At 59.1% G+C, this 271,265-nt stretch overlaps 12 protein-coding genes, 1 long non-coding RNA gene and 2 pseudogenes across 54 annotated transcripts; 8 read left to right on the top strand and 7 right to left on the bottom strand.

Moving 5' to 3' along the window:
• Positions 1–7,061: 7,061 nt before the first annotated feature.
• On the top strand, positions 7,062–15,992 carry ECHS1 (enoyl-CoA hydratase, short chain 1). The gene is made up of 8 exons (XM_086379119.1): positions 7,062–7,164; positions 8,251–8,448; positions 8,871–8,998; positions 9,814–9,913; positions 11,062–11,166; positions 11,600–11,719; positions 12,755–12,822; positions 15,343–15,992. Exons 1-8 carry the CDS (start codon positions 7,077–7,079, stop codon positions 15,406–15,408), a joined length of 873 nt encoding a protein of 290 aa, XP_086235245.1. The 5' UTR covers positions 7,062–7,076; the 3' UTR covers positions 15,409–15,992.
• Positions 15,993–23,161: 7,169 nt separating this feature from the next.
• Positions 23,162–26,174, top strand: FUOM (fucose mutarotase). Its single transcript, XM_086379142.1, has 6 exons — positions 23,162–23,256; positions 23,659–23,727; positions 24,684–24,754; positions 24,925–25,023; positions 25,537–25,610; positions 25,848–26,174. Exons 1-6 carry the CDS (start codon positions 23,172–23,174, stop codon positions 25,912–25,914), a joined length of 465 nt encoding a protein of 154 aa, XP_086235268.1. The 5' UTR covers positions 23,162–23,171; the 3' UTR covers positions 25,915–26,174.
• Positions 26,175–32,173: 5,999 nt separating this feature from the next.
• On the bottom strand, positions 32,174–35,824 carry PRAP1 (proline rich acidic protein 1). 2 transcript variants are annotated; one of them, XM_086379141.1, is made up of 5 exons: positions 35,644–35,824; positions 33,701–33,767; positions 33,037–33,083; positions 32,531–32,631; positions 32,174–32,426 (listed from the first exon to the last, which is right to left on the bottom strand). In XM_086379141.1, exons 1-5 carry the CDS (start codon positions 35,649–35,651, stop codon positions 32,215–32,217), a joined length of 435 nt encoding a protein of 144 aa, XP_086235267.1. In that variant the 5' UTR covers positions 35,652–35,824; the 3' UTR covers positions 32,174–32,214. The 2 variants fall into 2 exon arrangements, with proteins under 2 accessions (XP_086235267.1, XP_086235266.1); XM_086379140.1 differs by having other exon boundaries at positions 32,174–32,631; positions 35,644–35,757.
• Positions 35,825–45,362: 9,538 nt separating this feature from the next.
• On the top strand, positions 45,363–56,702 carry CALY (calcyon neuron specific vesicular protein). Its single transcript, XM_086379138.1, has 6 exons — positions 45,363–45,490; positions 53,354–53,496; positions 53,852–53,965; positions 54,632–54,745; positions 55,611–55,975; positions 56,367–56,702. The coding sequence occupies exons 2-5, from the start codon at positions 53,374–53,376 to the stop codon at positions 55,947–55,949; spliced, it is 690 nt and encodes a 229-aa protein (XP_086235264.1). The 5' UTR covers positions 45,363–45,490; positions 53,354–53,373; the 3' UTR covers positions 55,950–55,975; positions 56,367–56,702.
• Positions 56,703–60,919: 4,217 nt separating this feature from the next.
• Positions 60,920–69,702, bottom strand: LOC147344590 (uncharacterized). 5 transcript variants are annotated; one of them, XM_086379106.1, is made up of 3 exons: positions 69,608–69,702; positions 65,588–65,843; positions 60,920–64,316 (listed from the first exon to the last, which is right to left on the bottom strand). In XM_086379106.1, the coding sequence occupies exon 3, from the start codon at positions 64,285–64,287 to the stop codon at positions 63,061–63,063; it is 1,227 nt and encodes a 408-aa protein (XP_086235232.1). In that variant the 5' UTR covers positions 64,288–64,316; positions 65,588–65,843; positions 69,608–69,702; the 3' UTR covers positions 60,920–63,060. The 5 variants fall into 5 exon arrangements, with proteins under 5 accessions (XP_086235232.1, XP_086235230.1, XP_086235231.1 ...); XM_086379104.1 differs by having other exon boundaries at positions 65,588–65,803; XM_086379105.1 differs by having other exon boundaries at positions 65,588–65,803; positions 69,621–69,702.
• A 10,037-nt stretch (positions 69,703–79,739) lies between these two features.
• LOC147344589 (uncharacterized) lies at positions 79,740–82,072 on the bottom strand. The gene is made up of 2 exons (XR_015155819.1): positions 81,947–82,072; positions 79,740–81,555 (listed from the first exon to the last, which is right to left on the bottom strand). It is a non-coding gene; the product is annotated as an uncharacterized LOC147344589 (long non-coding RNA).
• LOC147344588 (homeobox protein MSX-3-like) lies at positions 81,085–82,671 on the top strand (annotated as a pseudogene). The gene is made up of 2 exons (XR_015155818.1): positions 81,085–81,430; positions 82,048–82,671. The product of XR_015155818.1 is annotated as a homeobox protein MSX-3-like (transcript).
• Positions 82,672–89,121: 6,450 nt separating this feature from the next.
• On the bottom strand, positions 89,122–93,903 carry ZNF511 (zinc finger protein 511). 7 transcript variants are annotated; one of them, XR_015155812.1, is made up of 6 exons: positions 93,706–93,903; positions 93,359–93,432; positions 92,867–93,083; positions 92,655–92,720; positions 91,201–91,335; positions 89,122–90,527 (listed from the first exon to the last, which is right to left on the bottom strand). XR_015155812.1 is itself a non-coding variant. In XM_086379120.1 (6 exons), exons 1-6 carry the CDS (start codon positions 93,856–93,858, stop codon positions 90,449–90,451), a joined length of 783 nt encoding a protein of 260 aa, XP_086235246.1. In that variant the 5' UTR covers positions 93,859–93,903; the 3' UTR covers positions 89,122–90,448. The 7 variants fall into 7 exon arrangements, 3 of the variants coding, with proteins under 3 accessions (XP_086235246.1, XP_086235247.1, XP_086235249.1); XR_015155811.1 differs by having other exon boundaries at positions 91,201–91,460; positions 92,596–92,720; positions 92,867–93,068; XR_015155813.1 differs by having other exon boundaries at positions 92,867–93,068.
• Positions 93,904–93,959: 56 nt separating this feature from the next.
• Positions 93,960–110,892, top strand: TUBGCP2 (tubulin gamma complex component 2). 2 transcript variants are annotated; one of them, XM_086379085.1, is made up of 18 exons: positions 93,960–94,023; positions 96,609–96,791; positions 97,970–98,065; positions 98,718–98,894; positions 99,709–99,868; positions 102,049–102,256; positions 102,439–102,638; positions 102,898–103,087; positions 103,174–103,319; positions 104,655–104,835; positions 105,301–105,481; positions 107,235–107,407; positions 107,553–107,681; positions 107,868–107,988; positions 108,421–108,564; positions 108,757–108,885; positions 109,526–109,689; positions 110,652–110,892. In XM_086379085.1, exons 2-18 carry the CDS (start codon positions 96,642–96,644, stop codon positions 110,785–110,787), a joined length of 2,685 nt encoding a protein of 894 aa, XP_086235211.1. In that variant the 5' UTR covers positions 93,960–94,023; positions 96,609–96,641; the 3' UTR covers positions 110,788–110,892. The 2 variants fall into 2 exon arrangements, with proteins under 2 accessions (XP_086235211.1, XP_086235210.1); XM_086379084.1 differs by having other exon boundaries at positions 97,937–98,065.
• A 1,026-nt stretch (positions 110,893–111,918) lies between these two features.
• On the top strand, positions 111,919–130,040 carry ADAM8 (ADAM metallopeptidase domain 8). 14 transcript variants are annotated; one of them, XM_086379086.1, is made up of 25 exons: positions 111,919–112,044; positions 112,940–113,085; positions 114,086–114,189; positions 115,015–115,091; positions 115,166–115,244; positions 115,345–115,421; positions 115,550–115,733; positions 115,987–116,046; positions 116,200–116,268; positions 116,546–116,715; positions 116,818–116,899; positions 117,237–117,385; positions 117,548–117,725; positions 117,950–118,039; positions 118,123–118,312; positions 118,400–118,481; positions 118,800–118,962; positions 119,318–119,395; positions 119,868–119,952; positions 120,915–121,029; positions 121,494–121,719; positions 122,026–122,109; positions 122,259–122,312; positions 129,108–129,185; positions 129,549–130,040. In XM_086379086.1, exons 2-25 carry the CDS (start codon positions 113,040–113,042, stop codon positions 129,597–129,599), a joined length of 2,571 nt encoding a protein of 856 aa, XP_086235212.1. In that variant the 5' UTR covers positions 111,919–112,044; positions 112,940–113,039; the 3' UTR covers positions 129,600–130,040. The 14 variants fall into 14 exon arrangements, 6 of the variants coding, with proteins under 6 accessions (XP_086235212.1, XP_086235216.1, XP_086235213.1 ...); XM_086379087.1 differs by having other exon boundaries at positions 111,920–112,044; positions 122,262–122,312; XM_086379088.1 differs by having other exon boundaries at positions 111,921–112,044; positions 121,494–121,671.
• A 356-nt stretch (positions 130,041–130,396) lies between these two features.
• Positions 130,397–135,487, top strand: LOC147344584 (sperm flagella and cilia-associated protein 1-like). 15 transcript variants are annotated; one of them, XR_015155816.1, is made up of 6 exons: positions 130,397–131,094; positions 132,055–132,199; positions 132,337–132,511; positions 133,054–133,235; positions 134,937–134,993; positions 135,110–135,311. XR_015155816.1 is itself a non-coding variant. In XM_086379137.1 (6 exons), the coding sequence occupies exons 1-5, from the start codon at positions 130,433–130,435 to the stop codon at positions 134,947–134,949; spliced, it is 567 nt and encodes a 188-aa protein (XP_086235263.1). In that variant the 5' UTR covers positions 130,397–130,432; the 3' UTR covers positions 134,950–134,993; positions 135,110–135,311. The 15 variants fall into 15 exon arrangements, 12 of the variants coding, with proteins under 12 accessions (XP_086235263.1, XP_086235261.1, XP_086235262.1 ...); XM_086379137.1 differs by having other exon boundaries at positions 130,397–130,571; positions 133,054–133,148; XM_086379135.1 differs by having other exon boundaries at positions 130,397–130,571.
• Positions 135,488–157,458: 21,971 nt separating this feature from the next.
• Positions 157,459–158,911, bottom strand: UTF1 (undifferentiated embryonic cell transcription factor 1). Its single transcript, XM_086379082.1, has 2 exons — positions 158,233–158,911; positions 157,459–158,066 (listed from the first exon to the last, which is right to left on the bottom strand). The coding sequence occupies exons 1-2, from the start codon at positions 158,795–158,797 to the stop codon at positions 157,582–157,584; spliced, it is 1,050 nt and encodes a 349-aa protein (XP_086235208.1). The 5' UTR covers positions 158,798–158,911; the 3' UTR covers positions 157,459–157,581.
• A 1,940-nt stretch (positions 158,912–160,851) lies between these two features.
• Positions 160,852–161,503, top strand: LOC147344582 (ubiquitin-like FUBI-ribosomal protein eS30 fusion protein pseudogene; annotated as a pseudogene).
• Positions 161,504–166,103: 4,600 nt separating this feature from the next.
• Positions 166,104–219,274, bottom strand: KNDC1 (kinase non-catalytic C-lobe domain containing 1). Its single transcript, XM_086379081.1, has 30 exons — positions 218,846–219,274; positions 213,285–213,483; positions 212,960–213,018; positions 203,640–203,786; positions 203,213–203,330; positions 201,427–202,109; positions 198,576–198,690; positions 197,890–197,961; positions 197,745–197,806; positions 189,513–189,671; positions 188,947–189,024; positions 188,345–188,438; positions 187,655–187,817; positions 186,922–187,586; positions 186,495–186,639; positions 185,629–185,726; positions 184,678–185,021; positions 180,058–180,151; positions 179,877–179,974; positions 179,518–179,738; positions 177,061–177,174; positions 176,386–176,533; positions 176,138–176,317; positions 175,469–175,675; positions 175,111–175,193; positions 174,747–174,897; positions 170,318–170,440; positions 170,187–170,246; positions 169,362–169,519; positions 166,104–167,734 (listed from the first exon to the last, which is right to left on the bottom strand). The coding sequence occupies exons 1-30, from the start codon at positions 218,945–218,947 to the stop codon at positions 167,503–167,505; spliced, it is 5,172 nt and encodes a 1,723-aa protein (XP_086235207.1). The 5' UTR covers positions 218,948–219,274; the 3' UTR covers positions 166,104–167,502.
• Positions 219,275–235,413: 16,139 nt separating this feature from the next.
• On the bottom strand, positions 235,414–270,850 carry ADGRA1 (adhesion G protein-coupled receptor A1). 2 transcript variants are annotated; one of them, XM_086379078.1, is made up of 7 exons: positions 270,525–270,850; positions 269,634–269,819; positions 262,381–262,508; positions 261,271–261,394; positions 256,798–256,943; positions 237,980–238,078; positions 235,414–237,265 (listed from the first exon to the last, which is right to left on the bottom strand). In XM_086379078.1, exons 2-7 carry the CDS (start codon positions 269,634–269,636, stop codon positions 236,056–236,058), a joined length of 1,710 nt encoding a protein of 569 aa, XP_086235204.1. In that variant the 5' UTR covers positions 269,637–269,819; positions 270,525–270,850; the 3' UTR covers positions 235,414–236,055. The 2 variants fall into 2 exon arrangements, with proteins under 2 accessions (XP_086235204.1, XP_086235205.1); XM_086379079.1 differs by having other exon boundaries at positions 262,381–262,471.
• Positions 270,851–271,265: the final 415 nt, after the last annotated feature.

The raw sequence follows: 271,265 nt of genomic DNA, 5'->3' as shown, positions 1-271,265 counted from the left end.
ACCTAGACAGTGTATTCAAGAACAGAGACATCACTGTGCTGACAAAGGTGTGTACAGTCAAACCTATGGGTTTTCAGTAGTCATGTACGGATGTGAGAGTTGGACTATAAAAAAAGGCTGAGTGCAAAAGAACTGATGCTTTTGAACTGTGGTGCTGGAGAAGGCTCTTGAGAGTCCCTTGGACAGTGAGGAGATGAAACCAGTCAATCCTAAAGGAAATCAACCCTGAAAATATCCATTGGAAGAACTGATGGTGAAGCTGAAGCTCTAATACTTTGGCCACCTGATGCGGAAAGCCACAACACTGGAAAAGACACTGATGCTGAGAAAGACTGAAGGCCAAAGGGGAAGAGGGCAGCAGAGGATGAGATGGTTAGATAGCATCACCAACTCAGTGGACATGAATTTAAACAAACTCCAGGAGATAGTGAAAGACAGGGAAGCCTGGCGTTCATGAGGTCAGATAGTAGGACACAACTTAACTGAGCCGCATCCTAACAGATGTCTCATGGCACCACTGAGCTGCGTTTCCCTGGTGATAGGCTCCCCACTCCAGTATTCTTGGGCTTCCCTGGTGGCTCAGCTGGTGAAGAATCCGCCTGCAGTGTGGGAGACCTGCGTTTGATCCCTGGGTTGGAAAGATCCCCTGGAGAAGGGAAAGGCTACCCACTCCAGTATTCTGACCTGGAGAATTCCATGGGGTCGCAAAGAGTCGGACACGAATGAACGACTTTCAGTGACTAATAATGTTGAACGTTTTTTGTGTGTTCATCGGCCATCTGTATATTTTTGTTGTAGAAATGTCTGTTCAATCCTTTGCTCTTTGTTAACTGTCTTTGTATCACTGAGTTTGTGAACATTAGTAAAGGGAAACCATTTAAAACAGAGTTGGAAGGCCAGAAGAGGGAGCTCTCAGACACTTGACTGTCAATTACAGACCTAGAGAGAAGGATCACCACCAACAGGAAAAAATCCTCCATGACAAGTCCCAACAGGAAAGACGCTCCCTGCATCTCTTACAGGAAATAAGGACTCCAGCTACTAGGCCAAGGAGAGCCTGTCATCACCCTGAACTCTCATTTGCCTCCAATTGACTTTTCTTCAGAACTCCTCCCAACTTCCTCTTTTTCTCTGTAAAATAGAGAAAAATGGTGAGTTCACTTCAGTTCAGTCACTCAGTCGTGTCCAACTCTTTGCAACACCATGAACCGCAGCACGCCAGGCCTCCCTGTCCATCACCAACTCCCAGAGTTCACTCAAACTCATGTCCATTGAGTCATGAGTCTCATAAAATAGACAAAAATGGTAAGATGACTGTTATTTTGGTTAGCAAGTAGAAAGTATTCTTTATATCTTCTAGACACAAGACCCTTTTCAAATGTATGACTTGTGAGACTTTTTCTCTCATTCTGTGAGATAGCTTTTCACTCTCTTTAGGTTTTCCTCTGAAACATAAAAGCTTTTAATTTGGGTGAAGTCTATATGTTTTTTTTTCTTTTGTCCATAAATTATTTCATGAAGGATAGCAGCCACCTACTTCAACACTAGCCCTGGAGTGTTAGAAAAAAATTCTTTCATGTTGGAGCCGTTCCCATTTGGATGCCTGTCACAGCACCGTAGCCCACACTAAGACAGAGTCTACTGTGGTAAAATCTCTTCTTATCTCTTTGTAGGAAAATGTCTTTATTCTATCCTTCAGTTCAGTTCAGTTCAGTCACTCAGTCGTGTCCGACTCTTTGCGACCCCATGAATCGCAGCACGCCAGGCCTCCCTGTCCATCACCAACTCCTGGAGTTCACTCAGACTCAGGTCCATCAAATCAGTGATGCCATCCAGCCATCTCATCCTCTGTCGTCCCCTTCTCCTCCTGCCCCCAATCCCTCCCAGTATCAGAGTCTTTTCCAGTGAGTCAACTCTTCGCATGAGGTGGCCAAAGTACTGGAGTTTCAGCTTTAGCATCATTCCTTCCAAAGAACACCCAGGACTGATCGATCTCCTTTAGAATGGACTGGTTGGATCTCCTTGCAGTCCAAGGGACTCTCAACAGTCTTCTCCAACACCAGAGTTCAAAAGCATCAATTTTTTCGTGCTCAGCTTTCTTCACAGTGCAATTCTCACATCCATACATGACTACTGGAAAAACCATAGCCTTGACTAGACAGACATTTGTTGGCAAAGTAATGTCTCTGCTTTTGAATATGCTATCTAGGTTGGTCATAACTTTGCTTCCAAGGAGTAAACGTCTTTTAATTTCATGGCTGCAGTCACCATCTGCAGTGATTTTGGAGCCCCCCAAAATAAAGTCTGACACTGTTTCCACTGTTTCCCCATCTATTTCCCATGAAGTGATGGGACCAGATGCCATAATCTTAGTTTTCTGAATGTTGAGCTATAAGCCAACTTTTTCACTCTCCACTTTCACTTTCATCAAGAGGCTTTTTAGTTCCTCTTCACTTTCTGCCATAAGGGTGGTGTCATCTGCATATCTGAGGTTATTGATATTTCTCCCAGCAATCTTGATTCCAGCTTGTGCTTCTTCCAGCCCAGCGTTTCTCATGATGTACTCTGCATAGAAGTTAAATAAGCAGGGTGACAATATATAGCCTTGACGTACTCCTTTTCCTATTTGGAACCAGTCTGTTGTTCCATGTCCAGTTCTAACTGTTGCTTCCTGACCTGCATATAGGTTTCTCAAGAGGCAGGTGAGGTGGTCTGGTATTCCCATCTCTTTCAGAATTTTCCACAGTTTATTGTGATCTACACAGCCAAAGGCTTCGGCATATGCCGGGAGCCGGTGAGGCATTCCACTCGTGACAAAGGTCATGAGGAAGGAGGCTTGGCATACGCAAAGGCAGGATCGAGCCTCAGGGGTCCCCCCGGATATTCTCGAACATCTACCCCCAAAAAAACCAGAGTCTGCCTACTTTATTGCTTTGTGCTCTCACCTCTGACTTTACTGGGGGCTGTCCCCCACCACCATCTCGCTCTCTCTGTCAAAGAGTTAACTTACAGCTCCAACTAATAAAGTTCCTGGGCAATTAGGAGTGTTTAAATCCAAACCCCTCAGATGGCTCTCTAACTCGCCTGACAAGATTACCCGGACTCCTACAGCTATGCAAACGATTGTTTACAGTCTCCCAGCCTAGAGAGGCACGGGAAGCTTAAGATATTCAAATAGTTTAGTACCTGTCAGAGAGTTAGAAACTGTCAGAATAAACTAGTAAAGGATATCATTGATGAGCCAATGCTTGTTGCCAAGTTTTCACATCCCCTGAATTGTATCCTTGAATGTGTATTAATTAATAGTTGGTATATAGTAAAAAATAAGTAGTGGCCTTGGTGTTAGTAACTTTAGACCCTTAAGGTAATAAATTCTTTCCTTTGTTGTAAACCCATTACACATCCGCCCTATAGGAATGCAATTTTATCTTCGGAAGATGGCGCCAAACCTTAAAATAATTACTCTTAGAGAAAATAAGTCTTTGTTGATAAGTCCTTGTCAAGAGTCATAAAATGTTAATAGGCCTTCTGGCCAGAAGATGATGTAAATCACCTAAACCATTTGTATACGATAAATTTGCAGGAAAGAAACCCTGGTTTTTGATAAGGATCAAAAACTGCTGACTTTGCATCCCCTATTGTCCTCTATGTGTAACTTAGGGTATAAAAGCCCCTGTTGAAAATAAAGCTACGGGCCTTGCTCACCAATGCTTGGTCTCCCCATGTCATTCTTCCCTTTAACTTCCAGCTGAGTCTCCATCTGGAGCGCGGAACCCACCACGCTTACTAATTATGCCTGGGCTTCTAAGATCCGACCGGGGAGGCCTCAGTGTCTCCTCTCCTTCGGGAGAACGGAAGGACGCCTGTGGCCTACATAAGTGGTGCAAACTTCTTGTCTTGAAGTTTTATTGGTCTCCCGCGTAAACCAAGCTACTCAGCCTCTTTTCTCCACTGAATTTTCCTACTGAGCTATCCTCATTCTATTACTCTTTATATCTTTGATAAATATGTAAATAGTCGCCGACTCCATCTCCCCTTCAAATACCCTGGATCAGCCGGGGCTGGACCTCGGCAGGCATAGTCAATAAAGCAGAAATAGATGTTTTTCTGGAACTCTATTGCTTTTTCCATTAGCCTGGAAATGAAATTTTGCTGAGTATTAAATTCTAATTTGGATTTTATTATTTACTTGAAAACATCCATTTTGCTTTTCATTTGTAGGTGATTTTTTTTTCTTTTTGGCTGCCCCATGCAACTTGCGGGGTCATAGTTCTCCTGGTCATGGACCAGGAATGAAGCCCAAGCCCCAGCAGTGAGAGGTCTGAGCCCTAACCACTGGGCAACCAGGTAGTCCCATGTAGGCTATCTTCTTATCTTCACCCTCAAATTTCCAGAATTTGCGCAAGAATACAAATGGAGGCTAATAATAGGTTTCCAAACATTTGAAATTTATAAATCAAAGTAAGGAAATCCTTTCATTGTTAGAATTTGCATGTGCTCGTGCCAAGTTTCCTCAGTTGTGCCCAGCTCTTTGTGGCCCCGTGGAAGGCGGCTTGCCAGGCTCCTCTGTCCATGGCATTCTCCAGGCAAGAGTACTGGAGTGGGTGGCCATACTCTCCTCCAGGGGAGCTTCCTAATCCAGGGATCAAACTCACATTTCTTTTGTCTCCAGCATTGGCAGGCAGATTCTTTACCACTAGCACCACCAATTACATCTTGTTTTATAAAAATAAAACTATTCACATCTAGTATTCAATAGATATCTAGTTACCAACGTAAAGAGTCAGTATTATGCTTCACTTGTTATATCTAGACCTATAAATACATAAACTTGAGTGACAGGAACTGTTCCTAATTGTTGCGAAACCGCCCTCAGCCACTTAGTGCAGCTGCTGTGACTGATGCTGCAGGCGCTTCATGAGCACCTCTGGCCGTGAAATGGGAGGAAGGGAAACAGAAAGCATTAATAGATGTTTGTCACAGTGCTCAGCAGGGGGAAACTCAGTTACTTGATGCCTCTAAAAGGAAGCATTTTGTTAATAAATTATCTTTCCCTTGTCTAAGCACATCTGCCTCTCAACTCCTCCACACTGCAAAACAGTATTAACTCTGAATTCTCCGTGACATTTAAATCAAGTCCCCCTAAAACCAAATGCTCTTACTGAGTTCATGATTAATCTCTCCACCCCAAACTTCCCTTTCTTGTGCCCTCTGACCTCAGTACTATACTAACTGAACACTAACCAAGTAAGTCAGATGACTAAGATGGATGCTGTTGATAAAGGGGTTAATGTACTAAAACTGCTGCTGTAGACATCATTAATGTACAAACTCAGGTTATTTCTCCAGGGTAAGATGAGCTCACAGACCCCTGAACCATGGACCATCTGGCCTGAGAACGTAAACCAGAGACATCCTGACTCCTAAAACTAGATCCAGAAATGTCACAAAATGAATCTCAACCTTTCTTTTTTAAAAAAATCTTTTTTTTTTTTACTCCCCTAACTCAAAAACCAAGTTGGTCAGTGGCTTATCAGAGCTGGTCTGAGTGGATCTGTGATTGTCTCTAACTCCTTTGCTGAAGTGAAGTTGCTCAGTCGTGTCCGACTCTTTGCGACCCCGTGGGACTGTAGCCTGCCAGGCTCCTCTGTCCATGGGATTCTCCAGGCAAGAATACTGGAGTGGGTTACCATTTCCTTCTCCAGGGGATCTTCCCAACCCAGGGATCGAACCCGGGTCTTCCGCATTGGAGGCAGATGCTTTAACCTCTGAGCCACCAGGGAAGCCCAAACTCCTTTGCTCGGTGTCCTGCAAACACCCTGTCAGGGAGTTTGGCTTTCTCTGGTTACACCTGAACATTGCCCTGAGCTCTGACTTCAGGTCACAGGGAGTCCACAGGCAGTTTTGGCTAGAAAGCCACTGCCTCCAGCTCAGAGTCCAGGACCCAGCTGTGGCTCGAGGTCCTGTCACTCAGGAGTGGGCACACCCTGCCTGTCCCGCAGCCTGAGACACAGCAGGAAGGGCCAAAGGTCAAGGGCACGCCTGCGCCTAGAGTAGAGAAGACCAAGGTAGTGTAGGCCGGCGGACAGCTCCGCCAAGAGCCCTGCAGGCCAGCACCATAGACGGGTGGGCCAGTGCACTCGCACAAGCCCCTGGCGGTCCCTCTTGGCATTCGGGTGTCCCAACCAGCTGTAAGTCGTCAGGCCCCGGGCTTGGGGGGCAGAGGAGAGCAGGCCACGAAAGTTCCCACCCGCATGGCTCAGCTAGCCCCGGAGCAACTGCTCTCAGATATTCCGGGGCTACTTCTGTCAACTACCAATGGGCACTTGCCAAGAGCATTTGCCAGCGACTGAACAAGGGCATTTGCCATCTGCGTCTGCGGAGTTCCAACCCTGTGCTACTGCAGCTGCCAACCTTCATTCTGGGTGGAGAGTGAGGCACTGTGTGCTCCAGGGAAACTGGTGTAACAGGTCTTTACACAGGTATTTTCAGAAACTGATTTCATGACCCCAGTCCTTCCATCTCTTCAAATCTAGAAAAGCACCAAATCCCTTCACCCTGACATTAGCTCCTCATGACTAACAGAAAAACTTTTGTAAAGTGAGCACTTGATTGCAGTGACCTCCCCGTTCACCAAAATCTTATATATTGACCTTCCCCCACTGCCTCTTTGGAACAATTTCTCAGAGGTAGTCTCCCCCAGCTGCAGTCTTCATTTTGCCCCAAATAAAACTTAACTTGAAACTTTCACATCGTGCATCTTTTTAGTCAACAATTCCTACAGGTTGAGGCGGCACAGGCGGAAAAAGGATCAGGACCTGCATCCCAAACCCTTCTCCCAGCCCTGTGCCGCCTCCGCCTATCCTCCGGAACCCTTCTTCCGCCCCCTCCTCCCTAAACCGCAGGCCCGTCGCCCCGCCCACTTCCGCCGCCTGGCGTGGTCTCGCGATACCTGCGTGGTCTCGCGACCCGGGCCGGTGGGCGGGGCGGGCCCTGACTGGCGCTGCCGGGGGCGGCTCCGCGGGGCGGGCCCTCCGCGCGAGCGGGCGGAGGGTACAGTTGTCCACGCGAGCGCCATGGCCGCCTTACGTGCCCTGCTGCCCCGCGTCCGCGCCCCGCTGCGGCCCTGGCTCTTCTGCCCGGTGCAGCGCTCCTTCGCCTCGAGTGAGTGCGGGGCCGCGGGGGCGGGCCGTGGTTGGAGTCCCCGGGCCGGGACCCCTGGGCCGCACCGCGCCCCTGCCGAGAAGCGTCCAGCTGACTCCCCCGCCCAGCACCTCCTTCCTGAGCGCGCGGAGCCCTGGGATCACTAGCATCTCGACCCCGGGGACTCGGGACTGAGTGCCAAGACCTCTGGCCACTTCAGCATTTGGAGTGAAAGCCCTCAGACTTGAGAGGCCGCGCGCTCCGCGCATCTGCAGTTGGAAGGGGTCGCGCGTGCTGTCCTGTGGTGGCTCCTGCCCAGCCTCCCAGGTCCACTGCTTCTCCCTCAGGTTCTGCCTGCCCCAGCCCCAGGCAGCCGGGTACACCCCGCCCCCCGCCCCTCCACCACCCCGTATTTCCCAGGAAGTCTTGGCCATGTCTCTGGGAACGAGTCTCTGCAGCCTCTTCCTTCACCTGTGTGTCCACTTAACCTAGCTGTTAACTGGTGTTGATGTTCCCTGAGTTCCTTTTGACCACCTGCTTCTGCATCCTGGCCTGTACCCAGCAGTCTTTTTTGGTCTTGTATGTGGGGTGTGGGGGATGCTGCCTACACATGGGTGATTTCAGACACTCCCCAGCAAGCCCACCGGGTAGGTACCCCGTTCAAGGAAGCAGCTGTCTTGGATAAGCTTCCCCCTACCAAGGTCATTCTGGCTCCCAGGATTGAGCAGGCTGCCCCTCCTGGTCTGGCAGTTGCCCTTTGCCTGTGTGCCCTTCACCCAGTTGGCATGTTTAAAGAGGGAGTTTCCTCGTTTCTTGTTTCTACAGGATCCCAGGCGTCTCCAGCACAGGTTCGGGGAGATGCCAACCAAGACATTCAGAAGGAAGGCTGCTGGTCATTGCTGGGGCTGTTGGGCTGTCTTAACTTAAGGAAACATTCCAACATCTGTGAAAGCAGAGAGCCCTGCAGAAGGCCCCCATGCAGTGCGAGCTGCAGCACCAGGGACTGGGCAGGGCCCTCAGGTGTCGGGGTCACCCTGTCCAGTGGCGGAATACATCCCCCAGTTTGATGCCTGTTAGTGGAAATCCCGGTTTCCCGTTTCTTTCCAGGCGCAGCCTTTGAGTACATCATCACAGCAAAGAAGGGAAGGAACAGCAACGTGGGGTTGATCCAGCTGAACCGCCCCAAGGCCCTCAATGCGCTCTGCAACGGCCTGATCGTGGAGCTCAACCAGGCACTGCAGGCCTTCGAGGAAGACCCAGCCGTGGGGGCCATTGTCCTCACAGGCGGGGAGAAGGTATTTGCAGGTGAGCTGCTCAGCATGGTGGCAGACCACCAGTTATGTGATCACACCTGTGGTGTGGCAGGCAGCCTTATACCTCCATGAAGGCATCAGGCAAGTTCTGCAACTTGGGGATTTATTTACATAAGGTAGACCAAGCCCTGCGCTGCTTGAAGGGGCCTCTCTGGTGTTGAATGTTGAGCCTGCTCAGAGGCAGGCAGGTCCCGGGTGAGAGGGACTAGAGAGCGAGCCCTGCTTTCCCTGGCCCCGGGTCTGTTTCCTGTCCACGTCCCTCTGCGCTACTCCGCCACCTCGTATTGCCCGGCGTTGCACTGGGCCCCCGGCCCAGCTGTGCGTCCATGTGGCCTTTCCCCAAAGCCCCGGTGCTCCCCTTGGAACACTCAGCAGTTGCCTCTTGTAACTGGAACGTCATTTCCCACCACCCAGCTGGAGCCGACATCAAGGAAATGCAGAGCTTCACGTTCCAGAACTGTTACTCTGGCGGGTTTTTGAGCCACTGGGACCAGCTCACACGTGTCAAGAAGCCAGTCATAGCTGCTGTCAATGGCTATGCCGTGAGTGTTCCCCCGACGCCACCTCCTTGCACTCAGAGCACCCGAAGGAACTGTATTTGTACAGTAGCACCGGTTTTTATTTGGAGGAGGCTGTGTCTCGTTCAGTGATACAAAAGAGCCAAGACCTGTAAAGGGCGTTTAGCATCTGCTCTGTGGGAGGGGGTTCAGCTGTTGGCCTTTGGATTCCCCTGTTAGTAAAGCCCCCTAATCTTCAGCATGGTCCCTAAGACTCCCCAGGAGCCGTCTCCCCCTCTGCAAGGCTAAGGGCACGTATGTTGGCTTTCTGTGCAGTTTTGATGACTTTCCAACCTGCACTGCCTTATGAATTAACTCCTGCTACCGTTGAAAGCTCTGGGTGCCCCATTTGGTGCGTCGGGGTCTCCTGCAGGCACCTGGATGACTCAGGGGCTCTGGGACTGGCTTTGGCCTTTACAGAAGTGAGAAGGACCTTTCAACTCATGGTTCCTTAGTAAAGCTTCCTTCGGGTGAGCGGGTCAGCGGGCAGAGTGTGTTGGAACACAGCGGCCTCTCAGTCCTCCCCTCTCTTGGCTGCCTTTTAGCTTCCTCAGCCGAGTGGAGTGGCCACGATAGATAATGTAGGACACACAAGGCCAGAAGCATTTGCTGTCTGGCCCTTGCCAGAAGCCTGGCAGAATTAACTGTGTATATAATTTATGGAAACAGTTACCTGACTTGCCATCTCTGTGTTGACATCTGATGTACCCCAGACCGTGTTCCTTTTTAATAGAAAATTTAAATGAGCAAATGGAGTGATTTTTAACTGGGGTCCTCTTGCGGTGCCTCTTGTTTTGCAGCTTGGTGGTGGCTGTGAACTTGCTATGATGTGTGACATCATTTATGCTGGAGAGAAAGCCCAGTTTGGGCAGCCGGAGATTCTAATAGGAACCATCCCAGGTAAAGGCTCTAGAGTCAGCTCTTCAAGTCATCGGCCCAAATCTGCCCTCTGCCAGGCATCTGGGCTGTCTCAGCGTCAGACAGAAACAGTGGGACTGTCGTGTGAACCTGGCTGCACTACCTTCCGTGCGGGGCGGGGCGCGGCCTGGGGCCTGGAGCCCTGCTGGCTCCTCTGGGCTGGCCACACACTGGCTTCCGACCGCAGTGACTCTTGCTGCTGAGCATCCGTGGTGGGTCCTTGTAGGTCAGCATCTCAGAGAAGAAAACACGGTGACCACGGGCCAGCACTGAGGGCTCCTGTTTCAGTGGCCAGAGCGAGACCTGTGGCCTCAGCAGGTTCAGAGCAGGGGATCATATCCCCCACGGGAGGGCGACGGGAGCAGTAGGCCAGCAGTGATGCCTCTGCCCCTCGGCCCACCTGACGAGAGCTACAGGCTGTGTCCCCACAAAGTCTCTACCCCGGGTGTGGAGCCTGGAGCCCAGGGTCTCTCTCAGGCCAGTGGGCCAGGCGGTGAGCAGGGTGGGGTCCGCTGAGGGTGACCACCAGGCTCTTCCCGTCCCAGTGCCCAAGGTCCCCACCGTGTTGAGGTAGCACCCGAGTCTGCTGGACCGTGGGTGCCTCCCTCAGGTGGCCGCTTGCCTCGCCCTGGCAGCCCTGGGGTTCACTGTGGGCAGGTGAATGGGCAGACCAGTCTTTCCAGTCAGAGGCCGTTGAGTGGATGGGAGGGGGAGCAGGGCCCGTGGAGGCGAAGTCCACGTAGGGCTAGACGCGAAGAGCCTGAGAGGAGCGCATCCCCAGGCCCGTGAGGCAGGGGCCGTGCCCTCGTCCCACTCTGGGAGCAGAGCCGGTTGTGAGCGGAGGCCGCCCCCAGCTGCCCCCCAGGGTGGGTCAGGTCAGGGTCTGCGAGCTCCACGCATCCATCCAGAGTCTGACTCCTGCACAAGAGGCGCTGGTACAAGGGGCCCAGGGCATGAGGCAGGGGCCTGAGTGTGGGAAGGAGGTTCCCTTGTGATGTCTGGGTCTCCCCCAGTTCTGCCCACCCCCTAACCGAGTGCTGTAGGTCTTCCGGCCCTAGACACTTGCCAGCAGCATGTCTGTGGCTTCTTGGCCACAGAGAGGCATGCCCAGCAGCCCTCTGCCCCTGCAGGTGCCGGCGGCACCCAGAGACTGACCCGTGCCGTCGGAAAGTCACTGGCCATGGAGATGGTCCTCACTGGTGACCGGATCTCAGCCCAGGATGCCAAGCAAGCAGGTACAGGGTGGGGCCGCCCCGTGGAGTTGCCCCCTTGACAGCTGGGTGGAGAGGGGAGGGCCTCACCCAGGGACTCCCACAGTGATCAGCACAGAGCTTTCTGGTGTCCTGCGAGTCCAGGATACTCACTGCCTGTGTCTCTTTGAAATAGTACCACGCACAGCAGAGTGACTCAGGTGTCCACGTGGATTAAAGACTAACAGTGAAAGCATTCCACTTCTCAGAACCAACTTGAACAGTGGGGGTCTCCAAGGCAGGCAGGCCCTCCCCTGGCCCCTCAGCGACCTTTGACTGTACGAGCCCCGTAACCTCGACAGCCAAGGGTGGCAGCCCCACCAGGGGATGCTGAGGACCTTTCCTGTGTCTGTTGGAGGCCTGCGCTGTGACAGAACTAGAACCAGCTGCTTCCACACGCTTACCTTTTGTGTTGCAGGTCTCGTAAGCAAAATTTTTCCTGTCGAGACAGTGGTTGAAGAAGCCATCCAATGTGCAGAAAAAATTGCCAGCAACTCTAAAATTGTAACAGCCATGGCCAAAGAATCAGTGAACGCAGGTAGGGAGGAGGGTGGAGAGGCCGCACAGGAGTAGTTGCGAGGCTTGACAGTTTGGTATCTGAATTGTGCATCTTAACTGATGTGGACAAAAACTGTTAGGACTCTCAGTATTTTGATTTTGGCTCTTTGTAGCATTCTCGTTTCTAGTTGCTCGCTCACAAATTCTGCTGAACTGGCCTGAGCTCCCCTTGGAAGCAGGACCGGAGAACTGGGCCAGGCTGGGGGCCAGTGCCGGCAAGCAGAGGCAGCCCGGGAGGGTCCCCTGCAGGACCTGGGAGAAAGGTTCCTCTCTACCACAGCCGCGCCTGACCGTCCAGGGGTGAGGCGGGGGCAGCTGCGCCCTCCCGGCTGAGGGTCTGGGCTCAGCAGCCACTCTTGGCCAGCAGAGCAGCTCTGACCACCCCTCTTGAGAATTGTTTGCATGTTAGCACAGCGATTTCATCTCAGCGTTGGAGTGAGGCTGTTCCTTCGCTTGTGCCGCCTGTGAGGGCAGTGAGTGTCCTTGGAGGGCCGCGCTGCCCCGACCCTGTCTCTGCTCCCTGGGCTCAGCCTTAAGTGCGTGGAGCATGCGGTGAGGCCCGGGGCGCCTGTCACCGCCTGGCACGGGTCACGGGGCCTGGCTGCAGGTGCTGCCGCAAAAGCTTCCACGAGCCTCGCACCCCCTCGCCTCTGCTGCAGACGCACCTGGGCCTCGCTCCTCGCTCCGTTCTGCCCACAGCTCCGTTTTCGGTGTCATCCGTAAACTTATTTGTCGTGCTTTTAGAGTCCACATTCCTGGGCTTCCTCAGCCCCCTCCTGACTGGACAGAGTTTTCCATCCCACCTTCCACTCCAGTCCCCACACAGGACACAGGGGGCCTGGGAGCAGCTGTTCACTGGGCTGCAGCCGGGGCGACACCCTGGAGAGGGAGGCTGCACTTTAATCCCACGACATCAAAGTGCACGTCGGTCCCCAGGCTGGTTCCCACCTCTAGAAAAAGTTCTGCACTCCCAAGTCTGTGTCTCAGGTCCTCACTGCAGGGTTTTCTTTTTCAGCTTTTGAAATGACATTAGCTGAGGGCGTTAAATTGGAGAAGAAGCTCTTCTACTCAACTTTTGCCACCGTGAGTAGCCTCGTTCACGTGGGGAATCACATGGTCTAGCTGTGAAAGTTCTGGAATTTGCTTGTAGATTTTATCACCATTTCTCTCTGGTCAGAACTCATAGCCTCCCTGTAGCTGGGCAGTGATGTTTGCAAATAAATGGGGCTTCCCTGGTGGCTCAGACCATAAAGAATCCACCTGCAGTGCGGGAGACCTGGGTTCAGTCCCTGGGTCGGTAATATCCCCTAGAGAAGGGAATGGCAACCCACTCCAGTATTCTTATCTGGAGAATCCCAAGGACAGAGGAGCCTGGCAGGCTACAGTCCACAGGGTCACACAGAGCCGGACACGACTGAGCAAATAAACAGCACAGTGTGTGGAAGTTCAAAGGACAAAAACTTCTACAGTTACTTCTTATTACAAAATGTTGAGGTCCTTTAATGGACCGGAACCTGGTGGTCTGGAGTCGACGATAAGAAAGTAAAGGAGAGAAAGAGGCTGATATTCCTTGGTTTACACAGAAAGCCAATAAAGGCCCTGCACGGGGCTTGCTCTGTTCACGGAGGCCTCAGGCGCCCTCTCGATGGGGTGAAGGCTCAGAGCACCTTCTCAAGAGGGTCTTAGAAGCCCGGGCTGGAAAGTGAACTCAGAGGGAGAAAGAGAGAGAGAGAGAGAGAACAACACGGGACCAGGGCGTTGATGGGGCACAGGCGTTTTCACCGCATGGTGTGGGCACAGGCGTTTTCACCGCGTGGTGTGGGCACAGGCGTTTTCACCGCGTGGTGTGGGCACAGGCGTTTTCACCGCGTGGTGTGGGCACAGGCGTTTTCACCGCGTGGTGTGGGCACAGGCGTTTTCACCGCGTGGTGTGGGCACAGGCGTTTTCACCGCGTGGTGTGGGCACAGGCGTTATCACCGCGTGGTGTGGGCACAGGCGTTTTCACCGCGTGGTGTGGGCACAGGTGTTTTCACCGCGTGGTGTGGGCATGTGTACTGTCTTACAAGGTAGTTACTCTCAGCAAAGATAAAGACTAAAATTCCAGACAACAAAACAGGCGATCCATATTAAAGAGAGACAGAGTTGTAAACAATCACTTTTACCGCGTGGTTCACAAGAAGGAAGAGGGTACTTATCACCATATAGAAACGCTAATGAAGGAAATACCTGGATTCCTGAGCCCCTGGGAAAGGCTTGCCTCTCCTCTTAATTCCTGAGTATTCAGGAATTGATAAGGAACAGAGAATTCCTGACAGATCCAAAACAGCACATAGGAAGCCTCCTGTTAAATGCTTCCTGACAACAAAAGATCTTAGGAATTGCACACTTAAATAGCAGTTCGTGTATTTGAAAGGCAGTCTATCTACCCATAATTTTCCTAGATTGTTCCAGTTACTTGGAATGGGGATCGAATATATTTTAACTTGAAACCTTGGCACATTATTTTCTAGGGTATCTGCCAGTAACTTGAAGGAAGTCGGTCTTTTAATAGTCACTAAAATTCATCTCTTAATATCAGAAAGTCATAAATAGGTGTTTCATAAAAGAAAGATTAAAATGACTTTGGTTCTTGAGGTGCAGATATGTGTGTGTACATGTGTGTGTGTACATGTGTGTGCGCACATGTGAGTGCATATGTGTGGTGTGAGTGCATGCATATACTGTGTGTGTGTGCACTTGTGTGTGAGTGCATGTTGTGGTCTGAGTACATGCATGTGTGAGTACGTGTGTGTGCACACGTGTGGGTGCATGCATGTGGTATGAGTGCCTGTGTACATGTGCGAGTACGTGCCTGTGTGCACTTATCTGTGAGTGCATGCATCTGGTGTGAGTATTCATGTGTTGTGAGTGCCTGTGTGTGTGAGTGCATGTGTGTACTGTGAGTGCATTGTGTGCACGTGTGTGTGTGTGCACTTGGGGGTACATGTGTGTGGCGTGAGTACATGTGTGTGCACTTGTGTGTGAGTGCATGCATGTGGTATGAGTGTATTGTGTTGTGAGTGCATGTGTGTGCACATGTCAATGTATTCGTGTGTTGTGGGTGCCTGCGTGTGGTATGAATGTGTGTGTGCATGTGTGTGAGTGTTGCATGTGTACACTTGTGTGTGAGTACTCATGTGTTGAGAGTACGTGTGTGTGTGTGTGTGTGTGTGAGGAAGGAGGGCCAAGGTAGAGCCTTTCCTCGTGTCCTGCTTCCTAACCCTCAGGACACCACCTGCCACAGACCATGACTAGACCCAGGTCATGGCCTGGTGAATGGCCAAGTACACGCACCTGCGGTTCTCTGTAGATGAGGGTGTACTCCACTCGAAGGTTAGTGGCCCCCGAAGGACGGTCACCACGGCAGGGCAGGGCTGTTTCCTGTGAAAATACCCATTCCCAGGCCTGCCCTCGCTGGTCAGGGACTTGGGTCATTCACCCTTGAGGTGATCCCACCACAGAACCTGTGGGTGAGGACGCTGAGGGCGGGAGGAGCCGGCAGGCAGTGAGCAGGCCCGGCCCCGGGAAAAGTCATCATCCACCCCTGCCTCTCCTCCCCACAGGAAGACCGGAAGGAAGGCATGGCCGCGTTTGTGGAGAAGAGAAAGGCCAACTTCAAAGACCAGTGACAGCTAGCGGCCTCTGCCTCGGTCGCCCTTCCAGGAGGACGAGCAGCTTCAAAAGCTGATGAATCCTTCTGTCTTGTGTGAAGTGTTGGTGACGCACGGCTTCTCTCCAGCTCTGCGGGGTGGTGTGGGCTCACAGCCTGCCGGGGACGGATGGCCTTCACCCAGGGCTCACGGGACCCCGGCTTGGTCACTGTGCCGTTTGCAGCGGTGGGCGTAGCCGCTCAGAGTGAAGGCCTTGTTGCTGGGTCTCTAAAGAGACATGCTCTTGACCGACAGACTTCAGGTCACATTAGGCCTTGTTTTGGTCATTTCTGTTCTTTAGTGTTCCATCACTTTTTAAACACTTTTGTCTGTCATTCTAAGCAACAACATTCAAACAGAACAAGGTCCATGAAGGGCTCCCATCCTAGTCCGAGGGTGACTGCATGGCTCTTAGGATTTTTTGTGCCCACACGCTCACGTGTGAAACTCAGTTTTCTTTGTATGAAAATGGTTCTCCACATTTCTGCTTCTTTCGCACAAACGCGCCCTGTTCTTTCATGACTGTGATTCGTTTTCATTCTAAAATAGATAACAAAAAACTTGCTGTTTTATCCATCCTTAAATGTACACCTCGCAGCGGTGTGCTCACAGTGTTTTCATGTGTCTCTATGCGGTTTCATCGCCCCAAACAGAAACTAAGCCTCAACACTAACTCCCTACCTGGCCCCCGCCTGCCCCCCGGATCCTGGGGACCTTTATTCCACTTTCTTTCTGTTGCCAAATTGAATATAATATTTCCAAAGTCCACCCAGGTTATAACAGTAACAGTTCCATTCCTTTTCATGGCTGAATATGATTCCTACTCGCGTTCTTTTCAGTGGCCCTGAAGTCTTTCATGACGTGGGTACGTTGTGATCTGCTTGCTCCAGTGGCGTCGGATGTTGAGACCATGCCCCGGTTCCTGTGTCAGTGCCGTCATGACGACAGTGCAGCACATATTCTCTGCGTGAACCCTTGCACTTCAGCTCAAGCGTGTCTGTGAGGGTCTTGTCATGTAACAGAACCGCTGCCTCCTCTACAGCCCCTCCTCACAGTACACGCAGCAGGCAGGCCGGGGTGCAGCCTCGTCCCCTTCGGCAGAGGGTCGCAGAGCGGCTCTCATGGGGCCCTCGCCCCCAGCTGTGCAGATAGGCCAGAACGCCAGGGCGAGTCGTTGAAGGTCCTGGATGATGGGGTCGCCCTCGCAGTGAGAGCGAGGAAGCAGGCGCAAAGGGACGGTGAGATCAGGCTCCCCTGGGCTCGGAAGGCGAGGCCTGGCCGGGCAGTCCTCACTGTGACAGACGTGGGGACACGCGTGCTAAAGCTGTGTAACCAGGGTTTGTGCAAGTCACACGCCATCTAGAATGAACCAACAGAGGTATCTGCAGGGGTAACGTTCACGTTGAGAAAGTAAATGCGTTAGTTTAATTCTCCACGTGCGTCGGGCCTGGCTTCGTAATTGATTCCGAGTGGGGCTGTGCTGGTGGTCCAGGGACCAAGACTGAGCTCCCAGTGCAGGGGTCTGAGTTCAGCCCCCGATCGGACACGAGATGCCACATGCTGCAACTAAAAAAGCTGCAGAGAAGTCCTGCAAGCCACAGCTAAGACCCAGCACAGCCAAATACATAATAAATTGTGACTAGCGGAGCCCCAAGTGCTGGGGGCCAGGTGGAGGGAGCCCTTCTGAGGCCCTAGGCACCCTCGTGCTAGTGGCTCAGCTGGAAGCTGAGGAGGGGCTGGACATGGGGCCCACACGTGAGTGTGTGCGTCTCAAAGGTCTGCACCCACAGGGTCGTTTGGGTTTCAGAATGTGCAGGGATGGGTCCTACCCTCAGGCCCAGGGAACAGAACCTCTTTGGGCTGTGTGCTGGCCCTGGGCTTGGGAGAGACGGGACTGTCCACGTGTGAGCACGTGCTTTGATGCGGGTGAGAGGGCAGCAGGCAAGCCCTAGATGGATGGCAGGGACCACAGGCCCAGAGAGCCCTCCACTCCCTCTTGAGTTAATTGACCTCTCGCCCCATACTGGTTTTGGGTTGTGATTGGTTTTTGAAACTGAGAACTTTCCTTCTCATTTATCCATAAACTTGGTTTTTCCCTTCTATATTTCTACTTAAAAAATAAGCTTCAGGGAATGTTAACTACGAGTCTCTCCACTCGGGCTTTGGAGTAGACACTGTTCACGCTGGGTGCAGTCGGCCGCTGTGGGTGGCTGGTGTGCAGGCCCTGCCGGCCACCTCCCTGGGCAGCTTTGACCACCAAGGCTCCCCAGGGACGAGCAGTGGGTGTGGGGTGTCTCTTGTCTTCAGGTCTTCTGCCTCATTCATGTACGGTACTTCCCCGGAACCTGCCAGGCCTCTGGGCACGTCACCACATGCAGGGCTGAGGTCCACTGAGGGACGAGGTGGAAGGGGCAGGGCCCAAGGGGGGAGAGCCTGGCCTGTCCAGGCTCAGTTGGGCTTTCCTGCAGGGCCAGCAGCAGTAAGTCCTCAGGTGAGCAAGGCAGCCAGCCCTGTAAGGAGGGGCCCAAGCATGGAAGGCTGAGAGCTGGCTGGCCTGAGCAAAAGCTGGTCTGCAGGCTGGGCAGTGAGGTTAGTTGCTGGGTTCCAAAGCAGGGGTATGACCCAGCTGGTGCGGGCATGGGCATCTGAACTGGGGTCTGCCCTCTATCCTGAGTGTGTGGATTGGGGCCGGGGGGGGGATGGCGGGGGGATGGGGAGGGATGGAGCAGACAGGGTGGAAGGCCAAAGGTGGTGTAGCAGGATTTTTGTTGACATCTTGGCACAGGAGCCACCTGCATTAGTCAGCTACTGCTGCGTAACAAATTATTGCCAAATTTATTTGATTTTAACACCAAAGCAAGTGTTCTGAAGGGAGAAACCATATTGCCTTTTATGACATGCCCCCAGAAGCCAGGCAGCAGCTTGTAGAGCATGTTCTATTGGAGGCAGTGACAGGTCCACCTGGTTCAAGAACAGAGACAGACCCGCTTCTCGGGAGGCACGTCACGTGCGGCATGGTGGAGCTGCCGTTTGGAGAAGACAGTCACACCTGTCCACTGAGAAGAATGCACAGCCTGGAAGCTGAGAACTGTGCTTTACTCAGCAGACTTGCTGAAGACTGCAGCCCTGGACACAGCCTCAGAGAGCTGTGAGGGGCCTGTTCCACAGAGCTGAGGAAGTGTAAGCAGATAGGGCAGGGGGTCCCCAGAGAGAGAAGCAGGAATGGCTTTCTTGACTGATACCATGTTCAGTTCAGTCGCTCAGTCGTGTCCAACTCTTTGTGACCCCATGGCCTACAGCACACCATGCTTCCCTGTCCACCACCAAACCGAGTTTTCTCAAACTTGTGCATCGAGTCAGTGCTGCCATCCAACCATCTCATCCTCTGTCGTCCCCTTCTCCTGCCTTCAGTCTTTCCTAGCATCAGGGGCTTTTCCAGTAAGTCAGTTCACACCAGGTGGCCAAAGGATTGGAGCTTCAGCATCAGGCCTTCCAATGAATGAATATTCAGGACTCATTTCCTTTAGGGTTGACTGATCTGATCTCCTTGCAGTCCAAGGAACTCTCAAGAGTCTTCTCTAACACCACGGTTCAAAAGCATTAATTCTTCGGCGCTCAGCTTTCTTTATGGTCCAATTCTCACATCCATACATGACCACTGAAAAAACCACAGCTTTGTCTATACAGACCTTTGTCAGTAAAGTAACGTCTCTGCTTTTGATTATGCTCTCTAGGTTTGTCAGATTTTTTTCCAAGGAGCAAGCATCTTTTAATTTCATGGCTGCAGTCAAATCCACAGTGATTTTGGAGCCCAAGGATATAAAGTCTCTAAGTATTTCCATTGTTTCCCCATCAATTTGCCATGAAGTGATGGGACCGGATGCCATGATCTTAGTTTTCTAAGATCTATTCTAAGATCTATTTCCAAGGATATAAAGTCTCTAACTATTTCCATTGTTTCCCCATCAATTTGCCATGAAGTGATGGGACCGGATGCCATGATCTTAGTTTTCTGAATGTTGAGTTTTAAGCCAGCTTTTTCACTCGCCTCTTTCACCTTTACCAAGAGGCTCTTTAGCTCCCCTTTCTGTCATAAGAGTGGTGTCATCTGCCTATCTGAGGTTATTGATATATCTCCCGGCAGTCTTGATTCCAGCTTGTGCTTCATCCAGCCCTGCATTTCTCATGATGTACGCTGCATATAAGTTAAATAACCTAAGTGACAATATACAGCCTTGACGGTCGCAATTTGGAACCAGTCTGTTGTTCCATGACAAGTTCTAACTGTTGCTTCTTGACCTTCATACAGATTTCTCAGGGGGCAGGTAAGGTGGTCTGGTATTTCCATCTCTTGAAGAATTTTCCAGTTTGTTGTGATCCACACAGTCAAAGGCTTTGGCTTAGTCAATAAAGCAGAAGTAGATGTTTTTCTGGAACTCTCTTGCTTTTTCTAAGATCCAACGGACGTTGACACTTAGATCTCTGGTTCCTCTGCCTTTTCTAAATCTAGCTTGTACATCTAGAAGTTCTCGATTCACATAATATTGAAGCCTAGCTTGGAGGATTTTGAGCATGACCTTGCTAGCATGTAAAATGAGTGCAATTGTGTGGTAGTTTGAACATTCTTTGGCATTGCCTTTCTTTGAGATGGGAATGAAAACTGACCTTTTCCAGTCCTGTGGCCACTGCTGAGTTTTCCAAATTTGTTGGCATATTGAGTGCAGCACTTTCACAGCATAAGAAGCATTCTTGACGTAAGACAGCCCGTTTTGGTCTAAGCCATCTTGTGATCTAGACCTGGTCATGGTGCTAGTCCTTGAATAGGTCTCAGTCAGTCATCAGTGACCTTAAAGGCACAGAGGAACGCAGGGACAGAGAAAATGCAGTGACAAAGCAGAGTCCTGGTTCCTTCTCAAGGGATAAACATAATAATACACTTTGAATTCTGCAGAACTAAGGCTCCCACCCAGGTGGAGGGTGGGCTGATGATGTCGACCCTCCTGACTTAAGACAACAAAGACTTGGACTCTGTAGACCTGACCTTCGCTCCAGTTCTATGTTGAATTCTCTGCTCAAGCCCCTCTGGTGGTGCCCTGAGCTTAAAACTTCCCCAGTTTTGCTAGTGGGAAAAATCCCTCGTGTTTTCCTTACTTGCTGTGAGTGATAAATTCTTTCTTTTCATCATCTTTGCCAGCTTGGTGTGGTCTTTTTGACACTCACTGAGAGGTGAACCCAGTTTTCAGATAACAAGAGGAGCCAATATATATAAGAGATTTTGCAAACAAAACAGAAAACCAGTTAGTTGGAACAGCAAAAGATTATTGCCAACTAAAGAAAACCAGACATCTTAATGAATTTAGTGCCTATGTATGGGCAGATGCCAGCATTTGGGCTCCTTGGAATTATGCCTTTAATATGCATCTCAGCTATCTAGTGGCTTCCCTAGTGGCTCAGACAGTAAAGCATCTGCCTGCAATGCAGGAGACCCGGATTCGATCCCTGGTCTGGGAAGATCCCCTGGAGAAGGAAATGGCAACCCACTCCAGTACTCTTGTCTGGAAAATTCCATGGACAGAGGAGCCTTGTAGGCTACAATCCATGGGGTTGCAAAGAGTCGGACACGACTGAGCGACTTCACTCACTTCACTTCAGCTATCTAGGGCCAGGATCATTTCTTCTTCTCTGTAGTAAACCCCCTCAGGGTGCAACTCAGGTGCAGCTGCAGTGGCTGAAGGCTTGGTGGCCTCAGTATCCTTTGTTTAATGACATGGTGTGCATGCGTGCTAAGTCATTTCAGTCTTGTCTGACTGTTTGCGACCCTATGGACTGTACCTCGCCAGCCTCCTCTATCCATGGTATTCTCCAGACAATACTGGAGTGGGTTGCCATGCGCTCCTCCAGGGGATCTTCCCGACCCAGGGATTGAACCCGCGTCTCTTATGTCTTCTGCATTGGCAATAGGGCCACCTGGGAACATGGCAGGGACATTCTTTGTCCACACACAACAGCCAAGATTAGGTCTAAGGACCACAATCCTAACTCAGCCCTGGAGGCTGAGGCTACGGCCTCCCCTTTGGGGTGATGGGTGTCTTCTCCCAGCCTCCGAGCATGGTGCACAGGAGGCGGTGTGGTAGGCAGTCCCAGCGCTGAAGGACTGAACCCAAAGGGGTTAACCCAGAGCTGGCATCAGGATTCTGGGCCAAAGAGTGGAGTCAGAGAACTACTGTCCAGAGCAGGGGTGCTGGCCCAAAGCTAGACCCTGAGCGGTCTCAGCAGGCTGACCTGGAAGACGGGAGGGGTGCTCTCTGCACTGCCGCTTGGGAGGAGGTCGCCTCCACCTCCCCTCAAGGTCTTTGCAGTGTGAAGGCATTGGCTGAAGAAGTCAGCCCTGTGCCACCACCCACTCCTCCCCACCCCAGGGCATCACAGACCCTGTGGGCTGGAAGGGGTGGGGAGCAAGTCAGCAAGGCCTGGGGGCAAAACGGAGGCCTGGAGCAAGGAAGGCGCTGGGAGCTCCAACCACAAACACGTGGGATTCCAGGTCCTGGACCCAGTGGGGTCCCGAAGCCCCAAAAACCGGTGGCTGCTGGTGAAGAGGAAAAGTTAAAATTTTACATAACCTCCTGCTCATTCTGCCTCTGTAACTCAGCTTGTTCCTTGCAAAGTCTGGATCATGTAGTCTCAGAAAGTAGGGACTTACTAGGAACTGGAGCTTATCTCACTCACCCTTGTCCTGCTCTTTGCAATTGCCCAGCCCCTGCAAACCTACTTAATCATGCCTGTCAGTGTAAAGGTCAGGCATCTCCCTCCCTGTCTTGACTGATGTTCCCTTAGTTTAAACCAGCGTTTAACAGCTAGTGTTGCCCACTATCAAGTGAAAAAAAAAAAAAAGTGAATGTCGCTCAGTCGTGTCTGACTCTGCGACTATACAATCCATGGAATTCTCCAGCCCAGAACACTGGAGTGGGTAGCTTTTCCCTTTCTCCAGGGGATCTTCACAACCCAGGGATCAAACCCAGGTCTCCCACACTGCAGGGGGATTGTTCACCAGCTGAGCCACAAGGGAAGCCCAAGAATACTGGAGTGGAATACTGGAGTGGGGAGCCTATCCCTTCTCCAGGGAATCTTTCCGACCCAGGAACCAAACGGGGTCTCCTGCATTGCAGGTGGGTTCTTTACCAACTGAGCTATGAGGGAAGCCCACTGTAGGGAAGTGAAGTCTCTCAGTCTTTGAGATCCCATGGACTGTAGCCTACCAGGTTCCTCTGTCCATGGGATTTTCCAGCCAATAGTACTAGTACTGGAGTGGATTGCCATTTCCTTCTCCAGGGGATCTTCTCGACCCAGGGATGGAACCCAGGTCTCCCGCATTGTAGACAGACGCTTTACCGTCTGAGCCACCAGAAAGCCCACTGTAGTCTGTCTCTAAAAACTCTATAACCCCTTTTTTCGGGGCTTAGAGCTTGGAGTGTTAACTCCTCTGGGCCCCCTGACATAATAAATCTGAGTTCTTCAACTCTCCGAGTGTGGTGATTAGTTTCTCTAGTACTGGTTCCGGCAACAATGGGATGGGCTGATGTCCACCGCTCCCCAAACGACCCCCTAGTCCGCAGCGCCTGGCTGGGGAACCCTCCGTCCAGACCCCGCCCATTCCCAGGTCCCGCCCCTCGCTCGCCCCGCCCTCCCCTCGCGCAGCCCCGCCTATCCCCGCCCCGCGAAGCCCCGCCCCTCCGCCCGCGACCATGGTGGTGCTCAAGGGCGTCCCGGCTCTCCTGTCCCCGGAGCTGCTCTTCGCCCTGGCGCGGATGGGGCACGGAGATGAGATCGGTGAGCGCTGGGTCCGAGCCTCCGGGAGAGCCGGCCCCGCGAGCCGCAGGCGGGCAGGGCGCCGGGCCTAGGCGGGGGCGGGCAGGTCAGGTTCCTTCTCCAGCTCGGCGGCCGGGCCGAGCGGCCCCGCGCACGCTCCGCCGGCGCCCGGGCTGGTCTGGGACGTGTGCGTCGGTCTCTCTTCCTGAGACCGCGGCCGCGCGCCCGGAGCCCGCCCAGCCTTCGGCTACCCCGCAAGTCCTCGGGCGTGCAGGCTCCGGTCCCTCGCGATGGCAGACCCGGGCGGGGCGGGGCGAGTCCTCAGGCGTCCGCCCTGTGGCTCCGGGTCTGTGCCCCCAACGCGGCGCGAGGGACGTGGGCCGACCCACTGTTAATCTATGTCCGGCCGTGCTGGCCTTCCAGTTCTTGCAGACGTGAACTTCCCCAGCAGCTCCATCTGTAGAGGCGGCCCGGAGGAGATCCGCGCCGACGGTGAGCTCCGCCTGCCGCAGGGTGGGTGGGAGGGTGCACTGGGCTCTGGGCCGCCGGGTGCGGCGGCTCTGCCCCGCCCCCACCAAGCCCGCAGGCACTGCCCCAGGGACCCAGGAGGTCTCAGCGCCAGAATCTCCCCGCAGCCCCCGCCCCCAGACGGGAGCCTGGGTCTGCTGTCCCGTCTCACGCAGCACTTGGTGGCCTCTTACAAATGGGAAAACAGGCCTGACCGCTGAGCAGCGGTGCCAGCCCAGTCCATGAGCTCAGCCTGTACTCTTCTGTAGAATCCCAGCACTGGTGACTTGACCCCAAATATTCCAGGTGTCCGCACACTCACACGCCTCTAAAGACCTTCTCACCTCATGGGGCGGGGGGGGGGCGGGGGGGGGGGAGCAGGGCAGGTCGTGCAAGGGGACAGTGGGAGGTGAGACTGGGGGTGGGGACCAGGTCCTGGAGGGGACACGTAAGTTAGGGGTTAGCAGTCCTGACGGTAATAGAGGTGGGCTGGGCTCGGCTGTGCCTGGGCGCTTCCCACCCCCAGCGGTGTTCTGAGGTGGGACAGTCCTTTCTTTTCATGGCTTCTGTGTTTCCCAGTTTTGTACATGAGCACACATTAGCTTAACAATCAGAAACCAACTCTCAGGACAGCAGAGAGCCTTGGAGCCAAGCCCGGCAGGTCTGAGGGCAGCCAAGAGAGGCCTCTTTCTAGACCCCACTACCATCTCAGGGGGTCATCTCCAGGGCCTCCTGGGATCAAGAAAGTGGCCTGGGTGCCCCTCCTGGTGGACACGTGTTTGGGGTCACCACCAACGGCCTGCGTGGGAGAGTGAAGGTGGGGTGGGCAGGGGCAGGCAGAGACGGGCCGTGGCCCCGGCGGGGAGACTCAGTGTGACCTCAGTAAGCGTCCCTGGGCGGGCAGCTCGTGCCCGGTGTCTGAGGCCGTCCTCTGCCCCCAGGCCTGGGCATCCCCCAGCTCCTAGAGGCCGTGCTGCAGCTGCTGCCCCTGGACACCTACGTGCAGAGCCCGGTAAGGCTGCTCCGGGCTTTGGCTTGCCCTCTGCCAGAACACAGGGGGACCACTTGCCCTGATGGGGGTGGGAAGGACGTGTGTTCCCGAGGCCCTGAACCAACCAGAGGAGCCCTGAGGGCGCCCAGGGCAGGGGGTTTGGCCACAGAGCCGAGCCCCTCCATCTCTAGGCTATGGTCATGGAGCTGGTGCCCAGCGACAGGAAGAGCGGCCTGCTGACACCAGTGTGGACGAGCTACCAGTCCATCCTTTCCAGGGCTGGCTATGAGGTGAGCCTAAGATCCCCACTGGGAAAGGGCTCAGGGACCCTCTGTGCCTTGGAGGCCCAGGAGAAGTGAAAGACAGCCCTGGAACTCTGCATCATGGTTATGCAAGTTCCTGCCCTGGCCAATCCCCTCCCTCCCGGGACCCTCATCTATCTCTGCCTGGGGGTCCTCCCACACCCCATCCTGGGAACAGCAGGGTACTTCTGGCTCCCACTTGTGGCCAGAGGCCTGGCCCGATGCTGCCTGTCACCCCTTGTCCTGCAAAGGGCTGGGCAGGTCTTAGGTGGGACTTTCCTGAAAGGAGCCAGGGCTCCTGGTCTGGACAGTAGGCCCACCCACCACCCGGGGGGCAGCTCAGGTGATTCAGGGGCCCCAGTCAGGTGGCCACCACCGCCCCCTGTGTCCCTGCCTACCAAGTCCACACAGGTCAGAAGGCCAGTGTCCTTGGGACCCCAGCCTGCAGAGTTTCCCATTGCCCCCGGGCCTGAACCTCAACCCTCCCGCTCTGCCTTCCAGTTCTCCCTGGGGATGGTGGAGAGGTTTGCATTTTATGAGCGGGCGAAAAAGGCTTTTGCTGTTGTGGCAACTGGGTGAGTTCTGGCTGGATCCACTGGGTCGCGCTACATCTGCCAAGCAGGGTCCCTACCCCTCCCCACTCCAGAGCTCTCTCCACCCTCCATGCAGCCCCTGCGGCCTGGACTAAACGCCCCACAGGGAATGAGAGAGGCAAGGGGTTTGCTGGGCATGCCTGGGCGGGGGCCAGAGCGGTGGTCCGGGCACCGGGTCCTCTCCATCCCCGCCCGGCGCTTAGCCTGCTCCTTGTGCAGGGAGACAGCCCTCTACGGAAACCTCATCCTCAAGAAGGGGGTGCTGGCCCCTAAAGACCTGTGCTAAGCCTACTGAAGACCACCCGCCCAGAGAGGAATCTACACCCCTGAGCCTGCTGAGGCCACCAGCAGACACGTCCGTCCTGTGGCCAGATGAGCCAGCCTGGCCCTCCCCGGCAGCACCCAAAGCTCGCCCCACCAGGATCCTGCATGGGCCTCTGCTGACCAGGGCCGGGATCGTCCTGTTTATGAAAATGATGCAAAAGTGCGGTGGCGTGCCCAACGTTGGGTCCAAAGCTTTAAACAATAGCTCTTTGCTGACTCACAGAGGCCTGTTTGGTGCTGAGTGCAAGGGAGGCTGTTGGCTCCCCAGAGAGCAGACCCCCACCCGCTCTCGGTGAATCCTCGGGGGAGGTGAGGCCTTCCTCCTCCCAGTAGGTTTGGGTCACCTGATTTGGCAGGTCCCTGGATGCGGAAAAAGAGTACACGCAGGAAGAGAGACCCGTGAGTGGGGAGAGCATTCAGGGGGCCTGGGGGTCTGGGTGGGGATCCTTGGTGATGCAGCACAGGGCAGGGGGCCTGGAGGGGGTGCTAAGGTGGTCCTTGAAGAGGGGGCTGGGGCCGTTCCTTCAGCCCCAAAGCTGGAGGGAAGGTGTCAGGGGCTGGCCCGGAAGCTCTGGGGACCGACCAGACCGTCAGCTGTAGGGGGGCGGTGGGGGGGGGGCAGTGCCGTGTTCCTGCTCCAGTGGTTAAGCACTTACTGACTGGGCACACACGAGCCTGAGTGCGTCTGGGAATGGCCAGGGTGGTGGTAGAGGACAGGAGGATTCCCACGCCCAGGGGAAGGGAGCCTCTGAGGCTGCGACGGCCTCCTGGCACGTTCTCAAACTGGGTCTCGAACTACGGTGGGCAGGGGTCCCACTGGCCACTGCACAGGGTCCCTCCCTGAGAGTTCCTTCCTTCCTCCTCCAGACTCTACAGGACTAGATGCGGGAGCTGGGGTGACCGGGGATCCCCAGGGCTTGGGGGAGGCTCCCGTGGTCTGGACCTGGGGCTGGTAGACCTGGAGAGCAGACAGGCACACTGGGCAGATCTGGGACTCAGCCTGGGGAAGGGACTGTGTCCTGGCCCGCCACCACTGGGGCTTAATCTCAGACCTCTGACCCCACAGCCGGCCACTTCAGCCGCAGAAGGAAGTGTTTCGCTTGAAACAGCTTTATTGAGGTTGAATTCTCATGCAGTAGCTGATCACATTTAACGTGTTCAGTTAGACTCGTTTGGGTGTTGAATCAGCACCTCCATCCCTACCCCCCAGGTTGGTGTGCACTTTGCAGAATTTCGTTCAAGTGGAAGGCCACGTGTGCCCAGCATGCTCGTGTGGGGTGCTTGCCGTGTGAGTCCATGATTCCCCTTTGCTGCTGAGCAGGGTTCCGCCACTCCCGGGCACCTCTTGGGGGATTCTGGGTTGCTTCCAGTTCTTAGCTGTTACAGATAAGCTTGCTGTGAACATGAGTTGGGTAAGCACCTGGGTTTAAGGCTTGGCCGTAGGGCACGTGTGTGTGTGACTTTGTAAGAAGCCCCCAGGCTGTTTCAGGCCGCTGAGTGGGTTGGCCTCCGCAGCCCCAGAGAATGCGCGTTCCGGCCCGGGTCCTCGTCTGCTCTAGCGGGACTCTCCCGGTGTCGCCTCCATTCTCATTCTCCTTCCCTGATGGTTAATGATGTTGAGTATCCTTTCATGAGTGTGTGTGGCCTTCTGTCTGCTGTCTTTGCTGACACGAATGGTCAGTCTCTTGCCGGTTTTGGACCAGGGCCTTTAACGATCTTGGTCCCCACTTCCCCTGGGGCCCCAGCGGCTGACCTCCTGTCCAGCTTGGTTCTGGCACCACCTGCCCGGGATGCGTCGGATCCCACAGGTTCAGGCTCAGGCCTGCCCTGATGACACCCTTCTCCAGATGTCAGTCCCAAGTGCCTCTGATTGACTGGCTGTAGATTTGGGGTTCCTACAACCCCTCCCCGGGCTTGATTACTTTCCTCAAGCAGCTCACAGAACTCAGGGAAAAAGCCAGTCCCTGAATAACCATTTACCCTAAAAGGACAGGACTCGGGAACCGCCCACTGAGTGGGTCCTGGGGATCGCGTCCCTGCCCTCCTGGGCACCACTCTCACCACCTCTTCACGTGCTCTGCAGCCCTAGGGCTCTCTAGACCCAGCCTTCTGATTTTCCCTGGAGGCTTCGTGACATGCACTGGCCACTGGCCATTGATCCAACCCAAGTCCCCTCCCCTCCCTCAGGACTGGGTGTGGGGCTGGAAGTTCCAACCCTCGATTCCTGGTGGGTCCCTGGCAACTGGCCCCATCCTTAGGGACCTTCCCAGAGTCACCTCATTCACACAGTGAAGGGTCACACTATCACAGGAAGTCCCAAGGGTTTTAGGACTTGCGCACCAGGATCAGGGATGAAGATCAAATGTGTTTCTTATGACAAATCACAGTATTTTTCACTTAGTCCAAGCTCTTTCTGGGGATCCCCTGTGCCCACCAGAAGGGTCTTGTTCAATCGTTCAGTCGTGTCCAACTCTTTGCCACCCCTTGGACTGCAGGACGCCAGGCTTCCCTGTCCTACACCATCTGGAGCTTGCTCAAACTCACATCCATTGAGTTGGTGATGCCATCCAACCATCTCATCCTTGACTCGGTGGTTCCCGAGTCGTCCCCTTCTCCTCCTGCCATCCATCTTTCCCAGCATCAGGGTCTTTTCTAATGAGTCAGTTCTTTGCATCAGGTGGCCAAAGTATGGGAGCTTCAGCTTCAGCATCAGTTCTTCCAAAGAACACCCAGGGCTGATCGCCTTTAGGATGGACTGGTTGGATCTCCTTGCAGTCCAAAGGACTCTCAAGAGTCTTCTCCAACACCACAGTTCAAAAGCATCAATTCTTCAGTGCTCAGCCTTATGTTCCAACTCTCACATCCATACAGGACTACGGGAAAAACCATAGCTTTGACTAGACAGACTTCTGTTGGGAAAGCTATGTCTCTGCTTTTTAATATGCTGTCTAGGTTGGTCATATCTTTTCTTCCAAGGAGCAAGTGTCTTTTAATTTCATGGTTGCAGTTACCACCTGCAGTGATTTGGGAGCCCAAGAAAATAGTCTCTTACTGTTTCCACTGTTTCCCCATCTATTTCCCATGAAGTGATGGGACCGGATGTCATGATCTTAGTTTTCTGAATGTTGAGCTTTAAGCCACCTTTTCACTCTCCTCTTTCACGTTCATCAAGAGGCTCTTTAGTTCCTCTTCACTTTCTGCCATAACGGTGGTGTCATCTGCATATCTGAGGTTATTGATATTTCCTCCAGCAATCTTGCTTCCAGCTTGTGCTTCATCCAGCCTGGCATTTCGCATGATGTACTCTGCATATAAGTTAAATAAGCAAGGTAACAATATACAGCCTTGATGTACTCCTTTCCCAATTTTGACCCAGTCTGTTGTTCCATGTCCAGTTCTAACTGTTGCTTCCTGACGTGTATACAGGTTTCTCAGGAGGCAGATAAGGTAGTCTGGTATTCACATCTCTTTAAGAATTTTCCACAGTGGTGATCCACAGTCAAAGACTTTAGCATAGTCAGTGAAGCAGAAGTAGATGTTTTCCTGAAATTCTCTTGCTTTTTCTATGCTCCAACAGATGTTGGCAATTTGATCTCTGATTCCTCTGCCTTTTTCAAAATACAGCTTATACATTGGAAGCTCTTGATTCATGTTCTGTTGAAGAAGCCTGACTTGGAGAATTTTGAGCATTACTTTACTAGCATGTGAGATGAGTGCAATTGTGTGGTAGTTTGAGCATTCTTTGGCATTGCCTTTCTTCGGGATTGGAATGAAAACTGACCTTTTCCAGTTCTGTGGCCACTGCTGAGTTTTCCAAAGTGCTGGCATATTGAGTGAGCACTTTCACAGGATCGTCTTTTAGGATTTGAAATAGTTCAACTGGAATTCCATCACCTCCACTAGCTTTGTTCATAGTGAGGCTTCCCTAAGGCCCACGTGACTTCACATTTCACGATGTCTGGTTCTAGGTGAGTGATCACACCATCGTGATTATCTGGGTCGTGAAGATCTTATTTGTACAGTTCTTCTGTGTATTCTTGCCACCTCTTAATATCTTCTGCTTCTGTTAGGTCCATACCATTTCTGTCCTTTATTGAGCCCATCTTTGCATGAAATGTTCCCTTGGTATCTCTAATTTTCTTGAAGAGATCTCTAGTCTTTCCCATTCTGTTGTTTTGCTCTATTTCTTTGCATTGATCGCTGAGGGAGGCTTTCTTATCTCTCCTTGATATTCTTTGGAATTCTGCATTCAGACGTTCCTTTTCTCCTTTGCCTTTAGCTTCTTTTCTCAGCTATTTGTAAGGCCTCCTCAGAGAACTGTTTTGCCTTTTTGCATTTCTTTTTCTTGGGGATGGTCTTGGTCACCGCCTCCTATACAACGTCTCGAACCTCTGTCCATAGCTCTTCAGGCGCTCTGTCTATCAGATCTAGTCCCTTGAATCTGTTTGTCGCTTCCACTCTTGGGTTCAACCAAACGCTCAGACTCAGGGGAGAGCAGGGCCGCTGGAGGAACAACATCCCGTGACACCGCGGGTCACAGCCACTCCGCTCGGGGCAGCTCAGATGTGTGGAGGTGAGGGTCTGTGGGCACCGCCTGGCTAAGAGCCTGTGTCCCTAGATGGGGGTGCTGTGCCCAGGGCCGCTGCATCAGGGCAGAAGGCAGTGGCTCCCGGGAGGGCTGGCCTCAGTTGTCCCCTCCGTGTCTGGGCGCCTCCCCAACCAGCGGTCACTGCAGAAGTGTTGCCTAGTGGCTGGGGGCAGAGGGAGGTGGCCATGCTCAGAGTCAAGGACTTGGCACCCTCAGGCGGTTGAGCAGTGTGAGTGCCCCTGGGAGTTTAGGGGGTTGCAGGGGGAGCCAGCCAGGTGGGGCTCCCCTGACGCCCTCCACCCCGACGGCCATGAAGGAGAAGGGGCCACGCCATTTCAGGTGACAGACATCCCCAGGATCTCAGTCAGGGGGCTGAGTGGCCCGTGGTCCCCACCAGTGTCCCCGGCTCACCCCGAGGCCCCCGGCGCCCACTGCCTCTCCGCCTGGGCCTTTGCTGCAGGAAGGGCCCAGGGCGACCAGACTCCAGCAGGGCCGGAGGCAGCTTTGGCCACAAACACCCCCCAGGCTGCCCAAGGCCATGCTCAGCGTGGACCGGGTCTGCCCTCCTTGGGACAGTGGTACCCGATCGCCTGTACTCTCGCTGGAGATGGCTGCCCCCTCGCTGACAGGGTGATCTGGAGGGGCCGTGTGAGGTTCGGGGCCACCTGAGGCCTGGGTGATGCTGGGGCAGGAGCAGGGCGCTGAGTCAGCACTGCCCCTGTACCTAGCCGGAGCGCGGTGAGGCGCCTGGTGGGGACCAGCACCACTCCGCCCCAGTTAGGACCGGACCTTGAGCAGGTCTTCCCTGATAGCTCAGTTGGTAAAGAATCCACCTGTAATACAGGAGACCTGGGTTTGATCCCTGGGTTGGGAAGATCCCCTGGAGAAGGGAAAGGCTACCCATTCCTGTATTCTGGCCTGGAGAATCCCACGGACTGTATAGTCAGTCCATGGGGTCGCAGAGTCGGACGTGACTGAACGACTTTCTCACTTGGAGCAGGTCACTGCCAGGCCTTGGTCTCCTCATTGGTGCTGTAGGTGCAACAGCTCCTGTCTGGGGTTGGGAGGCTTGTATGCTGCTGAGCAGTGCATCTTGGGGTGAGGCTACCATTTGAGTCCTTGAGGAACTCTGAATGGGGGAGAGACATACTGGCTCTAGGGCACGCAAGGTCCCCGCTGGGCCCCTTGTTGTGTCTTAGCCCCGAGCAGGCTCCGTCCAGGCACCAAGTGTGTCCCTCTACGCCCTGGAACGTGACTGCCACAGAGAAGCCCTCTGCACCTGCGCGTGGACGGCGAGCAGCGCTCCAGTGACCTGCGCCCACGACCGCAGCGAGCCTGCCGAGCTGCTGGGCACGGAGCCTGGGCCCATCTGCCCCACTCGCCCGTGCCCTGTCCCCTGAGCCAGCAGTGCCGGGTCCCCTCCTCCCAGTCCTCCTGCTTTCCAACGCCGCTCCATCCCCGTCCATCCCAGCGCCCAGGGAGGCCGGGGGAGCAGCTGGTGCCAGGCGCGAGGGCACCGGGCGGGACCCAGGCTCAGCTTGGACTGCAGAGACCCTGCGTGTATGAGGCCAGCCTGCAGCCCCCTTCTCCCAGACAGCAGGCAGGCCGCAATCACTGTTCTTGAAGACACACAGCCACCTCTGCAGGCTTTATTTTTCTCCGGCCGGGGCAGAGTCAGGGCTCCCTGGGGTGGTAGATGTGGTCTCGGTCCTCCTCAGGCCCATGAAGCACCTGGCGAGGGGGCAGCACCCAGGCCCAGGGCCTCGCCTCCTCCAGGGCCTCCTCAGGCCCATCGTGGAACAGGCTGTCCCAGTCTGGCTCAGGACCCTCCCTCGGGCCCAGGACGTGGCCCAGGGCGTCCTCGGTCTCTGCTGGGGCTTTGGCACCTGGGGACAGACAGGGCGGCTGTGGCCTCCATCTCCCTCCCAAGGCACCATCCATCCAGGCCGGCCCCACGCCCCCCAGCCCAGCGGGCAGTGCCTGCCCCCACCTTTCTGCTCCTTGCTGGTGGCCATGAGCTTGGGTGCCATGAGCAGCCAGATGAGCTGGTTGTCCTTCTCCGGAGGCTCAACCGCGCGGGCGTCCCAGACCCTGTGAGCCAGAGCACGGATTCACAGCCCGTGCGCAGCAGGAGGCCTGTCCTGGGCCAGGGTCCCTGCCGCACCCCTCCTGTGGGTGGGCCCTGGAGGAGGCTTGGGGGCTTGGCCAGGGCAGAGGTCAGCAGAGCCCGGGGCTTGCGGACGGGGCTGCTGCCGTCTGCCTGCCGCCTTGGCCGCCCAGCAGGAGTCAGCCTAGTGGGTGCCAGGGAGCTGGGTGGGCTGAGGGGCCAGACCCCCTGGGTGGGGCGGCGGGGGGCCACTCAAACCCCCAGGCCTGCACTCTGCTCGGTTGGTCAGCTCTCAGGGGCTCCCGTAGCTCCCCTCCCCAAAGCTGGACACGACCCCCACTTCCACCAAGGTCCCCAGGGGGACGGGAAGGACTGCCAGGGGCACTCACTCTGTGTCCTGCTCAGCCCCGACTTTGCCTTTGGTCTGGACACGGACCTGGGAGAGTGAGGCCACAGGTGAGACGCAGCGCAGCGCTCTGAGGGGGCAGGGTGGGGTGGGGGTGGGGCGGCTGGGAGGGGCCGCACCGAGGCCCTCGAGGCACTGCCGGATCCATCCTGCCCTGGGTCTGACACTTGGGGACAGCACAGGGCTGCACCCGCTCCACCAACCCCCAGCTGGCGGCCTGAGCACGGGGGCCGGTTCCTCTGCCTGTCCTTCCTGCAGGGCCGACGGGGACAGGGGAGCAGGTGAAACGGTGACCCACTGCAGTGACGAGGCCCAGCAGCTGCGGGACAGCTGTGCCTGTCCTCCTGCATCTCCCCCTTGACCTGGGCACTCCCAGGCTGTAGGGAGGGGTATCCTGGACCTAGAGCTGCAGAAGGACACGGTCCCAGCAGTCGTGGCCCCCTGGACAACCCTGCACATGGAGGGGTCCCAGGCTTCACAGCACAGGGGAGCCTCACCAGGCCCCCTCCTCCACCCGGCTCACCTGGGGTCATGAGATTTGTCCAGCAGACCCTGCTGAGGCCCCCAGTGCTCACAGGCCCTGCGGTTGCATCCGCTGGTGCCTTTCTCCAGCCCCGGGGGCAGCTGGGTGAGGAGCCCACACATACCTGGGGGATCCGGGCTGAGCCTGCCTCCAGCAGCAACACAGCCGCCAGGCTGGTGAGCAGCAGGAGCCTGGGGGCAGAGGGGAGGGTGAGGGGCAGGCTGCTCCTGCCCCGCGGCCTCCAGGCAGGACTCCTGGCCTGGCCGGCAGTGGTCCAACCGGGGAAGCCAGGGGTGGGTCCTGCTCAGGTCCACAGCCAGCATCACAGACCAGGACATGCAGGCCAGACACGTCTGATCCCCACCCTGCAGGTCCCGGTGTCCTGCGGGCCCGGAACCTCTGTCGGCCGAGTGCTCGGGGCCGGGGGCCGAGGGACGGGTGAGGTGTGGGCTCAAGGCTCCTCTTTAGGGCCCACGGCACCCTGAGGCTACACCCTTTGGCTCCTCAGAGGCAGATGGCAATTCCCTCCACCCCGGAGACATGGGCAGGAAAGATGGGGTGCTCTGTGTGGACACCTGCAGCCTGACCTTGAGGAGCTCAAAGACCAAGCCCGAGCAGGGCTTCTGGGAAGCGTGGCCAAGGCCAGACGCGGAGGGACGCGGGGGAAGAGGTGACCTGAGGACTCGAGGGGGCTGGGCTGACGGCAGGGGCGTGAGGCGTGTGAGGGTGCACACGTGTGCAGGTGTGTGCCGTGCACGTGCCCTGGCGTCTCTCGCGTTATTAAACCACAGGACACCAGGCCCCTGTGGAGTTGCTGCCGCTGCGTGTGTGCTCGTGTTAAGCCACTTCAGTCGTGTCCGGCCCTGAACTGAGACCTCACTGCAGGCTGGACCCTCCCGGGACGTAATCTGAACCAGGCAGTCCAGGATCGCCTGGCACCGTGGGGGTTCCAGGCCTGGTGGAGAGCAGCCCGCCGTGCCGGCCGCCCGCAGCTGCTGCATGTCCTGGGCTCGGGTCGCTGCCCGGCACGGCCTCCACTCTGTGCTGCTCGAGCTCCTTCTGTCTGCTGACTGAATGCCACCCAGTTTCCCAGACTGGAAACTCCAGTGGGGTTTCACTTAAATAAACAGACCATCTCACCCACCGAGCACAGCTCAGCTGTCCGTGTGCAGGGAGCGTTCCACTCCTGGGGAGGGCCTGGGGGCCGTGGTTGGGGGAGGGACCCAAGGCTTCCTGCCTGATGCCCCAGCTTCGCTTCCAGCCCCACGGAGACCTTCGCCCCTCCGGGTGACTCAGCACATCGAGGTAGGGGTTTCCAGGCACATCATGGGGGCAAAGGGCAGGCACCTGCCCTGGACTGCAGGGCGCTGGCCTGATCTGGGCACCGAGCCCTAGGCAGAGGCTCTGAACACCAGAAGGTCCCCAAGTCACTGATGGGCCCACCTCGTGTCCAAGCTGGGGTTCCTGGAAGAGCCCCCAGAACAGGAGGGCAGGGGAGCTCTGACTTGAGGAGGGACCCGAAGGAGCGGGGTGCCCGGCAGGAGCCTCAGGACTTCCCGGGCTCGATCAACCCCAGCTTCCAGGGTGATGACCCCTTGGTTCCAGCTGCCCCGCCCCCAGGACCCCGAGGCCTGCAGCCCTGCCTCATCGTCTTGACCCCGTTTCCATTTTTTCGGTCATAGACCTGTCTCCTCTGACCCTGGAGTCTCCCACCTGCTTCCAGGGGCTCTCAGGTGCTTCTCAGGGCCAAGGGATCCCAAGGGACAGGGGCTCTCTCTCCCAAACCACAGGGGTGGCCTTTGGAGATGGAGCCCTGGGGACAACGACCATTCTGGTGACTCAGGAGGGAGAGCTCTGTCCCCAAGCCCGGAACACCCGGGAGGAGCCAGCACCTGGGGGGGCAGCCAGACAGAGCCTGGATCCCCGTCCAGAACCGAGCTGGGCTCTGGACACAGGTGCCCCGAGCCTGGTCCCTGTGCTGGGGCTCCAGACCCAAGGGACCGCCCAGCAAAGCTGTGGTTAGACGGGGTGTTGGGGGGACCCGGGTTTAAGGGCACTGGGCATTACCTTCTCATGTCAGGCCGCCTTTCTGGTGCAGAGGGTGCACTGGGGGCTATGGTTTCAGATCCAGGTAGCCGGCAGCCGGGTGTTCAGACTCTTGGTCCTGCTCCTCCCACTCTCGCCGCTCCAGGTTTTATGGCCCCCATGTGGGCGTGTCTGGACACAGGTCAGGGGCCAGGGATCCTGGCTGTGCTGACAAGGTGACTGGGTCCCCCTCCACCCGTTGGTCACACGCATGACCCTCCCCAGGAGTGGCTCTCAGCCCGCTCCCGAGACCTGGCTCAGCCCTGCCGCCCCATCTCTCCACATGCTGGGATCCACACCGCCTGCACCCCACCTACCTGTGTTCTGATGCTGCAGGCCTTGTCACCAGGGTGGAGGGCGGGGGGGGTTCCAACCCCAAGCTGGGCCAACTGTGGCTGGAAGCCAGAGGGTATCCCAGCCCACCCTGCCCACTGGGCCCTCAGCCACAGCTGCCAGACTCCTCTGAAATGTCAGTTCACCAAACCTTTTAATAATCCAATTCTGAACCCAAGCAATATCTGACTCTATCCAGTGTTGTCATACAGTTATCACACGTGAGAGCTTTTCTAGGAAAAGCGCTCCTCTACGGGTCACACCTCTGACTACGTGTAGACGTCCCCATGCAGGATCTATGGTTCCTGCAGCTGCAGCGCCCAGCTCTCAAGTCTTCAAGACGCAGAGCAGACCCAGGCCTTTCATTCTCCGAATGAAGAGTAGTCATAATAGCTCTGCCTGCTCATCACTGCTCCTCTGCGGGCCACACCGCACCTTAGCTGTCCTCACCCGGATGCTGTGATGGTGCAGACAGGCTTTGGCCCTTGGAGCTGCTCATGGCCTCGCCTCACATGAAAGGACTCTGTGTGCATGCTACATCGGGTCCGACTCTGCGACCCCGCAGACTGCAGCCCACCAGGCTCCTCTGTCCATGGGATTTCCCAGGCAAGAATACTGGAGTGGGTTGACATTTCCTCCTCCAGGGGATCTTCCTGACCCAGGCATTGAACCTGGGTCTCCTGCACTGCAAGCAGGTTCTTCACTGTCTGGGCCACCAGGGAAAACCTGAACTACTCACAGCTGAACGATAATTTTAGCCCAGGACATAAACATTTCTTCCACTAAAGGCAACATGATGACTATAGTTATTGTTCACTCACCAAGTCATGTCTGACTCTTTGCGACCCCATGGGCTGCAGCATGCCAGGCCTCCCTATCCCTCACCATCTCCCAGAGTTTGCCCAAGCTCGTGTCCATGGCAAATGCCAAATGTCCTGGCATTTCACATGATGCACTCTGCATAGAAGTTAAATAAATCAGTGATGCCATCCCATCACTTCATCCTCTGCTGCCCAAGGAGGGAATGGCAAACCACTCTAGTATTCTTGCTGTGAGAATCCCATGAACTGTAAAAAAGGCAAAAAGATAGTCGACTTATTAGCAGTGCTTACAAAGCTAGCCCTGCCCCCAACAATCAACTTAATTAGAGAGTTATTCCTAGTAGTGACACTGAGTCCCCCTAAAGCTGAGTTCCCTGAGTTCATGATTAATCTCTCCACCCCAAACTTTATCCCTTTCTTGTTCCCTCTGACCTCAACCTGTGCTCCCTGAACGCCAATTAATCAGAAACAGGTGACTGACTGCTACTGTTGATAACAGTGTGAATGGATGTAAATTGCTGCAGAGATTAACCACCCACTCAGGTTGTTTGTCCAGGCACGGTGAGCTCACAGATCCTGGAGCCATGGGCCACCTGGCCTGAGAGTGTAAACCAGAGACACCATGACTCCTGAACCCAGATTCCAAAATGTCACAAAAGGATGATTAATCCCAGCCTCTTTATTTGTGCTCTTTTTTAATAAATCCCCTAACTCAAAGACCAAGTAAGTGGAAGGCTTATCTGAGTTGGTCGAGGGGATCTGCGGACTGTGTCCCCACCCTTTCTGAGTTGGTCGAGGGGATCTGCGGACTGTGTCCCCACCCTTTCTGAGTTGGTCGAGGGGATCTGAGGACCGTGTCCCCGCCCTTTCTGAGTTGGTCGAGGAGATCTGCGGACCGTGTCCCCACCCTTTCTGAGTTGGTCTGAGTGGATCTGAGGACCGTGTCCCCACCCTTTCTGAGTTGGTCTGAGTGGATCTGAGGACCATGTCCCCACCCTTTCTGAGTTGGTCGAGGGGATCTGAGGACCGTGTCCCCACCCTTTCTGAGTTGGTCTGAGTGGATCTGAGGACCATGTCCCCACCCTTTCTGAGTTGGTCTGAGTGGATCTGAGGACTGTGTCCCCACCCTTTCTGAGTTGGTCTGAGTGGATCTGAGGACTGTGTCCCCACCCTTTCTGAGTTGGTCTGAGTGGATCTGAGGACCATGTCCCCACCCTTTCTGAGTTGGTCGAAGGGATCTGAGGACCATGTCCCCACCCTTTCTGAGTTGGTCTGAGTGGATCTGAGGACTGTGTCCCCACCCTTTCTGAGTTGGTCTGAGTGGATCTGCGGACTGTGTCCCCACCCTTTCTGAGTTGGTCGAGGGGATCTGCAGACCGTGTCCCCACCCTTTCTGAGTTGGTCTGAGTGGGTCTGAGGACGGTGTCCCCACCCTTTCTGAGTTGGTTGAGGGGATCTGAGGACCGTGTCCCCACCCTTGATCTGAGGACTGTGTCCCCGCCCTTTCTGAGTTGGTCAAGGGGATCTGCGGACTGTGTCCCCACCCTTTCTGAGTTGGTCGAGGGGATCTGAGGACTGTGTCCCCGCCCTTTCTGAGTTGGTCTGAGTGGGTCTGAGGACCGTGTCCCCACCCTTTCTGAGTTGGTCTGAGTGGGTCTGAGGACCGTGTCCCCACCCTTTCTGAGTTGGTCGAGGGGATCTGAGGACTGTGTCCCCACCCTTTCTGAGTTGGTCGAGGGGATCTGAGGACCGTGTCCCCACCCTTTCTGAGTTGGTCTGAGTGGATCTGAGGACTGTGTCCCCACCCTTTCTGAGTTGGTCTGAGTGGATCTGAGGACTGTGTCCCCACCCTTTCTGAGTTGGTCTGAGTGGATCTGCGGACTGTGTCCCCACCCTTTCTGAGTTGGTCGAGGGGATCTGAGGACTGTGTCCCCACCCTTTCTGAGTTGGTCGAGGGGATCTGCGGACCGTGTCCCCACCCTTTCTGAGTTGGTCTGAGTGGGTCTGAGGACCGTGTCCCCACCCTTTCTGAGTTGGTCGAGGGGATCTGCGGACCGTGTCCCCACCCTTGATCTGAGGACTGTGTCCCCGCCCTTTCTGAGTTGGTCGAGGGGATCTGCGGACTGTGTCCCCACCCTTTCTGAGTTGGTCGAGGGGATCTGAGGACTGTGTCCCCGCCCTTTCTGAGTTGGTCTGAGTGGGTCTGAGGACCATGTCCCCGCCCTTTCTGAGTTGGTCTGAGTGGGTCTGAGGACCGTGTCCCCACCCTTTCTGAGTGGGTCGAGGGGATCTGAGGACCGTGTCCCCACCCTTTCTGAGTTGGTCGAGGGGATCTGAGGACCGTGTCCCCACCCTTTCTGAGTTGGTCTGAGGGGATCTGAGGACCGTGTCCCCACCCTTTCTGAGTTGGTCGAGGGGATCTGAGGACTGTGTCCCCACCCTTTCTGAGTTGGTCTGAGTGGATCTGAGGACTGTGTCCCCACCCTTTCTGAGTTGGTCGAGGGGATCTGCGGACCGTGTCCCCACCCTTGATCTGAGGACTGTGTCCCCGCCCTTTCTGAGTTGGTCGAGGGGATCTGTGGACTGTGTCCCCACCCTTTCTGAGTTGGTCGAGGGGATCTGAGGACCGTGTCCCCACCCTTTCTGAGTTGGTCTGAGTGGGTCTGAGGACCGTGTCCCCACCCTTTCTGAGTTGGTCGAGGGGATCTGCGGACTGTGTCCCCACCCTTTCTGAGTTGGTCTGAGTGGGTCTGCGGACTGTGTCCCCGCCCTTGATCTGAGGACCGTGTCCCCACCCTTTCTGAGTTGGTCTGAGTGGGTCTGAGGACCGTGTCCCCACCCTTTCTGAGTTGGTCGAGGGGATCTGTGGACTGTGTCCCCACCCTTTCTGAGTTGGTCGAGGGGATCTGTGGACTGTGTCCCCACCCTTTCTGAGTTGGTCGAGGGGATCTGAGGACCGTGTCCCCACCCTTTCTGAGTTGGTCTGAGTGGGTCTGAGGACCGTGTCCCCACCCTTTCTGAGTTGGTCGAGGGGATCTGCGGACTGTGTCCCCACCCTTTCTGAGTTGGTCTGAGTGGGTCTGCGGACTGTGTCCCCGCCCTTGATCTGAGGACTGTGTCCCCGCCCTTGATCTGAGGACTGTGTCCCCGCCCTTGATCTGAGGACTGTGTCCCCGCCCTTGCCTGTTGCTCACTCTCAGTCATGTCGCACTCTTGGAGACACCCCTGGGCCTCAGCACACCAGGCTTCCTGTCCTTCACTATCTCTTGGAGTTTCCTCACACTCATGTCCATTGAATTGATGATGCCATCCAACCATCTCATCCTCTGTTGTCCCCTTCTCCTTCTTCAATCTTCCCCAGCATCAGAGTCTCTTCCGAAGAGTTGGCTCTTAGAATCAGGTGCCCAAAGTATTGGAACTTCAGCTTCAGCATCAGTCCTTCCAATGAATATTCAGGACTCATCTCCTTTAGGGTTGACGGGTTTCATCCCCTTGCAGTCCAAAGGACTCTCAAGAGTCTTCTCCAACACCACAGTTCAAAAACATCACTTCTTTGGCACTCAGCCTTCTTTATGGGCCAACTCTCCTATCTGTGCATGACTACTGCAAAAACCATAGCTTTGACTAATGGACCTTCATCGGCAAAGTGATGTCTCTGCTTTTTAATACTCTAGGTTTGTCATAGCTTTTCTTCCAAGCAGCAAGCATCTTTTAATTTCATGGCTGCAGTCACCATCTGCAGTGATTTTGGAGCCCAAGATAATGAAGTTTGTCACTGTTTCCACTTTTTCCCCAACTATTTGCCATGAAGTGATGGGATAGGATGTCATGATCTTGGTTTTTTGAATGTTCAGTTTTAAGCCAGCTTTTTCACTCTCCTCTTTCACCTTCATCAGGAGGCTCTTTAGTTCCTCTTCATTTTCTGCCATAAGGGTGGTGTCGTCTGAATATCTGAGGATATTACTCTCAGCAATCTTGATTCCAGCTTGTGCTTCATCCAGCCTGGCATTTCACATGATGTACTCTGCATAGAAGTTAAATAAGCAGGTGACAATACAGCCTTGACATACTCCTTTTCCAATTTGGAACCAGTCTGTTTTTCCATATCCAGTTCTAAGTGTTGCTTCTTGACCCGCATACAGATTTCCTAGGAGGCAGGTAAGGTGGTCTGATTTTCCCACCTCTTGAAGAATTTTCCACAGTTGGTTGTGATCCACACAGTCAAAGGCTTTGGCGTAGTCAATAAAGCAGAAGTCAATGTCTTTCTGGAACTCTCTTGCTTTATCTATGATCCAATGGATGTTGGCAATTTGATCTCTGGTTCCTCTGCCTTTTCTAAATCCATTGTAAATATGGAAATTCTCAGTTCATGTACTGTTGAAGCCTACCTTGGAGAATTTTGAGCATTACTTTGCTAGCATATGAGATGAGTGCAATTGTGCGGTAGTTTGAGCATTCTTTGGCATTGCCTTTCTTTGGGATTGGAATGAAAACTGACCTTTTCCAGTCCTGTGGCCACTGCTGAGTTTTTCTTTGAAAAAATGACAGAAGGATCTCTGTTCGTTTCCAAGGCAAACCATTCACTATCACAGTAATCCAAGTCTATGCCCCAACCACGAATGCCAAAGAAGCTGAAGTTGAACGGTTCTGTGGTGACCTACAAGAACTTCTAGAACTAACACCAAAACACGATGTCCTTTTCCTCACAGGAGACTGGGATGCAGAAGTAGGAAGTCAGGGGACCCCTGGAGTAACAGGCAAGTGTGGCCTTGCAGTACGAAATGAAGCAGGGCAAAGGCCAACAGAGCTTTGCCACGAGAACACTCTGGTCACAGCAAACACCCTCTTCCAACAACAGAAGAGACGACTCTACATGTGGCCACTGCTGAAGTTTCCAAATGTGCTGGCATACTGAGTGCAGCACTTGAACAGCATCATCTTTTGGGATTTGAAACAGCTCAGCTGGAATTCCATCACCTCCACTAGCTTTGTTCCAAATAATTCTTCCTAAGGCCCACTTGACTTCACACCCAGGATGTCTGGCTCTAGATGAGAGATCACACCATCGTGGTTGTCTGGGTCGTTAAGACCTTTTTGCTTCTTTGTACAGTTCTTCTGTGTGTTCTTGCCACCTCTTCTTGGTTTCTTCTGCTTCTGTTAGGCCCATGTCCCTTATTATGCCCATCTTGGCATGAAATGTTCCCTTGGTATCTCTCATTTTCTTGAAGAGATCTCTAGTCTTTCCCATTCGATTGTTTTCCTCTATTTCTTTGCATTAACTGCTGAGGAAGTCTTTATCACTGCTTGCTATTCTTTGGAACTCTGCATTCACATGAGAAATACCTGTTGTCGGAACTTGCTTTCTACCTTGAGGGGACAGGAGCCCTTGCTGGGCTGCAGTAATGTCCTCTTTTTCAGGAGCTGACATCACTACCACCCCAATAGGAGTCAATACATTCCTTACCACCTCAGTGTCTGTGCTCCACTCAAATCAACCAAGCCACATAACACCGACCACCAACAGTACCCAAGCAGCTCGGCACGCCGCCAGCCTGTACAGTGCACACTCATAAGCCTTTCTCTGTACATGCTCCACAGCTCTTACTTAGAGCCTATGGCAAACAAGATATTTGAAAAATGTTGTTGTTGTTTAGTTACTAAGTCACGTCTGACTCTTTTCGACCCCATGGACTATAGCCACCACGCTCCTCTGTCCATGGGATTTCCCAGGCAACAATTCTGGAGTGGATTGCCATTTCCTCCTCTTGGGGATCTTCCTGACCCAGGGATAGGACCCGCGTCTCCTGCATTGCAGGTAGATTATTTACCCCTGAACCATCAGGGAAGCCTGAGACAACTGCATATTCATATGCAAAAAAAAAAAAAGAAAGAATTTAGACCTGTAACTTGCACTGTACACAAAATTTACCTCAAAATGCATCATAGGCGTAAATGTAATATTTAAAATTACAAAACCACCGGAAGAAAAAAATGAGAAAATATTCACAGACTTGGATCAAGGAGACAGTTCTTACGCACAACACCGAAAGCATGACAGATAACAGAGAAAACTGATGTCTGGGACTTCATCAAAATTACAAACTTCACTTCGAAAGAGACTCAAGAAAGTGGAAAGGTAAGTCACAGACTGGGAGAGACTATTTGCAAATCTTCGGAGGCCAGAATATACGGAGAGTTTTACAACTCAGTAACAAGGAGAGGAACAACTCAACTGAAAAAGTTCAGAACATTTGAGCCAACATTTCACCAAACATATACAGGTGGCAAAGAGACCCACGAAGACGTGTGCAGTTACTGACAAAGTAGAAGTGGTGTCTTGAGACAGGACGAGACAGGGCACGCGGAACACCCCGGCCCTGGGCCTGCTCACGTGGGTCTGCACCCTGCGTCCACCAGACCCCTCGAGAGCGAGAGCGTCTGCCTCACCACGGAGACCAAATTGTTTCCCTTCTTCCTTCTCTTCCTAGTTCTGTAAGGGCCAAGCTGGCATGCAGCTCGATTCATACGTGTATTTTTAAAAAATACTTATTTATTTACTTTTCCTGTGCTGGGTCTTGGTGCTGCCCGCGGGCCTCCTCTGGTTGCAGAGAGGGGGGTCCGCCCCGCACTGCGGCGCATGCGCTTCCTGCTGCGGCGGCCCCTCTCATTGTGGAGCACAGGCCGCGGGCGTGGGGCCTTCAGTATCGCAGCACACGGGCTCAGTAGTTGTGGAGAACGAGCCTCGCTGCTCTGAGGCATGAGGCATCTTCCCGGACCAGGGACTGAACCTGTGTCCCATGCGTTGGCAGGCAGAGTCTTACCCACTGGACCGCCAGGGAAGTATTTCGATTCATCCATGTGTTGATAGATCTGGAATGCATATCTTCAGTGAACTTTACATAAAATGTCAGTGTCATTTCGATGAACAATCCCTTGTCTTGAAAATGTATTAATATAGCTGTCCCTTCAACTTCTAACAAGCAGAACAGCCCTCAGAATCTTCTGAGGTATAAGCCTCAGGCTAGCTTGAATCAAATTCTCTATTTCTCCTTTAGAGCCACTGTTGATTAATTTTTGTTGTTGTTAGCGTTGTGAGCTATTAAGCACGCAGACAACTCCAGTGAGACGTCACTCCCCTCCTGTCCTCTCACAACTCACCCGTAGAAGCCCTAACCCCCTAGGACCTCAGAACGGGACTGTATGTGGAAACACGGTCTTTAAAGAGACAATTAAGTTAAAATGGAGTCATATGGGTGGGCCCTAGCCCATTCTAAGATTACAGCACTTAACACAGGGAGGAAAGGCCATCTGATGACAAGCGAGAAGCTGGCAAGGCAAGGAGAAAGGCCACAGAGGAAGCCGGCCGTGGCAACACCTTGGTGTCTGACATCCAGCCTCCAGAGTCACCAGGAGACAAGTCCTGTTGTTTAAGGCACTCAGTCTATGGGACTTAGTGATGACTACAGTCCACAGGATCACAAGAAGTCGGATGCAACTGAGCAACTAACACTTAAACACCTCTAGCAACTGAACACAGACGGCCGTGATAAAAAGGAGAGACAGCGACAGGCCTGGAGGGGAGCAGGGAGCCGAGACCCCCGTGTCCCTGGCAGAGATGTGCAGTGTGCGCTCGCTTTGGGAAGAAGGTTAACTTTTTCTCAAAAAGCTTCATGGGAACTGCCACCCAACCCTGCAGTTCCACTCCCTGATACCTGCCCGAGAGAAATGAAAGTCCATACCAACACTAGAGCAAGAACCTCCACAGCCACACTGTCAACAGTGGACACACCTGGGAACTGCTGTGCGTCCCAGAGTCCAGAAAGACTGGACAGATAAAGCAGGGCACACACCGTGGGGCCCTTGTCAACAGCAGAATGGCTGACACAGCAGCGACATCCATCGTTGCTCAGCAGCTGTGAGCCTGAGCGTGGGGCCCGACCTGGTGTGGGCCCTGGCTGGGGGCCCCGGGACCACAGCCCTTGCTCACCTGCTCACTCGGCCAACCGGACGGTGTGTCCCCTCCACAGCCGGCCGTGTGCAGGCCCTGGGCCACAACGGCCACCCAGGACCACAGGCTTGTCCTGCAAAGCGCAGCCCAGGGACTTCAGACACTGAGGCCTGAGGAGGAGACCCTCTGGGTGGGTGGGGCCCAAACTAGCTGTGTCTGAGCCAAGCTGCCCAAAGCGGGCAAGAGGGCAAGTCTGCACCCGCCACCAGGCGGTGCCTGAATGCCTGACGTCCCGGGGTGGGGGGGAAGGTGGGGGGAGGCCGGCCAGGGTCTCTGTCTGCACCCCCTCACCCCACCTCCCACCCTGCCTGCAGTGCGAGTGTGTGAGGTATATGTGTGTGCAGTGTGTGTGAACGGCGTGTGCGTGATGTGTGTGTGAGGCATATGCATTCATATGTGAGGTGTGTGCATGGCTGGATGTGGGTGTGTGTCTGTGACAGGTTGGGGACGCGCTGCAGGCTCTGACGGGCACGCGCGGGCGGGTTCCGGCGGCTGCAGACCGGGGCGCCCCCTCCCCCAGCCTGCGTCTCCCGGGCAACAGCAGCCTCGGTCTGGGGCCAGGCCCCTCCCCCGCCCCGCCCCAGCGAAGAAGCGTCTGGAACCGCATCCTTCCTTCGCATCCTTGTCCTGCCGCCGCATCCTGCGCAGCTGCCCCGTGGAGACGCCTGTGAGCCTTTTCCGTTTCTTGTGGAGCAGGGTCTGGGGGTGGGGGTGTGGAGCCAAGTGTGTGCAGGGGTGTGCAAGTGCGTGGCGCAGGTATGCGTGGTTCGTGTGGGGGGGGAGTATGATGTGTGTGCAGGGGTCGCAGGTATACTGTGTGTGCATGGATGTGCGAGGTGCGTGTGCGCAGATACATTAAGTGTGAGTGTGCGAGGTGTATGTGCAGGGTGGAGGGGGCACTGCGGCGGACCCGCTAGCAGCTGGCCGAGCAGGGGTCCTCCACTTAGGGGCCCGGCTGACCCCAGGGCAGGTTGTTGTCAGGCTTCCGGGAGGATCCGGGAGCCCCCCGAGGGGGAGGCAGGTCCCTGCCTGGACTTTCGGAAGGGCCGTGTGTGCCCGGCACAGACCCGACGTGCTGCCGGATTCCTCAGTAGAGGGGGGCACCTTGGACCGCTGGGACATCAGCTCTCCCCACCGCTTGGTGACTGCAGCCCCCTCCCCGCCAGCCAGCTCCACCTCTGCGGGTCTGAGAGAGCCAGTGGGAGCCGGCGTCCGGAGGTGCGGATGGGGGCGCCGGTTCCAGGGCCCGTTCAGCTTGGTCTGGGGTGGGGGGCGCAGGAGGGGCTTCGGACCCACCGGGGCACAGAGAAGAGCCTCCAGCAGCGGCACGGGGTGGCGGTGGTGAGGCAGGCTGCGGGCAGGCGGGCGGCGTTCAAGAAGCCGAGGGGCAGTTCTCTGAACCACCTGCCGCAGGCTCGGGGGCCACAGGTGGCGGCTACTTGGGACGCCGAAGCCCGGTGCAGACCGGCTCCGCTCCCCGCCCCGCCTCGCCCGGGCCTCGGGCTGGACTGGCGCCCGCAGACCCCAGCCCTTGAATGGGCGGCCGAGCCCACCACCCGCCTGCAGGCCAGCGGACGGGAGAGCACCTGGGCCGGGGCCGCGGCGGGCAGGGGGCTCCGCGGGGCTCCAGCAGAGCGCGCAGCCCCCACGCTCCGCTGGCACACGCGCGCCGCGTGCGCACAGGACTCTCGTGCCCGCGCGGTGCGCACCGGCGCGCGCCTCCGGGTGACGCAGCATCCCAGAGTGGCGCATGTGAGCGAGTCTGTGACGCGGCCTGCAGCCGAGCTGCCTGGGGGCTGGCAGCTCCGGGTCTGTGCGCTCCCACCCACCCACCCGTCGGAGCGCGATCCCGGCCTCTCTGCTCATCCTGTGCCGGCTCCCCACGTCTCACAGAGACGCGCACTGCAGAGAGCGGGGAGCAGCTGATCCACTGCAGAAAGCGCAGTGACACCGCAAGGTGGAGGGAGGGGGCGGGTGGGAGCGGAGGGAAGACCCCTCCCGCTCCCCGGACAGACACCTCTGTCTGTCGTGTGAATGCGCCCAGCCAGCCCGCCCAGAGGGTCCACGTGATTCCGCCTGGGAAAGGAATGCTGGGGACCCGGCCTTCCCACGTGCCGCCCAGCCCTACCCCAGCATTCTGCCTGGGACCAGGCGCAGAGGTACATGGGTCCCCAAAGCTTCTTTTCTTCGTGAAGACGTGTCGTGGCCTGCCTGTCTCTGTTGCCGTGGAAACGCCAGATGATGTAACATGACGTCACGCTGATCAAAGGAGTTGGGGCTTAACGTTTGGCTGAAAGGGAACCCTGGGGCGTATCTCCCCTGGGGAGGGGCCTCCGGTGGGGCGAGGGGGAGACCTCGGCCATCCCCTGCCCAGAGGGCGAGGCCACCAACCTGAGATCGGCGGTCTGCAGGCATCCGGGTGCACCTCTGCCGTTCCGCGCAGCGTTCCTCAACCGCGCGCTGGGTGTGAGAGTGGCGAAGCATCTACTTCGTGCAGGCCCACAGTCCGGCCCCTCTGGATTCTGTCCTTCCCGCCCCTGCCACGCTCCCCTCAAGCCCTGGGCGCCCTGTCCTCACCTCGCACCTCCCTCCCCCGCCGGCCCCGGTTGTCCCCCCGCCCCTCTCGGGGCTTCTCATCTCTTCGCACTGGGTGCTCCTTGGCCGTCTCTGCTTCCTGGAGCGTGGATGTCACATAAGTGCTGTCCTGGTGGAGAATGACGGACGGATGACCCGCCCCCCTGCGGCAGGTGCCCAGGTGCTCGCACGTCATCCGCAGGCCAGCCCCGGCCAGACCTCGACGCACATCAAGAAGAGTACCCACCCGCTGCCTTGGGTGAATGGCAGTGGGGGCGCTTTGCTGGTCTGTACCGCCCAGGCGAGGCGCTCAGGGAAGGGCCCCGTTTCAAGACCCTAAGAAAATCCTCCTCTTCGGGCGCCTGGGGAGTCCACGGCTGGGCGACCCCTTTCCCAGCCCAGGCCGGGGGCTTCCCGCCCACCCCACAGTGGCCGCCGGAGCCTCCCTGTCCAGCGCCTCCCACTCGCCACCCTGCAGGTCTGTCTGTCTCTGCCGCCAGCAGGGGCTTCGCCTCTTCATTCCCGCCGGTCCGCCAGCACGGGAGCCCACAGCAAGGCCCGCACCGCGGAGTGAGAGCCGACGCCTGCCCCCGGGGGCACTGGCGCTGGTAGTGCGGTTACCTGTTACCCGAGAAGGGCCTCGCAGGACACAAGTGTGGGCGTTCCGAGGCTGAGCAGTCTTTGTGGGATGCGCCCCCACAGTGGTGGGAGGGGGCCACATTCAGAGTTCAGGGTGGACAGCGGCCCTTGGTTGTACCCTTTACCCCCACTCGGTCCTCGCGAGGAGGGGACAGCCAGCCATCAGTCCATGCTTTACGGGAGGGCGGGGGCCCAGTCCTAGATGAGGGCGCAGTGTGGGCGCCTCTGTGGCTGGCCCGCTGTCCCCGGGTTTTGTTTGTTTTTAACTTTTTCTGTTGTAAAATACAACGAACTCAGAAGAGGACGTGAAACAAAGGTGCAGCCTAATGTTCCTAAGTGAGCCCCAGGCATCCAGCATCCCGGCGAAGACAGGAAACCCCGCCGGCCCCAAAGGGCCCCTGGGGCTCTGCTGAGCCCAGAGCGGGCTGAGCGCGGAGGGTTCCTGAACAGGGCGGTGGTTTGCTTATTTCTGACCTTCCTAGTGCTTGGCTTCTTTTGGCCAAAGCTCTCCTGTGATTCAGGGCTGTTCCTGCCGGTTGCACGGTTCCTTCCCTTCACTCCATCGCAGGGATGAACGCTCTGTTTACGGGGTGCCCCGCGCAGAGCCAGCACCCTCGGCAGAGCACCGCCTCGGGGTTCAGGGCCCTCTGAAATCCTCCTTTGTCCGTTTTTCTCTTGGGCTGCCTGTGTTTCTTGACCACGTTGAGACGCTGTCTGTACTTTAGATGTCTGAGGCTTACTGGCTTCCTTGGGCTGCTGTGACAAGTCACCACAGCCTTCACTCACGCTTTCACAGCTCTGGAGGCGGATGTCAAGGTGTTGGCGGGGCGGAGCTCCCTCCCAGGCTCCAGGGGAGGCGACCCGGATCCCCGTCTCATCCAGCCCCCCAGGAGCCCCAGGGGTCTCTTGGCTTGTGGCCACCTCCCTCCAATAGCTGCCTCCATCTTCACATGGCCTCCTCCCTGTGTGTCTGTGTGCAGATTTTCCCCTGCTTATAAGGACACCAGTCACTGGATCAGGGTCCACCCTAATCCAGTATGAGCTCATCTGAACTTGATTAGATCTGCAGAGACCCTATTTCCAAAATCAGGTCACGTTCACATGTGCCCAAAGTAAGGACTTGGACTCATCCTGCCGTTGGACGAACAAGCCTTTGCCCTTTTGAGGAGCTGCAGATATCTGCTCCTAGCCCCAGTTTCGGTCTCTAGCCCTTGAAGGCTGTGTTCTGACCGGCAGAAGCTCACTGTAGTTAATTCACGGTGTTAGTTTCAGGTGTACAGCACAGTGCTTCGGTTAGACACACACGTCTATTCTTGTTTGGATTCTTTTCCATTATAGGTTATTACAAGACACTGAGTCGAGTTCCCTGTGCTATACAGTAGGTCCTTGTTGTCTGCATGCGTGCATGCTCAGTCACTTCAGTTCTGCCCTACCCTTTGAGACCCTATGGACTTAGCCTACCAGGCTCCTCTGTCCGTGGGATTCTCCAGGCCAGAATACTGGAGTGGGTTGCCGTGCCCTCCTCTGGGGGCATCTTCCCAACCCAGGGATCCAACCCACGTCTCATGCATCCTTGCAAACGGGTTCTTTACCACTGAGTCACCAGGGCAGCCCCCTTGTCGTTTACCTAGTCTATGTATCAGTTCAGTGCAGTCGCTCAGTCACGTCTGACTCTTGGTGACCCCATGGACAGCAGCACACCAGGCTTCCATGTCCATCACCAACTCCTGGAGCTTGCTCAATCTCATGTCCATTGAGTTGGTGATGCCATCCAACCATCTCATCCTCTTTCGTCACCTACTCCTGCCACCTTCAATCTTTCCCAGCATCAGGGTATTTTCCAATGAGTCAATTCTATGCATCAGGTGGCCAAAGTTTATAGATAGTAGTGTATATGTTGGAGAAGGCAATGGCAGCCCACTCCAGCACTCTTGCCTGGAAAATCCCATGGATGGAGGAGCCTGGTAGGCTGCAGTCCATGGGGTCGCTAAGAGTCGGACACGACTGAGCGACTTCACTTTCACTTTTCACTTTCATGCACTGGAGAAGGAAATGGCAACCCACTCCAGTGTTCTTGCCTTGAGAATCCCAGGGACTGGGGAGCCTGGTGGGCTGCTGTCTATGGGGTCGCACAGAGTCGGACACGACTGAAGCGACTTGGCAGCAGTGTATATGTTAATCCCAAATCCTAATGTATCTCCCCCTACCCCTGCTATAAGCAAGTTTGGTAACTATAAGTTTGTTATAAGCAGCTCTTAATCTTCAGTTCAGTTCAGTCGTGTCCAGCTCTTTGCAACCCCATGGACTGCAGCACGCCAGGCCTCCCTGTCCATCACCAACTCCCGGAGTTACTCAGACTCATGGCCATCGAGTTGGTGATGCCATCCAGCCATCTCATCCTCTGCTTTTAATTCCAATGCAGTTCTATTATCGATACTTCCTTTTGTGGTTAGTGCTTATTTCTGACACTGGAGGACTTTCCCTCCCTAAGACCAGGCAAGTATTCTGAATTATCTCCATGATGCTTTTCCATCTTGGCTTTTCCACCTGGAGTAGACTTTTCTGTGGTTGCAAGGTGGGGATTGGGTCCACTGTTTGCCACACGGATGCTGTGTATTGAAAGGTGGCTGTGCCCTTGCTTTGCAGGGACACCTCCTGACCCGTTGTGTGGGGTGTGTTCTCGGGCCTTCATGTACCATGCAGCGACACCACACGGCTGTGTGATGAGCTGGGCGCCTGGCAGACCAGACCCCCTTGGTCTTTCCCAAGCTGTCATGAGTGTCTTTGTCCCTCTACCTTCCGTATAAAATCACAAAGCTTGTCGAATTCACACACACACAAAATTTCATCTTGGGCTTTTGATTCGGATTTATTGACTCTGTACACTTTGGGGGGAAATGACATTTTTAAACATGGAACCTTCCAAAATCCATGACCATGTCCTTCCCATTTAAGGAGTTCAGGAGTTATTTGGTCCTAGTCATAATGTGTTGATGAAGGTTTCCTCTGTTTTTCCACAGGGAAGTCCTTCTAATGCCTTCTTAGACCTACTCCTGAACATCTGATTATTTCCAATATTTAATGGAATCTTTCAATAAGTTATATTCTAATTTTTTTGTCACTGATTCATAAAAACAGAATTGATTTCTGAATATCTTAAACTCATCAACTCTGCTTAACTCACTTTTAATCCGTGTAACTTTCCTGCAGATTCTTTTGGATTTTCTACGCACACAAGATGCTTTCTCTGTGACTAACGAGAGTATTACCTAATCTCCTCCAGGCCTTGTACCTCTTCTTTCTTTTTCCTACCCTACTGTTTGGATAGGACCTCTACTACCATGATTTATACAACTGATAATGAAGGGCCTTGTATCTCCCTCCCAATTTTTGTTTATTTTGTTTTTGGCTGCTTAGTTTCCTGACTTAGTTTGCTGAACTCCTGCATGGAAGCATGGCATCTTAACCACTGGACCCAACCAGTGGTCTAGAGAAGTCCCCAACCCAATTTTAAAAGCAGAGCTTTCTCTGATCACATTCAATAAGGTGTGCTGTAGAGTTTTTGTGGATAATCTTGATCAGATTAAGGAAGTTTTCTTCTCCCTACTGCTGCTGCTAAGTCGCTTCAGTCATGTCTGACTCTGTGCAATCCCATAGACGGCAGCCCACCAGGCTCCCCAGTCCCTGGGATTCTCCAGGCAAGAACACTGGAGTGGGTTGCCATTTCCTTCTCCAATGCATGAAAGTGAAAAGTGAAAGAGAAGTCTCTCAGTCGTGTCCAACTCTTAGTGACCCCATGGACTGCAGCCCACCAGGCTCCTCCGTCCATGAGATTTTCCAGGCAAGAGTACTAGAGTGGAGTGCCATTGCCTTCTCTGTTTCTTCTCCCGGTAGTGTGCTAATAGACTTTTTTCCACACTGCTTGTGGGATCTTAGGGATCTTAGTTCCTGACCAGGGATTTAACCCAGGTCCTCAGCAGTGAGAGCACAAAGTGCTAACCACTGGACCACAGGGGATTCGAAGAGGGTTTAAAATAGTAAATGTTGAATCTTATCAAATACATTTTCAGCTACTACTGAAATTGATCAGATGAATTTTCCTTTTTATTCTGTTCACGTGGTGAAACTACTGATTGCTTTTCAGATGCTAAATTCCAAAACACACCCAGCCTTCGTGTGTCTCACTAGGTCCCCTGTGCTCGCATTTTACCTGGGGCCTTGTACCTGGCATCGGCGGGTGGCACAGCCTTCTCCTCTCTCATGCCCTTCCCAAATGCTGAGACCAAGGTTGTTGGCCTCACAAGCTGGGGTAGGTGCCCTTGCTTCCTCTGGATGAGTTTCATAGGAAATTTGCATTATTTCCTCCTTAAGTGGTTGGAAAAATTCAGAGGTGATGCTCCTTGGGCCTGGAGTTGTTTGTCAGAAGATTTTAACAACAGATTTAATTTTTAATGGACTTGGGACTGTTTCTTTCTCCTTTGATTGACGGAGTATGTTTTGTGTTTCTCTTCTTTCAGTTGGAAGTCACTTGTTGTGTCCTTTTCTCAGTGGTCAGCCTAGAGGTGGAACTGTCTTGACCTCCCCAGGGGAGCTTTGCTCTCCTGTTCTCTCTGCCCACCATTCCTGCTCCTTTTGGGAGTCCCAGCCCCCCAGATGGCCCACTCCCATGCACCCTGTGACTCCCATGCTCCATAAAGCCAGAGCTTGGGTTTATTCACCAGCACCCTCTTTCTGGAGCTCTTCGTTACTTCCTGCATCTCCAGTAGGGTTGCCAGACAAAATATAGGACGCCCAGTTAAATTTGAATTTCAGGTAGACAATGAATAACTTTTTAGTATGTGTGTCCTGTACTACATATTACATGGATATGTTACGAAAAGCAAAAGCATCCACTGCTCATCTGAAATTCAGATCTGACCTGGTGTCCTGTACTTTGATTTGCTACGTCTGGCCTCCCGACTCACCAGGCTTCTGTCTGGGATTGCTTTCTGTTGGTTGCTACTCTTAGAATGTCTCCTGGAGCCGTGAGCCAGTGGAAGACTGAGGTGTGCGTGTCTGGGCAGTCACCAGTCAGAGGCATTATCACCTGCATGGCTGTGGGGCTCAGAGGGAGTCAGGTGGGCAGGAAGGGACGACAATCTTGTGGCCGGACTCACCCGGTTTGTCCTGAGGAGGTTGGCCTGGTTGCCCACGGCCTGTCCCAGCTCTGGTGTGAGGAGCATCAGGGCTAACCTGGGCCCTCTGGACAGGGCTAACCTGTCCAGCTGATGTGGGCATCTGTTGGGTGGCCAGTGACTCTGTGTATGCCTCTGGACAGGACAAGGAGTGCCATCCACCATGGTGAAGCTGAACTGCAGCTTCTCCGGGAAGACAGGCTCTGGGGATGGGGGTACCATGGACAGCGTCCCTCTGATCAGCCCCCTGGACGTCAGCCAGCTCCAGCCATCGTTTGCTGACCAGGTGAGGGGCCCTTCCCAGCCTGCCCTTGAAACAAAGGATGGTGGGCCAGGCAGCTTTACGAATGGCCTCCTCCAAGACAGTGCGTCCAGCAGAGGAAGGGCCAGGCTGAGCCCGCCATGTGACCCAGTCAGCTCCTCCAGCACCCTGAACCACCCTTTCCTTGGAGGGGCTCTTTCCATGGTCTGGCCAGGTCCTGGGCTGCCTCAGCCTCAGCAGACTTCCAGCATCTCTTTGGCCTCAGCTGGTAGCCACCAGAGCCCCGCCACTAGCACTCACACCGCAGGCCCGCTGACCTCTGGCCCCCTCCCTCCCAGCCCTCCTAGTTCAGGGCCCCCTGCATCGTCCCTTCCCACAGGTGGTCATTAAGACGCAGACGGAATACCAGCTGTCCTCCGGGGACCTGTCGACAAAGTTCTCCGACCTGGAGGGCCAGAAGCTGAGCGGCGGCCCGGAGGACGTGCGCAGCAGGGTAAGCACCCGGCCTGTCCCTGGGGGTCAGGGTGGGGGGCGGGGGCAGACAGGCACTGCCAGCTGTGGGCACCCAGACTCGGGGCTGGGTGGGTGGGCCGGGGCTCCTTGGTTAGCGTCCTGCTCTCAGGAGTTGGACAGGGAACCACCCCATCAGAGGTGGGGTCAGTCCTGGGCAGCACCAGGTTCCTGCCAGGGAGGCCACTGCCGTAAAGCCGGGGGGAGCCACTGCCCTCAGCGGAGCTCCTGCCCTGAGACGTGCTGCCTGCTCCTGCCCTGGACCATCCCCGGTGGGTCATCTGTGTCTCTTCCTCCGTGACTCCCAGGTTTCCCACATACGATGCAGAGTCACTTTTCCTGCTGTGTATCTGGCAAATGTGTTTTCCCTTCCATTTCTAGCTCTTTATTACTGACAGCTTTTATACTCTGTTGTTCAGTCACTAAGTCGTGTCTGACTCTTCGAGACCCGGAGGACTGGAGCCCGCCTGGCTCCTCTGTCCTCTACCATCTCCTGGCGTTCGCTCAGACTCATGAGTGATCTCTGGAGCCTTTCATGTTTCAGTGACAGATCTGCCCCTCCTTGTCCTCCTCTCTGAGAGGTCACTGCCCATCCCCGCCCCCAGCCCAGCCTCACCCTCCCCTCTCCCTCCGACCTGTCCACCCCCAGATGCCCACGGGCCGGATGATCGCCTTCACCATGGCGCTCATGGGCTGCCTCCTGATCATGTACAAGGCCATCTGGTACGACCAGTTCAGCTGCCCAGACGGCTTCCTGCTTCGGGTAAGGCCGGCGCGCTGGGCACCGGGGCTAGGAAGGGCTGTGGAGCCCCATGCCAGGGAGGGTCCCATGGGGAGTCCAGGGGAAGGACTGGCCTCCCCACCGCTGCCCTGAGTACCCACCCCCTGCCAACAAGAGGGCAACGGGTGTTCCTAGCTCTTTGGGAACATCACCTCCCAGGAACAGTCAAGTTTTACCTTTAGAAAAATTCAAAGAAAAGGTGTTTTAGCCAGAAGTTTTCTCTCCCTGTAATCCAAAACAGTGAAGCCTAAGGAAGGAGGTGGCGGTGGTGAGAGTTTTCCCTGCGCTTGGCAAGGGGCTCCCCTTCCTCCTTTTCCTCTCTCAGCTTTCCTCATAAGGAAATGACTTTTTTTAAAAAATCATTTTCAGTGTATTTTTTCTGAGACTCTTTAAGTTTTCAGCAGTTAAATCCTTCTCCTTTCCCCGTGGTTTCCAAGATGAAAATGCACCCCACAGTGGCCACCAATCCTCACTATACGTCCAGGGGTTCACCAGGCTGCTAACGCCCCGCACTCGCTGGGACACCCTGGGGACCCGCAGGATGCGGGCAGGACAGCCACCCGCCTTCTGTGGGGCGCTGGCTCTAGGTGGCGCCTTCAGTTCTGAATCGGAGGCCGCCCCTTGGTGACTTGAAGTTAGGGCAGAAATAAATGCATTTAGGGGCCCTGCCTCCAGTATTATCGAACTGCTCAAAAGCAGAAGGTGACCGCCCACCCGCGGGTGGCCCTGGAACATGCCTCCCGCATCCCGGCCGACCTGGCCTCCCGAGACCGGCGGCGCGGCGCTTCCCAACGCCCGCCGCCCCCCACGGCGCCCCGCTGGCGCCCCTGACCCGCCCTTCCCGCAGCACAAGATCTGCACCCCGCTGACCCTGGAGATGTACTACACCGAGCTGGACCCCGAGCACCACCGCAGCCTCCTGGCGGCCATCGGCGCCTACCCGGTGGGCCGCAAGCACGGCACGGAGACCCCCTGGCTGTCCGCGAGCTACCACGCCTTCAAGGAGGGGCCCAGGAAGGCGTCCAGGGCGCAAGCCCGCGCGGCGGCCGCGGCGGCGGTCACCGAGCCCTCCAGGAAGCCCACCGGGAAGCCCTCCGGGAAGCCCCCCGGGGACGCCTCGCTGCAGGAAGAGAAGGAGGCGGCGCAGAAGTTGGCGGGGAGCACGCCGCCTCCAGCCCCGCAGTGAGGGCCTCTGAGTCGCAGCCCCTCCGGGTAGGTGTGCCCCCGGACAGGGACCGGGGCCCCGGGGGACGCCGGCCCAGTCTGCTAGAGGCTTACCCAGGAATGCTCTCCGCCCTGGCGACCCGCGTGCGGGGCTGGGGCCGGGGGCAGGGACAGGGCGCGGGCGGGGTGGGGCGGGGACGCGGGGAGGGGATGTGGGCGGGGCGGGGACAGGGCGCGGGCGGGGCGGGGCGGGGACGGGGGGAGGGGATGTGGGCGGGGCGGGGACAGGGCGTGGGCGGGGCGGGGCGCAGCGTCGGGTGGCCGGGAGGCGGGAGAGCGGAGTTCAGCCTCGCGGTCCCCGCCCGCACGTGGGCGATGGGCTGCTCTTGCGCCCGCCCTGCCCGGCGCGCCTTCATCACTCCTCGCTCTGACTCCGCAGCGCCCCACGCCGCCCGCACCTGTGGCCGCCGTCGCCCGAAGCCGCACCCGCTGTGATCCCTGTGATCGTGCCCCTGCTGGCAGTTCCCTCTTGCTGCCGCCCCTCCTGCCCGGCGTGAGCCGTTAGTTCTGTCGCTTTTCTCTGAGTAAAGATTCCACCTGGTTTCCCCTGAGCATCCTCCGTCCTCGGCCTTTTTCCTGCCCCTTCCTTCGCCACCGATTCGGGCGCGCTCCTGCTTCGTGTACCGCACCCCATTTGGGCGCCCTCCCGCCTCGTGTCCCCTTTACCCCGGCTTTTCTTTAGAAAAAAAAAGCTTTAAAGCTCGACTTAAAAACATTTATTAATCTAGTAACCTTTGTATATTCCCTCACTTATTCCACAGTTAGTATGTCATTGTTATTGTTCAGTCGCTAAGTCGTGTCCGACTATGAGCCCAAGAATTGCAGCCCGGCAGGCTTCCCTGTCCATCACCATCTCCTAGAGCTGGCTGAAATTCATGTCCATTGAGTCGGTGATACCATCCAACCATCTCATCTTCCGTCGTCCCCTTCTCCTGCCTTCAATCTTTCCCAGCATCAGGATCTTTTCCAATGAGTCAGCTCTTGAGTCAGGAAGCCAAAGTTCTGGAGTTTCAACTTCAACATCAGTCCTTCCAGTGAATATTCTATTCAGAACTGATTTCCTGTAGGATAGACTGGTTGGATCTCCTTGCAGTCCAAGGGACTCTCAAGAGTCTCCAACACCACAGTTCAAAAGCATCAATTCTTTGGTGTTCAGCCTTCTTTATAGTCTTATCCATTTAGTATATTTAATCCCTCTGAACTTTTTAAGACGTTTCCCCAAAGAGACAAACTTCATTAATTAGATTTCCTAAGGATTTCAAACCCCAGGAATCTTCGGAACGTTTTAACAGCCTGCTTCTCAGGACACCGCCTAACACCACAAGGTCAGAATCAGATCTTAAACTGAAATTCCTTCACCTCCTAGAATTAAAACCCAAGGGTGTTGAGATGAAATTTAAACCATTTCAAATTAAAACAATTCACCTGTGCTATATCCTCTTAAGGCCTTCCTGGGTTTTCAGTAGCAAATATCGTGAACTGATGCTTCCCTCACCCCCTTGGGTGCACCTAAGCTGAGAGAGACACAACAGGGCCCCACCCTCCCTGCACATCCTGCAGGCTCCCTCAGCTCAACAGGCTCACTCGAGGGGACAGGCAGCACCCTGCTGGCTCCAGGACACGCTTCCAGGATGGACTCAGGCCAAGAGGGCTGTGGGTTCCGGCCTGCATCAGGGTGTGCGCTGGGACCCGGCTCGGGGTGGCCTGCCGGGCCCCCTGCGGTAGGCCCAGCCCGCAGTGCAGACTCCGCAGTAGAACAAGGCAGCCAGGACCGTCCCCTCCGCCGGCCTCCCCTGCCCCCCACGCTACGATGTGGTAGTGACCCTTCCAGGGTCCCGTGTGCACGTGTGCACACACTCACATGCACACATACAGTCGTCCCTTGGTTCTTCAGGGATTGGTTCCAGGACCCTAGTGAAGTCTGTGGGCACCAAAATTCAAGGATGCTCAAGTCCTTTATAGAAAATGGTGTAATATTGGCATGTAACCTACACACATCCCCCCGCTTACTTGAAATCATCCCTAGATTACTTATAATACCTAATACCATGTGAATACTATGTAGATAGTTGCCAGCTTGACAAATTCAAGTTTTGCTTTTTGGAACGTTCTAGAAATTTTTTTTTTTTTTTTGAGTATTTCTGATGGGGAATTGGTTTAATCCTCGGATGCAGAGCCCAAGGGTACACAGTCGCATGTACATAGGCACACGCTCACATGCCAACAGTGTGTGCACACGCACTCCCACCTCCCCCCCAGGCGTCAACAATGCAGCTCCCTACACACACACACACACACACACACACATCCTCCTTCCCCAGCTGGGGCAGAGGGTAGGGGCTGGCAGAGGGTCAGCGCCCTGGGGTGTTGGACGGGGACTCCCCGCAGAACGGCCTCCCAAACCTGCTGGCCAGCGGCCACATCCGCAGGTGGGATATCCCCCCTCGGGTTTCCTGCCACTCACCCTGCAGCCAGGACCATGAGGCAGGGACCTGGGCCAGCAGCAGGAGTTGGCTGCAGCCCTACCCTGGTGGTGTGGAGCTGTGCAGTCTCTGGGGCCAGCCCCTCGAAACTCAGTCTCCTTGTCTGTAAACTAGGACCTGGGCAAGCCTCCTCAAGTTGGGGCGCTGGAGCAGGGTCTGCCTGGGCACATGGGCCACTCGCTCTGGAGCCAGGCTTCCCAAGCCCCTAGGGTCACCCTGCCAGCTCCCAGCTCCAGGGTGCCTTTTGCACCCCGCCCCCAACAAAGGCATCCTGCAGGGGACCCCCCACCCCCGCTGCTGCTTGTCCTCACAGCAGCCCAGTCACCTGTGTGGACCCCCGCAGTGCCAGGCAGCCCAGCTGTCTTCTTGGCCAAGATGTCTCTCAGCTACGGCTGGACCCTGAGACCCGTGGGGACCGTCTAGAAAGGCAGCTTGGGACCTGCCCTCTCTGTCCCAGCTTCACCTGATGCCTCCAGGCCCCACCCAAGTCTCCCCCCTGGGATGGACCTCTGGGGAGAGGACCTGGTTCATGGCCTCGACCCAGTGCCCAGGACACCCAGAGCAGGTGCAGGACAGCCCTCTGCTGACTTCAGGCCGAAGCCCACCTCCCTGTCCCCTTGGGTGAAGATTATGGCAAGGACATCCCTGGTAAGGCTCACCCGACCCACAGGGCAGAGTTCAGCCAGGTGGAGGGTCAGTGGAGGGGCCTAGAAAACCTTGGGGAATATCAGGGGTCCTAAAAGCCCCTGGAGGATCCTATGGGGCCCAGGGACCTGATCACTCAGAGCCCCAGGTCACGACTGCTGAATCCAGGCCTGAGCTGGGATAAGGGGTCACAGGGTGTGGCCGCCTTCCTCTTTTGTCTCATGGGAAACCTCGGGGCCAAGGTGGGGGCCTCGGCAGAGTCTGCGGGGTGCACCCCAGCAGGTGGCATGCCAGACTGGTGACCAGCAGCCTTGTGAGGGGCTCCCAGCACTGGGCAAAGCCTCAGCGCCCCACTGCCTGTCACCTCACTGAGAGCTAGGCCCAGGCCCAGCAGAAGCACTTCCCAGGGCGTCTGCCCACAAAGATCCCTCACCTGCCCAGAGTGGGGGTCGGGGTGCTGTGCTGGGCACTGGGGGTCCTCTCCTCCTGCTTCCACCGTGAAGACTCCACTCCCGGGTGCCCCCCAGCCTCTAGCCACTGGTGCTGGTGGTGAGGCTGGGAGGCCACAGCAGGCAGTGTGACCCTGGGCAGCCCTGGATCCAGGCTGTGGCGAGGTGGGCAGGGGTCCTGGTATCCTGGAGCAGCAGGCCTGGGTCACGCAGCCCTGGAGTGGGGGGCTGTGTAGGAGGTCGACCATCCTGGGGGCCCCCAACACCCTGGAAACCAGGGGCACTCTCGGGGGACCCCTCCTCCAGGTCTAACACCCCCACACCTGATGCTGCCCCACCCCGACAGCGGGATCTGCGCGGGAACGGGGGTGGGGCGGTCAAGCCCCAAGAGCCCCATGGAGCCCCCAGGGCTGGCTACGGCAGGGCCTACCTGCCCCACACACCGTCCAAAAGTGGCTGGGATTTCCCACACGCCTGTGAGAGACCATTCCGTGGAATGGCTTGTTTAAACGTTTTCTCTTTCTTGTTGGACAAATGTGCTAATTCATGATGAAAAATCTCAGCCTCTTGAAGTGACAGACTACGCTTCTTTTTGCCTGTCTGCCATGGCTTGGCACTACAGGGTAGGAATGCCGTTGCCATCAGGACCCATAGGGCCAAGGGCATGCATACGTGTGCGTGTGTGCCCACAGTGGGGCCTCGGGCCCCTGCCCCCATCCCTGGCCCCGGCTCCCAGTGCTGCCGCCAAGAGTCCGGCACGAAAGGGCAACCATTTGCCCGGCTCTGTACCCAGGGCTTGTGCTCTCTGGTACAGACACCCTGGGCACTGAACGGACCCTCGGGCTGGTCAGGTGAGGCCAGTGTGGTCTGTGGGTGCCACCTGTGCAATCTAGGAGTCAGTTCTGGTCTGGAGCTGGTGTGATGGACATGTGCTGAGACTTTGCAGGGACAGAGGACCCAGTGGAGTTGTGGAGGGGGGGCGTCCCTGGAAGGCAGCAGGAGCCCCCACTGCTCCTTGAGGTTCCTTCTCCAACAGCGACCTCCAATGTGCAACAGCGACCTTGCCTTGGGCATCTGAGAGGCCAGGTGTTGGGACCCTCGGGGGTGGGGGGTGGGGTCCAGCTGCTTCACTGCTGTCCCCCTGGAATGTTCCAGTGCCGGGGTCCAGCCCCGGTGGATCCAGGGAATTCGAAGCAGGGACGGCGTCGGCGAGGATCAGGAAACAACTGCTTAATTAAACTTTAATTAAGGATATAAAGAGTAATAGAATAAGGATAGCTCAGTAGGAAAATTCAGTGAAGAGGCTGAACAATTCAGCCAGAAGGTAAGAGAAAGAACGACATGGTGAGACCAAGTTTCGGTGAACAAGGCCCGCACTTTATTTTCCAAAGCAGTTTTTATACCTTAAGTTATGCATAGAGGATAATGGGGGAAGGGGTAGAGTCAGGCAGCAAGCCAGGCTTTCTTCCTGCAAACTTACCATATGCAAAAGCTTAGGTGATTTGCATCATCTTCTGGCCCGGAGGCCTGTTAACATTTTAAGACCCTTTCTTCAGAAAACTTATTTTTCTCTAAAGGTGATAACTCAAGCACCACCCTCCAAAAGCATTAGATAAAGTTGCATTCCTACAGAGCAAAGGTGTGGTGGGCTATAACAAGAAAAAGAATTAACTCAAGGGTCCCAGGTTACAAACATTAAAGCTACTACTTACACCAATTATATTAATCAATACACTGCCAGGGACACAGCAGGAAAGGGATATGGAGACTTAGCAGCAAACATTGGCCCAACAAGTGAAAATCCCTTCACCAATACAATTTCTAGTCAATCTTTTAACTACTCAAAGGAATCTGTGTTTAGACAGTTTAGAACATCTTATGCCTCTCACAGTTGGGAGGCTCTGAACAATCACTTGAGGCCGGAAAAACCTATTCAGGCAGGCTAGAGGATTTCCAAAGGAGTTTGTAGGTTGAAACACTGTCACACCCAGGAATTATTAACTGGAGCTGTAAGCTAACTCTTTTTTCAGAGAGGTAGTGGGGGACAGCCCCCCGTAAAGTCAGAGGTGTAGGTGAAAGCACAAAGCAGAAAGTAGGCAGACTCTGGTTTTGGGGGTAGATGCTCGAGAATTTCCAGGGAGACTTGAGGCTTGATCCCGCCTTTGCGTGTGCCAAGCCTCCTTCCTCAAGACCTTTGCCAGGGGCGGAGCTCGCTCCCCGCATTCCGGGACCAAGGCCATTCAGCGAGCTCGGGCTCACAGGACGTGCCCCCTCTGGGTAGTATCCATCGCCGCGTCCTGGCCACGCTGCTCCCCCATCAGCCCCGTGCAGGGGCTCCAGGTCCCACGGGCCAGGGAGGGGCTGCGGCGGAGGCTGTCACGGGGCCCCCGAGGTCGGGGCCCTCCTAACCAGCGCCTATGCTCACACTGGCCCTGGCCCAGAGCCTCCTCTTCGGGGCCCTCGCACGCTGGCCAGTCTCCTGTGGGGAACCCTTCTTGTGCCACCCCAGCTCCAGAACCAAGGTGACCCGTGAAGCCTGGAGCCGGCCTCCAGTTCGACAGACCACAGGGGACAATGAGACAGGGAAGCGAGTTCCCGAAAGGGCGGGCGGGTGGGACCAGAGCACGGGCTTGAGTCGGGGGTAGGGAGAGTGCTGCAGGGTCCCTAGGCTGGGCTGGGTTGGGTTGGGTGGGGCCGGGTCCACTCTGGAGGCTTCCTCTAAGGGATGCCAGCAGGCCTGGGAGGGAGGGCGCTGTGGTTCAGGGCGGCTGGGCAGGCCCTTGAGGGGCTGCATTTGCCTGAGACTCTGGGGCTGCCGTCCCGGGCTGCGCTTGATGGACTGCAAGGCTACCCGGTCAGAGTGGCTGTGGAGCCACGATACCACGCGGGGCTTAGCCGAGCCCTCGTCAGCACCGCACCCGGCTGTGGACCACGGGCTCCCAGAGGAGGGCAGGAGCATTTGCTCAGCACTGAACTTGGATGCCAGCTGCTCACCTGCAGATCGGTAAACTGAAGCCAGGGCAGAGACCGAGGCCCACTGCACACCTCTGCGGTCCTGCCTTGGTGTGTAGGCACCTCGGGGGCCTGGGCCAGAGTCCCGCTTCCTGGCTGCACGCAAAGCGATGGGGCCTCGCGGTTCAGCCAGGGCCCTCAGGTGCCGCCCTGCCGTCCCCACGCCCAGACCATTCTTCCGGGGAGTAACTGGGTGCACAGAAGAGAAGCCCGCTTCCGGGGGCAGTGGGCTGGGAGACGCCAGCCCTCTGCGGACGCCTCTGCTCCAGAGAGGGCGCAGCGGCCCAAGACACGCCCACTGCCGGCCCCAGGTCCGCAGTGGAGGGGAGTCTGCAGTCAGCTGGGTCTGACCGGGCGGGGCGCACAGTGGACCGTGGGGAGATGCCTGTGTGCGCCCCCCCAGGGCTCAGGGCAGCCCAGGCCGCAGGAACCCCCAGGGGCGGCCGGGTGTCCAGCAAGGGGCCCTGCCTCTGCCCTCAGACCGTCACACGGGGTTCACCCCGACCCCCCCGAGTCTCCTCAGCTGCAGAGTCACAAACTGGCAGAAGCACGGGCCCACCTCCAGGTGGCCCGGGGCCCCCGCGGCCTCCTCCCAGTGAGGGAAGTGCGAATGGGCGAGGCAGCAGGCGTAGCTGGACGCGAACCGCAGGATGGCCTCCTGGAACGCGGCCTCGCCATCGGGGGCGCCCAGGAAGGTCTGCTTGCAGTCACCCAGCAGCACGTACACGAAGTAGAGCTTGTTCTTGGTCTCGCAGCCCATGAGCACCGAGTGCGGCGCCAGCAGCAGGTTGGCCTCCCCAACGCGGCACGCCAGCTCCCGCAGGGTCTTCTTGGAAGACCTTCGGAGCCAGCACAGGGTGTTGACGCTTAAGATCATGAAAAAGGGGCAGAAAAATGCATTGGCGCTGATTACGAGGAACCGCCGAGCTGGCTGGAGCTCCTGGATCCCCAACACCAAGGGTAAGAACACCGAAACCACAGAGAGGAGAATCAGGACGATGGCGAGGATGATCCTGCAGCCCAGGTAACGCAGGCAGGAGCGGGGCGAGCGCACACCATTCAGGATGCCCACGGCTTGCTTGTACAGCTCGGGGTCCTCCAGCACCTCCTTCAGGGGGTCCGGCACGGCCAGCGTGCTGAAGCTGCCCACCTTCCACGAGGGCAGGCTGTCCCTGTTGATGCAGTCCAGGGTCAGCAGGGCCTTCCCACTGTAGAGGGCGGGGGCCGAGCGCAGGGCCGGGGGGTGCGCCAGGTGCTGGCTGGGGGTGCACAGGAGCTGCACCAGCTTCTGGAAGAAGCGGCCGTCCGTGGCCTCCAGGTAGGTCAGGTGGCTGAGATGCAGCGGGACCCGGCAGGGCCGCAGCAGGACGGGGAGGACCGGCTTCCTCTCCAGGCAGGAGCCCACGAGGGACAGGTCGGCCTCCAGGAGGCACCAGCGGCTTTGCACAAAGTCCTCGCTCAGCACCAGCAGCACCTTCTGGCTCTGCTGGATGCAGCCCGCCATGTTCTCCAGCACGTTCCTGCCGGGCGTGAAGTCCCGCTCGTGCAGGCACACCTTCAGCCCCGGGAGCTCGGCCTCCAGGCGGCCAGTGAGCCTGTGGGTCCACACGGCGTCCACGCTGCTGTAGCTCACAAACAGGTGGAACTGATCGCAAGGCCTCAGCGGGGGGATGGGCGGGGCCACGCCTTCCTCCCCGGCGCAGGAACCCATGCGTGCTGCCCCGGGTCTGCCTCTGGTTCCTGAGAAGGAAAGCACCCTTAGGCTGCAGGAGGTGGAGACGGACGGGCTGACTGTGCAGACGGACTATGGTGACCCTCTGCAGAGGTGGAGCCGCAGACACAACCGGCCGCAGTCAGCCCGGGAAGCTGCCAACCACCCAAGCCTGCCAGGGTGCGGTCAGTGACGGCCACCCTTCCCCCTCCCAACGCGGGACCCACCAGAGGAAGTCACAGCCTCCCGGGAGGGCCCTGAGCCCCTCCCACTCTGGGGCCTGCCTTCGGGTCTCCACCAAACCCCAGTGACCGGGACCCTGCTCCAGCACACCCTGGGGGTCTGCCCTCTGCGGCGCCCACTCAGGGCCTCTGGGGACATCCACAGGACATCTGGCTCCAAAGGGCTGGGGCTCACGGAGGCCACACCGGCAGTCCCCTGTGGTTCTCGTTTCCCTCCGCATGGGAGGCTGGACGTCTATGCCCTCCCGGACTTCCTGTGCTGAGATGCTAACCCCGTGGTGATGGCCTAAGGAGGTGGGGCTTTGGGGAAGTGACAAGGCCACTGGTGGAGCCCCCAGGTAGGGGTCAGTGTCCTTCTGAAGGAGACTCCATGGAGTTCCTGCTGCCCACACCCACCCTTGCACGAGGACCTGCTGTCGAGGAGCGAGGAGTGGGCCTCAGGGAAACATACCAGAGGCCCGAGGCCTGCAGCCTCCAGCCTCCAGGGCTGTGGGAGGGCGCTGGGCCAGTGCAGTCGCCTCCCGCGGTGCCGGCAGCGCAGCGAGTACACTGGCTGGGTCTTCCCAGCAATGTGCCCCCAGGAGGGGTCACACAGTGCGGGGCCCTGGACTGCTTCTGCTCTGCACGCAGACTCCCACTGAGGCCTCGCCGCGCCTGTCCAGGAGCCAGAGCTGAGCCTGGGCCGCCCTCACGGGTCTGCCTGCTTGTCCCCAAGAGCACCTCTTCCCAGGACCCAGTCCTGCAGGCTTCTTCGCACGCCCGTGGCCCCGTGCGGGTCCCAGCAAGCAGCTCTCAACCCCGCAGGCCCAAGGCAGGCTGTGACCTCACAGCCTCTGGGGCCTCCAGCTTGGACCCCTCCCCACTGCGGGATCAGGGTGGGGGTCACGAGGGCCAAGACAGCCTGGGAAGCCCCTGTGGTCTAGCCCCCCTGCCCCTGCCACAAGGCCCCTGCATCCCGAGTTGGCTGGGCAGCTGAGAACCAGGGGAGGAGGCGCTGAGGCTCTGAGGGACGCCCTGGGGAAGCCTGGCGCTCAGGACACCATCCCATCTCCTCTAACCTCCAATGGGCAGAAGGCGCTCCCCCGCAGCGTCCAGGCGTCCGGGAGGCAGAGGCTGCCGCTGTGCTTCCTGGGCACCGAGAGCCTCCTATGTGGTGCCCACGCTGCCCGCTCCCCAAGCCTGTCCTCAGAGAAGGCCTGGGAGCAGCCGGGGCGCGTCTGCCCCAGACAGAAGGACTTCTCCAGCCAACGCTTTCTGAGACATCTCTGCTAAATCTGATGAACAGCAGGAAAGCGAAAGAAGGAAGGAAGCAAACTGAGGAAGGAGAGTGTTTCAGGAGAAGTGGCCAGTGCGGCTGCTACTGGGAAAGGGCACCAGCTGGTCCCGGAGGCGGGACGGCCAGGGCTCCCTTGGAATCCACCTGATGGTGGTGCCAGGCGAGCAGGAGGCCCTGGCGGGGCCTGGAGCTCTCTGGAGCCTGGGCCGGGCCTCCCGCTGGAAGCAGCGATGGGAAGGGCAGGGGTACCATTCTCAGGAGGGCAGGCCAGGCTGGGGTCCGGGGGTGGGGAGTGCACACGGTAACTGGGGCTGGCTGCCAGCTCCGAGGGAAGATCCCAGCTGCCGGTGACCCTCCTCAACAGCCGCTCTCCTCCAGGAACCTTCCCCCGGGGGTGGGGACCTGGCGGCCCCAGCCTGCTGAGCCTTCCTGAAACCCTCCCTCCCTTCACCAGTGCTGCCCCGTGACTGGGGAGGGCCACTGTGTCCCTCGGGGCCTCGACCTCTCCCTCCCACCTGGGGAAGCTGGCCCCCAAACGCTCCTTTCTGATCTGGGCCATTGGACACATGTGATCACTTGAAAAAATCCGCTAGGCAGCCTCATACCCGAGGAAGAAATACAAGCTAAATCAAAGTGGTGCTAAGTCACTTCAGTCGTGCCTGCTCTTTGCGACCCCGTGGACTATAGCCCATCAGGTTCTTCTGCCCATGGAATTCTCCAGGCAAGAATACTGGAGTGGGTTGCCATGCTCTTCTTCACGGGATCTTCCCGACTCAGGGATCAAACCCGGGTGTCCCGCATTGCAGGCAGACTCTCCCGTCTGAGCCACCTTTCCACTTAAAAACCTGAGATGTCACATGGGCAGGATAGAGTTAGAGAAAGTCCACTGGTAACCAGAGCACTGAAAACAGGGGAACGGAGCTGCGGCCTCGGGGTTCTCCTGGGAGCCGCAGCAGCAGCTCCGCGTGCCCACGGCCCTGACCACAGATGCTGATTGTGCAGGACGGGATGTTCCTGGCGAGAAGCCCGCGGGGGCGCCCTGGGGGCTTGGCTCTCTCCTGGGACCACAGCCCAGAAGACTCCCGCCCCAGCCAGGCTGAGGTCCTGCTCCGCTCTCAGCACCCTTGACCTGGAGGAACGGGGAGGGAGCCAGCAGGCCGTGCCCCCTGCCGCGTGCTCCCAGCGCTCTCGGACAGGCAAGGCTGCCTCCTCTTCCTCCCCATCAAGCTGGACTAGATGACTTCGGCCAGCTGCTGTCTGAGCCTTTGATCAGGGTCTGGACAGGCACGGGTGCTGCCAGGGGGAGTGGGCCCTGCTGGCCAGCGGGGTCCCCAGGTGGTCTCCTCCCGAGCTCCATTGGCCCCTCACCCGGCAGGCCCCTCGGTCAGCCCCAGGGCTCCAGCCACACCCAGCCTCCATTGCCTCTGCTGGTCACCCTTTCCCTCTTCACCTCCAGATCTCAGGGGAGCCTCTGAGTAAGGTGCCCCTGGAGTCTCACCCCCTCCCCAGCAGCCCCCAGCACAGGCGCTGTGTCTCAGCTCACTGGCCCTGCTCGCCAAGGTCGGAGGTGGACTCAGTGGGCATCCGTGTGTCCAGCCTGCCAAGCAGCAGATGTATTTGGGATGGACGAGAGGGAGGGAGAACCAAGCTCAGGTCAGCTTCCCACAGGACAGGCTCCTCTGCCCTGGGTCAACCGTGTCTGCACCTGGACTATGCCCACCCCCAGGTGCAGCTCCAGGCCCAGGGAAGGCCTCTAGTGCGGCCTGCAGTCCCCACTCCCCTAGCCAGGGCCTGCCCACAACCCCAGGAAGGGTCTAGGTCGGATGGCAGCCTCAGGCGAGGGCAGGTAGAAGGGCCTCTGACCGGGGTTGGAAATGGTGCTGGTGGCCAGCTCTGTGCTCAGCTGTGACTGGCCAGGGGCACAGAGAGCCTTAAGCAGGCCGGGCCCACCGCCCAGAACCCAGACGAAGGGCAGGCCCCCAGCTCCGCACAGCAGGCTGAGGGGTGGGGGAGACATGTGCCCCCCGCAGATGGAACCCTGCCTCCCACTTGCTTGATCTTGAGAGCTCACGCCTGAGCAGCCAGCCACGCACTCAGTTCCTCTGTTTTCAAGGCAACAACAGGATGCTGGCTGGCCCAACTCCCTCACACCATCTGGAACTTCCTGTTGGGCAGCCAGTGGGGGCTCCTTGTGGCAGCAGCTTCCTGCCTTCCTGCCAGTCTGTGTGCTGAGGCGCCTCAGGCAGATGACGGGGCAGGAGCCCACGGGTCAAGGGGGAGACTGAGTGCGATTTTAGAAAAGACAAACCGAGACCTCGCAGGGAGGGCACACAGGGCAGGGCTGTGCCCACAACAGAGCCCGCGAGGGACTCTGGGGCCACGGGGCCAGGGAGAGCCCCCGGTCCTGGGTGTGGTCCTGCTTCCCAGGGTGCTGCACAGGGGTCGGGGAGACGGGAACCTGAGAGCCATAGTCCCAGCTGAGGCCCAGAGAGGCGAGGGTGCTGGTCAGCACGGGGCGTGTCCATGGCTGTTCCCACACCTTCACCTGGTCAGACTGAGGTTCACCCACGGAGGCCCCTGGCCAGGTGAGGTCTCTGCACTCACGGCCCCAGATTTCGAAGGAGCCCTTCCAGATCTGGTGTTTGGGCCTCATCACAAGATGGAGCCCAGCAGGAGACCAGAAGGCCCCAGTGTGACAGGTGTCCCCGGGGGCCCTGGCCCTGGCGGCCCGGCTGCGAGCGGGGCCAGTGAGGTGGAGCCAGCCCTGCACTGCAGGTGTGTGGGCTCCGGGAGCCACAGGTGGGTGTGGGGGGCTCTGTGTATGTGGGAGCCTGTGTGGTGTGGCTGGAGGGGAGGCCACGCCAAGGAGAGGCCTTCCCAGAGCAGGATGAAGGAGGGGGAGGAAGCCGCAAGGCCCAGGGGTCAGGGGAGTTGGGGACCCAGGCTGAGGCCTGAGCTGGGACAGGGCCCCAAAGGGTTGTTCTCCCTGGCTCCCTAGGGCTGCATTCCAGGGCCCAGGTACAGCTGGAAAAATGCCCACAGCTGTTTCTTCAATGAATGAATGAATGAGCCAATGAAGGAGAGCGAGTTTACACCTGTGCTCTGCGCCCTTGCATGAAGAGCTGATTGTTCCAGGTAGAGAACAGCCTCCCCAGGAAGATGCGTGCAAATGGAAGGTGCCCTCCTCCGACTCCCACCCCCACGTCTGCTGGCCAGGCCGTCACCACTGCCGGCAGAGCTAGGGGCTGAGGGAACCAGAGCTGACCTGACCCCCAAGGGCACTACTCCACCACCACCCGTCCCCGCCATCAGCTCGAGCTCCCAGGGGCAAGACCTATGGGGTCCTTCACACCACACGGCCCTCCAGGAGGGCCGAGCACCGCCTCTGAGGCCCGAGGTCCAGGACGACTGGGGTGGGGCCTTGGTGGCCTGTCCCCTAAACCTGTCCGAATTTTCTCTACTTCTCCGTCTCATTCTTTCTACAAACACTGCTACTGCTGCTGCTGCTGCTAAGTTGCTTCAGTCGTGTCCGACTCTGTGCGACCCCATAGACGGCAGCCCACCAGGCTCCCCCGTCCCCGGGATTCTCCAGGCAAGAACACTGGAGTGGGTTGCCATTTCCTTCTCTAATGCATGAAAGTGAAAAGTGAAACTGAAGTCGCTCAGTCGTGTCCGACTCTTCACGACCCCATGGACTGCAGCCTACCAGGCTCCTCCGTCCATGGGATCCTCCAGACAAGAGTACTGGAGTGGGGTGCCATTGCCTTCTCCTCTACAAACACTAAAAACAACCAAACAGTACCTGGGAGACACACCTGGTCGCTTTGTGGGCTCAGGACGGCTGGCCACGCACGGCCTCGCAGAAACAGCCCGGGCCGTGTCCCCGCGCGCCTGCCCAAAGGGGCCGGGGACCGGACGGGGCGGGGCGGGGCTTCGCTTCCTTCCTGAGCATAGGCTCCGCCCCCTCAGCCATATGACCTCGCCCCCGCCCTCCAGCACAAAGGGGCCCGGGCCGGGGAAGGGCGGGGCGGCCCCAGAGCGTAGGCTCCGCCCCCTCGAACATGACCCCGCCCCCTGACGTCGGTTTCTCCGCTGGTTTTAATCAAGTTGAGAAGGAAAGGATGAAAAGGAGCTGAAACCGAGGGGCCTGAGGGCAGCTCCGCGCGTGGTGGGAGCGCTGAGGACGCCGCGAAGCCGGCGGGGGCTTCAAAGGGGCAACTACCCCAGGCGAAGACGGAGGCGGGAGGCCGGGGAGGAGGCGGCGGGGAGGGGAGCAGAGGCCAGGTGTGTAGAGGAGAGGAGAGAAGAGGAGAGGAAGGGGTGGGGAGAGGAGAGGACAGCCAGGGGTCGGGGGAGAGGAGAGGAGAGGCGGGGTGTGCGGAGAGCAGAGGCGGGGTGTGGGGAGAGGACAGGCGGGGTGTGGGGAGAGGACAGGCGGGTGTGTAAGGAGAGGAGGGGCAGGGTGTGCGGGGAGAGGAGAGGCGGGGTTTGAGGAGAGGAGAGGCGGGTGTGAGAGCGGAGGCGGAGTGTGAGGAGAGACAGTGGTGCGTGGGGGAGCCAGGGGAAGAGGCCTGAGAGGCTGCGCGGAGAGCGGAGGCCGCGGGAGGCCGGGCCGGGGAGGGCGGAGGGGGCAGGAAAGGAGCTGCCGCAGGACCGGCTCCGGCGCCCTCCCCGGGACCTGCCCGGCCTCCCCACGGGGCCCCTCCCGGCCGTGGCGTCTGAGGGCCGTCGCCGGCCCAGGGGCTCCGCTGCGGGACGCTCCAGACGCCTCCCGGGCACCCAGGGGCTCGGAGCCCGGGCCGGGCTCTCGCCGGGGGCGGCAGGGGTGCGCCCCGCCCGCGGACTGGAGGAGCGCGCGCCTCCCCGGTGACCGGGGACGCCCTCGTGTGCGCGACAGAGGCGCCGAGTCCCGGCCCGACCTCGGGGGGCTCCTGCGGGGAGCCGGCGGCATGGCTCTGGCCCTCCCTTGGGAAGCTTGCCGCCAGCCGGCGCCGGCCCTGCTCTCCCGAAGCCAGACGGGCCGGATCGGAGAATCTGGGGCAGGAGGCCCTTGCGGCCAGAGCACCTCTGAGTCGGGGAGCCTGGCTTCCTCTGCCACTGTGGGAACCGAGGACCACAGGGTGGAGCCCTCGCCCTCGGGGTCCGGGGTGCGGAGGGTCCCGGACTTCACGCCCTTCTGCCTCACGCTCCCGGGTCCGAGGGGCAGGACCTGCGTGGACCTCCGCCTGCGGCAGCTCAGCCCGGCCTCCCTCCAGCCTCACACCTGGTGGACGAGGAGGGATGGAAGGGTGGGCAGTGAGCCCCCCGGGGAGAGGCAGCCCTGTGAAGATGCTCCTCAGCAGAGAGCCCTCACTGGGGACATCGGGGAGCCCCTGGGAGGAGCACTGGCCCGCTGCCCAGGGGTCTGGGACCGGGCCTTAACGGGCTGCCTGAGCCCCGCTGTGCCCCTTGTGGGCGGGTGGGGACCCTCAGGGTCCTCGGAGCCCCTCCTGGGGTTGTAGAGGGCGTGGCTGCCTCACGAAGAGGACTGGGACTCGCTGTGCTGGGACCCAGCCCGCCTCACCCTGACAACCTGGGAAGCATTGTCCTTCTCTGGGTCGTGTGCGGCCACAGGCTGCCCAGCCCGGACCTGGCAGGGGGCGACAGGCTCATCTTGGGTGACCGAGGCTCACATGGCAGGGAGTGCCTGGACCCTAGGAGCTCTCAAGCCGGGACATCCCTCAGCTTTGCCTCAGACCCTTTCGGGCCTCGGTTGAGGGTCCTGCCACTGCCCCTGACCCCCCGCAAGTCTCCCCACCCCTCAGATCACAGGGAGCCTTCAATCCTGCCGGGCTCCCTGGCATCCCGGGCTCCTCGCCACCGGCTCCAGGTGGGCCAAGCTCCTCCAGGATTTCACACGTGCCCCAGAGAGGGTCCAGTGACTCAGTGCTGGGCTGAGGGGCACACAGAATGGGACCCCAGCTCAGGCTTGGCCACCAGGGAAGTAAAGAACCCTCTAGTTCCGGTCAAGGCCCAGTCCTCTGCTGGCCCACCTCACAGAGGCCATGCAATAGCCAGGCTCCAGCTGCATGACGCTGCAGGTGTGGGTCAGGTTCGGGGACCAGGGTGGCTGCCCGGAGCCTGTGCCATTCCAGGGGAGGTGCTCCCTCCATGCCCATGAGCTTCCCCCATGATGAGCCCGTCACCCCGACCCATCTGGAGTCTGCTCGGGCAGTCTGGGGGTGCCCGACCCTCGTTCCCTCCTGACTCAAACCCTGGCTTGACAGGCACCCTGCTCCAGGACCTGGTGGTCAGACCCACTGCTAAAGTGTTCACTCAGCTGCTTGGTCTAAATAAACAGGCTTTCGGACCAGGATTAAATTAGATGCTCAGTTATTAGTTATCCTCTATCCTATGTTATTTCCAAACACAGCATCCTCAAACACAATTCATATTACTGGCCTGCTTTGATAGAGAGGTGGAATCCCACTGGCTCCGGTCAGGCCCTCATTGGCCCCCACCCATGGTCTCTGCAGAGCTCCTGGTTGCAGCCCACCCACCCTGCTGGAGGAATCTGTGAGGCGGGAATAGAGAGCTGTCATACCTCCTCTGGTCTGAGCCTCTGATGCTTCATGCCCATCTCTGCCCTGATGTGTTTAGAACAAAACTCAAAGTCTCAGTCCCAGATGTGTTGACCAAGGTCCTCTGTGCCCACAGTGCTCCTGGCCTTGGAGTCTCTGCTCAAAATTCACGCTGGGTTCCTTGACCAGGCCGCCTAAGCGTCCCTCTCCCATGTCAGGCGCCGTCACGGCTGTAGGAGGACGCGTCGGGAATGCCCCGTGTGACTCCTGGGCCCCTCGCTGCTCCTCATTCACTTTGTGTCCCTGGAGAGCCCCAGGCACTGCCCAGCAGCCACTGCGGAGGGTGCACAGGGTGCAGGTGGCCCGAGACCCTCCTTCCTCCTGACAGGGCACCGGCCGGGGAGGATGCATGCTCTGGGGCCAGTCCTTTTGGCCCTCACTGCAGGTTGGCCTCCAGCTTGGCCGCGTTCAGGAGCAAGGCCATCCTCAGAGAGAACGTCCCAAGACATGTATTGCTTCTTGAGGCAGGGTCTGTTCAATGTGAACAGAAGTCCCAGAGCGCCCTTGAAAGTCCCCTGCAGCTCCCGTCTGAGGTTCTGGAGGGCCCCAGCTCTGGCTTACTTTGGCCCTGGACCCAGACCAGGCTGGCTGACGCGGCCTGTGTGTGACCTTGCACAAGCTGAGGGGAGGCCCCAGAGAGGCAGGCAAGGCAGGCATCTCCATCTTTCCGCTTCATACCTGAGCACAGGTCCTGGACCTGGACCTCCAGGGCCCTGAGCAGGGGGCTTGGGACTGCAGAGGTCCACCCCTGGCCTGTCCCTGGGACCAGGATCTGCTGGCTGGCTCGAGTCTGCTGCATGTGGCTTTCCGCCTGCCCACAGGGATCTGAAGCAGGATTAGGCAAGATTACAAACTCCAGAAGCCTCCCACAGAGACTCAGAGGCCTGCCTGCCCTGTTGGGAGTGGTCCTGCTGCACGGGGGTTGGGGAAGGCTGACGGCACTTTGGCAGAACCCCACTTCAGTGGACAGAGGGTCTCTGTCTACAGAGCTGACCTTGAGACCAGTCAGAGGTGCCCTCCACTCTCGAGGTCCCGGGCAACTGTGCGGGCACCGTTGGCCCTGAGAGCTTGGGACAAGACGGACCCCCTTTCCTCCCCTGAGCAGCCAGACCCAGTAGCCCCTGCTTCCCCCTAAGCCCACCCACTGCCCTGTGTGGCTGGTGACCTGCTCTCCCCCAGGGCCTCTGTGCCTGGCCGACTGGAGGGGGTGCAAGGGCAGTGGGCAGAGGCTTTGATGACCATGACCAAGGGGATTCTTTGTGTGTTTGCTCTGGCTTACGTGGGGGAGACCAAGCAGGAATCTGCGGCCCAGAGAGGTTAAGGTGCCAGGTCAGGTGGCACAGCCCTTCAGCAGAGCCAAGACTGGAACCAGGCATGTGAGTCCCAGTGTCCCTCACCCTCCCTCCCTCCTTCTTCCCCTCAAGACCCACCTGTAACTGGCACTGGGTACACGCCCCTGGTCCTCTGCCGTGGGTGAGCTCTGAGCCCAGGAGGGCGGTGTCACACAAGCGATGCAGCGCTGCGTCATGCGGGGGGCGGAGCTCAGGGGCCTGAGACGTGGGCACCATCTCCAACTCATGTCTGCAGGCCTTAGCATCTAGAACCTTCCACCTGCCCGAGTGCAAAGGGCTCCGTGGGCGGGGGGTAGATGGGCGCTTGGAGCAGGGGCTCCCAGGCGTCGCCCCCGGCTTCTTGCTGTCTGTGAGGGCACCCTGGTGTCGCTCATTACCGGGGGAAAAGAGAACTCCCCTTGCATGTTCGAGAACACGGTTCATCCCCACCAGGCTTCTTGCTGTCTGTGAGGACACCCTGGTGTCGCTCATTACCGGGGGAAAAGAGAACTCCCCTTGCGTGTTCGAGAACACGGTTCATCCCCACCAGGCTTCTTGCTGTCTGTGAGGACACCCTGGTGTCGCTCATTACCGGGGGAAAAAGAGAACTCCCCTTGCGTGTTCGAGCACACGGTTCATCCCCACCAGGCTTCTTGCTGTCTGTGAGGACACCCTGGTGTTGCTCATTACCGGGGGAAAAGAGAACTCCCCTTGCGTGTTCGAGAACACGGTTCATCCCCATAACTGTGCTCAGGGGGACCCCTCTCTCTGCTGCAGGGTGGCCGGACACTGGGCCACCCCAGACACAGGAAATCAGTTCTGGGTTCTCCTAGCAACGAAAGTTGACCCCGCAGGCCCTGAAGTGATTTTCACAGCCAGGGGGCGCGACTGTGTTTTCCAAGTGATTAACCAGCTGTAGCCTGGCACAGAGCATGTCCCCTGCGCAGAGCAGAGCTAGAGGGTTCCACAGGCCCGTCTCGCCTGGAGGCTGGAGCCAGGCTGCCCGTTGTCCCCGAAGTGCCCCGCCTGTTAATCAGGCCTGTTGAACACTCCTCCGGCCCTGGGGAGGGCCCTGCCTGGCTGGAGGGGCCAGGCCAGGATTGAAGGGCCTGGCTGGGCATTCAGAGGTGGCTGTGTGCTGGGCAGTTGGGCTGGGCGGGGAGAAGGCCTTTGGGAGGAAAGTACATGGCCCAGCTGAATAGGACTCTCTCGAACTTCCCTGGGGAGTGGCCAGACCCAGGAGGACCCCTCCATCTCTCCCAGAATGAGTTCTGGGGCGGCGGCCTCCCCCACTCATGCTGCAAGCCCGCACCCCTCACCAGCACTTCGGTCCACAGTGCCCGCGGCTGGCCAGAGGCCCTTTCCACGGTGCGACAGCCTATGGAATGGAGCAAAAGACTGCCTAAGGTGGGCCAGGGTGGCTGCCCACCTGCCAACAGGGCTCCATCCCCTCTCCGAACCAGGGCCACCTGTCTCCCGGGCCAGTGGGGTACGGGGCGGGGGGCCCGAGCCAGTCCTTCCTGTAGTGCTGAGAAGAGCAGTGACGCCCTGTGCCGGGGGCTCCCTCCTGTCTCCCTCCTCTCCCAGGAGCCGGGGGCTGCCTTGGGGCTCCTGGCTAGACCCCAGGTTCCAGGTATCACCATCCCTCTGCCCAGGTGCCACAGGGACACTCCTGTGGACTCCCAGAGTCCTCGCAGAAGGCTGGCAAGCAGTACGGAGATGAGCCAGGCCCCAGGCACTTCCTGCCGGTGAGCGTGTGACCCCGCCACGCCCGGTCCCGGTCCCGGAACTGCCCACTGCTCCCAGCTGCCGCTCTCCCCTGGCTCCCTGCATTCAGGCCACACAGGGTCTCCTCTGTTCTGGGTGCATGACGTCCCCCCAGAGGGCTCTCCCCCGAGGCTCTGGGTGGGCCGTTAACTCCCAGGAGAGGTAGAGTTACCCGCTCAGAGCCCTGGGATCCCTGTCCTTGAGTCCCGTGGCCCCTCAGTCCTCACAGGTCTGAGGGCCCCTTCTCTGAGCTCTGTGGCCCTGGCCTCTGCCCCCAGCATCTTTCTCATCCCAGCTTCCCTTTCTCTCCTCCCCAGTCAAGGCCAAGGACAAGTGTCAAAGTGTAAAATGAAAACAGATACAGAAACGTCCCTGAAAAAAACTCAAATACTTGGAAACTCAGTAACATACTTCTGAGTGACCTTGGGTCAAAGACGAAATCAAAAGAGAATTAATATTTTGAACTAAGAATGAAAACGTCAAAATTGTAGGATGTACCAAAGCAGTACTTACAGGAAAATCCATAGCGCTGACAGCTATATCAAAAAAGAAGAAAGGTTTAAAAATCCATGACAGTGTCCACACTAAGAAACTGGAAAAAGTAGAGCAAACGAAACATAAACTAAGTAATGGAAACACAAAGATCAATGAAGTAGAAAGCCTTTGCAACCCGATGGACTGTAGCCCACCACGCTCCTCCGTCCATGGGATTTTCCAGGCAAGAGTACTGGAGTGGGTTGCCATCGCCTTCTCCAGAGGATCTTCCTGACCCAGGGATTGAACTCAGGTCTCCCGCCTTGTAAGCGAGACGCTTTACCGTCTGAGCCACCGGGGAAGTCCTGAGATAGAAAGCAAGAGATGATAAAGATGATGAATCTGAGAGCTGATTGCTAGAGATCAAGGGCGCTGATAAGCCTTTGCTGCCCAAAGGGCTGGTGCCAGGGGACTCTTGTGGCCTTCTTAGTTCACCCCTGAGTCACAGTCCTGCCCAGATGGCCCTGGAGCACCTGCCAGAGGCTCTGGGTCTAATCACTGTACCCCCGGGGCCTTGGGGCCGAGGGGCATCAAGCCTGGAGTGGCAGCTTGGCTCCTATTTCCAGAACCATCCTACACTCATCCCCATCTTCTCCTGAATGGTGTTGTTTTCCCACCATGCCCTTGCCTTTTTTCAAGCATCTCCAAAGTTGTTCACTCTCAAAAATAATATATATATATATATTTACAATTCAGTAATTCCAAAACAGCATCCTCTCTGCGGAGCTTGGTGGACTCTCCCACCCATCCTATGCTCGGGCCCACACCTGGGCTGCACCGCGAGCCCTTCCCTAGGGCCCCCGTTGCTGCAGGCAAGGACTTCCCCGGCCCACTGCTCTCCTGTGTCCACCGAGACCTCCAGCTCACCCGGTCTCTGCAGTTAGATGCCCACAGCCAGCTCCCCAAGGAGACAGAGCCCCACCTCCACCGGGCACAGACAGTCTGACTCCCAGCTCTGCCAGCAGAGGGCGTTTGAGCACTTCCCGCCTGGGGACTTGGCACCGGGGCCGGACAGGCAGCACAAGGGAGGCAACTCGGGATGCCCACGGCCTGGACTCTGCAAGAGCTGGTGCCTCAGCAAGGCCCCAGGTGCCATGGAGCCTGGCTCCCGGGTTCCTCTGACCCATGGAGACAGTGCCAGCCCTCCACCCCAGGCAGCACACAGAGGAAGGAGCACAGACTTGAGAGTGACTCAGGGCTGGGCCCATCCAGCAGGACCCCTGCCAAATCACTTCCCCCAGAGCCTGTTTCCTCTCCCACGAAAGCGGGGATGATAAGAAGTGCCACATAGGGGACGCCAGCGCCCTACTGCCTCTGGACAGATGCACTGTGAGGGACTGTCTCTCGACCGCAGACAGCGCATATACACCCCTGCACAGACCTGGGGCCAGAAGTCCAAGTGGGTCTCCCTGGGTTAAATCAGGTGTGCGCAGCCTGGGCTGGTCCTGGTGGAGGCTCTGGGTCCTCTAGAGGCCACGGCCAAAGCCAGCTGTGACAGGCTCAGTCCGTCCCACGCTGCCCCCTCTGGCCTCTTGAGGACCCTCACAATTAGATTGGGTCTACCTGGATGCTGCAGGGTACTCTAGCCATCCCAAAGCAGCTGATGAACAGTGTCAATCCCAGCTTTGCCACATACCGTGACATACTGCTGGGTCCCGGGGATTAGGTAGCAGACATCAGGGCGGGGAGAGGTCGTTCTGTACGGGACAAAATTACCTGCACCTGTTGCTCTGGACAGAGGGTCACTCGATAAAAATGGGCTCTTCCTCTGGTTTCTCTTGTCAGGAGGTGTGCCTGAGTTTTAAAGCCCTGCATGTAAAGAGTAAGCATGAAGGTGAATTGGCAGAGAAGCTAGATGGGAACAGGAGAAAAGGAAAGACGTGGGGAGACACCCTGAAGTGACGGGGGTCTCGGGGTGAGTCCCGGAGCCTTCTCTCCTCAGCCCCCACCCTCGCCTGAGCCTGCCCCATCTCGTGGGCCTCATCCGACCTGGAGCAGGTCCTCTCCTGAGCGACGCCCGAGCATCCGCCTGGGGAGACGGACCTCCTGTCCGGCGGCCTCTCCCTCATCACTCCCACCAGCTGCTGGAGCTCGTGTCATCTAGCCCTCTTCTGGCCAGAGTCATGGAAAGTACCACTTGTGTTTGGAGCAATTTTCCAATAAGTCAAGAAGGAAGAAGTCAAAGGCTCCAACATGGATACCTTTGAGAAGGAGAGTGGCCGGGGCCTTTCGGGATGAAAGGGAGGCTGTCGGGGCCTCGGCTGAGAGAGATGACAGGGGGTGAGGCATGAAGCGGTGGGGCCGCACGGTACTCCCTGCAGAGTGCACTGTCTGGAAGGCACGGCCTATAGAAGGGGCCTAGAGGAGGGGCGGTGCTGCCCTGGAGCAAGACCAGGAGTCAGCTGTCTGTAGGCCACTGGCCAGCAAAGGTGCCCTGCCTGTAAACCACCATGTAGACCACGCTGGCTGCCTCCATCCATGTCCAAGAGGGGACGGTCAGTGTCCTCAGTCACGTGGTGCCAGCTTCCCTCCCTCAGCACCGCCGCTGTGAGCGTGACCTGACTTTCTCTCACTTCAGCAGACCCTCCCCTCCAAGGTTTTAAGACGGGGGGAGCGTTTCTATTCCTGTTTGAGTCCCGCGCAGTTCCAAACCCTGCTGGATGAGTCCTACAAAACGAAATCTGTTCTCAGAACTCACCTCCCTACGCTGACCGCCCCGACAGGAAGCCTCTCGGCACCCGACCCCCGTGCCGGGACTTGTCTCTCGTTTCTGGAAGTTCAGGATGTGCTCATCCCTGTGAAGTCAGCACCAAAAGGAGGCACCAGGACACAGGAAGAACAGGTATCCGGCCTTTGCTGACCTCCTGGCCCCTCAGGGCTCAGAGCAAACCTCAGGAACAACGCCACTCAGACTGGGCTCGGTGTCCACCCCAGTGCGGACTCAGCAGGCCAGTCTTTGAGGCTTTGCTACCATTTCAGGGGCTCACCTGAGATGGGGTGGGGAGTTGGCACTGGCTTCAGCACCTACCAGCCTCAAGAGGGGCCAGTGCTGGGGCTGGGCCTGGTCTCCTGTCCACACAACAGGCCTGGCTGGCCTGCTCCTGGAAGCCAGGTGCCTGCAGGCATCTTCATCTCTTCTGGTGCCCAGAGACAGTGCCCAGGCTCCTACAGCTGGGTCCAGGCTTCTGCGCCCAAAGCCTGCACGTTGACAGAAATGGGGTCCTGTCCTTCTCACGCCCAGCACCCCGGCCACCTCCCGTCCCAGGGCCCAGTGGGGCTGGAGAGGCCGCCGTGCCGGAGCCTGTTCGAGCTCGGTGCTGTGGTCTGGGCTTTGACGTCCACGCCCAGGGGCTCTCCTCCATCCTCCAACCCCCTCTGGAGCCAGGCCAGGCAGGAGCCTGGTCAGCACTGGCTCACCTTGCTGGGAGGGAGACACACCAGTCCAGATGCCTCCTGGGAGACCTCCTGAAGGTCAGCACCGGTCCCTGGCCCCACAGTCCCATCCCACCCCAGACCAGCTAGACACAGCCCAGGCCCCACGTCATCCACCCAGACGCTACCTCTGGGCCATCCTGAGTGGACATGGGGCAGGCCGAGGCAGCTGGCTGTTATCCTCATTAAAATTCGTTTTCAAAGGCTCCGGTGAGCGGCCTGCTAAAGATAAACTATCAGGAGAGAGGCCTTCAAAGAAAGTGCTTTAATGATGCAATTATCTTCAATCAACTCAGAACATCTTTATTACATTAGAAAAGGGCAATTTATCTCGGAATGCAGAAAGAGCTGGTCTAGCCTCAGACACAGGCCTGGCAGGAGGGCTCTGAAGGCCCCTTTCAGTCTTGCTTCTAAATTTGCATGGTGAGAAACTTGCTGAGTGAATTTCTCTAGCTTAACTGGACGAAGCATCATCCAAAACTAGTTTTCACTGAACAACTTTGCTTTTTCAAAAATTAACATTTAGTCGATTTACTTTGCTGCTTCTGCGTTCAGGGATATTACTCTGACATGAAATCGTTACTGGCAAACCAATCTCCTGATTTATTCTAAAATGCATGCGGGGTTTCTTCCCTTGGCGGAGAGACTGCAGAGCGGTGCCTCGTTTGCAGCACTCAAGGTTTCCAAACCAAAGATCCGTTCAGTTTCGATACGTGCTAGTCTCTGTCGGACCTTCGCTCCTTCTTCGAACCGGGTCTGGGATCGCTCTCCACCTGGTCGCGGCGTCTCGGAAGCAGCTCGGCGGTCCGGCCGGGGTCTGTCCGAACTGGCGTCGCAGGGCTTTTCCCAGGTCCCAAGGCCCGGGTTTCCCGAGGATTCGGCCCAGCAAGTGCGGAGCGGGAGGGGCTGACACCCAGTGACCCTAGGCGCCCTTCTTGTGTCCCAGGCCCCGTGTCGCAGGCGCTTGAGACGTGGGAGCCTCGGCCTCCCCAGCGGCCCCGGGCCCTGCCCTGGGACCTTCGCCGCGCCCCGCCGGCCGCTCCCGGGCCAAGCTGTGGGACGCCAGGGAGAGCGCCCGCCAGCTACGGGCGCCTGGAAAGCCACCCAGGCTCAGGGCGCCATGGCCCGACTTCCAGGCGACGGAAGCGGAGTCTCCAGTCCGGGTGCAAGGTCGGCCAAAAGTGGCCCCCAGGGTTTGGAGACAGCGCCTGGACCACGGCAGGCACGCGCCGATGGCTCCGGCTCCGGGCTGTGGCGCAGCGGGACGAGCCGCCGGCGGGCGAGGACACTGCGGGAGGCGCCCGGACCGAAGCTCAACCCCGTCGCGGCCACTGCGGGCTCCTCCACGCGAGGAGGCTGGGGCCAGCGCCTCATGCTCCCCGGTGTCCCAGCCGCATCCCAGCCCGGCCACAGCGGGCTCTAGGAAACCGACGGGGTGCGCCAGGCTGGCCGGGGCTGGGACTCACATGGCTGCCAGTCCGGGGCTCGGCCGGCGGCCCCGCCCCTCCTTGCCCGTCCCCTCCTCCCGGATCAGCGAAACCAATGGGCGTCTGAACCCACGCGGCAGCCACTGAGGCGATTGGACAGCTGGGTATGAAAGGGGCGCCGCTTTTTATAAAAAGGGCACCGAGGGAGGGGGCGCCACCGAGTCCCCGGCAGTCTCGCTGCGCGCTCCCCCCACGTTGCGCCCTCCGGGCTCCGCTAGCCCAGCGCCCGCCCGTCAGCGCATGGCCCCGGCTTTGCTCGGCATGAACCCCGCTGGGCTCAGGACGTGGGACGGGGACCGTGCGAAGTTCGGCCCGCTGCCCTTCGGCGTCGAGTCGTTGCTGGAAGCCGAGCGCTGGCTGGGCTCGGAGCCCGTGCAACCCCAGAAGGAGAGGCCACGGGGCGCCGCGGAACCCCGGGCCTGGTTCCCGCCGGCCGCCCTCTCGAGCGCCCCACGTAAGTGCCCTGTCGCGCGGTCCCGGGCTGCGAGAGGAGCCCGCTTGGCCCGGGCTGGGAGGACCAGGGCGGGAAAGGCGCTGTCGTTCGTAACTTCGGAAATAGCCATCCACTAACGCGCCGGCCTGAGTGCAAAGAAAGAAATCAGCCCAGGAGAGCCCGCCCAAGCCCTCTGGCGCGCGAGCCCTGACCCACCTGCCCCCTCCAAACAGGTATACCCTGCTCTACCCGGGGGCGGGGCCTCAACCCCAGACCCAGGGCCTCTCGGCTCGGAGTCTCTCTGGCCGTGCACCCTACAGTCCCCGCCAAGGTGGACCTCTGCTTCCCCTCCTCGCTCACCGCTCAGGTCTTGCTGCGGTTTCGTGCCCAGGTTTCTCGCTTTTCCAAGCGGGCAGAGTTCCCCTCCTCCCTGGGGAGCAGAGCCCCAGTCCACTTTGTCCCTCTCCGCGCGCCGCCCCCCTCCCCCTCCCGTGCCTTGCTTCTATTACCCCGCAGGCTTCGGGGGTCCCGTCTCACCTGAGGCCCGCGGTCATAGAGCCAGGACTCACATCCAGAATCGGCCGTGGCGGGCGATCCCGGAGTGCGTCCGAGCGCCCGCTTTTGCTCTTTCCTCCCAGGCGCCCCCAGCCCTCCAGCCTGCGCCCTCGGGAAACAGAAGAGCGACCGCGAGCCGCGGACGCCCTTCACCGCCGCGCAGCTGCTGGCGCTGGAGCGTGGCTTCGGTCAGCAGCAGCACGTGTCCGTCGCCGAGCGCGCCGCATTCTCCAGCAGCCTGAGTCTCTCCGAGACGCAGGTCAAGATCTGGTTTCAGAACCGCCGGGCCAAGGCCAAGCGACTGCAGGAGGCCGAGCTGGAGAAGCTGAAATTGACGGCCAGGCCGCTGCTGCCCCGTCCTCCCCTCCCTTCCCGCTGGGCGCCCGCCTTCACGACTCCGCCGCCGCCCCGCCGCAGGTGCCCGGACTCCTCGCCGCGCCGTGGCCGCCTACGGCCTGTATTACCTGCATATATTTGGGTGATCAGTTGCTTCCCCCTTGAATTTGTTAACATGGTAAATTACAGCGGAAAGTCCAGTTTCTCCCTATCATGTCCAATACTTGTTTCTATCTGACATTTTGATTGCAGCCAGCCGAGTGAATGTGAAGCCTCAGGCTTTAATCTGTGTTTACTAGCGACACCACCTTCTCATGTGCTCATTTGCCATTTATATATTTTCTTTAGAAAAACATCTGCTTAAGTCCCTTGCCTAGTTTTCAGCTGGGTTTTCTTTTGTGTTGAGTGTTTGTAAGCATTCTTTATATGCTCAGGATAGTAAATCCTCATCAGACACAGAATTTGCAAGTATTTTCTTCCATTATGTGGGTTGTCTTTCCACTTTCCTGACAGTGTCCCTTTGAAGTACAAAAGATTTTAGTTTGATTAAATCCATTGTAGCTATTTTTAATTTTGTTGCTTGCACTTTAAAAAAATTTGATTTGGCTGGGCCGGGTTCTGGTTGTGGCCTGTGGGATCTCTGGCTCTGGCATGCAAGCTCTGAGCTGCAGGACCAGCCCGGGGCACCCTGTACTGGGAGCAAGGAGTCTTTACCACTGGCTCGCCAGGGAAGTCCTTGCTTCTGCTTGTGATGTCATACTTAAGAATCTTTTGCCAAATCCACAATCAAGAAAATTCACTCTGGTTTTTACCCAAGTGTTTTATAGTTATATTTCTTACATTTAGACATTTGATCCATTTTTAAATATTCTGTAAGTATACAACTTGATGCTTTTGCATGTGGTTATCCAACTGTCCCAGCACCATTTGTTGAAAAGACTACTCTCCCCCACTGTCTGTGATGCCCTCAACCGTCGCTTACTGGAGGTGTGTGGGTTTATTTCTGGGCCGTCAGTTCTGTCCCATTGATCTGGATATTTATCCTCTGCCAGGACCAGAGTCTGCATTACTGTTGCTTTGTAGTAAGATGTTGTTTTGTTTTTTTTTTTTTTTTGGTAGTAAGTTTTGAAACCTTCCTATTTTGCTCTCCTTTCAAGAACAAGAATGACCTATTCTGGGGTCCTTGCAATTCCATATGAATTGTAGAATCAGATTGTCAATGTCTACAAAGAAGTCCACTAGGTTTCTGATAGAGAGTGCATTGAATCTATAAATTAGGGAATATTTTAGGGAATATTGCCATTTTAACAATGTTAGATTAATCATGCATGAGACAGTTTTCTAATTATTTAACTCCTCTTTATCTGAACAGTGTTCTATAGCTTTCATGGTGTTTGTTCCTCAGTCACTAAGTTGTGTCCAAATCTTTGCAACCCCATGAACTGCAGCACACAGGCTTCCCTGTTGATCACCAGCTCCTGGAGATTGCGCAGACTCATGCCCATTGAGTTAGTGATGCCGTCCAGCCATCTCGTCCATGCAGGCTTCCTGTCCTTCACTGTCTCCTGGAGATTCCTCAGACTCATGCCCATTGAGTTAGTCATGCCGTCCAGCCATCTCATCCATGCAGGCTTCCTGTCCTTCACTGTCTCCCGGAGATTCCACAGACTCATGCCCATTGAGTTAGTGATGCCGTCCAGCCATCTCGTCCTCCGTGTTTCCTTTTCCTCTTACCCTCAATCCCTCCCAGCATCAGGGTCTTTTCCAATCAGTTGGCTCTTCGCATCAGGTGGCCAAAGTGTTGGAGTTTCAGCTTCAGTATCAGTCCTTCCAATGGATATTCAGGGTTGATTTCCTTTTGGATTGACTAGTTTGAACTCCTTGCTGTCCAAGTGACTCTCAAGAGTCTTCTCCAATACCACAATTTGAGTGTATCAATTCTTTGGCACTCAGCCTCATTTATGGTCCAACTCTCACATGCATACATGACTTCTGGAAAAACTATAGCTTTGACTATACAGATCTTTGTCAGTAAAGTGATGTCTCTGCTTTTTAATATGCTGGTTAGGTTTGTCATAGCTTTTCCTCCAAAGATAAGCCATCTTTTAATTTCATGGCTGCAGTGCCTGTCAACAGTGATTTTGGAGCCCAGGAAAATAAAATCTGTCACTGTTTCCACTGTTTCCCCTTGTATGTGCCATGAAGTTATGGGACGGGATGCCATGATCTTAGTTTTTTGAATGTTGAATTTTAAGCCAGCCTTTTCACTCTCCTATTTCACCCTCATCAAGATGCTCTTTAGTTCCTCTTCACTTTCTGTCATTAGAGTGGTATCAGTTCAGTTCAGTTGCTCAGTCGTATCCGACTTTGCGACTCCATGAATTGCAGCACACCAGGCCTCTCTGTCCATTACCAACTCCCGGAGTTCACCCAAACTCATGTGTGTCGAGTTGGTGATGCCATCCAGCCATCTCATGCTCTGTCATCCCCTTCTCCTGCTGCCCCCAATCCCTCCCAACATCAGGGTCTTTTCCAGTGAGTCAACTTTTAGCACGAGGTGGCCAAAGTATTGGAGTTTCAGCCTCAGCATCAGTCCTTCCAATGAACACCCAGGACTGGTCTCCTTTAGGATGGACTGGTTGGATCTCCTTACAGTCCAAGGGACTCACAAGAGTCTTCTCCAATACCACAGCTCAAAAGCATCAATTCTTTGGTGCTCAGACTTCTTCACAGTCCAACGCTCACATCCATACATGACCACAGGAAAAACCATAGCCTTGACTAGACGGACCTTTGTTGTAATATCTTTGCTTTTTAATATGTTGTCTAGGTTGGTCATAACTTTTCTTCCAAGGAGTAAGCGTCTTTTAATTTCATGGCTGCAATCACCATCTGCAGTGATTTTGGAGCCCCCAAAATAAAGTCTGACAGTTTCCACTGTTTCCCCATCTATTTGCCATGAAGTGATGGGACCAGATGCCATGATCTTCGTTTTCTGAATGTTGAGCTTTAAGCCAAGTTTTTCACTCTCCTCTTTCACTTTCATCAAGAGGCTTTTTAGTTCCTCTTCACTTTCTGCCATAAGGGTGGTGTCATTTGCATATCTGAGGTTAATCACCGGGCCTTATTATTTGTTTTTCTGGTGACTGGTTGGATTATTTCAGTGAAGACTGCTGCACACACACCCTGCCAGTGGTGAGTGCTGTGCTGAGGGAGACACAGCCCTGGGGCCACACGCCACTGTTAAAGTCCACTAATTGCTGAAGTAGATGCTTTTCTGGAACTCTGGTTGTTGGCGATTTGATCTCTGGTTCCTCTGTCTTTTCTAAAACCAACTTGAACATCTGGAAGTTCACGGTTCACGTATTGCTGAAGCCTGGCTTGGAGAATTTTGAGCATTACTTTACTAGTGTGTGAGATGAGTGCAATTGTGCGGTAGTTTGAGCATTCTTTGGTATTGCCTTTCTTTGGGATTGGAATGAACACTGACTTTTTCCAGTCCTGTGGCCACTGCTGAGTTTTCCAAATTTGCTGGCATATTGAGTGCAGCACTTTCACAGCATTGTCTTTTAGGGTTTGAAATAGCTCAGCTGGAATTCCATCACCTCCACTAGCTTTGTTCGTAGTGAGGCTTCCTAAGGTTCACTTGACCTCACACTCCAGGATGTCTGGCTCTACGTGAATGATCACACCATTGTGATTATCTGTGTCATAAAGATCTTTTTTGTATATTTCTGTGTATTCTTGCCACCTCTTAATATCCTCTGCTTCTGTTGGGTCCATACCATTTCTGTACTTTATTGTGCCCATGTTTGCACGAAATGTTCCCTTGGTATCTCTAATTTTCTTGAAGAGATCTCTAGTCTTTCCCATTCTTTGTTGGGAAAACATCTACTTCTGCTTTATTGACTATGCCAAAGCTTTTGACTGTGCAGATCACAACAAACTGTGGAAAATTCTTCAAGAGATGGGAATACCAGACCACCTGACCTGCCTCCTGAGAAATCTGTATGCAGGTCAAGAAGCAACAGTTAGAACCAGACATGAAACAACAGACTGGTTCCAAACTGGGAGAAGAGTACATCAAGGATGTATATTGTCACCTTGCTTATTTAACTTATATGCAGAGTACATTATGCGAAATGCCGGGCTGGATGAAGCACAAGCTGGAATCAAGATCACCGGGAGAAATATCAATAACCTCAGATATGCAGATGACATCACCCTTATGGCAGAAAGCAAAGAGGAACTAAAGAATGTCTTGATGAATGTGAAAGAGTAGAGTGAAAAAGCTGGCTTAACACTCAACATTCAGAAAACGAAGATCATGGCATCTGGTCCCATCACTTCATGGCAAATAGATGGGGAAACAATGCAAACAGTGTCAGGCTTTATTTTCTTGGGCTCCAAAATCACTGCAGATGGTGACTGCAGCCATGAAATTAAAAGATACTTGCTCCTTGGAAGAAAAGCTATGAAAACCTAGACAGCATGTTAAAAAGCACAGACATCAGTTTGCCAACAAAGGTCCATCTTGTCAAAGCTATGGTTTTTCCAGTCGTTATGTATGGATGTGAGAGTAGGACCATAAAGAAGGCTGAGCGCTGAAGAACTGATGCTTTTGAACTGTGGTATTGGAGAAGACTTGAGTCCCTTGGACTGCAAGGAGATCAAACCAGTCAATGGTAAACAAAATCAGTCCTGAATATTCATTGGAAGGAATGATGCTGAAGCTGAAACTCCAATTCTTTGGCCACCTGATGTGAAGAACTAAGTCATAGAAAAAGACCCTGATGCTAGGAAAGATAGAAGGCAGGATGAAAGGGGACGACAGAGCATGAGGTCGTCGGATTGTATCACCAACACTATGGACTTGAGTTTGAGCAAGCTCCGGGAGTTGGTGATAAACAGGGAAGTCTGGCGTGCTGCAGCCCATGGGGTCGCAAAGAGTTGGACACAACTGAGCGACTGAACTGAACTGAATTGCCAGCTGATTGCTGTACTGATTTCAACAACCCCCTGGGCATAAATTCCTCTACAACTTACCCAATCCAGTTCCAGCCTGTCTGACACAATCTTTGTTTTTAAACTGGAGTATAATAGCTTTGTAATGCTGTTAGTTTCTGCTGTACAACAGCAGTGAATCAGCTGCAAGTGCACACATACCCTCTCCCTCCTGAGCCTCCCTACCCCAACCCCATCCCACCCCTCTTGGTCATCGCAGAGCAGACTGAGCTCTCTGTGCTATACAGCAGCTTCCCGCTAGCTTTTACACATCACAGTGCATATAAGTCAATGCTACTTTCTCAAGTCATCATGCCCTTTCCTTCCCCCGTTCCCATAAGCCTGTTCTCTATGTCTGTGTCTATTTTGGCTCTGGAAATAGGTTCATCCGTGCCATTTTTCTGGATTCCACATATATGCATTAATTTATGGCATCTGACACAATCTTTTCTGCGTTGCTGTTTCATGTTCCCACCCCATGAGGGCTCCCCTGGTTTTCTTATTCCCTGGTTCCCTCCTGTGAACCAGCCTCCAGCTTAGCCTTATCTCGACTTTCCTCCTGAGTGTCCACCACCGCCTCATGAAACTTGAGAACTTGGGCTTGAACTTGTCCACAGTCTGTTGCAGAGTCAGTCCTCTGGGAAGAGATTAGGAGCAATCTGTTGCGCTGACTTGCTCACTCCCCACAGTCCGAGCTGTGACTCTGGAGCCGGCGGGGAGGACAACGGCAGATGTTTCCGTGACACCCCTGCTCCAGGAGCTTGGAGGCGGGGCGCCGGCCTGGGGTCCTCTCTGCCATCTCTCCTGGCGAGAACCACTGCCCCACAGCTGAGGAAGTGATCCGCGGCCCAGCACCCTCAGTGGTGCCAAGGTGGAGCGTGCCCGCCAAGAGGGGGCTGGGCAGGAGGGCGCCCTGCGCTCAGGCGGCCTCACCCCCACTTAGGCAGGCACTGGGCCTGCTCCTCGGGGAAGGAAGCCTCGAGTCCTCAGCTGCAGCCCTGGAGCAGGGTCTCTGCAGTGGACATGTGTTTTGTGTTTGAACATTAAGAACTCACGGATGTAAGTATGTTTGCTGTTTCTCGGTTGTAGTTCTTGTTCTCGGTCCACACCAGCTGTCTAGCCCTCGGCCAGCAGCACCTTTCTGGGGTGCCTCCTGAGCCGAAGCTTGGTATTCCTCAATAGCTTCCTTGATCTCAAAAGACTAATCTGGCTTTCAATAAAGTTGTAGCTTTCGTAAATATGGTATATACATTATAGCTTACAACAAAACTTCTAATTCAAATTCAGGACTATGGGTTTTTAACTTCAATGCTCCTAAATCTACTTTTTCTCGAGCCAAAAAATTTCAGTTCTTGAAACTACTCAGGTCATTTGGTAATTGGGACATTTGAGTTGTTCTCAGTAGTTATTAAAAATTTCACTGAATAAACTGCCTTTTGTATAAATCTTTTGAAGTATTGCAATGTGGATTCAGAATGTAGTCCTAAAAGTGGGGTTGCTAGGTCAAAGATATGTGCAGAAGTGACTTTGTTAGGTATTAGTAAATTCCCCTTCCTAGGGGTTTGCAGCATGCAGCACCCCCACTGACCACATGTGAGATGCCTGTGCCCCCACTTCACACACAAAAGGGTATGCCATCTAACCTTTGGGTTTTGTCAACTGGATGCAGAAGAATGGGTCTCTGTGTATTTTTATTTCTATTTCTCTTTCTATGGGTGAAATGAGGGGTCATAGGGTTGTGTAAAGGCAACACCGAAAGGGCATGGGTGGAAAAGAGAATTGGGGTGAAAATTCATAACCAATAATTTTTAACAATCTATTTTTCTAATAATTTATTTTAAAGTGGCCTAGATCATAGATCTGCAGTCATATGGCAGAAACAAATATTCATTTTTTCACCTAGAACCTAGACATGTCAGAGAAACTCCAGTGGTAAATTCCAAGAAATACAAACTCACAGCCAAAAATCATAAAATTCACCAGGAAAGAAGGCAGCATGAGTGAGGCAACAGAAAAAAGCATAGAGGGATCAGACCCACAGACTTCTGATATTGGTGTTATCAGTCAGAGAGTGTACAGTAAGTTTAATTTGTTAAAAGAGAATGAGTTGAAAATAAGTTTAACAAAAGCTATAAAAGTCCAGCAAATCAGAAAAACAACATAGGACTTAAAAGAACTGAAAATCATAACTGTGGAAATTAAACCCTGTGAATGAGTTCAACAGCACATCTGATACAGGTGATAAGATTAGTGAACTGAAAAATGGGTCTTGAGCAATCATCCAGAATGCAGCAGAGACAGATGAGGGACAGGAAGCAGGGAAGGGCTGCGGAGGGCAGAGCGAGGGCATTTGGACTGCTTCTGCGGTTTTAGAAGGAGCAGGAACCGAGAATGGGGTAGACGTGCCATCTGAAGCGAGAAAAGCCCAGGTTCAGAACACCCCCCGTGGGGCAGGCAGGGGACGAGGGACTTCGCCGGAAGCGCTGATGGAAACCGCACGGAGGAGACGAGGCACCTTCGGGCTGACGACCACAGCACTGCCGGGGCAGCAGGGCTCTGTGCGGGGCTCAGAGGGGCCAGGGACCAGCACTCGCTGACCCGGCAAGACCCCAGACCCGAGCGCCCAGCAGGCCCCTCAGGGGGACGGGCCCCGGAGGACAGCCAGCCGCTGGATCCCCGCTCCCAAGCCCAGCGTGGCGGGCCGGGCCGAGCCGCCCGCCCGGCCACGCCACTCTGACTCCGCAGGCCTCGCAGCCCCGCCCGAAGCAGAGTCCACCCTCCCCCCCCGCCCTGCCCCGAGCACAGACACCAGGGCCGCGGGCGTCTCCCTAAAACTAGGAAGAGCCCCCAGGGACCTGTCGCCCCATCGCCCCCTCTGAGAAGTGGCCACCGGAGGGCGAAACCCTGTCACCCAGCACAAAAGGCTGACCATTCACTCAATGTAAATGAAGGCCCTTTACTCCATGCCTCTCAAACTATTTACAGCACTCAAGGAAAACTGTTTACCCCACGTGTCTCCAAAGGGCGTTGTGCGGGGTAGTGGCTGCTCTCCGCGCCCTGGTCACCCACAAGGGGTCCCTTCCCCGAACCCGCGCATCCCCCACGGCCTCGGTCAGCTGGCTATTCACGGCCCGGGCTCCACCATCACGGGCGCTTGCTTCTCTTCTTGGTGCTTTTAAATCCTCGAGAGGCGCCCTGCCCGAAACAGACGGTCGACGGTATCCTGAAACGGAAAACGTCCACAGGAAGCCACTGCGGTTTCGCCCACGGGCGGCTCAATGTGGCAGCAGTCTCCTGGGGCCTGACTTGCCGCTCCGATGCTCCCTCCTCCCCAGCGGACTGCAGGGCGGCCATGGGCCCTTCAGGTGGGCGCTTCCTGCGTCCAGCGAGGCCACCGCGGCCGCGCTCCGCCCCCTGTGCCCGTCCCCCGTGGAGCCTGAGACCGCCACCCTGCTCTCCCACCGGGCCCGGCTCACTGTTAGGCCAGAGTGACCACACCCGCGAGCCGGCCGCAAAGGGCCTCCAGGTCCTCCCTCAGACGGGGTGGGCTTGTTGGTCGTTTTTTCCATTTCTCCAACACTGACCCCCAAATTAGACTTGAAATCAAATTAATCCAACAAAAACAGCATTAGCACTAGAAAGACAGGCGGTAGTTGTAACCTGGGCAGTCGCATCCTGCGTCTTTCCATCCCCGCCTAGGCTGCGGTCAGGGAAGGCTGTGCTCCCAGGGCTCCAGGTCACCCAAGGGCAGCGGGGGGGTCAGGCTTTTCATCTCCCCCTGAAGCCAACACTCCAACCCAGTGCGGCTTCTCTCAGTGGGGATGCTAAGCATCAAACCCAGAATTCTCCAGAAGCACAAGTTCAGAACCTGGTTCAGAAAGGGGCCAGGTACTGACCTGTGGCTGTAGACCCGCCTCTCTCTTGGAGGTTCTGGGTGGGCCTCTGCCTGTTCAGAGCAGACTTCCATGGCGTCTCCTTCAGAGGGTGCCCGGTCCTCCCCGATGGCTTCTGTCGACACCTGCGAGGCTGGGCTGGGGAAGACAGAGGCTGAGCGCTCTCCCGGGGCCAGCTCCTGCAGCCCCACCTTCCCCCAGGACTGAACTTGCAAAGCTGTTTTGGCTGTTTATGGCTGTTTTGTCAGAGTAACTCCAGGCTACTGGAATTCCAGGACAAAGAGAGGTGGCGGTTAACACGACACACACCACGTTTTGTGAATTTAGGTACAACGGTCACGCTTCGTCTTTTAAACTACTATACACCACGTTTTGTGAATTTAGGTACAACGGTCACGCTTCGTCTTTTAAACTACTATACACCACGTTTTGTGAATTTAGGTACAACGGCTACGCTTCGTCTTTTAAAGTACTATACACCACGTTTTGTGAATTTAGGTATAACAGTCACGCTTCGTCTTTTAAACTACTACCTTGATGGTGTCATGTGGTAAATGACTATCGATGGTACCAAGTGTCTTTCCACAACAATTAAGTGAGAAATTCACTAAAGCCAGTCAGACAATACTGAGCTTCTCCTCCTTAACACCACTGTCTCAATCCAGCACTGCATGATTTTTCTCCTTAACGTGATTCCTTGGAAAGGAAGGAGTTATGTTATACTCAAGGTCTTAGAAAAATCTCCCATACTGAAGTGGGTTTTCCTGATTATTCTACTTTGAACAGCAAAGTCCTATCTGGGGACAACAATTTAGTCTAACATGATTTCAATCAATGCAATCTTTAGATGGTTACAAAGCTTCCCCTGAGAAAATAAGTTAATGAAAAGGCAAAGAAAACACGAACTTTAGGGCAGTTTCCAGGGGCACTTCCCACAGTGCAAGCTGAACAACATTACACAGCTCTGTCGTCAAGCTTGTAAATGGATGGCACAAACGAAAAGCCAAAGGGCTCCATGTGCGGGAAATGGCTCATGGCCTGGGACAAACCCCCCAAAGCCCGTGTGAGGATGGAGAGGTGATGGGGGGGCGGCAAAGGCGAAGCCTGAGCTCAGAGGGGCCCCAGCAGACCCCATGGCGGCACCACGGCCACCGCCCACACAGACCCAGCAAAGCAGCTCCCCCTTCTTATCCTCCTTACAGACAGAGTGGCCACACACAAACCACCTCCACCTGCTCCACCCCTCTCGGTTAGTAACTCCTGACTCCCAGGGTTAACCCACAACTAAATGTGACGTTAGGTGTCAGGGGTGCTGCACGAGGGCGTCCACAGCCTCTGAGTCCGCACACTCTCAGGCCTGCTGAGCTCAGAAGGCGGCTTCCTCGAGCACCCACGTACCGTCTGCCCTTCCTCGGTTTATCAAAGCGGAAATCTGCAGGGTAGAGGTGATGAGTTACCAGGTGCTCCTTCCGGTCTCTGCTGGTCCTGAACTTCTCCGTGCAGCCCTCCACCAGGCACTGGTACTACAGCAGAAACAGTGTCACCGCCCTGACCCCGGGACCACTGCCTCGCCCAGTCTGGACCCCAGGCTCCAGCACCATGAGGCACACGGCTCCGGGACAAGCCCTGTGATGACTGCCCTTGGCCTCAGTGGGCGAGCGTCCCTCACCATGTCCTGCCGTTCAGCCAGGATCTGGAACAGTGAGTCGTGCCACTCCTGGATGTGGGTGTCCAGCAGGTGACCAGAGGGGAAGGCCCGCTTGCAGGAGGAGCAGACGTTTCCGTGCAGAGTGTGGTAGTGATGCTCGTAGTCCTCCAGAGCGTCAAACGCCTGGCAGCAGCCAGCCACCTGACAGGTGAACTCAGGCACCCTGGCCGAAAAACGCCTGGTGGGGATGCAATTCCTCGGAGGGCAGGACGTCAGGCTCCCTGTCACCACTCCCCTCAAGTGGCTTGGGATAAAGCTGATAAAGCTTCGGATTTTCTCTTGCAATCCCAAGCCCTGCCTTCATTACAAATACATCTTCACGGACAAGCAAGCTGGTGTAGAGGCCAGCCATGCTGGCTTCTCAGTGGTCCAGGCCAGACACCAGGGTGGGGCGAGCAGAGGGAGGGGTGAGGAGAGGGCAAGAAGGGCCCTGAGCTGGGCCACAGCACTCACCTGGGCCTCTCCGGCTCCGCAGCCACCTGCGTAATCACATCCTGGAGGTAGAGGTGCCTTTGCACGTCTCCGTCCTGCGGAAGACAGCTCTGCGTGCTCGCACCCCCGCCCGCCCGGGCCCCTGCCCACACGGGCCCTGCCCCCGCCCCCAGGACCCGGGCCCCGCCCCTAGGACCCCGGCTCTGGCCCACCCGGGTCCCCGCCCCGCCCCTAGCCCCGGGCCCCGCCCCATCGGGTCCCGGCCCCGCCCCTAGGGCCCCGGGCCCCGCCCCGAGCCTTGGCCCCGCCCACCTGGGATCCGCTCCGCCCCCACCCGCAACTGCCTTCTCTTTCCTCTGCTCACGCACCTCGAAGAACTCGTGTTCCCGCGGGAAGCGCACCTGGCGCGCCGCGAAGCGGAAGGGCGCGTTCCCGGCCAGGGAGTCCCGCTGCACGGGCAGCGGCGCGGCCGCCCCAGGGGCCCCCGCCAGGCGGGCGTGCAGCGCGGGCGGCAACTGCATCGCCCTGCGCGCCGGCGGCGGCAGGGCCTGCCGGCCACCGTCCGCGAGCCGGCCGGGGCGGGGCCGGACGTGACGTCATGAAGCACTTCCGCCGCCGCCGCGGGCTTGGCGGGCTCGAGTTCGGGCTCTGGCGCGCTGGGGTTCGGGCTCCGGCACGCAGCCGTGGTGAGTCGGCCTCGGGGCGGCTCTCCCGCGGGTGGCTCGGGTCCCTTTCCCGGCCCCGAGCACCGCAGGCTCCTTCCGGCCCTCGTCGCCGTCGCGCTTGCTCCCCGCCTCGCCTCCCGCCTGACGTGCTGCCGCGGCCTCCGCGCCGACCTTGGCTCCAGAACGGAGCCCGAGTGGTCTCCGGGGGAGGTTCACGGTTCGCTGTGTCGCTTTGCTGCGCAGAGCCCTCGGCGCCCGGCAGCTCAGTCTCTGTCACGGGGGCCTGTGGGTCCGTTGGCGGCGGCCAGCAGGGAGAAGCGCTCGGGAGCGTCAGCAAGATGAGCTAGATGCTCCTCAGAGCTGTGTTGAGCGGGGCGCTGCCGCGCTCTGGAGGGGGGGTTCGGTTGGTGTTTGGCCCCCCGGCGTCTTGCCCAGGGAGTATCAGGAGCACCCTTCCAGCGAGGCCACAGCCAGAAGTCCTCTCAGGGCGGTGCTGCCCGCCGGTGAGAGCCGCAGAGCTCGCGGGAACTGTTCCCAAACCCAGGCTCCTGGGAGTGTCAGTCCTTGTGATGTCTGTTTCTCCCACAGATGTGAGGGTTCACGAAGGTAGTTTTTACATAAATGTTTGCTTACATGAGTTTTTTCACAACAGCCCTGTCCACCCGTTTGTGTCTCTTCCGGTGGCAAGTGCAGTGTCCTTGCCATCTAGTGTCCAGAGTGATCCTCAGGCCTGCTGTTACGGGACACCCCCAGTCCTTGGGAATCTCTTAGAATGTGGGTAAAAGCCCTTGGAATTGAAGAGGCCCCTGAGAGCTCTGTGCTGTCTTTTCTGGTTTGCTTGTCGTTTCCAGGGCCTCCTTACTGCCCTTTGTGACTGGTTACAAGGTAACCATGGTTTAGGGTACTGGCTCTGATACATGGCCAGTTTTCCATTTCTCAGGTAACAGCCGTTTCCAGTAATTGGCCGGAGAAGGAAATGGCAACCCACTCCAGTGCTCTTGCCAGGAACAGGGGAGCCTGGTGGGCTGCCGTCTGTGGGGTAGCACAGAGTCAGACACGCTGGAAGCGACTCAGCAGCAGCAGCAGTGTTCATTTCTGCTCTTGGTAGCGACAGTGCAGACTCTTAGGTGCCGTATTACATCTCCACGACAGCTGTGTGAGTAGGATCTCGTACTCACCCCCTTTCAGAAGAAGCCTAGAGAGGACAAGCTTTTTGTCCAGGGTCGTACAGCCTGGAAGCCCCGTCAGGGTTCAGCCTCAGCCCCTGCCCCGCCATGCCTCAGGCCCATGACCGTGGTCCTGTGAGCGCCTCCTGATGTGAAAAGTGCATGTGCTGGTGACTTACGTGCCAGCTCATCCTTGCTGTCGGCTTTCTTGTCTGGAGATACTCTGCCTCTGGCCAGTGTTGGATGTCTCTGTCCGATGACTGATGTTCGTGTGCTGGGAGCTTGTTTTCCGTCACTTGGGGTTAGATTCTCTCTCTGTGTGGTTACAAATCAACATTCATACTGTGGGCATGTGTGCTGAGGCTCCCCCAGCTGGGATTTCACTCATAGCTTGTCTTCACTGGAGCTATTGGCACAGTGGTTCTAATCTTAGGATCACGGAGCCTTTGAGGATCTGTTGAAAGACCTTCTCATAAAAATCAGAAATTATCTTGCCTGTAATTTCCAAGGGTGTCCTGTGGTTCATGATCCCCAATTATGAATCCTGCGTAGGTCGTTCAAACGTTGATGTGAAGCACGTAAAGCCTGCTCGTGTTTGTTTTTTGAATCTAGTTGTCCGTCGTTGTCTTAGTGTTAGTAATAATGACTAACTGGACCGATCATCAGTGGGAGAACAGAAGTCCCCATGCAGGCCACCACTGTTTGCTTGGCAGGATCTCATTTACAGTTTTGACCTGGAGGGTTATATATCCAGTGAGGAGACATTCGGACATCTGGTTGACAGGGCAGGTGGAACTGAAGGGGAAGTCCATCCAGCTACAGTGCGTGGTGGATGTGAACACCTGGCCTGGGCAAACAGAGGCAGCATCTTGGTTACCAGAGCGGCAGCTGGGGCCTCGAGGCGGGAGCCAGGACGGGAAGTGGCTTAGGCCTGTGCAGAGCTCCCTGTGTGATCAGGACCCCTGAAGGGCAGGGGCCGCTGTGTCTGCGCAGCTGGGGCTGGAAAGTGCTGGCTGCCAGCTGAGGGAGTAGCTCCGCGCTGGCCCAGGGCCGTGTGAGGCTGGAGTCACCCAGAGGAAGGAGGCCCAGGCCTTTAGGCCGCATCCACTCTCTGTGCGTGTGCCAGGCCCCAGCGGGAGAGCAGCCTGGACACTGGCCGCAGTTGCCGAAGCTCTGAGTCAGGGCTCCGATTCCCCAGAGCTGCCCACTGAGACTGCCCCCACCAGCAGGGGGATGGAAGGGCCTCCCCAGGAAGGGGCCCCACAGCCTGGTCAGCGCAGGCTGTAGTGGGGGGTCTGCCCGGGGAAGCTGTGGGCCCACCAGGCGAGCTCATGTGACAGTTTGGCTTTTCAAAACCTGACATTGGCCAAATTTGATAGCTTTAAACTTTTTTCATTTATAGGGATTTGTTTTTATAAATGGCTTGTCTTTTATCCTTAGGGGAGCACATTGTGATGTCTCAGAGCCAAAATCATGAGTGAATTTCGGATTCACCACGATGTCAATGAGCTGCTCAGCCTACTGCGGGTGCATGGAGGAGATGGTGCCGAGGTCTACATCGACTTGCTGCAGAAGAACAGGACCCCGTATGTCACAACCACGGTGTCTGCACACAGCGCCAAGGTGAGTGTCGCCCCAGTGCTGTGCTGGGTGAGGTGGTCCCGCCCCCAGTGCTGTGCTGGGTGAGGTGGTCCCGCCCCCTGTACTGGGCTGGGTGAGGTGGTCCCGTCTTCCAGGGATGTGTGGCTGAGGTGGTCCCGCCCCCAGGGCTGTGTGGGTGAGGTGATCCCGCCCCCAGGGCTGTGTGGGGCACAGATTCACCCTCCTCACTGGGTGGCCACAGTGGTGCCCGTCTGATGTCAGATGCGCTCTGTGGACCGCGCTTCTGCCCAGCTCTGCCTGGTGGCTCCTCATGGCCCCTCTGCCCGCCAGGTGCACTGACAGTGAGTGAAGGCTCGCAGCGCGCTGAGCTGCAGCCTGACCTCCGTCTGGAGGCCCAGATGGTCCTGGTTTCTGTTCACGTCATGGCACAGATTCTCTTCTGGGAGGAAAAGCAAGCTCCCAGCTTTAGCCATGGTGAAATCATTTTAAAGTGGATTTTTAAAAATTCAAATACCGTGCAATTTAAAATCATAGGTTTTCTGTAAAAGACAATTTTGAAGTCTATCTTCAAAACACTATGGGAACTTTCCTGGCGGTCCAGTGGCTAAGACTCTGTACTCCCAGTGCAAGGAGTTCAATCCCCGGTCAGGGAACTAGGTCCCACATGCCACAGCTAAAGACTCTGCCTGCCTCAGCTGAGACTGAGCAGCCAAGTAAGTAAATATGAACATTTAAAACAAAACATCATGAGAGTTCATTTATTTTGACAGTCTAATGACGGTACAAGGATGACTCAGAAAACTTAGTAGAACAGAGTTTGAAAACACGCAGTTACATCTCCTTTATCATAAAGGGGGGCATATTGATCGGTGAGAACACATAACTCCTGAACCTGTGTATAGTGATGAATTCCAGAGGGATAAAGTTAAATGTAAAGAATGGATGCATAATCTACCAACAAAAACATGTGGCTGTAAGTTGCTTAGGAAAGTTAAAGTGAGGGAACCACAGAGGAGATGATAACAAGTCTGACAGATTGTTTCTTAGTTTTATTTCAGAGATGGGTGACTATTTCATCTCCGGTTTTTTGGGGGGAGGTTAGTTATTGCACAGCCCTGTAAAGTTCCTGGTTCTGGTCTCTAAATCACTCTGAATATGCTTTTGAGGTTAAAATAGCAGAATTTTCTCGTACTCCTGAGGACTTTCTGAAGAAATACGATGAACTGAAATCTAAGAACACGAGGAACCTGGACCCCCTGGTGTACCTGCTGTCGAAGCTCACGGAGGACAGGGAGGTGTGTGCGGGGCTTGGGGCCGGGCGGGCGGAGCCTGGGGGCCGGGCGGACGGGGACCTGCCTGGCCTGTGTTCTCTCCTGTTCCCTGGTGGTGGCCCCTTGTTGACCCTCAGCCTCAGGCCCACGGCACTGAGATAACTCACATGCACCCGAGCGGAAGTGGGTCCTGATGGTGATGAGCACAGGGCGTGTTTCCGGTGACCTCTGGGGCTGAGGGGCTGTGTCTTCCGTGTCTAGTCTGTTTTCCTCTCTTAAATTGAGCGTGTGTTACTTGTGACACTGAGACGTGCGCGTGAAGAGTGTGAGCTGTGGCCCCAGGGTGTGCGGGGCTGGGCAGTGCTTCTTCTCGAGTCATGAGGCCCAGGGTCTGTTCGGGGGCACCTGGTGGCCCCACGCCGGGACCCTTGAAGGGGTGTGGTCTTGCACAGCAAGGGAGGCTGGCCACCTGCAGAGGACAGGCCGAACCATGGGAAATGGGTGTGGGGTCCTGTCCGGTGACCTGGGGACGTGGCAGCTCGTGGCGTGCAGCCTGAGGAGACCCGGCTGCAGCTGGAGGACCCGCAGGCCGAGCTGCGGGAGGGGGGCGGGGCAGCCGTGCCCGGCGAGGGCGGCCATGTGTGGCCAGCGTGACGCTGGGGCCCCGTGTTTTCAGACCCTGCAGTACCTGCAGCAGAACGCCAAGGAGAGAGCAGAGCTTGCGGCCAGCGCTGCGGCCAGCAGCACCGCCAGCTTTGGCGCCCCTGCCACAGGCTCCAAGATCTCCATGCAGGAGCTGGAGGAGCTGAGGAAGCAGCTGGGGAACGTAGCCACGGGCCCCACGTGGCAGCAGGTGAGCAGGTGGCCATGGTGTAGGCCTGTGGAGACTTGCCTGGGGGCACCGGCTCTGGGATGGGGTCCTGGGCCCCGGGCAAGAAGTTCTGGTCTGCCCTGGGGGTGGGGGGTGCCTGCTGCCCGCTGTGCTGCGGGCTCGGCCAGCACGGACCCGGCTCTGTCTCCCTCGGGGACGTGGGCAGCTGGTTTGAGGTGATGCTCTATCTCCCTTTCTTACTGCTCCACTGACTGTCTCTGGCCCTGGTCGTCTCCCCCCATCTTGTTTCTGGGCCTTCGAACCCCTCAGAACCACACCCTGAGGTCTGAGCCGCAGGCCCGTGCGGGTTGGGCACGTGCTGTGTCCAGCACCTTGTGGCTCCTCACAGCTCTGCCCCCCCAGTACCCTCCCCCGCAGTGCTTCTGGAAGCTGGGCGCCCTCGGGGACCACTGCTCCCTGTCTGTGCCAGCGGGGCCATGTCTCCCTGCTTCAGCCCAGGGGGCTCAGGTGCGAACACCCTTCTCTGGCCAAGCTCTCACTGGGCACTTTGCACAGCTGGCAGCTCGGGTCCACACCGAGGACCAGGGGAAGCCATGAGGGTGCGCTGAGGGGTCCGGGGGCCTGTGTGCTGGAGGGACTCCTGCTTCACCTCGGGCCCCGCCACCTTGGCCCCGGCCCCCTGACCGTGATGGGCTCTGACGTGTGTTTCGCTTCCACATGCGTTTGTTCTCCCACGTGCTTAGGGATGTGTCTTTTCATATGGTAGGTGTGATAACTTAAGTGTTTGTATTAAAGGTGTGTGTTTTCTTTCTGTCTTTAAAAACCTCCCCACCAGTCTCTGGAACTCACGAGAAAGATGCTTCGAGACAAGCAGAACAAAAAAAACTCAGGGCAGCGCCTCCCAGTCTTCCCGGCGTGGGTGTACGAGAGGCCCACGCTGCTCGGGGACTTCCTGACTGGCTCAGGCACGAGCACAGATGCAGCTGTGCCCATCGGTAGGTGACGCACAGCTTCGGACAGTGGGGCCTCATTGGGACAGGGAAGCTGATCTCCTTGGAGGTGATGGGTGGATGGCGTCATACTGCCCCCAGGCCCTCTGCTGCCCTCGGCCATGTGGCCACATGCGGTACCCCCTGGCCTCCACATCCTGCCCCCCACCGGTGGGTAGTGATGTGCCAGTGTCTGGGCTGGCTTGTGCCCAGCTCTCAGGAGCGTGTGTGTCTTGGGGCTTGGGTGACTTGGGGGCAGCGGGATCACCAGGGTCCTCCTTCTCGACAGTGAGTCATGTCCCTGCAGGTTCTGCCATTGGGGCGATGGCCTTGGCCACAAGCACCACGGGGCGTTGGGGTGTGCGGGTGTCTGTGCCTCTCCCCCACGTCTCGTGACCCCCTGGGGGCAGAGAGCTGAGTCTTGCCCTCCTGCTCACAGTGTACAGGGGAGACAGGGGCAGGAGGCATGGCCGTGTTCACAGGCGCTAGAGGGGCCTGCCCTGCAGCGGTCTCGTGTGGCGGGACTCATGGAGCCTGGTCCTCGGGGCCACATCCATGGGCGAGAAGCGGGGTGGGGGCTCTGATGCTGCAGCCTGGGGCCCTGCCTCCTGGGGCGGCTGGTTGGGGCATCTGCACGTTCAACACGATCCAAAGAGGTTCATAGGAAAGCCCCCGAGAGGACCTGCTCCCCGAGGTTGTGCAGCCTGTGACTTGATTTGCACGTTTGGATCAGTCAGAAGACTGATCAGTTCAAGACCGCGTGAGGCGCTGCTTGGAACCTTCTGGGGAGGCTTTGCTGGGTTGAGGTGGGGTGCGGTTTTTCGAAGCAGAGGCGGCCGGGCGCTGGTTCTTAGGGCGGGCGGGCTCACAGGGTTTGATGTGGCAGGTTTTCTTTGTAGCGGGATTGCTGTGCTGCCTGCTGGGAGGGGTGAGCTGTGCCTGAGGGTGGCCCCTGAGGCTACCTTGTATGATGCTGTTTCAGGGAGGACTTGGCCAGGACAGGTGGCCTGCCCATTTCCCTCCAACAGCCACACTGCATGGGCTCTGGTGGTGAGATCAGCGTCCGTCCCACAGGCCCTGTGTCACCTTCCTGGCCTCCGTCACACCCTGGCCTGGCACCACAGGCCCCGGTGCCGTCCGTGCCAAGATGCCCGTGAGCATCACAGTCATCCTCGGCCTTCCCTGCTGTCCCCCTGACGTAGCCTTTCCTGGGGGGCCCTGCCTCCTCGCGTGGCGTGCAGCAGCCCTGCTGGGCGTCCCCCACCAGCTGCGTGGTGCCCCCCACAGTCACCTTGACACCTGAGTCCCTTCCTACAGCAGAGGCATGCCCCCCGCCTATGACTAGGCTGATCTCCTCACGCCAGCCTCCAGCTTCCTCTGCTTGTCTGGGCCATCCCGCCCATGGCTGGGCGGCGTAGACTCGTGTCTTCACAATTCCTGGCCTGTTCCCAAGGCCGTGGGCACAGGCGCCTTGTCGCTTCTGACTGTGTGTGTGGTTCCCGCTGGGTCCCTGAGCCTCGGGCTCATGTCCTGCAGACACAGCCAGTTTCCTGGAGTCTGAGCAGCACGTGGCTCTGTCCCTCGCCCCTCCCTGGCCCCCACCCCTGCCTTGGGGCCTCAGCCAGAGCTCCGGGCTCTCAAGTTTCCCCTTTCTGGGGGACCCCGTCTGCGAGGAGGGATCTGCTGTGCCCCGTGTGGCCCAGCGCGCTGTGTCCCTCTCCTGATTTCCGCATCCGTGACGGGCTCCAGCTTCCCTGGCGTCTCCTCCTGGCCATGTGGTGACTGTGGCGCCCGTCTTTGTCCCTCCTATGGCACAGCCTGGTCCCGGCCTTCTGAGCGACCCAGCCTCACCAGGTTGTGAGTGTTGTGAGCACAAGACGTGTTAGAAGCACTTTGTCACTTTGAAGATGAAGCGATTGTGTGTGGAGGGTTTTACTTTCTTTAAGGCTCTGATCGTCAGGTCCAGACTCGTCCTGTGGTCCCTCGCTGTTGGGTGGTCAGTGCCTCTGCTGGTGGTGGTTTTGGACTCTCAGCCTTTGGTTCCGACAGGATCGGTTAACCCAGGCGGCCACCTTGGTTTTCACGTTCACAGCGCTGGAGGAAGTTACACAGATGGAGGTGGGTGGGGAGAGAGGCCAGGGGAGCGGGGCTCTGGAGGCGAGGCCCGCTGGTGTCTGCACCCACAGGCACGCTGCCCCTGGCCTCCCAGGAGGCGGCCATCGTGGAGGACCTGCTGTACGTGCTGGTGGGTGTGGACGGCAGGTACATCATGGCCCAGCCCCTCACGGGGAGGCAGAGCCGAACCTTCCTCGTGGACCCCAACCTGGACCTGTCCATCCGAGAGCTGGTGAGCAGGATCCTGCCTGTGGCCGCTAGCTACTCCACCGTGACCAGGTAGGCACCCCGCTTGCTGCAGTGACTGGAGAGCGCATGCGGAGCCCTGCTGCAGAGAGGCCGGCCTCCCTGTGGGGCCAGCAGACCTGGAGGAGTGCGGGAGGTGGCGCCCACAGGCCCTCGGGCCATCCCTCCCGAGACGCAGCTCGCAGCTGCTCGCACTCAGGGCCGTCTTCTCTCAGATTCATCGAGGAGAAATCCTCCTTCGAATACGGGCAGGTGAACCATGCCTTGGCCGCCGCCATGAGAACCTTGCTGAAGGAGTACCTGATCCTGGTCACACAGCTGGAGCAGCTGCAGCGGCAGGGCCTGCTGTCTCTGCAGAAGCTCTGGTTCTACATCCAGCCAGCCATGCGCACCGTGGACATCCTGGCCTCCCTAGGTGTGAGGGCCTGGTGGGAGGGACTCCCTGGGTCAAGGTGGTTGTCTTCCAGTTTTTTCAAGCAGTCGGAGATCACGTATTGTGTTTTACGAATTTGCGAGAGGAAGACTCTGGGAGTTTCTAGAAACCCCAGCTTCATAGTTTGAATTTCTCCCAGAAAGAGGACTGGTATTCTGAGAAGGTGGGAGATGAGCTGAGGGCTCTCGCCCACCGTGGCCAGGGGCCCTCTCGGCACTGAGCGCCGCCCTTTCCCCGGCAGCCACCTCGGTGGATAAAGGCGAGTGTGTGGGGGGAGCAACCCTGAGCCTCCTGCACGACCGGAGCTTCAGCTACACAGGCGACAGCCAGGCGCAGGAGCTGTGTCTGTACCTCACCACAGCCGCCAGCGTGCCCTACTTTGAGATCCTGGAGAAGTGGATCTACAGGGGCATCATCGACGACCCATACAGGTGGGGCGGGGGGCTGTGGGAGGGGGGTAGCGGCCCTGCGGACCCCCACCCTCTGCATGCCCGGGAACGCGCGCCCTGCCTTGCAGCGAGTTCATGGTGGAGGAGCACGAGCTGCGCAAGGAGAAGATCCAGGAGGACTACAACGACAAATACTGGGAGCTGCGCTACACCGTGGTGCAGCGGCACATCCCGTCCTTCCTGCAGAAGATGGCGGGCAAGGTGCTGAGCACGGGTGAGCGCCGGCCCGCCACGCCCCGGGCGCCTGCGTCTCACGCAGCAGCCGGAGCCCCCCACCGCGCGCCCCGGGCGCCTGCGTCTCCACACGGCAGCTGGGGGCCCCCCTCTGCGGACCCCGGGTGCCTGGGTTTCCACACAACAGCCAGTGCCCAGAGCCCCCGTGGACACCAGCTAGGGGATCACCCCACTGAACTCGGCTCTGACACTTAACCGCTGGGCCAGTGTGGCCCCCAAGGATCAGGGCTCCCTCGAGGCCTGCCCCAGCAGACCCCTGTCGTGAGCGTCGGGTCCCCAGGCCACTGCATCTTTCCAGTGTGGCCACCAGTTGGGGTCCCGGGCTCCTCCCCAGGTTTGATATTTGCTACGCCGGCCCCCAGACTTGGAGAAACTTTACTTAGCAGATACGCTGGTCTGCTATAAAGAATGTTGTAATGGATACAAACAGCCTGATGAGGAGGTCTGCAGGGCAGGTTTGGAGGGTCCCAAACTCGGGAGTGTGTCTGTCCCCAAGGAGCTGGGGGCCAGCATGCCCCTCCCTCCTGGCAAGTGGACATGCTCACCAGCCCAGAAGCTCTCCAAGCCCATCCCGTAGGGGAATCACGTAGGTTCCAGGACAGGGCACGACCAGTCCTCTCGTGGGCTCTTGGTCCCTAACTTGACCTCCAGCCACTCCCCTCCCCAGGTATCGGGGGATGGGCCGAGGGTCTCACTGTCCTGCCGTGTGGTTGGTTCCTCTGGCCGCCAGCCTGCCTCCTGAAGGTCTACAGTGACGGCCAGGAGTCCCCTCGTGGGTGTGAACTCAGGTGGGGTGAGAGGGTTCTGGGTGCTCAGTGATGAACCAGGAGCAAGACCAGAGCACGTGTCGTCTTTCTCCCAGCATCACAGGCCAGCAGAGGAAAAGCAGGAAAGGGCACAGGCCCTGCTGGGCCGGCGGTGTTTTTAGGCATCACCTTGTGGGTCAGGAACCTGGTATAGAGACACTTGTGTTACCTAGAGACAGGCTCCAGCCAGGGCCCTGACGTTGGTTCTGAGAGCTGGGCTGGGGGCAGGGCTGGGAAGTGGCGGAGGATCTGGCTCTCTGAGGTGGTTCTCGTGGCCTCGATGAGGAAAGTCCGGGGTAAGGACTCGCAGGAAGTCGCAGCGTTCGGTGGGTGATGGCTGTACTGTGCTGCTCTGCTCTGGGCGGGGTGTGGTTTCTGGGACTGTTCTCTCCCGGTTGGTTCTGTTCCCGACCTCTGGCCAGCATCGGGGCGGCGGCCTCTCGGGTTCAGGCCTGCAGCTTGTCACGTGTGCAGCAGAAGTTCCATGTGCTTTTCTCCACCCTTCCTAGGAAAATACCTGAACGTGGTCAGAGAGTGTGGTCATGACGTCACGTGTCCGGCCGCCAAAGAGGTCATCTACACGCTGAAGGAGCGGGCGTACGTGGAGCAAATCGAGAAGGCCTTTGGCTATGCCAGCAAGGTGCTGCTGGGCTTCCTCATGGAGGAGAAGGAGCTCGTAGCTCACCTGAGGTGCGCGGCTTCCTCCTGGGGAGAAGGGGCTCGCGGCCCATCTGAGGTGCGCGGCTTCCTCCTGGGGAGAAGGGGCTCGTGGCCCATCTGAGGTGCGCGGCTTCCTCCTGGGGAGAAGGGGCTCATGGCCCATCTGAGGTGCGCGGCTTCCTCCTGGGGAGAAGGGGCTCGCGGCCCACCTGAGGTGCACGAGCTCAGCGGCTCCCTGCCCTCCAGGGGCCCATCTGCAGCCCCCTCTGTGCCCTTCTGGTGGCATCTCCTGCACAGCCTGGTGTAGTAGGCCTATGCCCCCAATTCCTTTGAACTCATTTTGAGCTTACCTCTGACGCCCGTGTAAGTGTGTTTCTCAGTGGGGGCACTCATAGGCTCTGCGGTCACACGTCCTCCCCGCCCCACCCAGTGCCTTGTGACCTGGCACCCACTGTGGGGAGCACGAGGCAAGCCTGGGCTCTCCCCTGCCCACAGGTCCATCAAGCGCTACTTCCTCATGGACCAGGGTGACTTCTTCGTGCACTTCATGGACCTCACAGAGGAAGAGCTGAAGAAGCCAGTGGACGACATCACGCCCACCCGCCTGGAGGCGCTGTTGGAGCTGGCCCTGCGCATGAGCACCGCCAACACCGACCCCTTCAAGGACGACCTTAAGGTGGGCCTTTGGTGAGCTCTGCTCCCCAGGGGGACGCTCCCAGGAGCGCCCGGGCTCTGTCAGGGACACACCTCGGGCTGTGGGTGCCCAGCCTCTCCGTGGGTCTCCGCGGCCTCTGCATCCGCACTGGGCAGGGACACTGGCCTTCGTCTTCTGTAGTGTCCGGCCTCATGCATGGAGCTGGATGGGTACTTGTTTCCATTTTCTGGAAGTTTCAGGAGGGCCGGTTCTAATTCTTCCTGGAAGCTTCTTGTGTTGTGAGGGATTAGTGGTTTCCCCCGTCTGCTCCGCAGTTACAGGTCTGTGCCGATCTCCTGTTTCTTCTTGAGTCTGTTTTGCTGCTTTGTGTGTACCTAGGAATTTGTGTAGGAATCAGTTCTCATAATCCTGTTTATTTTTGTAAGATTAACAGTGTCCCCACTTTCATTTCTCTTTTTAATAATTTGTGTCTTTTTTAGTTAAATATAGCTAAACACTTGTCAGTTTTGCTAATTTTTCAGAGCGCTAACTTGGTTTCATCTGTTTTCTCTGTTGTGTTTTATTTATCCTGCTCTAATCTCTCTTATCTTTCTCTTTCTGCTGATTCTGGGTTTAGTCTGTTATTACTTAGTTTCTTGAGTTGTAGAGTGAGGCTGTTGACTTGAGGCTCTTCTTCTTTTAACACAGACATTTGTGGCTCTGGATTTCCCGCAGCTCTGCTTTGCTGTGCTGGCTGTAGTGTCTCCATTTCCGTTAGTCTGATGGTGTTTTCAGATTTCTCTTGTGATTTCTTCCTTGACCCGTTTGTTTTTAGGAGTGTGTTTCATTTTCTCTGCTCGCGCTTTCTGGTTTTATCATGTTGATTTCTGACGTCCCCCTTCTGTCGTCTGAGGGCTTGCTGGGATTCCGGTTTTGTCAGCCTCATTGAGTCTTCGTGGCTTCCCCTGTGGTCTGTCCTGGGGCGTGTTCTGGGTGCATTTAGTGTCTGGCCGTGCCCTGCGGGCCAGTCAGCCCACTGCGCTCACATCCGTCCCTGGCCTGCTGGGCGTCTGCATCGTGGACAGCAGGGTGTCAGGTCTCCCTCAGGCCTTCAGCTCACGCTCCATATCTTTTGGGGTCTCTTGTGAGGTAGATAGAAGATCCTGGAGTCAGACTCTTGAGTCAGAGCACACAGCCAGTGCCCAGCTAGACCAGCATTACTGGCACTCTGTCCCTGGGCCCTGGGCCGCCCACCGAGCAGGGCTGCAGCCCAGGCGGGAGGCAGCACACGTGTTCCGGGCCCACTTCTGCAGATGATGTGTGCTCACCTGCGGTTCCTGCTGCTGCTTCCCTCTCTTGTCGTCATCCTCTCAACCTTCTTGCCAGTTACCATCCCACCATCGCTGGTGCGTGGGAGGCCCTCGTGTGTGTGGCGGAGGCGGGGCCTGCACTCCCTGCCTGGGCTGCCGTGCTGCCCTCAGCACACGCACCCCCAGCTGGGCCTGTGGGAGCTGGGGCCGGGCAGTGACTCACGGTTCGGGGCTTCTTCTTGCCCTTGTTTCTCGTCGATACCGTCAGGGGTGTTTGTAAAGTGATTTCTCTGTACTCTTTTTCTGCTTTCTTGGGAAGTGATTTAGTTTTTTAATCAGTTTGTCAGTGGATGTCTGGTGTGTTCAGCCATCTGCCAGACTTAGAGTCTGTGTCTGGGGTGCTTGCTTGGCTCTGGGCTCACTGTCCAGCCATGATGCCAGGGTGGGTGTGGCAGGGTGTGATGCTGTTCGTCCGTTTCCCCAAGATCGACCTGATGCCTCACGACCTCATCACCCAGCTGCTGCGGGTCCTGGCCATTGAGACCAAGCAGGAGAAAGCCATGGTCCACGCCGACCCCACCGAGCTCACACTCAGCGGCCTGGAGGCCTTCTCCTTCGACTATGTGGTCAAGTGGCCCCTGTCTCTGATCATTAACAGGTGCGCGTTGGGCTCTCATGCCCGCTCGTGCCCCAGGGGTTACTGGCTGCTGGGCCGTGCTCTGCCCCACGAGCCTCGCGTGGGGCGCCTGGGGCAGCAGCAGCTCCGGAGTGCCCGTTGGAGCCACCTCGTCCTGTGCTCACAGGAAAGCCCTGACGCGTTACCAGATGCTCTTCAGACACATGTTCTACTGCAAGCACGTGGAGCGGCAGCTGTGCAGCGTCTGGATCAGCAACAAGACGGCCAAGCAGCACTCCCTGCACTCCGCCAAGTGGTGCGTGCTGGCGCGCAGGCGGGGCCGGCCCCGTGCACACCCGGCACAGACCTGCGGCACGCGCCCACGGCCTCCACCGCCCCGCGTTTGTGCCGCGTGCACGCGGGACAGACCCCGGCCCCTTCAGGGTGTGGAGCGGTGGCATGGGTGCAGCAGGAGGCCACCTGCTGACGCCCTCGCCTGCAGGTTTGCGGGCGCCTTCACGCTGCGGCAGCGGATGCTCAACTTCGTGCAGAACGTCCAGTACTACATGATGCTTGAGGTGGTGGAGCCGACCTGGCACGTCCTCGAGAAGAGCCTGAGATCTGTGAGCTCAGTCCAGCCAGCCCCGCGCCTGGGGGTCTGCAGAGCGGGGTCAGGGAGGCAGGGCCCGGGCCCCACGGCTCCCAGGAGGGGAGGCAGCATGCCCAGGACTCCTGGGCTCAGGCTGCTGGAGGAGCGCATCCTTCCCTCAGAGCCTCGGCGCTGGGCGGGCACCCCATCCAGGGCCCGGGGCCCTTCAGCCAAGAACGTCACGTCACCAAACTCCAGGACTAAAAGCACAGCGAGCACTGTTTTTTGTCTTTAAAAACCAAAATCTTAGACCTTGTGGGGCACATGAAACGTGCTCTTTGAGCAGCATCTTGGAGGTTTTCCCTAAAGGCCCCAGGGTTGTTTAGAAGCAGAGCAGCGCGGCACGTGTGGCGGCCGTGGGGACGCGCTGCTGCCCCGCGGGCGCCCAACGGTGCCTTCCACGCAGGCCTCCACCATTGACGACGTGCTGGGGCACCACGCCAGCTTCCTGGATGGCTGCCTCAAGGACTGCATGCTGACCAACCCCGAGCTGCTGCGCGTCTTCTCCAAGCTCATGTCCGTGTGCGTCATGTTCACCAACTGCATGCAGGTGCCACCGGGACTCGGCGTGCGGCGGGCACGGGGCGGGTGTGGGGTAGGCGGGGAGCGGGGGATGTGGGGCGGTGGGTGTGGGGCGGGCAGGAGCCACAACCGGAGTCCGCAGTCCGTCCTGGCCACGCAGGGGCTACATTTACTCGCGGAGGTTGGTCGTGGCTGATGAGCATTCCTCCCGACCCCCAAGAGATTTACGCAGAGCATGAAACTGGACAGCGAGCTGGGCCGCCTGACGCTGGAGCACGGCACAATGCAGGGGCCTCCCACAGAGGCCGAGCGGGCCGAGGAGCGCACCCGCAAGGAGCTCGCCCGCAAGGTGGGTGGTGCCGCACGGCCGTCCCCGACGGCCTCCTTCCTCACCTCGCATTTGACACAGTGTTCGGGTCACAGCACTTAGAAGCCTGCTTGCTATGTCCTTCCATTCCTGCCTTCCTTTGATTGATAAAAAGACTCTTTAAATTACGTTCCAAACACAAGCCGTGGAGAATCTGCCTTCCCAGCTTGCCGGGGCAGGGCCGTGTCATCCAAGGGTGTATGGTTAGGCTGGGCCGTGGGGACACCCCACAGGGGCCCAGTGAGCTCGGAGCTCGGGCCCTGTGGCCCCTGAACAGAGTCTGTCTAGTTGGCAGAGTCGGGCACCTGATCGGGTGCAGGTGTGTGTCCTGTAGGGTGGGCGGGGTAAGGTGACCCAGGCGGGCACTTGCAGGTCGCCCACTTGCCTAGGGGCAGCTTGAAAATCTGAGCTCCCTGAGGAAGCCCCGCGGTCCACGTCCTGGCTCCTGGCTGTGTGTGCTGGGGACACAGGGCCTCCTGCCTGGACGTGCCTAGGTCCTCCCGTCTCAGGAATTTGTACGGTGCCCTAACTTTTTACCTTTTATTGATGACTCTCTAAGATGTGTTCTTCTGTTTAAAAAGAGGAGTGGGTTTTGAGCTGTCGGGGGCACCGTGTCTTGCAGTGCCTGGCTGAGCATGTGGACGCGCCACAGCTGGCCTCCAGCTTCGAGGCCACCATCAATAAATTTGATAAGAATTTCTCAGCTCACCTGCTCGACCTCCTGGCCCGGCTGAGCGTCTACAGCACCAGCGACTGCGAGCACGGCATGGCCAGTGTCATCTCCAGGTGGGCCCCCGCCGCGCCGAGTCCTCCCACTGTCCTGTGCCCTCCTGCCCCTTGAGCCGCAGGGACTGAGGCCGCGTCCTTGGCCTCCGTGTGCTGGTGCTGATCCCCGTCACCTGCTGAAAGGAGGCCGTCTGGGTGTTCACACATGTGCGCGCGTCTGTGTGTGTGCACATCCATCAGGGTGTGTTTGCGTGAGTGCTCACATGTGTGCACGCGTGGGCCAGCACGCGTGAGGCTGCTGCATCAGCACCTCCCCCAGCCCAGTTGGTCTGTGTTCCGAGGGCCAGGCCGGGGTCAGCTACACCAGCTGCTGCGCCCTGAGCCAGGACCAGACAAGGGCAGTGAGGAGGTGCTGCCCTCCCCACGCCCCGCCTGCCATGGTGAGTACGCGAGGTGGCCACGCCTCCAGGGCTGTGGCCATGACGGTGCTCCCATGGGGTGCGCTGCCTGTGACCCCAGGAACGACGAGCAGCAGGCATGATGGGAACAGAAGTGTGGACCTGGGGGGGCCCGTGGGCCAAGCAGTGGGGTCTGTGGCTCTGGGCCAACAGTTTCCGCTCCTCAGAGGGACATGGTGGGCCCGCTCACGCGGGGTTCGGTGAGTGAGGTCGGGGGAGGAGGGGCGGCCCTTGCTCTCGGAAACTCCTGTTGGGCGGCCTCCGGCTCAGCCAGATGCTGGGACTGCTCTGTTCCGCCCGAGGGCCCTGACATCCCGGGGCCCAGGGTTCTGAGAGCTGTAGGGTCCTGGGGCTGGAGGCTCTTGTCTCCTCTTTGACCTGGGTGTTTTCTTGTGTCTTTAAGCTCTGCTCTCACTGGTGCTGGAGCAGGTGGTGCTTGGGCTGTGTGTGCGTGTGTGTGCACGTGTGCTGGTGATTCGCGTGCCCTGGGCCTCGCCGTGGGTGGTGAGGGGGTCGCCAGGGTGACTGAGGCCTCCTTGGGGACCCCACCTGCTTCCCCCACAGGCTGGACTTCAACGGCTTCTACACGGAGCGACTGGAGCGCCTATCTGCAGAAAGGAGCCAGAAGGTGGCACCCTCCGTGCCCGGCCCGCGGGGGCCTCCTGCCCCCGCGCCCAGGGTGGCCGTGCCCGCGCAGTGACGGTGCCCAGCTGTCCCGGCTGAGCCTCGGTGGGAGAGGCTCTGCAGCGTCTCTGGAGCGTGTGTGCCGTGTGTTCTGCCCAAACATAAAGTTGACGCGCCTGCACTCGTCTCCTCTCGTTCTTGGGCTCACACTCGGACCCGAGAGCGTCTGTTGGTCTGGGCAGGCACGGGGCAGGGCCGTCGTGGTCTCTGCCGTCCTCTCCCAGATGGAGCAGAGTCACTTGGAAGAATTTTTTGGCTTCATATAAAGCAAAGTGAAAACACATGGCCTTAGAGCAGCTTTAGGATGGTCACCAAGGTGCTGGGCCGGGCGAGACCCGGAGTGGTGTCCACACTGGTCCTTCAGGCTGGGGCTGGCTCCGGGCAGCAGGGGGCAGCACAGCCCCTGGTCCGCAGCTGGAGCCGCCTGGGTGTGGGTGAGTCACCAGCCTGCAGCCAAGAGGGTGCAAGAGCAGCCTGGGGCTGCCGCCTGAGGGGAGGCCCCACCCAGCCCAGCGTCCTGGGTGTGTCCGGTGGTGAGCGTCTTCCTGCTGCCCCTTCCTGCAGAATTCCGTGTGTCTCATTTTCAAAATCCGGTTCTGACCACCTGTTCCAGGGGCCCCTGGCAGAGGATGGATGCCCAGGTTCCCCCAGGGACGGGGGTGGGGCAGTGCTCGGCCCGGCTGTGCCCAGCAGAGGGCACCCTCCGAACAGGGGGCTGGACTCGAGCTTCCTCTTCTGAGCTGTGTGTAGGCGTGACCTGGAGCAAGGAGGCTTGTCTGCCAGTCCGGGTCCTGTGGGGCTTCTGCAGCACAGGGTCTGCCTGCGGGCACCTGCTGGCCTCCCACCTGGCCCTGAGGCCCTCATCCCTGTCCTGGGCTCAGCACTGGGCTCTCCTGAGACGCCTCTGGGGCAGGTGGTGCGGGGGGCGGTGGTGGGCTTGGTGGCCGGGTCCTCTGTGGTGGGAGGGGCTCTGGCCCATGTTGAGGGGTGGCAGGGGGCCTTCCTGGCTGGCGGTGGCTCCCCTGTTGCTGAGCTGCCTGTTGTGCTCCGGGCAGCTCTGTGGGAGGCCGTGCAGTCCCAGCAGCTGGTATTTTTGCCCAAATAGGGTCAGGCTGCCTTTGAACTTCTGCTATCAGGTAACACGCAATTCCAGGGAAGAGAAGTACAGTCGGCAGATGGTCTGGGCGTCTCACACACGTCGTTTGGTGATGTGAGCTCAGGGACAGAAGCCACCTCTGCCCCCCGCTGTCACCTGCGCCCAGGGCACCCCAGAGTATGTGTGAGCCCGCCCTGCCCTGTATTTCTTTTCCTGCCATTCACTTCCGGGGAAATGATGGCCTGGTGAACTTTGACCTCTGGTCTGGAACCACTCGTGAGCACCACACCATCTCACCTGAGGCCCTGATATGCCCCAATGTCTGACCATGTCAGGGAGCCAGTCAAGAAGGAGATGTGGGTGCCAGTGGACGGCTTGGCTGCAGGAAGCCTGGGTCCCTGGGTACCAGGCCAAAGAGGGGCAGCCCCACCCTGCAGGACCGGAGGGCAGGACTGGCAGAAACCAGGAGAGCCGCCAGTGGGCAGGCTGCATCCAGCCGCTGTGCAGGGCACTGGCACAGTGGCCTGCTCCTGGGCTGCTCACCGGACAGGCAGCCTCGCATGCACCCTCTCCACAGCGCAGGGTCTCTGCCCCTAGTGAAGCGGCTGCCCCTGGGTGCGCCCTGCACCAGGCTCCCCAGCGAGGCCTCAGGGCCTGGGGACAGGGCTGCCCAGGGGCCGCTGGGGCTTTCTGTTCCCAGGAAGCTGGAGGGATGCCCCAGCCCCAAGAGACCCCCCCCCCACCCCCCCACACACACACAGCCCTTCCCAGTTAGTTAACGCCACCATCCCAGCAGGCCCCCGGCAGCCTGGCCTGTCCCTCACCCGCCTGGGGGACGCAGTACCTGCCCCTGGTTAATTCTGCTCACATTTAGCAAACTTCCCTGTGCTGAGCACTGGCTATAGTACCCGACTGGGAGCCTCGGGGGACTAGCGGGAGACCTGGGAGGCGGTGGGGGCCCCGCCCCTCCCGGTACCCGGGGCACTGATTGGCCGCGGCCCGGGGGCTGGTCGCTGTGGGTGGGGCGCGCGGGAAGGAACCTGACTTGAGCGCAAGACGAACCTCGGTGCAGGCGCAGCCGTGGCGGTACCTGCTCTCACCGCCCTTCCCGGACCCCGGATCCCTGCGCCCCCGAAGGCCAGCGCGCACCCCACGCCCGCCAGACCCCCGCCATGCGCGGCCTCGGGCTCCTGCTGTTCACTGCGCTGGGGCTGCAGGGTGAGTGAGAGCGGGGCCCGCGCTGCCTGCACCGCCGCCTGGCTCGCGGCTCCCCGCGCGGGACTCTGGGTTCGTCTCGGGGAGTCAGCCAGTCAGCGGGGAGACACGGGCGGTGGACGCAGGGAACCTGCAAAAGGGAACTGTGTGGGTAAATGGTCAGCTGGGCGTTCCTGCGCTGGAGGAGGGCCTTGCAGGGAAGTTCAGAGTGAAGGGCTGGCTGCCCCCGCTCCATTCCAGGGCCCGGGGGTGATTGCCCACCTTTGCTGGGACCCCCAGCCTGGCGAGGAAGGGAGGATGGGGAGCGGTGGCCTGGAGCTGGGGGGTCGGGGACACCCCACGGAGTTGCCCAGCCACATGGGGACCTGACTTTTTGGGGGGACTGGCCGTGCTGCTGGCCTTTACCCCCACCCTGGCTCCCAAGAGCCTCCTGGGGTTCTGGGGTGAGGGCACTTCCTAGGCAGGCGCCCTCCCCTCGGCCTCTCTGTCCTGGAGCTTTGCCAGACAGTCTAATGGGGGCACGACCACTAACACTGGCAAGAGGAAGAATCTCGGGGGTGAGGCCGGTGGTCAGCTGGGGTCTGGGCTGTCTGGTCGGGTACGGGGCAGCTTCGAGCTCCAGTCGGGGTGAACGCTGCGGAAGAGGCTCTCACTCCGCCTTTAGACGCAGCTGAGTGATTATGGAGATGAGCGGGCAGACCCGGTTTCCCCCACCCCCCAGGGCCTGTGTGCGCCCTGGCCCCTGAGGGGGGCGGTATCTAGGCCACCCTGGGCTCCAGGTGGCAGCTGGTGAGCTCCGAGATGGGCTGGCGCTGGGCAGCGTCTGTGGGCACCGCCCAGGTGGGGGTCCTGTGGTCTAAGGCAGGGCCCCAACTCCGGCTGGGGAGCCAGACCTCAGAGTCTGTGGTAATTCCCCCAGAGAAGGGGCCGCGCACGGCAGCCTGGGAAGGGGCTCCCGGGGCGGGCGGGTGTGCTGTGCACTGCTGATCCCCCTCTCCCACAGAGGTTGCCCCCAGGGCCGCCCTGCCCCATGTGGAGCAGTACGAGGTGGTGAGGCCCCGGCGCCTGCCTGCACCCCGCGCTCGGCGGGCTCTGCCCTCCCACCTGGTAAGTCTCAGCGGGATGCTGGCCCAGGGGGTCCCCCCACCCACCCCAACCTGGGCCCTCAGAGCCCATTTCCAACTCTGAGCAGGGTGATAGCTCCCTGTGTGCCCCCGATCGTAGTAAGGGGGCTGAGGGCCAGGGGGCTTCCAGGCCTTTGGGCAGACTCCTGGGAGCTCACCTCCGCCGGAACAGCCTGCCCCCTGCCCTCAGGCCTCACCTTCTTCCGTCCTGCTCACCCTGGAGGCAGGGCTGCCTCGGGTGGCCCCGGCTGGTGCAGCCCCGTCTTCCTTTTTGGAGCCCGCGGGCCAGGGCCCCGCCCCGGTTTCACTCCCAGGGTTGACTCGCTGACACCTTTCCCGGGTGTTGGGGCCGGGCTGGGATTCCCCGGAGGTGCCTGGGGGCATTCCTGACAGGGTATGCGCCTGCTTGTTTGCATGTGAGGGTGGAGACAGCCCTGACCCTCCCTGTCCCGGGAGGCGCCGCCCACCGCCCTGGGCCCCTAGCCCCCTCTGCAGGCTCCGCACGCAAGGTCCCAGGGTCAGCTGCAGCCTGGGGGGGGCTGGAAGGGGCAAGGCCTTGCAGGAGCGGGTCCCCTGGAGCAGGGAGGGCGGCCCGGCCCCCTTGTCCCATGTCGGGGCCGGGGTCCCCCTCCCCCTCGTGGCCTGGGAGGGGCGTTGTCCTCTCCCCGCGGCCTGAGGCCCAGCTCTGGGTGCAGCTGCCCACCTGCCCCACTCCTGGGTACAGCCCAAGCCCCGCTGCCCTTCCAGGTTTGAGGTGGGCGCGGCCGGGCAGGGCCTCACCCTGGACCCCTCCCTGCCCCCTGCCCAGGGCCTGTACCCAGAGAGTGTGAGCTATGTCCTAGGGGCCCGAGGGCACACCTTCACCCTGCACCTTCGGAAGAACAGGTAAGCGCCCATCCTTCTGCCCCGCACCTCTCTGTACCAGGGGCGGCCAGGGCACCACGGTGGCTCTTTTCCAGGGACCTGGTGGGCTCGGGCTACGTGGAGACCTACACAGCAGCCAATGGCTCCCAGGTGACAGAGCAGCTGCAGAGACAGGTAGGGCCCCAGTGCTCCTGCCCCGGGCCAGCAGCGGGCGCGGGAGCCGGGTGTGGGGAGCCAGGCTTGGGAGTAGGGTCCTCACACCCCCCTCCCGCAGGACCACTGCTTCTACCAGGGCCACGTGGAGGGGCACCCGCACTCGGCCGCCAGCCTCAGCACCTGTGCCGGCCTCAGGTGGGTGCTGCGGGCCAGACGCCCCTCACCCTCCAGAGTGAGCGGGGGCCAGGAGGAAGGGGTCAGCCGGGTGCGGCAGTGGGGTCCCTGGGGCCACAGACTCAGGGTCACGCTCGTCTCTGCCCCAGGGGCTTCTTCCAGGCGGGCCCTGCTGTCCGCCTGATCGAGCCCCTGGCAGAGGCCGGGGAGGAAGGGCCGCACGCCCTGTACCTGGCGCAGCACCTGCAGCAGGAGGCTGGCACCTGCGGCGTCAATGACAGCAGCCTGGAGAGCATCCTGGGTCCGCGGGTGTCTGCAGCCCTCAGACCCCGGGTGAGTGGAGGCCCGGCCGCTCTGCTTGGGCCCGAGCGCCCCCAGACTGCTGGCTGCTCAGCGGGGAGGGGTGGGCCTGCGCCTGGCTCCGCCCCACAGCAGCAGAGCCCCCACCCCCGACGGCTCCCCCAGCGCTAGCCGGAGCGGGGGGCCAGCTCCAGGGCCCGGGAGAGGGTCAGCGTGTGGAGACTGGCTGAGGACAGGAGGGCTGTGGCTGGTGGCTGACTGGATTCTTGTCATCGCTTCCCAAAAGTGGTCAGAACCCAGAGAGACTCGCTACGTGGAGCTATTCGTGGTCACGGACAGCAAGGAGGTACCTGGGGCGGGGGCAGGGCGCAGGGGGGATGCGGGGTGGGTGCGGGGGTGTGGGGCGCAGGGGGAATGCTGGGTGGGGGGTGTAGGGGGGATGTGGGGGTGGGGTGGGTGTGGAGCCCCAGGCTGCCCGTGAGGGTCTGCCATCCTCCAGTTCCAGCGGTTTGGGAGCAGAGAGGCCGTACGTCAGCGGGTGCTGGAGGTGGTCAACCACGTGGACAAGGTGGGCGCTACTTCCACTCTGGGGGCTTCCAGCAGGGGCCGCTGGGACCCCTGGGCAGCTCCGGGCCAGCCTGACAGAAACCCCGCTGGACAGGAGGGTTGGGGCGGCTGTGGTGGCGGCCGGGCTGCAGGTAGAGCCATACGCCGGGGGAGTGGGGAGCCGGGACCCCGCCCCAGCCCTGGAGACCCCTCGCATCACAGTGAACACCGCGGGGCCTCAGGCCCTCCGCCAGCCTCACCGCTGAGCCTGCCCCTCGCGGTTCCCTGTCCTCTGACAGCTCTATCAGGAGCTCAATTTCCGCGTGGTGCTCGTGGGCCTGGAGATGTGGAATGGTGGGGACAAGATTCAGATCAGCTCCCAGCCCGACGCCACACTGGACAACTTCCTGGCCTGGCGGACTCGAGAGCTGGTGGGCCGGCAGGCGCACGACAACGTGCAGCTCATCACGTGAGCCAGCTGGGGGGCGGGGCCACGCCGCCCCTGGGGTGAGGGGCTTGGGGCGCGGGCTCCGGGGCGCCGCTCTCCAGCGGACGCTGCTCTGCTTCCTAGCGGGGTCGACTTCACCGGGACCACCGTGGGACTGGCCAAGGTGTCCACCATGTGCTCCCCGAGCTCCGGGGCTGTGAACCAGGTGCGGGGTCTGCAGGGCTCGCTGGACAGAGGCTGCAGCCGGCCGTGGGGGGCGGGGGCGGCCGTGAGGCCCGGGCCTGACGCAGAGCGCGTGAAAGGGGGCAGGGCACTCAGGTCCCCCGCTCTGCCCCTGCTGTGCCCTGGCCACCGGGACGGCGCTGACGCTGCTACTGTTACTTGTGATAATATTACCGTGTATCTGCTGTCTGAAGAAGCCACGCTGGCGGGAGCACCGCCAAGCCTCTCAGCCTCCCTGGGGCGGACAGTGGGGGAGGAGCGGGCACTGAGGTGGGACATCAGCCCTGGGAGCAGCCCCAGCCAGCACGGCCCCCCTGCAGGACCACAGCCAGAACCCCATCGGTGTGGCGAGCACCATGGCCCACGAGATGGGCCACAACCTGGGCATGGACCACGACGAGAACGTCGCCGGCTGTTACTGCCCCGTGCCGCGGGAGGGCGGCGGCTGCGTGATGGCGGCCAGCATCGGGTGAGGCTCGGCAGTCCAGCCTGGCCCAGGGCCCCAGGCTGGGGGTGGTGTCAGCGCGCAGAGCTGGCTCCACCCACCCTCCTGATAACAGGGATGACCCCAGCTCCCGGTACCCCAGGGACCCTCCTGATAACTGGAAGCCCTCCCCCGCTCCGCCCCCAGCTCCCAGTACCCCAGGAAGTTCAGTCAGTGCAGCCAGGCCGACCTGGAGACGTTCGTGGAGAAGCCCCGCACGGCCTGCCTGGTGGACGCCCCGGACCTTGACCGGCTGGTGGGCGGCCCTGTGTGCGGAAATGGGTTCCTGGAGCGCGGGGAGCAGTGTGACTGTGGCCGTCCCGAGGTACAGAGCTGAGCACCGCCACCCTCCGCTGTCTGGGCTCGTGGGACAAGTTCCCATCTGCAGGCTGGGCGTCTGTGCCTCACCCCTGGGTGCCCTGCACACCCGGCCACACCTCCCGAAACAACCGGCAGGGCTGCTGGGTGGGAGTGACCAGTCCTCCCACGGCGGGGGCGGGGGGCCCGGTGTGCGGCCCACTTGGACCTTCGCTGTCGCCCCCTCCCCAGGACTGTCAGAACCGCTGCTGCAATGCCAGCACCTGCCTGCTGGCTGAGGGGGCCGAGTGCGCCCACGGCACCTGCTGCCACGAGTGCAGGGTGAGCCTGGGGCCCGGGCTCAGGGCAGGCGTGCGTGCTGGGGGCCTCCCGCTCCCATGCTGATCTTGGTCCCCTGGAACCAGGTGAAGCCGGCCGGAGAGCTGTGCCGCCCCGCGAAGGACCAGTGTGACCTTGGCGAGCACTGTGACGGCCAGCAGCCCACGTGCCCTGAGGACGCCTTCCGGGAGAACGGCACGCCCTGCCCAGGGGGCTACTGCTACAACGGGGCCTGCCCGACGCTGGCCCGGCGCTGCCAGGACTTGTGGGGGCCAGGTGAGGCGGGCACAGCCGCGAGACCGTCAGGGAGGCGAGGGTGGCAGCAGGTCCCAAGCCGGAGGACTGACCCGCTCCTGCCTGCAGGCTCTCGGGTGGCGGTGGAAACTTGCTTCCTCTACAGCATCTCCAAAGGCTGCGGGGCTGGGGTCCCCCTGCCATTCGGCAGGTGAGCGTCCCTCGTGGCCCAACTCCCCTGGGGCCAGGGCCTGGGATGTCCCCCTCCCTGGGGCCACAAGAAGGTCCTCTGCACAAAGGAGTCTGAGGCTGAGTCGGGGCCTCTCGGATGGCAGGGGTGGGGGGGCCGCCCTGCCCTGCCCTGCCCTGCGGGACCCTCAGCCCGAGCGTGCTGCCCTTGTAGGAGGGCGGGCCCCTGGGGCTGAGGTGTGGATGCCTGTGGCCGCCTGGGGCCTCGGAGCTCCTGGCGCGCTGAGCCTGGAGCAGGAAGCCCCGGAGAGCAGCCCCGTGCTCGTCCCTCTGTCCCCAGGGTCAACAAGTGTGGCACTCTCTTCTGTGAGGGGGGGCAGAAGGCCCCGGAACGTGAATACTGCACGCTCACCATCTCCTCAGGCGTTTGCCGGGTTATCGTCCAGGACGGCAGCACGGCGTATGAGCCGGTGCCCAAGGGCACCAAGTGCGGGGAGCAGCAGGTGGGCCGGACACGCCTCCCGGTCAGGCTGCTGGGCTCAGGGCGAGCTTGCAGGCCCCACAGCAGGGCCGTGGCGGCTGTGGGAGAAGCCCCCCGTCAGTGAACGGGTTTGAAGACAGTCTGCGAGCCCTGGGGGTGGGCGCGGGGCGGGGGGTCCTCCGGCCCTGGTGGCCGCAGACGGCTGGCTGGGCGCAGTCCTTCCCCACAGCTGAGGTTGGCCAGCAGATGACCTGCAGGCGGGCCGTCGGGAGGGTGGGCGCTGTGGCCTGCCCGCCCATGGTGGCTGATGGTGGAGACTGGGTGCTTCAAGCAGGAGTTTAGACTGGCCACCTCAGGAGACCCCCGCTGTTCTCCAGGTTTGCTGGGACGGCTTCTGCCAGGACCTCCACGTGTACAGATCCAGGAACTGCTCCGCCCGGTGCAACAGCCACGGGGTACGTGGGCCCAGGGCACAGCCCGCCACCAGCCCTCTGGGCTTGAGAGATGTGCCGGCCATGCTTGGACCCCCCGCCCCGAGGCAGACAGAGGGCCAAGGCTGGCACCCTGGGGATGTTGGGAGCTGTTGGGACCTCCCGAGGCGGGGACTGTCGGGGATGTCCCAGGTGTCAGAGCCGGTGGACACGTGGGCAGGATGGTCAGGTGTGAAGCATCTGGTTCTGAGCTCTGACACTGGGAAGGCCAGGGCCCCGGGGCTGTGCCCTCTTGTGTCCCCTCCTGGGGAGGAAAGCTCACCGCCACGCCGCCCTGCTCCCTTTGGCGATGCCTGCTTTGCTCAGCAAGCCCTGCAGTGTCTGGGAGGGCTGCGGCTATCGGCACCTGTGGTGAAGCCTTGGTAGCGGTGGTCCTAGACAGCCCGCCCGTCCTCTGTCGGGCGTCCCGAGGCCCTGACACCCGGCTGTCCCCCAGGAGTGCAACCACAAGGGTCAGTGCTACTGCCGCCCGGGCTGGGCCCCGCCCCACTGTGCAGAGCCGCTGGCCGACGCGCGTGCAGGTAGGCTGGGCGGGCCCGCGCCTCTTCACACGCTCCCAGGCCTGACGGGGTCCGGGCGGGGGTCCTGCCTTTCCTCAGACCACCTGGGCAGGGCTGAGAGGAGGCCGTGTGCCCTGAACCGTGAGGGGCCTGTGGAGAGTGTGGCCTTGCAGCCTGAGCGCACGGGTCCAGGGCGCCCACCCTGAGAGGGGAGGCCTGTCCCAGAAGGACAGCTGCAGGTGGCGCAGGCCGCTCCTAGCTGGTCCTCAACCCGCCTGGGCCCAGGGCCCGGCCTCCCAGCCCCACTGTCTCCCACTGAACACAAGGTGTGCACAGCGCTGCGGCCCCCGGGGCCTGGCCCGGCCACACCCGCGTCACTAGGGCCAAGGGCCACCCGCCACCAAGCCCCCACCCGAGGGCCGCCCACCAAGCCCCCACCCGAGGGCCGCCCACCAAGCCCCCGACCGAGGGCCACTCACTAAGTCCCCGACCGAGGGCCGCCCGCCACCAAGCCCCCACCCGAGGGCCGCCCACCAAGCCCCCGACCGAGGGCCGCCCACCAAGCCCCTGACCGAGGGCCACTCACTAAGTCCCCGACCGAGGGCCGCCCACCCACCAGGCCGCCTGCCACCAAGCCCTCAACCAAGGGCTGCCCACCAACCAGGCCACCCGCCACCAAGCCCCCGACTGGCATCCCAGGAGCCCGGAGCGCCGGTGTCATGCACCAGGTCTCGGAGCCTCAGGGCCTGGGCTTTGGGTAGCGTGGCCAGGGTTCTGGCTGTTGGCTTCGGAGCCTCAGGGCCTGGGCTTTGGGTAGCGTGGCCAGGGTTCTGGCTGTTGGCTTCGCCAAGGAGGTGGTCCCCTTGTCCCTCCTCAGCTCCGGGCTGGCCTGGCCAGGGCTGAGCTGCTGGCAGGCTCTCCCGGTCCCTGTGCCTTGAGCCAAGTCCGGCCCTGGTAACACCTGGCCTTCTGTGCCCCCACAGCCCCTGGGAGCCTCCGAACGCATGTGCTGGTGGGCGTGGGTGCCCTGGTGGTACTGGCGCTGATCCTGGCGGGCGTGCTCATCTACCGCAAGGCCCGGAGCCCAGTCCGAAGGAGGTGGGGGAGCTGTACTCTGGGCTCAGAGGACGTCAGCGTGTGCAGGGCCAGTCGCCTGCTGGCGCTGTTGGGGGGAGAGGGGACCCCATGGTGGCGGCCCCGCCCTGGGCCCCTGCCTTCTGCTGCAGGAGCAGGTTGGGCTGTGTGGACAGGTTGGTGACGAGGAAACTCAGAGAAGGCCACACTGGCGCACTGCCCGGGGGTGACACTGCCCTCTGAGCCCGCCGTGTGGGGACCTCACCCCTGGCTGCGGCAGGACACGCCTGCCAATGGCCTCCAAGCCTCCCTGCCCCGGGCCTGGCCTGACCCCAGAGCTCTCCCTGCGCAGCTGTGGCCCGCACACCCCGCAGGGCAGCTGCAGCTGAGGGGTCTGGGGCCAGGCCAGGGTCCCCACGCACAGGAGCCTCAATTCCCTGGGCTGAATCCTGAGACCAGGACACACTGACCCATCTTATTTCTCCTAGGAATGTGGCACCCAAGACGGCCATGGGACTCTCCAACCCTCTGTTCCACGAAGGGCTCAGCAAGCCTGCAAAAGGCGGGGCTCAGGCTCCCCCCGGGGGCTCCCCAGAGCTGGCCCCTTACTCCCAGCCCCACAAGCCCACAGCTTCCTCGGTGACCCCTAAGCGCCCACCCCCTGCTGTAAGCGCCAGCCGTCCCGACAGACTCCAGGCCACCCCCAGATCTCAGGTTCACGAGGCTCAGAGTGGCCTCCGTGACCCCCGTTTAGAGGTGAAACCAAGGCTCTAGGACGAGGGGTCTGAGGAGCCGCCTCAGCGGGGAGCGGAATCGAGCCTGAGGCTCAGTCTCTGCAGCGTCCATCCCAGGATGGTCTGGAGGCCCAGAGGCCTGTGCTGCTGCCAGACCTCCGTGTGACCCCAGGGCCGGGGGAGGGGCCAGAACCCTGGGTCCTCAGCGGCTAGGGGGCAGCTCTGAGCCAGGCCCCTCTGGGGATGGTTGCCCTGGGAGACCCAGGCTCACGCCTGCTCCCTTCAGCCTCCAGGCTCCCTTCAGCCTCCAGCCGCCAAGGCCAGCCCGCCGTCCCCGCTTCCTGTGTACCCGCCGCAGGCCCCGGGCCAGGTGAGCAGGGAGGGGGCACAGCACGGGCCCTGGGGGAGGAGGGTCTGTGGCTGCACTTGGTGGGCCAGGCGCACAGTCTGGCAGCCCAGCGAGGGCATAAACAGCACCCAGGAGGCCTGGGGGTTCTGACCAGTCCTCCCCATTCCCAGCAGCTCAGACCCGCTCCTCCTGCCAAACCCCTTCCGGTGCTGAAGCCAAAGCAGGTGAGAGGGCCGTGGGGGAGCAGCTCAGGGGCGCTGTGGGCCCCGCCTCCCTTCTTTCGAGGCTTCCACGGTTTGGGAAAGGTCTCTCCCAAACTTGAGTCACTGGTGCCCCAGCAGGCCCCCTGCCTTGGGGCGCGTGTGGGAGGCCCTTCTACCCACTGTGAGGTCTGGCTCTGGTGGGTCGCCTCCATTGCTGGGAGCACTGCTGAGGGTCCTACACACCCCTGGACACACTCTCACCTCCCCGCAGGCGGGGGCTCCCCTGCTCTGACAGATGGTGAGGCCCAGAAGACCAGGCTTTCTCTGCCCTCCTGGGGCGGGGCTTTGCCACCAGGCGTCCTGTGGGCCCGTGTCAGCCTGTCCGTCCCGGTGGTGTGAGCTCATCGCCGGTTGCAGCGGTGTCACTGTTAGAGCCCTCCTCCCTTTGTGGTTAAAGCTTGGAGGTGTTTGGAGAGACACCAGCCCGGTTCCTCCTCAGGCCAACCCACGGGGCCTCTGTTGGTGGATCTCGCCTGGGACAACCGTTACTGCAGTGTCTATTCAATGAAGACTGAATATTTCTCTTTTCTTTTTAACTTTTCACGTTGAGTTAATTTTAGAGTTACAGTAAAATTACAAGAAAAAGTCTTTATATAAAGTTTTAGGAGGGGTTTTGACAGGCCAAACAGGGACGGGGGAGTTAGGCAGACAGATTTCCAGCCCAAGAAGTGGAGGCAGCCAGGGAACTGTGCTGGAGAAGAAAGTGCAGGCCGCCCCCATCCCTCAGCCCCCAGCCCCTTAGCAGGGTGCCGGGAGCCGGCATATTGCATATTGAGTGCATATTGCATATTGAGTGCAGCACTTTTCAGGATCTGGAATAGCTCAACTGGAATTCTATCACTGCAGGTAGCCAGCGTGAGGAACTCCACCCATGACAAAGGTCATGAGGAAGGAGGCTTGGCATACGCAAAGGCGGGATCAAGCCTCAGGAGTCTCCCTGGAAATTCTTGAGCAATCTACCCCCCAAACCAGAGTCTGCCTACTTTCTGCTTTGTGCTTTCACCTACACCTCTGACTTTACGGGGGGCTGTCCCCCACTACCTCTCTGAAAAAAGTTAGCTTACAGCTCCAGTTAATAATTCCTGGGTGTGACAGTGTTTAACCTACAAACTCCTTTGGAAATCCTCTAGCCTGCCTGAATAGGTTTTTCCGGCCTCATGTGATTGTTCGGAGCCTCCCAACTGTGAGAGGCAGGAGATGTCCTAAACTGTCTAAACACAGATTCTTTTGAGTAGTTAAAAGATTGATTAGAAATTGTATTGGTGAAGGGATTTTCACTTGTTGGGCCAATGTTTGCTGCTAAGTTTCCATATCCCTTACCTGCTGTGTCCCTGGCAGTGTATTGATTAATATAATTGGTGTAAATAGTAGCTTTAATGTTTGTAACCTGGGACCCTTGAGTTAATTCTTTTTCTTGTTATAGCCCACCACACCTTTGCTCTGTAGGAATGCAACTTTATCTAATGCTTTTGGAGGGTGGCTCCTGACCAATCACCTTTAGAGAAAAATAAGTTTTCTGAAGAAAAGGTCTTAAAATGTTAACAGGCCTCCGGGCCAGAAGATGATGCAAATCACCTAACTTTTGCATATGCTAAGTTTGCAGGAAGAAAGCCTGGCTTGCTGCCTGACTCTACCCCTTCCCCCATTATCCTCTGTGCATAACTTAAGGTATAAAAACTACTTTGAAAAATAAAGTGTGGGCCTTGTTCACCGAAACTTGGTCTCACCATGTCGTTCTTTCTCTTACCTTCTGGCTGAATTATTCAGCCTCTTTTCTCCACTGAATTTTCCTACTGAGCTATCCTCATTCTATTACTCTTTATATCCTTAATTAACGTTTAATTAAGCAATTGTTTCCTGATCTTCGCCGACGCCGTCTCTCCTTCGAATACCCTGGTTCAGCCGGGGCTGGTCCCCGGCAGGTGGCGCCCGGAACAGGGACTTTCGAAGGTAAGCTCCCCAAAGCAATCAGAGCCATCAGCCCTATTGCTCCCCGTTCTCGGAACAACTGGGTGACCAGCCCTCTTGTTCCCCCACGGAGCAGTTTGGGTCACCAGCCCTACTGCTCCTCCCTCGGAACAGTTTGGGCCATCAGCCTACTGTTCCTCCCCCGGGACAATCTGGGTCACCAGCCCTATTGTTCTTCCAGGGTTCGGGACGGCTAGGACCCCACTCAAGGGTGCCGCGGACCCCCCTGTAGGATAGACAGGGCGAGAGGAGTGGGAAGTGTTGAAAGTGTTAAAAGAGTTAGACTTAGAGAGAGAAAACGGTTTCTGAAGTTAAAAGGCCAAAGAAGAGCCTGATCTTTTAAAAGCTAAAAGCTTTATCTTCTATTATACTTAATTTTCTGACATGGGTAACACTGAAACTAAGAATGGCAACTCTTTACACAAGTAATCTTGAAACTGTTAAAGAGGCTACTGTTAATTTAGATACTTGGGTGAAGGTAAAAAACAACTAAAACTTATCCTATAAATATGATTAAAAATGTTCTGGACCCTCGTCATGAGGCTGTGGGATAGTCTATGGGAGAGGCTATAGCGGTGGATGGTAGTGGGTCTCCACCTTCTGCGCAGATCATATTTTCTGCCATTGACGAAGAAAAGGAGGGAGACTGTGCTCTACCTCCGGAGGAAGGAGAGGGCTTACAGGACGCTGCGGCCGGGCGCCCTGGCGAGCCCCCTCCCCCTCTACACAAACCTTTAAAAATTTATCCAACAATTTCTGATTTAAGGCGACTACTCCACCTCCGCTTGCACCTCCCAGGGCCTAAGAATTCCCCAGTTTACATCCAAAGTCTCCCAGAGCATTGCCTAAAGCTGAAAAAGATAAAAAAGATTTCTTTTAAACAAAGGAGCTTTAAAAAAAAAAAAAAAAAAAACACACAATATACAGAGCCTGCTCCTTGAAGAAAACCCCCTCAGGGGGGCCTCACCCAAGCAAAAAAAATAAATAAATAAAAAGAGAAAAAAAAAAAAAAAAGTAAAAAAAAAAAAAAAAAAGAAAAAATAGAGAAAGATCTAAAGATAGAGAAAAAGCTAAAGAGTGAAAAGGAGAGAGGAACAGAGAAGGAAGGAATCAGGGAATGCAGCAAGATTGAGAAAGGAAGAAAGGAAGTTAGAAAAAGAGATACAGAGAGAAAGAGAGGGAGGAGGGAAGAAAAAGAGAGAAAGAGGGTAAAGGGAAAGAAACCAAGGAAAGAGAAGGGTAGCGAAAAATGAAGGGGGAGAAAAAAGTGAGAAAAGCAGGAAGAGAGGAAGAGAGAGACTGTAAGAGACGCTGTGACCAGGTGCCCTGGCGAGCTCCCCCTCCCCCCCACCCCCCCTGCGCAAACCTTAAAAAAAAAAAAAAAAAAAACAACTTAACGACCACTTTCTGAATTAAGGCCATTGCTGCCGCCTCCGTTTGCGCCTTCCAGGGCCCAAGAGTTCCCCACTTTGCCCCCAAAGCCTCTCAAAGTGTTGCCTAAGCCTGAGGAAGATAAGAAGGTTTTTGAACAGTGGAGATTTTAAAACAGACTGAGTGCACAATATGCAGTGCTCCTTGGAGAAAACCCCCTCAGGGGGGTCTCACCCAGGCTAAGAAAAAAGCGGACGGTAAAGGGATTTAGCAACAATATTAACCCCTGATATGCCGATTGCTCCGATTCCAAGGGGAGTGGCTGGCCCCTCTTCTTGAGGGCATTATAGGACTTGTGCTAGGGTGTAGCTCGCTTTCTTTTCAAGAAATTTCGGTGGTATATGGTGTGGTAGATTCTGATTATATTGGAGAAATTATAGTTTTGATCTCGCCGCTTACCAAAACTGTGCAAATTAATAAAGGTCAAAGAATAACACAGTTTTTGCTTTTACCTTATCAGGCAGGAAAAAACTTGACTTCTCAAGCTAAGAGCCACAGAGCGTTTAGATCTAGTGATCCAGCCTTTTGGGTGCAGGAAATTACAGCTCCAAGGCCTTTAAAAGATCTTTTAATTCAAGAAAATAAAATGTCAGGGCTATTAGACACAGGAACAGACGTCTCTTAACATTGCTGGGAAAGACTGACCCAGCTCCTGGCCAACACATACTACTAAAAATGAGTTGAGATCAGAGAAACTGGTATGCGGGGTGGGAATGCTGTAGAGAAAAAGGTGAGGGAGAGTTTAAAACCTTGAAGAGTAGTGAGTTCCCCGTTGCTGGAAGTATTCAAGCAAATATTAGATGGTTGCTTGTCATCTAAAAAGCTATAGACCAGATTTAGGTTACAAAACGATAACTGGAGAAGCTTATAAACATGTTGTGCAACACCTCTTTACTTGCTTCTCATATTTAGGTCTGCCAAAACTTTTAAAAACTGGTAATGCCCCTTTGAGGCTGCGGAGAGATTGTTTACTAACTTTAAATGATTTCCAAAAATTATTAGGGGACATTAATTGGATATGCCCACATTTAAAACTGACTACTACAAGATTTAATGTGATCACGACGATTTGTGGGCTTTACTTATTTTAGGAATATCAGCTTTAATAGCAGCAATTACTTCTGTTACTGTGGCAGCAATATCATTGACTCAACAAGTGCATACTGCCCAATATGTTGATACCATGTCTAAAAATGTTTCTTTAACTCTAGCAACACAGAAAGTTATAGATAGAAAATTGGAGATGAGAGTAGAGACCTTAGAAGAGGCAATAATGCATATTGGGACTGAGTTACAGGCTTTAAAAGTGAAAATGTCTCTGTCTTGCCACACTGATTACCGGTGGATATGCGTGACATCTTTAAAGGTAAACGAGACAGATTATGAATGGGAAAAAATCAAAAATCGTATCTCAGGTGTTTGGAACAGCTCTGACATTGGCCTGGACTTAGAGAAAGTTCATAATCAAATACAGGCCCTGGAACACTGTCGACTGGATTTTACCACCGCTGGAGCAGCTAATGACTTTTTTCTCACCTTCTCTAACTTTATTTCTGGAAAAAACATTCTGTCTAATATCTTTAGTTCTAGTTTTGCTTCTCATAATCATTCTTCCTTGTATTGTCAGGATTCTTCGGCAGAACATTCAAAAGCTCGCGACTGAGCTGCATCTGGCTGTTTTAAGAAATAAAAAAGGGGGAGATGCCGGGAGCCGGCATATTGCATATTGAGTGCATATTGCATATTGAGTGCAGCACTTTTCAGGATCTGGAATAGCTCAACTGGAATTCTATCACTGCAGGTAGCCAGCGTGAGGAACTCCACCCATGACAAAGGTCATGAGGAAGGAGGCTTGGCATACGCAAAGGCGGGATCAAGCCTCAGGAGTCTCCCTGGAAATTCTTGAGCAATCTACCCCCCAAACCAGAGTCTGCCTACTTTCTGCTTTGTGCTTTCACCTACACCTCTGACTTTACGGGGGGCTGTCCCCCACTACCTCTCTGAAAAAAGTTAGCTTACAGCTCCAGTTAATAATTCCTGGGTGTGACAGTGTTTAACCTACAAACTCCTTTGGAAATCCTCTAGCCTGCCTGAATAGGTTTTTCCGGCCTCATGTGATTGTTCGGAGCCTCCCAACTGTGAGAGGCAGGAGATGTCCTAAACTGTCTAAACACAGATTCTTTTGAGTAGTTAAAAGATTGATTAGAAATTGTATTGGTGAAGGGATTTTCACTTGTTGGGCCAATGTTTGCTGCTAAGTTTCCATATCCCTTACCTGCTGTGTCCCTGGCAGTGTATTGATTAATATAATTGGTGTAAATAGTAGCTTTAATGTTTGTAACCTGGGACCCTTGAGTTAATTCTTTTTCTTGTTATAGCCCACCACACCTTTGCTCTGTAGGAATGCAACTTTATCTAATGCTTTTGGAGGGTGGCTCCTGACCAATCACCTTTAGAGAAAAATAAGTTTTCTGAAGAAAAGGTCTTAAAATGTTAACAGGCCTCCGGGCCAGAAGATGATGCAAATCACCTAACTTTTGCATATGCTAAGTTTGCAGGAAGAAAGCCTGGCTTGCTGCCTGACTCTACCCCTTCCCCCATTATCCTCTGTGCATAACTTAAGGTATAAAAACTACTTTGAAAAATAAAGTGTGGGCCTTGTTCACCGAAACTTGGTCTCACCATGTCGTTCTTTCTCTTACCTTCTGGCTGAATTATTCAGCCTCTTTTCTCCACTGAATTTTCCTACTGAGCTATCCTCATTCTATTACTCTTTATATCCTTAATTAACGTTTAATTAAGCAATTGTTTCCTGATCTTCGCCGACGCCGTCTCTCCTTCGAATACCCTGGTTCAGCCGGGGCTGGTCCCCGGCAGCAGGGCCCTCCGGGTGCTGGGCCATACCCCACCCTGGCCTGGGCTGAGCAGGGCTCCTGCTACAGACCTTCCTTCCCCACCCCAGACAAGGTTGCCCCTGGAAAGCTGAAATGCAAACAAACGCACCTTTTAGTGGCGAATCCTTGGTTTTAGACCTTCCAAAGACCCATATTTTGGCAATTTAAGAGCTTTTCCTGGGTAGTGTTGGGGTGGGATGAGGCGGGGAGTTGAGGGAAGGGGGCAGGGTGGTGAGATGACCCGACAGGCCCAGGAATGGGCGCCCTGCCACGCTTGGGTTTCATTCAAAGGTGGTACCAGCCAGGGCAGGGACCGTGTTGAAGGCAATTTTCTGTAGAGAGAGCTCAGAGAAGCCTGCAGGCCAGTCCGGGGCCGAGCACAGCACCCAGGGAACTTCCTAGAAGTGCTGGGCAGACAGCGCCCGGGCACTGCCAGCCATCAGCTGTGTCTCCGTCCTCCCAGGTCATCAAGCCGACCTGTGCTCCCCCGATGCCACCCATCAAGCCTGGAGCGAGAGGGGCCCAGCCTGGACCCACTCAGGTGAGGCACTCACTGCCAGATCAGTGCCCACTGGGTGGGGCAGAGCTCGCTCGCTTCCCCACAAGAGGCCGTAATCTCTGCTCTGTACTCTGTCAGAGGACTTCTCAGTGCTTACTGCTTCTTCCGGCTGCTAACGTCTTTTTCTGCGCTGGTGTAAGTACGGAAGTCTACTGCTTCTGGATAGAGAATAGACTTCTTGATAAAGCATCAGCTGTTAATATCCAGGGCTGTTGCCACTCTGAGCAGAGTCATGTTTTTGGATGAAATGAGGATCCAAATTTTAAGAAAAGTAAAAGGAAGTTAGATTCAGTTGTGCTCTTTGTAGTAGATGGTCTTTACTATCGGTTTTTTTCCTTCCCCAAGGGAGCTGCTGACCCGAAGGTTGCTCTGAAACCCCCTGTCCAGAGGAGGTGATGGGGCCCAAGCTCAAAGCACCCTCAGGGGCATCTGTGCACCTGTCTGGATGTTGCGTGTGGTCTTGTGACCTCGCCAGCAGCAACAGCAGCAGCAGATGCAGCCGCCTGGCCCCAGGCCCTCCACCCCATCAGGGCCTGAGTCCTCTCTGAACTGTCCTAAGAGAAGAGCCAGCTCCTAAGGGCCAAGATCACTCTTTGGTGTCTCAAGGTCACAGCCTAGGGCCTCTGGACCCGGCACTCCCTGGCTGGGCCCAGGACTCCCAGCTGGGCCATCGGCTGCTGTCCTGACCTGGGGAAGGAGGTTGGGGGAGGCCAGCCCCTCCTCAACCACGTGTGTCTTCAGACGGCCACTGGTGTCTTATCTGGGTCCCTGAAAACCTCAGGTGCACCTTCAGCAGGGCTCAAAAATTTAATAAAAAGTTTCTATTTTACGATTAAATTATTGATCAAGTTTTAAATGACGGAAAGTTTTTACTAGATCAGCGTAAAGTGTTGCATGCGAAACAATGTGGAATTTAATTTATAAGACGGAAGAGTTCAACGCTTGTTAAAACAGAAGTCTACTGTCGATGCCTGGACGGCAGCGCGCCGGGCCCGCCGGCCCTTCACCGTCTCGGGGACCCCCCAACCTCACCGCGTCGGGTCTGGCTTTCCGCCCCGACCCCGAGCCTCCGGCGGGCACCCAGCGGGCCCGCGCCCTCACCTGCGCCCCGCCCTTCCGGTCCCGGCCCTTCCGGCCCCTCCCGGAATTCCGGTCCCACAGGCGCTTCCGGCGCCGTCGCCCGGCAACGGCCTAACAGCTGGCCGCGCCGCGCCGCGCCGGCCGCCGCCATGCTGGACGCTGCCAGGCCGCGCCCCCCGGCCCCGCCGCCGCTGCCGCCCGGCGCCCTCCACCGTCTCTACGCCTGGCTGGACGCGCTGCCGCCCAGCCGCCGCAAGCGCCACCTGGCCCGGGACTTTAGCGACGGCGGTGAGGGGCCGGGGGGCCTGCCCGGGCGTCCAGGCCGAGAGCCCAGCGCTCGTCCTCCTCGGCCAGCGGGAGCCCCGGGGCCTGGTTGGCGGGACGGCCAGGCGAAGGCCGCGGCCCGGGCAAGGTCCCCGCCCCTGGGCTCCCTGCGAAGCCGGGGCGTCAAGGCCCCCGGGGAGGGGCGGGAGAGCCGCTGCCTCGATGGCCCTGGGAGGAGGAGTGGGGCGGCAAGGTGGGGCGGGGGGAGGGGGGCAGGAGTTCCTCACGCCCCGCCCCCGCCTGCCCCGGGGGTCCCCTAGCAGCTCCTTGGAGCCCGCTGGCCCTCACGGTCCTCCCGCCGGGGCGCCCACACCCTGCGGGGGCTCCCCGGGACCCCTGTCTATCCTCCTCCGTGTGGAGGCCCTGGGGGACGAATATGCAAATATCCGGGGCCCCTCGGCTCGCCCCACACCCCTGCCCGCCCCGCCCCAGTGATGCTGGCGGAGGTCGTGAAGCTCTTTGGCCCCCGGCTCGTGGACCTGCACAAGTACGTCCCCACCTGCAACACCGGCCAGAAGCGCAGCAACTGGAGCGTTCTCAACAAGCGGGGCTCCGAGCGGGGCTTTCCGCCCCGCCTTCCCTGCTGGGCCCGCTCCTCGCTCCCCAAGGCGGGCCTGCATGGGCGGCCCCCACCCTGGGGACAGGTTCTCAGGCTGTGTCCCTGCCGTGGGCTTCCCTGATACTCTGTCCAGTTCCACTTGAGGCTCCTGGGGGCTCCCCACCAAGAGGCCAGCAACAGTCACCGTGAGACACACTCTGCAGGGCATTATCCTGCTCACTCACCTCGCCTCTCATGCACTCACCCGCCAAAAATTCTGGGTGACAGGCTGCTCAGGCCCAGCGAGTCAGAGGGAAGACGGATAAGTGAGGAGATGGGGCCAGCGTCAGTTGTGACAAGTCACGTGAGGACACTGAGGCAGGAGCACAGGAAGTGACAGGGAGCAGCCTGAGGGCGGCCACCTGGGTCTTTGCGAGGCTGCAGTGGGGAGGGCATGCGGAGCCACCAAGGGCCCTTGGAGGACACTGCCCGAGGGCACAGTGCCTTAGCCGGCTTGAGGCCTGGCAGGTTCTGGTGGGACTTACTCGGAGGGGAGAGAGACTGGGGGAGTTGGAGGTGGGGTGGGCGGCTGCCCCCACCCCCAAAGCCTGGAGAGGTGGCAGCTGCAGGCAGACCTGTGAGAAGTCAGGCTCTGAGCGCTTGGGAGGTGAGCCGAGGCGCCTCAGGAGGATGAGCGCTGCCTAGGGAGGTGGCGGCGGGCCGGGGACTCAGCTGGCCTGAAGGCACAGCACTCTGTGCCCCGTGAGCCCCGGGTGGCGACCGGGAACGAGATGGCCCCAGGCCCCTGTGGGTGCGGGGGCCGGAAGGCACCCCAGTCCAGCCGCTCCGCACGAGGTGGGCGTCCCCACCTGGCCTCTGGTCTCAGGGCTGCACCTGCTGCCTCTGCAGGAAAGTCTTCCACAAGTTGGGTCTCAGTGTCTCAGGAAGAGATCCGAAAGGTGATCGTCAACACCCCTGGGGCCATCGAGCCCATCCTGTGTGCAGTGAGGGACAAGGTGGAGGCCGCGAGGACCCGCCCGGCATGGCTGGACACGTGGGTACCATCACGTGGCCATGGCCTCTGCTGTGTTGGGACACGGGCTCGTTGCCTGCCGATGAGAGTAAAACCAGGAAGTAAGTGGGGGCGAAGCCCCGTGTCCCCGTGCCCAACTGGCCTGCATCCCTTTTCAGAAGCGCTTGGGTCCAGACCGTGCCCCCTCCTCCAGGGAGCCCGTCCCCCTGCCCATCTGTGACAGGGAGACGCCGGCAGGCCTGCGGACAAGGACAGAGTCAGCCTCTTCCGGGGGTCTCACGGCACAACGCTGGAGCCCCTTGCAGGAAGCAGGACGCTCCAGTGGTGACGCTGGTGGGTGGGGCTCGCCTCCCCTGCACAGGCTGGGGGTGTCCAGACCGCCCCCCCACCCCCGCCCCGTGTGGGGGCCTGTGCCCGGCAGACCACCCTGCCCCCCGCGGGGGTGGCACCCAGGGGGAGGGGTGCGCCTTGCTCAGAGGGAGCCCCGCTCCCGTCACCCCCGCAGGGGCCCTGCCCACAGGCGCCAAGTGGCTGTCGTTCAGGCTCAGGGGTCAGGCTCAGGGGTCGCGTCTCTGAATGAGGAAGCCGTTCAGAGGTGTGGCGGCTGCACTTGCGGACCAGCTCAGGCCCGACATGGCCACAACGCACAGCCCCTACCCGAGCTGGAGGCCGGAGCTGACGTGTCCGGTGGTCTCGCAGGCCTGCTGAGCCTCTCAGTGCACTCTGGGGCAGAGACCCATTGGAGTCAGAGGGCTCCGGAGAAGATGGGCCACTGTGCATGCAGAGGGTGGGCTCCGGGTTGAACCCTCTGCACCGCCCTCACTGGCCCGCCTGCCCGCCCGCTAAAGGCCCGTGCCTGCCTTTCTGTTTTCCAGCCGGGGAGCCCTGGCAGCACCTGGACCCTGGGCTGCCGCAGCGGCTGCTGGAGGAGAAGGAGCGGGTGCTGGCAGTCCTGCGGGGGACCGTCAAGGTGCAGGCCTGGGCGGCCTCCAAGTAGCTTGGCCCAGCATGCGGCGAGGCAGGGGCAGCCAGGCGGGGCCCCTGACCGGGGGAGCCCGTGAGTGTATCCCAGAGATACCCAGAAGCAGAGGGGAAAGTACAGTGGGCCACCACCCCTCGGAGACTGACCAACCAGCCTTGCCTGTCATCAGACACCAGAGACCACGAGTCAGGGGCTGCAGACTCACAGGCCTTGCCACCCAGACATACTAGACAGCAGGCTCGAGGGCCCTGGGGCCCAGTCAGGGAGCAGAAGGCAGCTCCCTGAGACGCAAGCCTGGTTCTGGGGCGCTCGCCTTGTTCTGGGCGAGCCTGTTCCCCCTCTCGCTCAGGGTCTCCAGCACTCCCGGGTTCAGGAGGTGCCTGGGTGTCACTGCCATTCAGCAACCCCTGCGTGCTCTTTCAGCAACCCCTGCGTGCTCTGGCTGGGCGTCCAGGCTGCATGTTTGGACCTGGGACAGTGGGGGGTGGGGCGTGCAGGCCACTCAGCCTTGGTGTCGGAGGAGCTGTAGAAATGGTGATGACAAAGCGCTTCCTGCTGGCTCTGCGAGTCTTGATGCAGCTTTTTTGAGGAAGCAGGAAGGTGGCGTCATCCTGTGGTTTGCATCTGCTGGATGGCAGGGAGGAAGCCCTGTCTCAGCAAGGCCCCTTGCCGCCCTCATTCCCTGCGCGGTCTGGGCCGTATGCTGACACGGAGGCACGGCCACCGTGGGCCGCAGAACAGCAGGGTTTGAACCGCACGGCGGTGTTCACTAGATGGGCACCAAGGCGCTGTGGTCTGCGCTGCAGACCCGACGGGGAGGGGCTTGCGGCTCCCCCCGCCACCAGATTGATCAAGGACCAACCGCGTTTGATTCTTGAAACCCAGAGGGCAAGACAGCTCACCTGCTGTCTGGGTGACACAGTTGAGTTCCGCTTCCGTGACCGTCACTGACGTCAGATAGAACAGATGTGGGGGTGGGGGGCGTGGAGGGGCAGCATCCCAGGGCTGACGAGGGGGGGGGCCAGCCATGCCGGGGTCCAAGCCTGCAGCATCAGCTGAAACAAGGCAGCGTCCAGCCTCGGGACGCCCCTACCCTTCATGCTCACCGCCGAGGGGCAGTGCGGCCAGCCATGGCATGCTGGAGCTCAGGGCCCTCGGAGGGTCGGTCTCCTGAGACGCTGGCCCCCTGCCTCAGCCAGCGGGAGCCCTCTGTCCTCTGGACACGCGTTCGGGGGCAGACGAACTTCCAGATCTGTTCACTCTTACTGTTGGGGCGTGGCGGGCGCTCTCCTTCCAGGAGGGGAGTTTGCGCCCTGGCCTTGCTTGGGGGAGGCTGGGGGGCAGTGGCTGTGCGTGAAGACAGCTGAGCAGGAGCGCTGGGCGGGCGGTCCTTGACCGTCTGTCTGCCTGGGGACGTGTTCTCGGCCGTTTCCCTTCAGGAGTGACCCCTGCACGTGAGGCTGTCCCCTCGGCAGGCTTGCTCCGAGGACCTGGCCTGGCCCGGCTGAGCCGCTGGGCAGGGCTGCAAAGGGAACGGGCCAGGAGGCTCCTTGGGTCTCAGGCAGCCCCTCCCTCTCCTGGCCTGTCCTCTATCACCTGGGGTCTCAGGCTCATTTCAGGGACCCACGTTTCTGCCCAGAGTGGCCTGCTTGAGGGCCTTTGGTCTGATTGCTGACGGTGTGGCCTTTAAGGGGGCTGGCTAGACACTCAGCCTGGGGCTGAAGCTGCCCGCCGCAGGAGTGTGGACAGGCGTCCCTCGGGTGTGTGTTCCTGCAGGTTCTGCAGATGAAGGTGGCCAGGCTGGAGCACCCGGTGAAACTAAAGGACCAGCGGGTCAGAGCGCTCACGCGACGGGGGGACCAGCCCCAGGGAGGGGGCACCCGGGGCCAGAAGGGCCCCCTCCCCTGTCCACCAGACTCCGACCTCGAGCCCACTTGGAAATCCCCTAGACTGGGTGTTTCTGGGTGTGGCAACGCACTGTCCATCAGACGTGGAGCAACCGAGGAGGACCCGAGCCAGCGTGTCCACAAGCAGAGGCCTGGCCCCTCCTGACTGCACATCCCGGGTGCCCAGCCGATGTGGCCTGAGGTTCCCCTGCTGCCCCCCACCCCCCCGCCTCCTCCCCACCAAGAAGACCAGTTTGGACATGAAGATGGGTCTGGTTCCCTGGAGCCCCTGAGCGTCCCAGCGTCACTGTGAACGTGGAGCATCTGCGGGCAGTTGTGTGCTGAGGGCGGTGGGGTGGGGGCAGCGTCTCGAGTCAGCCAACCTGCTGTCCCGGGGGCCCCGTGGAAACAGCTCGCGGGAGGTTGTGCTCCCTGAAGGGTGCCTGTGGGGACCTCACAGTGGTCACCCGACATGGCCAGTCACCCCTCCTTGCTCTGGAGGTTTTGGGGGTCAGAGCAGTGCCAGGACGGGCTCCCCCCAGTGTATGTGGGGCCCTGGCCCTGGGTGGGGCCATCAGGGTGGGGGCCAGGGAGTCCTGAGATGCCGAGGTTGGGGGCAAGGGACTGTGTCCTGTCTGTCCTGTGTCCTGGCACTTGCGCCTTCCTGCTCCAGCATCCAGGGTACTCCCTCCCCACCCCGCCCCCAACAACTGACTCACTGGCCCCCCTTCCCCGTATGCACTCACACGCCCCGGGGCCCCTGCAGGGTTTCAGGAAGCAGCGTCAGAGCAGAAACCTCCATCGGTTTCGGAGCTGCTCTGAGTCAGCCCATGTCCTCCCTGAGTCAGACGTGCAGCCCTGACCCCACAGCACAGATCCGGCCCCCAGGCTTGGAGGGACCCGGGGTTTGAGGCGGAGGGTCTGCTTCCCCAGGAGGGGCCATGGAGGCTGGTTGGGGGGGTCGCCCAGGAGGGGCCATCTCTCAGATTTCTCCTGGGCACAACCTCGCCCCTGGAGAGAAGCCCCAGGATGTGTCTGGGGGCAGGTCTGGGTTGCCCGCTGTGGGATCCAGGCTGCAAGCAGCCCCCACCGCTCCAGCATCAGGAGCCACAGAGGGAGACGGGCTCCACAGCCCAGAGCTCAAAGTGTCTCGGGTCCAGGGGCAGGAGCGGGCTCAACAGGAAACAAGGCCGGGGGGCCTGTGGAGGACCATGCCCCCCACCCTGCCAGCTGAAGGCTCCATGCCACCCGCAGGGACAGGAACGCAGAGGAGCAGCCAGGGTGGGGGTCAGGCACAGGGCACACTGATTCAGCCTGGCCGGTGGCCAGATGGCTGTGTGCTGGGCGGTGGGTTATGGGCAGAGCTGGCCAGGCCTGGGCCCTGGGGAGACGCAGAGGCAGGCTGTCCCTGGAAGAACATGAGGTGAGGCTGCTCTGTGGCCACCCGCTGACCCGAGCTGCTCGTGCCATCCACTCACTGCTGCTGGCCAGGGGCAGCTGTCTGCTGTTAGAGGCCTGGTGAACTCACTGTGAGCTCACCCCAGCTTTCCCCTTGAACGGTGGGTGCAGAGACAGCCCCTGGGGGTTAATGATGTTGAAGTCAGGCTGCCCTGCCCCTCCCGCAACCAGGACGCAGACACCAGGGCCTGTTAGGTGTCTGCCTCCACGGGTGTGGGTGGACACCCGGCGCCCGGCGAGTCATCTGGCAGATCTTTTTGCACCCGTTATTTTATGATTTTAAAACATTTTTAGGGGAGACCCTTGGAGGTGCAGAGGTGTGAATGACAGCCTGCAGGCCCACAGGGATGCCCCCTGCCCAGGGTGGGCAGAGGCAGCCTGCCCCTGGGCCTCCCCAGTCTCCTCCGCGAAACGCGGCCGCCGCTGCCGTAGAGGTGCTGAGGAGGCCACGCCCTCACTACCCCTGAGGCCCCCAGGCTGGTCCAAGGACGGCCCCGTGTGGCCAGGGCAGGAATCACGCCCTCCTGAGTCTGAGTGAACTCCGCGAGTTGGTGATGGACAGGGAGGCCTGGCGTGCTGCGATTCATGGGGTGGCAAAGAGTCGGACACGACTGAGCGACTGAACTGACCCTCCTTAAAAATGGCAAGAGGCTGTGATGCGGGGCTGGAGCCCTGGTGACCTTCCTGCTGCAGAGGACTGGAGGGCTCTATGCTAATTCCCGTGTCAGCCAGAAACCCTCCAGGCCTCCACCCACCTGAACGCAGGTGAGCGGTGTGGACTGCACCACGGAGCCCGCAGTGTAGACAGAAACGCCAGTGGCCTCCAGGCCTGTGGGAGCTCCTGGCCTCCCCCCGCTGCCCCCATGATGCCCTCCCCAGCTTGGCACGTCTGTTTCCGTGATTTCTGAAGCAACTGATCCGGCCTTTCCTTCCCAGATGGGTTTCGAGTGAGTGCCACCGACGCTGGGGAGATGCTGGCCATGGCGAGCTGGACGTGCTGCTGTGGACGCGGCTGGGGGCGGGGGGCGCCCACGGGGCTGCTACAGAGGAAGGTCCTCCCGACGGGGTGGGCGGTGCTGGGGCCGCGACCTTCCCGGAAGCCCCGCCCTGCCCACGTGGCACGCCGCAGTCCAGCGGGAAGGGGGGCCTGGGGCGAGGGACCGCGCCCCTGAAACAGCCTGGAGGTGGGATGAGAACAGGCGGACGTGTGGGAGGAGGGCCCTTGGGAGCCCAGCAAGGCTGACTTCTGAGCAAAGGCGTGAAGAAAGCGAGAGGCTGCAGCTCAGACGCGGCGCAGCGGGGCAGAGGCCGGGCACGGGCGGCGCACGAGGCGTCGGGGGTGGCGGGGTGCGAGGCTGAGGCTGCGAAGATCGGGGCTGCAGCGCCTCTGAGGCGGCCCGAGCTCCTGGGCATTGCTGATGCCTCAACGGCTAGGGCTCCAGCAGGCAGGGGCGCGGGTGCTTGACCACAGGGCCATAGAGCCATCCTGGAGGGTGGGGTGGGGGTGGACCCCGGGCTTCCCGCTCCCGGGCTTCAAGGCTGAGAGCGAGCCAGGCCGCGTTTCTACTCCGCAAGGTGCAGCAGCGGGGCCTGATGATGTGGATGTATTGAGTGTTCTCTGACACGTGAGAAGCACCTTTCCAGAGGAAAAACACCCTAGCTGCACAAAATGTGTGAGAAGTGAACTAGCGACAGCTTGCATGAAACCATCGCAAATTGTAAGGTAATTATTCTCCAAATAAAAAGTATATTGAAAAACTGACCTAGAGGTTCACCCAGAACATAAAGTTTGTTTAGTTCAAACAGTATAAGTGTTAGTCACTCAGCCCTACTCTTTGAAACCTCAGGGACTGTAGCCCGCCAGGCTGCTCTGTCCATGGAATTCTCCAGGTGAGGATACTAGAGTGGGTTGCCATTCCTTTCTTAGGGATCTTCTAGATCCAGGGATCAAACCTGAGTCACCTGCATTGCAGGCAGATTCTTTACTGTCTGAGCCACCAGGGAAGTCCTGTTTAGCTCAAAGCTTTGATTAAATTCAGGTAGTAAATTAGTGCGGATTCAATGGCATCCCACTCCAATACTCTTGCCTGGAAAATCCCATGGACAGAGGAGCCTGGTAGGCTGCAGTCCATGGGGTCACTAAGAGTCGGACACGACTGGGCGACTTCACTTTCACTTTTCTCTTTCATGCATTGGAGAAAGAAATGGCAACCCACTCCAGTAATCTTGCCTGGAGAATCCTAGGGGCGGGGGAGCCTGGTGGGCTGCCATCTATGGGGTCGCACAGAGTCGGGACACGACTGAAACAACTTAGCAGTAGCAGCAGCAGCAGCAATTGATGGAGATTAGAAATGAAAACCCAGAGAAAAGACAGGAAAGAACAGCAACTGGCTGCTGTCCCAAGGCGGGTCGGGCCCTCGGTGCCCCAAGGGGCAGCTCCACCCCCTCTGGGGGCCCACCGCTGCCGACATGCTGACTTGCCGAAAGTGGTGGAGAGCTGCCTGGAGAACTGGCTGGCAGAAGCCCATCAGTTCACAGCGATGGCTCTTGGGTGGGAGAACGGTTACTTCCGCATTGCTGACAATTCCCATCGGAGCAGTGTGTTCTACAATCAAGAAACAGTGAAAACAATGCTTCTGGCAAGCTCACCTGAGAGGCAGTCCTGCTTCTGGGTCACGCACACACTGGACATCTGTCGTGTCCCTCCCTGTTCAAAGAAAGACCCTCCCTCAGAGAACCAGCCAACGCGGCAGCTGAAGGCACAATCCACCTCTCGCCTTTCAGGGAAAGCAGAGCCTCGGGGTGTCCAGCGGGGTGCTGTGGGGACGCAGAGGGCCCGAGCATCCCTGGCCTCACCCCAGGGGAGGCGAGAGGACCCCAGGCTCAGCCCCCCTACCCCCACCACATGTTCTGTGGGATCTCAGTGCCCACAGTGTAACAGGCTGCACGGGGTGAAATGCCCCTGACTCCGCCCTCAAGTCAGCTGAGTGGCCGTCCAGGCAGAGGGCAGACGCAGAGGCCGAGGAGGTGGCCAGGGGCAACGCAAGGCTAGGGGTGGGGGGGGCGTGTCTGGACGCCCCCACAGGGGCAGTCACCTGGACCAACGGCCCCCAGCCCCCCAGCCTGGGGGCACTGTGCTGCCCACCCAGCTCCCCGCACGCAGCCACGCTGGGCAGCTGGCTGGTGGGTGCTGAGCCTTTTCTGGGCACCCAGAGGAAAGCCCACCCACCAGGCCAGACCCCAGGAGAGACCAAGCATTCCTTGCTGGTCCCTCGGACCCCCTTCACCACTGCAAGGTCACAGGTCCTCACACACATGCACACGTGCTCATATTCAGCCCCCAGGCCTCCCCTTTGTTCCTACCACCCAAGGGCCCTGGCTCTGACCCGCCGGGCTGGGCATTCAGGGCTCCAGTGGGCCTTCTTCCCGGTGACCTGAGGCTGCCTGCAGCAGGGTCTCAGGACTCCTGCCGTGTTCCCAGCCCAGCCCCTTTCTCGGATCCAAGGTCCTCCCAGACCCAACCTGGGTCTGGGACAAGGAGTCAAGGGGCGCTCCACTGAGAGCTCCCAGAGGGATAGCACCCCCACCCTGTGCCCCCGCCCGACCAGCCAGGCCAGGGGCTTCTCTGTCCACCAGGGGATGGGGAGGGTTCCCTGGGAAACGCCTGGGGCCAGGAGGAGGTTGGTCACCTGCCGCTCTGGGCCTGCGTCCTCCTCCGCACGGTGGTGGCCACTCCTGGTGGAGGCAGGCGGGACCCGTCTCGGGCTCTGTGCCCACCCCTGGCGTCCCCAGCACCTAACTGACCCCCAAGCTTCTACAAAGGGGCTCTTGGTGTTTGTGGGGACCCCAAGGGGCCTCGGATCAGGGACACTGAACTTCAGGAGGGGCATCTGCCTGTGGATTAGTCGGCCAAGGACCCTGGGGAGGCCCAGGGGCTGTAGAGGCTGAGGAAGGCTGTAGAGGCCAAAGACCTGGGGAGGCTCATGGCCATTGAGGCCGGGGGCCTGGGGGAGGCCCAGGGGCTGTAGAGGCCAGGGGCCTGAGGAGGCTCAAGGCTGTAGAGGCCGAAGACCTGGGGAGGCTCATGGCCGTAGAGGCCAGGGGCCAAGGGAGGCTCAGGGGCTGTAGAGGCAGGGGAGGCGGGGGAGGCTCAAAGGACCATAGCGGCCAAGGACCCAGGGGACGCCCAGGGACTGTAGAGGCCGGGGCCCTGGGGAGGCTCATGGCCGTAGAGGCCGAAGACCTGGGGAGGCTCATGGCCGTAGAGGCTGTAGCTGCTGAGGGGGGAGGCCTGAAGGTGACAGATCCTTCCCCAAACCTGGGGGCCCAGCCCCTCAGTGAGAAAGAGACCCCGGCTTCTGGGTTACGGACAACAGCGATTGCCGGGGCCAGCCCTGTGTGCACAGGTGTGTGGTGTGTGCACACCTGTGTGCAGGCCCAGTGGTCCAGGTTCTCAGAGGGGCTCCCTGTGGCCAGGGTGGGGGCTGCCGGGTCAGCCCTGCGAACAAAGGGGCCACATTCTCCCTCCGGCTGGGGATCGGGAAGGCCAAGGTGCCCCGGGAGGCCGCCCGCGCTGTGGCCTTGAGTGGAGGGAAGTTCCCATGGCCCGGCTAGCGTCCCAATCTGCCCGGGAGGGAGAGGATTATCTCCCAGCAAAGGAGTCACACAGACTCAGCCTTGAAACCCTGCCGTGGAGGCAGGGGGGCTCCGGGCCCAGCCTTAACCCCTTGTCTCCCTGCCTGGCCCACATGCAGGTCCTGCCCAGGGACCCAGAGCCCACAGGTGCCGCCCATGGGCACCCCAGGCCACGGGGGCCACTCACCATGCTCACGCTGCCCACAGCCTGGGTCAGGCTCACGGCCGGACACCCCCAGCCCAGGAGGCCCCGGGAGCCGCCGGGGACTTGGCCCAGACGGTTTCCTGTCAGCCCTCCAGGCCCCTGTCCTCTGACAGGTTTGGGGACACCGCTTTAGCAACAAACCCTGACGGCCAGGCGAAGGCCAGGATCAGAGCAGCCACACGTGTTCACCGTGGCCGCACGCCCCTGGCTCCGTGTGCTCCACCCCGTGGACCTCGGGCCGCGGGCCTCCCACCCCCTGCTCTTTGAGGGCCCTCGGGGGGGTGGTTCTCCAGTCTGAGGACACTGCTGTCCGCTCTGTCTGGGGCAGATCCTCTCAGGTGGACAGACCTCGCGGGCAGACACCCTTCGGCCTGCTGTGCCCGAGAGCTTCACCGAGTTCAGTGTCTCCCTGATGGCGGGAAGCTGAACCGGGGGGTGGAGGCTACCACCCACTCAGGGGCCAGGGCCCCCAACCCGGCCTCGGGGTAGCAGTTACTAAGCCGGGGAACCACGGGTTGAGGTGCAGGGCCAGCTGGGAGAGGGCACGGCCGCACTGTCTGGGAACCCGCCAGGGGTTGATGCAGCCGCCTCTGGGGCTGGGAGCTGCCCGAGCTGAGCAGACAGCTGCAGGGACAGCGCCCTGCCGGGAGTGCATGCAGGGAGGGAGTGAGTGGCCCTGAAGGACGCCCCTTATCGCGGGCCCGCTGTGTGCCAAGCACGTCCTTCAGGGCCGGCAGAGATACTTTCTGTCCTGTGGGCAGAGGGAGAGCCCAGCCCAGCACATTCTGCATTCCGGGGGCCACTTGTGGGGGCCCCGCCCGCAGCAACAGGGCCCAGGACCCTGTGTGGGCCTGTGTGGACACCACAGAGTCGGGGAGCGTGGAGTGTCCCGCCCTGGGCACCTGCTGGCGGCCGTAGGACTGCAGGGCAGGACCCTGCCTGAGCTGAGTCCAGTCCCCGGCCGGCCTCGCTGGAAGCCAGCTGCTGTGTCTGCCCCTTGGAATCATCCTCACTGCCTGGGGAAGGGGCTGGAGGCGGCGATGCCCATTCCACTCAGCTCCCGTTAAAGTCTGACGGTGCCGGGATGCTGGGAGCAGGCTGCGCGGCCAGAGTGCGGGGAGGTGCCGGGGTCCCTGCCCTGAGCTTGGGGTCCACTCCAGGCCCCGAGAGGCCGCGCAGTGCCTGGCAGCAGAGTGGTGCTCGGGTGCACCCGTCAGGCAGGGAGCCGCCCTAGCGTCCCCTGGCTGGCCTTCCTGCCTGCGGCCACTCCGGGTGGAAGCCGGCCCTGCGTCCATCCCCTCGTCCCCAGAGTCCACAGAGCAAGCCTTCCAGGGGCTGAGACTCAGGGGCTGGGGTCTCCGGGGGCCACAGCCAGGTGGGCTGGCTGGGACTAAGCTCCTGGTGGGAGGCCCAGCCTGCAGCCTCCTTCTCCCTCGGACTAACTCTACCTGGCAGCCCAAGGAAGGCTTCCGCACACAGACTCTGCCGGGTCAGCACCTGCCTCCCAGGGGCCTTGGGGGGCAAAAACAGACCATGGGCCTGGCCCCCTGCTCCCCACCGGCCGCCCACCAGGCTCCCCAGGCTCCAGCTGGTAGGGGGCCAGCCACCCCGGCGTCCGAGCAGGGCCAGCAGGGTCCACACACCCGAGGCCCGGAGCCGCTGCCCCTGCCCGTCTCCTCTCCAAGCCTCTCTGGTTCCCTGCGTGGTTTATAATCAGCAGGCACTGATGTTACAATCAGGTCAGCAGGACGACCGGGAGGGCCTTGGAGGGCTCTGGGGTGCGGGCCTCACACCCTGGACTCCCTGCCTGTCTACCTGCCTCCTGCCGCCTCCCTCCTGCAGGCCTGCTGCTGCCCGCCTGAGGAGCCAGGGGCAGGAGCAGGAGTGTCTCCCAAAAGTTGAAGGAGGCAGCTGTGAAGGGGAGGGCTGATGGCGGTGGGGGCTCAGGGCGGGGAGGCCCCAGGGGTGGGGGGACCCCGAGTGGTTCTGGAGAATGGGGGACCCACGGAAATGGCCCCAGGGCTGCCGCCTGAGTCGGGGCTCCACCCCTCAGCCTGGCACTCAGCAGGTGGCCCCCTCGAGCCTCTGAGCTCCCTGGGAGGGGCGTCTCCTCTTCCACCAAAGGTCCCCCTTCCCCAGCAGAGGCAGGGGTCTGACACCCCCTCTGTGGCACCCTCTAGCCCAGAGACTGGCCCCTCCCAACGGCCCGGGAGATCCCTGAGCGGCTGACCACCCACTGGCGTCTGCAGGCCCCTGCACCCCCTGCCAGGCTTCAAGGCCCTCAGAGACCCTTGAGTGGGGCTGCGGACAGGCTCCTGGCAAGGGCTCTGGACCCTCTATCCAACCCAGTGTCTGCAGATTCTCAGCTACACTCCCGGCCCCGAGGGGTCCAGGCCCTGGTTGGGGTGTCAGCGAGGTCTGGGTCAGGATGGCAGAAGCCCTGGCACGCTCACGGTGGGTGCTCACTCACCCGGCCTCCCTTGCACGGCCACCTTGTACCCTTGGCTTGCCTCTGCATCCAGGAGCCCGGCCCTCAGCCCCCAGGCCCACTGGTCGGGTGAGTGTGAGCGGCTGCACACAGACACACCACAACACACACAGCAGGCTCACACACACACACACACATACCAGGTACACAGACACACACACACAGCAGGCTCACACACACACACACACACACAGCAGGCTCACACACACACACACACACCAGGTACACAGACACACACACACAGACACACAGACACACACACACACACAGAGCAGGCTCACACACACACACACACCCCAGGCACACAGAGACACACACGCCAGGTACACAGACACACACAGACACACACACACACACACCAGGCTCACACACACACACACACACACACAGCAGGCTCACACACACACACACACACACACAGCAGGCTCACACACACACACAGCAGGCTCACACACACACACACACACCAGGTACATAGACACACACACACAGACACACACACACAGACACAGAGCAGGCTCACACACACACACACACACACACACACAGCAGGCTCACACACACACACAGCAGGCTCACACACACACACACACCAGGTACACACACACACACACACACACCCGGCTCACACACACACACACACACCCCAGGCTAACACACACACACCCGGCTCACACACACCCCCACACCAGGCACACACAGACACACAGGCGCACACACGCACACCAGAGCCACCTCAGCGCAAAGGCAGGGCGGGGCAGGGCGGGGGCCATCCTGGGTCCAGGGGGCACAGGCCACCCCAGGGCCGAGGGGGCAGAGGGCGTGAGGGCTGCACGGCAGGACCCTGGGACTCAGGACGGGGGGTGGGTGGGGACACCCGATGGCCCATCCGTTTCAGATTCAGATCACCCCTCTGTCATCCCCCACAGGGGGAAACGTCTGTGAACAGGGTGGTGGGCATCCATCCACATAGACCAGCTGTGGCCCCGCCAGAGGGTACTGACTGGCAGCCCTGTCCACGGTCAGCAGCTGAGCCCTCCTGGGCCCTGGGCCTGGGGGCAGGGAGTGCATTGTGAGCGGGTGGCCGGGGGTCTTTGGTCAGCCATCTCGGGGCTCCCTCACCTGTCCCTGCGTGTCCCCCCAAGACTGCAGGCGCCCTGCCCTTCTTCAGACCCCTGGGGTCCTGGGGGAAGAGCTGAGCACGGGGCGGCCTGCGGGTCCTCTGGGCTCTGGGGGTGGGTCCGGGGCTCAGTGCCCAGGCAGGAGGGGAGACGCCGCTCCTGAAGTCCGCCCCCGCGTGCGTGTTCCGGGCCGTGACGCAGGCCGCGCGCCGGGAGATAAGGCCTGGAGGAGGCTGCGGGCCAGGGCTGGCCCCAGCCCAGGTCCGCGGGGGCCCGCCCGCCAGGGCTGGGCGCTCTGCTCAGAGCAGGCCTTTGTGCCCCAATCTCCCAGGTGCGGGGGCGACCGGGGTCCTTGGCACAGCGCGGCCCATGACTGCACGTGACGGCTGCTGCCGGCTGCCCCGCCAAGGTCTCCACCTGGCATAAAAGGGCGCCAGGCGGCCACAGCCGCAGAGCCGCGGTCCTCACGCAGCTCTCCGCCACTCTGCCCTGCTCGCCTGCCGCCGGGACCCCAGACCAAGCCTGACCGCGACCAGGTAAGGCCTGCAGGCCTCCCGGTCTCTCCCACAGCCTGCCGGCCGCCCAGATTGCTCGCACCCGGACCCCTGCAGCCGCAACCGCAGCTCGTTCAGACTGACCCGAGCCGGCACGGACCCCGGACCTGCAGCCACGCCACTCGCTGTTCCTTTTTCCTATGCATATACTTCTTTGAGGGTCTGGCCTAAAGAGGTGTAGGGCATGGGAAAATGGGGCCCCGAGGTTCCCCTGCGCCAGAGCCTGCTCCCCGCCGGGCACCTGCCTCGAGGCCTCCACGCCCCGCACGCCGGGTTGGGGCTCCTGACCTCCACTTTGGGTTGAGGCGGGGGGGTGGGTCATGGGTCGTGGAACGGGATGGGGCGACCTTCACTTCCATGGGTGTGGTCCAAGCATCGTCCCTGGTCTGCACCCAGGAGCGTGGTGGGGGTGCGGCCTTGGGAACAGAAGGTGCGGGAACTGGAGCCACGCGGGGCCTGACGCGCCCAGAGGTGGGGGGTGTCAGCGGGGGTGGCCATGGGGCTGCTTCTCCACCCTCATCGTGTTGTGATGAGTGTAATGCGAATAAAGAAAACTTCATGTAAAGTTCAGTGTGAAGAGTGTTGATAGGTGCGTTTAAAACAAAGCTCCCTCATCATGTGGTTTCTTCTCATCCAAGCTGGTGGCGGGGGGTGGGGGGCACATCAGTAAGAGTGGTCTTGGGGAAACTTATTAAAAACAAGAAAAACACGAGGGAATGAGAGGACTCCTAGACATATCAGCGGGGAGGGCGGCGGGTGGGGAGCTTTCTGAGGACCTTTCTGATAACCAGGGTCATGGGGACAGGGCCCTCCCAAGTGGTAGGGCGGGCGGGCCAGGACTCCCAAGGCTGCAGTGGAGACCCCAGCACTGCCTGGGGCGCCTGCCGGGGGGCGGGAGCTCCCTGGCGAGGGCTCCTGGAAAAGGGGCCGAGGGGGTCCAATGAATGGGGGGGTGTAAGCAATGACTGTCGGGCTTATTGGCTGATTGACCCGGCAACCACAGCTCACAGACGCCCTTTATCAGCCGTCGTCCCAGGCTCAGCTGCAGGGCAATCCTGTGGGGGGTGGGAGATGGGGACAGGCCGCAGCTCCTGGAGGCCCCCGGGCTCAGGCAGCCGCCCACCCCCAGTGTGTGCTCCCTTCTGTCCATCCTCACCAGGGGAATGGGGAGGGCTCAGCTCCCCTGGGACCCCTGAGTGTTGAGGAAAGCAGTGTGACACCCTCGGTGCATGAGTGACAGCGGCACTGAGCCAGACACCTGTGTCTCCCGTGATGGGGAGAGAGCTGGGCTGCAGGCAGGGCTGGGTCCAGGCCGTCAGCGGCTCTGCCTTGTTTTCCACCGTTACCGTCCAGTCAGCAGCTGCAGGGAACGGCTCCTGGGCACAGGGAGGGAAATCCCTCAGACTCACCATGGCCTGCCAGGCATGCGCTCCCCCTGGGTTCTGGACTTGTCCCAGCTGCAGGGGAGGCATCCCTCGTGGGCACCTCCCCGGGCAAGAACACAGACCTGGGAGTGTCCACCTGGAGGTGGAGCAGAGCAGGCAGTGTATCCTGTATCGGCTGAGTCCAGCAGAGGAGCATGGAGAGGCAGCCAGGGCCAGGCCTGGGGCTGGGAGTCCTTCAGGAAAGCCAGGTGATGCCAGACAGGCTGTCAGTCGTGGGGGGCTTTGTCCTGTAAAAGGTGGGGTGGGGGAATGACCCTCCCTCATAAACCTCAGCGTGGCTTCCCTGGGGAGGTTTCCCTCTACCTGCCGCCTGGCCACTTGCAGTCACCGCCAGGGCTGGGAATGTGGGTCTCACCAGCCTGCGGAGGCGGTGACACGCAGCCCTCCAGCTGCAGAGGCCAGGAGCCCTGGAGGCCATGCAGTCTTGGGGTCCTGACCCCTGGAAAACGATGGTCGGGGACGGCAGGTCCTCTGCCGCCAGGTGTCGCTGAAACTGGAGGACAGAGAATCTGCGTCATGGCCTTTCCATCGCTGCAGAGCAGGGCTGGGCTGGGGGCACCCCCATACCCCAAGGGGGCTTGGTGGGGCTACCTCTGCTCTGCAGGCCCATTCTTTCTACTTGACGTGGGGGTAGCCTGGCTGGGCATGCCCGTCCCTGACCCACAGCTGGGGTCACAGCCTGGGATGAGAATGGGAAGGAGACTGGGAACGGGCTGGCAGGGGGTGGGTAGGGCGGTCACTTGGACTTCGTGCCAGTCAGAATCCTGCACAACGGCCGCGCCTGTGGGCCTCCCTTCGGGCAGCCTGCTACCTGTCTCCTATCCTGCAGGCAAGGACACCCGGGTGTGGGGCGGGGCGGGCAGGCATGGGTCCTGGGTCCCAAGCCTTTGCCCATGATGGGGGAGCAGGGTCGGAGCATACAGCCCCCGGAGGCTCCGCCCCCAGCGCCGCAGGGCAGGCACCTCTAGGCCTTTCTGGTGTCCAGCTCTGAGTCACTGTTAGGTGGATTCAAACCCAGGGTGACAAACAGCTTCACTTCCTCCTAATCCTGTTGGTTTTCACATTTGTGCACAAAGCTCGGAGCACCCGGCACAAGAACCCGCCTTTATCTACTCCGACTGGAAGGCCAGCTTCCAGCACCTTCTGTCGGATAAGCTGTCCCCGATTGTGACGGCCCAGAACAGCCCCGTCCTCCTTGGCCTTTGGAGGCTCGCTGACCGTCCCCTCCTACACAACCCTGTGGCTGTTTTCAGGGAGGAAGGAGAGGACGGCCGCCCCGCCCCTCTCCCGCGGGCCCCGCCCCTCTCCCTGCGGCCCCGCCCCTCTCCCTGCGGCCCCGCCCCTCTCCCGCGGGCCCGGGCGGAGGAGCGCTCCGGGGCGCCCCCTCGCCGCGCCCTCAGCCTCCCGCTCCGGCCCCGCGGGAGGACGCGAGGCACCACGTCCGCGCGGCCGAAGCGCCGCCCAGTGGAAGCTCTGGAGAGGCCAGGGCCTTGGGAAAGCCGCCCGCTCGCCCCCCGGCCCTCGGCCGGCCTCCGGAGCGCGGACGCCGGGGGGAGGACAGAGTGGACGCGGCCGCTCTCCCACTGCTCACAACACGCAGGCGCCCCCTTCCAGAAGCAGTTTCTGTCACCGGTAGACGAGGAGCTCTGACCCACCGGGCGGGTGCCACGGGGCCGGAGCCCGCCCAGGCCAAGCCCGCCCCCCGCCGGGTCCTCGGGGCCCCCGGCTCCATGGCCGCCGCTGTGTATCCGGAGGGTCGGTCCTGATGTGTAGGGAGGCGACGGGGCAGCACCGAGCTCCTCCGTGAGGTGAACACGTCTCCACATCCTTTATTTGAACTTTTTAAAAATGGAAATACAGTCAACACCAGCTCCGCTTTTGGCCACGCAGGACCCGACACGGAAGCGCAGTGGTGAAGTCACAGAGACTGAACGACAGCCTGAGTCTCCTCCGCTGCGGACAGAGGGTCCTCGGGGTTCGGAAGCCACGGGATGTTCACGGGAACAGAATCCAAACGGCACCGCGCCGCAGCCGCCCCTGGGCGAACCTGCCGGACGCCAGGTGGCCGGCGAGCTAGCCGTCTGGAGGCCGAAAGAAGGCGCCCGGCACTGCGGAGTGGCCCCGGTGACCTCGCCAAACTGAGCGGGCTTCGTGAGGCGCAAGACGGGCTAACTTGACCCTCTTGCAGAAGTGGGTTCCGAGGACTTGGGCTTGGACGCCGTGGGCACCGAGCGTCCGACTGCGGCTCATATGGAGGGTGGGGGCAGCTCCTGGCGGGAGGGAGGAGTCCCAAGGGCCTGAGCAGGGAAGACCCGGATCAGAGGGGAAGCCCCAGGCCTGGGAGGAACGCCCCACCTGCAAGAGGAGTACAGGGATGGGCGACTCAACTCCCGGACCCGCCCCAACTCCCAACCCAGCCTGGGGTTAGGAGGGCCCCCTGCACACACACCAGGTGTGGGCAGCCCCGGGGCACACACTCCTGGGGACTTCAGGGCCCCCGTGCCCACGGTCTTGAGGGGGCTCCCCTACCCTACACCTGGAGACCTCGGTGGGCCCAGCTGTACCTGCTCGCCCCGCACAGCTACTCCGGGAGAGCCAGTCCACCGGGCCAAAGCTGCCGCGAAGGGTGGAGGCGGGAGGCAGCTCCACTCACAACCGGGCTCCGGACAGACGGTGGGACTGGGAACTGGGTCCAGCTAGCTGGGTGGGGCCGGCCGAGCACAGGGCTCAGCAGGGCTGGGCTGCACGTACAAGCTTAGGAGGTGGGTGGGATGTGGGTTTACCTGGACGACCCAAATCCCCCCTCCCCAGATAAACGGCACCTGATTGCTTTCAATTCCGAGGCACAAAGGAGGCTGTTTGCACCTCCTCCAGCTCTGCGAGGTCTGAGGGAGGCAAGGGGCTACGGCCAAGGAGGCAGAGGCGGGCAGCTGAGGACTTGCAACGTGGTCTCTGCTGCCCCTGCGCTGGCCAGGGCTGCTGGAGGGTGAGGGTGGCCCCTCCCCTCACCACCTGCTGTCCAACCTGCACGGGGCTCTGCCCACCCGAGGGAGTCCGGGGTCCGCAGTCACTCCCGGGACAGATGGGCTCAACCAGTGTCTGTGCCGCAGGCTGTCCTGCTCGGCAGGAACGCGGTCTCGAGGAGCTAGGCAGGATGGGGAGGGGCTGGTCCGCCCACACGCTCTGCAGGGGTTCACTCTGGTCACAGGAACTGCCCTCAGATTTGAGTGGCAGGAAGGAAGGGGGTCTGCTGGCTCAGGGCAAGGACACGTCTGTGCCTGGCTCCTGGGAAGGGCGGAGAGGAAGGACAGAGTCTCCTGAGCCGCTCTGCTGGGCCGCTGCCCGGCGCCCACCCCACCCCCCCAGATCCCTCGGGTAGCCAGGCGGGTGCAGGGGCTGCTCTACAGTCCCCTGGTCCTCGTCCCGGTGCCCCTAGCGCTTTACTCATGTGGCCTGGTGCGAAGCTGGCCTCAGGGAAGTGGGTGGTGAGATCTGGGGGCCGGTGCTCCGTGGGGAGGCTGCCAGTCAGCCGGCCCTCTCTCTCCCCCCCAACCCTGGCCAGCCTGCGTCTTCCCCCTCCACGCCACTGGCAGACGGATACGTGGCGTGTCCTAGACGACCTGCAGGGCCCTGCTGCAGGGACCCATCACAGGAGCCGCGCCCTCAGGAAGACAAGGCCCCGCTGGCGGCTGGATCCAGTCCCCAGCCCTGAAGGCTTTGGAACGGACAGGGTGAGTCTGCAGCCTAGGCTTCTGGGGGCGCCAGCCTGGGCTGGGAACCGAGGCCGCCCCCCACCCCCACGCCGGCCCGCCTGGCTGCCTCGCTTCAAGATTAACACCCCAATCCTGCCCTAGAGCACTCTTGGGCTCAGCAGGGAGCAGAGGCTGGCCCGGCAAGGTCCTTGACCTGGTGGGGTGAGGGTTGGAATTTAAATCCCTAGCCATGTCAGGTGAGGTGTCTCCTGAGATAACTGCAGGATGTCCTGTGAGTTGCGTGTGCCTGGAGTGCCCCCAGGATGCTCGTGGGCAGGCTCCTGAGCGCAGCTGTGGACGTGGGTGTCCCGCCACCATGACAGCGGCCGAGCTGTGGGTGCTCGGAGCCCCTGGGCCGGCCACCGTGCCTCCCCAGCCTGGTCGAGGGAGTGAGCTGCAGCCCCTGACTGCTCCAGGCACAAAGAACCCGCGGGACAGGCACCCTCTAGGTCACAGGGCCTCAACCCCCAGTCTGTGGGCCAGTATTGGTGCTGCCTGTTAGAACTGGGTGGTACAGCAGATGAGCAGCGGCTGGACGCGGGCTCAGCCGCTCCCCATCCCTCACGGCACTGCCCAAATCACAGCCTCCTCTGTGCCAAACCTGTCTTCCCCAGAACTGGTTCCTGGTCCAAAAAGGTTGGGGATCACTGGCTTAGATGAAGGGGAACATTTGTCGAGAATTACTGCATTGAGTGCTAAAAGCAGTACTTTATGAAATGTCAGGCATTAACACGTACCATGCCTTTCAAAACCCAGTTTTAGCATCTCCTTCCTTCTGATCTTCCAGGGCCAGTCCATTGGCCTTTTGGCCCCACACGGGCAGCATGCGCCGCAACCCCACCCCAGGTCTGCTGGGTGACCCCTTCTCTTAGGGGACCCACCTCTCACGGCCACCCGACCTCGACTTCACGGCCCCTACCCCAACCTCCCCTTCTTGATCCCAAGGTGACCTCCCCTCGTGGGTCAGACGCCCCTCCCTCCAGCTGGTGTGTGTAGACTCTCCTCACCTGGCTTTTGTTCCCTGGGGCCTCCCCACCTCTCGGTCTACCACCACGGGCTGCTCCATGACAGCTGTCGCCCTGTGGGGCCTCAGCTTCCTCAAACCTCCTCTGGGTCCAGGTGATCAGGCACAGGTGTGGCAGTGGTTCTGGGTCACTGGCCTCCAAACCCAGGTGGCAGCTGACCTCCCACTGCACTGGCAGGGGCTGGTGGGGCGAGCGCGGGCTGCTTGCCCGCAATCTGCAGCGTCTACACTCCGGGGCCCTGAGGCTGCGACTCAGCCCGCGACCAGTCAACTCCCCCCCACAGCAGCCCAGCTGTCTGAATTCTTGGACCCGCTGGGCCCTCACCATCACCATCAGGCCACGACTAGTGCAGGCGAGTGAGGCCCCCTTCCCCTGCCCACGCCCCCCGAGAGGCCGGGAGGTCCCATGTGGCTCCAACGCTGCCCCCCAGTCCTGGCTCTCCCATGCTCCGCGGTGCTCAGAGTCAGGGCTTCCGCCACCATGCCCCTCGCCCCCCTCGTTGGAGCCAAGAGGGTGAATCTGTGCTTCTGGTGGGGAGAACAGAGGTGTGCGCCTCGGGGCGCGGTGGCCATGTCCCACCCGAACAGGGCGGTGGTCTGGGGGTGCCGTCAGTTCCCAGGCTGCAGGTGTGGAGTCAGGGAATGGGCTGCCCGTGAGGACTGGCTCACGTCTGTCTGGGCCTCCCTGTCAGCTGGGTGGGCGCCTCCCCCAGGCCCCTTCTTTCCTAGGGAGTCAGGTCGGAGAGCTTCCTGCTGCTGTGCGAGGGGCCTCAGTCCTGGCCTGGCCCCTCCGTCCCACCCGCAGAGGCGGCAGCAGGGCAGGCCGAGTGGACAGGCGGGGAGGGGCAGACCCCTGCCTCCCATCCAGGCTGCAGCCCCCCCGGCTCCCCCCTCCCCGCACCGGCCAGGACTCACCATCCTTGCTCGAGTCAGCAGCTCAGAGGCGAGTCCCATGCCTGGGGACCCCCACGACGTCTCCTTGGCAGGTGGGGGCCCCGCCGCCTTCCAACCTCGTGAAGATCTCTGGTTGGAGGGGCTGGGCCAGGCTGAGGTGCCTTGTGAGGCCCTCAGATGGACACAGACTGGAAGCCATCACCCACAGCCAGGCCCTGCGGCCTTGCAGCGGTCTCCCTGAGACAGAACCAGAGTGATGTGGGGGTGGGTCCCCCATCAGTCTGAGGGACTCCAAAAGGGGCCCCAGGTGACCCTGGAGGGAACTTGATGAAGGTCTAACTCCAGGCCCTGGTCTTTGGTGAAACAGGTTCTGAAGCTAGGAAGCTGAAATCAACAGCACTAAAACAGTTTTACGTAAGGACTGAATGTGGAGCTCTGAGCACATGAAAGTTAATTTAGATAATTCAGTGTCTCAGTCGCACAGGCAGGTGTGGCTGGTGGCGGCCGGGTTGGACATTCTAGAACGTTCCTGTCACTCCAGAGTGCTTTTGCTTGGTGCTGTCATTAGAAACAATGAACAAGGTGAAGCGAGATAAGCACTTCCTCATGAACATGATGGGACAATAGCCCCTGAGGTCTTCACAAAGGGACCTTCTGCAGGTCAGGAGAGTCCTTATAGGATTAGGTCAGCGCCCAAAACTCAGAAAACGAAGAGGGAGTGCCCGCAGGTGTCCTGAAAGTGAAGGAAACAGATGAGACCCCCGAGGAGCAGAGAAACCCGACCGAAATGCACAGAGGCGCTCATGTAGATAAATGGCCAAAGGCGATGGGCCCCAGACACTCCCGCTGACTGGCGGCGGAGGGCGGGTGGGCTGCACCTGCTGTGAGATTCGGGAAGTGGACCTGGACTGGCCACCCTCAGGGTCCACGCCAGGGACTCAGCAGGCCCTGGGGCTGGGCCAGGTGAGCGGGGTGAGCCGCACGCCCGCGTAGCCGCTCCCGATCCTCAGCGACCACAGCTCTGGGAGAGACCGGCACCTGGGCGCCTGTTGGAGACACTGCCGGCACCGGCTCAGGGTCCCGTCTGTCTTGCTGCAGGGACGCCAGGCCGGGGCTGTGGGGCGGATGCCGGCTGCTTCCTTGCCGTGGCCTCCTGAGCGGGGAGCGGAGTCATGGACGCTAAGCCCAACTACGAGGCCTCGCCCTCAGGGCCTGTCACCTCCCAGGGCCCCTCCTGACTGCACCACCCTGGGCTTGGGGTCTCAACGTGGAATCAGGGGGACGCGTTCGCTCCGTAACACTCAGCGCTGGGTCTAGTGCAGAACAGGGAGTGGGGAAGTCAGCGCTACTGTGCCTCTTGGCACACCCCCTCCTGCTCTGCGCCCCCACAACATGGGGGAGAGACTGCAGACGTGGCGCGGGTTGTGAAGACAGTGGCGAACCGCGCGGACCTGGGGGCTCTGGTGAGGGTGTGGAGGAGATGCCGGAGGCAGCCGCGCTGACCTGAGAGCACGAACACGTCTGCCCACGGGCCCCATCCGCATGACCTGGAAAGGTGCAGACCAAGGGAGCGCAGGCAGAACTAATCAGGTGGAATGGAGCCCTATCCAGGAGTGTGGAAGCCCCTGGACTGAGAGGGTCAGATGCCTCTTTGGGGATAATGCATCCTGATTGAGGTGGTCCCATGTCACTGGAGTAGATGTTCTTCTAGGGCTCAACAGCACTGACCCTTGATGGGTGAATGTGCTGTATAACCGCTCTCTCTGGCCCCAGGCCCGGAGGGAAGGGAACTGGCGTGGGGGGCCGAGGGTGCTGAATTAGGTGGGAGCTGGCTTCCAGCCCCTGGCGGCCCACACGGAAACCAACCGGGCCCAGGGGTGAGCCGGTGCAGCCAGCTGGATGCAGCCCTGCCTTACGGGGTGGATGAGGCTAAGGGTCCAGGGCAGTCCTCCACACACACCCCACGGCTGTGGGGTGAAGGGGAAGAGCAAAGCCAGCCCCAGAGCCCTGCAGCTGCCGGGTGGGGCGGGGCCAGGCCTGAGGTCATGGCTCTTGATCGTCCAGGCCACTGTGCATGGTCTCAGCGCCACAGGACAGGTGAGCCGGTGAGCTCACGCGTGCAGACAAGCGGCAGCTGGACAGGTCCCCGAGCGCCGGGGGGCAGGGCATCGGCCACACTGCTGACCGCGCACTGCAACACCACTGGTTAAAGGTACGAACCTCACACTCCCTAGGATGGCTGAGGTTAAAAAAACAGTAACACAAGTGTGGTTGAGGATGTGGGGAAACTGGAACCCTTGTTCAGTGTCGGTGGGAATATAAAATGGGGCAGCGGCTAGAAGACAGTATGGAGGTTCCTCAAAAAATTAAAAACGGAATTACTACATGATCCATTCCACTTATACACCCCGAAGAATTGAACACAGGGTCTTGAAGAATATTCACACATCCATGTTCGCAGCAGCATCGCTCACCACAGCTGAGATGTGGAAGCAGCCCCAATGTCCACCAAGTCAGTGGACAAGCAAAAGGTGGTCCATCCATGCAGGGGGCTATCATTCCGTCTTTAAAAAGAAAGAAAACCCACCGTATGCTGTGTGTGTTAGTCACAGCTTGGAGAACATTATTCTGGGTGATATAAACCAGATACAAAAAGACAAATACTGTGTGATCCCAGTTTTGAGGTCCCCAGTGGCTCAGATGGTAAAGAATCTGCCTGCAACGCAGGAGACCTGGGTTAGATCCCTGGGTTGGGAAGAGGGCACGGCAACCTACTCCAGTACCCTCACCTGGAGAATCCCACGGACAGAGAAGCCTGGCGGGCTGCAGTTCATGGGGTCGGAAAGGGTCAGACACAACACACACAAGAGCATCCTGCCGGGGGCGGGAGAGGGGGCTGCAGAGTGAGTGTCCAATGATTCTGTTTGGGAAGAGCAAGCTCTGGAGCCGACGGGGATGGCCACTGCACAACGTGAACATCCCTGCACACTTGAAACAGGTAAGACGGGAGACTTCGTGCTCCATGTATTTCACCAGAGTGAAAGAGAAGGGGTGAGCATGCTGGCCAAGGGGCCCCTGATGACCCCTGAGGATGGCCCTGGAGGCTGGCTGGGTTGATGCCCACACAGGCACAGGAAAAGGTGTGCTCACGGTAGGATGCCATCCCTACTGGGAGGTGCGCTGCACACGTGCTGAGTCAAACCCAGGATGGCCGGCATAAGACCCACCTCCCCCCACAGCCCCAGCTGCCACCCCCACAACTACAGCTGAGGCGGGTCACGGGCAGGCCGGGGAGACGGGATCTGAGTGTTTCCACGCGTCAGGAATGGCTTAAGTCACAAATAAACCCCTAGCCAAGGCGCTGGAGTGAGACAGGCTCGCCCCTCCCCAGACTGGAAGACCTTGGTCAGGCTGGGGAAGGGGTGTGCAGGGTCATCAGGCCCTGAGGAGAAGGCCCTGGACATGCCCCCAGACAGCCAGGCAACATGGGGCGTAAGGCAGACAGGTTCTCCTTGGTGCACCCCAAACCTTGGTCCCCAAAGACTCGGAGGCTTACATGGATCTCAAGCCCCCAAACAGCCCTTTCTCCGAGCAGAGTCCCGGTGACATCACCCCCTGCCCCCGGCGGCTTCGGGATTTGCTGGGAAGCGACCCAAGGCTGTCTCAGACCCCCCCACCCTTGGCTCTTACCTGTGGGAATGTGCAGGGTGTGCGGGTGTTTACAAACGCCAAGGGTCCCCCTGCAGGTTTCTGCCCTCGAGTGGACTGGAAGGGGGCAGGCACCGTCTCTCACAGCAGAGGCCAGCATGTCCTCGAGGATTCGGGATCTTTCACACATAGCCCCCCTCCTGCCGAACGGTGGGTGCACCCTTGTTCTGCAGGGTCCCTGCGGCTGGGGGCCCAACCGGGGCCTCTTAGAAGACAAAGCCAGAAAAGGGCTGGGGGAGGGGCTGAGTGCTTGGCCGCCTGGAGCCTCTGGAGGGCGAGGACTGCAGGGCGCTTGGAGACAGGCTTCCCGTTTACCTCGCAGACCAGAACAACCACTTAAGTCTCTGAATGATCCCCTAGCTGCTGAAAAGCCGCCGGGCATTCAGCCCGAAGGCGTATTGTTATGCGGGCCCGCGCCTCTGGCTGCTTCCTCATCCCACCCGGCTGGGAGCATGTCCGGCCCCGCCCCGTCCCCGCCGGGTCTGAGCCCCCAGCGCAGGGTGGGGCCCTCAGTCAAGACTTGGAAAATGCTCCTGGGGCAATTTCGATAAAGTCCTTTTCAAGCAGCACGAACCCTGGCCTCCGTCAAGGTGGAAAAGCTCAGACCCGCCGCGCTTCCTGCCCCGGGCCCACCCAGCCCACGCACCTCCGTGGACAGGAGGGGACCCCTCCCCGGGAGTGCGTTATCCTGGGAACCTCCTTCCTGGACGCTGCTCGGCCCAAGGCCGCGGACTCTTCCCTGGACCGCCCGCGGGGGGCGGCCGGAGACCGCTTACACCTCCCCCACCGGTTCCGGCTGAACCCGGCCCCCGCCAGTTCCCGGGGCCCTTCCCCGTGGCGCCCGGCCTCCTCCCTGCTCGCAGGGCTCGCCCACCGCGGCCGGTCTGCGCTGGTGGGAAGTCCTGGCAAGCAGGGTCTGGAGACCTGGAGAAGGCTGGTATGCGATGCGGGCCCCGAGCTCGGGTTCCACGTGCCCACAGCCCTCCCCCGACGGGAGATGGGCCTCCTAGGCCTGGTGGGGCCGGGCAGAATCCCAACCGGGCCCCTCCCAGGGGTCCCGAGGCCATTTTAACCTCCCGGTTATCTCCAGCCCTACGTTCCTACCCAGTGCGCAACCTGCACACAGGATTGAGTCAGAAAAAGCAATCTTTTTATTGAACATACCTAGGTTTGGTTGGGGGAGGGGGGCAGCAAGGAGGGTCAGGGCTGAGGGGGCGGCCCTGCGGCGCGGGGACCGCGGAGAGACAGGCCTCACGGGCGCGGGTCGGCTAGGACACCTCGCTCGGCCGCGGCGCTGCCCAGGATGAAGCCCACGGCCAGGGACACGGTCTGGTCGAAGGAGCCGCGCAGCTGCTCCACGTGCTGGTTCAGGGTCAGCAGCTGGTCACGCAGCGGGCCCAGGATGGACACGATGTCGCCGAGGTGCCCCAGGGTCTGCAGGAGGGCGGCGTTCAGAGACGGCGGCGCGGGCTGCTGGGGCGCGTGGTCCTCCAGGCGGGCGGGCGGCGAGTCGGGGTCTTCCCGGGCGGGGCCCGGGGACAGCGGTGGCGGGGAGCCAGGGGCGCGGAAGGACTCGGGCTCTTCGGGGCGGACAGGCGCGGGCGTGAAGGTGCTGGGGGCCGTCGGGGAGCCGGGCGCGTGGGGCGCGTCCGCAGACTTGGGCGGGGACGGGCTGAACCTGAGTGTCCACGCGGGATCCGAGTCGAGCTCTCGGGACGCGGGCAGCGGCGGGGCGCCTGGAACGCGGAGCCGCCGGTTGCCGGGGGCGCGCGCGCCCCCCCTTTCTCCGTCTGGGGCGCCCCCGCACCCCACCCCCGCTCCTCCGTCTGAGGGGCTCTCCCCACAGCCCGCTCCCCGCGCTCTTCCGTCTGGGGGCGCCCTCCCCCACCCCAGCCCACCTACCCGGCTCGGCGGGCGCGGCGGAGGCCGGCCGGCGGCCGCGCGGGGGTCGTCCGGGCCCGGGGGAGCGGCGGCGTCCGCGCCTGCGCCCGTTGTCGCCCAGGAGGCCCATAAGCTGGCGGATCTGCGCGTCGAAGGGCCCTGGCGGCTGGCCGTGCGCGTCGCGGACCTTGTCCTTGAGGAACTTGTAGCGGCGGCGGCACTGCGCGGGGGTGCGCCGCACCTGCTGGCGGGCCAGCGCGGCCGACACGCGGCGGTAGGTGGGCAGCGCCTGGCGGCGGTCCAGCAGCAGCGCGCGCCACACGGCGGGCTGCAGTAGCGTGCCCAGCAGCAGCTCCGTCTCGTGCGCACTCCAGGGCGTGCGCTGAGCCGAGCCCGGGGACACGGGCGAGCCGGGGGACGCGGGCGAGCCTGGGGGTGCGGGGGTTGTGGGAGCCGCCAGCGCGCCGGGCGAGGCGGGCCTCCGGGGCGGGGTCTCCGGGGCGCCCCCCGCCAGCCGCGGCTCGGGGTCCGGGCTGGCGGGCGATGGCGGCTCGGGCGGGGGCGGCCGCCGCGGCCGCAGCAGCATCCCGGGGCCGGCGGGGTCGAGGCCGAGGCCCGGGAGAAGCCTCCAGTTAGCTCTCGGAAGACCCTGCACGCCCGCCCTGCTCGAAGCCGGCGCGGAAGCCCCGCCGGGTCTACGCGGCCCTCCCCCTGCCCCGCCCCGCCCCGCCCCGCCCCGCGCGCCAAGTTCAACCCGACCGCGGCAACGCCTGGTCTCCGGGCCAGTCTTTGGGTTCCTGGGTCTCGAGCTCTTGGAGTAAGGCTCTGCCCCCGCCCGCCTACCGCGAAAGCGCCCGCCCAACCTCCTTGTCTGTACTTCTTAAACCGCTGGATCAAGTCCAAACGAACATGGCAATGTGTGTCGGGCGCGCAAGGGTCCGTCCGTGTTTACGCATGTGCGGTGCCCTTTCACCCCTGTGTAGAGGAAGCCGTGGAACATTCTGGTTCCAAAGGCTCCTTTTTCCTTGGGTGCACCCTTGCTTGCTTGCTTGCTAAGTCGCTTCAGTCGTGTCCGACTCTGTGCGACCCCATAGACGGCAGCCCACCAGGCTCCGCGTCCCTGGGATTCTCCAGGCAAGAACACTGGAGTGGGTTGCCACTTCCTTGTCTTGGCGCGCCCTACCTATTCCTAAATGTAAACATGTTCTGGTTCTCCCAGCCCCCCTGCGGTTTCAGTTTGCGGAGGCGGTAGTGTTCATCGCTATCTGCTAGACCTGATGGAGAGCTAGGCCATTGGTCAAACTTAGTGTCGTAATTTACACACACTGCACATGAAGGGACTTTCTTATTCTGATGCAGAATGGCCACCGCCAACATTGTGTTTACTAGTGTTAAACCTTACCCCCTGAGATACTAAGGGTAAGAGAAAGGTGCCCAAAGTTACAGCTTCTGCTCAGCCGTCTAGAAGTCCTAGCCAGAGGATAAGCCAACAAAAAGGTGTGGAAAGTATGGAGATAGCCAAGGAAGAAGTGATACAGTGCTCCTTGCACATAATATGGTGGTACACGTGGAAAGTGCAGAATCTACAGGCACAGAACTAATGAGCTTTGCAAGGTCATTGAATATAAAAATGAAGAAAAGTCAATTGTATTTCTGTATACTAACTACAGTAGTTTTATAAAACTCCTGTTGTTCAGTTGCTAAGTCTTGTGCCACTCTTTTGAGACCCCATGCAGTGCAATACACCAGGCCTCCCTGTTCTTCACTATCTCCCGGATCTTGCTCAAACTCCCGTACACTGAGTGCATGATGCCTCCAACATCTCATCCTCCGTCCTCCCCTTCTCCTGCCCTCAGTCTTTCTCAGCGTCACGGTCTTTTCCAGTGAGTTGGTGCTTCACATCAGGTGGCCAAAGTATTGCAGCTTCACCTTCAGCATTAGTCCTTCCAATGAATATTTAGGATTGATTTCCTTTCAGATTGACTGGTTTGATCTCTTAGCCATCCACGGGACCCTCGAGGCTTCTCCAGTACCACAGTTTGAAAGCATCAGTTGTTAGGCGCTCAGCCTTCTTTATGGTCCAACTCTCACATCCATACCTGACTACTGGAAAATTGATAGCTTTGACTAGACAAACCTTTGTTGGCAATGTGATGTCTCTGCTTTTTAATATGCTGTCTAGGTTTGTCAAAGCTTTTCTCCCAAGGAACAAGCATTTTTAAATTTCATGGCTGCAGTCACCATCTGCAGTGATTTTGGAGCCCAAGAAATTAAAAGCTGCAACTGTTTCTACTTTTCCCCCATCTGTTAACCATGAAGTGATGGGACCGGATGCTGTGATCTTAGTTTTTTTAAATGTTGAAATTTAAACCAGCTTTTTCACTCTCCTCTTTCACCCTCAAGAGGCTCTTTAGTTCCTCTTCGCTTTCTGCCATTAAACTGGTATCATCTGCATATCCAACATCGATATTCTCCCAGCAGTCTTGATTCCAGCTTGTGATTCATCCAGCTTGGCATTTCCCATGATGTGTTCTGCATAGAAGTTCAGTAAACCGGTTGACATAAGCATACAGCCTTGACGTACTTCTTTCCCAATCTGGAACCGTCCATTGTCCTATGTCTGGTTCTGACTGTTGCTTCTTGACCTGCATACAGGTTTCTCAGAGGCAGAGTTGTCTAGTATTCCCATCTCTTTAAGAATTTTCAAGCTCTTTCTTGACTCCATCTTCGCAGTAACGGCAGTGGTGTCTGTGATCTAGTTGCCAACATGCAGCTCTTTGCGCCCAGGAGCTACACACTCGAGGTGACCGACCAGGAGACCATTGCCTAGATCATGGCTCAGGTAGCCTCGTTGGAGGGCATCCCTCCAGAAAGTCAAGTTCTGCTCGTAGCAGGCACACCCCCCAGAGGATGAAACTACCCCGGGCCAGTTTGGGGTGGAGGCTCTGAGCACTCCGGAAGTAGTTGACTTCATGCTTGGAGGTAAAGCCCATGGTTCCGAGGCCTATGCTAGGAAAGCCAGAGGTCAGACTCCCAAGGTGGTCAAACAGGAGAAAAAGAAGACAGGCCGGATCGAGAGGCACATGCTGTACAACCAGCGCTTTGCCAGTGTTGTGCCCACCTTTGGCAAGAAGAAGGGCCCCAGTGCCAACTCTTCAGTCCTTTGTAATCTTGACTTTCTCTAATAAAGCTGCTTAGCCCAATCCAAAAAATAAAATTTCCACAGTTTGTTGTGATCCACACAGTCAAAGGCTTTTGGGTAGTCAATGAGGCAGAAGTAGATGTTTTTCAGAAATTCTCTTGCTTTTTCTTTGATCTGGTGGATGTTGGCTTTTTGATCTCTGGTTTCTCTGCCTTTTCTAAATCCAGCTTATACATCTGGAAGTTCCTAGTTCATGTTCTGTTGAAGCCTACCTTGAAGGATTTTGAGCATTGCCTTGCTAGCATGTAAAAGGACTGCGATTGTACAGTAGTTTGAACATTCTTTGGCATTGCCTTTCTTGGGGGTTGGAATGAAAAGTGACCCTTTCCAGTCCTGTGGCCATTGCTGAGTTTTCCAAATTTGCTGGCATATTGAGTGCAGCACTTTAACAGCATCATCTTTTAGAATTTGAAATAGCTCAGCTCGAATTCCATCACCTCCATTAGCTTTGTTTGTAGTGATGTTTCCTAGGGCCCACTTGACTTTCATACTCCAAGATGCCTTGCTCTAGATGAGTGATCACACCATCGCGGTTATCCGGGTCATTAAGACCTTTCTTGTACAGATTTTTGGTGTATTCTTGCCACGTCTTCTTAGTGTCCTCTGCTTCTGTTAGGTCCTTGCTGTTTCTGTCCTTTATTGAGCCCATCTTTGCCTGAAATGTTCCCTTGGTATCCTCAATTTTCTTGACGAGATCTCTGCTGCTGCTGCTGCTGCTGCTAAGTCACTTCAGTTGTGTCCAACTCTGTGTGACCCCATAGACGGCAGCCCACCAGGCTCCCCCGTCCCTGGGATTCTCCAGGCAAGATCACTGGAGTGGGTTGCCATTTCCTTCTCCAATGCATGAAAGTGGAAAGTGAAAGTAGGAAGTCACTTGGTCGTGTCCGACTCTCAGCGACCCCTTGGACTGCAGCCCACCAGGCTCCTCCGTCCCTGGGATTCTCCAGGCAAGCGTACTGGAGTGGGGCGCCATTCGTTCCCATTCTGTTGTTTTCCTCTATTTCTTTGCATTGATCACTGAGGAAGGCTTTCTTACCTCTCCTTGCTATTCTCTGGAACTCTGCATTCAGTTGGATATATCTTTCCCTTCTTTGCCTTTCACTTCTCTTTTCTCAGCTGTTTGTAAAGCCTCCTCAGACAACCACTTTGCCTTCTTGCATTTCTTTTTCTTGGGAGTGGTTTTGGTCACCGCCTTCTGTACAATGTTACGAATCTCTGTCCATAGTTCTTCAGGCACTTTGTCTACACCGGATCTAATCCCTTGAATCTATTTGTCACCTCCACTGTATAATCATAAGGGATTTGATTTAGGTCACAGCTAAATGGTCTAGTAGTTTCCCCTACTTTCTTCAATTTAAACCTGAATTTTGCAATAAACAGCTCCTGATCTGAGCCACAGTCAGCTCTAAATCTTGTTTTTGCTGAGCCTCTCCATCTTCAGCTGCAAAGAACAGCATCAATCTGATTTCAGTGCTGACCATCTGGAGATTTCCATGCACAGCATCGCCTCTCGTGTTGAAAGAGGGTGTTCGCCATGATCATGTATTCTTGGCAAAACTCTGTTGCCTGCTTCATTCCGTACTCCAAGGCCAAACGTGCCTGTTATTGCAGACACCTTTTGACTTACTACTTTTGCACTCTAATCCCCTATGGTGGAAAGGACATTTTTGTTTGGTGTTAGTTCTAGAAGGTCTTGTAGGTCTTCATAGAACTGTTTGACTTCGGCTTCTTCTGCATTAGTGGTCGGGGCATACACTGGGATTACTGTGATATTGAATGGTTTGCCTTGGAAACAAACTGAGATCATTCTGTCATTTTTGAGACTGCACCCGAGCACTGCATTTTGGATTCTTAATTGACTCTGAGGGCTACTCCAGTTCTTCTAAGGGATTCTTCTCATGGTAAATAAAATGGTCATCTGAATTAAATTCTCCCTTTGGTGTCCATTTTGATTCTTAGACTCCTTCAGTTCAGTCCAGTTCAGTCGCTCAGTTGTGTCCGACTCTTTGCGACCCCATGAATCGCAGCACGCCAGGCCTCCCTGTCCATCACCAACTCCCGGAGTTCACCCAGACTCACGTCCATCGAGTCGGTGATGCCATCCAGCCATCTCATCCTCTGTTGTCCCCTTCTCCTCCTGCCCCCAATCCCTCCCAGCATCAGAGTCTTCTCCAATGAGTCAACTCTTCGCATGAGGTGGCCAAAGTACTGGAGTTTCAGCTTTAGCATCATTCCTTCCAAAGAAATCCCAGGGCTGATCTCCTTCAGAATGGACTGGTTGGATCTCCTTGCAGTCCAAGGGACTCTCAAGAGTCTTCTCCAACACCGCAGTTCAAAAGCATCAATTCTTCAGCACTCAGCTTTCTTCACAGTCCAACTCTCACATCCATACATGACCATTGGAAAAACCATAGCCTTGACTAGATGGACCTTTGTTGGCAAAGTACTATCTCTGCTTTTCAATATGCTATCTAGGTTGGTCATAACTTTCCTTCCAAGGAGCAAGCACCTTTTAATTTCATGGCTGCAGTCACCATCTGCAGTGACTTTGGAGCCCCAAAAAATAAAGTCTGACACTGTTTCCACTGTTTGCCCATCTATCTGCCATGAAGTGATGGGTCCAGATGCCATGATCTCAGTTTTCTGAATGTTGAGCTTTAAGCCAACTTTTTCACTCTCCTCTTTCACTTTCATCAAGAGGCTTTTTAGTTCCTCTTCACTTTCTGCCATAAGGGTGGTATCATCTGCATATCTGAGGTTATTGATATTTCTCCTGGCAATCTTGATTCCAGCTTGTGTTTCTTCCAGTCCAGCGTTTCTCATGATGTACTCTGCATAGAAGTTCAATAAGCAGGGTGACAATATACAGCCTTGACATACTCCTTTTCCTATTTGGAACCAGTCTGTTGTTCCATGTCCAGTTCTAACTGTTGCTTCCTGACCTGCATATAGGTTTCTCAAGAGGCAGGTGAGGTGGTCTGGTATTCCCATCTCTTGAAGAATTTTCCACAGTTTATTGTGATCCGCACAGTCAATGGCTTTGGCATAGTCAATAAAGCAGAAATAGATGTTTTTCTGGAACTCTTGCTATTTTGATGATCCAGCAGATGTTGGCAATTTGATCTCTGGTTCCTCTGCCTTTTCTAAAACCAGCTTGAACATCTGGAAGTTCACGGTTCACATATTGCTGAAGCCTGGCTTGGAGAATTTTGAGCATTACTTTACTAGCGTGTGAGATGAGTGCAATTGTGCAGTAGTTTGAGCATTCTTTGGCATTGCCTTTTTTACACTCCTTGGTGTGGGATAATTCTAAGTCTGCACTCGGGTTATACAGACGGCACAGAGTGCCTGGTGTCTTTCTCGGCCGTGGAACTTTGGCAAAGCTGAGAAGTCGGTGGTTGCACAATCCTGCTGTCTACACTGCAGTGTGGCAGGCTGTCTGCTCACACCCGTCGTGTGCTCCAGCTGCGTTTAGTTAGCCTGTGCTCTCAGTCTGCCCCCGTGGTCCTCTCTAGGTCTTTTTCCCCACGTACTTGCCACTTGGAGACTGGTGGGTACTTTGAGGCTTGCCCCTCAATTTGGGTTTGTCTAGTGTCTTCTCATGATTAGACCAGGGCTCGGGGGCCTGGGATGAGAGCCCAGAAGTGATGTGCCATCTCCTTAGTGTGACCCTCCTCTGCAGTTAGGGTGAAGCCTGCGTCTCCCCACTGTGAGGGCACCCTCCTCCTGTCCTGCCCCACAGGGTGGCCAGCCGCACCTCCCGGGGCAGGTTCCCCTTGGTTATTCCTGTCACTCATCAGCTGTCCTCTGACGCCGGTAAGGACTCAGACTTTGAGCCTCCTCCTGGCCCACAGCCCATCACTGTCACGCGTGGGGCGCACGTGGTCGGCTCTGGCTGTGGGAGCAGCTCTTTCCCTCTTGTCCTGTGTCTTTCTGACGTGATCTGCCTCTATCCCCTTCCCCCCGTTAGCTCCTGACTCATCTGCTATACTTTCCCCACCCCAGCCCTGGAATCAGCCATTCAGCTGTTTCCTTTTTTTTTTGGAGACCTGAATGTTAATCGGGAAACCAAGATTTGGGGTGTCAGTGCTTTAGGGGCTGTGGTTTGGGGGGCATTTCTGCTCCCCAGGGGACGTTTGGTGATGTCTGGAGAGTTGTGGGTTGTCACAGCTACTGGGGGGGGGGCGGCGGCGATGCTGCTGGCATCTGGAGGGCAGACCCCAGAGATACCAAGAAGACCCCCAGGCTCTGGCGGCCCCACAGCAGAGAGACCCTCACCCTGCGGTGCCTGCCAGCCCTGAACCGCAGCAGCAGGACCCTTCCTGGTGGTGACAGGCCCGGGGCACCCCTCAGTCCCCCCACGAGGACAAGCTGGCTGTCTGACCTGTGGGCTGTGGGCGAGGTCTGGGTGGCCGGGCCCTGGGATGGTGGCAGGGTTTATGGTGGGCAGGCTGGGGCTGTGGTGCCCAGAGGCCTCCATGGGCGGCGACTGTGGAAGGCCGGCCATCTCCTCCGGAGGCAGCTCGCAGGCCCTGGGGTGTGGGGCTCGGTCCTGGGGCCGCCTTGCCCCCAGCTTGTCATCCAGGATCATTGCTGCCCGCCCTCACGAGCAGCCCTGGAGACGTCGTGGCTGTGGGGAGCCCCCGTGACCTGCAGGGCGGACAAAGCGCAGGAACCGTGGGCAGCCGTCTTGGTAGAAACGGCTTTATTAGAAACTGGAGTGCACGAGAGCGACATGCAGACGGGCGCGTGGCGGCCGAGGCGGCCGCTCCCGGGGCACAGCCGGTCCGGCTGGAGTGTGTGTTCACGCGGCCTCTGAGCTTGCTGAGTTCAGTGCTGAAAACCCAGGAGTTCATCTGCAGAACCGAATTCTCACATGAAAGCCACGTTAGGGCCAGGCGTGCCGCACGCCTCTCGTATTTCACGTATGAAGGAGCTAGGTGTTGGGAATGAATATATGTGGGAAAACACCCTGATGTTAGAAATTCAGCGTTTTATCAGGTAATGGTTTCCTTGAAATACCACTAGCTGGTTGCGCCAAAGAATCACTAATCCTAAAACTCAGAAGAATCGCGGGTCTCGCAGCGATTTGCAACGTAAGGACGCGGGTGCCTGGGACGGTCCGGGTCCTGGCCTCCCTGCTGCGGGTGTGTGAGGCCTCACCTGGTCCCCAAGCCGCCGGCCAGCGCGTCCTGCCCACGCTGGGCAAGGCGACACCAGCAGGCCGGTGGAAACAGCCCTGAGGAGTGCTCAGTGCCCCCGAGGCGGCAGGCGCCTCTCCTCAAAGCACAGTGGCAGCCAGCCGTGGGAGGCGGGCATGGCTGTGTGTGTGGCATGCATGGGTGCTGAAGGCGTCCGGGACCACCCCCAGGCGCCCCACTCAGCGGGGTTGCGGAGGGGCCGCTGAGGCTGTCTTGGCTTTGGAGCTGCCGTCCGAGTCCTGCGCCCCTGGATGCGGGCCTCGGCACAGGGAAACCCGCCCCACAGGGCAGTGCTCTCAGTGGCGGGCGGCGGGCACCGGGGCCATGGGGCACGGGGAGCGGCCGGGGGGAGCTGCGAGGCACTGGCGGGCAGCAGGAGGCTGGCTGGGGTGAAGGCTGTGAGGCTCAGGCACCCCCACCCCCAGGGCAGGGCGAGCAGCCAGCGCTCGGGGCAGAGGGCGGGATGCCTGGCGGGGTGCCTGGGATGTGAGCCCAGGGCTGGGCTGCGGTCCCCGGAAGCCTCAGGGCTTCACGTGGAAGGTTCCAGAACCCTTGGAATCTGTCGTTAGCAGGGGGACCAGGGGTCCGTCGTGGCAGACACAGGCAGACTCACGCAGACACTGCTCGGGGGCACCCGGGTTACAGGCCGAGGGGTGCGGGGCTCTGGGGGCAGGCTGGGCGGAAGCCGTTCGTCTCTGAGAAACATAATGAGCGTTCGGGGGTTCGGCTCCTGGGAGCCTACTCACCCCGGTCTGGTTTACATCTTACATCTTTAAATTTTACAGTCAGCCTCCTGGTGCCGTCTCCGGGGCCGCGTCTGAGCCCGCGCTCCCGTCCGACCCTCCTGCGCCGCGGGGGTCCCCGTCCACCCCCCGCCTGCCGCCTCCGCTACTGGAACGTGGCCCTCATCCTCCGCAGCTTGTCCTGGATCTTCCGGGAGTGCTTCTCGCTGGCTGCCTGCCGGGGGCCCGCCCCGCTGTCCGCCGCCAGCACAGCGATGTCGGCCCCGCTGAAGCGGGCGATTCTCTGCTTGAGCTGGGACTGCAGCTTGGGGTCGGGGGCGAACGTGTAGGGGTTCTCCTGGAACGCGTGGACCTGGCTCGCCACCTTGGCGATGTTTCTGTGTCGGGAAGAAATGGAACATGAGTTTGCACTCGTCTCAGGGGCGGTGTCGCAGCTGGTGGGCACTGGCCAGTCCCAGCCCGGCCGCATCAGAGTTCAGACCGCGAGGGGCCAGTCTGCTGTTCAGTCACAGGCCAGACCTCGTTTCAGGGCCCAGGCGTGTTCATCCACCTGCCCTGCGTCTGTCCATCCCTCCCTCCGTCCATCCGTCCACCTTTCATTCCACAAACGTTGACTGGAGATGTGCTGTGTGAGGCCCGGTCAGTGCTGAAATCCCCACGATAAGGAAGTGTGAGGCAGCCCAAGGCGGCAGACGAGCGCACGCGAGTTAGTCCATCTGGGCGGGTTAGGTGCTCTGCGCTTTGCCCCAGCCCTGTTCACTGACGTGGCGCCCAGGGAACCGGCCACGCGGGGAGCCAGCCTTTGCCTCCCAGAGCTGGGCGTCAGGCGGCGGCCGGCACTCCGGGGGACATCATCCTCTGAGCTGCGGGCCTCGGTTCTGCCCGGGGAGGCTGTGGACTCCCCAGACACATGTGCCCACCCTGGCTTTGGGTGAAGACGTGGTGCATTCCATGTGAATGCCTCCGTTGTTAATGAGGAGACAGGTGTGCAAACACACGCACCCGTGAACCGCGTCAGGAGGAGCACACGCGACCGGAGCCTGGCCAGGCCCTTTCTGGGCCGTGGCCTCCCCTCACTGCCCGCTTCCCCTTTGATCGCCGTGGGCCTCTGGCAGTAAGTGTGCCTTGTGGAAACAGTGTCATCTCTAAACTACTGTTTTCATTGACTGAAGCGGTCTCGCAGGCACAGCTGGCAACGGTGGGCTCCGTGCCCCCTGGGCCCTGCTCACAAAGCGAGGCTGCTGTCCTTGACCCCGAGGAGGCTGGACCAGCCTCCACCTGACTGCAGTGTGACAGTGCACGCCGGCGGGGCGGGGAGGACGGAGCTGTGGGTGGGGGTGCTCCTGGCAGACGGGCTGGCCCTGAGCTGGAGGCAGCATGGGCCTGGGGCGCTGCGGAGGGGCGGATGTGGCTGGGAGCCCCTGAAGAGGCTGGCCTGGGCCTGGGTGCGGAGGGGACCAGTGCCACACAGGCTGAAGTGGGCACAGTGACCCTCTTTGGGGGTGTCTGAGTCGCTGGTGGGGTCACGGTGAAGGTGGTTGCAAACAGTGCCCACAGTCTGTGCCTCCTGGTGGGTCCCCAGGGGTGCTGGCAGCTGAAGGGGCGGGGCCTGACCAGGGGTCCTCCTAGGTCAGCCCCAGGGCGGGGGTCCAACAGGAGAGCAGAGGCGGAACCGAGGGAAGGGGCAGCTTCGGGGGCCTGGGGGCGGCTGCACAGAGGTGGGGCTCAGGGTGTGCCTGCTCTCCCAGCAGAAGGGAGGTCACAACGACCTTCGACCTTGGGGCGGTGTCTGGGGCCGTGGATGCCAGCAGTGTGGGAAATGTTTACCCCGCGTTTGTGGAGGAGGAGGCAGCTGGGCGTCACCTGGAGGGAGCTTGTGGCAGCCTGGGCTGGGTGGGGGCATCTGGTCCAGGCCTCAGAGGAATAGGAGGGATGGGGAGACCCCTCACCTGGCTGGCTCGCCTGTGGGCCCCTCACCTGCTCGCTCGCCTGCGGGCCCCTCACCTGAGCTTGCTCCACCTGTGCGCCCCGTTGGTCATGGTGAAGCCTCCCGTCTCCAGCTGCTGTATGTGCATGGCCAGCAGGTGGGCTGAGGGCAGGGTGGGCTGGGCCCTGAGGCGCCGTCCTTCCATCAGACACAGGCTGTCACTCTTCAGGAACACCTGGGGCCCAGACGGGCGTGGGGTGAGCAGGGGCGAGGGGGCATCCCTGGTGCATAGCAGGGCCGGCCAGTGCCAGTCAGTGCCTGGGGCGCCACACCCCAATTTGCCATCCAATTCAAAGTGCCCCTTGGCTCCCGGGCTGGGGGTCCAGGCTCTGCAGCATGTGGGCACAGGAGGAACACTGACCCCCCAGAAAGACATGCGCTTCCTGCTGCTGAGGTGCTGGTTCCAGAAGCGCGCCGAGGGACCCCCACCCTAATCAGACTGAGCGCCGGCTGACCAGCGGCAGGCCCCCGGGTCTGCGGTCAGCTGAGGACACATGGGAGCCCTGCCACTGGCAGAGCTGGGCCTGGGCTGGACGCAGGCTGCCCCTGGCACCTCGGCCCGCCAGCCAGAGGCTGTGTCCTCGCTGACCGTCTCTCAAGGGGAAGCCAGGAGGAGGTGGGCTTCGGACACCTGCACCCCCAGCGGGAGTCAGACCCACAAGGCACAGTTGGCAGGCAGGGCTCCTGGAGCGCCCGCCCCTGCCTCCTCTGCCCGGGAGATGGGGAGGCCGTGCCCGGTCCTGGGGGGCCGTAAGGCAGACGGCCAGGCAACCCATCCCGCCACCCGTCACCCGCCGCCCCTGGGGGGACGCGAGCTCCTGGGAGCTCACGCACACCGGTACCTCCACAGCTTTCAGCTCCTCCATCACCTCCGCTATCTTCGCAGGCAGAATTCTCCAGGCCTACAGTGAAAGCGCAGGTGAAACCCCCTGGCCCCGCGGGGGCCCCCTGCCCAGCCACGCGGGGGACTCACCGCGCACTGGCGCACGGCCGCGTGCTCCAGGCCGCCCAGAATCTGCATGGCCGTGGCAAAGTTCCTCTGCTCATAGCAAGACTTCGCAATCAGCAGAAACTTGGAGAGCAGGTTCACCTGCAGCTGAAATTGGAGAATGAGACACTAGCATTCTGAGCTCCAAGGGTCGCAGGGCAGGGTCGGTGTCGGGGTGGGCGGAGCGGGCGGCCCAGAGGGACAGGCACAGACGCAGGCCAGTGCTCACTGTCCCCTGGACAAACCTCAGCTCAGGACAGACGGGGACAGCAGAGCACGCCCGTCCGGGAGGGGGGCCCACAGGGAGCCGCGGCAGTGTCTCCTCTGCCCGGCAGGTGGGACGGGGTTGTGGTGCCTGCTTCCACGGGGTCGCTGGTCCGCAGGGCAGAGCGCTGGGTCGGCTGGGAACCCCCAGCACCGCCCCCCACCCCCGAGGGAGTCTCTGCCCATGGCCCAGTGCACGGCCCCTCAGTCAGTGCTTGGATTTCACACGATTCTGGTGACCCCTCATTTCAGAAGTGCCGCACCCTGCGGACCGTCGCCACAGCCAGCACCGTCCTTCCAGGGGGGACACCACCTGCGACCCCACCACACACCCTGCTGCTGCGCTTGGCCGGCGCCTGGGTCCCAGGACAGCCCGGGGGTCACTGCATGTGGCCACTGCACATGGCCGCCCCCTGCCTGGCATGGGAACAGTTACACGCCTACTTCTCCCGTTGACATCTTTTTTCTTCACAGGTCTGGACAGACGCAAAGCAGGAGCTCCCCAGCCAGTGCCGGCAGAGCTGCCCCACACGGGGGCCGGCCTCGGACGCTGGGGTCTCGTGGCGTTCTCCTCAGGCGGCCGGCCTCTCTCCCGCCCCCAGGCTCAGCACTGTGGCCTGTGTCCCCGGCTGTCCCGACGTGGGGCTGAGTGACACGCCCTGGCATGGGCGGTGGGCTGCAGGGTTGGTCCACTCACCGTCGGTGGACACGGGGCGGCCTCCTCATCTCAGCTGTTGTGTCCTGTGCCTGCTTCCACAGGGTTGCTGGTCCGCAGGGTAGAGCACTGGGTCAGCTGGGAACCCCCAGCACCTCCCCCCACCCCACTGCTGAAGCCAGAGGCCTCACTTCCCTCTGTTCCTACCGTTACTCGTCTAAAACTAGGGCTTCCCTGGTGGCTTTGCTGGTGAAGAATCTGCCTGCGATGCAGGAGACCTGGGCTCAGTTCCTGGGTTGGGAAGATCCCCTGGAGAAGGGAAAGGCTGCCCACTCCAGTATTCTGGCCTGGAGGAGTCCATGGACTGTGCAGCTCCCGGGGTCGCAGAGAGGCGGACGCGACCGAGTGGCTCCCACTGTCAGACGTGCCACGCTGCTTCCGTTTCTCTGTGCCTCTGTTCTCCCGCGTCCCCAGGGATGGGATCTGAACGGGATGCGCTGCCACCTCTGAGGGCTTTTGTTCAGTTCAGTTCAGTCGCTCAGTCGTGTCCTCTTTGCGACCCCATGGACCACAGCATGCCAGGCCTCCATGTCCATCACCAACTCCTGAAGCTTGCACAAACTCATGTCCATCGAGGCGGTGATGCCATCCAGCCATCTCATCCTCTGTCGTCCCCTTCTCCTCCTGCCCCCAATCCCTCCCAGCATCAGGGTCTTTTCCAGTGAGTCAGCTCTTTGCATCAGGTGGCCAAAGGATTGCAGTTTCAGCTTCAGCATCTGTCCTACCAGTGAATACCCAGGGTGGATCTCCTGTAGGATAGACTGCTTGGATCTAAGAGTCTTCTCCGACACCACAGTTCAAAAGCATCAATTCTTCAGCGTTCAGCTTTCCAACTCTCACATCCATACATGACTGCTGGAAAAACCATAGCCTTGACTAGAGGGACCTTTGTTGACAAAGTAATGTCTCTGCTTTTTAATATGCTGTCTAGGTTAGTCATAACTTTTTTCCAAGGAGTAAGCGTCTTTTAATTTCATGGCTGCAGTCACCATCTGCAGTGATTTTGGACCCCAAAAAATAAAGTCTGACACTGTTTCCCCATCTATTTCCCATGAAGTGATGGGACCAGATGCCATGATCTTAGTTTTCTGAATGTTGAGCTTTAAGCCAACTTTTTCACTCCCCTCTCACTTTCATCAAGAGGCTTTTTAGTTCCTCTTCGCTTTCTGCCATAAGGGCGGTATCATCTGCATATCTGAGGTTATTGATATTTCTCCTGGCAATCTGGATTCCAGCTTGTGCTTCCTCCAGCCCAGCGTTTCTCGTGATGTACTCTGCATGTAAGTTAAATAAGCAGGGTGACAATATACAGCCTTGATGTACTCCTTTCCCAATTTTGACCCAGTCTGTTGTTCCATGTCCAGTTCTAACTGTTGCTTCCTGACCTGCATACAGGTTTCTCAAGAGGCAGATCAGGTGGTCTGGTATTCCCATCTCTTGAAGAATTTTCCACAGTTTATTGTGATCCACACAGTCAAAGGCTTTGGCATAGTCAATAAAGCAGAAATAGATGTTTTTCTGGAACTCTCTTGCTTTTTCCATGATCCAGCGAATGTTGGCAATTTGATCTCTGGTTCCTCTGCCTTTTCTAAAACCAGCTTGAACATCTGGAAGTTCACAGTTCACATACTGTTGAAGGCTGGCTTGGAGAATTTTGAGCACTCCTTTGCTAGTGTGTGATGAGTTCAATTGTGCAGTAGTTTGAGCATTCTTTGGCATTGCCTTCGAGATTGGAATGAACACTGACCTTTTCCAGTCCTGTGGCCACTGCTGAGTTTTCGAAATTTGCTGACAGATTGAGGGCAGCACTTTCACAGCATCATCTTATAGGATTTGAAATAGCTCAACTGGAATTCCATCACCTCCACTAGCTTTGTTCATAGTGATGCTTCCTAAGGACCACTTGACTTCACATTCCAGGATGTCGGGCTCTAGGTCAGTGACCACACCATCCTGATTATCTGGGTCATGAAGATCTTTTGTGTGTGTGTAGTTCTGTGTATTCTTGCCACCTCTTCTTAATATCTTCTGCTTCTGTTAGGTCCATACTATTTTTCTCCTTTATTGAACCCATCTTTGCATGAAATGTTCCCTTGGTATCTCTGATTTTCTTGAAGAGATCTCTAGTCTTTCCCATTCTATTGTTTTCCTCTATTTCTTTGCACTGATCACTGAGGAAGGCTTTCTTATCTCTCCTTGCTCTTGTTTGGAACTCTGCATTCAGGTGGATATATCTTTCCTTTTTTCCTTTGCTTTTCGCTTCTCTTCTTTTCACAGCTATTTGTAAGGTCTCCTCAGACAGCCATTTTGCATTTCTTTTTCTTGAGGATGGTTTTGATCACCGCCTCCTGTACAATGTCATGAACCTCTGTCCATAGTTCATAAGGCACTCCGTCTATCAGATCTAGTCCGTTAAATCTATTTCGCACTTCCACTGTATGATCATAAGGGGTTTGATTTAGGTCATACCTGAATGGTCTAGAGGTTTTCCTACTTTCTTCAATTTAAGTCTGAATTTGGCAATAAGGAGTTCATGGTCCGAGCCACAGTCAGCTCCCAGTCTTGTTTTTGCTGACTGTATAAAGCTTCTCCATCTTTGGTTGCAAAGAACATAATCAATCTGATTTCAGTGTTGACCATCTGGTGAGGTCCGTGTGTAGAGTCTTCCTGTGACATCCTCTGGCTCAGCTTTTGAGTTTTGACCATTTTCTGAGAGCAGAGTTTGCGTGTCGAAGTCCGTCTCCGGTGGTTCTGATGGCCAGCAAGCCACACGCAGCTCGGTGACCGTGTGTGTTTCAGACTCGATCAGCACGTCCACCCAGGGCGCGCTCTCCCTCGTCCCCACCCCACGCTGTCCCTGCAGACGTCACACCGCCCCGCGAACAGCCCTCCCTGCATCCTCCACTCACAGCAACATTGGCGCCGGCCCCTGACCGCCACCCCGGGTGGGGCTGGAGACGGCTCTGGCCTGCACCCGGGGCACCGATGCCCCTCCACATCCCCCCAAAGCGCTTGGAGGCCCGTGTGACGCCTCTGACGGGGTGAGCGGAAAGTTGCAGGTTGCTGTCGCTCAAGAGGACATCGAGGATTGGTGCAGACGGGGGCGAGGACAGGCTCCCAGTGCCCACGTCCTGGCACAAGTGAGGAGGGGTCAGTCTGTCAGCTAATAAACCTCTGAAGTTGGAAGATTCTCCCTGAAAGGGGAAAGACTGGGGAACTCTGGGTGTTGGTGGGCCTTGGGGCTTCCTCATCGGTGGGGGGTGGAGGCCAGGGAACCGCGGGGGCCCTGCCTTGAGTGCCCCTCGTGCTTGCCTACTCCAGGGGTTTCAGCTTGGGATGCCTCTGTGCACCCCCAGCAGAGGGGCTCGCCCAGGGAGGTGCCCTCACCGCTGGCACCCACGACCCTGTGCTGGGGCCAGAGCCTTGGGCACCGACCTTGGAGGTGTGGCTGGTCACGATCTCGGCGGCCACCCAGGTACTGACGTCGTCCGCGCTTCTTAAAAGCTGTAGCAGGTATTTGTCCTGGATGTAGTTGGGCAGAAATAAGCTGCAGGGTTTGGCTGACAGAGACTCAGAGGAGCTGGCCCTACAAGAGACGCAGGCGCGGCTCCAGCATGTCCCAGCCAGGACAAGGCAGTGCTTGGGACCCCGAGGAGGGGGTTGGTGTCCAGCTCGGAACCCCAAGGCATTGCCCGTCAGCCAGAGTGTCTGGAAAGGCATTTCCACCCGGTGGAAATAGCCAGGTGGAGCCCTCAAGCCCTTCGGCCACCCCAGGGCCCCCAGCTCCGCGGACACTCACCTGGGGACCGCTGCACTCTTGTCCGTGACGCCCAGGGCCCGCGAGTTTAAGAAGTGGACAGGGTGGCACTTCTGAAACAGCTCCTGCCAGGGACGAGGACACAGGGAAAGCAGCGCCCTGTCTCAGGGCTGGGGCTCTGGGAGGGGCTCTCCACGCCCACCCAGCAGCGGCAGGGGGTGGGCGGCCGCTGGGTCCCTGTCCCTGCCGTCGCCTGCCGGGTGACGGGGCCCAGGTCGGCAGGGGCTGGGAAAGGGCACCTGGGGGCTGGCCGCCTGCCCAGTTCTAGCAGGAAGGGCCCTGTGCAGGGCAGGGCAGGGCAGGGCGCCCCCCGCAGGCCGTGTGGGCCTGGCATCCCCACCTGCTGGAGCAGCGTCAGCTGGCTGAAGAGCTGCTGGGTGCTGTACTCGGTCAGGAAGTAGGGCCCCTTCTCGCCGGCCTTGGTGTAGGGCCCGTAGAAGTCCTCCAGGAAGCAGGGCTTGGGCAGGGCCGACGCAATGCTGTACTGGCGCTCCTTGTGGTGGGGCAGCGCCAGCCCGTTGCCCCGGGAGAGTCGCCAGGGGAAGCTCTGCAGGGCGGGTCCCTCCGGTTAGGGCGGCCTGGGCAGCCGGCGGCCGGGAGCCCCCAGCCTGGCTCAGCTAGAGCTGCAGGGCAGAGTCCTGCCTCCCGCCCGCAGCCACACTGACCCCAGGATTTCAGCGACTCCCCCGCAGACGGAGCTGTGCGGTTTGGTGCTACCTGCGTCATGGTGAGGCCCCCCCGAGACCCTGCCCCATTCCCGGCCACATCCCAGCCTGCCCTTGGCCCTAGGGTCAGGATGGAAGGGCGGTCTGAGCCCCTGGCCGGCCCTCTGTTGTCCGGGGCTGTGGCAGGCAGTGCCTGCCTCACAGGGCTGCTGCCCTGGAGCTGCAGGACGAAGTGTGCACGCCCACCTCTGCCTGTCTGCTTGTATAGAGGCATGCACATGCGTCTGTGAGTGTCGCCACGCCGGGCGCGGGACTGCTGCCCATCTTCCCGGGAGAGGCCGCACCTTCCGGGAGACGGTGTCCTCCGAGAGCCTCTTACACAGGGCGTTGAGGGGCCTGGCGTCCTCCTCCACGTCCTTGGGGTCCTCCAGGTCTGTACCACGTAGGGTGCCCTCAGCCCGCCGCTCGCTGCCCACCTCCAGCAGGCCCAGCAGGTGCTCCGCGGAGCCGTCCAGGGGCAGGATCTGGGCAGAAGCACGTGGGGTCACCTACCGCCTCCTGGGGGGTGCGTCCCCCCCGCCCCCCGCCTCACCTGGGAGGAGAGGTAATCCTGGAGCCTCCCCAGGAGCCCGGCGTTCCTCACGAAGTCCACGGCGTAGCAGTCCTCCAGCCAGGCCTGCAGGAGGCAGACGCTCCGCCTGTAGATCTTGGTGAAGGTGGAGGTGGGCTCCTGGTGGGCCCTGGAGGCAGAGGAGGCCTGAGCCGGGCAGGGCCCCCTGTGCCATCCCCAGACGGGACGGGGTGGGGGAGCGTGGCACTCTCTTTAGGGGGCACCTAAGCCTCGCCCCACACTGCCCGCCCGCCTGGGCAGGAGAGGGGCCGCTGCAGCCACTGCCCCCTCCAGCCTGCCCCGAGGTTGGGAAGGTGTCCAGAGCGGTGGAGTGGGCTGCGCGGGTGGAGGAGACGGGGGCAGGGCCTCTGTGAGTCCCCTCCCAGGGCGCCCAGCCTGAGCTTGTGCGGGAGTCTGGGGGCAAGGACAGGCCAGCTCAGAGAGAGCGAGAGCACGCTCAGCACTGCCCACCACACCCCCCTGTGCTGACCCTGCCTGCCGGCTGAGGCCCTTGGGATCCCCCGTACATCCCCTAGTCCACGGGGGTCCCACCTTCCTTGCCCCCACCCTGCTTCTCCCCATCGTGGGCATCAGTGGCTGCTCCTGGCCCATCTGCACCCCTCTCCACCGTTGTCCTTGCCCTGGGCCCTGGGGTACCTGGACAGGGTGCTGCTGATGCGGTCCAGCAGGAAGTGCAGGAAGTCGTGGGGGCTGCAGAAGTAGCGGAAGGTGTACAGGAACTGCTGGACGTAGCCCTCCAGGAAGGCGCCGCTGTGGGGGGTGGGGAGGCGGTCAGTGCAGGCCGGCCAGCACCCGGGCCTGGTGTGTGTGCAGGTGTGAGCGTGTGCAGACGTGTGGGTGTGTGTGTAGGGGTGTGTGCGGGAGTGAGTGTGCAGCTGTGTGCACACAAGAATGCACAGGTGTGGGTGTGAGTGTGCAGGTGTGTGTGCAGGTGACTGCAGCCATGTGTACTGCTGTGTGTGCAGGTGTGAGCGTATGCATGTGAGTGTGCAGGTGTGTATGGGTGTGAGTGCAGGTATGGGTGTGCGCAGATGAGTGCACATGTGGGTGTGTGTATGGGTGTGAGTGTGCACCTGGGTGCAGCTGTGTGCACTTTGCGTGAGTGCAGGTGTGTGCACTTGTGACTCCGGGTGTGCATGCATGAGTGCAGGTGTGCACAGGTAGGTATGTGGCTGTATTTGTGTGTGCGGGTGTTAGTGTGAGTGTGCGGCTGTGTGCACGTGTGTGAGTGTGCGGCTGTGTGCACTTGTGTGTGCGTGTGGGTGTGTTTGAGTGCTTACATGTGAACACGAGAGCCCTGTGCTGGAGGCACTGGCTGGACCACCACTCAGAACCATTGAGCTGGGGGTGTGGGGTACTGATCACATTAGAAATTCCTCAACATTTTCAGTCTGAAGACTTTTTAATTTTATGTTTTTAAAGGCTTTTTTTGCCTGTGCTCTGCGGCATGTGGGACCTAGCTCCCTGAGCAGGGAGTGAGCCCTGCACGCCCTGCATTGGAAGCTTGGGGTCTCCACCACTGGACGCCAGGGAGGCCCCTGAACACTTTCTCAATTTCAGTTTTTCAGGCTCTCCCTGTCTTGTAGAAACCACTAATTCAGAAAGCTGAGCAGGTGCAGGGGCCCTTCCCCAGCTGCAAATCACCGTCAGGAAAGAGGCAGGGCGGGGCTTGTGGGTGCTCGGCCTCAGGCAGGGCCCCCTCGGGGTGCCCCCAGCACCAGGAGAGCGAAAAGGAGGTGGGGGTCCAGGAGTGAGGCCCTGGGGCCCGCTGGTCCCCTGCCAGACCCAGCCAGGCACAGGTGGGACTGGGCAGCCGGGGTCTGGCTCCCTGCAGAGGGGACGCCTTGGGGGTGCTGTGCTCACGCATAACACACACGCCCCGTGACACACACACGATGTCTCCTGGAACAGTTCGGAGGGCTGTGGCGCTGAGTGACACCCCATCCCGCAGGGCAGGTGGAGGAGGAGGCCTGAGTCTGAGGGGCATCCCGGGGCACCCCCCCGGAAGGAGGCCCCCGGCAGCCCACCTGGGGAGGGCAACTTGGGGGGGCAGAGACAGCTGCCCCAGGAGGGCCCTGTCCCCTACTGGCTGTCAATAGCCTCCAGCCCAGAGAAGACCCCAGGGGCTCCAGAGTGGCGTGCTGAGTCCCTAGAAGCCACCCTGGGGTGACGCTCCCACCATCGTGTGGGAGGAGGTCTGTGTCCAGCCTGGTTGGGGCTGGGAGGGATGGGCCCTTAAGGAGGCTGCCCAGAGCCTGAACCCCATGTGGGGCTCGTGGGTGCACCAAGGGATGGGGGGGTCAGGGGTGCCTGGGAGCCCTGGGAGTGAGCGGCCTGGCCCCTCCCTGCTGCAGGTGAGCCCTTGTGCCCGTGTTATTAGTTGGGGGGTCCCATGAGCCTAAGGGGCTTCCCCGGTGGCTCAGTAGTAAAGAACCTCCCTGCAGTGCAGGAACCACAGGAGATCTGCGTTCAATCCCTGGGTCAGGAGGATCTCCAGAGGAGGGCATGGCAACCCACTCCAGTCTTCTTGCCTGGAGAGTCCCATGGACAGAGAAGCCCAGTGGGCTACAGTCCCTGGGGTCACGTAGAGTTGTTGCGACTCAAGTGACTCAGCACGCGTGCACGTGAGCCTCACCCTGTTCACGCCCAGCAGCGCTGTGGACAGCTGGCTGGGTGCAAGCTGCCCGCAGCTCTGGAACCCCGTGTTAGTTAAGGGGCGTCCGACCTAGGAAGCTGGGCGCGGTCATGGTGCCTTGGGGGGGCCCGGCTGCGTGGAGTCGAGCCTGGCAGGCTGTCGGTCATGGCGGCCGGGTTCCCGGGGGTCTCCTTCAAAGTGCCCCATGCACACCTGACCCAGACCCCCAGACCCATGTGTGTGGGTCTGGGCCCCTCAGTCAGGAGCCTGGCCAAGGAGGCCAGTGGGCGCCGACACGGACAAACAGATTTCTGATGGAAACTCTACATAGAAGCGTGCAGCCCCACCTCGGGAGCGCAGGGAGACGCCCACCTCCTCGACCCCACCCTGGGCCTGTCCCCCCTGGTCTCCGGGAGCCTGGGGGGCACAGGGGTCCCAGCGTCCCCCCCGGGCTGCACCTGGAGTACAGGTAGGCCATGAGCCCCAGCGGGGTGCCAGCCTGCAGGACGCGCGCCTTGGGCTGCCGGCCGCCGCGCGGGTGCTTGCTGACGTTGTAGAAGATGAGGGACGAGGACTCGTCCAGGGGGCTGAAGTCCAGCGTGTCGCAGTGGGCGGCCGCGATGTTCACGATCACGGGCAGCGCGCAGGGCTCCAGGCCCCACTGCTCCGCGTACACGACCTGGGGCACGAGTCAGCGCTGTCTGCCTGCCTGGCTGCCCGCTCATCCCGTGCCTGAGCCCGGGGCGGCCGCTCAGAGGCGGGCATGTTTCCGGGGGTTTGGCGGGAGGAGCCTCTGGAGGGGGAGCAGGGGCCTTGCCTGGAGGTACTTCTTGGCCAGCCCGAGGAACTGCACCTTGGACCGCATCTCCTCCAGCTGCCCCTTCAGTTTGGACAGCATGGTCTTCACCTCGGAGCCTGGGGGTGGACGCAGTCAGCACGAGGCACCCAACCCTCTCAGGATGCCTGCCACCAGCCCGGCCCTGGCCCAGCGAGGCTACCTTTGTTCCTCTTCTCCTTCTGTAGGAGCTTCTGGTAGAACTTCAGGGTCTTTCGGAAGTTCCTCTTCTCGATCATGAGCTGCTGCTCCAGCTCCTGGAGAAGAAAGAGCCATGAGCCCCCGGCGCCTGCCCTCGGGGGTTCAGGGGAGGCAGGCTCGCCCACAGGGCCGAGGCAGGCCTTAGGAACATCTGCATCTGCTCAGTGGAATTAGACATGTCAGTTGATTGGAAAGAACCAGATTCGATGGACTCACTCAAAACAAGGCAGCCAAACGTGTGGTGTCGGTGACCACCAGCTCTCCCCACCAGGCCGGCCGGCCTCCCCGCAGCCGCCCAGGAGGAAAGGCAGGCAGAGTGGGGTGGGCGCGTCCAGTGCCCTCTGGTCAGAGGGGTTGCCTTCCGGAGAGAACTCCAGGCGCCATGTCCCCAGCTGGGGGGACCCGGGCCCACGCCTCTCGTGGTTTCCTCGGTCTCGGGCATCGGCTGTGAGTGAGGCTCCACGGGCACCTGTGGTTCCATGAGGCCCCTCTGTGGCCCAGACCCATCCGCTGAGGCCCCCACCCCACGCGTACCGCCCCTGAGGACCCCTGTGCGATGTGGGCTGGGCACCGCCCTCATGTACTCAGCCGCCTTGCTCTGGCCATGAAGCTTGGACACAGCCAGCAGTGCAGACCCCGCAAGCCCACCAAGCCAGTCCTGCCCTGGAGCCACATGCAGCCCCCTGGAGCCCAGCACTGGGCTTCTGTGCAGAGCCCCAGGCAGCAGGGGCGTCAGCCAGGCCAAGGCCTTAAGGATAAACGCGTGAACGAAGATTCACAGCGTGGCTGGTGTGAGCGGGTGTCAGCCCGTGGGTGCAGCCTGGCAGGCACACCGGCGGGCTCGGCCCCAGGCGGGCTCGGGTGGTGGGTCCACATGAAACACAGGTTATTTCTTCCTGCCCTAACCCGACCAAGGATTCTCAAAGAGTTAAAGGGGCATCTGTTCATTAGACCAATAAACAGGGATGACCCGAGGCACAGTTTAGGCCCACTGGCCACTGGATTTACGTGGACCTGAGGTAGACTAGGGAATAACAGACTGGTTCCAAACAGGAAAAGGAGTTCGTCAGGCTGTATACTGTCACCCTGCTTATTTAACTTCTATGCAGAGTACATCATGAGAAACGCTGGGCTGGAAGAAGCACAAGCTGGAATCAAGATTGCCGGGAGAAGTATCAACCTCAGATATGCAGATGACACCACCCTTACGGCAGAAAGTGAAGAGGAACTCAAAAGCCTCTTGATGAAGGTGAAAGTGGAGAGTGAAAAAGTTGGCTTAAAGCTCAACATTCAGAAAACGAAGATCATGGCATCCGGTCCCACCACTTCATGGGAAATAGATGGGGAAACAGTGGAAACAGTGTCAGACTTTATTTTTCTCGCTGCAAAATCACTACAGATGGTGACTGCAGCCGTGAAATTAAAAGACGCTTACTCCTTGGAAGGAAAGTTATGACCAACCTAGACAGCATATTCAAAAGCAGAGACATTACTTTGCCAACTAAGGTTCGTCTAGTCAAGGCTATGGTTTTTCCTGTGGTCATGTATGGATGTGAGAGTTGGACTGTGAAGAAGGCTGAGCGCCGAAGAATTGATGCTTTTGAACTGTGGTGTTGGAGAAGACTCTTGAGAGTCCCTTGGACTGCAAGGAGATCCAACCAGTCCATTCTGAAGGAGATCAGCCCTGGGATTTCTTTGGAAGGAATGATGCTGAGGCTGAAACTCCAGTACTTTGGCCACCTCATGAGAAGAGTTGACTCATTGGAAAAGACTCTGATGCTGGGAGGGATTGGGGGCAGGAGGAGAAGGGGACAACAGAGGATGAGATGGCTGGATGGCATCACTGACTCGATGGACGTGAGTCTGAGTGAACTCCGGGAGTTGGTGATGGACAGGGAAGCCTGGCGAGCTGCGATTCATGGGGTCGCAAAGACTAGGACACGACTGAGTGACTGATCTGATCTGATCTCATCTGAGGTAGACTATAGATAAAACTGGACTCACAAGTTGGAAAATCCAGAAAGTGTGGACAAAGAGAAGACAGAGGTGAATGTCGATTAGTGCCTCCCACCTAAACGCTCCGAGCAAAGCCCTGTTAGGACAGCAAGCTGAGCAGACACCGCGACCTCAGGCCGCGGCGAGCCGGGCGGACGGCGCCCCCGCGTGGTCAGCGGCGGGAGGTGACCGCGCGCCCTCTGGCGGCCCCGCCCACCCAGGCCTCACACACGCGCGCCTTCTGGGAGCAGATGCGAAATGTGTCCACGGGCTTTTTATGCCTTTTGTGTTTTCCCAAGGGCCCTGTCTGTAACAGACACGGTGGGTCTCAAGTGTGGAGCTGGGGTCAGGGTCACCCAGGTCAAGAGCGGAAGTGCACAGGCACTCACCTGCCTGCACTCAGGTTCCAGGGGACTCACCTTCTGGGGCAGGAAGAAGTGAGAGATGGTCAGCGGTCTCCCTCCCGGCGCTTCCCAGCCCACCGTGCCCCTTGGGACCGTCCCCCGAGTGCGCCGCCTGCAGAACCGCTGTGGGACCCGGTGTGGGAGCCTCCTCCCGGCCATGGGGTTGCGAGCAAGCCACAGACAGCGGCCCAGCGTGTCTGAGACCTGAGCTGGTCTCCCGTCCTCCCTTAAGGACCACCCTCATGGGACACAGGGGGCAGCTGGGCTCATCCATGGTCCAGTCTCCCTCCAGGAGCTGCCATGCCAGGAGAGCCTGGGATTGAGGACAAGGGCCCCGCGGACCCCACCAGGCACGTGCCCAGGTGGCCACAGGCAGCACTCTCCCCAGCCCTGAGAACAGCGCGGGCTGGAAACGCGTTGCCTGTCCTCAGGGGCCCACACTGATATAATGCCACCAGCGATCGTGACCTGTGACAATCAAGGTTGTGACCTGTGGTGTCAGAGGTCATGACACTTAATATATGAGGATGTGATCTGATACAGAGGTCATGACCTGTGGCATCCGAGGATGTGACCTGTGGTGTCAGAGGTCATGACTTGTGACACTGGTGCGTGTGACCCGAGCCATCAGAGGACACCCGGGCCAGCCCGCCGCCCTGCCCAGCACCATCGAGCGGGGGCTGCTGGCAGGTCCGCGTGGAGCTGCCTCTGCCCAGGCCACGTCCTCCTGGCCCCACTGCCCAGTGGCCCTCGTCTGGGGTCCCACCTCTTGGTCCAGCTGAGGTCAGTGTAACAGCAGTGTCTTGGCGGGACGCTGTGGGTGCCTGGGCTCGGAGTTGAGGGGGTGCCAAGGAAGCCCACAGGGTTCGGGGACCCCCACCCCAGGGTCTCTTCTCTATTAGATTCAGTTACAGTGGGGTTTCCCAGGTGGCGCAGGGGCAAAGAGCCTGCCCGCCGCTGCATGAGACGGGGACACGGGTTCAGTCCCTGGGTGGGAAGATCCCTGGGGGAGGGCGTGGCAGCCCACTCCAGTGTTCCTGCCTGGAGAGTCCCATGGACAGAGGGGCCTGGCGGGCCACAATCCCTGGGGTCGCAGAGTCGGGCACGACTGAGCACGCACACGATGCGTGGCTGCCAAGAGCACAGGAGGCTGCTGGCTCTCCAGGACTGAGGCCTGCCGGGCTCTTTCTCTCCTGGGACTGAGTAGCCAGATGAGGACACCCAGGAAGGTGTGGCTGGACGGTGCTGAGGCTCACGGCGCGGGGCTGCAGGGGGTGGTGGGGACGGGAGTGGGGCCCCCGGCTGCTGCCCGCTCCCTCCTGTCTGTTCCCTGGGGCCTGCCCTGCGTGGCTGTGGCCCAGGTGGGAGCCCTGGTCACTCAGGAGGGGGGCTGCGGTCCCAGTCAGGGCTCCTGGTCGAGAAGGGGCAGACCCCCAGTGGCCGGGCAGAGACCTGGGGTTTGGAGCTCTGTGGGGCTGCCCTGCACGTGGGCTGGCCAGGCCTGGACACTCCCATCCAGGACCTGCCGTCACTCTGCTGACCTGGGAGGAGCCAGGGCTGCCCCTGACCTGGAGGGGCACACAGAGTGTGCTGCCCACCAGAGAAGCAACCCTGGGGCCTGGCCGAGCTGACCGCCACGGCCCAGGAGGTTCTCACCTCGTCATGCTGACCCTGCTACCCAAACCCAGCTGTGGTCCCCAGGGCAAGGTGACCTCCTGCCAGCCGGCCCCTGGGGGCCAAGACCCCAAAAGAGAGAAGCCGATTCCTGCCCCCGAGGTGGGGGTGCACGCACATGAGCACACCCCACCTTGGAAGACACACGGTGGGGGCCCCGCCCGGCACGGTGGCCACAGGAGCAGGTGGGACCTGGGAGCCCTGGCTCGAACACGTCCTCCTGGCCCGCAGTGCGCTGGGGCCAAGCACCGTCCCACCCCCACAAGCCGAGGGCAAGCGCAGGGCTGAGCACCCTTCCCCCCTCAAGCCAAGACAAGCAGGGCTAAGCACCGTCCCCCAGCTGAGACAAGCGCTGGGCCGAGCACCCTCCCCGCAGCCGAGACAAGTGCAGGGCCGAGCACCGTCCCCCCCCAAGCCAAGACAAGCGCGGGGCCGAGCACGCTCTCCCCAGCCGAGACAAGCACGGGGCCGAGCACCCTACCCCCAGCCGAGACAGGTGCAGGGCTCACCGGACTCTGGGTGTCGGCCGCAGGGTCCCCGGGGGCTTTCTGCTCGGCCAGCTCCTGCACATAGCTGTGCACGTCGGCGCCAAAGCAGTCGGCCTCGTAGAAGGCACTGCACCAGCCTGGGCTGCAGCTTGTTGCGCCCAGCGGGGCGGGGCTCACAGCCGGGCCACGCTCGGGGGCCCGGGAGGGCCGGGACTCGGCCTCGGCGCCCCCGGCCAGGCCCCCGCCCTGCGGCTGGGCCTCCGGCTGCCGCTCCCTCCCAGCTTTGACAGACTGCTGAGGCCGGAACCCCACTTCGAAGTTGCCCTGAGAGAGCGCGTCTGAGTCCACACCCGGCTTCTCCTTCCCTGGACAGAGAAGAAGGGGGGTCACACGTGACGACGTGGGTTCCGGGAGACAGTCCAGCCCTGACTGCTGGGAGAAGCATCAGGTCCCGAGGAGGGGCTGGGAGGGTCCTCGGGGTCCCCTTCCGAGTGGGCCGCTGTGCGGGGCGGAGTCAGGGCAGAGATCCCAGGGAACCTCCGCCTGTTCTCAGACGAGGCAGAAGGACCTGGGAACCCGGGGTCCCCGCGAACATGGGGCTGTTCTTGGGCACCTCCACCGGTGCACGGTGCCCGAGCATGCGTGCAGTCCGGCGGCCATCCTGCGCGTGAGCGCGGCCACACTGCCTGGCCTCTAGGGCTGTGACCCGTCAGACGGGCTTTGGGGACGTGACTGAGACTTCAGTCATCAGGAGCCTGGGGCTCCAGCTGCAGGAGCAGCTCGGGGTCTTTAAGGACCCCGGGGTCTTAAATGGCTCGTGTCCAGCAAGGATGCCATTGGCACCCCATCACCACACTGCTGGCCCAGCCCTCGCCCTTGCAGCCCACTGCGGGTCTGCAGAGCACTCCCCCCACCCTGCCCCCACAGAACAGACCCCCTGGAGGAGGGCCTCACCCCAGAGCCCTGTCTCACCCAGCCCAAGACGTGAGGCCCTCCTGCTGGATGGTGAGCAGCTGCTCGGAGCGCGGGTCCTGCTGCCCTCGGGCTGCGACCCAGTGTCTTCGGAAGCACTGTCGTCAGAACGGAGGACCCTGCAGGAGCCCCCAGGACCCCTCCCAGGCTGACCAGAGGTGCTCCCAGGTGGAAGGTGGGGGGCTCGGGACGGAGGCCCTATCCACACCTATGGGACAGCCTGGACACAGGCGTGATGGACACGGGCCCTTGGACAGAGGGCCTTCTGGGCACCTGTCTCCCCTCGAGGCCCCTCCCGCAGTGCTGTGGAAACAGGGCTCGGCTGGGGTGGAAGGCAGGTGTGCGTGACCCTCAGTGTGGGGTGCTGGGGGCCCGGGAGGACTGGGGCTGAGACGGGGCTTGGGCTGGCCTGGGAGTCAGTGCGCCTGGCCCTTCCAGGCACAGGCCTGCTGGGTACCCCGCCCACATCGCCCTCTGCAGTCCCCCAGGAGGGGTTGGGCCACAGGCACTGGGCCTGTCCCGTGAAGGGTAGGGGCCAGGAGCACTGGGGAGGGAAGCCCACCGGCCCTGACTCCTGCAGCTGCCACCTCACCTCCGACCCCAGAGGAAGCTGGGCAGCTGGGCGGGGGGACGTGTCCCTGCAGGGGCACCCGCCCACACCCCAGGGTGCTGGCCCAGGGAAGGGAGGCGCCCCCTTCCTGCCGGAGGAGCGGTTGCACAGGGAGAACTCCGGCCAGAAGCGGGGCCATGGTGGCTTCTCTGGGGAGGGCGCCCAGCTGGACTCGGGCAGGAGGCGAGCCCCTGGGGCAGGCGGGGGTGGGAGCCCAGGTGGAGGAACCGGGGGTCCGCGCCAGGAGGGGTCTTACTTCCCCGAGGGCGGCGTCCGTCCGTTCACCACGTTGAAGAGGCTCTGCAGCAGCTTCTCGCCCCAGTAGAGGTCGCAGAACTTTTCGGATATGGCCCCGCAGAACGTGGCGTAGGTGAGGTCTTTGAGGGCATAAATGTACTCCCCTGCGTTGGTGGAGGGAGGAGTCAGGATGCAGTGAGCGATTTGCCGGTCTCGGGGCTGGCAGGCAGGGCGCACAGCCCGGGGAGGGGCAGACGGGTCTGGGAGAGCGATTTGCCGGTCTCGGGGCTGGCAGGCAGGGCGCACAGCCAGGGGAGGGGCAGGCGGGTCTGGGACTCTCCTCCTGCCCCGCCTGTGCTGGGCCGCATCACGGCGGCGGGCTCCGTGGTGACCTCCCCCATCCCCGCGTGCCCACCCCTGCTCCTGGGCCCTGTGACCCCTGGTACCCATGATTAGAGCCTCCAGCCCGCGGTCCAGGTAGCCGTCGGAGGCAAACTCCTCTTGGATGAGGCGCGTGGCCTCCTGCAGTGCTGGGCAGGCCACCCCCTCCGGGACGGGCGGGGCATCCACGCTGGACGGACAGAGCTTGCGGTCTGCTGGCTGGGGCGCCTCGGGCTGGCCTCCTGGGGCAGCTCCGGGGCTGTCTGGATTCTCTGTGGCCAGGGAGGGGCCCTGTGCGGCTAATGGGGGGCTCTCAGGCTCCTGGCCTGCCTCCTGGGTGGTCCTGCTTCTAGGAGGCTCAGCTGGGGGGTGAGGGCTGGGGGGCGCTGTGGGGGGCCCGAGCCCAGCAGAAGATGCTTGAATTGGGGTGAGCTCCTCTGCCCCTCGATCCTCGGAGGACTCCTGTGTCTCCAGGGGCGGGCGTGGAGCCGGAGATTGTGGCCTTGGCATTGACGGCCCCTCTGGTGGGCTGGCAGGGGTCCCGGAGCACCCCTGGGCTGAGCCTCTTGGCACTGACTCCCTGAGGGGCCCTGGGGGGCTGGGCGCTGGCTGCATAGATGTCTCTGGGCTGGGGGCCGTGACAGCCTGCTTCCCATCGCCCTGTGGGTCCAGCTGGCCTCCTGTGGCTTCTGGGCTCTCCGCTGGCCCTGAGGTCAGGGCGGGCCTGTCCCTGTGAGTGGAGCAGACGACACTCAAGGGGCGCCTGGGACCCCGCCAGCCCCCAAGAGCGGCACTCACCTAGAGACATCTGCGTCCGCAGTAAGGACGACGGGCCTGCAGTGAGTGTCTGGAGAGGTGAGCGCCTCTGGCAGCAGCATGGCCCCTCGGAGGCCAGAGGGCTGACTGGGCACTGGCCCCTGCACGGCCGCAAGCCTGCTGTCGCCAGCGATCCGCACGAGGTCTGGGGACAAACAGGGTGACCGGGGTGGGCGAGGGCCTTTGTGGGGGCCGGCTATCGGGAGTGCGGGCCGTAGTGAGTGCGGCCTCAGTGGGCGCTGCCTGGACGGGCCCAGCAAGCCCAGGGCTGGTGCGAGGGAGAGTCTGAGGAGAGAGGCGGAGGGAGGTGCATCCAGGGCTGCCCCGAGCTGGCAGGGAGGGCGCGGTACTTGGCTGAGTGGCTGGAAGGTTGGAAGAGGCCAGTGGCCTAGCCGCAGACGGGAGGCTCTGTGGGTCGTGTGGTGGGGGGTGCGCTGGGAGACATGGGCCGCGAGGCAGAGCTGAGTCGCCTGCTCTGGCCGCTGGACACAGGGAGGCCTGAATGCAGGGTCAGAGGAGCCGGGGGGAGTGAGGCAGGGTGGCTGGGGGCCAGCTCTGGACATGCCGTCTGGGGTCCTTGGCCACATCCAGCATCCACGCGGGGCTGGACTGGAGACGGGCAATGATGGGCCCGGGGCAGGGGAGGCAGGGAGGGCCAGTCCCAAGGCCCACCTGAGTCAGGCCTGGGTGCGGCTGCCAGGCCGGGGTCCAGCTCGACCACTGAGAAAGCGCGCTGCAGACCAATGGTCTCCTCTTCCTGGTAAACCTGGGGCAGAAGGACGCGGCCAGCTCCGCGGGGATGAACGTGAGGCCCCAGAGGCGTGGCCTCTGAAGCCTGAAACCCCCAGCGCTGACAGGCCTGGCTTCTGCCTCTCTGGAGTGGGAGCCCCCGGGGCACATGGGCTTCTGGGAGCAGTGGGTTCCACTGGTTCCTGGGGTGGGGGCCGGTCAGGCCTGGGACAGCCAGGCCTCATGTGGACGAAGGTAGCAAGTGCGTGTCGCATCCAAGGGACTGTGTCGCCACCTGACACGGCCCCGCCCAGTCAGCACGCCCGGAAGCTGAGGGTCACTCTGCGACCCCCAGGATTGCCAGGGGTTCAGCAGAGACCAGGGTGGGGGCCTGGCCCCCAACAGCGGCACAGTCAGGCCAGCGGATGGGCGTGACCTGCCGCCCTGGCCCGGGGTCTCCTCCTCCCTGCGCAGGAGGAGCGGGAGCCTCCCCCCACAGCCCGGGCAGCACAGAGGGTCTGCGGGGTCTGCCGCACCCGGCTTACCCGGCAGGTCAGCGCCCTTAGGTGGGCCAGGATCTTGCGGCTGTCCATGCCCCGCTGCAGGAGGTAACCACTGCAGGTCTGAAAGCAACCACAGCCCAGCGTCCAGACACACGGCCACGGTGTGCACTCCAGGGGCGAAGCCGGTCGGAGTGTGCAGTGGCAGCCAGAGGCCTGGGGGCTTCTCGGCAGGAGGACCCCACAGCACCCCTTCATGGGGAGAGCCTGGGGGCTGGGCTGCGATTCAGAGTCCCCGGCTGTCCTGGCCATGGTCAGCTGGGACGCCACGGATCGAGGGGCTACACCCAGCCTGGTGGACCCGTGGAGGAATATGGGGAAGTCGGGCATGTGGGGGTCCGTAGGCGGTCAGGGGTCCGCGCTCGGGCCCAGGCTACCCCCATCCACCCTGCTGGTGGATGCACTGGAGACCAGGAGAGGCTGGGGGAAGGTCGTGAGATGAGCAGCAGAGGCCCCTGGCCGCCCATCCACGAATGAACCCATGCGCTCCCCGTCCGACCCCGACCTGCCCCAGAGACGAGAGCCTGTCCGGCCCCCCGCAGTGCAGGTACCTCGATGGCCTCCGCGGCAGAAGGCCGCTCCTGGGCGCTGCGTCTGGCCATGTGCAGGAGGAGCGTCTTGAGCCTGCGTGGCAGGGCCAGCTTGCGGTCTCGGGGGACACTGAACTTGGCGGCCGTCCACAGGACCGCAGCCACGCAGTATACGGAGGCCTGGGTGGGCAGAGGGGCGGGCGGCGGGCTCAGAACTGCCCACAAGCGGGGGGCGTCCTCAGAGCTTGGAGCCCCACCACAGATGGCAAGCTGCACACCAGGCTCTGGCCTGGGGCTCTGACCAGTACCCACAGGCATCAGAGCCTCAGCGTGAGCAGGAGGACCTGGGCCCCGGCCACACCTTCCAGCTTGCTCTCCACGAGGGGAAGGTGGCCCTGCGGGGGCCCGAGGCCCAGAGCTCCCCGAAACCCTACCGTGCTGCTAAACGCTGACAACAGGCTCCCTGAACAAAGCACGTCCTCCCGGTGCCCACAGAGGTCTGTTTTATAATGTGCTGATACAAAGGGTGTGTCACATGCGCTTGAGAGCGTCACGGAAGGGCCGATGCTCCTTTCTGTAAGCTTGTGGAGTTGGCCACTTCTCCCCAAGGCCTCCCCCTGATTTTATCTGACTCTTGTATCTGCAGCCAACCTGTGACCAACTCGAGCTTCCGACCTGCATGGGGCCAATACCTTTGTTTCTCTCGAAAAGTGAAAGCGAAACCAGAGACACAGCACTTCTGTGCTGATCACGTGACTGTGGCCAAACCCCGCAGGGTCGCTCCCAGACCTCACGCACTCCTCGGTTCAATCTTGTCATATTCGTCCCCCACGGCTGTCATTAAGTCTAGCCAACTGACAAGACGAGGAATCAAGCCCTGAGTTCAGCGCTGGTGGATTTCCATGGTGTGAAGACTCACGCGTGGCCGGCTCCCAGCCGTCAGTGCAGTGGAGCCCGGGGTTGGGGGACACGGGGGGCCCTTCCTATGGGGCTCCCGCCCGGAAGCACAGACACAGCCGACTATACCAAGTCATTGTCCAGTCGCTCAGTCGTGTCCGACTCTGCGACCCCATAGACTGCAGCACACCAGGCCTCCCTGTCCATCACCAACTCCCGGAGTTCACTCAAACTCATGTCCATTGAGTCGGTGATGCCATCCAACCATCCCATCCTCTGTCGTCCCCTTCTCCTCCTGCCCTCAATCTTTCCCAGCATCAGGGTCTTTTCCAATGAGTCAGCTCTTGGCATCAGGTGGCCAAAGTACTGGAGTTTCAGCTTCAACATTAGTCCTTCCAATGAATATTCAGAGTTGACTTCCTTTAGGATGGACTGGTTGGATCTCCTTGGAGCCCAAGGGACTCTCAAGAGTCTTCTCTAACACCACAGTTCAAAAGCATCAATTCTTCAGTGCTCGTTTTTCTTTATAGTCCAACTCTTACATCCATACATGACCACAGGAAAAACCACAGCTTTGACTAGATGGACCTTTGTTGGCAAAGTAACGTCTCTGCTTTTCAATGTGCTGTCTAGGTTGGTCATAGCTTTTCTTCCAAGGAGCAAGCGTCTTTTAAATTCATGGCTGCAGTCACCGTCTGCAGTGATTTTGGAGCCCAGAAAAATAACGTCTGTCACCTCGTGCCCTTTTCCCCATCTGTCTGCCATGACCGGATGCCCTGATGCTAGTGTTCTGGATGTTGAGTTTTAAGCCAGCTTTCCCACTCTGCTTCACCCTCCTCAAGAGGCTCTTTAGTCCCTAATTTAGTTCAGGTCACTAGGAAGTTGTTAGTTTTGAGTATTTATCAATTTTCTTCTAATTTTGAGGTCGCTGTAGGGGATGACCCAGAGAGGCCCAGGTGCCCTCTCCCAGCCCCAGCGGGGACGCCCTGCCAGGCTGGGTGCATGTCACAGCCAGGCCCCTGGTGTGGGCCCCGAGAGATGGGGGCTCTGCTGCCACCAGGATCCGACCTGTCCCCTCCAGCCTTAGTTGCTGGCAACGATCCACCTGTTCTCCATCCCTTAACTTCGTCATTCCGCATGAACGGGACCGACGCTCTGCAGCCTCCGGGGCGGACGCTTCTCTCTCGGTTCCATCGCTGCTGGCTCTCCGTGGGCTGCCCTGCGCCCGCTGAAGACATCTGAGCCGAAAGGCCTCCGGGCTGGGGCTGTGGCCAACAAAGCTGTGAACAGTCGTGTGCAGGACTTCCTGTGAACACAAGCTTCATTCTTCTAAGAAAAACGTCTGGGTTGCTGGGTCCCCCTAGCAATGGATGAGAGTTCCCGTTGCTCCTCACCCTTGTCGGCCTCTGCCGTTGTCGGTGTTTGATTTTAGCCTGTCTCCTGGGTGTGTGGTGGGAACTCACGGCTCTACTTTGCATTCCCGAGTGCTAGACGCAGTGGGACATCTTTCATGTGCTTACTTGCCACACGATATCTTCTTTGTTGAGGTGTCTCTTCAAAATTATTGTACAATATACAGCCTTGATGTGCTCCTTTCCCAATTTGGAGCCAGTCTGTTGTTTCATGTCAAGTTCTAACTGTTGCTTCTTGACCCCTATACAGGTTTCTCAAGAAGCAGGTAAGGTGGTCTGGTATCCCCATCTCTTTTAAGAATTTTCCACGGTTTGTTGTGATCCACATAGTCACATAATCAGAGGTATTAGCGTAGTCAGTGAAGCAGAAGTAGATGTTTTTCTGGAATTGTCTTGCTTTTTCTATGATCCAGTGGTTGTTGGCAATTTGATCTCTGGTTCCTCTGCCTTTTCTAAATCCAGCTTGTACATCTGGAAGTTCTTGGTTCACATACTGTTGAAGCCTAGCTTGGAGATTTTGAGCATGTCTTTGCTAGAAATGTGAGATGAGTGCAATTGTGCGATAGTTTGAGCATTCTTTGGCATTGCCTTTCCTTGGGACTGGAATGAAAACTGATCTTTTCCAGTCCTGTGGCCACTGCTGAGTTTTCTAAATTTGCTGGCATATTGAGCGCAGGACTTTAACAGCATCATCTTTCAGGATTTGAAATAGCTCCACTGGAATTCCATCACCTCCACTAGCTTTGTTCATAGTGATGCTTCCTTAGGCCCACTTGACGTTGCACTCCAGGATGTCTGAATCTAGGTGAGCGATCACACCATCGTGCTTATCTGGGTCATTAAAACCATTTTTGTACAGTTCTTCTGTGTATTCTTGCCACCTCTTAATATCTTCTGCATCTGTTAAGCCATACGGTTTCTGTCCTTTATTGTGCCCACCTGTGCATGAAATGTTCCCTTGGTATCTCTAATTTTCTTGAAGAGATCTCTATGCTATGCTAAGTCGCTTCAGTCGTGTCCGACTCTGTGCGACCCCATAGACGGCAGCCCACCAGGCTCCGTCATCCCTGGGATTCTCCAGGCAAGAATACTGGAGTGGATTGCCATTTCCTTCTCCAGTGCATGAAAAGAGAAAAGTGAAAGTGAAGTCGCTCAGTCGTGTCCGACTCTTAGTGACCCCATGGACTGCAGCCCACCAGGCTCCTCCGTCCATGGGATTTTCCAGGCAAGAGTACTGGAGTGGGGTGCCACTGCCTTCTCCAAAAGAGATCTCTAGTCTTTCCCATTCTATTGTTTTCCTCTATTTCTTTGCACTAATCACTGAGGAAGGCTTTCTTCTCTCTCCTTGCTATTCTGTGGAACTCTGCATTCAAATGGGTATATCCTTCCTTTTCTCCTTTGTCTTTCTCTTCTCTTCTTTTCTCAGATATTTGTAAGGCCTCCTCAGACAACCATTTTGCCTTTTTGCATTTCTTTCTCTTGGGGATTGTTTGGATCACTGCCTTCTGTACAATTTTACGAACCTCCATCCATAGTTCTTCAGGCACTCTGTTGTTGAGTTTTAAGAGTTCTTGGCATATTTGGGATACAAGTCCTTTGTCAGATATGGGTTTTGCTCCCATCTGTGGCCTGATTTCTCATTCTCTTAACTGTATCTTTTATGGAGCAGAAGAATCTAATAAAGAAGTCTAACATCTATTGTTTCTTTCATAGATCATGCTTTGGCTTTGTATCTAAATTTTGCCTAGATTTTGTCTAAAGTTTTGTCTAGATTTTCTCCTACATTATCTTCTAGAAGTTTTATAGGTTTGAGGCCTCTAATCCATTTTGAGTTAATTTTTATGAAAAGTGCAAGGTCTGTGTGAAGGTTCTTTTACACTGTCCTGTTGCGCTAGCTCCGCCTGTTGAGAAGACCGTTGTTTCTCCCAGGATTGCCTTTGCTGTTTTGCCGAAGACCTGCTGACTGTGTTTGTGTGGGTGTTTCTGGGCAGTCTCGTTCCTTTAATTTGTTCCATTATTATTTGCCTTTCCTTTTGCCAAAACCACACTTGATTACTGTCGCTTACAATCAGTTTTAGAACTGAGTAGCGTCAGGCCTCTGACTTTGTTATTCAATATTGTGTCTGCTATTCTGAGTCTCCTGCCTCTTCACATAAACCTTAGAATCAGTCCATCAGTAGCCACAAAATAACTTGCTGGAACTTTCACTGGAATTGCACTGAATCTATAGATCAAATTGGGAAGAACTGACATGGTGCTAACATTGAGTCTTTCAGTGTGTGAACATGGATGACCTTTCCATTTTTTTAGCTTTTTGGTTTCTTTCATATCAGTTTTATTAGTTTTCCCTACATGTATCTTATACACAGGCGTGCACACTAAGTCACTTCAGTCGTGTCTGACTCTTTGCAGTCCCATGGACTGAGCCCTCCAGGCTCCTCTGTCCTTGGGATTTTCTGGGTAAGAATACTGGAGTGGGTAGCCGTGCCGTCCTCCAGGGGGTTCCCCCACCCAGCGTTGAACCCGTGTCTTTCACGTCTCCGGCGTCGGCAGGCAAGGTCTTCACTGCTAGTGCCTCCTGGGAAGCCCTTCTCACACACGTCTTGTTACATTTACACGTAAGTGATTTTTTGGTGCTAGCATATATGGCATTGTTTTTTAAATTTCAAACCCTACTTGGTCGTTGCTGTGAACAGGAAAGCAGGTGACGTCTGTGCCATTGCTCTTCTAGCCTGCACTCTTGCTGTAACTGCTCTGCTCCAGATTTCTGTTAATTCTCTGGGACTTTCTGACATGATTTCAATCATCTCAGCTGTAAGCAAAGACAGTCTTCTTTCTTCTTTCTCAATCAACATACGTTTTATTTCCTTTTCTTGTCTTACTGCTGCATTACCTGAGCGAATACAAGTCTATACATGGGTAGATGTCCACATCCCTGCACGTGAAGGATGTTCTCCTTCACACGGCGTTCGGGGGATGCAAATTAAAACAGTGAGTTACCACCACACACTCATAGAAGGCTAAAATCAATGTACCATATTGAATAGGAATGATGAGAAGGAACATTCTTGCCTTTTCCCCAGCCTTAGGGGTAAATTTTCTAGCTTCTCACTGTTAATGATCTGTTGGCTATTTTTGTAGATATTCTTTATCAAGTTGAGGAAATTTCCTTCTATTCCTAGTTTGCTGGGAATTTTTATTATGAATGAGTGTTGAATTCTGTCAAAGGCTTAGTATCTACTGACACAGATTTCCCTTCTCTAGTGTATGTGGTGCGTTACGCTGATGTTCAGTTGTTGAGTCAGCCTTCCACACGGGGTAAATGTCATTTCGCCAATTTTAAATTTTGATGAAAAGCTCAATTCACCCATTTTCCTTCTATGGAAAAACTTATGGGCAGTGCTTTCAGTGTCAAGTCTAACAGCTCTTCCTAGCCCTCCATCCCCAAATTTCCTTTTTAATCAGAATTTTGTGGCCTTCAGCATACAAAGTCTATACATTCTCTGATTTACATATAAGTATTTCACTTTTTTGAGTGATCATAAATGTATTATGTTTTTAACTTTAGTGTCCACGTATGTTCATTGCTAGTACATAGAAATAGTACAATTGATTTTTGAATGTTTATCTTATATGCTGTGACCTTTCAGAACTCACTTCTGAGTTCTGGAAGGCTTTTTTTTTTCTTTTTTGTAGATTCTTTGGAATGCTTTGAATTTTCTATGCACACAGTCATGTCGTCTGCAGACTGTGTCATTCCTCCCTTCCTGGATTTACGCTTTTCCTGCACTGTAGTGGCTGGAACTCCCAGTGCAGCGTTGAGTGGGGTGAAGTCCGAGGGCACCCTCATCTTGTTCTGGACCGTAGCCTTTCCACTCAGTGGTGCTAACTGCATGGTTCTCTTGGTAGACACTCTTTGAGGAAGTTTCTTCTATTCCTGTTTTTCAGTTTCTTTTTTTTTAATAAATGGATGTTAAATTTTGCCAAATGCTTTTTATGCATCAATGTGATCATGGGATTTTTCTTCTTTAGCTGGTTAGTATGTTGGACTGCACTGATTGGTTTCCAAATACTGAACCATATATCCCTGAACTTACATCCCTGGAGAGACCCCGACTTGGTTATGGTGTGTAACTGCTTTCACACATCAGTGAATCCTGTCTGCGTATGTTTCGTCAAGGGTTTTGCCTTTACACTCGTGGGGAACGCTGACCGACGGGCATGTTTGTTGCGCTGTCTTTGGTGTTGGCATCAGGGTAATAACAGCTTCATAAAATGGTTTGGGATGTGTTCACTTCTGTGTTCTGGAGCAGACTGTGTAGAACTGGCATTAGTTCCTCTTCAAACGTTCAGCAGAGCTCCCAGGTAAAACCATCTGGACCTGGAGATTCAGAGAGTTTAAAAATTGCAAATTCAACCACCTCAACGGTTACGGGGCTATTCAAGGTCTATTTCATCACGGTGAGTGGAGGTACGTGATGTCTCTGAGGCACTGGTTCTCCGTCTGAGTCGCTGCACGTGTGTGGGGCCGTCCGCGGTGTTCCATCACCCTTCTGGTGCCTGCAGGGTCTGTGGGCGCCCCCGAGTCATTCCCACATTGGTAGTCTGTGCCTCCCTTCACTTTTCGCTCCTCAGTAAGTTGGTTTTATTGGTCTTTTCCAAGAACTCGTCCGTTTCTTGTTGGTTTCCTTGACTGTATTTCCGTTTTCACTTCATTGACTTCTGCTCTCAACTTCCGTTTCCTTCTTTCTGCTCTGGGTCTATTTCACTCTTCATTTCCGGGTGCTTGAGCTGCGAGCTTAGATTACTGAGTTGAGACTTCACTTCTTTTCAGGTTTTCAGCATACAAGTCCTGTACATGCTTTGTTAGACTTACAACTGTTTCATTTTTTAGTGATTATTGGAGGGGAAGTGGACAATGGCAAAGTCCCAACTCTTCCTGAGGCCCCCTTGGGCACTGCCCCTGCTGGGGGAGGCACTTCTCGCTGCCAGGAGGTCGGGGTCACAGGCTGGCTGCTCAGCCTTCTCCGCCAGCTGAGAAGGCTGACCGGAGGGACGGGCTGCCTTCCCCTTTCCTGCCACTCTAGCTCCAGAGTATGGGCTTCCCCTGGGCTTGAGCTGTGCCCGCTGGGGTTTCCCAGATGCCCTTCATCCTCCACGTGTGAGGCAGGCGTCCCTGGGCTCTCGGGACCACCGCTCCCGGCCAAGGCGCGCCCCCGCCCGGGGCAGCCTCTGCTCCCCACCTGCCTGCCATCCACTCCTGCTTTAGGAACCGTGTGCTTGGGATGGGGGGGCAGGAACTAACCCCTCCCCCATGCTCCCAGAAGCAGAAGTTCTACCTTGGTTTTGAATGTAATTTACTTGATTATAAGTTTGTACAAATTAATTTTTAATAATGGGTATGTTTGACAAGTGCCTTGCAAACCCATGGGGTCCTGGGGTCCACACACACGGCCTGGAGCCGGCCATGGAGAAGTGCAAGCTGGGTGACCCTGTCACCTTCCAGGAGGCAGCGACCAGGCAGATGTTTCCCGGGCCCTGCAGCGCCTCCCGACCCGGGGGGCTGCACTAGTGGGGCTGCCTCAGAGCTGGTGGTCCTCACACTGGGCCCGTCCTCTGCCCTTTCCCCACCAGGCTCCCTGGACGAGGTGTGGGCACCATGGGGAGGTGGGTGCGGGAGGTCAGGGGAGGGGGTGCAGGAGTCCATGGGGGGGTGCGGGAGGCCATGGGGGGCTGCGGGCATCCCGGGAGGGGTGGGAAGAGGTGGGGAGCGGGTGCGGGAGGGCACAGGAAGGGGGCTGTGGGCACCCCGGGAAGGGGACTGCAGGCGCCCTGGGGAGAGGGTGCAGGAGGTCAGGGGAGGGGTGCGGGAGGACACAGGAAAGGGCTGCGGGCGCTCCGGGAGGGGTGGGAAGGGGCAGGGAGGGTGGAAGAGCCCTGGTACCTTTTCAGTCATCAGCTTCTGCTCTGCGACCTCGGGAGCCAGGAAGAACGCGTTGTAAGCGCCTGAGAGAGAAGACCCCAAACCTCACTGAGCCTCAGCGCGGCCATGGTGCTGCTGCAGCCCCCAGGCAAGCCTGCTCACGCACCGTTGGCAGGAGGTGGCCCGAAAAGCACGGCCCCGTCTTCGGCAACCAGCACGGAGTCCAGACACAGGCAGGCTGAGGGGGGAGGTGCAGGTCAGGGCCCCCCAAGGGCCGGCCTAGCGGCGGGCAGGGCAGGGCGGCTGCCGGGGCGCAGGCGGTGTGGGAGGTGGGGGGCAGAGGAACGGGGCCCGCCCGCTGAGTGCTGCCTGGGGAGGGGCCTCGAGGGAGGCCGGCCCTCTGTATGCGCAGCTGAGGCTCACGGTCCCGGGGGCGGCTGGACCGCAGCGTCTGCCCCGTCTGTCATGTGCCAGAACCACGGTGGGGCCAGAGACCGTCTCTCTGCCTGGCAGGGCGGAGCTTTGGGGGCCACACAGCATCACAGCATCCAAGACCACCCCCACCAGTCAGTGGGGATAGCATCACCCCTGCTGAGAGGGCGTAGGCTGAGCCCCCCCAAGCGGCTCCGGCTTCGCTGCAGGGTCCCCGCTCTAAGGCCCACACATTTTAAGCTGCGCTCTGACCCCCTTGGTCCTGGGACCAGAGCCAACACCCCAGGCTGCCCCCGGCTCACACGGTGGACACGGCCGCCCGGCCCCAGGCTGTGCACACAGCACACGGGCATGGGAGGCCACTCAGCCCCCAGGTCCCGGGCCAGACGTGCTGGGGGAGGACTCGCAGAGGGGGGTCACCTGGGTGCTGGCCGAGCGTCCGCAGGGTGCTGAGGCACGCGTGGGACAGAGCCCAGAGCTCGTACTCCTTGAAGGGCCGGCCCAGCTTGGTCAGGAGGTCCTGCAGGGAGACGCCCTGGGGGTGGGGGAGCCACATTCAGGGTGCAGGCACCTGGGAGGGGCTTACAGGGCAAAGACCGCCTCCAACACGGTGTGTGTGCCCCCCGCCCCGCACCACAGGCCGGGGGCGAGTGGACAGTCCAGATCCCTGTGCACGGCCAGCGGAAACGCAAAACGCGCACCAGTGTGGACACCGCATGGCAGCCCCTCAGAGAAGCAGACGCGCAATCACCGTCTGCTCCAGCAGCCCCGCTTAAAAGTGGGGTCTTGAAGATGTGGTTGCACACCCACGTTCAAAACAGCGTGACTCACAAGAGCAGAGACGTGGAAGGGCCCAAGCGCCTTCGGGCGATGGATGGACAAGCATGATTGGTCCATCCACTCGAGGGACATCACTGAGCCCTAACGAGGAAGGGAATTCTGACACAGCAACAATGCAGATAAAGCCTGGTCAGTGACACGCCAGCCACAGGGGGACATTGATTCCTCACACATCATAGACTTGAGGGGTCACAGCCAGAGGCAGGAAGCAGATGGGAGGGTATCAGGGCTGGGGGTGGGGAGGAGGGGTCCATGCTTAAAGCAGGCAGAGTTTCAGTTTGGGAAGATGAGAAAGTTCTAGAGGTGGTGGTGGTGACGTTCGCACGGCAGTGTGAATACCTAATGCCACCGACCTGCACCCTTGAAATGGTTAAGACTGTGATTTCATGTTACGTGTCCCCCTTTCCATAAAAGTCCCAGGATCAGAAGACTGACTTCAGCTCGGGGGCGTTCTTTGCTTTGGGGACACAGGAGGAGCTAGGCCGAGCCGCCACCCTCGGACACAGACGGGCGTGTTTACGGGAAGGTTCCGGAGGTGGTGGCTTCACCACTCCCGAACTCCACTCTACGCCAGGGTGCAGCCGCCCTGGTCCTGTGTCTTCCCCGCCTGTCTCACCCAGGCTGTGCCTGGCCAGCGGCCTGGGTTCAGGGGCACAGGACTCCCCAAGTCTCCTGCTGTATGTGGGACTGGAGCAGCCAGCTTTGCAACCAGGATGTGCTCTCCAGAGATCTGGGTCTCTGACATCTAATGAGCTGTGGCCTGTGTGGGGGCCTAGTCACCGGAGGCCTTTGGGGCAGGAAAGCTGGTGGCTGAGACCATGGCTGGGCACCCCATCAGCTCTGCCCCCAGACACCACCCACCCTCTGCACAGTGGTCCCAAGCCTCAGTTTACCCATCTGGGACGTTGGCTGTTGTGAGGCTGTCGGGCATTTGAAGGTGAGTGGGGCCCCTGGCTCAGGCCTGAGGTCTTCATCCCGGAGCCTGGCTCCGTGAACACAAGTGCGGCTGTGTGGGCGGACACGGTGGGGCGGGCGGTAGGACAGTGTGGGTGGAGTGGACGGCGTGTGGGCCTTGAGCACGTGTCAGTGCCTGCTGGGGTCTCCAGGAGGGATTTCCATTTTAAAGTAACCATATTTTTCATGTAAATTACCCTCAGATGCTTGTCAGAATATGAATAAAAATGTAACTCAGTCAGCCCTCCCCTTGAACCTCTGGGTCAGCAGTGAAGTTGCTCAGCCGTGTCTGACTCTTTGGGACCCCATGGACTGTAGCCTGCCAGGCTCCTTGTCCATGGGATTTTCCAGGCCAGAATACTGGAGTGGGTTGCCATTTCCTTCTCCAGGGGATCTTCCTGACCCAGGGATGGAACCCGGATCTCGACACTGCAGGCAGACTCTCACCGTGTCAGCCACCAGGGAAGCCCGGGGTCAGCAGAGGTGGTGAACGAGGCTGGGGGACAGCACTGCCCCACATTCACACGTATTTGGGCCACAGACCCCAGGTGGCTTTGTCCCAAGATGCTCACGGGGACCCACCTCGGGGGAGTGACTTGCTGGGGCCAAGACTTCCGCCCACAAGAGGGCTGAGGGCTGCTGCAGGCCACTCAGATCAGCCTCGGTCACGCTAAAAACACACAGACCTCCCAGACACCGGCTCTAAAGGCGTTCTCTGTCCTTCCCAGCTTACAAAGAGACAGTACCAGGACAGAGGAGCCTGGTGGGCTACGTTCGTAGGGTCGAATGACTCGCACACGGCTGAAGGGACGCACGCCGGGTGTGGAAGATCACCACCCCACCCCCGACACGAGGCCCCAGGGAGGCCCCGCCCTCCACCCAGAAGACCCCACCTCCTTGGGGAGACCCCACCGCCGGTCACGGCGGCTGCTCAGAACCCAGTAGGAGGAGAACGCTGCTCAGGCTCTGATGGTAGAAAATCCGCCTGCAATGCAGGAAACCAGGGTTCGATCCCTGGGTCAGGAAGATTCCCTGGAGGAGGGCATGGCAACCCACTCCAGTATTCTTGCCTGGAGAATCCCAAGGACAGAGGAGCCTGGTGGGCTGCAGTCCATAGGCTCACACAGAGTCGGACACGACTGAGCGACTATCACCTTTCCAACCAAGCTTGACAGGTAAGCAACCTCAACCCACATTCTTAATTAATTTCTAACTTAAAGACGCCCCTGAGCGCCAGGGCTGGCGAAGCAGAGTGGAGACAGCTTTTGGGCCTTCTCCTGGAAAGGCTGCTCCCTGCGCCTCTTTGAGAGAAAAACTAACCCAGCAAAGGCGTGCCTGGCTCCCCGTCTTAAAGCTTGGAAACTGAGCCAAAGTGAAGCTGAGGCTGCCCTCCTTCCTTGGGGTAAATGCCCAGCACTCGGAGGGCGCCCGTGAGCGTGCGCAGGACCCGCCCAGCATGTGGGACCCAGTCACCCACCTGCTCGGCAGCTGCCCTGTCCGGCTCCCCAGCTCCGTCCGCAGTCCCCTCGTCAGGCTCCAGAGTCCCTGGGTCTCCACCCGCATCTCGAGGGCCCTCGGAACCAGGCGGGGGGCTTTCCCGTGCAGGGCTGACGCCGCCCACCCTCTTGTCCCCTCGGCGACGGAGCTCGAGCTCTCGCTCCAGCCACAGTCTGGATCCAGGCTGTGCCTGGAAGCTGGACAGGCCATGTTTCCCCTCCGGAAAGGCCTTCTTGGGGTCTGGAGGGAAGAATTCCGATGTGGGCAGCGGGGTTTTCACGCTGGTCAGCGACAGGCAGAGGGCGCCGGACTCGGGGCCGTCGGGCGGGAGCCGGGGGAGCGTCCGCACCTTTCTCAGGCGGCTCTTGTCCAGGAAGCCTCTGTCCTGGTCAGCCGGAGGCCGCTGGGCGTCCAGGAGGAGGCAGGCCAGCCTCTCGGGGGCCAGCCCCTCCTGACCTGGGCTCTCTCCATTCTTCACAGGGGAAGACAGCAGAGCCTTGGAAGGTGGGGTCCCGGGGTGCTCTGGGCCTTCTCTGGTGGGGCTCGGGGGCCAGCCCTCCGGGGCAGGCAGGGCCTCAGGGTCAGCAGAATGGTCCCCCAGCTGCCTTTTGGGCCCCGCACCTCTAGGAGCCAGTCGCCCCCTCCAGGTGATGTCGCTGACATCTGGAGGAGAGCAGGGCATGGTCACTGCGGAGGGCGGCAGCCTGGGTGGGCCTCTCCCTGCCTCCCCTGCCCACGGGCACCAGTGAACACGCTGCTGCAGGACCCCTGGCCACCCCCTACCCCGTACTGGCCCAGAGACGCCCGGGCCTGCCTCCTTAATCGCACCATCCTGGCTAATTAAGTCTCCAAGGCTCTGGTGCCCGCCCCCGCCACCGGGGATGAGCTTCCCGCGGGGGAAACGTTTCCTAAGGCCTGTCTAATCACCTCATCCAAAAAGCACATCGTTTTGCTATTACAATTACACAAGCGATCCTCCCCAAAGGAATAAATTAAACCTGGCTGCAGTCCCGCCTCATCTTGACGCAAAGCCTTCCGCGCACACGCGTCTGTGTGAACCGCTCTAGAGACGCTTGCCCTCCTACTGCTGGGGGACTGCAGGCCCCGCCCCAGAGCCTCCCCACTGTTAGAACCGCCAGCGAGCCCAGTGCCACTGCAGCGCCACGAACGCCGACTTGGCGGGAGAAGCTGCTGCTTGGCTGCGAGAGGGGCCCTGCCGCCCCAGAGGCTCTGCCTCCCCCGGGCCCTGCCGGGCTCCGTGCTTCGAGCACAGCTCAGAGCAGACGCCGGCACTAGTTCAGAGTGCCAGTCGAGAGTACACCCAGAGCCGCGGAAGTCCCACATGCTTCAGCAACAGCGTGTGTGGCAGAACTAGGGGGCTGCCAGAGGACGGCGCTGGGTCCACAGCCCCAAGGCCCACAGAGCAGGACAGAGGTGCGGGGTCCTGAGCACCCACGTCCCAGATGGCCTGCCCCTCACCTGATTGGGTGTGTGTACATGTGCGTGTGTGAGCTGTGGGCGTGCGCGGCGTGTGTGCCTGCTGGCTGAGTGGGTCTAAATAGGCGTGTCCGAGTTTGCACGTACATGTATGTTTGTGTGTGTGCTGGGGGGGCCACATGTGATCTGTTTGGATACGGGTGCACGTAAGTGTGGGTGCTTCCACGGTGTGTGAGGACGCTGGTGCTGACGTGCACACCCACACGTGCACGGCTGCACGCGCGGTAGTGCCTGCGCACGCGTGCTGGCCCGCTGGTGGGTGTGCTTACCTTGGAACGCCCCAAAAGACTCGATGGAGAGCACTCTCCTCCCGGCGGCCGACAGGCTCCGGCACAGGCGGCAGGACGACGTGAGCTGCATCTTCTCCTCGCACAGCGCGATGACGCTCTGCGGCGGGCCGGTGCTCAGCCTGCGCCCCCGCCCCAGGGCGGCCCCCACCCTCGCCCGTTAAGCCTTTCAAGCTCTGGGGTCACGGGCCGGGGCTGGGGGGGCTTACGGAAACCCGCAGATTCTGTCCCGCCCGTGACCATTACAAGGCGCACCCTTCATCGCCGAAGTGCAGAGTATAAAAGTCAGGAGCCCGGATGACCAGGTGGTGGGGGCCCCGCGTGCTTACTGGGTGTGCGAGCGCGGGCCGGGGTCGCGCAGGGTTCAGGGTATCTCCTGGGGTGAAGCGAGGCAGGCCTGCGAGTTTACCTGGAGGTCGGGCCGGTCCCCGGGGTCCTCCGCCTGCATCTGGCCCAGCAGCGCCTCTAGCTCCTGGCTCAGCCTGGGCTGGGGGTCAGGCTCTGGCACGTAGTCGAGGGCTGCCTTCAGCGTGGCCCCCAGAGAGTAGATGTGAGCCTGCAGCATCAAAGACCCGCTGGGGCCGGGGGTGGGGCCGTGTGGGCCATGGGCGGGGCCGTGGGGCCGTGGCCACGGGGGGCGGGGGGCGGGGAACCTGGTGGGGGGTGGGGGAGACCTGGGGCTGGCCCTTGGGGCGGGGGCGTGGTGGGGCGGGGCCGTGGCCGTGAGGCCGTTGGGGGCGGGGCCGTGTGCTCGGGGTCGTGCAGGCCAGCGCACAGCCACCTGTCGCTCCTGTTGTTGCTCTTCCGGGCCAGGAGCACCCCTGATCTTTCCAGGGCAGCTCCCCGCCTCATCCCCCACCCCCAAGACACCTCTATTCCTGCCCTAACTGTTCCTCTTTATGCCCACTCATGGACTTTGCTAATTCTCTGCTGAGATGTTGCCTGTTTTGGGTGCATTCCTGGTGGCTCCTGGTGCAGGAGACACAAAAGACGCGTGTTTGACCCCTGGGTCAGGAAGACCCGCTGGTGAAGGGCATGGCAACCTACTCCAGTATTCTTGCCTGGAGAATCCCATGGACAGAGGAGCCTGGCGGGCTATGGTCCACTGGGTCTCAGAACGTCAGACCACACTGAGGAACACGCCCTCTTCAGGCGAAGGGGCTGATCTTGGTCTCCGTGTCACATGTATGTTCCGTCCCTGTCTTTTAACTTTGTTCATGTGTCTCTGACATTAAAAAGTTCTACTGTTTCACTGGTGAATCTGCTACTGTGACCAGCGCTGCAGTGACCATCCTCATGTGACATCTTCATGCAACCATGCCACGTTCGCGAAGGCTCAGGCCCCACCAGCGGGGCTGCCCTCGGGGTCATGGCCAGCTGCCAAGGAGCTTGGCTCATGAGTGAGATCATTCTTTTTTATTGGCTTCCTTGGAGGGCCTTCCTTAGCCCAGCACAATAAAAACTGCTTACTTCTGTGTTTTTCCAATACTTTTGTAATTGTGAAGCATTGAGCTCTGACCCATCTGGGATATGTCTTTTTGCTGGGCACTGCAGGGATGGGGGCTTGTTTCCTGGTGGAGAGCCACCCTGAGCAGCTGAAGAGGAGCCCACCGTCTGCCGGCCTGAGCCTCGTCCCGCGCCCTCGCTCCCCAGGGCCTGCGCTCTGGCCTCCCCTCCTCTCACTCTGGGTCTCCCTCTGTCCAGACTGTGCTCTTTTAATCACGGTAGCTTCAGAGTGCACTCCACACCTGGAGGACAGATTGCTCTCCATCTCCCCCTGCCCCCCAGGTAGATTATTTTCACATTCGTCAAGTTTAGATGTAAAGTTCCACCATTCCCATTAAAAACAAGCCAGAATGGTTGGGATTTTAGTGGGACAGCACTGGTGCTGCAGAATTTGGGAGGACCACCGTCATACAAGATGAAACACTTGGATATGGGCAGGATGGCGGTTTCTAGATTGTACCGTCAGCAGCACTTTGATCCATCTGTGGACAAAAGTTCCCCTGTGGGAGCTGTGGCATCCAGCAACATTTGCCAAGGGACCCGGCAGGGGTCGTACCCACCTGTTGATCAGGTGAGAGGCAGACATGCCTCTGGCTTGGTTGTGGACCCCTTAGCTAGATTGACTAGGGAAACAAGAGAGGTCTCAAGTAAAATCAGAAATGAGAGAGGAGATTTTACACCTGATGCCACAGAAAAAAGGGCCATAAGAGGCCACTATGTATGCGCCAAACTGGATGACCTAGAGAAAAATGGACACATCCCTAGAAACACGCAGGGCACTAAGACTGAGTCACGAGAAACGAACTGAACTGTTGCTAATAAGGAGATCGAACCAGAAATCAAAAACCTCACAACAAAGAAAAGCCCAGGACCAGATGACTTCACTGGTGACTTTTTACCAAACACATATTTAGAGAAGAATTAATGCCAGTCCTTCTCAAATTCTTCCAAAAAATCAAATGAGAGGGAACACTCCCAAATTCATTTTATGAGGTCAGCATTACCCTGGCATCAAAGTTAGACAAGGCAATACAGGAAAACTACAGACCAACATCCCTGATGAATACAGGTGTAAAAATCCTTAACAAAATATTAGCAAACTAAATTCAAAAGTACATCAAAAGATCATATGCCATGGGCAACTGGAATTTGTCCCTGGGGGATGCAAAGATGGTTCAACATAGGCAAATCAATAAATGTAATTCACCATATTAATAGAATAAAAGTTAATATGATCACCTCAATAGAAGCAGAAAAAGCATTTGGAAAAATTCAGCATCTTTTCATGACAAGAGCTCACAATAAGCTGGGTATGGAAGGGATGTGCTTCAACATAATAAGGCCACAAATGACAAGTCAGCTAACATCATACCCAACGGGAAACGCTGAACTCTAAGTTTAGAGCAAGACAAGGTTGCCCATTCTCACAATTCCTTTTCAACACACTGGAAGTTGTTGATAGCCAGGACAATTAGGCAAGAAAATGAAATAAAAGGCATCCAAACTAGAAGGGAAGAGATGAAATTGTCTCTGTGCATGATGCGAGCTTACATGCGAAAATCTTAGATTCCATCAAAAAACTTTTAGAACTAACCAACAAATGCAGTAAAACTTCAGGACACAAAATCAGCACGTAAATCAGCTACATTTTTATACATTAACAATGAAACATCTAAAAAAGAAATAAGCCAATCAGGAGCTTCCCTGAGGTGCAGTGGTTAAAGAATCTGCCTGTGATGTAAGGGACGTGGGTTTGATCCCTGGCCGTAACACTTAGAAGTGAATGAGACTGGAAATGCTGAGGCAAAACTCAGGTTTGGACGGAAAGTCTTAGCTTTAGGCGTTGACCCTAATGTTAGGAAAGAAGAAAAGCTCAGACTAATGAGCTGAGTGTCCGACTCAAGTCAGGAAGACTCATTAACTTGAAACAAGCACAGGAAGAAAGAGACTGAAACGGAAGCGAAGACTTGATGGGGGAGCATCCAGGGCAGGACGCAGCACGGGACACGAGGCGGGCTCTCCGCAAAGCTGATGGGAGCAGTGTCCACGCGGGGCAGTCGCTCTGGCTCACGCAAGATTTGGCTCGAACTTTGTGCTGACCCGAGAAGCCTGTGTTTTTAAACTATTTTATTTTATTGAAGTACAGTTGATCAATGTGTTAACTTCTGCTGTACAGCAAGGTGCCTCGTTTATATATAAATATGTACTTTAAGAATCCTTTTCATTGTGGTTTATCACAGGATACCGAATGCGGTGCCCTGTGCCGGCGGCGGACCTTGCCGTTTCCCATCTTACATGTAACAGTTTACATCCGCTAACCCCAAACTGCCGCTCTTTCCCTCCCTTTTGGTGACCACAAGTCTGAGCTGCGTGGCTATGAGTCTATTTCCGTTTGGTAGATAAGCTCATTTGTGTCATATTTTATATTCCACGTGTAAGTGCTACCATATGGTATCTGTCTTTCTCTGTCTGACTCACTTCACTCTGATGATCATCTCCGGGTCCATTCGTGTTCCTGCAAAGGACGTTATTTCATCGTTTTTCACGACTGAGTAGTGTTCTGGTGTATATACACAGCACATTGAGTAGTGTTCTGGTGTACATACGCGGCACATCACTTTCTTCTCCTTTTTGGCCTCGCCATGAGGCTTGCAGGGTCTCAGTTCCCAAACCAGGGATGAACCCAGGCCACAGCCGTGGAAGTGCTGAGTCCTAACCACTGGACCACAGGGACATCCCTGCTTCTTCGTTATCCATTCATCTACAGCAGCTCGATTTATGGCCTGCTGAACACACATCATATGACTGCTTTAACCAGTAGAGAAGAGGATGCCTTTAAAAATCAGAATGGAGTCGCTGCGGTTCAGGCATCCAGGGAGGATCCAGGTGGCTGAGGGTTCAGACACGTTCCTGCATCCCTGAGAACTCGGATTTCAGGATGCTGCTGTCAGACTCAGGGACACCACCAGCCGCTCTCAGAACAGTGTCCGCCAGCAGTGGCCACCTGCAACCCTAGGTCTCAAGCCTCCCCCTGTGACTATGCAGCCATTTCAGACCCCAACAAATCCTTCCTTCTTGAAGCCCCAACCCTAATTCCTGACAGACACTTAAGCACTTTTGTGGGGTTTGCCTTTAAAACTCCCACATTTTGGATTCTGGGGACATGCCGCAAGTGCTTCTTGACTCTGCGTCTTTCGGGCTGCAGGCCTCTGTGTGGCTCAGATAGCAGTCTTTGCATTTCTACTGTGGGTTGTTACTATTTCTGTTGACAAAACCAACAAAACACAGGGTATGAAGGGATGTACTCCTTCCCGCAAGACCAGAAGAGGAGGCACAAATGAGCCATCCAAGGAGTGGAAGGGGCACCCACAATAAAGGCATTGATTAGGAAAGGACATCCCCTGCAACTTTAAAAACACAGGTAAAAATGCGTAAATTTTTAGAAATATGTGGTTTATCAAAAGCTGAGTCAATAAGAAATTTAAAACAGATAAGTCCTATAATTATTAAAAATAGAGCAGCAATTAAAGGTCTTTGCTCCAAGGAAACAGACGGCTGCCTAAGTCAGTCTGGCCAGACTATTCCATTCTTATCTAAGTTGTAACACGGCAAAGGAGGCGGGGTCATCTGCACACGAAAAAGATACTCCTGATGGCAACACAGTCAGAAACATCAACGGAATGGAAACCCACCAGCCCCTCACGAAAACATGCAGAGATGCGAAGCAGGCACCTGTCGATCAAACGCGAAGGCATAAAGAAAACACAGGATGCTGCCCGTTTAGGTATTTCTAAGTAAGAAAGGTTGACTTAACGTTAGAAAACAATTGGGAGATACTGACATCTTAATAATCACTTCAAAAGCTGCAGAAGTATTGCACAATAGAACAGGAGGCCTCTCTACAGCAGGGGCCTCAGGCAGAAGTCGTCCTGCTGGGAAGGTGGGAGGAGCTCTCAGGATGGCGGAGAATCACTGACCTGCTCAGCCCTGCTCCAGCCCACCCGGGACACATCCCTCGGCGGACGTGGCACCAGAGCTTTGGACGGCAACACAGCCTGCCACCTCCTGCTGGTGACTTGATCAGCTGCAGGCAGGTTTTTTACCGCTGAGCCACCTGGGAGCTTCCCCGGTGACTAGGACTGTGAAGAATCTACTGCAAGAGACACAGGCTCGATACTGGACCAGGAAGACCCCCTGCAGAAGGGGATGGCTACCCACTCCAGCATTCTTGCCTGGAGAACCGCATGGAGAGAGGAGCCTGGTGTGCTGCAGTCCACCGGGTCACAAAGAGTCGGACACGACTGAGCGACTAACACTTTGATCAGTTAAACAGAAAGTTATCAGAAATAATCAAATAATTTACCACAAGGGCTGATGCAAGATTAAGATGTTAAAGTGAACTGCATTTCTGTAGATTTGCCATGAAAAGCAGGAAAATGTGATTCCAAAGATGACCATCCATTTACAGAGTCAAACGCATCCCGTGCCTGAGAATAACCTAGTAAAGGACATTCAAGTAAAACACAGGAGAGCTTTTAAACTGCTACTGAGACAGTAAATAAGAGCTAAATAAACGAAGAGGAATAATGTGTTTCTAGATGAGACCACATACGATAAGGGTGTGAGTGCTCCCCAAACTGAGGTACAGATTCAGAGCCATTCTAGTCAAAATGCCAACAGAGCTTTTCATGGAACTTGACACTAAACCCAAGCCTTCTGTGGAAGAAGAAAGACTTCAGAATAGCCAGGATGCTTCTGAAAGGAACAGGGAGCGAGCCCTTTCCCTGGGAGACACTGGGCTCCTTGTGGAGCTCGGATTGCTGATAAATGCAGGGTGCAGACACCCTTAGACTAGAGCAGACGTCTGGGAAGTGGACCCACTTTTGTCTGGACCGGGGTGTGTGTGGCTTTGCTGGAGTATGCCCAAGGCGAGCCAATAAACAGCTGGAAAGACCCTTTTCTACACAGAGAAGGATGAACTTGGATCCTTGCCTCACATTACATAAAAAAATCCACCTCGGGTGGATTAAATGTGAACAACAAAACCTTTAAAACTCTTGGCAGAAAATGCCAAGTATCTGTTGGACCTTGAGGTTGGGAAGGTTTCTTAAGGCAAAAAAAAAAACCAAAAAAACCCACTAAGGGTCAGGGAAAACATGGTCACCTGCAAACGGCCCTGCCGCCCGCCTCTGCTGCTGCTGCTGCTAAGTCACTTCAGTCGTGCCCAACTCTGCCATCCACGTCTGCTGCTGCTGCTGCTGCTGCTGCTGAGTCGCTTCAGTCATGTCGGACTCTGTGCGACCCCATGGACGGCAGCCCACCAAGCTCCCCCGTCCCTGGGATTCTCCAGGAAGAGCACTGGAGTGGGTGCCGTTGCCTTCTCCGTCCACCTCTGCAAGGGTTAAATCAGGTGCTGCTGCAGCTGCGGACCTTCAACACTCCTGAAAGGAGCTCGGGGTGGAGAGCAGGAACACGGCCCCCTGCTCTGGGGAAGGTGACGGGACAGGTCTTCAGACAGATGCCAGCAGGACCCAACTGTATGAGCCCAGTTTCTGCATCTCCTCATTTCTAGAAAAGCACTGAAATCCTTCATGGTGACACCTGCTCCCTGTGACTAGCAGGCCTTCTGCAAGGGCATGTGGTTGGGCTTCGCTGGTGGCTCAGCGGCGAAGAACCTGCCTGCTGAGGCAGGAGACACAAATTCAATCCCCGGTTCAAGAGCGCACAGGCGGTGGAGCAACGAGGCCCGTGAGCCATGACTACGGGGCCTGTGCACTGGAGCCGGGGGGGCAACTGCTGAACCCACTGCCCTAGAGCCCACACCGCAGAAGAGAAGACCCAGCAGAGAGGAGCCCGCAGACTGCGATGAGAGAGCAGCTTCTGCTGGCCACAACTAGTGGAAAGCCCGCACAGCCGATGAATATAAATAAATAATAACATCTAAAAAATGAAAAAAAGAAAAAAGAATAGGAGCTTGACTGCACATAGGTGGCGCAGCGGTAAAGAACCTGCCTGCCAGGAAACGCATGAGACACGGGTTCCATCCCTGGGTCGGGAAGATCCCTTGGAGGAGGAAATGACTACCGGCTCCGGTACTCCTGCCTGGAGAATCCCACGGACAGAGGAGCCTGGGGGCCCCGGTCCACAGGGTCACAGAGTTGCACACGACTGAGCAATTGAGCACGCACCCACGCCACGTCCCCTTCACCACATCATGTATGTACTGATCTCCCCCGCCCCCTGGAGCAGTTTCTCAGACATGTCTGAAACGCCGTCTCCTGGGCTATCATCTCATTTTGCCCCAAATAAAACTTAACTTGCAACTCTCACATTGTGCATTTTTTTAAGTCAACAACACCAATAATTTGACTGTTTTATAAATGACAGGGCTCCCTTGGTGGTACAGTGGCTAAGAATCCACCTGGCAATGCAGGGGACATGGGTTTGACCGCTGGGCTGGGAAGACTCCATGTGCCGAAGAGTGACTAAGCCCCTGCACCACTACTGAGCTCGAGCTGAGCCTGCACTCCGCAGGGCCCGCGCGCTGAGCCGCGGCGACCGAGCCTGCACTCCCCCCGGGCCTGCGAGTCGTGGCGACTGAGCCCGCACTCCCCAGGGCCCGCGAGCAGCAACCGAGCCTGCACTCCCCAGGGACCGCAAGCCGCGGCAACTGAGCCTGCACTCCCCAAGGCCCACGAGCCTTGGCGACTGAGCCCGCACTCTCCCCGGGACCGCGAGCCGCGGCGACTGAGCCCGCACTCCCCAGGGCCCGCGAGCCGCAGCAACTGAGCCGGCACTCCCCCGGGACCGCGCGCCGTGGCGACTGAGCCTGCGCGCCCGGAGCCTGTGAGCAGCAGCGAGAGAAGCCGCTGCAGTGAGAAGCCCGCGCACCTAGAGAAAGCCCGCACAAAGCAACGAAGACTCGCGCGATAAATTAACCAATCCAGAAAAAAGCTTCTGTAAGAGGAGGACTGATAAACTTTTTTTTTTTTTTTATCAGAGCACGCCTTCAGGCAGCTTTTCTCAAAGCATGGTTCCAGAGGCCACACAGCTTCACAGTGAAAGGCTGCGGGGGCTCCCTGGGCCGTGGGCTGGGCGCGGGCACCGCAGACTAACCGCAGACGCTGTGGTGAGAGCCGGGCCTCCGAAGAGCTGGGCCTTCAGGAGGTTTACAAATATGTCCTCACTGTTTTTGTGGGGGAGAATACCGTCACTTTTCATGAACATCTGTTATACGTGTTAACATGGAATGGGTCTATGATTGTTGTTATTAGATGAGTTAGTAGGTGGACTTTTTCTGCATTTCTCCATTTTATCTGTAACACAGTGAGTACTGGCAGGTGTGACTCACACAGATATCTTTGGATACTTGATTTCCAGGAGTATAAGGGTTCCAAGAACCAAAGAGTTTGAGAACTGCTGCCTCAAGGAAGTGAGACCTCACGTTCCACAGTGAACACGACATCTGCAATCCTGACAAAATGGAGGAAAATACGGGGAGAAAAGTGGAACAACTGGAGAGAGATGGGCCTGCCGGGCCCCACCCCACCTACAGGACCATCGTCCGGGGCCACCCCAGGGAGGCAGGCCTGTGGAGATGCTGGACTCTCCAAGCGGGCGGAGCGTGCCCCTGGGCCCTCCCGGCTCTGCAGTGACCGGGCTGGGAGCTCGTGCTGGACACTCCGAGGCCGCGCAGAGCAGCACTGGCCCCAGCAGTCCCGCCCCCCGCCCAACAAAGGATGTGATGCCCAGGGCAGAAAAGGAAGTTCCAGGGGCTGAGATGCAGCGGGAGGCTCTTTTCAGGAAGCTGAACTGGCACAGGTGGGCCCTCCCCTCTCTGGGTCTCCACCCAGGGGTTCCCTTGCGGGGCAGGGCCTGGTGGCCTCGGTGACCTTGGCCCGAGTGTCCTTGGCATGGCCGGCCGCGGCTCACACTCGTGGGGGATTCTCTGGGCCACAAGCCTCCCACGAGCGGCCCCGCCACTCTTTCAGAGGAACTGTGACTCCCGCCAGCCACCACTGGTAATTTTAGGCACTTTTAACATCTTAAATATAGTCAGTTCACACTCAGACAACATGCCAGGCGCGCAGTGAGGAGCCGGCAGCCAGACGTATGCTGTCGCTGGAGCCCAGCAGCAGGGTGAGAGTGCCCCACGCAGCCCCTCTGGGGGGACCCCGGTGCTCGAGCAGGGGGCCAGGTGCTGGCCTCCTTGCTGCCACTTACCTCAAAGGTGTTCCCCGTCACATCAAACTCTGGGGGCACAAAAGCTCCCTCAGGGTCATCTGGGGAGAGAAGAGAAGATGCCATTCACATGGTGACCCCCGAACACAGGTCAGGTGAGACAGGCTGCCAGGCTCTTCCCGGCTGGAGGGCTACGTGCACCTGGGGCCCAGCCAGGACCACCCACCAGCGAGGCCCAGTCCCCAGCCTCCCCTCACCCAGGCCCAGGCAGGTTGCCGTGGAAACCCGGCTCCAGACCACTGCGCCTAGGGTGGAGGCCACACCCTCGCGGGCCCCTCTGTGTTCACATTTGCCACGCGGGCCTCACCGCTGAGCTGCTCCATGAAGCACACGTTCCCGCTGGTGTTGAAGGCCAGCGTGTCGGGCGTGATGCACAGGGTCTGGAAGATGGCCGAGTGGGCGACACTGCGCATTGCCAGGCTGCACTCCAGGCACACAGCCCAGGCCTCCTGCTCGCTCAGGCCGCTGTCCCGCAGGGAGAGGATGTCGGCCAGGGACACGTTCTCCTGCCGAGACAGCCTGGGCTGAGCCCTGGGCGCCTGTGGAGGGGCAGGGGGGCTGGGGACAAGACCCCGCGGCCGCCCCGCATCTGGAACTGACTCAGCTGTGGTCCTGCCACCCACACGCACTCACACACGCACTTGTGTGTGCACACAACACACTAGCACACTGTTGTGCATGTGTGCACGCACACCCACCTGCTGTCCCCATACACGCACATAACTCACACATTTACTCAGTTATCAGAGGCACAGGCACACAAAACGGGCACATCCACACACTTGTGCCCACGTGTCCACGCAAGTCACACCTGCACGAGTACATTCATCACAGGCGCACACATGTCAGACACCCTGTACCTCACCGCCCTTTTCCAGGCCATTGTTTGATGCCCTGGTCAGCCCTGTGTGTCTGTGTGTTCACACACCACCCACCTAAAGAGGGGACGGGGCACAGAGGGAGCCAGACTGGGAGCTGAGGGGGAAGCATGCGGGCAGTGGTCAGGAAAGGGCCTGGACAACCAGCCTCGGAGTGGGAGTGGAGAATGGGGTGAGCGGGGTTGGAGAGTAGGGGTGAGCGGGGTGAGCAGGGTTGGAGAGTAGGGGTGAGCAGGGTGAGCAGGGTTGGAGAGTAGGGGTGAGCGGGGTTGGAGAGTAGGGGTGAGTGGGGTTGGAGAGTAGGGGTCAGGGGGGTGAGCGGGGTTGGAGAGTAGGGGTGAGGGGGGTGAGTGGGGTTGGAGAGTAGGGGTAAGGGGGATGAGCAGGGTTGGAGAGTAGGGGTGAGCAGGGTTGGACAGTAGGGGTGAGCGGGGTGAGCAGGGTTGGAGAGTAGGGGTGAGGGTGGTGAGCAGGGTTGGAGAGTAGGGGTCAGGGGGGTGAGCGCGGTTGGAGAGTAGGGGTGAGCGGGGTGGTACAGAAGAGAGGTCCCCAGCTTCCTGTCCCTACCAAGCTTCTGCCTCCAGCCTCCAATGCCCCCACCCCCAGCGTGCAGAGTGTTCTCAGGTTTAGCCGAGCTCAGGTCCTGAAAGGAGCCTCCGCCTGTAAACTCCTTCCCTTCCCTGCATGGGTCCCCAGAGCCACGGCTGAGGAGGTGAAGAGTTTAAAGGGAGGGACAGCAGGTTGGGAGGCAGTGTGTGTGCGGTGCTGGGGGACGGAGGCGGACGGGGCAGGTCTGCTCGGGTGACTTGGTTTCCCCCACGGTCCACGTCCTTCTCAGCTCAGGGAGGGCCTTGGTGCCACCCTCCTGGGCCTGCCCTGCTCTCTCTGTTGGGCGTGGCGTTAAGATGGGTGAGGATAAGGTAGCCCCAGGGCTCGTGGCTTGTAGAGCCGGTGGTGGGGCAGGGGGGGCCCCGCGCCAAGCTCCGGCAGTGTGCGGACCCTGTGGAGGGTGGACGGGCGTCTTAAAAGGAGAATCCTGAGCAAAGAGCAGAGCATGCAGTCACATGGGGGCAGCAGACAGTGAACCCGAACCCGCCAGCTGCGTCCGGTTCTCCCGTAAGAGGTCGTCCACGTCCGCCTCGCGCAGGGCCTGTCTGTCCCCCAGGACCCTGAGGACTCAGAGCCCGAGGCACCTGGGGTGCCGTGGGGCCTGGTTAGAGAGGTGCCGGGCCCTGTGTGCATGGGGACGCATGCCCGCACACCAAGAGGCCCATGCACACGCACGCAGACACGCACAGTCCACAGCCTGAGGACCCCGCGGGATTGGCTGTAAGGAGGACGCATCTGAGCCGGTGCCACAGCAGGGGCCTCGCTGACTCTCACCGGCCGTGGCCACGCGGGCACCAGGCCCGCCTGCTTACACAAACGGGCCTGCTGCCAGGATAAGGCGCCCAGGGCAGGCCCATGGCTTCTGGCCCAGGGCCAGGCCTCTGCTGCCCTGCCCAGTGGACGATGCTCTGGTTGGGAGAGACCCTCAGGGAAGCCAGAGCCCTGCATCCACAGACAGGGGAGCCCCTGCGGGGTCTCTGTGTGGCTCTGTGGGGTGTTGCCCACAGGCCCCTAGTCAGTGCTTCCGTTCAGCAGAGCCCGCTCCACCAGGCGGGATGGTCTCAGACCCCCCAAAACCCCACTACTGCAACGGGAGGCGGGATTCAGCTGAAGCAGGTTCCAGCACACCCAGGGAATGTCCTGCCACATGACGATGGACCCTGGGCCCACGGTCACCTCCCTCTGGGACCTGCCCCTCTGGTCCTCCCTGCTCGGGCCCAGGCGGGAGGAGGGACCCTTCCTTGCCTGAATTCGGGGCTCAGGGAAGCCAGGCAGATGCCAGGCAGACTTGGCCAGTGGGTCCAGACAAGGCCCGAGAGGCCGGGCCACATGCTGGCTGTGCAGGGTCTTCAGGCCACCGGCCCTGCCTGAACTCCTGTCTGCTAGGCTGGAGCCGGGGCTCTTCCCCGAGGGGCAGCTTGGGACCCCGTGGACCCTGAGCCTTGTGCCAAGCAGGCCCCGTCCACACCCAAGGCGACAGGGCTTCATGGTGGAGGCAGATGTTTGTGGGTGGTGGGGTGGGCAGTGAGTGACATGTTAGGAACAGACAAGCCGGTGAGGCTCCGGCGGACGGCTGTGTTCCCCCCGCCTCCAGGCGCCCAGGACCCACCAGGGCTGCGGCAGGCGGGGGCACTTCCGTCCTGCCACCGCCCACGTGGCCGGACCCAGACACCGCGGCCAGCAGTCACTGGCTCCAAATCCTGGGTATAGACCCAGCCTCTGGGCAGGTCCAGAAGGTTCTCCAGAACCCAGCTGGGGCCCGCGCCCCACCCCTCAGCACTGCCTAGCAGGATGCTGCCCGGTGGGCCATGGGCTATGTCTGTGGGTGGACCTCCCGGGGCAGTTAGAGCGGGGCCCCTGGCAGGCGTGTGGGCAGAGGCTCAGTGTCTGTCCCGGCTGGGAGGAGAGCAGGGGAGGCGGGGGATACAGCCTCCCCGGGCAGCCCCGTGTGGCCACACTGGGTCCCAGATGGCGGTCTCCTGCCACTGGCCAGTCACAGCGAGGTGCTGGCCAGCGGGAGCGTCTGTCCCGCTGGGGTGGGCCGCGGGCCAGGCTGCCTGGGCCACGGGACCCCTCCACGGGCCATTCTGTGCGTTTCAAATGCTGCCTCTCTGCCGCAGACTCCCCGGCCCAGCCCAGCTCCCGGCCCACAGGCGCCGGGGAGACAGATGTCCCGCTGGTCTTGGGGGCAGTAAGAATACTCCCTCAGGGGAGCTTTGGGACCGGGAGACCCTGCCCCCCAAAGGCCCCTGAAGACCAGGGCTGCCTGCCGCCTGGTGGACGGCTCTGCCTCTCTGCTCCGGCCTTCACGGGGGCCAGAGTGGGGGTGCTGCCTGCTGGGGGCCAGGACCTTGCTGGGCGGTGCCGGCCCTGAGTTCTCATGCCCGCCTGTCGCCCATGTGTCCCCAGGTGCCCAGAGTGAAGTTGCTGGGACAAGGGGAGGGGCATCCACACCCCACTACCGGACCCCTAACGGTTTTCCAAAGAGGTCAGTCTGCTCCACACACCTGACCCCGCAGAGGGCGGCCTGGTTCGCGCCGACCTGGCGCTGGCGGGAAGGTAGTCACGGCGCTGTATCTTGTGCTCCCTGAGTGTGATGAAATTAAACGTTTTCTCACATGTTCACCAGCAATTTGAATTTTGTCCGCGGTCACAGTGGGGGAGGGACCGTCCAGAGGCTCCTGCTGGAGTCTCCGGCTCATGGGACTCAGCTGATACAGTGAGCTGTGTAAGCAGCGAACACCCGCATCTCCCGCGCAGTGTACGGTCCCCGCCCGCGGTTCCCCCTGGGGCTCCTGCAGCCCGGCCCTCCGTCCTCTCTCACAGAACGGCCTTGGGGAATCAACCTGACGGCAAAGTGCTGTCGTGGGCAGTCCCATGTCCCCGGCGGGGATTTAAAGCCTTTACCACTGACCACACCCACTGTGTGCAGGCATCAGAATCTAGAGCAGGGACAGGACCTCGGCGGGAGCCCCAGGGACAGACCTCCGGGTTCAGAACACACCCAGGGCAGTGCCTCGCATCAGGAGAGGCTGCGGCGAGAGGGGCCAGTTGTCCAGACTTCCTTGCTGGACAGACCACCACCGCAGCCTCCCACGACACCTGAAGGTCACGGCCACAGACTTCGGGGGCCCCGGACCCACGCACTGGGCTCAGCGGGGGCTACTCCATCCCCAGGGCGCTGCGACTGCTACCAGAACGCATCAGGGCTCCGCAGTGGGACAGACAGCGGGCTCGGGGTGGAGGCTTCGGGTCTAAACCCCGCTCTGCCTGCCCTGTTTACTGGGCACCCGTCACAGCTCGGTGTCTTGGGCACAGAGAAGACCCTGGAGGTGTGGGGCATTCGGTGCAGAGAGGCCGTGTGGAGAACCACGTTCTGCGTCTGCCTTGGAGGGTGGTTCGGGGGACGTGAGGTTTCCAGCAGATGCTTTAGGAACCTGCCCTCTGGGAGCATCTGCAGGCTGTGTGCTGGGAGCACCCTTCACTCCGCATAAAGCCGTGGAGATACCCACAGAATTATTTATTCCCTTGCGGTTCCCTCTGCGGCCCTCTCTCTCACCAAATCCAGGCCACGGCGGGTAGGGATGGTGTGGGGAGGCAGCACCCCTCCCCGGGCACTGCCCCCTCGACAGACTCTGAAGGACTGTTTCTAGGGCATGAGCCTCTCTGTCCTTAGTACCAGCTCAGCTAAGGATGTGGGCAGGGGCCAGCTGGGGGCAAGGGCCCCAGGGCCTGCAGAGATGGTTTCTGTGACCCTCCAGTTCAGGAGATCAGGTGGGTCTGTCTGTAGACCCCACAGACGGGCGTGTGCTGGGACAGGGGCTCTGCAAAGACCTCAAAGCCCGGGGAACAGCTGAGCCATCCAGCAGCCACCTTGCCTGTGGCTGGGACTGGCCTGTTCAAGGGCCACAGGGTCTCCATTCGACCCCGACCTACAGAGCTACCTGACGAACCCAGGCCCAGGGGCAGCTTCTCTGACGGGGCTGCAGGCAAACCGGCTCTAGAGGTGCTTGGCCGGGTTAGTGGCCAGAAGCCCCACAAGACAAAGCCTCCGGCCCGGGGACCCCAGCTGGGGGCTCAGGACTTGGGGCTCCTGACTGAAGGCCCCGAGTCGGTCGTCAGTCACGGCCCCCAGCCCCCACACCACCAGCTCCGGAACAGGCCTGACTGGGCTCTCTGCCCCGAGGCCCCCAGCGCCCCCCTGCAGGGCGCCGACATCCGCACCGACCCACAGCTGCTGTCCTGCGGGGAGGGGGCGGTGAGAACAGCTGCGGGGTCCCCTGCGGCCGGGACCTGGCCCGCGGGGGCCGGGGACCTGGGGGTCTCTCTGCGAACCCCTCGGTGGGGGTGGTGGGGGTCCCACCGTGAGGTGGGGGCTTACCTCGTCTTCTGGCAGAGTGGGGAGCGGCTCGAAGTCATAGAAGTCCAGGTCCTTGCCGTCCTCCTCATAAAAAGCCGCCGCGGCCCGGTCCATGGTCTGCATCCTTGGGCGCGCCGCCGCCAGAGCCGCCGCGTCCTCGCCGACCGAGGTCCGCGCGGCCGGCGCCCCTACCAGCCTGGCCTCGCCGCCCGCGGCCCCGGCTCCCCTGCCGCCGGCTCTGCTCCGGGGCTGGCTCCGCGCGCCGGGGCGGTTCCGCGCGCCGGGCTGGTTCTGCTCGGGGACTGGTTGTGCGCCCCGGGGCTGGCCCTGCGCTCCCGGGCTGGCCCTGCGCTCCGGGGCCGGCTCCGCGCTCCGGGCCGGCTCCGCGCTCCCGGACTGGCCCTGCGCTCCGGGCCGCCTCCGCGCTCCCGGCCGGCTCCGCGCTCCGGGGCCGGCTACGCGCGCCGGGCCGCCATGGCAACGCACCCGCGCCCCCCCCCCCCCCGCCCCGCGTTTCCCCCGCGCCCCCGCCCCGCCGCCCCCGGCGCCCCGCCCGCGCGCTGCCGCAGTGTCTCCCGAGCAGGGCAGGGGGTGGGGACACCTGGGCGCCGGACTAGGGCACTCGGAGGGCCGCACTCACTTTGGCGGGCAGCTGGGGGCGCCTGAGCCTCTAGGGGCCTTCTGGGGATTTTGTCCCTCGGGGATGTTGGCCGTTTCCGGGGGCTGTGCTGGGGGCGCTGGAGGTCTGTGCGCGGCGGGCGCCGTTCCGGGGCGGGGCGGGTGTTCCTGCGCGGTGCGTCGCAGGCTCCTGCGGGGTCTGGGCACACGGAGCGGGGGCCGTGGTCCACCCCAAGGAGGCTGGCAAGCGGGTATCCCACCTTCCGCCGGTACCCCTCTCCCGCCCCCACCGGCCGAGGGCGGGGCTGCCGCAGTCCCCGCGGGGGGTGGGTTGGCGGCTGCAGAGGCTCCCGGGGTGGGTGGGGGGAGCCCGGGGAGAGGGGCGCCGGGGGGACGGCTGGAGCGCGGGTCGGGGGGAGACCGGGAGGGGACCCGTGTGAGCAGCTGCGCTCTGGCCCGCCGGCTTCTTCAGTTAGTCCGCGGGTGACACGTAGGACCAGCACTTAGCGCTCCATCCCAACCTTGCCAGCCGACTGTGGAAAGGAAACCGGACCAGACAACCGCTCCTTCAATTTGGCGGCTTCAGGGCTGACCCTTCACCGCCCCTTAGGCTCTGTTGGCCAGTTTCCTCCGCACCAGGGCCAGCCTTGCCCCAAGCTGGGACCTGTGGCTGGGCAAAGAGCAGGACACCCCGACCCCAGCCCAGCAAAGATCCAGGGCTCTCCTTTCCCTGGGGAGTGAAGATCCGCCAACCCCCTCACCCCTGCCCCGCGGAGATTCAGACAGCACAGCACCCTCTTTTCCACAGGAGGGGGCATGGTGGTCTCACCAGCCTGTGTGGGCATGGCTGGTTCCCCCCCAGGTGGAACACTGGGTCAGAGCTCCCACAGGAGAGTGGGCACTGCGGCCGGGCTGCCAGCCACACCCTCACAGCCTGGCCAGGCACACAGCAGTCGCTCTGTAAACACTGCTGTGTGAAGAAGTGGACTTGTGGTAAGCCCTGCAGAGTCCCAGGATGCAGGGGACCGATTCCATCCTGGCTCAGGGCTCGGGGCCTCGGGGCCTGTGATGTGACCCCAGGGGGGCACTCAGGTCAGGGGAGAGACCAGGGACAGCGAGGCCTCAGGCTGATGGCCAGGGCTCCGGGCAGCCTCACCTTGTGCAGCGCACCCCTGGCACCTAAAGCAGAAAGGGCTCCGGCTGTTTGGGTGCTGAGAGCTGGGGTCTCAGACTCGGTGTGTTTGGGCTGTGGGTGGGCACTGCCTGATGTCTCAGAAGGAGGAGCCCTGCTCCAGGGCTCCAGCTGCGCCCTGGCCTGGACCGTGTCCGCAGAGCTGGGCGCCCTTGCTGCAGGGTCCCTGTGCTGCGTGTCTGGGGGCTGCCCCCTCCCTGTCCAGGGCTGGGGTCAAAGCGCTGCTGAAGCCGGTGTGGGGCCTTGACATTCTGGCTCGCCACCCGGCCTCCGCGCCCTCTGGGGGCCTCAGGCTGTGTGCCGACTCTGTCACCTGGTTCTTGGGTCTCCGGGCTGCCAGGCCCAGGGTCTGGGGACAAAGATCACCCCCTAGCTGAAGGAGCACCTCACTGTGGGTGCTGCTGGGCCTAATGGCATTGTCTGCTTTGGGAAGGGGCATCCAGTTTGGGTAAAATATGGAGCACGCGGGCTGTAGATGCTGGCTGAGTCAGCTCTGTTGCAGCGTACAGCTGCTCAGTGGGCATCACCCATCTCCTTGGTCAGGCGGGGACCGGGGGCTGGGCCAGGTGCCCCCGGCAGGGGTCGCACTGCCCTCTGCTCTTCTCCCGGAGGCGTGTGGTCACCAGTCTGTGTTGTTCAGTGGGGTGACCAGACGCTGGGCGGGGTGTTCTGCGAGTCTCACTGTGTTGCACACTTGCCCGTGCCCGCGGCAGGCTTTGCTCCAGGAGGGGTGTGGCCCGTGTCCTGGCGTGGCGGGTGCTTGTCAGTGTGGTATGTGACCGTGGCGTTGCTCTTGAGAAAGAGGGCTTCCAGATTGGGCCTCTCGGCCTCCCCAGAGCCGATGGGACGGCACAGGGGGGACAAGGACCTCCAGGCAGAACTGGGCCCACGCAGAGTTAATGTCAGCCCCAGACAGGCCCGAGCCCTCACGAGCAGGCTGCAGGAAGGGCCCCTTCGCCCTGGCCGAGGCGTCTCCGGACTCGCCTGGTGAGCTAGCCCGCTTCCTGGGGGCCCTTGGTGCCACCAGAATCCTGCAGAGGCTTCCACGGCTGAGGCCACGACCCGGAGGGTCCTGCCTCCTCATCCCTCTGACCCCCCGACTCCCTCTGCTGCATGCCCATCTCCTCCAAGACCCTCCGTTAGCCTCCAAGCAGGCCCTGGACTGAGCGCCCTCCCCGGGCGCCCAGCCTCGGGCCTCCCTGGCTCCCTCCAGCTCCGTGACCAGGGGGGCCATGCTCCACGCGAGGCTTGGCCCTCGTCATGCGTGGACCCCGCCTGTTCTTCAGAGCCTGTCTCTCCTGGCTTCCGAGTGCGGTTCCTCTTGAGTGCAGGGGTAGGGTTGGGAGGGGGCACTGAGGGTGGGTTTTCAAAGCCTTGGCTTCTGTTTTCCCAGAAAGAATCTTGAAAAGCTGTCACACCGCTGGTACATTTGAAATTGACATCCATGGCTTTGAAAAAATAAATGTAAATCATTGCAAAGAATGTAATTTCTGTTGTGGTATAAATATTGACATTTTACAATAAGGCTGTTAGTCATTCCTGTAAATGTACCCAAGAAGCTAAAAACCAAAGTGGTTTTGATACCCACTATCAATCAGTTAGGAAAAAAAAAATGTAAAGAACCACACAAACATGTTTTTCTTCAATAGTCAGGCATCTCCGCCATGACATTTTCCTGAAACTCATTATGCTCATCTAACTTTGGCCAAATTTTATCCTGCTGTGGTGTATTTTTATGCTTGAAAATTTCTGTAGATTCTCCATAAGACTTTGCAACAAAATGCATGTAAGTTTTGATAAGTTGAATACTTCTTAGATAAAAAATTTTTAAACATTTTTGTTTTCAGTGACCGTAAGACTCATTTTATGGTATCAAAATTCTGACCACACTTCTCCCGAGATAGAGACGCACACACGAGGACCTAGACGGCCGACCGGCTCTGCTCGGGCAGCCTGAGCTGGGCTGTCACTCGGTGGCCGTCACTCCGTGCCTGTCGCTTTCTCTCTGTGCTGCTGGCCTCCGTGGGGCGGGTGAGGGCCTGGCGAGCAGGAGGAGGCCCCCTCCACTGCTCTTCCCTGGGGCAGGGCTGGTCCTGATTCCAGCTCCCCCAGGACTCCAGCCCCATGGCACCCTCCTCAGAGGTCTGGGCCCCCCCGCCCCTCAGCGGGGAAGCCCCTCCTGCAGGTTCTGTCCGTGGGGACCTGTGCCCGGCTCCTTCCAGCCCTGTTCCCCGCACGTGGACTCTTTTGGCGTGACCGGTGTGGCGGACCCCGCAGGGACCCGACCGCTTCCCTTCGCTCACGGGTGGCGTATGTCCTTGCAGTCCCACGGCGTGCACCACGCTTCCCAGGAGACGGCACAGCCAGGCTCGGGGGCTCGAACCTCAGGGCACGTGGAGGGTCCTGCCTCCTCAGGGTGCTGCCACGCCCTGCAGCCAAGCACCTTGCCTTCCCAGAGGCTGTGTGCCGGTGCTGGTGGACAGGGTGAGGTCTGTGTCCACAAAGGTCCCCCGTCTAGCGGAGCCAAGCTGGAACATTCCTGATGGGGAGCATTCGAAGACCCCAGATGCGATTTCTCACAGCTGGGGAGCTTGCGGGAGCCTGGGGTCCCCTCATGGATGGAGCCGGCAGGACGCCTGCTAGAGGTGGGCAGACTGACAGGGACCCTGGTCAGAAAACCACATCTCTAACACCCTCTTACGTCCCGAAAGCTGTGCGCTTCTGATGCTGAATCAGCCCTCCCTTTAGCTCTGACCGTAGAAGTCCCCTGCCCCGCCCGCCGCGGGTCTTTGCTGCCCCCGTGAACATCCAGGGGAAGTCTTGGCCCCAGAGCTCAGAGCTGGGCTGGAGCGCTGGGTGTCCACCTTGGAGCCCCTTGGTTCTGGCGTGGACGCCTGCCCTCACCAGGTGTCGGCAGTGAGCCTGCCTTCTGCTGGGACACAGACGAAGCCGCCAGCATGCTGTGGGGGAGCAGGTCCCGGGCAAGAGGGAGCCACAGCCCGTGGAGGGCACGTCCTGGGGGCGCTGGAGAAGGGGCTGCAGGAAAACTTACGGTCAACAGTAAATCCCGATGTCCATGGACTGAGGGGCCCCCCGCGATGTATCAGGAGGAACAGCAGCGATACCCCTCACCCCGTCCACCCCTGAGCTCCGATCGCAGCCACCGTCCCGCCTTGCAGAGGCGTCTCCCGCGCTCTTTTCTTCATAGAGTTTCACCACTAAGCATATGTTGTTAAACACATAATTTAGTTTTGCTCATTTCTTTTCTTTTTTGGTAATTTATATAAGTGGAATCACACTGTGAACATTTTCTTTTTTTGTCTGGATTCTCTCCCTTAGAGTTATTCTGGGAGCAGGAAGCTCATTGTTACTGAATTGTGTTAAGTACATGAAACAACCGCTGATGGACGTCTGGGCCGTCCTAGGTCTGGGGTATCAGCTGGGACACACGCTGCTTGAACTGTGTGAGCAACGTGCACGCATTCTGGCCGGGTCAGCGATGACGCTGAGTCCGTGCACGTGCCCAGCCTCCATCTGCGGGAAAGACTCTGAGCATGCACATGTGTGAGTCTGTGTCCAGTGGTCTGTGGTCAGCCTGGCAGAAGCGCCCGTGGGAAGTCCCCACGCTCTGACTCTGCCCCCCACCCCTCCTTTTCCTCCTGAGCGTCTCAGCGTCCTGGCCCCCGAGAGTGGCTCCCGGCCGAGCCGTCCTGGTGGGGTCTGGCTGCAGTCTGCACGCCCCCAGGCCTGAGGGGCAGCAGGTGTCCCAGCCCCCGACGTGGGCACCTCCCTGTAGAATCAGGCTCCCTTCTCGTCTCTCATTTATATTTTGTAGTTTTCAGTGGGAGGACTTGCGTCTCTTCTACCTGATTTATCATGAATGTCGGATGTATTCTGGTACTGCTGTAAATTGTTATCTTTGTAAAAATTTTGTTTCCTGTTTAGCGCTGGCCTACACGGGTCAGATTGGCTCTTGCCCACGGCCTTGTGTCCAGCACTGTGCTAACTCTACTGAGTATCTGATCGGGACCGACATGGGCTTCCTGTGGTGATCACACTCCCTGGGAGTCAGCTCAGCTTCTCAGTTTCTCATCCTCACCACGCCTTCCACCCTAGGACCGTGGGACATAGCACAGCATCGAGCAGACTCAGCGAGATGGTCCTCTGGGCTGAGTTCCCAAGGTGAGCAGTTGGGCTTCGCTTCATCACGGTCAAGGATGATTTTGCTGTAGATTTTTATAGGTTAATGAAGTTCGCTTTTATTGCTAATTTGGCAAAGGCTCTTTTTTGTTTGTTTGTTTAAAAGGGGCTTCCGAGGTGGCCCTAGTGGTAAAGAACCCTCCTGCCAATGCAGGAGATGAAAGAGATGCAGGTTTGATCCCTGGGCCTGGGAGATCCCTGGAGGAGGGCATGGCAACCCACTCCAGTATTCTTAGCTGGAGAATCCCACAGACAGAGGAGCCTGGTGGGCTATAGTCCATGGGGTTGCAAAGAGTCAGACATGACTGAAGCGACTTAACAGACACACTTATTATTATTATTATTTTTTTTAAAGAAAATCATTTTTCGGCTGGGTTGAGTCTTCACTGCAGTGGGTGGGCTTCTCGTTGCAGCATGGGGGCTTGGTTGGCAGCAGGTGGGATCTTAGTTCCCTCACCAGGGGCTGAACCCACGTCCCCTGCATTAGAAGCCAGATTCCTAACCACTAGACCACCAGGCAGTCCCTGCCAAACCTTTTAAAATCACAAACGGATGTTGAATTTTATCGAATGTGTTTTCTGCGTCTGTGAATAAAGGGGGTTTGACTCCCTTTATTCTGTTACTGTGCTCGTGTCTCAGTCAGACTAGCTCTGTGCCTGGGAGCAGACCTACCCGCCTCTGACACACCCTGTCTTGCAGATGTCCTTCATCTCCGTGGCTGATATTTTCTGTGGGGATTTTTGCATTTATTTTCACTGGCCATAAATTTGTTTTTCCCATGATGCCTTTACATCAAGGTTAGATTTTTCACCTCATGAAACAATTGGGATGTGTTTCTTCTTTTTCTATTTTCTGGAAAGTTTTTGTAAAATTCACACGATTTCTTCCTTAAATGTTTAGTGGAATTCTCTGTGAAGCCATACGACCATCTGGACCTGAGGCTTTTCTTTAACGGTAAAGTTTTAAATGATAGATTCAATTCTTTAATGGTTCAGTTCACTTCAGTTTAGTCGCTCAGTCATGTCTGACTCTTTGCGACCGAGTGGATGGCAGCACGCCAGGCCTCCCTGTCCATCACCAGCTCCTGGGGTTTACTCAAACTCGTGTCCATTGAGTCAGTGATGCCATCCAACCAACTCATCCTCTGTTGTCCCCTTCTCCTCCTGCCCTCAATCTTTCCCAGCATCAGGGTCTTTCCAAATGAGTCAGCTCTCCGCATCAGGTGGCCAAAATATTGGAGTTTCAGCTTCAACATTAGTCCTTCCAATGAACATCCAGGACTGATCTCCTTTAGGATGGACTGGTTGGATCTCCTTGCAGTCCAAGGCACTCTCAAGAATCTTCTCCAACACCACAGTTCAAAAGCATCAATTCTTTGGCACTCAGCCTTCTTTATGGTCCAACTCTCACATCCACACATGACCACTGGAAAAACCATAGCCTCAACCAGATGGACCTTTGTTGGCAAAGTGTCTCTGCTTTTGAATATGCTGTCTAGTTTGGTCATAATTTTCTTCCAAGGAGTAAGCGTCTTTTAATTTCATGGCTGCAGTCACCATCTGCAGTGATTTTGCTGCCCCCCAAAATAAAGTCTGCCACTGTTTCCACTGTTTCCCCATCTATTTCCCATGAAGTGATGGGACCAGATGCCATGATCTCAGTTTTCTGAATGTTGAGCTTTAAGCCAAGTTTTTCACTCTCGTCTTTCAGTTTCATCAAGAGGCTCTTTAGTTCTGCTTCGCTTTCTGCCATAGGTTTTTGTCATCTGCATATCTGAGGTTATTGATATTTCTCTCAGCAATCTTCATTCCAGCTTGTGCTTCCTTCAGCCCAGCGTTTCTCATGATGTACTCTGCATAGAAGTTAAATAAGCAGGGTGACAATATACAGCCTTGATGTACTCCTTTTCCTATTTGGAACCAGTCTGTTGTTCCATGCCCAGTTCTAACTGTTGCTTCCTGATCTGCATACAGATTTCTCAAGAGGCAGGTCAGGTGGTCTGGTATTCCCATCTCTTTCAGAATTTTCGACAGTTTATTGTGATCCACACAGTCAAAGGCTTTGGCATGGTCAATAAAGCAGAAATATATGTTTTTCTGGAACTCTCTTGCTTTTTCAATGATCCAGCGGATGTTGGCAATTTGATCTCTGGTTCCTCTGTTTTTTCTAAATCCACCTTGTCCATCTGAAAGTTCACGGTTCACATTTTGTTGAAGCCTGGCTAGGACGATTTTGAGCATTACTTTACTAACGTGTGAGACGAGTGCAATTGTGTGGTAGTTTGAGCATTCTTTGGCATTGCATTTTTGGGGGATTGGAATGAACACTGACCTTTTCCAGTCCTGTGGCCACTGCTGCGGTTTCCAAGTTTGCTGGCATATTGAGTGCAGCACTTTCACAGCATCATCTTTCAGGATTTGAAGTAGCTCAACTGGAATTCCATCACCTCCACTAGCTTTGTTCATAGTGATGCTTCCTAAGGACTGCTTGGCTTCGCATTCCAAGATATCTGGCTCTAGGTGAGTGATCACACCATCATGGTTATCTGGGTCTTTAAGATCTTTTTTGTACAGTTCTTCTGTGTATTTTTGCCACTGCTTCTTAATATCTTCTGTTTCATTAGGTCCATACCATTACTGTCCGTTATTGTGCCCATCTTGGCATGAAATGTCCCCTTGGTATCTCTAATTTTATTGAAGAGATCTCTAGTCTTTCCCATTCTATGTTTTCTTCTATTTCTTTGCACTGATTGCTGAGGATGGCTTTCTTATCTGTACTTTGGAACTATTCTTTGGAACTCTGCATTCAGATGAGTTTATCTTTCCTTTTGTCCTTTGCTTTTCGCTTCTCTTCTTTTCACAGCTATTTGTAAGGCCTCCTCTGACAGTCATTTTGCTTTTTTGCATTTCTTTGCATTTCTTTTTCTTTAATGGTTATACAAGTCTTAAAGCTGTTCCTGCATTTTCATAGGTCAGTCTTGTTAAGCGGTGCTTTCCTAGGGCTTTGTCTGTCTCATCTAGGGTCTCAGACTCACTGGCATGTTGTGTGGATCTCCTCTTTATCTTTCTAGTGTCTCTGGCGTCTGTCATAATGCCTCCCTCAATTCCCGACGTTTGTTGCTTCATTTTGTCTCGATTAGATTTGCCAGGGCAGTGCTGATCATACTGAGTTTATTAAAGAATGTATATTTAATCAACATTTTTAATCTTCATTATTTCATTTAATTTACTTGGGGGAAGGTTCTAATTACTATTATTTTTCAAAATTCTTGTGATGGATGTGTAACTCACCGATTTTCAACCTTTTCCTATGCTTTTTTAAAAATCGTATTTATTTTGGCTGTTGGGGTCCTTGTTGCTGCCTGGGCTTCCTCTGTTGCAGTGAGTGGGGGCTGCTCTGTGGTTGTGCCAGGGGTTCTCCCTGTGGGGAGGGAGCACGGGCTTGTTTCGGAGCACGGGCTCTAGGGTGCACGGGCTTCCAGAGTTGGGGCTCCAGGCTCTAGAGCGCAGGCTCAGTGGCTGTGGTGCCCGGGCCTAGCTTCCCGGACCAGGGAGCAAGCCTGTGTCTCCTGCACTGGCAGGCGGATTCTTTCCCACTATGCCACCAGGAAGTCGGCTTTTTTCTCTTCTATAATTTATTTAAAGCTATAAGTTTTTTCTAAACACAGTTTTAGCAAGACAAGGTTTAACCTGTTTTAACTGAGGTCATTACCTATAACATCATGTGAGTTTCGGGCGTGCAGCATGGTTATTTTATATTTGAATGTTGCAAAATGATCACCACAGTAAGTTTATCACCTCACACAGTTACCGCTCTTGGGGAGGAACTTTAAGATCTGACGACACGGCCTTCCCTGACGTGCAGCCTCCTTGACCGCTGAGCGGGCCGTGTCTGTTTCTTGGGGAGGACTTTTAAGATCTGACAACACGGCCTTCCCTGACGTGCAGCCTCCTTGACCGCTGAGCGGGCCGCGTGTGTGTTTCCGTTGGTGCTGCTGCGGAAAGCAGCCTTCCCCCTGTTGTGACCACCTGCTGCAGGGCCCGGCCCAGGGACATCTGTGCTCCCAGGCTGGGGGCTCGTGAGGGTCCTGACTGTGCCATTGCCAGACAGAGATGGCGTTCTCACCGGGTGGCCAGGCGGATCTTCCTGCTGGTTCACGGGACAGGCCCGGGTGCTGGGGGCCTCCAGCCTGCCTTCCCGCAAGCCCTCCCCACGCTGGGCGCCTGCTGCCCTGACTGAGGGTTGAATGACTGGAACCTGCTGTGCCTCCCGCAAGCCCTCCCCACGCTGGGCGCCTGCTGCCCTGACTGAGGGTTGAATGACTGGGACCTGCTGTGCCTCCTTTCAGGCTGTCCGTGAGTGGCTCCTGCCGAGGACAGCAGAGGCCTGGCACTCAGGGTTGGGTTCCGCTGCTTCCCTGCTGGCCAGTGGCCAGTGGCCCGGGGCCTCTCGCTGGCTGGAACCGGGACCCTTCAAGAGTTAGCCTGCCACCCGTGGGTGGGGCATCTTCCCACTCCACCCTCCCATCCCCCCATCCCACCCTGCAGTGCTCTGGATTCTCTGCAGGCTTTCTGCTTCTTTGCCTAAGCCTAACCCCTTTGTATTAATAACAGGAAGGGGGTCCCTTCATCCCACAGGCTCCACGGGCAGGTCCAGCTGAGACTTTCTTCACCTGTAGACTAACACTGATCCATCATAAGCAAATGTTGATCATTAAAAACAAAATTACTCAGTTAAACCCAGCTTAAACAAGACGTTGCCAAGACACGGAGCTTGTTGGTTACTTTCCCCACGTGAGACGCAGAACTGACTTTGTGCCATGAGTCCCCGTGAGCAAGATGCTGGAATTCCACCGTCTTTCCTGGATGGATGCTGATGTCTCACGTTTCTTGAAAAATAGCAGAGGCTCCATTTCATTCACTTCAATGTGGTACAATTCTCAAAAAGAAAAAATAGTTGAGATTCAGATACATAGTTATGTTTTTCCTCTTTTGTCTATATCTTCACATACTGAACCCAATGGCCCTCAGGCAGGGTGGGAAGCAGGGCACAGGAATCACCTGGGGTCTGTCTCCCCTTCGCTCCAAACTCCACCCAAGTTCCTGCCCTTCGGGGCTGCACTGTCTGCTCTCAGCTTCCCCTCCCCAGGGTCTCCGCAGGGCGCGGCTGTGGAGGCTCCCACGCAGCCGGGGACCTGGGCCGGGCTTCCGGGCCATCTCGGGGTCCCCGCCACTGGTCAGTGCTTCCCGCCATCCGGCTCATGGACTGGCTTTTCCCTTTTTCCTGGGGGTTCAGTTCCATCATTTTCACTCAAACCCTGATCGGGTCCTCCCAAGGTGGGGCTCGCTAGGCCTGCTGGCCGGGACCCTCCTCTTGTGATGTGTCTCTGGTGGGGGGCCGCCCCCCCTGCCAGGACCCTCCTCTTGTGATGCGTCTCTGGTGGGGGGCCGCCCCCCCCCGCCGGGACCCTCCTCTTGTGATGCGTCTCTGGTGGGGGGCCGCCCCCCCCGCCGGGACCCTCCTCTTGTGATGCGTCTCTGGTGGGGGGCCGCCCCCCACCCCCGGAACCCGAGGCCCGACACTTCCTGTGCAGGATGTTTTCTTGCAGCTTGTGGAGAGAATTCCACATGTTAGTGAACATTCCAGAAGGTGCACCTTTCAGGCATTTGTACTCACTGCCTCAGTTTCTGGAGCCTTTGTAGGAAACGAGAGGATTGCTTCTTGCCTGTCGGCTTCATCCCAGGAGTTCCGTCCGAGGCCTTGAAGAAGTCCTCACTTGGAAATCCCCACCCATCCATCGATGCCACTTCCCTGGTCCAGGAGGCTCCCTGTGACACCCTCCTGCGAACGTGGCCCCCAGGCCCCTCTCCTGCCCCCCGGGTTCCCAGCCCATGCGGAGATCACTGGGGTCCCAGAGCCCCCCACCCGCTCTGGAGCTCTGAGGACATGGACCAAGCAGGAAAGAGCCGTGGACCGTGGGCCGCAGACAGTGAGCCGAGCCTGCCGTGGGCTTGCCATGTGAAGACAGAGGGTCTCTGGTGGATCGACCACCCCGGCCCCGCAGGTGGGGCCACGCAAGCGTGCTGTCTGAGCTGACGCCCCGGGGCCTCCGGGAGAGTCGGTGGCAGATGCTGTGTGATGCAGGAAGTCGCTTGACTTCTCTGAGCCTGCTCCCTGGGCTTGATGCGGGCATTTGACAGGTGACGCGTGAAGGGCTCCTGGCCCACGTGTTGGGTTTGGCAGAGCAGGGTGGACAGGCGGGGCGTGGAGTCTGTGGATGGAGACGGGGTGGGCCCTGGAGGAGGTGGGAAGCGGTCCCGTGTGAACCCTGGGGGCGCACTTCCTCCAGTGGGTCCTGGGTGGAGGCAGGGGAGGACGAAGGGAGGAAAGGAAGTCCCTGACCCGTCCTGAGGGCGGGGTGGGAGGGCCATTGTCCTCTGTGAACCCCATGTCTCCTGCACGTGCAGGGGTTGCTGGGGCCCCGAGCTGAGGGGCTGGAAGGGGCTGCACACCCGCGTGGACCCCTTCCTCCCCTAAGGCGCCCCCCTGCCCTTTGTAAACTGTGGAGTGCAGTGCACACTTCTGGCCCCTCGCCCAGCCATGGGCTGCCTCTGCTCTGCAGGTTGATTCTGGCGTGTCCGTCCATACTCTATCCGCTGAGCCTGGCTTGGGTCATCTCTCTGTCAGTTCTGGGTGGTTCTGTCTCTGTCGGCTCCGGCCACTCTCTGGGGAGGCCCTGGTGGATGACGGCGTGGACTGTCCTCTGAGCTGCGTGTCAGCAAGGCTTCCCCGACACCCACAATGGGGGCCCCGGGGCCCACCACCAACACCGATTCTGGCTCCCTTTAAGATTTTGGTGCTAGTCATCATGAATTTTTCCATCTTTTTTCTTTTTGAAACATTGTATCACAATCTTACTCGTCTTGATTACTGAGTTTGGGCGCCTCTGAAATCTTGCACTGAGCATCTGCTCACCCAGGCCCCCAGGAGCTGGCTGCTCTGGCCTGTGCTCCTCACTGGCCCCACCCTGTCGGCCCCCCATCTTGCCCCCGGGGCTCTGGGCTCCTGGCCCCACTGGCCCCTCAAGCCCTGTGCCCTCTGCTTGGTCCCCAGGCCTCCCCACCCCCTGCTGACGTTCCCGCGTGCTCCCCGGAGGAGGTCTCGGCATCTGACCAGCCGTGCGGGTCCTCCTGCCTTTGCAGGCCCCCAGTGCTCGTCCAGGATCCAGCGGTGACCGTGTAGACAGGCCACACGGAGCCCACTGCTCCGCAGCCGAGTCCCAGCCACACCGGGCCTCCTGCGGGTGTGAGCAGGGCCTCCACGCCCGTGTGTATGGACCTTGGCCCGGGCTGTCTGGTGTAGCAGCTGTGGGTGCAGCTGCCTCTCAGCAACATGGCCGCCCACGTGTGGCCTTTCTGCACCCCCGGCTTCCCCGTGCCCCCGGGCTGTGCCGTCCTCCCCGCGCTGGCGTGAACATCCATGTCCTCTCACCACCTCCTATCCCAGCTTCTGGGGCCACAGACCTGGCCTCTGGCAAGCACCCTTCCCCAGCCTGCAGACCCCAGATCACTCTCAGCAAGTGGATCCGACAGGCCACTTTACATCCCCAGGCACCTGATGATTGCTCGCGGGGAAAGCTGCTGCTGAAGCCTCAGCCCAGAGAAGAACCAGGTGTGCAAGCTGGGTGCGGCCAGCAGGCCAGGGGCTGAAGCCTCGGCCCAGAGAAGAACCAGGCGTGCAGGCTGGGTGCGGCCAGCAGGCTGGGGGGTGAAGCCTCAGCCCAGAGAAGAACCGGGTGTGCAGGCTGGGTGCGGCCAGCAGGCCGGGGGCTGAAGCCTCAGCCCAGAGAAGAACCAGGTGTGCAGGCTGGGTGCGGCCAGCAGGCCGGGGGCTGAAGCCTCCGTCCAGAGAAGAACCAGGCGTGCAGGCTGGGTGCGGCCAGCAGGCCGGGGGCTGAAGCCTCAGCCCAGAGAAGAACCGGGTGTGCAGGCTGGGTGTGGCCAACAGGCCAGGGCGCACCAGCACCGCCTGGCCGGGACTCAGGTGGGTCTTGGCCGGTTGGCCCACGTCCGGCTGCTGGAGTCCCTGAGCCCTGAGGCCCACCAGTGTCCCCTCCCCGCCCGGAACCCCGAAGGTCTGGGGCCAGTGGCGGGGCTGCAGGGCTCCGGGTTCTCTCCAGGTGCTGTTGCCCCCTTCCCGCAGCTGGCTGTGCCCTGCCCAGAGCCCTGGGTCCTGGGGGCGCCTGGCCTGGCAGAGGACAGGCCTCCCGAAGCTGCGGTCCCTGCCGCTGCCCCCGCTGCCCCACTGGAGCCTGGTGCGATGGCCCAGCCTGACGGCTGCCGTTGCAAACTCGACCCAGGCCCCATGACCCGACCCCCGAGGCCACTCCTGGGCTCCCCTGCCACCCAACAGCTGGCACTCTGTCCTCTGAGCTGACTCTGTCCCAGGCTGGGGGTCCTGGGGCCCGAGACCCCCCTTGACAGTCTGTCTCATAGAGCCTGGCAGCCCATATCCCAGCCCCGCCCCTCCTGCGGGCCTGGCTGTGCCGACGCCAGCAGACCCCCAGGGGCTCCCCGGCCTGGAACGTTCAGGGGTGGCTCAGGGGCTTCTGGAGAAGTCGGAGGGTCAGCAGGGATCTCTTACTGAGCGCCAGCACTCCCTGCAGATGGCAGGGCTGGCCATGCCTGAGGGTGAATGCTTCCTAGGCCCCCGGCAGCTGGCTCCCCAACAGCGGACACCCGGGATGGACCTTCACGCTGGGGATGGACCTTGATGGGGCTGGACTGCGACGCTGGGGAGAGGGCGGCTGAGGCACCCTGAGGCCCCAGCCGGCTGACACTGTCAGAGCTGCCCTGAGGGGCAGTTAGACAGCGGCCAGGCCAGGGCAAGGGTGCTGCACACGCCCTCTGTGACAGGCATGTACTTGCACACACACTCCCATGTACACACGTGTACTCTTCTGCACTCACATGTACAACACAGATACCCCCCATGTATACAGTCACACGATTCACACACATGCACACGCATGCACTCACAAGTGCACACACATCACTCACGCATCTGCACACGTTCACTATTGTGCTCTCACGCATACACTACACACTCAGACATGCACACACCCACCCAACTCTCAACAGCACATTCAGAAGCATGTGTTCTCACAATGTACACACACGTGACAGACTTACATGTGACATGCACAGACTCACATGTGTGCACACACCAGTTCGAATAGACAATGCACAGATGCACTCGGCACACGGCCACACACGTGCATGCTCTCGCACGCGTGCAGGAGGCACACTGGCTCCACCCCTGCCTGTATGCCCTCACACAGCACTAAGTGGCAACCCAGGGTTAGCCCTCAGACAGCAGTCTGCAGCTTTGACCTCCGACCTCTCATCCTCTGGGGGGATCGTCCATGTGGGGTGCCCCCGGATGTGGTCATGTCATGGATTTTTATTCCTGGAGAACATCACTGTGGACTGTGTCACCACACTGCCCAGTGGGCTCAGGAGGCTGGCGCAGCCCCGGGACCCACGAGGTTCACCGGCTCCCATCCAGTCTCTTTGGTCTCAGGGATGAGCCGCTCTCAGCTCTGCCAGGGGCGGCGGGGCAGGAGGGCGGGGGACGCCTTCTGGAGAGGCTGGGGGCAGCCTCATGGCTCCCTGGCCTGCCCTGAGCTGGGCACCGAGGGGCCTGCCCCTCAAGGGACAGAGAGGCTCGCAGATCTCTGAACCAGCCTCACAAAGCGCCGAGGGCGGCACAGAGCTTCGTCCACAGCTCTGCGTCCACAGTGAGTGCTCAGCGCTGCCCCGGGGCGCTGGTCATGGGGGCGCGGGCAGGCAGCAGGCTGGGGGGTGGAGACGAGAGCCACCCCGCGGCGGTCACTGGTAGCTTGTCTGGTTGTCTTGTGAGGATGCAGTACTGGACACCAGGGTCCATTACAAGGTCACTGTTAAGCTTACAAGAGCCCCGGGAATCGAGGATCCTGTGCTGAGATACTGGGCAACGTGCCTGGGACCCTGGGCACGCCCGCCCCCCACCCCGGCAGGTGTGGGGAAAGATCTGGAAAGATCTGGCCCTCCTGGAGCCCCCCGCCCCCACGCAGAAGCTGACAAGGCCTGGTGATGAGGCTGCGCAGGGCAAGGAAAGCCTGGCGCTCGCGGGGCTGGGAAACACGCATGTGCGTGGCTGTGCAGGAAGGTGTGCACGTGGGCGGTGTGTGTGACGTGTGCTGCGTGCAGTGCCTGTGACACGCACACCGCGTGTGTGCCCACGGTGTACCGTGCACGCGTGTGCACTTTGTGGCAGTGTACACGTGTGGCACGTGCACCAACACACGTGTGGGTGTGGGTGTGGGTGCACACGTGCACAGACCCGGGGGAGGGAGTCCAGGCTGCACAGGCGCACACCCTCTCCCCTCGGGCTGCCTGGGCTTCTGCCTCTGCAGGGACCCAGAGCCCCTCCTGTGGGACACGCAGCTGCCATCACAGACGGACTTCGGTCATTGACGCGTGTCCTCTGAGTCGGGGCTTTGCGCCCACATATTCATGGAAATGCTAGACCCTCTCTCTTTGTGGCAGGGACTTTATTGTTCCCAAACGCCATGGTGGGCAGGCCCCGGTCCCAACGGCGCCCGGCCTCAGAAGCCGAGTGGACATTAGAGGATGTGTGGCGGGAGTTTCCAGGGCACTGACCCCTCAGAGACCCTGCCGGCCCTGGGGGAGGCTGAGGGTCCCCGGAATGAGGCAGCTGCCTGGGGGCCTGTGATGCTCTCCGGCCTAGGGTGAACAGAGAGCCGGCCTGAGCCGAGGAGTGGGCTGAGTCCTCTGATGCTCCAGACCAACAGGCAGGCTGCCCGCCTCTAAGAACAAACCTTAACAGAACGCACACGTTGGACACTGGGAGACGGTGGTGGTGCCTCCTGCCGCGGCCAGGGCCATCGAGGCAGCAGGGATCAGACGGGTGCACGCGGGCACGCAGGGCGGGTCCTCCACCTGGCTGCCAGGGACGGGGCGCTGTGGGTTTGAAGCAGATGACTGTGGGCAGGTCTTGCTCCTGAGCGTGGGCTCCGTGGAGGCAGCTGTGTCCCAGAGCACCTTCCCCCTCACGTCCTCCCTGGGAAGGGGTGAGTGGGGGTCTGCTGAGGCTGGGTTGAGAGACGACCCCCACCCATCCAGGGGCAGAGGGCTCTGCTTTGGGGTAGTCCCGGCCGCTACACCGTTGTCTCGTTCCTCCAGGGCCCCGTGCGGATGTTGCCTGTGCTGTCTGAGCCGAAGGGGGCGGCATCCCGCACATCGCCCTTGAGCAGCCCGTTCTGGCCAGGGCCACCAAAGGGCAGCGACTGTGTCCGGCGGAGCATCTCCAGGCGCGCCGGGCCGCGGGCCGCCTCCCTGCCAGGCCGTGGCGGACAGCTGTAGAGCACGGGGCTGGGGGCGCTGCCCTCGGGCTGGCTGACCAGGGGGAAGGGGTCGCCCTGGGCACAGCAGGCCAGCGCGTGAGGGCCCACGGGGCCCTCGAGCGAGCTGGGTGGGCTTTCCGAGCGCGAGCTGCGTGGGCTGCCGTCCAGGCTGGACGGGATGTGGTAGGCGTACTCCTGCTCAGCCGCGGCTGCCCGGTGCCGGCTGAAGTAGTGCGGCTTAGTTCTGCCCTGGACGCACGTGTGCAGGTGTGTGTCGTGCTCGAAGGCGTCCCCCTCGTGCACGTGGGCCGCATCCTCCATGAGCTGCTCGCAGTGCATCTGGGCACAGCAGGGCGTGGCTGGCGACAGGCAGCTGACATGGCCTTGGGTGGCCTGCAGGTTGGTCATCTTGCAGTGGCTGGCGGATGGGTGGCCGAAGCCCAACGCCTTACTGGGACACGGCGAGTCCTGCAGGCAGGCCACCTGGCCCAGCGCGTCCCCGTTGGCGTCGAGGGCAGGGCGGGCGCTGAGCTTCGCAGGGTGGGGGTCCCGGCGGGTGGGGCAGCAAGACCACCAGCAGTGCCACACGTCGTCGCGCTTGGCACAGTGGTGGATGAGCACGAAGAGCCCCAGGGTCACGCAGAAGGCGCCGTACAGGCAGCTGAAGACCATGTCCAGGACGTGGCCCTGGGACACGGCCAGCGCCCCGAAGGTCCACGTGGCCACGAACAGGAAGAGCGTGAAGGCGGCGGCCCGCAGCTGGGCCTTGAACGAGTGCTCGTTCTGCAGCAGCGAGGCGGCCAGGCCGTCGGGGGCGGGCGGTGTGCCCCCCGGGGCCCCAGGGCCACCCTCGGGGCCCGCCAGCCGCTGCTGCTCCTCCGTCCGCTCCCTGAGCTCGTACCTGCGCTCCGGGTGGCGCCGGAGCTGGACATAGGTGCCAAGGAAGTACACGCAGGTGACCAGGGCAATGAAGGCCACCGGCCCATAGAAGGCACCCAGGCTGGGCTCCCAGGCCATCCAGCAGCTGCGGGGGAGAGGGGGGTCAGCAAGGGGTCGCTCTGGGCAGCCTGCTGGGTCGAGTAGGGCTCACTGCCTCCCTGTGGTCACGTGATAAGGAGACACCTGACCCGAGACAGCATGGCTGGGCTGGGGCGGGGAGGGGTGCAGGCAGGACAGAGCGGGGCCCCAGGGAGGGCCCAGGAGGCGCTGGGCCCGGAGAGCAGGACCTGGGGCTTTGCCCCCCAGGGCAGCTGTGGGAGGAGCACGGGGTCGGGGGTAAGGGGGGCGTGCTGGCCCCCAGGAGGCTCTGCTGAGAAGGGCGGAGGGACCGCTGGGGCAGCCCAGGGGACCAGCCCCACAGCCTTCGACCCACAGAGGTCACCGCAGGGTGGAGCTGACAGGCGGCCCCACAGTGCAGGGCCATCAAGGTGAAGGGCCCCACCCTGCCCGCCGGCCAGAGGGGCCTCAGGCGGGCCGGGCGCTGGAGGGGGCGGGAGTGAGGGAGGGGGCAGATAGCCCGCGCGGAGGACGCCTCTGTCGGCCCTCTGGGCCCCCGCACGAGGCTGGGGCTGCTCAGCCGTCCTGGGCCATCCTTCGCGCCCCACCAGGCCCTCCCTGTGCGGCCAAACCAGTCCGTACGTAGCGCGGGCGGGCGTGTGGGGGCGTGGGGGCGCCCGAGCAGGGGAAGCGGCTCTGGGCCCCTGGGAAGCGCGGGGGATTGGGGGTGCCCGGTACTCACTACGCCGCATCCTCGGCCTCCATCCCGTAGTTCCTGATGTTCGTGGCGGCCGTGACACCGCAGATGACCAGAGGGGCCCCGCCGCCGACGAGGTAGAACCTGCGGAGGAAGAGGCGCTCACTGCACCCCAGGGCAGCCCCGCAGCCCCGCTCCCTGTGCCGCCCGCGGGCAAGGCAGGGGGAGGCCCTGCTGTCCGCTGCCCATGCGGCGGCAGCAGCCCGACCTGACTGAAGAGGGCTGCTGGTGTCCGGCTGGACCTAGCCTCCCCCGCGCCCCAGCCCCTACATCCCCACCCCACGTTCCCCATGTCCCCTCCCCTACGCTCCTCCCCCACGCCCCTCCCCCATGTCCCCACGCCCCTCCCCATGTCCCCCACTCCCCCCCATGTCCCCCATGTCCCCTCCCCACGCCCCTCCCCCACGTTCCCCATGCCCCCACGCTCCTCCCCCACCCCATGCCCCTCCCCCATGTCCCCCATGTCCCCTCCCCACGCCCCTCCCTCATGTCCCTCCCCCACTCCATGCCCCTCTCCCATGTCCCCCATGTCCCCTCTCCGTGCCCCCGCTGCTCCCACACGCCCCGTCCACGTGTCCTCCCCTCGCCTCTCTGCCTGCACAGAGATGACCCTGGCCGGGCCCAGCGCGCGTGTCTGGGGGCGGCGGGCGGCGCCCTGGTTGAGCAAGAACAGAAGAACTGAAGGCCCCGGGCGGGGGCGGGCCGCGGTGGGCGGGGCGGGGCCCGCTGTGGACGGGGCGGGGCCGCGGTGGGCGGCGCGGGGCCGCGCACCCCCGGGAGACAGCCTGCCGCTGCGGTGGGTGCCTGCTCAGCCGCCCCGCCTCGGGCGCAGGTGTTGCTGGGCGGCGCTGGACGCTCTCAGCAGGTGCCCGCCGAGTCGCCCTCCGCCCGGGCCCAGGCCACACCTGTTGGCGATGTCAGTGACCGACCGGTGCGTGCGCCGGCCGGACGCCTCGGGAGGAAGCGCTCGGAGCTGCAGTTCCTTGAGCCTGGCAGTTTTCCGCGGCCTGGGGCAGGTTCTGGCGTGTGACCCTCCTGGAGGGGCAGGGACTCATCCGGGTGGGGTCGGCTCGACCCCCGGACGGAGCTGACTCTCCCGTCTGCGGGCCTTGGCCAACAGCTCCACCCAAGGGTGCTGCCCCACGTGGGATCCTGGGGGCGTGAGCGTGGGGGCCTGGCCACGAGCACGTGACTGTCACACACGCGGAGGGGGAAGCCTTGGGGGAGCCTCGGGGCCAGCGCGGGACGATCCCCACAAGAGGATGTCATTCTCAGGATGCCGCAAGCAGCCACATCACTTCGATGGCGCCAGGCCACCAGTGACAGGAACGATTCCGGGTCCACGGGGGAGAGCCGGGAGACCTACACGTGATTACCCCGGTGACGGCCGGGGCCTCTGCGCCCCCAAAAGTCTACTCCAGAAGGAAGGGCAAAGGAAAACACGTCCCAGACAAAGATGAAGCCCGGAAGGGTCCTTGTCAGCAGACCTACGCTTCAGGAAATGCCAGATGAAAGCCATCAGGCTGAAGACGTGCTGCACAAATAGAAACTCAGAGGAATGAAGTCCGTAAGAAGCACTGAAGATTTGGGTAAAGAGAAAACATTCTGTTTCCTCTTAGTTTCTTTAAAATATATATTACTGATTAAAGAAAGAATTTAACACTGCCCTGTGGAGTTTGCAGGGCTTCCCTGATGGCTCAGATGGTAAAGCGTCTGCCTTCAGTGCTGGAGACCAAGGTTCAATCCCTGGGTGGGGAAGATCCCTTGGAGGAGGAAATGGCAACCCAAGTATTCTTGCCTGGAAAATCCCATGGACAGAGGAGCCTGGCAGGCTACAGTCCATGGGATGGCAAAGAGCTGGACACGACTGAGCGACTTCACTTTCACTTGTGGGGTTTATAATATATATGGGGCAACATTGATGTCTGTAGTGGAAAGGGGGGGCACAAGGTCGCCAAGTTTCTAATTCTAATGGTTTTTACATGGAATAGTGTGACTTTCAAACTAAAGAGATGTGAAAAGGTTGTGGATTTTAATCCCTAAAGCAGCCATGAAAAGTAATAAGCAAAAAACTAATAGATAAATTAAAATGACATATTAAAATAACTCAAAAGAAGAAAATAAAAAAGGAAAGAAGGAATATAAGAAAAAAAGGAGAAAAAAGTAAAAACAGAAAACAGAGAAATGGAGACAAAACAAAAATGCCACTAAGTTTTAATGGATTAAGCATTTCAGTTCAAAGGCAGAGATCATCAGAATACATCAATAACAGCAAAAAAGCAAGACCCTGTTTTATGCTGTCTACAGTAGGAGAAAACATTTTAAATAAAAATATATAGAGTGGTTGAAAATTAATGGATGGATAAAGCTATCCACACGAACTGAGTCTAAGAGGCCAAAGTGGCTGCATTAATACAGGACAAAATAAACTTTAAGAAAAGAGAGAAAGAAGGGCATTTCGTAATGATATCCATGTTAGTTCGTAGGAAGACATTTAAACTGTAAATGTCGGGGGGCCAGAGGGAAGATTCAAAATACGTGAAGCAAAAATGGACAGAAATAATTAAAGGGAGAAATAATTCCAAAATCACAGCTGGTGTTTTGAACTCCCCTCTCTTAGCAACTGATGGGACAAGCAGGCAAAAAGTTAATAGAAGATCTAACCAATAACATTAGTCATGTTTCCCTAATGTTCTTTCTAGAAAATCACACCCAATAATTGCACAGCATGAATTCTTTTCAAGTGCACACGATCTATTAATCATCACAGATGATACGATGCTTCATAAAACAAGTGCTGATAAGTTTAAAAGCATTTAAATCATACAGAGTATATTTTCTGAGATCAAAATGAGACTAAATTAGAAGTTAATAGCAATAAGATAACTAGGCAAACCACACATATCTGAAAAATGAAATGATATACTGCTAAATAATTCACGGATGAAAGAGGAAATTACAAGGAAATCTGGAAAATATTTTAACCAAAGTGAGAAAGAAAATTCAGTATAATATTTCTGGGATGCAGCTAAAGCTGGGCTTAGAGGGACACTCGTAGCTGTGAATACTTCCATGAGAAAAAAAGAAAGGTTTAAAGTTCAATGATCAAAGATTCCACCTCAACAGGGCAGAAAAATAAAACAGCAAAGTGAACTCAGAGTAACCAGGAGGAAGGAGATGACAAAAACAGGAACAGAAATTAATGAAAAAAGAAAACAAAAAAAAAGTCCAACAAGAACCTACTGCATAGCACAGGAAGCTGCTCAATGTGGTGTGGCAGCCTGGGTGGGAGAGGAGTTTGGGGGAGAATGGATATGTGCGTGTGCAGCCAGTGTCAAAAATCAAGGTCAGCTGGACGTGGTCAGGCAGGAGATGGCACGAGTGAATATCGACCTTTTGGGAATCAGTGAGCTAAAATGGATGAGAACGGGTGAATTTAATTCAGATCACCACCCTCGGGGGACTTCCTAGGTGGCACAAGGGTTAAAGAACCTGCCTGTCAATGCAGGAGATGCAAGAGGTGTGGGTTTGATCCCTGGGTGGGGAAGATCTTCTGGAGTAGGAAATGGCAACCCACTCTAGTATTCTTGCCTGGAGAATCTCATGGCCAGAGGAACCTAGGGTTAGTCCATAGGGTCACAAAGAGTCGGACACACTGAAGTGACTTAGCACTCTCTGTGGGCAAGAATCCCTTAGAAGAAATGGAATAGCTCATAGTCAACAAAAGGGTCCAAAATACAATACTTCAGTGCAATCTCAAGAACAACAGAATAGGGTTCGGGATGGGGAACACATGTATACCTGTGGCGGATTCATTTTGATATTTGGCAAAACTAATACAATTATGTAAAGTTTAAAAAATAAAATAAAATTGGAAGAATAAAAAAAAAAAAAAAAAAGAACAACAGAATGATCTCTGTTCATTTCCAAGACAAACCATTCAACATCACAGTGATCCCAGTCTATGCCCCAACCACTAATGCAGAAGAAGCTGAAGTTGAACGGTTCTGTGAAGACCTACAAGACCTTCTAGAGCTAACACCAAAAAAAAAAAAAAAGATGTCATTTTCATCATAGGAGGTTGGAATGCAAAAGCAGGAAGTAACAGGCAAGCTTGGCCTTGGAGTACAGAACGAAGCAGGGCAAAGGCTAAGGGAGTTTTGCCAAGAGAACGCACTGGTCATAGCAAACACCCTCTTCCAACAACACAAGAGAAGACTCTACACATGGACATCACCAGATGGCCAACACCGAAATCAGACTGATTATATTCTTTGCAGCTGAAGATGGAAAAGCTCTATACAGTCAGTAGAAACAAGACTGGGAGCTGACTGTGGCTGAGATCATGAATTCCTTATTGCCAAAGTCAGACTTATATTGAAGAAAGTAGGGAAAACCACTAGACCATTCAGGTATGACCTAAATCAAATCCCTTGTGATTGATTATACATGCTTATACAGTGAAGGAGGACAAATAGGTTCAAGGGATTAGATCTGGTGTAGACAAAGTGCCTGAAGAACTATGGACAGAGGTTTGTAATATTGTACAGCAGACGGTGACCAAAACCACCCCAAAGAAAAAGAAATTCAAGAAGGTAAGTGGTTGTCTGAGGAGACCTTACACATGCCTGAGAAAAGAAGAGAAGCGAAAGGCAAGGGAGAAAGGGAAAGATAGATCCAACTGCACGCAGAGTTCCAGAGAATAGCAACGAGAGACAAGAAAGCCTTCCTAAGTGAACAGTACAAAGAAATAGAGGAAAAGAGTAGAATGGGAAAGACGAGATATCGTCAGGAAAATTAGAGATACCAAGGGAACATTTCATGCAAAGATGGGCTCAATAAAGGACAGAAATGATGTGGACCTAACAGAAGCAGAAAATACTAAGAAGAGGTGGCCAGACTACAGCAAAGAACTGTTCAAGAAAGGTCTTAATGACCCGGATAACCGCAATGGTGTAATCACTCACCTAGAGCCAGTTCATGCAAAGATGGGCTCAATAAAGGACAGAAATGATGTGGACCTAACAGAAGCAGAAAATACTAAGAAGAGGTGGCCAGAATACAGCAAAGAACTGTTCAAGAAAGGTCTTAATGACCCGGATAACCGCAATGGTGTAATCACTCACCTAGAGCCAGACATCCTGGAATGTGAAGTCAAGTGGGCCTTAGGAAGCATCACTATAAACAAAGCTAGTGGAGGTGATGGAATTCCAGCTGAGCTATTTCAAATCCTAAAAGATGCTGCAGTTAAAGTGCTGCACTCAATATGCCAGCAAATTTGAAAAACTCAGCAGTGGCCACAGGACTGGAAAAGGTGTTTTCATCCCAGTCCCAAACAAAGGCAATGCCAAAAAATGTTCAAAGTGAAAGTGAAGTCGCTCAGTCGTGTCCGACTCTTTGCGACCCCATGGACTGTAGCCTATGAGGCTCCTCCATCCATGACATTTTGTAGGCAAGAGTACTGGAGTGAGTTGCCATTTCCTTCTCCAAAAGGACGTTTAAACTACTGTACAATTGCACTCATTCCATACGTCAGCAAGATTACGCTCAAAATCCTTCAAGCTAGGCTTCAGCAGTATATGAACTGAGAACTTTCTGATGTACAAGCTGGATTTAGAAAAGGAACCTGTATGCAGGTCAAGAAACAACAGTTAGAACTGGACAGGGAACAAAGCACTAGTTCAAAATCTGGAAAACGGTGTCAAAGCTCCACATTATCACCTGCTGATTTAACTTACAGGCAGCACATGCAATGCAAAACGCTGGGCTGGACGAAGCACAAGCTGGAATCGGTACTGCAGGGAGAAACATCGACAGCCTGAGACATGCGGACGGCACCACTCGAATGGCAGAAAGTGAAGAGGCACTAAAGAGCCTCTTGATGAGGGTGAAAGAAGAGGGTGAACAAGTTGGCTTAAAACTCAATACAAAAAACTAAGATCATGGCATCTGGTCCCAACTGTGGTGTTGGAGAAGACTCTTGAGAATTCCTTGGACTGCAGGTAGATCAAACCAGTCAATCCTAAAAGAAATCAGTCCTGAATATTCATTGGAAGGATTGATGCTGAAGCTGAAGCTCTAATCCTTTGTCTACCTGATTCAAAGAACTGACTCATTGGAAAAGACCCTGATGCTGGGAAAGATTGAAGGCGGGAGGAGGAGAGGGCGACAGAGGATGAGATGGTTGGGTGGCATCACCAACTCAATGGACACATTGCTGTTCAGTCACTCAGTCCTGTCTGACTCTTTGCAACCTCTTGGACTGCTGCATTCCAGGCTTACCTGTCCTTCACTATCTCCTGGAGTTTGCTCAGACAATGGACATGAGCTTGAGCAAACTCTGGACTTTCCTGGTGGCTCAGATGTAAAGAATCTGTCTGCAATGAGGGAGACCCAGCTTCGATCCCTGGGTCAGGAAGATCCCCTGGAGAAGGGCATGACTATCCATTCCTGTATTCTTGCCTGGAGAATCCCATGGACAGAGGAGCCTGGCGGGCTACAGGCCACGGGGTCGCAGAGTCAGACGTGACTTAGTGACTGAACAACAAGAAGCCGCCAGTGTGTCCCTGGATGGTGAGGTGGGGGAGGTCCCCAGGTTCAGGCAGGGCAAGGCGACCCTGCCTCTGGTTCCTCTGAGCATCTCCTGGATGCAGGCACCGTGACGAGGCAGCAGAGAAGCAAAGGTACCAGTGAGAATGCAGTCGATGCCCTTCCGTCTGCAGGTGCCCCGACCAGTTCCCTGAAAAACGCTGTGGCGGCTCCAAGACTTCTGCTGGGAAGGGCTGCCAGCTTATCGCACAGAGATCAGTCACCAGCTTATCACAGAGATCAGTCACCAGCTTATCGCAGAGATCAGTCACCAGCTTATCGCAGAGATCAGTCACCAGCTTATCGCAGAGATCAGTCACCAGCTTATCGCAGAGATCAGTCACCAGCTTATCGAAAAGATCAGTCACTAGCTTATCACAGAGATCAGCTACCAGCTTATCGCAGAGATCAGTCACCAGCTTATCGCAGTCACGCTTCGTACACAGCACGGGGAAAGCACGGGGACACAAAAGTGCTGTTTGCAGTGACATCAGGTCAAAACCCTGGAGGCCCTTTTTTCTAAATTGAAAATTTATATGGGGGCTTCCCTAGTGGTCTAGTGGGTAAGAGTCTGCCTGTCAATGCAGGGGACACGTGTTCAGTACCTGGTCTGGACGATCCCGTGTGCTGCAGAGCAAAGAAGCCCCCACATGGCGGCTGAACCTGCCCGCCTGGAGCCCACGCCCCACAACAAGAGGTCACCGCACCCGCCCGCCCGCCACAGCTAGGGAAAGGCTGTGTGCACAGTGGTGAAGACCCACTGGAGCCAAAAATACAATAAAATAAAAAATAAATAAATTTTAAAAATAACATATGGAAACATTAAGGGCCCGGGCTATCTGAAAAGCAGGCAGCATACCACGCCCCTGACTGCAGGGACGGACCCTGATGCCCAGCATCGGCCGGGAGGGAAGGCTGACAGCAGGCAGGGCTGCTCAGCTCCGCCCCATCAGGCTGGCGAGGGGTCTCCCATGGAGACAGCAGTTGAGTGCAGCCCCTCTGCTGGGAGCCTCCCTTCCTGGGGCGAGGCTGGGGCTCCTCATGAGAAGACAGACCACCTGGCAGGGGCCTGTGGAGGCAGCACTTTCGGCCTAGTGACAAGCAGTGACGGGAGATGAGCCCCCCAGCCCCGGCCTGGGCTGGGCCCCCCATCGCTGCCTGTAGCCCCTCCGGGCCTGCCCCCACCTGGACGTCCCCTGTCCCTCTCCCGGGCACGGGCCCTCCCGTTGCTCTGTTGCCTGCAGCTCCAGGTTCAGCCTCACCCCCTCCCGCTGTAGCTCGGTACCCGCCTCACCATCGCGTGGTGCCCCCCCAAACCTCTGCCTGCCTGGCACGACTGTCTGTGCGCCATCTGCAGGTGAAGGCGCCGCGGTGGGGCAGGGCCCACTCTGGCCCAAGCTCCTCCGGCCATGAGCTCCGAGGGCCTCCTCTGGGGCCCTGGGTGTGAGCACGGGCCATGAGACCAGCCTGGAGGGAAGGGAAAGGCAGCGAGGGGCCCCGAACAGGCTGGATTCGCAGGATTTGCTGCAGGCCAGCGGGGCCTGGGCGAATGGGCGGGGCTGGGCGAATGGGCGGGGCTGCGCAAAGGAGGGGCCTCTGCAGACCTGGGTGCAGCGAGCAGCCTCCAGGGCTCCAGCTCGGCACCCACAGGGGCCACGCCAGGCCAGACGGAGCTCCAGGGACAACGGCTGGGCGGCCTCAGGGCATGGGGAGACCTCTGGAGCCAGTTCTGCTCTGGGCGCACAGCAAGGGGACCCGCCTCCTGGACCCCCACCCCCTCCCACGGCCCCCGCCACGCCCCCCCGCCCCCATGCCACACTGGGCCCACCACGCTGACAGGTCCAAGGAGAGATGCCCTGGGCTTCGATCAAGAGGCTCCTTCAGCACGTGGTGAGGTGGCGTGGCAAGCGGGCAAGGGGCCTCTGCTCAAGTCTGCAACCCGCAGCGGGCGCAGGACCCAGAGCCCCTCAGAGGCACCCAGCCACCCAGGGACAGCTCACCAGGAGACCCCGCTGCCGGCCTCACCTTGGGCAGGTCGGTGACCCCTCCTCTTCTTTCCCCGGCACGGCCCATGGGTCCAGATGGGTCCCCCAGGCCGCCCAGGAGTGGACCCAATCCAGCGGGGGTCCGGAGTGCTGGGTGGGCTCAGCCCCCCCTTCCCCCAAGGCGGACAGTCCCCCCAGCCCCCTGGGAGAGGCTGCCGCCTGGGCCAGACTGTGCCCTCGCCCTGGAGTCCTGTAGGTGGGCTCTGGCGTCTCCGCCGCCCCGGGTCGGGCCCCTGCAGCCCGCCGCCTCCCCCTCTGCGGGGAGCCTCGCCCTCCTCCGGCCGTTGGGCTCCGTGTCCAGCACCTGCGGGACCGCGGCCGGCAGAGGGCGCTGGAGGCCCGGGGCGCTGTCTGCGCGGCGGCCGCCGGGCGCCCGGGCCCGTGCGAAGCCGTCCAGAGCCCTGCCCGGCCCCCGCCACCCCCGTGGACCCTCCTGCTCAGCGTCAGCTCCCACCCCCAGCGGACCCCCGCCACGGCCGCTCCAGTGAGGTCGTGACCCCAGTGCCGGGGCGGCCGTTGCAAGAAGCGGGAGCGTGGAAGCCCAGGTCAACCCTGGGGGCTCCGGAAGGGTTAGCCCGCGGGCTGGTTTCGGATTCCGGCGCCAGGACTGTGTATGATAAATTTGCCTGCTGCTAAGTTGCTCCGACGTGTCTGACTCTTTGCGACCCACTGACAGCAGCCCACCAGGCTCCTCTGTCCACGGGGTTCTCCAGGCAAGAATACTGCCATGCCCTCCTCCAGGGCATCTTCCTGACCAGGGGTCAAACCCGAGTCTTTTACTTCTCCTGTGTTGGTCGTGGGGGTTCTTATCCACCAGCACCCGCTGGGAAGCCCCGACGATGAATTCATATAGTTTTAATTTGTTCCAATAGGAGCAGGAAACTAACCTGGTCCCCAAGCTCACACTACCCAGAGAGCCACGTCCCAGCAGAAAGCACAGAACTGTAAGTGAATCACAGAGCTGGACCTTCGAGGCCTGTCACCGAGAAGGGTGGTTTGTAAGGGGGTGCAGCTTTGGTGCCCAGGCTACTGCTTCCGGCTGGGGGAGTCGGAAAGACACCAGTGACAGATGCGGGGCACGTGCCTACCTAGTCCTACAGCAGCGGAAGGACGGACGGACGGACGGACGGACGGCCCAGAGGGGGACGGCAGGAGGCTGGGTGCTCAGCGGGGAGTGCAGATGGGACCCCAGAGCCCCCGCTCCCAGGAAAGATGAGCAAAATCTGGGGGGATGGTGGGGTCACAGACACCCCCCCGCACCAGGAGCAGCGTGACTACAGAGGCTGGCCACTCATCCGCATCACGCGGCCAGATGGTGACACAGTTTCAGACACGGGTCTGGAAAGCACGCTGGGCAGTGAAATAAACCTGGTAAAAATATAAAATGAGCGAGTCCATGTGTATACGGCTCAAAATCAGTGCAGACAAATTTGGGTGGTAAAACTATAAAAAAAGGCGATAAAAGTCATGAGTCAGGACGGGGGCGGGGCATGGCCGAGTTTCCTGCAGAGGAGGCTCCTGTTTCTTCCTCTGAAGGGCACAGGACTGTTTCATAAAGCTGCACTGATGTTTTAGGCTTTTGGGGGGTATAAATGTTCTATTTCTTAAAAAAAAAAAAAAAGTTTTTTTAAAAAAAGGAAGGACCAGCCCTCCCCCCAGAGCCTGGGGTACCTCCGAGCTGGAGGGTGAAGGTTCCAGCAGCTCTGACCCCGGCTGACCCTGCTGCCTGCCCACCCACCCAGGCACTTGCCCGTCCTCTGTCCTGTCTTCAGGGCCTGGGACCTGTTTTGCACACTCCCCTGGCTGCTGACTGGAGCCCACGTGCAGTCAGAGTACACCACTCCCAGGACAGGGAGCCCTGGTCGGTGGGCGCAAGGCCCAGGTGAAGGTTGTTGTCCCTGCTGAGGCCCATGGGCCCTGCGTGGGCACGCGTGGTGCCCGCCGGGGAGTCCCTGTGGGTGTCCGGCTGGCTCCACGAGCCCCAGCCGCCCTGGAGGCCTCGCAGAGGGGCTCCAGCGACTGTTCGGCAGACAGTGACCTCAGAGTGCTGGAGTTTTCTGACTCTGACCCACGGACCCCTTCTGCTCCAGCTTCAGTGTTCAAGTGGGGTGTCTGTTTACCGACCCTGCGTCCTGAGTTTAGGGGCCCTGGGAAACCTGACTTGGAAATCCCAGCAACCGCCCCCGGTGCCTGTCTCACGTCAGCTGAGCCGGGCAGGCCCTCTTTCCAGGTCATGGGGCCCACGCTTCCCTGAGTGTCCGAGGGGCCGCAGGAGAGGACAGAGGACTGCAGAGGCCAGATTCTCCTGCCACGGCTCAGCGACCGGAAGGGACCAGCAGGGGAAGATGCCCGCAGCAAGGACGAGGGAGGAGCAGCCATGTCAGGCCGTGAGGAAGGTCCCGAGGGCCTGCTGGCTGCTCTGTCCACTGTCCAGGCCGGGCAGGCCCGCCCCCAGGATGGCCTGAGGAGCTGCCATCAGCTGACAGACACCAGCTGGTCCATGCCCTTGTGGATCCTGGGTCTCTGCGGATGAGATCCGCTGACGTGAATGGAGGAGTCACTGCTCCTGGGCCCCCCATATCCTCGAGGAAGGGGGGTGCACTTGGAGGAGGGGTGGGCTGGAGACCTGGAGCAGGCCAGGGCAGTCGGCAGCAGCTGGAGTCCAGATGAGGATGAGCGCGTGGGTGCAGGCCTTCAGCCCAGAGTCTGTCGGAGGGGCATCCCCCCTCCAGGTCCAGTTAGCGCCCCTGGTGTTGGTCAGGACTTTGAAACCCGAGAGATCAAGTCAGTGATTTCAGCGCGGGTGAAAGAGCCACCCATGTACATCGCCCGAGGGTGCGGCTTTGAGAGCCACCGACGTTGCCTCTGAGATGCAGATCCTCACGTCCAGCTCGCATTGACCGGCAGTGGGCAGAGGAGGGTGAAACCCTCAGGAACTTGACGCCTGGAGAAGAGCTGGTGGACGAAGGCCTGGGGCCGTGTGGGGCGTGGAGGACGCCTGCCCGAGCCCCGACCACACCGTGAAGGTGCTCCAGGACAGGCTCCTGTTCAGAACGTGGTGCTGACTTAGTCGCTCAGTTATGTCCGACTGACTCTTGGGAGTGCAGTCCGCCAGGCTCCTCTGTCCGTGGGACTTCCCAGGCAAGAACACCGGAGTGTGAACACTGCAGTGTGAACACCGGAGTGTGAACACCGGAGTGGTCTCCTATGGAGACCAGGAGGCACGGAAACCCAGCAGCCCGGCGTGTCCTGATTCTTGGGGGTAGGTCCCAGCACGCAAGGCTGTCTGCTCGCGTTTAGCTGACAAGAGCCCCTGTGTTCCTGGGCCAGGCCTGTGAGCCGGGCTGGGGTCCGAGGTGCGGCCTCACAGGGTCCTGCTCGGCTCTGAGCCTAGAGTCCTCTGCTCCCAAGGCCGCACATGGGGCCGTGTGGCTCCACCTGGCCCAGCGCTGGGTCGAGCATGTCCCAAGCTCCCAGCTGGCTTCAGCCTCTGCCCTGAGAAGGGGTCCCGGGCAGAGGGAGCCCTGGGGACCCCTCCCTCCCCTGGGCAGGGCCATCCAGAGCCTGGGCCGACTGCCTGTGGACCATGGACGAACCAGGCTGTGGGCACCACCAAGTGGGCTTTTCAGACCTTGAGACAGGAAACTACTTGGGGGCTCTGTATCGCGAGGGAGGGCAGGCTGCAGAGTCAGGACGTGGCTGCACACAGCTGAATCAGTCCAGAACGCCAGCGGCCCCAGCCAGAAGCTGTTTGATGCTGAGGTTTCGGTGGAGGCCTTGGGCCCGGGATCCCCTGTTGAACGCTCCCCCCGCCGAGATGGCGGTCTCGGGAGGCGGTCTTGGTTGTAGGGTGGAGCCCTCCGGAAGCGCTTTTCCGGAGACCGCGGAGAGCCTCCTCGCCCTGGCGCTGTGTGAGAACACAGCCGGAGATGGGCCTCGAGGCCCAGGAGGCCGGTCCCGCCTCGTCTGCAGCTGGTTCCCGCTGCTCGGCTGCTCTCAGATCTAGTTCCCAAAGGTCCCTGTGCGATGCCCTCGAGCGCGCCCCTGCCCTGCCAGGCCCCCCACGTGCGACCCGCATGGCCCCCTTGTGAGTGCGCCTGCATTTCCTCCCGGGCTGTGCCAACCACTCACCCGGCGGCATCCGCACTCCTGGGACCCCCTCACCTCCTTGTGAGCCTGCACAGACTGTCCCAGACTCAGCCTGAGGGTCTCCTCCCCCTGCGGCCTCCGGAGGTCCTCCTGCAGAGCCAGCCACCACCTCCGCGCTGAGCACTGGGATGGGGGCGGGACCCGGGGGTCCCGTGATGATGGCTGAGCCTCGGGTCCACAGCCACACAGCCACCGCCTCTATGCTGAGCAGTGGGACGGTGGGGTGGCCTGGGGGTCCCGTGATGACGGCTCAGCTCGGGTCCACAGCCACACAACCACCGCCTCTGTGCTGAGTCCTGGGATGGGGGCCCCGGGGGGCCCGAGATGACGGCTCAGCCTCTGGGCCTCACGTCAGAACACAGAGTCAGCCTGCTTTCCGCCAACAGCAGCTCAGATCAGCGTGGACGTTGTGCACTCCAGGCCCAGTTAAACAGTATTTACTGACTTGCCGTCACCTCTCGATCGTGGTTTCCACGTTAATGAGAAGGAGCTGTGAGCCCAGGTCTGAGGACACGGGCAGGGCAGCCCCCCAGGTCCTGCGGGAGGACGTGGCGAAGCCTCCCTTGGATGAGCTGCGGAGGCTGCTGACAATGTCCCCTGGGTGGGAGAGCAGGGAGCCCCTCCTGCAGGAGCAGAGGGAAGGCCCGACCCCCAAGGCTGAGGGGCGGCACCTCTTCATCACAGGTAGTGATGCCCCAAAAGAAAGCCCTGGGCTGGGACTGACGGGCCAGGAGCCCAACTCAGACTCAGTTCATAGCCGTCTGGGACCCACGAAGGCCTCGACTCTGCCTGGTGACCCCTGGGAGGCCTGGGGCCCGAATTGAGATGCTTCCTGGAGGCCCCCTGAGGCCATGCCCACCCACCCTGCTGCCCCGTCCCCCACAGAGAAAGCAGATGCTGACTTGGTCCTGCACCCACAGCAGAGCCTGCGGGGCCGCCTGCCCCGGCCCGGACCCTTGCTGAGCCCCGGCCTTGCCCTCGGAGCTTTCTAAACATGGGAGGGATGAAGTGGCTCATTCCCACCCCTGGGATCAGGGTCTCACCCTCAGCCACGCGGCCCTCCACTCAGGCGGAGCTTCCCCGTCTCTACGGTTCTCAGCACGGCTCTAGAGCAGACATCCCCTCCCTCCACCGCCTCCTGCCGAAAGCCTGATGATCTGGGGGAAACAGCACGATCATAAATGATAGTGGGTGGAAGAAAAGGCCTCGCGATGAATGAAGCAAGCCCTCAGCACACAGACCTCTGGGTCAGCAACAGCAGCGCCCGGGGGAAAGTCACGCCATGGGCTCTACAATCAGAACAGACAGGTCTCAAATTGGGAATCTGACTTGATTCTGTAAAGAACCGGGGAAAAAAAGAGCGGACTGAATTCAGATCAGCAGAAGGAAGGGACTAATAGAGACTACGGCAGAGATAAATGCAACAAGGCGATCATTAGTTAGCTGCTGACGATGCAGTGGGACAGCCCTGAAATCTCTTTGTGCCCCAGTGTCCTTATTTTGTAAAACAGAAAGTCATCTTCCCTCTGAAGTGTGTGAAAGCACTTTGTAAACTATGAGATCTTATTAAACTTATTTTATGTCAGACATATTTTCTGTTCTAAACAAACTGCCAAATAACTGTAAAGCCCACACCGGCCCCTGGGCAGAGAGCCTGTCAGAGTATGTGCTCAATAAAGTCCCTGATTTCAAAGAAGAAAAAAAACAGAGAAAGTCAATGAAATCAAAGTTAGTCCTTTAAAAAGCTTAACACAATTGGCCAACTGTTGGCCAGACTAAGAGAAAAAGAGAAGGGCTAACGCAGTCCTGCAAGTCCTCGCCAGGGCATTGGGGCAAGAAGAGAAAGAAGAACATCCAGACTGAACGCGAAGCAGTAAAACTCCCAACGTGGAGAGGAAACCGTGTGTGTGATCCCAAAGGGCCCGCTGAGAGTCCCTGGGGCTAGCAAGCAACATGAGCCGCCTCGCAGGACACACGCCAGCAAACAAGGTCAGCTGTGTTTCTGTACACAAGGGGGCTTCCCTGGGGGCTCAGATGGTAAAACAATCTGTCTGCAGTGCAGGAGACCCAGGTTCAATCCCTGGTCAGGAAGATCCCCTGGAGGAGGGCATGGCAACCCACTCCAGTGTTCTTGCCTGGAGAATCCCATGGACAGAGGAGCCTGGTGGATTGCAGTCCATGGGGTCGCAGAGAGTTGGACACGACTGAGCGACTAGAGCACATACATAAGCAATGAACAGCCTGAATACAAGATTAAAGAAACAATCCCGTTTACAACAGCATAAAAATACTAAGGAAATAATTTAACCACGAAGCACAAGATGTGTGCACTGAAAACTGTAAACTCTCCCAGGAGGAATGAAAGGCCGTCGTGAGCGCAGCGACACCCTGTGTTCATGGACTGAAGACCGTCAGTAACCTTAAAATCCGCTGGGTCACAGAAAAAGCTAAAGAATTCCAGAAAAAATCCACTTCTGCTTTATTGACTATGCCAAAGCCTTTGACTGTGTAGATCACAACAAACTGTGGAAAATTCTTCCAGAGATGGGAATACCAGAACACCTGACCTGCCTCCCGAGAAATCTGTATGCAGGTCAAGAAGCAACAGTTAGAACTGGACATGGAACAACAGACTGGTTCCAAATAGGGAAAGGACTATCTCAAAACTGTATATTGTCACCTGCTTATTTAACTTATATGCAGAGTTCATCATGCGAAATGTTGGGTTGGATGAAGCACAATCTGGAATTAAGATTGCTGGAAGAAATATCAATAACCTCAGATACGCAGATGATACCACCCTAAGGGCAGAAAGTGAAGAAGAACTAAAGAGCCTGTTGATGAAACTGAAAGAGGAGAGTGAAAAAATCTGACTTAAAGCTCAACATTCAGAAAACTAAGATCATGGCATCTGGTCCCATCACTTCATGGCAAATAGATGGGGAAACAATGGAAACAGTGACAGACTTTATTTTGGGGGGCTCCAAAATCACTGCAGATGGTGATTGCAGCCATGAAATTCAAAGATGCTTGCTCCTTGGAAGAAAATCTATGACAAACCTACACAGCACATTCAAAAGCAGAAACAGTACTTTGCCAACAAAGGTCCATCTAGTCAAGGCTATGGTTTTTCCAGTAGTCATCTATGGATGTGAGAGTTAGACTATAAAGAAAGCTGAGTGCCAAAGAATTGATGCTTTTGAACTGTGGTGTTGAAGAAGACTCTTGAGAGTCCCTTGGACTGCGAGGAGATCCAACCAGTCCATCCTAAAGAAAATCAGTTCTGAATATTCATTGGAAGGATTGATGCTGAAGCTGAAGCTCTAATCCTTTGTCTACCTGATGCGAAGAACTGACTCATTGGAAAAGACCCTGATGCTGGGAAAGATTGAAGGCGGGAGGGGAAGGGGATGACAGAGGATGAGATGGTTGGATGGCATCAGTGACTCGATGGCCATGAATTTGAGTAAACTCTGGGAGCTGGTGATGGACAGGGAGGCCTGGCGTGCTGCAGTCCGTGGGGTCACAAAGAGTTGGACACAACTGAGCGACTAAACTGAACTGAATAATGTTAAAATGCTAACGCTTCTTAACGTGCTCTCCAGATTCAGTGCAATCTCTACCCAAAGTCCAATGGCCGTTCATGCAAAAATAGAGAAAACTATTTTAATGTTAGTGTGAACCAGTGAAGTTGCTCAGTCGTGTCTGACTCTTTGCAATCCCATGGACTGTAGCCCCCCAGGCTCCTCTGTCCATGGAATTTTCCAGGCCAGAATACTGAATTGGGTAGCCATTTCCTTCTCCAGGGGATCTTCCTAACCTAGGAATCGAACCCAGGTCTCCCGCACTGCAGGCAGATGCTTTACCGTCTGAGCCACCAGGGAAGCATAATGTTAGTGTGGGATTTCACAAATGTTTTTAGTTCTCATCAGAAAGCCGCAGAACTGAGTTGGGAGGACTCGGGGCTCTGCCCAGCCATGGGGCCTTCCCTGAGGCCCAGCAGGATGTGGCGTGCTCTGTCCGCAAGGGGCCTCGCAGCACACTCCTCCCGGGAGGTCCCAGGAGCTAAATCCTTGCTGCAATTGGTGAAGCACAGGTGACTTTCTCGTCCTGGGGGCTCAGGATGCAGTGAAGCGATGCGCCCGGCGGCCCGGCGAGAAAGCCCCCTGACAAGGATGCTTCTGGGTGGAGGAGAAGAGGGTGGAGGCTCCAGGGCAGAGTTCAAGCCCCAGCGGCCCTGGAGGGAACGTCTCCAGCCCCTGACAGTTCCTCCTGGTCCCTGAGGTCCCCGTCATCAGCCTCTGTTCTCTGGAGAAGGTCCAGGCCTATCACACCTGCTGCCAGCCCCAGGCCAGGCTGGGCCAGAGAGAGCAGCTGGGCAGGGGGGCAGGCAAGTCTGAAGCAGACGCCCCCTCTCTGACAGCCACACCCGTGGGGGTGTGTGCCGGTGACCGAGGGACCCTCGGGGCCACTGCACTGGGTGGGCGGCCTTTAGCACCAGGCTTCTTGTCCCAGGGGCAGCAGACGCAGGCGGGTGGGCGGCAGTGGTCCCCAGGAGGCACTGGGGGGAGTGAGCTGTGGGTGTGACCATGCAGCTGGGCTGGGCCCCTGCCCCCAGGACACAGACCCACAGGGCCAGCCTGGTTACATGCATTCAGAAGCCACCGCGTAAAACCACAGCTTGCTCCACCACCAGGCAGCCACCAGGCAGCTCTGCAATCAGTTTCAGCTCCGGAAACGGAAACACATTTTGAGAGTGATTTTTAAACCCGGGGGCCTCCCTGGCAGGAGATAAGATGAAGAAATCTCGCCTCCCTGGCCCAAGCTGCAGCAGAAGCCACCAGCCCTGGCTGCCACGTGGCAACGTGTCTGCTCCACGTGAAAACCAGACAGTGTCGGGAACGGGGGTGGGGCTGGGCCACGATACTCACTTAAACAACAGCGTTTTTATCTGCCTCACTGGACGCCTGCGGGGCGGGCGCTCACGAGGATAGGCCAGTGGCCCCTCAGGTGCGGAGCCCACTCCGGGGCGGGGGCCTAAGCACCCCCCGCCCCTGCCCCGTCCAGGCCACGACCCCAGGAGCCGCTGCCCCTTACGGGACCACTTGGGTGCAGCTGTGCTCGGGATCCCAGGCCAGGGCCCCAGACACCCAGCACCATCCCGCTCAGAAGCTCAGCCAGCCTCTGGTGGCTGAGCACCTCACAGCGGTCAGCAGGGCTTCCAAGGCTCTCTGAGCTCAGGCAATGGCCTGGAGACGGGCCACTGATGGCGCTGGGCAGCGGGCACCCAGGCTCCGGCCACACAGGCTGATCTGGGCCTGGCTCGTGCTAACAGCCGATTTGGATTCAGTCTTGGTTTGGGAAATTGGAGGGCATAGGACAGCAAAACAGGGATTGCTGTGGACAGCTGCCTAGGGACGGGCGGGCCCGTCCTTGTCTTAAAGAGCCGAGACCATGCCATGGCATCTCCTGAGGGGCACTCCTGCTGCAGCCCAGACGGATGCTTCCAGGGCATCCCAGCCGCATTCTGGGGTCCCCTGGGGCATCCCAGGCAGCATGCTGGAAGGATGTCTGGGGGTCCCACTGGCCCCAGGCCTGGTCCTACCACGTCCACCCCGAACCTTCCCAGTCTGAGGAGGAAACGGGAACGACCAGCTGGAGAAGGAGCCCCATTCAAATCCACTTCCAGGCCGCACGGTCACCTTGAGGTCAGGTTCCCTCTCTACTCACCGAGACCCGTAAATAAACCAAAGCCGAGACCAGGACCCTGGCCCAGCACAGAGCCGTGTCCACGCCTGCCCACCCACGGCGGGCACCGGGGGCCTCCGCGCACTGACTCAGTGGCACCAGAGGGCACGAACCCCACACCTGGGCATTGACCCTGTCCCAGCCCCACCCCACCCCGGCCCCCCAGCCCTGGCCACCTGGGCCTTCGATCACCCCTGGGCCCAGGCTTCCCCATGGCCAGCTTGCCGAGAACCCCCAGGAAGCCCAGGGCTGGGGATCAGATGCTCTGGGTACCTGAGCAGGGGCTGCTTGGGGTACGGCGGCTGGCCTGCCCCTGGGCACAGAGGGGCCTTCTTGGTCACCTGCTTGTAGATGTTCCTGGCGGTCACTCCGATCCACAGCAGAGTGGAGAGTGTGGAGTAGTGCAGCACGATGCCCACCTGGGGGAGGAGCCAGTGAGAGCCTGCCCGCCCGCCAGCGCCCCCGCCCTGAGTCTGAGCCCCGACCTTCCCCCTCTCCCCCAGCGCTCCTTCCCCGAGTCTGAGCCCCTCCCGTCTCCCCTGCCAGAACCCCTGCCCCGTGTCTGAGCCCCTCCTCGGCCCCCAGCGCCCCTCCACGTCTCCCCAGCGCCCCTTCCCCGTCCCCCCAGGACCCCTGCCCCGAGTCTGAGCCCCTCCCGTCTCCCCTGCCAGAACCCCTGCCCCGTGTCTGAGCCCCTCCTCGGCCCCCAGCGCCCCTCCACGTCTCCCCAGCGCCCCTCCCCATCCCCCCAGAGCCCCTTCCCCGAGTCTGAGCCCCGCACCTCGTCCTGCTACCCCCTCCCACATCCTCAGGAAACAGCTCAACAGCGACAGGAAGTGGGCCTGGCAGGGGCCCTGGGGTCCTGGGGCAGACACCACCCTTCACAGGGACTCAGAGCTCAGGGAAGATGCGTGGGTGGCCGGGACCCTGAGCCAGCTCGGCCTCCTGCAGGGAGCTGTGGGCACGCCCCCTCCTCCTGGCCCCGCCCCCTCCTCCTGACCCCCGCCCCCCTCCCTCCTAGCCGGGAGACTCCGTTTGCTAGGGGGCCATGTGGTCAGCTTGGCTCAGCTCCCGCGGAGCCTGCCAGAAGGGAGGGGCGGAGGCGCGGGGGTCTCCAGGATGCTGTGCCTCCGGGATCAGAAGCTGAAGTTCACTCCTTGCCTGTCCGAGTCTCTCGTTACTATGGAAACAGCCCCGACGCCCGTGGCGGCTCCGCTTTAGCTAATTGGGCGTTCATTCCACACCCCATCATCGCCATCCAATTCTGTAGAATGAGGCTACCTTTGAAGTAATGACCTGACGTTTTGCGATGACAGGTAAAATATGGCTGTGATTGTAAGGACGCCAGTGTTTAAGGAGTACCGAGATTCCCTAAACAAAGGTAACATCGCACCATTGTAAGGGTTTATCACATGCAGAGTTCAGCTTCAACTTGTGAGAAAGCCCCGTAAGGACGGGTGGGACTGTTGTGAGAACGCTGGGCTGTGTTTCAGTCGCTGCCCGCGCGGAGGGGAGCGTCCAGGCCTTCTCTCTGCCCGGTCTGGGCCTCGTGCCTGGGAGCCTGGAGCCTGTGACCCCCTCGGCCTGGCCGAGAGAAGGGGTGGACCGCAGACGCGTCCTCCGGGTGGGGCCTGGGCCGGCCCTGGCCCCGCCCCCGCCCGTCTTCCCCGAGCGCCGGGACCGTGCCAGCCTGTGGGTGATGGGAAGCAGGACCTCCCCGACGCCAGCCTCAGGTGGACACGTGCAGAGGTCGCTGCAGGGCCGTCACGCTTCCGTGACGTGCCAGGCTTCCGCGGGGCGTGGAGCCGCTGGTGTGCGTGGTATCGCAGCCTCCGCGCAGCGCGCCTGGCTCTGGTCCCATAACGACCACCTCTCCTCTCCAGCCGCCAGCTCTGGACCCCAGCGCCCATCACGGCCCTAGGGCGTGTTTCCCTGCGACGTCCGCCGGTGTGGGGGCGCTGCTGGCTGTGGGCACTGCTGTTAAGCCCAGGTGGTGGGGTGCAGGGGTTGGGCACAGTGGGCCAGTCTGGCTGCCGGCCAGGGCAAAACCGCACTGGCGCTGACGAATCGTCCCGTGACAGGGGCGGCGGGGCGCCCGGAGTCTGCAGCCGGCAGGACGGCCAGCTGTGCGGGTTCAGTCTGAGCCGGTCCAGAGGCGGGAGGTGCCCGCCCAGGACACTCAGGGCTCTCCCTGCGCAGACCAGACGTCTGTCCGTCCGGTGCAGGCTCTCGGGGATGGACAGGGCAGACGCTGGGAGGACAATCCGCTCTCCTTGGGCCGCCGCTTGAACATTCGTATCACGCAGAAGCACCCTCACAGACGCCCTAGAAGGATGTATGACCGAATGTCTGGGCACCAGGGCCGGTCAGCTTGACACTGGACAGTGAGCTTCACACCTTCCAACCGACCTGGCTCTGAGCTGTGCCCTGGGGTCCCTCTCCTCCGGCGAGTGTGGGGTCCACAGTCACGGCCTCCTGGCCCCGCACCTGCTCTCTCTCCTGACTGTTCCTCCCGGTGAGCCTGGCCTGTGTGCCACGGGCCCTCTGCTGGAATCTTGTCCTCTCTGCCTCACACCTGGGCCAATGCTTGTCTTCAAGTGAGCGAGTGAAGCCGCAGCTCCTTCTGGAAGCGTGGACTCAGAGCTGAGGGGAAGTTGTCACCACGAGGTGACCAGCAGGACTTCTGAGGCCCTCCAGGCTTGTCTGCCCCCGCCCATGACACACTCAGGGGTCCAGCCTGCTGGCCTGGCCTGGCCTTGGCTGCCACAGGGATGCCTGGCCCCTGAGCCTCTGTCTGGGCAGGAGGCTTGGGGACAGTTCCCGAGTTGGGGGCTCCTGGCCGGGCTCCCGGGGCTGTAGGGGTCGTGATGACCGGAGGTGCTGAGGGGTGGCGGCCTCAGGTCCCAGGGCTCCCCAGGCAGGGTCCCCACACACGGGCAGCAGTGCAAGTGTGGACATAAAGGTAACAGTCCATTTTACTGCTTCCAGACTGCTCTGCGTCTCAGCAGATGTTCAGAGGCGGATGGCAAATTGGATTTCCCGGGGCTGCCCCGGGGGTGTTTCTGCACTATTGAGAGACCTCCAGGAGCGTGTCTGCCCCGCGTGTGGTTCAGGGATGTGCTGGTGACTTTTCTGCCAGAGTCGGCCTCCCGGTGGGACGGTTGGCATCCACACGGGTTTGTGGAAAGCTGACTTCTCTTCTGTGCTCAGGAGCCTGGGGGCACTGGAAACCGAGCCCTTAACATCCTGCCGCACAGGCCTGGCACCTTGTTTGCAGGGGGAGCATGTAGGGGCAGGAGCTCACAGCCAGTTCCCCCGAGGCACCCCTGCCCAGTGGGAGCAGACTCCTGCCCTCTGACGCCCAGGAGTTGCCAGCAGCTGCCGTTGGTGCAGAAGGACAGGTCAGTTCGTGTGGACAGAGGAGCTGAGGTCAGCGGGCACACATGGGAGCCAGGGAATTGGGCTGAAGCAGCCCCCATGGCTGTCAACACACTCTTGTTGAATTCACACAACGAGGGCCACAAGGGGAGCCTGTGAGGTGGTGGGTGTTGGCCAGGACACTTTCTCCATGTGGTCCCGGCAGATGGACACCCACCAAATGAGTCCTTGGTGAGATGCCTGTGGTCCACGGGGAAGCCCCCACCTGGCCCCTTATGAGTGCTGGAGGTGTCTGCCCGCCAGGAGGGGACTGTTCCCCCCACGGGTACTGTCCACCTAGAGGGTCTGCCAGCCAGGAGGGGACTGTCCCCCTGGAGGTGTCTGCCCACTGGGAGGGGCTGTCCACCTAGAGGGGACTGTCCACTTGGAGGTGAATGTCCACCTAGAGGGGACTGTGCCCTGGAGGTATCTGCCCACCAGGAGGGGACTGTCCGCCAGGCTGAGCCGGGGCCACATGTAGGTGGGCTGTTGAGAGGCTGGGGGGAGAGAGCAGAGGGCCCTCAATGTCCAGCTGCATGGACCCTGGGCCTTTGTCCTTGACTCGTGGCTGACGGAGGGGCCTCTCTGGCTCTGTCAGGACCAGGGGGTACTTCATACGCCCCCCTTTCTTTTTTGGCTTCGCTGCGAGGTTTGTGGGATCATTTCCCAACCAGGGATCAAATGCACAACCTCTGCAGTGGAAGCTTTGGAGTCTCACCCACTGGATCACCAAGGAAACCCCTTTCCCCTCCTTCTAAGAAAGGCCAGGCGGGGCCGGGGGTGGGAAGAAGACCCCCCAAGACTTCTTCTCCCAAAGGCCCCTGCTCACCCAAGAGGGCCAGACCTTCCAGTCCGTGTGAGAGCACTGGGTGCCACGTGGGGTGGGCACCCCCAACCCCTGGTGACTCAACGGTGAGGGCACTGTCTCCCTGGTGAGGCCGGGACTCTTACCTGGGCCGAGGGAGCAGGCCCAGCTCCTGAGCTCCTGCCCACCCATTTGCAGGAGAGGCAGGTCGAGTCCCTGCTTCTGTGATCAGCCAGTTTGTTGGAAATTATCTCGTTAACATGTCACCAGGGGCTTGGAGAAAACTGGTCCAGTTGGAAAATAAACTAAATAACGTGATCAGGTGCTGAGCAGATCGGTCAGACTCACACAGCGGAGAAACTGTGATACAGATGTACTGGGTGCTAAAGAGTCCCTGTCACGAGAAAGCCCTGCACAAATGCTCGTGTGTTATTTCACACTCGGGACGATCATCACAAATCTCCCCCTTGGCCAGAGAGTCGATAAACACTTCAGACCTGGCAGCAAATGAAGACAGCACTCACCGCCTGGCACAGGGTCGGGAACCTGGTGCGGTTGATGCCGCCCGCGAAGGCAGAGAAGGTCAGGGCCGCGTGGAGACAGAAGTTCAGGAGGGTGTGCCGGCCCGGGCGGCTGATCCGGATGGCGCTGTGGGGCGAGACCAAGGTTAGCAGCCGTCTCCCTGGCCGGGGCGCGAGGCAGGGTGCGGGGTGCGGGGCGGCCTCAGCCGCACAGGCCGTGCTCCGTCCTGCCGGGACTGGGCTAGAGGCCTCGGGTGGACGGGGACAGGCTGGGAACAGCACACCAGGGAGACCAGGCTGGGGGTGGATGGACGAACTTGCCGTCCACTCTAGCTTGTGGCCTCGGGTGCTTGGTGTAAAGTCACCCTGGGATGCTGGGCCTGGACGTCTCCGGTTGTCAGACAAACGAGAACCTACAGGCCCTGGGACCTCACGACTTGTCCAAGGTCACGGGGGAAGGTCGGGGGGGATGCCAGTCTGGCTTCCTCATTCCCCAGGCGGAGCTCTTCGCATCTGATCGAGTCTGTACCTTGGGAGAAGGCTGTGGCTGACTGAGGACCCCACAGCCGTGCCTGCCGCAGAGGACGCTGCTTGGGGTGGAGTCCACGCCCAGGGCCAGCCCGGCAGTGCTCACACTAGGCTTCTCAGTCTGTGCCTGCAGCTGTGACTGCGACCACAGCTTCTCTGCGGCCTCAGTCACACTCAGGCCTCTACCTGTGGCCCTGGCCCGCTATGTGCCCAAGCTGCTCCCCTGACCACAGTTATGACCATGGTCTAGGCTCTGCCCATGGTCTGGACTCTGATGGTGGCCAGGACCCCTCCTCGCTTTTCCCGGGTCATCTTTGAGGGACGTAGAGAACCCACTGGACTCCCCTGTGGCCGGCCGGCCCAGGGCAGGGCTGCTCTGAGGGTTGTGCGGCTACTCTGACCTCTTTGGGGCGTGGGCTGTCGGGGCCCTTGGAGGAAGAGTGCGTGTTACCGACGGGATGAGAACTTGAGGGCCTGGGATGTCTGTCCCCCAGCACTCAGCCACCCGTGGCCGCCAGGGCCACCCAGGCCTGTGAGGCACCTGCCAGGGACTCCTTTCTACACGAGCACGGGGAGGGGGCTCACCTCTGGTGGACGATGTAGGTGGCGGCGGAGGCCAGCAGACACAGCAGCATGACGGCCGTGCAGGCGTACACCACGGGGTGCAGGAGCTCCCCTGGGGACGGGGGCAGGGAGAGGACAGTCCTCAGATCCTGGAAAGGACACGGAGCGCACCGCATGACCAGCGTGGCCGGGCTCTCCCAGGACCAGCGTCCGCCCCGCAAGCTCCAGGAGGCCATTCCTGCACCAGGAGACTTGCTGGGAAAGCCTGGGGCAGGGGCAGGGCCCCCAACCCAGGGAGCGCTCAGGGCAGAGGTGCCCAGCACTCGGCCCAGCCGCGGGTGTCCCTGTGGGCTCTGATGGCCGCCTCCCCAGGGGCAGCGCCCTGCTGGGCTGGGGGTCGGCCTGCCAGCCTCCCTCCATCCCGGGGGCGTGGGTCGCCCGGAGCCCACTGCCATCAGAGGTGCCTGTGTGACGGCACTGCCCTGGGAGGCTCCTGTCGGGTTGCCCCCAGGTCCCTCTGTGGGCCGCACACCCAGTGACGCGCTGCCGGGAAAGGTCTCCCAGGAGAGTCTGCCCAGTCTCGGTGGTCCTGCCGGGTGTGAAGCCGCCCCAGACCCCTGCAGCGTCCCGCCTCCACTGTGCGTCACACGAGAGCCCTGCTGCAGGCGGCGTCCCCACAGTCCAGGGACTCTGGGCTTCAGGGGCCCGGCTCAGGTCAGACACGGTCCTGGGGCAGCCCTGACCCGAAGGGGCCAGAGCCTTTGTGAGAAGGAGGACAGCAGGATAGGCTGCAGCAGCATGTGGGGGGCGTCTACACGGCAGGGAGCGGCCCCAGGACACCAGCCTCCTGGGCTGTGGTTTGAGCCTCCTGCTCTTGGGGCTTTGCCATAGCCGCCCGGGGATAGCCTCTGCCTGTGGAGCGGGCGCTCTGGTGCCCACTACCCAGGTCAAGGGCGGGATCTGTGCTCCATTTTTTTCCGATGCGCTGGGCTCTGGAGGGCACGCTGGGGGCCAGGCTGGGCCTGTGGAGTGTGGCCCAGTGGCCCCGTGAGACCGCCTGAGTTGCCCTGGCTGTGCCTGCAGGGCTGGTGCTCAGGGTTGGGCTCCGCCCTGCTCCCCAGACCACAGAGAGTCCATGCTGAGGCGCCTGCCCCCGGCCGAGCAGCAGTGGAGGCAGCTGATGGCGCCTCTAGGCTGCAGTGGTGGGGACGGAGGGGCACCCCGAGAAGGCCTGGGCCTGTCCACAGCGGGAGACAGGAAACTGCTGTCCTCGGGCTCAGGCTGCTTGTCTCCTGATGGACGTTGCTCAGCCCAGAGGACACGAGGCCTGGCCGGCCAAGGCCGAGCTCATAGATGCCACTCCAGGCCCAGCCTGGCCCCTGCTCCCTGACTTTGCTCTGATGCAGACTTGGGTGAGAAGGTGTCTGTCGCCGTGGCAACAGTGGATGGAATTCGGTCCCCTGGGAACAGGCGCTGCATGACCTGGACACCAAGGGGACCTCGGCGTCTGGCTGCCCAGGGGCCCAGTGGACGAGTGAGGCAGGAACAGTGCCCGCCCCAGAGTGAGGGGCGGCCAAGGAAGTGAGGCAGGAACAGTGCCCGCCCAGAGTGAGGGGCGGCCAAGGAAGTGAGGCAGGAACAGTGCCCGCCCAGAGTGAGGGGCGGCCAAGGAAGCACCATGCTGCTTGCAGACGCCAGGCTGCACGGTCTCAGCAGGATGTGGGCCGGGCTCGGGGGAGAGTCAGGCAGGGGACACGGGCCTCAGGATGACGGGGGAGCTGGCTGTGTGTTCCGGGGACCCCACTCCAGCACCGGGAAGGTGGTGCCCCGAGGGACTGCGGTCAGACCCTGGCAGGATTCGTGTCGCACCCCGAGGAGCCGCTTCTGCAGGATGGAGGCCGTTGGGCCTGTCCTGCGCCTAGAGGTCTGTACCCCGGCGACGGGGCCTCCCGACAAGGGCAGGATGGGCTCCCGGTGGAGAGCGGATGTCTCACGAGGGGGCGGCGGGGCAGATGGCAGCGCTGAGGTCTCACTTTCAGGGTGTTGGGCTCCCACAGCCCACCCCCGGGGCCCCGTGCATCCCGAACTCTGAGTGTCTCGGCCGGGCGAGGGCGGGAGGGGCCTGGTGCCCGGAGTCCCGCGGTGTTTCTGCACCTGCCAGGCTCCACGGGCACTGGCCTCCTGCCAGACACAGCTCACCGCGAACGTCGAGAAGAGACAGGTCTTCTCGGTCGAGTCCTGATACCAAAGGGCCTTTTCTTCCCGGAGTCCTCGGCTGTGATGGTCTGGACTCAGGTCTGACGGGGCTCTGGGGGCGTCCCGGGCCTGTGCATGAGGTTCCTCTCACGGGAGACGACAGTTTGCCCCTCCGGTGACGTCCTCACGGGCTGAGGCCGCCTGACTCACCACGGAGGCACGCTGGGGCCTCTGTTTCTGGTTTCACATCCGCACGTGAGAGTCGCCGCAGGTCCGGCCTGGCCCGTTCTCCCAGAGACCCAGTCGGGACCCACACCCTCACGTCTTGCCCGGAGCTGAAGGGCCCAGGTGGGGCCAGCCTCCCCGGGGGGCTCACAAGTCCATTCCCCACCTTCTCCGGGCACCGTCACTACCCCTCAAGACTGAAGTCAGACCTCCAACTCTTGTCTGGGGAGGCAGGGACGCGGGGCCGGGGGCGGTTGAGCAGAGCAAGCGCATGCTTCCAGGAGCAGCGTCCGCGGGGCGGCCTGATGACTGCGTCTGTGGAACGCTGGCCTAGTTGGGCTGTGATGGGGGAGCCTGTGCAGGGCCTGGACACGTGGTGGAGAGCTCCCCTCCAGCGCGCGCAAGCTGCCAGGTTCTGTCCACACGGGGAGACCCCTTTCTGCTGCACGTAGGAAGAGCCGGGAGTGCGTCTCCTGCAGCAGGAACCCAGCTGGGAGCGTCGGTTCTGGACACAAAGGCGTTTCCTGGGCACGACGCCCACGCGGCCTTGGAGCGCGTGGGGTCACCCACCTTCGCACCCCCTCCTTTCCATCTGCGGGCCCAGTTTTGAGGCTTCGTGTGGTGGTGTGGGGTCTTTGACCGCCAGCAGCGGCACCCACACTATATGCTTCGGGAGAGACAGGGATTGGATTCCATTCAGCCTCCTGTTTCCGTTTCCTTCTCCAAATCAGACTTGTCAACAGCGCTTTCTACATTTTTAGAGGTGACATTTAAAATTCAAACTAGGTAATGCAAATGGCGACGCATCTTATATTTCAAAGTTCACACGTGTGCAAGTGCCTCACGGAAGAATCCACTCTGCAAGCATTCCACCAGCAAAACCCGTACGACAGTCCAGTATCTGGTCAGATGGTACCCGATGGGTAAGGCCCGTGGAGGCTGTGGGGCCAGCCGTGTGCTGGGACCAGTGACCGCAGATGGAGTGTGGGCCTCTGGGCCGAGGGGCATCCAGAGAACCCAGGGAGGAAGGGAGGTGAAGCAACCCTGGCCTTCTCGCGGACGAGGCAGCCCACCAACTGCTGAGAGCCGCGGGCCTACCCCAGCTCCAGGGCCAGGGCTAATGATCCCGCTCACGTCTTCACCCACAGGACGGCCAGTCGAGACCACAGTGGTATGTGTAGAGGCCACGGTGGGGTGTATAAAGGCCACAGCAGAGTGTGTAGAGGCCACGGCGGGGTGTGTAGAGGCCACGGGGGTGTGTCGAGGCCATGGTGGGGTGTGTACAGGCCTCGGTGGGGTGTGTAGAGGCCATGGCGGGGTGTGTAGAGGCCATGGGGGTGTGTAGAGGCCACAGCAGGGTATGTACAGGCCTTGGTGGGGTGTGTTGAGGCCACAGTGGGGTGTGTACAGGCCTCGGCAGGGTGTGTTGAGGCCACAGTGGGGTGTGTCGAGGCCACGGCGGGGTGTGTAGAAGCCTCAGTGGGGTGTGTAGAGGCCACGGCAGGTGTGTGTTGAGGTCACGGGGATGTGTCGAGGCCACGGCGGGGTGTGTTGAGGCCACGGTGGGGTGTGTACAGGCCACGGCGGGGTGTGTTGAGGCCACGGCGGGGTGTGTACAGGCCTTGGCGGCTGTTTCGAGGCCACGCGGGGTGTGTCTTGTCCTGAGCACCTGGTCTCCGCTGCCCCGTGGCACCCGCAGGCTCTGAGCAGTGATCCCGGGGCAGCTGTGCCTGCAGTCTGGCTTGCATTTCCCTTTCATTTATGTCTTATTGTTATTTTCTTGGATGTGTCCTCTCTGTTACGTTCTGCGATCACACACATCAGGATGTGGAGAAAGACAAAAACACAGGAGGAAGCCGTCAGGTCAGGCGTCGCCTGTCTGATCACATGAGGCAAAGTGGCCTCTCCAGGCTGTGGGTCGGATTGTCTCTGGGCGTCCATCCTGTGCGCTCAGACGTCCAGGCTGGGCCCATGGGCAGCTGGAGGCAGACAGGACAGGCCCTTCCGCCCGGGGTCGTCCCGACCCAGACACTCCCGTGGGCCCTGGGGCCCCTCGTCTGCCGACCTGTCCCTCCTCCACGAGGAGTCCGGGAGGGCAGGCGCATAAGGGCAGGAGTCTGCCCGTTCGGGGCACATGCCATCCTGATGGGGGGATGCTGAGGGGTGTGCGGCGTCAGCTTTTGAGGGTATGCAGGTTAGGTGCACGACGAGGAACTCTGAAGAAAATACACTGAGAACTACCACGGGGTTCCTTCTGGACCAAGGGTCACGTGCGTGAAACGGTCCCCACCAAGAGGAAGCAGCGGGGGGACACGCTCTGAGAGACGCAGGCAGGTGCCTAGGCTGTCGCAAGGTGAAATACTGGCCCGAAGGCGACGTGGCAGGTGGGAGGGACCCGCTGGCGCTCCGGGGAGCTGCAGGCGTGGTGGGCGGGTCAGCTGAGCCAGGGCCCGAACCCCTCAGGTCTGGCCGGGTCCCCCCGGCCCGGGTGGAGCCCCTGGATGCCCTGCGGGCCCCCTACCTCCCGTTGCCCCTCGGCTCCGGCTTCTTGGCCCCTGCCCTGCTGGTCTTTCTGGGGTTTTACTTCCATCCTTCTCAGGGGAATGTGGGTGCTCCTGTGTGGACCGGGGCCCCCACGCAGGGTCTGGCCTTGGGGGGCCTCTCACCCTGTCCCGGCCCCGCGGGACCCAGCAAAGGTCAACCCTGCTCAGAGCTAGCGGGGCTCCACTGGGCTTTCCTTGGGCCAGGCCAGGCCAGGTGCCACCGCTGAGCAGGTCCCCAAGGTGCTCAGGCCCCAGGGTCAGTGAGCTCACCCTCCGGGCCACGCTCGAGGCCACAGGGCTGTGGGAAGCACACGTTCTAGTCCTGCCGTCTAGCCAGTCCCTGGCGACAGGTGTGGCCGGCGAGCCACGCCTGCGGGACTGCCGGATGCGGCACGTAGGAAGGACAGAGCACCCGGCCAGGACAGCTTTCACTCCCCTTCCAGACCTGTCACTGTGTTCCCTGGGAGACCTCGTTCTCTGCGGTTTCGGTGAGAATCGTGGGGCTGCTCGAAGGGGAGTGTGGACAGGGCCATCGCAGCAGCAGCGGTGCAGTTGGACACTGTGAGCCTCGGGATGAGGGTCAGGGCCCTGAGGGCGGTCGATGGGGCCCGGCTTGGCCCGAGGACGCCGGGCTGTTGGGTGCAGACCCCTGCCCCCAGGGTGTCAGCCCCGAGGGTGCACAGGAAGCTTGCTCAGAGGCGTCACCGGCTCCAGCAGGCCTGCCCGAAGATGCTCAGGGCTCAGCAATGTTCAGATGTGGCCATGGCCTCACTCAGGGCCCGGAGTCGGGGCAGCCGACTGTCGGGGCCGGGGCCGAGCAGGTGGATGGAGGGGGCAGCCTGGACACGGGGCCAGAGCCACCGGCCAGTCGGCTTTCCTCCTCACTGCCCCCAGGGCCCTCGAGCAGCTGCCCCACGGGCTCCCAGACACGTGCGGGAACCTGCTCGCGCCAGACCCGCAGGCATGGGCTTGGGTGCGGCAGCTCCTTTCAGAAACGCTCCCCAGTGTGAATGTGACTTCTTAGGACTGGAACCAGTGAGCCACTAGGTCCAAGCTCTCTGGACAAAGGTGCCTCAGCTCTTTCCTCCTGTCATAGACGCCCACGTGGCGTGGGTGGGAGCTGGGGGCAGGATGTGGATGGACTTGCGGCGAGGAAGGCGCTTGACAGGTCAGAGAGGGTCAGAGACGGAGGTGAAGACAGGCCTGACGCTGGGGCACCTAGACCAGCAGCTGTAGGGCCCACCCCCAGGCAGCTCAGTCCAGCCTTTGTCTGCCGACAAGGGGACCCAGATTGCGAATAAGGATCTGAACTCGAGGAGGCGGAGCTACAAACACGGCCAGACTGAGGCCCTGGCTGTGTTGGGGTACACCCATGGGGCAACAGGTGCCTGGTTCAGAGCTGGGGCCCCAGCTGGGGGCCCCAGGGCGCACACCGCCGGACGCTGGAGAGGCAGGTGCAGCCTGCTCCCTGCCTCTGAGCCCTCGAGATGACGCTGACCTTCAGCAAAAGGCATCGCTCTTTGGACATTTCAGATCCAACGGGAAGGGAACCAACAAGAAGCTTGGACAGCCCCTGTTTGTGGAGGCTCAGGCCTGCATCTTCAGACTTGGGGTCCGAGCTCTGGCCGTGGGGGTGCCATCCTCAGCCATCGGCATTCTCTGCACGTGCCGGCAGCTGCCCGTCACAAGCGAGTACAGTGTATCCTTTACTGGAATTCAAACCGGCTGCGACCGCAGGGAAGGGCCCCGGGCCTGCAGGCCGAGCCCCTGCATGTCGGCCGCACCCCCGCAAGCCGGGCGCGCCCCCTGTGCTGGAGAGGGGCCTCCATGCCCGCTGCGTGTGCCGCTGAAGCCCACTCACGTCCCCTGCCTTGCGTTCGCCAACTTTCCGATGGGAAGGGCTGCAGTGGGAGGGAGGGCCGTGCGCAGGGCCTGGGGCCAGGAGAGGGCAGTACCCCAGCGCCCCCCGGGGGCCCCCAAGTCTGGGGTCAGAGAGGTTTGCACAGGTGGAGGGCGAGGCCGGGGCAGGCCGCCGCCTCCCCTGACTCAGTGATTCAACATTGCAGCACGCCGCTAATTAGTATGATCTCCGAGAGCCGCCGCTGAAGAGCCGCGGCGGAGCAGCAGCCCGCGGCCCCCCCTCCCCACCCCCCGGCACGGCCCCACCCCCCCCACGGCCCCGCCCCCCGGGCGCCTAGCTGCAGGACCCGCAGGCGCCCCCCACCCAGCGGAGCACACAGCGGCTCGCGTGCCTGCGTGTGGTGGCAGGGTGGGGGGGGGGTCCCCTGAGCCCCGCCGCCGTGTACTCACCATGGGCACAGCGAAGTTACTGAAGTGTGAGCAGGGGTGGAACGGCCCGGCCGCCTATGTCGCTCCCTGCTCCTCGCCAGCCTCCATGGCCGTCCGGAAGGTCAAGCTACCCCGAAGGGGCCACGGGGTCGAGCCCTGGGCGACCGCGGCGATGGGGTGGGTGCAGGGGGGAGAGGCCGCCCCCATCTGTGAAGGCAGGGAAGGCCAGGTGGTGGGGGTCCTCCCCGCATCTCGCACCCCCTCTCCCCGCGCCCCCCCACCCCCCGCCGCGCCAGCACCCCCTCCCGCGCAGCAGCAGCAGCGCCCCCCACAGTCTGCCCTGCTCTGGGCTTCTCTCGCCCCAGCCAGCCTGTTGGAGTGTCCGGCTCCAGGCGTCTGGGTCCGGCAGAGGCTCCGGGACGACCCGGGGCCTCAGGGGCCTTGGAGGGATGGTGCCCTGGGGAGCGCTTCCTTCTCCATATTTAAAAATCGGCCTCCGCTTGCCATCCAGCGCAGGACTCTCAGCCCAGTCTCAGGCTGCAGGAGTCACGTACAGCGTCTGTCAGCTCAGCCAAGAATCCCCCACGAGCAGCCAGACCCGGGCGGGTGAAGCTTCTGCCTGGATGTGGCCAGACCTTACCGACCAGCCTCTCCCCACACAGCCCGGTTTCCCCGGTGGATGGGTTCCGTCAGCGGAACCCAAAGTTGTTCAGAATCTGCATTTGCAAGAGCAGGCACAGCCGGCCCCTGGCCGGCGCTGATGCCCCGGGGGGCGGCCTGGGGAGTGGACGCTGCTGCCGGAGGGCTCCGACCTGCCCGCCGCCCCCCCACCCCCAAGCTGTGTCCTGCTGCCTCCTTGAGGGGGGGCGCACCTGCGTGCAGACCCTGGAGAAACGCAGCCCAACTTCTCACCTATTTTGGCGAAACGAGCTGGAGTGGCCGCAGTCCTGTGCTTCCCGCTGGCGGAGAGGTGGGGCGCGTTCCCGGGTCTGGGGAGCCGTTGTCCATCCCAGGGGCAGCGCGCCGGCTAGAGAGTAGAGTTATCAACAGATTGCAAGACCGCAGCCCGGCCAGCCCGGCCTGCCGGGGGTGAGCCGGAGCCAGGAGCGCACGCTAGCTGCCGTTCTCAGCGGGCGGCTTCCCGAACTCCGCGCGAGGATCGCCGGCGGCCGCTTTGCCTGCCCCCGCGGGCGGGCGACCGCCGGGGACAGGCCGGTCGGAGGCTGAGCCGTAACCATGGGGACGGGGGAGGCGCTGACGCGCACGCGGCGGCTCCCTGCGGCAGCGGCGATGGTTCTTCCCAGCCAGCCCGCCGGCCCAGACTCCGCAGAGCCGATTTAAAGAGACAACCGGTGGTTTCGCCTTCGCTGCCAACAGAAGCGGACAGCTCCCATCAAAACACCCCCTGGGGGAGGCGGGGAGCGGGGTGGGAGCTCTGTGTTATTCTGGCAGGAAGCCCCTGTCCCTTTAGGGCTCTGGGAACACAAATAGGAACAAGGAAATTAATTTCGGAGGAGTTTTCACAGTTCTTGTCTTAAAATATTCTCAAATCCAAAGATGGCCACAGTGAGGTCAGCCTACAGTGCATCCCAGCGTGAGTCAGCAGGTGGTCCTGCCCTGTCGACGGGCCTCAGCTGTGCAGAAAGAGCCCCC

The sequence above is a fragment of the Bos grunniens genome, chromosome 26 (genome assembly GCF_055505025.1).
Source record: "Bos grunniens cultivar Pamir isolate PY7600 chromosome 26, Bosgru_T2T1.0, whole genome shotgun sequence".
NCBI classification, from domain to species: Eukaryota; Metazoa; Chordata; class Mammalia; order Artiodactyla; family Bovidae; genus Bos; species Bos grunniens.
This window is presented reverse-complemented; position numbering and strand designations above follow the sequence as displayed.

What these genes read in the sequence shown, in the direction of transcription:
- ECHS1 (XM_086379119.1), top strand. Translation starts at nt 7,077, where the DNA reads ATGGCCGCCTTACGTGCCCTGCTGCCCCGCGTCCGCGCCCCGCTGCGG. An exon ending in CTGCTGTCAATGGCTATGCC is followed by an intron (nt 8,999 to 9,813) that starts GTGAGTGTTCCC and finishes CTTGTTTTGCAG; the next exon opens with CTTGGTGGTGGCTGTGAACT. An exon ending in CCAGGATGCCAAGCAAGCAG is followed by an intron (nt 11,167 to 11,599) that starts GTACAGGGTGGG and finishes TTTGTGTTGCAG; the next exon opens with GTCTCGTAAGCAAAATTTTT.
- FUOM (XM_086379142.1), top strand. Translation starts at nt 23,172, where the DNA reads ATGGTGGTGCTCAAGGGCGTCCCGGCTCTCCTGTCCCCGGAGCTGCTC. An exon ending in TTTCCAGGGCTGGCTATGAG is followed by an intron (nt 25,024 to 25,536) that starts GTGAGCCTAAGA and finishes TCTGCCTTCCAG; the next exon opens with TTCTCCCTGGGGATGGTGGA. An exon ending in TTTGCTGTTGTGGCAACTGG is followed by an intron (nt 25,611 to 25,847) that starts GTGAGTTCTGGC and finishes CTCCTTGTGCAG; the next exon opens with GGAGACAGCCCTCTACGGAA.
- PRAP1 (XM_086379140.1), bottom strand. An exon ending in GCTCAGCCCGGATCCCCCAG is followed by an intron (nt 33,084 to 33,700) that starts GTATGTGTGGGC and finishes TCACTCTCCCAG; the next exon opens with GTCCGTGTCCAGACCAAAGG. An exon ending in GGGGCTGAGCAGGACACAGA is followed by an intron (nt 32,632 to 33,036) that starts GTGAGTGCCCCT and finishes TCTGGCTCACAG; the next exon opens with GGTCTGGGACGCCCGCGCGG.
- CALY (XM_086379138.1), top strand. Translation starts at nt 53,374, where the DNA reads ATGGTGAAGCTGAACTGCAGCTTCTCCGGGAAGACAGGCTCTGGGGAT. An exon ending in AGCCATCGTTTGCTGACCAG is followed by an intron (nt 53,497 to 53,851) that starts GTGAGGGGCCCT and finishes CCCTTCCCACAG; the next exon opens with GTGGTCATTAAGACGCAGAC. An exon ending in CGGAGGACGTGCGCAGCAGG is followed by an intron (nt 53,966 to 54,631) that starts GTAAGCACCCGG and finishes GTCCACCCCCAG; the next exon opens with ATGCCCACGGGCCGGATGAT.
- LOC147344590 (XM_086379106.1), bottom strand. Translation starts at nt 64,287, where the DNA reads ATGGGTTCCTGCGCCGGGGAGGAAGGCGTGGCCCCGCCCATCCCCCCG.
- ZNF511 (XM_086379120.1), bottom strand. Translation starts at nt 93,858, where the DNA reads ATGCAGTTGCCGCCCGCGCTGCACGCCCGCCTGGCGGGGGCCCCTGGG. An exon ending in TGGCTGAACGGCAGGACATG is followed by an intron (nt 92,721 to 92,866) that starts GTGAGGGACGCT and finishes TTTCTGCTGTAG; the next exon opens with TACCAGTGCCTGGTGGAGGG. An exon ending in AGGCGGGTCTACAGCCACAG is followed by an intron (nt 90,528 to 91,200) that starts GTCAGTACCTGG and finishes TTTCCGTTTCAG; the next exon opens with GATACCGTCGACCGTCTGTT.
- TUBGCP2 (XM_086379084.1), top strand. Translation starts at nt 96,642, where the DNA reads ATGAGTGAATTTCGGATTCACCACGATGTCAATGAGCTGCTCAGCCTA. An exon ending in GAGCTCGTAGCTCACCTGAG is followed by an intron (nt 104,836 to 105,300) that starts GTGCGCGGCTTC and finishes CCCTGCCCACAG; the next exon opens with GTCCATCAAGCGCTACTTCC. An exon ending in GCAAGGAGCTCGCCCGCAAG is followed by an intron (nt 108,886 to 109,525) that starts GTGGGTGGTGCC and finishes CGTGTCTTGCAG; the next exon opens with TGCCTGGCTGAGCATGTGGA.
- ADAM8 (XM_086379086.1), top strand. Translation starts at nt 113,040, where the DNA reads ATGCGCGGCCTCGGGCTCCTGCTGTTCACTGCGCTGGGGCTGCAGG. An exon ending in GCTCCGGGGCTGTGAACCAG is followed by an intron (nt 116,900 to 117,236) that starts GTGCGGGGTCTG and finishes GCCCCCCTGCAG; the next exon opens with GACCACAGCCAGAACCCCAT. An exon ending in GCTGGCCGACGCGCGTGCAG is followed by an intron (nt 119,953 to 120,914) that starts GTAGGCTGGGCG and finishes GTGCCCCCACAG; the next exon opens with CCCCTGGGAGCCTCCGAACG.
- LOC147344584 (XM_086379125.1), top strand. Translation starts at nt 131,042, where the DNA reads ATGCTGGCGGAGGTCGTGAAGCTCTTTGGCCCCCGGCTCGTGGACCTG. An exon ending in GATGAGAGTAAAACCAGGAA is followed by an intron (nt 132,280 to 132,401) that starts GTAAGTGGGGGC and finishes CATCTGTGACAG; the next exon opens with GGAGACGCCGGCAGGCCTGC. An exon ending in TCCTGCGGGGGACCGTCAAG is followed by an intron (nt 133,149 to 134,936) that starts GTGCAGGCCTGG and finishes GTGTTCCTGCAG; the next exon opens with GTTCTGCAGATGAAGGTGGC.
- UTF1 (XM_086379082.1), bottom strand. Translation starts at nt 158,797, where the DNA reads ATGCTGCTGCGGCCGCGGCGGCCGCCCCCGCCCGAGCCGCCATCGCCC. An exon ending in CGCCGCGCCCGCCGAGCCGG is followed by an intron (nt 158,067 to 158,232) that starts GTAGGTGGGCTG and finishes TCCGCGTTCCAG; the next exon opens with GCGCCCCGCCGCTGCCCGCG.
- KNDC1 (XM_086379081.1), bottom strand. Translation starts at nt 218,947, where the DNA reads ATGCAGACCATGGACCGGGCCGCGGCGGCTTTTTATGAGGAGGACGGC. An exon ending in GGGACCGGCCCGACCTCCAG is followed by an intron (nt 203,331 to 203,639) that starts GTAAACTCGCAG and finishes GGCCCGCCGCAG; the next exon opens with AGCGTCATCGCGCTGTGCGA. An exon ending in TGACCAGCCACACCTCCAAG is followed by an intron (nt 170,441 to 174,746) that starts GTCGGTGCCCAA and finishes CTCCAATTTCAG; the next exon opens with CTGCAGGTGAACCTGCTCTC.
- ADGRA1 (XM_086379078.1), bottom strand. An exon ending in ACCTACATCGTCCACCAGAG is followed by an intron (nt 261,395 to 262,380) that starts GTGAGCCCCCTC and finishes CTCGCCCCACAG; the next exon opens with CGCCATCCGGATCAGCCGCC. An exon ending in GAGGCCGAGGATGCGGCGTA is followed by an intron (nt 237,266 to 237,979) that starts GTGAGTACCGGG and finishes TCTCCCCCGCAG; the next exon opens with CTGCTGGATGGCCTGGGAGC.